Genomic DNA, 204,198 nt, shown 5'->3' with positions numbered 1-204,198 from the left:
TGTGTGCAGATTCCCAACACCGTTTTGACAGATTAATTAAAACTAAAGATAAATTACATGACCTATTTCATGTTGGTGTGCAAAAAGTGTCTCCATTCTCTCATTTGTGTTTCCTTATCCTATCATTTCATTCCGTACTTAGTGTACTCAATATGTGAGCAGAAAACTTTTCCAAACTGTCTCGAAAAAAACTTTTGTTTCATGACAAGCGGTTCTCCTCACAAGTGTTGTCTTTGTGAGCATATTAGATCCTAATTGCCTCAGCACCATCAACAACTGTAGTTTGGATGCCCTGGTTGCGAAATTCATGACTATTCCATGTTATGGTCACCACAGATGATTATAGAGATACTTGTGATGGAAGTGGAAAAAATAGCGGCTGGTGTGGATGAGAAGATGTTCACAAAGCTCTTGTAATTATTCAGCTAGAACAAACAAAAAAGGGAGTGTTTTTCTAGCTCAGAATTAACAAGAGTTATCTCTGGCAAAGATATGCATTGTAAAACCAAGAATTTGATGGTGTTCCTGCTAAAGATAGTCTGACTTGATTATACTTTGTGAAGTCTATCCATTTGCTAATTGTTAAGGTTCACTGGAAAACTGAACCCAGATGACTTGAGGTCAGACTACACTCTGAAATGGTCGGTCACCAGTCAATCATAGTTCATATTTAAGCAATCATTCATGCTGACAAACACCAAGAGAAGACCTTTATTTTTATTTTGCTCATCCATCCATCCATTTTCTTAGCCACTTATCCTCACAAGTGTCGCAGGAGTGCTGGAGCCAACCTAGCTATCAACGTGAAGGAGGCAGGGTACACCCTGAACTGATTTCCAGTCAGTCACAGGGCAAGTACCAATACAATCACTCAGCGGGAATCGACCCCATGCTGCCCGCACCAAAGTCAGGCATGTGTACCACTACACCATCAGTGACGATTCATTTTGCTCAATGCAGTATAATTTTTTCTCAATTGATCCAATATAAGAGCTGTGACACAAATTCTACTGACAAAAATAATGGTCAGTTTGGATTACTCTTGAAATGTATTGATACAGAATGTTATATTATAAGTTTAGTACCAGTGCAAATGTAATGTTTATTGTAAAATGAAAACCTATCTGACAGTGTAAATTGGCAGCATCACAAGGTTTTATGGACTGCAAGGAAATGCACAGGATGTGAGTGAAAGTACTGCACGTGCAGAAAATTTCACAAATAGCTAACAAAGACTCAGAAATTGCTTTTTAATGTTTTTGGACAAATTTTTAATGTACATCCATTCACGTATCCATTGATTTTCTGTTCCGCCGATCCTCACTAGGAGTAAAAGTTCAAAGTCCCCGTGAGATTTGTATTTGATCAGTCTGTCTTTTTTCTACACAAACAGATCTTGTGCGTTTACAGGAGTAAGCACAATTATATGCAAACTGTACACAAAAAAAGGTCACGACACCCAAACCCTTCATTTTCAATTGACATGTTTTAGAGAATAACTTTCCTTCAAGGAGTGAACAATGAAATTTTTTTTTTTTTAAAGCTGCTATAACCGGCTACTTGGTGGGTGAAAGCGTCAATTAAAAACTGACCAATATTGAAGCTAATAACGTGACTTTGGCGCACAACACAGTAGCTTATGGCTCCCAGGTACTTTCAAAGTCACAGATCATATTTTGAGTGCATGTGTTACTTAAATGTTTGGAGAAAAATATTGCTCAATTTCTTTTTAATTAAATAATAAAGCAAGATTAAAGTAGTCTTGAAAATATCTGGGACAGGTTAATTTGCCTTGTATTTATCTCTTGGCTATCCTCTTTGTTATCCTTAAGGCCTCTTGATACTCACATGTACAGCTCCCGCGTTGACGTCACTGCGGCTCTCATGCTTTGGGAAAGTCTTGATTGTCTGATACCGAGCTCTTTGATTGGATCTCATTGTTCGAGTGGTTATAATCCTGTGGCTGAGGATGCTGTACTGTTTAGCATAGAGGATAATTTCAAGTATGTACATCCTGTATCTTACACTAAAACCTACTTGAAACATCACAATTAATAAAAAAAAAAAACACAAGTGAACAGAATTCTAGCCTGAAGATCACAGGTTATGCTGTGACAATTGAAGTATTTACTTGATTATATATCTTGGATCTAGTGCCGTCTAAACTCCGTGGGCTCCAAGGGGTCAGTCTGTCCTTCAAGGACGTCAGTTGTTCGCCCTCCAAGTGAGACACCCAGAGGTGATGTTGCCTTGCTGCAGCTCCCACATATAAAAAGCAGCCAGCCACAGCCACATAACAGAGGACATGCTGGTGCAATGTCACTGAGAGCCTGCCTGCTCCAACAGGAATCAGCGCATGGCCGCAATGTGAGGAATTACTGAATAAAATATTTGGAAGGGACGAAACCTGGATAGTTACATCTTGGAAAACAACAATGACTCACTGTCAAAGTGAAAATAATCTTCAATCCGACGGATTTCCCTACTCAAAGGTAGGAGTTTTATTGAAATATGTCCAGTCTTTTTCAACAACTGTTTAACGTGTTATGAACCACAACATAGACTATAAGCGTCAGATAATTACGAAAAAGGAAAACAATGTTTAGTAATGTTAAAATTAAAAAATGTGCTATAAACGTGCTGTTTACACTTATTGCTGAGATCCTCTGTATCTTTCGATGCACTAGACAATTTGCATTAAAAATAGTTATATCGTAAATGGTTTTGCTTGAAAACTACTGGCAAAGGGCACAGCAATGAAATACATATGCCAACCTATGTAAAAGACTGTGATAGCTGAGTCTCTAGTTCCTTCAAGGAAAACTGTGTGAGTTTTAATAGAAGTGACTCAGCGTTGCGCGCTCACAAAGGCGTTAATTACACATTATTCTCATTTTCTGGCAAATCTCAATGTCATCACACATTTCCACCTTGTTTTGATCTGCTCACACTCGTGCCATAATTAGCTAAATGGTCTATTAAAGTCCGTCTTTGAGCGCTAGACTTCCTCTCCAATCACATTTTTAAAGAAAGTTAGAATGTCTAAAAAACGGTCATGTTGAGATGACTACATCGTTGGTATAATTGTAGGGAAAATTGAGCTTGGTGTCTACTGTAAATATGTATATTTATTACCCCTTCCAAGCAAAAAATTGCCGAGACGATACGTATTGTTTGTATCGCCATATGTGAAGCTGTTTGTCAGTCCTCATCGGACAAAAACAAAAAGTGTGCTGTCAATCTGGATGAAAGCATACATGAAACGTTTTTATCAATGAACTGCTCCCACCTCCAAAATACGAGTACAAATGGTAAAATTCTGCCTTCCCATTCCAAGTCATTTGCCTGATTCAGAAAGTAAAGCAATGTATGTTGTTTTTTATGCTGATATTGTTCTTGTCAGTGGACATACGGCAAATTTCAGAAACTGCCACTTAACACAATTCTGTCGTGCAAAAAGTACACATAGTGACATTTTAAGCTTTTTATTCCCGTTTGCAATGATTTTAACCTTGCTGAAAGGCTGCTCTCTACTAAGTGCTATTCTGTGAATCTTTGTAACATGCCAAACCTGTCATTTTCCTCTCATCTCAGGACCCTCTCAGCCAGAGAGAACCACACCATACCTGAAGTTCAGCAGCAATGCTGGCAATGCAACGTTACAACTCCTCAGACATTTTGGCCTTTTTGCCCCACTCTAACGACAGCGTAATTGTCCAGAGGCCAGAAGTGGAACACGTATTCTGCAATGGCACCCGTCCAAAAACGAATCCCACATCTGCCGGCATTACGATGACTCTCGGGATTCTGTTCAACGTAGTAGCGCTGATCATTCTCGCCAAAGCCTACAACCGTTTCCGCCGGAGGTCAAAGGCCACCTTTCTTCTCTTTGCCAGCTCTCTGGTGGCCACGGATCTGGCTGGACATGTCATCAATGGAGCCCTGGTGCTGAGAAGATACTCGGCAGGTATTGCAACCTTGGCTGAGCCACCCTGGAGATTTCGAAGCAATCTCAAAACTGATGCAGATGTCCCCTGTTTGTTTTTGGGGTGTTGCATGGTCTTCTTCGGTTTGTGCCCCCTCTTCCTCGGCTGTGCAATGGCTGCCGAGCGATGCTTGGGTGTCTCCAGGCCTTTGCTGCACGCTCGTTTGGTCACCACAGCACGGACAAAGATGGCATTAGCACTCATCTGGCTGTTGGCGCTATGCGTCGCCCTGCTGCCATTTTTCAGCTTGGGAGCCTACACATCTCAGTACCCGGGCACGTGGTGCTTTATCAGAGTGATGGAGGGCACTCGTGCCACAGATCTGGCCTTTGTAACTCTGTTCTCTGGACTGGCGCTGAGCTCACTGGCAGTGGCCTTTGTGTGTAACACCATCAGTGGGATCACTTTGGTGAGAGCAAGGCTGAAGAAGAAGTCCAGCTCGCACCGCAGCTCGGCCAGGTCCCACGACACCGAAATGGTGGTCCAGCTGGTTGGCATCATGGTCGCCTCGTGCATCTGCTGGAGCCCTCTGCTGGTGAGTTGTCGCTGCAAAGTCACACGCAGCACAACACCCCAAAAAATATTACAAAAGAGAAACAATGATGTTCTCACGCCAATGCTTTGACGAATAAACTTACTGGGAATTCTGGGCCCGTTTGGTTGAACAGCTATTCTGTTGCATGAATGCCAACAGGTGTATTCACAGGTGAATTGGGCCTTCTTCCACATAGTAGAAGATCATTAAGTTGTTCTGCCTCCCACTAAATAATGCTGATCGAAGATACATTATTCGTAGGAAATATCTTTTTTCCTCATGGCAGACCACTAACTTCCTATGATACAGTGGTTGGGAATTAGTGGTGTCAATAATTTATCAATTTTTTCATACTGACAGTGTTCTCTGGATATTTTTTCCCCTTGATCACTAACTTCTCATATTTCTAAGTAAATATTTACTTCAACCAAATTAGGAAGGGAGATTTACCAGTGGGCAAAAAAAAATTATAAATATATCTACAGCTTAACAATAAAAGCCCTGAATGGCAAAACCGGCATTTGAGCTATGAAATGAGGAATAGATTTCCTGGCTGAATTACAATGGATATTTTAGCAGTCCTCGTCACTTGGCTGTTTGACATCGTGAGACCAAGACAAAAGCGCACAATTGAGCAACAGTCCTTGGCATTGTAAGGTTTCAAAGTGAATGTTCTCTTCGAGTGAGCTTGAGGGTCACAGAGTGCCATTGACGGGTTGCAACACGGAGAATTAGATGAGTCACAAAAGCCAAAGAAGTAGATGTTCTCGGACATAAATTGGACAATTCAGTGATCAAACACTTTTGCCATTCAGCTTTTTGTTTGATAACAGCAAGTGGTGCAAAATGTACTGAAACATTGAACAATAGAAAGTCAAATTAAGTTCACCCATAAAGGTTAAAGTGAAATATGGGTTCATGTTCAAAGTGTCCACTATCTGTTGTGAATAGTGGAATGTGATGCCAAGGGATTTGTATTTGATCTGGAATGGCATTGTTTTTCATGAGTGGCAGTCTGACTTTTGGTAAGCATTCATCAATGTAATTTTCATTATACAATTTCTAAGAAAAAATCCAGAATATTTACACACCAAAAACTTTATAGTCCCATTTGCACAATCTAATGAGATGCATCACACAAAACTACATTCTGTTTGACACTGTCAAAGACATATTAATGTATTTATTGCTATAGTTATTTGCAGTGGCATACCACGGCACTGTGTCATATTACTATTATGCATAATACACTGGAGTTTAACTTTACCAAATCACAATGAGAGGATTTTTCCAATTATTTTAGCCCCCTTGCTAAATACGATGACACCAAAATAAAAGCTCTCATTGACATTCGGTGTAGTTCTAAACCACTGGGAACTGAGTCACAAAGGTGATTATTATTATTTTATTTTTTTAAAAAAAAAAGGTTGGTGAAGGCTCAAGCTTTTGAGGTGGTAATTAATTGGAGCAATATTTTATTGCTGGAGTGTACCAAAACCTGTGTATTAGTATTAGTTGGCATAAGTCAGATAAGCTTAAAGTTTTGTCTTTAATTGTCTGTAGGTCTTTGGACTGATGTCAGCAATCCGGTCCTACAACAACTCCCTGGGCCCTGACAGGGACACCTACAGGGCTTTAATGGTAACTGGCGTCAGGATGGCTACTTGTAACCAGATCCTGGACCCGTGGGTCTACATCTTGCTGCGCCGTGCCATCCTCAAGAAGATTTACAGTATCACTAAAAGACAAGCCAGTTTGAAAGGAAGCATGCTGCGATCTTTCCACTGGGATGTCAACTCCTTTCAGAACTCGGAGAAAAGCAATGCTAAAATTTAAGGGACCGTCATCATGGCATCCGCCACTGAGCCTGAACCAGTTGATCTTGGTGTGAACTTGCAACTCCGACCGGTTTAACAAAGAAGAAAAAAAATATCACTTCACTAATGTTGCCCGCTTGGGTCGTTTGTTTTGGAGGGTATTAAAGTGGGGAAGGGTCCCAATCTCGAATAAACTGCTCAGTTTTTCTTGCAATGCAAAATCTATATGTTTGCATCGAAGCGTGTCCTCTATGAGAACAAAACCTAATTCAAGATTATTTGTTGAAGTAGACTTACGTGTCAAGTTTTGTCTAAAAGTGAAGACGTGTCCGCAGAGTCAGAAAGCGAAGAAAAAATAATGTGAATTGCAAACCCCGAAAAATATTAAATTAAATGCTCAATGATGAACTCAAAGCACTTTGATATTACCTCATTCTGAAGATGTAACAGCGTGTGGAGAAATGTTACATTTTTTGTGTACTAGTTGCATGAATGTGATTATGCTTCTATTGTGGATATCTGAAAATAAACTGTCTGAAAATAAAATGTCTGAGTATCCAATTTCTTTTTGAGACCCACAAGATTTTTTTGTTTGTTTTCCTGAGAGTAAATGATGTCATTGAAAGTGAAACATTTTAATGTGACTCACTCAAAACACCTTTCAATGTCATGCATTTTATTTGGGGATTCATGTTGCAAACACTGGAATGCTTTGTAATTTGTTAATTGGGGCTGGCAAAGGGTAAACTCGATGATGTAACAGATGATTATGATCGGTTTGCATTTCATCTCATGATTTATGTGCCCTGTGGCTGGCTGGCGACCAGTTCAGGTGCCGCCTGTTGTTAGCTGGGATAGCTACTCCCCACGACCTTTGTGAGGATAAGCAGTTTGGACAATGGACAGATAATGGATGGGTGGATTCATAATTGGCAACAATTATTCATGATCTATTTTTATCTGTTTTCATAGGAATAACCATCCATTTTTTGAGCCGCTTATCCTCACAAGGGTCCCTGGAGTGCTGGAGCCTATCCCAGCTTTCAACGGTTGGTTGTAGGGATGACCAAAAATCCTAAAATTGCCCATAGGTATGAATATGAGTGCAAATAGTTTATACTGTACCCCACCTCTCGTCCAGAGGTAGCTGAGATAAACTCCAGAACGCCAGAAAATAGATAGGATGAAATTGTTTACATTTATTCCTGAAAGTCTATTCTCTTCAATGTATCACGTTTCTCTTCAAGTAGCCCAAAATGTACTTTATGTGGATTTGTGTTTGCACTTTACATCCATCGTAGTGTTGCCATGTCAATGTAGTCTGCCCAGGGCCTTCGGAATCAGTAGTGCTGGCTGATGTACTTTAAACTGTACAGGTAATGGGACTGTCTGGACAATGGACCATATCCATGGCAACACATGGAGCATTTTGGGTGGAAAGGTTGGGAGCATGAAGGTTTCTGGTGTCCAGGTGTTTCAAGCTACTGGCATCCCATTTGATGCCTCATTCTTTGAATATGTCATAAGGTGGGGTTTTGTGTGGGTACAGTATATTTAGGAGTTCGGTGCTGGTTCTTTCCAAGGTGGATGTATTTACTTAGCTCTCCCAGCCAACTCTGTGGTATATACCATATGCTACCCACTATGTTCAGCAATTCAACCTGTTTATTTATTTGAGCAAGATTCACAGATATTGGTGGATAGTCTGAAATGTCCCACTGAAGGCCCACCACTGCCTTTTTTTTTCTTTTACATTTTACTATTTATGTCACAATCGACATAAATAGTAAAATGTAATAAATATTACAGATACAAATTTACAAATAAGATACAAATTTACAAATACAAATACAAGACAACAATACAAGACAAATACAAATTTAAAATATTTTATAGGAGGACACAAACAGTCAGCTGGGGGAAATAAAGATTCAGGAAGGAAACATGCATTGAATTTTGGTGAGAATCTTGCGGCTATAGGAACTGTCCACACCCACAACAATAAAAATGACGCATCCCACCCGGTGACGTGAAAAGGAAAGGTTCACGTTTTGATGGCCACCAAAACCCACGTGGGTGCCCCCTGCCGAGTTGGATACCCGGGGCCACCAATGCAGTCGCCCCCCCCACCCAAAACTTCCTTTGCATGTCACTAAGCCCACTTGTACTTGAGCCTCCAAGAACAAGAATTATCCTGTGATTGGCCCGGAGTGAACTGAGATAGGACTCAGCACATCGGCGATCCTAGTGAGGACAAGCGGTTCGGAAATGCATGGATAATAAAATGTGAATTCAATAAAATTGCGAGCAGACAGTCGGTCAGGCTTCAGACAGCGTTTCAAGCATGACGACGACCGTGTCGTATAGAATGTGTTTTTCTATTGGCTCGAGAAAAGAATCGGACAACTAGCCGCCAATCAAAAATAAAGTGGGCGTAACCGAATCGATGACGATTTCTTCTGAAACGTTATTGTGTGCGGTGTGTGCAGAGGAAACGATTAAGGCGAGTAAACTAACCAACATAAACGTTAGTAGCATGTGCACGAAAAAAAAAAAAAAAAAAAAAAACCCAATACGTTGTTGTCGAGTTACGTTGTCAGTAAACCCGATAAAGTAAATTCACGTCTTCCTCCGTGGGTGGCTTTGTTCGTGAATAATAGGTTTTCCATCGTCGTGAGGCTAAGCTAGCACGTTCATTGAAAATGTTGCGTTTGGGTGCCATTTTGTCGTGCAGCTTTATGTTTGATATTGTAATGTGATGCTTCCGGATTTGGGACAAATCGGTGCTATCGATGTAAATGCTCGTAACCATTGTGACTTGGTGAGCACGTCGACGAACGAAGTGCAAGCTGTATTCTTGCGATGGTGTGCTAGCGAACGTTAGCACTCATCGCCGTCACTGGTTCTCAAGTAAAATGGCGTCGCCTTTTAAACCTGCCCAAATGAGATTGTGGAGAGCTTCTAGACGAACTTTCGAATAACAATTTCAATTATCCAACAGATAAACTTGTTAGTTGTATTAATCCCTATTACGCGATTTAGCCATTGTGTTTGGAGGCGCCTGGTGCTCGGTTGCTGATCACAATATTTCTGGCGCATATATGGTCTGGACGATTACCCTTTTGTATTGACATCATCTACTCATTCCTGCAGCCGAATTCACGAGCTACTTCACAGCAGCCATTGCGGCTTTGATAGGCAGAGATCGTAGGCGGTAATGCACAATTGGTCTATTATTTATAAATATTAGAGCAAAATCAGCCTGGTATAACTTTGTTAACGTTAATATGAACTACGTTTCTATGTTAAGACAAGACCACTGAATGGTTCAGCAATTCAGTTTCATCACTGTGAATTCCAAATGACTTGTTGAAGAACTCTAATAACTTATATTTCTACACTACACAGACAAGAGATCGCTGCTCCTAAAACGGTGTCCCTGGTTCGAAAATGAAGATGGTAATCGCTGACTTACTTTCAACCTTTAATGAAACTGCATTTTGTTGTTGTAGTTATAATGGTTCTTTCTATCCACAGGCACCCCCTTTGCGGCACCGTTCCTTGCGTGTTTTTTTGCATGACGACCGTCATGTCATGGCAAAACATTCTGCCATCTATCCTTCTCAGGAAGAACTAGAGAATGTGCAAAACATGGTGTCCCACACCGAACGAGCCCTGAAGGCAGTCTCAGACTGGTTGGATAAACAAGAGAAGTGTGACGGGAATGGTAGAGATGTTGATAAAGAGAGGTGAGTTCACTGATTTCCTTACACATTTGGAAATATATATATATATATATATATATATATATATATATATATTAACACCTTCTCTCATGCTTGTCTTTCCCATGTGGCAGTGAGCACAAAGAACAAGTCACACGTACCCTTCGTGGCGTGATGAGGGTGGGCTTGGTGGCCAAGGGCCTTCTCCTGAAGGGAGATCTGGACCTTGAGCTGGTGCTCCTCTGTAAGGACAAACCAACCATCACTTTGTTAAAGAAGGTGGCTGACAACTTGATTACACAGCTTAAGGTGAGAGCAGATCTGAATTTGTTTTTTTTTTTAAAAAAAAATCCCTGTTCACACACACAGTCATACAAGTATAACTGGAAATACTAATTAATATTTTTGCTCATTTTTGTTCATTTAACAGTAAACAACAATAACAACAAGCATGCTCGTTTGCCAATCACAACCAAAGCAGTCATTTTGAACACGCTGTGCCTGAATGTGTGTTTAATCTTGTGTAACAGTTACCTGCACCCAATTTGCAGTCATAACCAATTAACACACGCTTAATCCAGCTGTTACATGGGTCAGATCTTCTCTTGACGTGATCAAACCACACATCTTCAACCACAGAAAAGGGCTGCAACTCTTAAATGTAAGCGTATCTGGATATGCACACAGGAAAAGTCAAATCCAATCGCTTATGGTTCCTTTTAAGTATGAGGCGTTTTTTCAACTAACCCTTGCAAACGGTGAAATTTTTGTCGTACGTTTTCCACTCCCACTGTATTCAATATTGAAACTGAAATTAATCCACACCCGAAGAATTGAATGAAGCTAATTCTGCTTCAAATTTTTGTCCCACTTTATCACATCCATGAGCTGTACGTTGAAGCCTGATACGGTTCATAAGGGTAGATTATACCCTACATATCCTACCCATCCCATTCCTATGCTCAGAAAAATTCATGGATGGAACAGTACTATTCAAAGAGGGCTCAAAAACACAATCTCTTGTGCACTTCTGTACTATTCATGTGTGCGTTTTAATGATCATCTGGTGAAAGCATTCCTTGCTCCATGGTTACCTTATCTGGATTTGGTAGGGCCTTGCATGAGGGGTCTCTTTCCTGTTTATCAGTGTATACATGGATTACATGTGATGGTTCTACAGACCCGTATGTTACACAGTTACACACAGTACAGACAAAATGATATGGCCAGAAGAAATAAAGTGAGCCATAGGGGTAACAAGTGAGATGCCATTATCTCTCTTGCAGGTTGTCACAGAAGAACAGTATGTTGTGACTCAACACATCCAAGAGGCCTGTATTATGATCAAGAACACAAAGGAGCCCCCTCTCACCCTCACCATTCACCTGACATCCCCTTTGGTCCGTGAGGAGATGGAGAAGGCTGCTGCTGGTGGTAAGTACCACAATATTGCAGTTTTTTTTTTTCATTTTTAAATTTTTTTATGATACCCCTACACCTCCAGCTGGGAGACCTTATAGACAAGATATTGTTTATTGGGCCTTCAATGGAGCTAGGGGACAAGAATACACTGTCACATAAAGAAACTGTGCTATACTTTTAGCTCTGTAGACACTCTCATAGTTCCATGTAATGTAATTATACATTTTTGATGGCCCAATATACAGTATAGGGCAGGTAGCTTTCCTGAGTGCTGAAGACATGGATTTGTCTTGCCTCATTATGGAGAAGGTCACCGAAGAAATGAAGGCTTACTGAGAATTAAAACCAACACAAAAAGAGACCACTTTGTTTGCATGTGTTTTATCATCCATGAACGGTTTGCATTGCAGCAAAAATGAGTCGCACAAGGTATCGGGAAACTCTCCTCAGTTGGTTAACCTAGCGATGGGCTTTTGACTCAAGGAGTTCTGAGTTGCAGATAAGGACAAGTAACGATGTAATCCACATGCAGCCCCTGTAGATATATGTGGTCTTTACCATGTTTTGTATACTTGAAATAATCTGTATTTTTAGTTTTACAGCAATCCATTTGTGAATTTGTGCAAAGATTTAAATTTCAAATAATTCCTTGTTTCCACCAAGCGGTAATTTCCCTTTGTGTATGGTTCGGAGTAGGTGAGGCCTGATCAAAGTTTGGAAGGTATAGGGGGGGTGAGCTAAATGGTGTGACATCACAGAATAACAGCAAGACATCAAATAACTCACCAATGAATAAAAACAAAAATAAATGTAGTACGTCAGGTACCTGACATTGAATCCTCCTGTCATAAGTTGAGAATAATTATCCTCTTGTTTTCTTGACATTCAGTTCATTGTAACACGGAAGAAGCCAAAGTGTTCATTTTTAATGTATCAACAGACAGCATTTTCTGAATCGTGAAATGAAAATGTCCATATCGTATGGATTGAACCATAACTGTTTGGTGGAAATGAGGAATAAAACATCACGAAGCACTGTTTGTATCGTGGCCTCTTCTGCAACCCTGTGCTGATGGTGACCCCACTTTGGGTCTTTGTTAGCCATCAGTTTTGCTGCAGTGCAGACTTGTTTTGACATCCAACTTTTGTGTACCTGATAACATGTACCTGTGGTTCCAATTCTGATTCTCTCTGTCAAGCCTTCTAGTTTGTCAATTTTAGGGACGCTGGACCTTTGACCAACTGGCCGCTCTCTGTCTCGGAAGGGGCAAAGTGCAGTGTACCCAGTATTGGGGCAAAGGGGAGGGGCTCTTCCTCCTGTCAATCTCAGAAAAAGCCCAACACTGATGCAACTGTGAAGATGCAACCTCCCTATACACATTTTAATTTGTAAATGCCAACTTACTTCACATTACTGTTGCTAGTTGGTTTTAAGTGGACTTCGTTCCTGCCGTAACATGCAAAGCCATATCAAAGTCTGACGTTAAGAGCATTTGGTGGTTGTCTAGTAGAGGAGTCCCCCTCCCCTTACCTCTTCTGCCTGTGGTTTGGGAAAGCTGCCTGTGTTCCCCCTGGCCGGATGACAGAACTCCCCTTGGTCAAACTGTACCTTGTCTTCTTATTCCACCTGCCAATAGAAACGCTATCAGTCAACGATCCCCCGGATGCACTGGACAGGCAGAAATGCATAACTGCCTTGGCGTCTCTTCGCCACGCTAAGTGGTTCCAGGTTTGGATCTTGTCTTTATTTGTCTATAAAACAGAAGTAGTATAAAGTTTAATTGTTATGCTCTTTTGTCTTTGTTTCATTTGGTGTGTGTATTTATCTTTAATGGCTCTTATGGAGTGTATTTCCTGTAGTGATTACTTGAAACCTTTTCCACTACAGTGTTCTCAAATTAGTTACTTGTTCAGCTGCGGGGCTATTTCAGTTCTATTTTTAATCTCTTAGCTGTTTACTTGTCTGCATTCATTTGGCTGAAAAGTCATTTAACTCAGTTAAGCAAAAATACATGGTCATTTGGGACTAACCAGGTATCCAGGTGCAATATTTCTATGATATCAGTGTTGATGTTAGTGGTACTACAACTAGTTGTCTTCTGTGCATTGAATCGGTCACACCTGGACTGCTCCGGTTCTTTTACAGGACGCCTGACCTCTCATCGAAGTAAGCTCCATCAGTTTATGCAACATATTTGGTAGGACAACAGTGGCCTAGGTTTTTGGTGTGGAAACCCAACTACTTATCCTCTAAGGTAGTGGCACGCCTCAAATGAATGCTATCACCCTTTTTGGGATTGTTTTGCGGCATGCCTCAAGCTTGGAGGACAAATTGCTGGTCTTCCAAACTCAAAACAGGCTATAGATGCTGTCCTAACTAACCTGGTTGCATGAACTGTTGAAGCCTGCTCAAATGAAAGGCAAAACATCGCAAGACAACCAGAACAGTTCTGTTGCAATGGATTTAATGCAATTAAGGCTTCTTTATACTTCCGCTGGCGTCGACCGAGTTGCTACCCCGCATGGAGTTTGCCTTTGTATTTGAGCGCAAACCACATGAAGTTTTGAAAATGTACTGCAATACTCCTCCAAGCCAGGGGTGTCGCTACGGCTGGTCTTGGCTAGGATGCCACAGGATGGAGTTTCCTCTGCATTTTCTGGGCAATTTCCAGTCGCCATTTTTACTTCCTTTTTCATGACAACAAACAAAGCGACAGCAATGGCAACCACTGAACAGTGTCTGCTAGAACATATGGAACTGGATTTCCAGTTGACAAGTTTAATTATGCTCCCAAATTGATCAAGAAGGAGGCAGCGGAGATATGTGGAATCAAGAGGAACAGTGACTATGCCATCCAAGCATGTGACTAGAACGGAGCATTCACAAGAGATTACCTGCGACAGCAGCATTTTCTCCCATGCGCACATCAAATGACTCATGGGCCGGGCAGGGCAAACCGTCGGTCACGTGAGCTTGAGTATAAAGAGGCCTTAAGAATAAAATGATCTGGATGAATTACAATAGCCACAGGCAGAAGTCGTCAAACAAACGAGAGCTACTTAACAACTTTTTTGAAGAGAAAGTTCACTGTGTCCAGAGTAAAACGTACATATCAACCATATGTAATTTTCCAGTATGCAAACAAAATTACTTTAAACATTTTTCTTCCTTTAAATCTGTATAGACGAGCACTTCTCAATGTTCATTATAGGGCACGAATGGTACACCTATGGCAAAAAGCCTGGTTTTTAATCAGCACATGGAGAGGGCTCTTATGCCAGGTGGATAGATCAGTAACAAATTTAGAGAAATGTGTTTGCGTACAGGAAATAAAGCGGACGGAAGATCTGGTTAGTGTTGGTTGATTGTAGATTATAATGCCCGTGTGTTTTTTTTTTGTTTTTTGTTGTCATTTCAATAGTGCTTCATTACTGCGGCCATTTTAGCCTCATCCTTCCCTCCTCTATGTTAGTGTTGCAGTGTGCCACAAATCCATCTGGAATATTGCACCTTGAGTACTGTTCTATTGTGTGTGTGTATTATTTTTTATTTTTTTTTCTTTCACTGACGATAGCATTACCCCATTGAGAAAACATCCAGCCTTCCAGTTTCTTTAAAATGGTTCACTCGGCTTTGTCATTCAATGCTTGGATTATGTTGGAGTCATTTTTGTTAATGTTCGATTAGTGATTTGAATGTTTTATGCTTGGATCACAATACTAGAAATACCATTGTCAGTTGACTCATCACTCAAAACTGAGTATGGGTCATTACATGTTTTTTCATGTTCCCCAAAACATTTCCACAAATATGCTAAGGTATTAGAGTCTGTGTAGCTTCATTTCCAAATGTAATTTCATTTTTAATGAATTATTAATTCATTACTCCTGTTTGACTCAATTTGCTTGTCATCCCGTGCCCCCCTCCTTTATTTTGTCCTTAGGCCAGGGCTAATGGGCTGCGCTCCTGTGTTATTGTCATTCGTGTTCTCAGAGACCTGTGCGCCCGCATCCCCACATGGACTCCACTCGGTGGCTGGGTGAGTTTAAGTCTGACTTGAACCAAAGCTCGAGTGTGTATTTATTTTGGTACTGCCTTTGAGTACAACAGTAAGGGAGTAAAACCAGTAGACACATTTTGCTCTCTGCAAATGTTCCTTGAATCATGTTGCAAACCAAAAATGAAACAAGCAATATGATCAGCCATCTTCAGTGTCATCATCTTGGTATCGTGTAATGTTATTTTGAAACAGGACAGTCAAACAACTTGAGAAGGAAACATCTGTGAATGCGTCTTATCGAGAATACATTTAAACACTCCTTCCTTTTGACCATATTTTGCTAGTTTTTCAACCGACCATATTTTGCTAGTTTTTCAACCCTTTTCTTTGGCATGATATGTTGGGTTTGGTCACTTAAAGAAAATGCTACGTTACAGTAGGAACGGTACATTTTGATACTAATTTAAGGGGAACCTGAGGCTTTTAATTCAGATGCTTAACAATAGTCTTCTGCTGTGCAGCCATTGGAACTGATCTGTGAGAAAGCCATTGGGACAGGAAACAGGCCCATGATGGCAGGAGAAGCTCTGCGCAGAGTCTTAGAATGCCTGGCTTCAGGAATCCTGATGCCAGGTAAGTTTGTGGGAATGTAACTGAATTGTACCATTTTGCTTTAAGGCAAAGGTGATGCATAATAGGTTTTCTTTTCTCCTGTAGATGAAGCTGGAATTGCTGATCCATGTGAAAAGGAACCCACTGATGCTATATTTCATTTGGACTACCAGCAGAGAGAAGACATCACATTAAGTGCACAGGTTAGTAAGATGGCCTGTGGTGTGAGCACATATTCATATTGAAGCCGGAATTTTACATACACTGTGCTAAAACACACATTTAATTTTTTGCGTCACTGTCTAAAGTCCAATCAAACTAAACTTCCTGTTGCAGGTCAGTCAGCATCACCAAGATTATTTAATTTTGTTCAATTTCACAATAATCAGAGAGAGGATTTATTATTATTATTATTTTTTTAAAAATAGGTACATTATTTTCTCCAAGGTCAAAGATTTGCATACATAAAAAGTATGTGTTTAATGAAAATAGGGAAGCCCAGATGATGAGGTCATGGGTTTGGAAGCTCCTGATAGGTTAACTGACGTGAGTTAATTAACAGTAGATATGGATGTATTTAAGGCCTCCTCTTAATACTCTTCTTCCCTGTTTGAAATCATTCAAACATTGTGAAGATGCTGGATGAAGCTGGTAAGAAAGTGTCATTATCCACAGTGAAACGAGTCCTTCACCAGCGTGGTCTGAAAGAATGAAGCTATTACTCCTAAGGAAACATAAAAACCAAATTAGACTTTGTAAAAGACACCAACAGAAAGATCGTAACTTCTGGAGCCATGTCCCGTGGTCTGATTAAGCTAAAGTGGAGCTGTTTGACCAGAACAACCAATGTTACATCTGTACGAAACAGGGGGAAGCTTGTTGACCTCAGAACACTATACCAACAGTGTAGCATGGAGGTGGCAGCATCATCTTGTGGGGCATTTTTACTGCAGCTGGAACGGGAACTGGAGCTCTTCTTAAAATAGACGGCATCATGAAGAAAGAACATCACTTGGAGATATTAAGGGAACAGCTCAAGACATGAGCCAGGAAGCTAAAACTTGAGCACAAATGTCTTCCAAATGGACAATGACCCTAAGCATAATGCCAAAAATGGCTTGAGAATAACAATGTCCTGGAATGTCCATCACAAAGCCCTGATCTGAATTCTATCGAAAATGTGGGCTGATCTGAAAAGGCGTGTTTGAGCAAGGCAAGCAACATACCTGACTCGGTTACAACAGCTCTGTAAGGAGGAATGGGTCAGGATTCCAGCAGAGTACTGTCAGAAGCTTGTGGAAGGTTACCCAAAACATTTGACCCAAGTCATGCAATTCAAAGGAAATGCAACCCGATACTGAGAAAATGTGTGCATAAAATTTTGACCGCAAAGACAATAACATTCTCTAAGAAATTCTCGTTGTTTTAGCATTTAGCAAAATTAAATAATTTTGGTTATCCTCACTGACCTGAAACAGGAGAGGTTGAGCCTGATTTAACTTCAGAGAGTGAGGCAAAAAATGAAATGTGTGTTTAAATGATTTGAAAATACCCTGCTCGCTTCGCTTCAGCGATGCCAATGATAATGGCTGAACAAACTGTTTTTTTTTTAGCATGCCTTAAGACTATCAGCCTTTGGACAGCTACACAAAGTGCTTGGAATGGATCCACTTCCCTCTAAGATACCTAAAAAATCCCCTGGACCTCCAATTGATTATATAGGTAAGCATCCTCTGCACAAGAGTCAGGGTTGTTATTTTTTCATGTGCAAATGCAATTGAAATCATAAAAGTGATTTTTTTTTTTTTTTTTTTTTCTTTCCACCCCCCATCTAATTGTGTGATCAGTGCAAATCCCACCAAGCACAGCATATGCCCCACCAATGAAACGGCCCATTGAAGAAGAGGAGGGAATTGAAGACAAAAGTCCCAATAAGAAGAAGAAAAAATTGCAGAAGAAATGTAAGTTGCGTTAACCAGAGATTTACATATTCAGTTACTCACATTTGACAGGCGCGATCACGCTCGCGCGGAATCGCACTTGCAAATCTGCACAGTCGAGCACGAAAAATCACACGCATAACAATTATGGCAGTCGCGTAAGAACTGTAAGGCCAACGCTTTACCAGCTGAGCGACCGTGCCGCTGTAGTGGAGGCAGTATTAACTTCCACCAAGCCAAAGATCATTTCATTATCACTTGGACCCTGGCCACCCTGTTGGCTAAAATACCCTTTTCCACAGTATAAGGCCTACCTTTCACTGATGGGTTCTACCATCCTTCATGGCCACGAGTGCTGTCCTTACTGCAGTCCTCCGTTGGCTGGCCCAAACGCACTCAAAAATCGATAGGATGGATTAATGTGTGTCCTGCGCGTCGGCCTCCGCATAGTCAGACTCGCACCATTCCCGTCCAAAGAACCATCCAAATATTCAACATTATTTACAGCCACAGGTTCAAATCTGTATGGACGTATTCCTCCGTCTTCCCGATCAACCGATACTGCTATTTCTTCATCAGATCAGGATAAATCCGAGAAATCAGCGCAGGCCATAATTGTTTCCAAACGTAAGCAAGCCTTTGTTGCCGCATCTAATACATCACATCTGCGCACGTAGGTCGTGTGACTCGCCAAAATGGCTGCGCCTATAAAAATTCGTAATTGACGATAAAAATCTTCTCAAAACACCATTAAACGAGAGTGAATTAACGTCACATTTTCAAGATACAGTACATATGACATGGCCTATTGGATATATTGTTAATCCAAATCACTGAAATTCCCCTTTAAGTGCAGTATCTGTAATTTTATATAGTCCCCTCTAAAAGTATTTAAACAAGGTCAATTCCTTTGCGTTTGTTGTATACTTGTATACTGTTAACGATGTAAAAGTGATGGAATGACCTAAGTATGGAAAAGGAAAGGATCTACTTATGATCTAAAACATATAGACTCATCTGTGAAGCATATTGGCGGTTATGTCATGGGTTGGGCTTGCATGGTTACTTCTGGAACAGGCTCATTTGTCTTTATTGATAATCTTATTCATGATGGTAGCAGGAGAATGGTTTTATTTCATTGGGTAATTTACAGAAAAATACATTCGAATTAATCCGGACAAGCTTCATCATGCAAGAAGACAATGACCCAAATCACACTTCCAACACAACAAAGTACTTTATGAGGGGGAAAAAAGTGGAAGTTCTTCGACTGGCCAAGTAAATCACCGCGCCATAACCTAATAAAACATACAGGTATTTTACCCTGAAGAGGAGAGAAACAAAAGTGAAACAAACAAGAACTGAAGGATGCTTCAGTAAATTGCTGGAAAAGAATTTCAAATGAAGAATGCATGAGTCTAAAGTCAACGGGTCACAGGCTTGATAGAGTTATTGAAAGTAAGGGTTACGCCACCGCCACTGTTAAAGTTTTAAACCTGACAGCCACCAAATAGTTCTTCACTTTAAGGTGACTAAATGTCTGTTCCAATAGTTTTGGTCACTTGAAATTGGTTGGTTTCAAACAAAAAGTGCTCTGCCCTGAGTTGTTTAATGAATCTAGATGTAGACACCATTAAAATAAAAGTCAGAGTTCGGAACTCTTCTCATTCATCCTTTCCTCTAAAACCAAATGTCTTCAGTATGCAATAAAAATAAAGGCATTGACTTTACCATCATAATACTTTTGGATAGTACTCTGTGTGTGTGTGTGTGTGTGTGTGTGTGTGTGTGTGTTGTCCATTTTCTCATCAATTGAACTTTTACACCTCGTACTACCATTTTGACTTAATAGTCTTGTTAGACTATAAGTACAATAAATCTGTCGTTGTCCTTTTGCCACCAGCTGCAGAGGATAAGTCTGATCCTCCTCAGGCTATGAATGCTTTGATGCGACTCAACCAGCTGAAGCCAGGTCTCCATTACAAGCTGATATCACAGACTGGCCCGGTTCATGTTCCCGTATTCACTATGGCTGTAGAAGTTGATGGCAAGACGTTTGAGGCTTCCGGACCATCCAAACGGACTGCCAAGTTACATGTTGCTGTCAAAGTGAGTCAGCTTAACAACAAAAAAAAATATTTTCAGTTCCGGCTCAGTTGACACAAACTTGAGCTGGTTCATATTGTCGCCAAAATGTTTGCATAAATCATGATAATATTATAACTAGGACTGTTTTAAATGTGAAAAGAAAAAATGAGAGAGGAAATGGGACTTCTAACCCCACTTTTTGTATTTATTTATTTATTTATTTTGCGTTTTGTATACTAACGTGTGTGTGTGTGTGTGTGTGTGTGTGTGCGTGTGTGTGTGTGTGTGTGTGTGCGCGCGTACAACTCCAGGCGCTGCAAGATATGGGTTTATCCACTGGAGTGGAAGTCAAAACTCCAGAGCCTGTAAAAGCTGAAGAAACCACAGTACCGGTTATTGTGGAAGATGTGAAGCCAGTAGTAACGGCCACTGAAGTTGCTCCTGTTCCTACAGGAACAACCAGCGTAGATACCACTGATCCTGCGGAGGTACAGAGTTCCTAACTTTGATTAGCTATGGTGATTCACTGACCCTGGTCTCTCAATCGGTGATAATTTGTGTGTACTTGGACTGGTTAAAAAAAAAACATGATACTATGACAGCCTGTCATCCCTGAGTGTGCTGTGTGCAGTTTAACATATAGCAATAGGTTTTTAAAAGAGTCACTGTGTGCTTGCTTCAAGCTTATTAACACTCCAATTGAAGTTTACTGTAAAACGAAATGGAGATAATTGTACTTTGTATATTTAAGCTAAAGCATACTTCTCTCGTAAACCGCTTTATCGTTGCTTGCTTAATGCTAACACGATGCAAAACGACAAGGGGGTTAACTGATAACGTGTCAGTAAACTGCTTCACAGCAGATATAGAAAACCGATACAACGATAATTATCGGTGACATATTCTTCCTCCATCAAATCTACATAAGTTGTGTGTATGCGAGCACCACACAGTGTTGTACATAATTAAGATCACACAATTTAGTGTTAGTCAAGTGTAAATTATGCTGTGTTCAAGAAGTTTGACACAGTTTAGTCGTGTAAAGTGTTTTAAATTGGTGTGCAATGTTGAATACAAGTTTGTATTTTTGAACAGAATTTTATACAAATAAGACAATTTGCAAGACTATAGCAAATGGGAACGACATACACTAAATCAAATATTGGTACTCTTTATCGGCAAGTACTCAAATGTAAGTACTTGGTCAAAAAATTGGTATTAAAAAAAGTGGTATCAGTGCATCATTAGCATGAAGCAGTAATCAATGTGACGTCCGTCATCACTAAACTTGCATCTTTTATTTATTTATTTATTTATTTGTAGACCACCCGCCAACAAGGACCAATCTTGACCAAACATGGCAAGAACCCAGTGATGGAGCTGAACGAGAAGCGCCGTGGCCTGAAATATGAACTCATCTCAGAGACTGGCGGCAGCCATGACAAGCGCTTCGTCATGGAGGTCGAGATTGATGGGCAAAAGTTCCAGGGGACCGGATCCAACAAAAAAGTGGCCAAAGCTTATGCAGCGCTGGCAGCGTTGGATGAGCTATTCCCCGAGGGTTCCGTGACTGAAGTGTCTAAAAAGAAAAAGGGTCCGCCAACGGTAAGCACTCAGGATAGAAAAGAGTTCATCTATGTACTTACTGCACTCGTTACCTAACAGTGCAAATTGAAATCTTGGTTATGATTTCCCTTTCAGAACAATGAAGGCTATGGCGTGATGGGACCTCCTGGGGATTCTGCTATACCCAGAGGTAGAGGGAGAGGAGGACGAGGTCGTGGAAGGGGAAGGGGTTTCAATAACGGAGGGGGCTGTGGCCCAGGAGGTAAACGCCTTTTTATTTATTTTTTATTTTATTTATTTTTTTTAACTACTTTTAAAATATAATAGAAACGCTTATTTCAGAGATAGGGTTCTTGACTGGTTCATCAATTTTTATAGAAGTTAAACTATACTATGCAATTTTTTTTCCAATGTGCCCTTCAAAATAGCAATATGAGATTTTTTTTTTTTTTTAAATAGCATGAATATTGAAGATAATAAGATTTTTTTTTTAAATTAAAAGATATTATTAGACTGTCAGCAGTTACCATTTTTCCCCGTTGATCAAAATTGACTGGTCTGTTCTTCAACAGGCTTTGGCACATATGGCTATGGCAGCAACTCAATGTCTGGATACAGTAAGTATTTCTTTCTTTCTTTTCTATTTTGATTGGACGGTTACTGTTACAATGTGAAAAATTAAAGCACTGCTCAGTCTACGTGCAAGCGTGCTGCTGTCTTGTTCTCTTAGGTCTGCCCAGTACTCACCAAGTCATACATCACACAACAACCAAGAGAAATCTCTGAGCAAGAAGCATTATTGAGAACGATTTCTTTGGTGATCCCAAGTTGAGCTATTTTTAAATTTCTCAGTCTTAACCCATAGGAAAAATAAATCTCACTTACAAGTCCCCCCCCCCCACCACACCCCACCCCCCTTGCCTCTACATCTTTTTGGCTGCTCGTTCTAGGGACTGTCCTTCCCGAGTGCGACAGGAGCAGGGAATTTATTTTTCTTCTTCTAAGGGATCATAAGTCACTTTGAATGCAATCTGGCCCAATGAATCCAATTGACTGCTGCTTTTAAGGCAGAACAAATTCCCAATAAGCAAAACTAATTTTGACATTTCCCCCCTTTCTCTGCCTTGTCTCACTCTTTAGGTGACTTTGTCTCAGACTTCTATGGCTACCAAGAGTTTGAGTAATAGATCTTCCCCAGTCTTTACAAACAAGAAAAAAATATAGTAGAGAAGAGAAAAATTCACACTTGTGTTCCAGCTGCATCCAGAACTCCCTTCAAGTCCACGACCACAACAGTCAATCCATTCCGAACCTGGGCGAGATGATCAGCCTCTCCACACATGCAACCATAAGTCGCCATCTGTTGTGGATGTATCAATCAAATATTTGGACGTCTACAGGGTGGATTTATTTTAGAAGACGCCTCTTTTTGTGAGAGTGGATGAAGGGCTTCACAAAGTGAAACACTGTAGGAAATGGACACCAAATTTCCTTCTGTACACGGACTGGCCATTATTTTTGTTTCCATACAGTGTACCGAACAGCACAAAGGAGCAACCATTTTAGATCACAGGTTCATTTGTGACATCAACATTGATTTATACTTTCATTGGAAATTAAGGCTATGTGCACACTGCAGGTCAATTGTGATTTTTCACCACACCCAGAATTTGATTTTGTTAATGTGAAGTTTACAATTCTGATATATTTTTTTTAATCTCTGACCAAGGCCTCTTTTATTTTTGGATTATAAATTGGATATGGATATGACCTTTGCAATATGGATGGCTGACGAAGGAACAGAAAGCAGTCAGCGGTAAAAAGAAGACTCTTTAGAACAGCTAAATATAAGAAAATGTTGTCTCTGGTTGCGCAAAATCCTTGAAATGGGCATCATGATACCTATGTGAAGGGCCAGATTCACTTCTGTCAACATAGCGGATCATGTGTGTGTGCATGTGCAAAGTGATGTCATATACATGTTTCGTCCATCGTGGAAGGCGCATTGCTTTTCCAAAATAGCATCCATCCATCCACTTCCAAGCCGCTTATCCGCACAAGGGTCGCTGGAGTGCCAGAGCATATCCCAGCTAGTCAGTCTGGGGACATAACACTTTCATTAAGCGGGAATTGAACCCACGCTGCCCACATTAAACCATCAGTGACCTATAAAATAACCTCCAGGATTTAACAAGAAATCCGAAATGGCATGATACCCTGCAGTGTGAATGGAGCCTTAATGTAGCTTTTATGGAGTATTCCGACATGGCTGCTCTGAATTCATCATGCGCCTTTTTTAAAAAGTGCGTTTATCACAAGTAGTTCCAGACACAAAGTTCCACAATATACATGTTTTAGGCTTGTCTTTTTCCAATAAATGTGATTTTTATCAATAAATACTTTGTTTTTACTTGGTGTGATTATTTTTTTGGATGTGGCCAGCTGCTTGTTTAAACTCTTCCGTGCTGTGATTTCTCAGATTACTACAACAATGGTGGTGCAAATGGAGGAAGTGGGCCGTCAAGTGGCCATTCAGGTGGTACTTCGGCCAACACATCACAGGGCTCAGGACAAAGCTCCTATGGCTCATACTATGAGAGTGATGGAGCCTACAATACCACGGCTGCTGCTAAATTCCACAAAAAGAAACCCCCTACAAGGGGTGGGAAGTCATCTTTTCAGTTTCCGTTGGGTGCGAATAGTGGATCTACGGGGAGCTACCAAGCCAGCAATACTTCCGGACAGGGAAACTATAACCAATATGGCCAAGGCTACGGTCAGGCAAAGAAGAATTTTAATCAGGGAGCTTCAAGTGGATACTCTTACAGCACCGCCTACCCGACCCAGGTGACTGGTGGGAGTGGAGGAAACCAGGACTACAATTATGATGGTGAGTGAACTCTGATATTAATTCAGTTGTGCTCCAGCCATCACAAATATGATGAATATGTAAATGAATGAAGAATTTGTCGCATTTTAGTTTACCTGTTGCGCTTTTCCTTTGGAAGGTTTCACCAACCAGTCCAATTACAACTCGCAGGGTGCTGGAGAAAACCAGGGTTTCAACACAAGCCACACTCAGTACCACAATCCTGGAAGCTACAGCAAGGGAAATTCCAGCGGAAGCTATCAGTACAGATAAACTGAGTTTCTTGTGTGAACCACCATTTCTCCAACTCTCCCTGATCTTTTTCTCAAGTTTTTCCGCAGAGTGTGATTGGCTTACTTGTGCTTTGACTTCCTCCATGTTTGTCATGTGCATATTTGGTTCTGTGTTGCCCACGTTCAGGCTGTGTGGTTCTTTGGTAGTCAAAGATTTTATAATCTCAAGTGTGTGTCTTTTCAGTGTTTTTTTCTTTCTGGGTAACCATAAAACCACTAAGTTAAAAAAAATGATACAGGTCTCACACGCGTGGCTTAGACTTCGCTTTTAAGTTGCAAGATAAGGCTGCTTGTAACTAAGCTTGTAGATATGAGCTTTGGTTTTATTTTTGCCTTATTTTATTTTACTTATATTTTAGTAGGAGATTGCTGTAAAAAATACACTTGGATGCTTGAAGTAGCATTTGATTTTGTGGATATTTTTCTTGTCAATATGTGTGACCTTGTCTTTGTAATGATAAATGGTTTATTTAGAACTTCCGTGTTTTTCCTTGACCACTTCTGGTAATTACAATATTTGATTAGTGCAAGATTTTTACTATAAAATGCCCCCCCTCAAAAAAAAAAAAAATATATATATATATATAGTAAACCTTAACAGGTTGTGAACCTGTACAATAGGAGAGACATTACCTCAAGGACTCTTTGGCAGTTCAACGCTGCAATCTACATATAATATACATTTCCTGAGAATAACTTTCCGAACTGATGTTAGGTGTTTTTCATTTTTCACACCGTAGGTTAACTAAATGAATTTCCAGATTGAATCATTTCTGCAATGTGACGTTTTCAGAAAATAATGTACTCTGTCTATGCATTATACGTCTATAACATTTTAGTGTGTTTATCCGCGAATAACTAAATTCAGCAACACATTACAAAAGACATTCTTAAATCGGTGGTCCTACAATTCAACTATGGCATCACTTAAATCAATTTCAATTTACTCAACATTCTAGTTTACGGAAGAGATTTAAAACGCGGGTATATAAAAGGTTAAAAAATTGCGTTGCCATTTGTAAATCTACGTCATTTCCTGTCTTAGGATTCAGCGTTCAACCGGTTATGGCGGACACGCGTGTAGTAGAGGCGCTTCTTCAGCGCATTGAGAAGGCCGACGACGGCGTGGAAAGCCTGAACGTGGCACGCAGCCTCGGTGTTGACCACCAGGTCATCGTGGGTGCCGTGAAGAGTCTACAATCTCTCGGTGAAGTGAGTTTTCCGGGTTTTAATTGTAGCGGAAGTCAGGCTGTCGCTAATGTGACTGATGCAATGAGGTTTATGTTGTTGTCAGTCTGGTTTAATGTGTGCTATGTGGTTCGCAATCATGTTTACGGCGTTTGAAACAAATATTAAGTCACCTAGAATTTTAAATATAAATTTGGCTGTGTTAAAGCCACGTGAAACTACAGCGTAGTTGTACGCTGTACTGAATTCAGTACTTCTAAATCTATGCGAGTGCAAATTATGTGAATTAAATTACTGTAAACCATTTAAGCGTAAATTAAGAGAGGAGAATACAGAATAAAATATGATAGGTGCATTATATTTAATGGTCGTCAAATGTCTCTTCCAAACTTACAAATGCATCCTCACCCAGCAGCCACTTTTTGTCAAGAGCAACGCCACGTACGTGCATTGGAAGGGAACAAACGGTCGATAAACCTCTTAACTCAGTGTACTTGCTTGTAAAGCTGATTTCATACTCTAACAAGACCGTTAACGTTCTTCATCTTAAACCAAGTGACAAAGTAATTATAGACACACAGGCAGAATACTTTATGCTATTGTTATTATTATTATTATTGCTACTATTCGAATGTTTACTACATTGCCTCGAGCACAGAAAAATGCAAGTCAATTGTTATTTTTGGGGATCAGTTGTGAAATTGTTTACCATGTCTGGCTCTCCTTTCTGAGGTTCTGAGTTTGAATTTCAGCTCTAGTATCCATGTGAGTTTGCATATTCTACCTGTGCTCATGTTTTGTTTTGTTTTTTGTCCCCGCCTAGGCACTCCACGTTCTTAACACTTTCCAAGAATATATTACATTAATATCTGAATCTAAACTGTCAATAGGTGTGAGTATGAATGGTTGTTCATCTCTGTGTTCCCTGGAATTGACTGATGCCCAGTCTATAGTGTACCCTTGGATCTGTGGTACTACAACCCCCCCCCCCCCCTCTCCAAGACGTACTGTAAGGGCATGATTTTCTGAAATGTATACTTTCTCAAACATGAATACATCTGTGATGGAATGAAAATAAATCATTTGAAGAAGACTGGAAAAAGAGCTGAAGGAGGCAGAGGAGAAGGCGTTAGGTCTGAGATTCTCTTTGGTAGTGACGAGGGTGTGCAGGATCAGGAATGAGCTCATCAAAGGTACAGATAGAAAGGTTTGTAAACAAATCTAGAGTGGCCGGATTGAGATGTTCGGGACGTAGGCAGAGGAGGACCAGTGGTAGAAGGATGCTGGAATCGGCGCTGCCAGCATAGATGTAAATGAGATTATTAGATGTGTTGCTGAGTTGGCACAGTGGAACAGAAGATTCAGAGGACAGGAACGATGGAAGAGGATGCTCAGTTGTGGCTACCCAGAATGGATAGGTTTCCGATGACGTCATCACAGTCCCAGGAGTGCCTTGTCCGCCATTTTGAGTGTCTGAAGCAAGTTAGCGTCTATGTCAACAAAGCAAGCAAGCCCCTTTCGCCCTATGGGCCACTCATGCCTAGTTTGGGGCTATACGAACCGCGCTGAATCTGGGCAAACAAATGGGTAGTATTATGATATTCCAAAGATCGTTGTCATCCAGGGAAGTAAAATTAAGCGACTGTCAACAGAAAGTTGTCGAGGATCAACCGAGCAGGATTTCTTCCTGATCCAACAAAGAGACACTATAAAGTTTGCTCGGATAATTTCGTAACGCGTAGCGTTTTCAATTAAATACTTGAGGCAACAAGAAATGAATAAGTTATGTGTTCTACACAAAGGTACGACAGAGAATTAATATAAAGACTTTAAGAGAAAAAAAATGGTGGGAATTCACAACAAAGCATGTCGTGGGCCAGCTGGTCTTGCCGCGAGCAATATATTATTTCCGGGTTTTTTTCGGCGGCATGGGAATTCATAACAAAGCCGTTGTGGGCCAGCTGGTCTGGCCATCCACAATACGGGGGCGTGCGAGTACCGATTTTCGTTCAAACACAGAAGCAAAAAAATCTCGAAATTTTCGTTCGAAAACGGGGATTGTTCGAGAACCGAGGCTTTACTGTATAGTTTTAGGTAACGAATCCAAATCTGCGATTGTCAAAAAAAAAAAAAAATCCTTTCACAAGCTCCCAAAGTGTCTTATCTGCTACTTAACTTAGATATGTCACTGCCATAGAAATAATAATGGCGTATTGTGTGTTGTCTGTCCTCTATAGATAATCTCAGCTGAGTTACGCTCCTCCAAACATTGGGAGCTAACCAAAGAGGGCAATGAGATTGCCGAGCAAGGCAGCCAGGAAGCCCGGGTCTTCAACTCTGTCCCGTTGGAGGGGCTGACCCAAAGTGACCTCATGGTAAAGTTGACAGAGTTACTCATATCATTAAAAATTCAACTGCTCAAATAATAGGTGATTGATATGTCAACCACAGTATGCGCAGTGACATCTGAGTTTGAACGTTTTTGTATCTGTGTGTAGAAATTGTCCTTTGGAAAGATTGGCTTCAGCAAGGCCATGTCCAACAAGTGGATCCGGCTGGACAAAGGCCATGAAGGCGGGCCCAGGATATTCAGAACTGTATGGTTTCCTTTTAAAAGGAAATGTAATGTTTGATCCTTTTCAGTCGGAGAAGATTTATGTACCGCATTTGTGTTTTGTTTGAGTCCACAGGTGGAGAACGTAGACGACCAGGTTAGAGAGAAGCTTCTGCTCGTTCAGGAAGGCATTTCTTCAAACTTGGAAGAGAAAGACAAAAATGAACTGAAGAAGCGGAAACTTCTAGTTGAGGTGTAAGTTCCGTATGTATTCTTATGTACCAGTGGGTGGCACTAGGGGGCATGTTTTTGACACACTGTCCATATTTTTGCTCATAAGGGGAAACCATAATACTAATGTAGCTAAAGGAAAAATAATAGGTATAGTTGTGTAAATATTGTTGTCCATCCAGTTAGATTATCCAGCCAATTATCCAATCCAATTATTAAATTACATACTTGTTTCTACACTCAGCTCTGTTTTAAATTATTTTTAAATGTTGCGCTTATTAAATAACCGTGTGGTTTATATCGTGTTTTTTTAATAGTCAAGGTTATTCAGCAAAAAACAAGTGGGTTTATGATTCTAAATTCTGACCCGTCTTTAAAAAAAATTTATTTTATTTGAAGATAAACCAGTATTAATCACGATTATTCTGAATAAACTGTGATTAAAATTATTCATTTTTATGAATGTGTTCAGGACGGTTAAGTCCTACTGGATCACAAAAGGCAACTCCTTCACCACCACAGTCACCAAACAGGAGACGGAGCTCACCCCTGAGATGATTGCCAAGTGAGTCCACATTCTGTTAAAATGATTTTTGAGCAAAACCCTAAAGTTCGTCTTGTCTGCTCTCCTCTGTCAGTCAGTGACGTATGCAGGGTTTCAGGCAAAAGACGTAGATAATTGAACGCCCAGTAAAGGGGACAGGTCCAAAGTTGAGGGCTTTGTCCTAAAGGCAGGGTGGTACAAATCCATAAAGACTGAAATTGAACCTGAATTTGTTCATTTAGTTGGTTCATGAATTAGGTGTTGAAATTAAGAGGAGCATATGATCCGATAGTTAGCAAGCGCAAAAGGGCTTCAGAATTCAGTGTAAACTTTAGTAGTAATTACCGTATTTTCACTGCTATAATGCGCATCCTCTGATGCGAGTGCAATTCCAGTATTTGACACTCGTAGAAGGCGCACCATTTTATTACGCGCAGGCAGGGTGGTGCTCGCGAGATAGTGAGGCACAATTGCACCTTTATTTTTGTAAGCAGAAGAACAAGGGGTGGAAGCGAGTCATGAGTCCACACACCATCTTCACCCACAGTTTCACACCAAAACAAAATCTTTACACCACAGTAAACAGAACAGCACAACCAGTAGACAGCAAAAGGTTGAGCGAAGAAATAATTGACACAAAACATGCACTTAAAACATTATTCACATTCACGTTTTGCGTCGCAAAGGATATAGCTATACAGCAACATTAGCTTAAAGCATACGTGAGCATCCATGCACACTATTTAAAAAGGTACCGGAAAGGAAACTGAGTTCAGTGGTACATACTTAACTGACATATTTATCAGTGTAAATCGTGAGTTCAGTTGTACTTTTAAGTATTTAACTATGTAGCTACACAGTATAGCTGTATAGAGATACTAGACGAAACTGTACGGTAGCGTGTATGTTTGCTTTTTAAATACTTCAACAAAGTACAAGCAAGTTCACTGTTTACAATGTTAAATACTTCATTAAAGTACAACCGAACTCGAAGTTTTCTACAGGTGCCTTTTTACACAGCGTGCATGCGTGCTACCGTATGCCTTAAGCTATATCGCTTTATAGAAATGCTCCATTATTAAATACGTGAATAAAGTACAACCGAAATCACTGCGTATATGGTATATCCCACGCCGCTCGCAACTTCACTTTGCTTACCCTGTCAATGTCGACGTCGATGTCAAGCAAATGAAGTTGCTTTGTTGTTTTTCTTCCACAGCCATTGTTTGTTCTTTGTTAATTAATCCATTGCTCATGTTGTTCTTCCAACTGGGGCCACCTCCTTTTGTTTCCACGGAAATTCAGCTTGGTCTTCTCAACTTGGCAATGCTCGTTTTCCTACTTCCTCAACTGGAAGCAGACACGTTAGCCCAAGCATTCACAACAATCCTTTCAGAAATTGAGGCCTAACTCACCCGGGGCTGCCTCTTAGTAACGTTGTCTTCGACATTCGTCATCCATCGCTCCCAACATCACTTTTATTTTGTTCACGGCGATGTCCAGGGAATGAAGTTGGTTCCTTGTTTTTTTTTTTTTTTTTTTTCATGGCGATCGTCTGTTCTTTAATTAATCAATCCATTGCTCATGTTGTTCATCCAATTTGGGCCACCTCGCTTTGTAGGCGCCCAGTATAACAGCCAGCTCCGAGTTCATTAGCTGGGCTTGTTTATTTACGGGGGCTGTGTGTTCTTTGTAAGCATATCTCTTTCTTGGTGCCATTTTTGGGGGACCTTAGGCAAAGCTATGTTGTCTAGCACAAAACACATACTGGAATTATGTACCTTCTGGGGGGCAGGCATTTAGCGTCCTCTCCACGCCCACACTTTCTTCTGTAACTTCCACATGCTGTCCTCTCACAGGTCCGCTTTTCCTTTAAATAACTGGCGTGTCAGCAGGAAATGCTTCCAGTCGGTTACAAATTTTGGACAACGGATCACGTATAAGGCGCTCCGCATTACAAGGCGGCCTGTCCGTTTTGGAGAAAATTCAAGACATTTAAGTACGCCTTATAGTTGAGAAAATTCTGTATTTAGGTTTTCTACGCAACCCCAAGTGTACCACAATAATACGTCGTCGTTAGAATGTAACTAATACTATTACCTTTTGCAATACAATTTAGAAGACTGATTATTGTTACCGATGTATTTGTTTATTAAACCATATGATGACATCTCTACATTTGTCTAATTTCTAAAGTAATGTATGTGATGCATCACAGCGGGAGTTGGAAAGAAAAAAATTTCAAACCATACAACTTTGATGCCTTGGGTGTGGCTCCAGACTGTGGCCACCTGCATCCACTGATGAAAGTGCGAACGCAGTTCAGACAGATCTTCCTGGAGATGGGGTGAGTTCTTTATTAATAAGTAATCCAAGAAATATACTCAAGCACTTACAGGTTGAACACTTTTGTGTTTTCAGTTTTACGGAAATGCCAACCAACAACTTCATAGAGAGTTCTTTCTGGAACTTCGACTCGCTTTTTCAGCCGCAGCAGCACCCAGCTCGAGACCAGCACGACACCTTCTTCCTGTCCGGTGAGTCTTATTGTGTAGTGTTTTGTGTCTCCCAGTAAACGGTCATGATTATTTTTGCGTCAAGAGTCATTGTACCCCAAAACTTTCAGATCCTGCTCTTGCCCTTGAGTTACCGCAGGACTACTTGGAGAGAGTGAAGAGGGTCCACTCAGAGGGTGGCTTTGGTTCACAAGGGTGAAGAACAAACTTTTTTTTTTTCATGTGATGGTGATCTGGAGTAGAATGTGCAGATCTGTGATAGAATTTTAATTGTATGGAAATAGATGCATCACATTACCAAAAGTATTTGATCACCTGCCTTGCCTTGCATATGATCTTAAATGACATTCCATCCATTCTTAAACCATAGGTTCGAACATGGAAGGGAAAAATGGAAGTGTTCCAAATCTCTTCATTTGCTGAAGTATTCAGACTTATTTTCACAGGAACTAAGGTGCCAATATTTTGGGCTTTGTCAGAACAGTACGGGGATGGTCCCTTCCTGTTTCAATGTGACAACGTGTGCACTAGTGTGGAATGCAAATTCCATAAAAACATGCATGAGAGAAAGAGAGTGGTTTGGATGAACTTTTTACTGCCCTTCACAGTCTGGAGCTCAACCCAATACAACAGCTTCAGGATGAATTAAAGCGGTAATTTGAGTTAAGTTCAATGTGGGTCAAGGCAGGTGAGCGAATAATTTTGGCAATATTGTATAGTATACATTAGATAAGATGGATACTTACTTACTTACTTACTTCATTCATCCATAATTGAAATGGAACCTATTATATGGAATTTGACTTTTTTTTTTTTTTTTTTTTTTTTTAAATGCACAGCTACACTTTCCTGGAGGGAGGCAGCAATGCTAACTTTTCTTCTTCTGTGCTGTCTCCATGAACGCTCCTCAGGTACAAATGTGACTGGAAGATTGAGGAGGCCAAGAAGAATATCCTCCGCACGCACACCACAGCTGTCAGCGCACGCATGCTGTATAAACTTGCACAACAGGTAAGTTGCACATGCTTGAATTGTTAACTGTTTTGATTTCAATTTGTCAGGAGGTGCACAATACCTGTCAGCACTTCAGTCTGCATATGCTTCTCTTTGTGGAAGAATATAGAGACAGCTTTTGCACTAGCGCTGCCTCAGATTTAACCTGCAAACCACCTATGTCACATCTGAACTCGCTTAAGCTCTTGGCAGCTAAACTGGAGCAATCCTTGCACTCAGGTTCCAGCATTTCCTGGAAAGCCTTCTGTGACAAGCAGAGATAGTTTTAAGTAGTACCTAACTCAGCATGCTCATTGGTCACATAGAGTATGAATAACAATGTGATGGCACTCTCGTAATGAGGACTGATTGTGTCTCTTCTGAAACAGGAAAAGTTCACCCCTGTCAAATACTTCTCCATCGACCGGGTGTTCAGGAATGAGACATTAGACGCCACCCATCTGGCCGAGTTTCACCAGATTGAGGGTGTGGTCGCCGACTATGGACTTACATTGGGGGACCTCATGGGTGTTCTGCATCAGTTCTTCACCAAACTAGGTTAGAATGTACGGATTAAATTGAAATTGATTCAATTGATGGCATAGTTGAATTGAAGGACAACAGCTGGTTCGTGACAAATATAGTCCCAGCAGTTACAGTATAGAAAGAGGCTTTTAGGAACACATAAAGAGGCTGAGAAATTGTGTGTTAATGTTGGATTGGATTATTCTAAAGTAGTGGAGACTGTTGTATTTTAAAAAAAAAAACAAAAACATTTTGCCCTTTAGGTACCTGCAATGGGTTTCACAATGCAAAATTCGGGAGAGCACTGCATTTACAAAATTTGAAGTTTGAAGTAATACAATTTGTGGCAGAGGTAAACAAACTTACTATATATATATATATCTTCTTCTTCTTCTTCTTTTCCTTTCGGCTTGTCCCGTTAGGGGTCGCCACAGCGTGTCATCTTTTGCCATCTTAGCCTATCTCCTGCATCTTCCTCTCTAACCCCAACTGCCCTCATGTCTTCCCTCACCACATCCATAAACCTTCTCTTTGGTCTTCCTCTCGCTCTTTTGCCTGGGAGCTCCATCCTCAGCATCCTTCTACCAATATACTCACTCTCTCGCCTCTGAACATGTCCAAACCATCGAAGTCTGCTCTCTCGAATCTTGTCTCCAAAACATCCAGCTTTGGCTGTCCCTCTAATGAGCTCATTTCTAATCCTATCCAACCTGGTCACTCCGAGCGAGAACCTCAACATCTTCATTTCTGCCACCTCCAGTTCAGATTCCTGTTGTTTCTTCAGTGCCACCGTCTCTAATCCGTACATCATGGCCGGCCTCACCACTGTTTTGTAAACTTTGCCCTTCATCCTAGCAGACACTCTTCTGTCACATAACACACCAGACACCTTTCGCCAGCTGTTCCAACCTGCTTGGACCCGTTTCTTCACTTCCTGACCACACTCTCCATTGCTCTGTATTGTTGACCCCAAGTATTTGAAGTCGTCGACCCTCGCTATCTCTTCTCCCTGTAGCCTCACTCTTCCCCCTCCACTTCTCTCATTCACGCACATATATTCTGTTTTACTTCGGCTAATCTTCAATCCTCTCCTTTCCAGTGCATGTCTCCATCTTTCCAATTGTTCCTCTGCATGCTCCCTGCTTTCACTGCACATGACAATATCATCTGCGAACATCATGGTCCAAGGGGATTCCAGTCTAACCTCATCTGTCAGCCTATCCATTACCACTGCAAACAGGAAGGGGCTCAGAGCTGATCCCTGATGCAGTCCCACCTCCACCTTAAATTCCTCTGTCACACCTAAGGCACACCTCACCATTGTTGTGCTGCCATCATACATGTCCTGTACTATTTTAACATACTTCTCTGCCACACCAGACTTACGCATGCAGTACCACAGTTCCTCTCTTGGTACTCTGTCATAGGCTTTCTCTAGATCCACAAAGACGCAATGTAGCTCCTTCTGACCTTCTCTGTACTTTTCCACGAGCATCCTCAAGGCAAATAATGCATCTGTGGTACTCTTTCTAGGCATGAAACCATACTGTTGCTCGCAGATACTTACTTCTGTCCTGAGTCTAGCCTCCACTACTCTTTCCCATAGCTTCATTGTGTGGCTCATCAACTTTATTCCTCTATAGTTCCCACAGCTCTGAACATCCCCTTTGTTCTTAAAAATGGGAACTAGAACACTTTTCCTCCATTCTTCAGGCATCTTTTCGCCCGCAAGTATTCTGTTGAATAAGTTGGTCAAAAACTCCACAGCCATCTCTCCAAATTGCTTCCATACCTCTACCGGTATGTCATCAGGACCAACTGCCTTTCCAGTTTTCATCCTTTGTAGTGCCTTTCTGACTTCCCCCTTAGTAATCATTTCCACTTCCTGGTCCTTCACTCTTGCCTCTTCAACTCTTCCTTCTCTCTCATTTTCTTCATTCATCAACTTCTCAAAGTATTCTTTCCATCTATTTAGTACACTACCGGCACCAGTCAACACATTTCCATCTCTATCCTTAATCACCCTGACCTGCTGCACATCCTTCCCATCTCTATCCCTCTGTCTGGCCAACCTGTAGAGATCCTTTTCTCCTTCTTTCGTGTCCAACCTGGTGTACATGTCTTCATATGCCTCTTGTTTAGCCTTTACCACCTCTACCTTTGCCCTACGTCGCATCTCGATGTACTCCTTTTGCCTCTCCTCAGTCCTCTCAGTATCCCACTTCTTCTTCGCTAATCTCTTTCCTTGTATTACTCCCTGTATTTTGGGATTCCACCACCAAGTCTCCTTCTCCCCTTTCCTACCAGATGACACACCAAGTACTCTCCTGCCTGTCTCTCTGATCACCTTGGCTGTCGTCGTCCAGTCTTGCGGGAGCTTCGGTTGTCCATCGAGAGCCTGTCTCACCTCTTTCCGGAAGGCTGCACAACATTCTTCCTTTTTCAGCTTCCACCACATGGTTCTCTGCTCTACCTTTGTCTTCTTAATCTTCCTACCCACCACCAGAATCATCCTACATACTACCATCCTATGCTGTCGAGCTACACTCTCCCCTACCACTACTTTACAGTCAGTAACCTCCTTCAGATTACATCGTCTGCACAAAATATAATCTACCTGCGTGGTTCTACCTCCGCTCTTGTAGGTCACTATATGTTCCTCCCTCTTCTGGAAATAAGTGTTCACTACAGCCATCTCCATCCTTTTTGCAAAGTCCACCACCATCTGCCCTTCAAAGTTCCTTTCCTGGATGCCGTACTTACCCATCACTTTTTCATCGCCCCTGTTTCCTTTACCAATATGTCCATTACAATCTGCACCAATCACAACTCTCTCGCTGTCTGGGATGCTCAGAACTACTTCATCTAGTTCCTTCCAGAATTTCTCTTTCAACTCTAGGTCACATCCTACCTGTGGTGCATAGCCGCTAACCACATTATACATAACACCCTCAATTTCAAATTTTAGTCTCATCACTCGATCTGATACTCTTTTCACCTCCAAGACATTCTTAGCCAGCTCTTCCTTTAAAATAACCCCTACTCCATTTCTCTTCCCATCTACTCCGTGGTAGAATAATTTAAACCCTGCTCCCAAACTTCTAGCCTTACTACCTTTCCACCTGCGCTCTTGGATGCACAGAATATCAACCTTTCTCCTAATCATCATGTCAACCAACTCCTGTGCTTTTCCTGTCATAGTCCCAACATTCAAAGTCCCTACACTCAGTTGTAGGTTCTGTGCATTCCTCTTTTTCTTCTGACGCTGGATCCGGTTTCCTCCTCTTCTTTGTCTTCGACCCACAGTAGCTGAATTTCCACCGACGCCCTGCAGGTTAGCAGTGCCGGGGGCGGGCGTTGTTAACCCGGGCCACGACCGATCCGGTATGGGATTCTTTAGATGAACGCTCATATTTGTTTGGCACAGTTTTTACGCCGGATGCCCTTCCTGACGCAACCCTCTGCATTTATCCGGGCTTGGGACCGGCCTACAGATTGCACTGGTTTGTGCCCCCATAGGGCTGCATTACTATATATATATATATTATATATATATATATATATATATATATATATATATATATATATATATTGTAGAAAAAAAATCTTTTATAATTAAGGAAGCTAGCACCTGCCATTGCCTTTTTACCAAATAAAATCCTGGCCGCGTTAATACATCAGCTTCAACATCAGTTTGTGTGTGCAATCAAATGTGTGCCTGTTTTGGTGCCTGCACACCTTTTGTAAATCTGGTTCATAATGAAGATTTTCTGATTGTATGTACAGTAATGGTGTCTGCCTTGTGCAATGGAAAGTACATTAAAGAGGAATACAATTAACCTCAATTTAGTTCAGGTATAAGGTCGAGATCAGTGCGCTGTAGGTGAAATTTGCGATATTGAGAGAAATAATGTACAATATCGGGGATATCGTTAGATGTGCGTCCGGGGTCTCTGACGCATAAAGATTAGCGTGTTCATTCTGCGTCTGTTGTCTCAGGATATAAGACCTTCCCTGAACTTAATAAAACTGACTTCCTAAACACATTGTAAATGTATTGAACAATTGATTGCAAGCATAAAATGTGTAGACACAGTATTGCCTTAAAAAGGGTGGGGTCTTATGGGGTTGGCGTGTGCCGTCAGTGCGCCTGTGTGTGTCTGGGCATGAGCTGTGGTCGACAGTCGACCGCGTGTGAGTGTGCTCGTTGTGCTTGCGTTTTCCTGTTTTCCCTGCGTTCAATAAATGGGTGAGAAATGCATTGATGACTTGCAAGGACATTATAGTAGTCATCATGGTGTAAATATGTATCTAGATTTTTCATGTTGCTAAGTAGCGGGTGTGTGAGATTTCTCACACTTTGTCACTTTAATTTTTTTATTTTAATTTTTTTTCCCTAGGAATTACTAAACTACGTTTCAAGCCTGCCTACAACCCCTACACAGAGCCCAGTATGGAGGTGTTCAGCTATCATGAAGGTGTCTATCTTTGTCTTGACCAACCCCCATCGCTACTTATTTAAATTTCTACTATTATAATTAAGCCCAAAATTACTAGTCATATTTTGATATGTTCTCGCCGCGCCCAAGTGGGTTTTCTCCGGGCACTCCGGTTTCCTCCGACATCCCCAAAACATGCATTAATTGGCGACTGATGCTTTTCTGTACGCACAGGACTGAAAAAATGGGTGGAAGTGGGGAACTCCGGGGTCTTCCGACCAGAGATGCTGCTGCCTATGGGTCTTCCTGAGGACGTGTCTGTTATTGCATGGGGGCTGTCTTTGGAAAGGTAAGCAAATAAATGAAGCACACAGGAGTCCTTTGTGGTATTTCTGTTTTGGAACCTGCAGATTTTAGAATGATTGATTCATCCAATCGGGATACATTTAAAGTGAATTAAATGAGTTCAATTGTTTTCTAATTTCTGATAATGTTTTAACATACCGTATTTTTCGCACTGTAAGGCGCACTTAAAAGCCTTTAATTTTCTCAAAAGCCAATGGTGCGTCTTATAATCTGTTGCGCTTTATATTTGGATCAATATTGAGCCTTTGGTGAAGCGCCATCTAATGGATGCATAACGTGACCCCTGCCTCTACTGTAGCGTCTATTCTATGCGCCTTATAATGCGGTGCGCCTTATATATAGAAAAGAGATTTAAAATAGGCCGTTCATTGAAGGTGCGCCTTATAGTGCAAAAAATACATTATATGTTGTGGTTATTATACAGGTTTGAGATAAATGCACCGTGTCTTCATTGTTCATATGCACAGAGCAAGTCTCCTAGTTTTAGCTGTGCCCTCTTCATCTATGAACTGTCGCTCACTCAGACTTTCGCTATGTTCCACAGACCTACCATGATTAAATATGGCATAAACAACATCAGAGAGCTGGTGGGACACAAGGTCAACCTACAAATGGTCTATGACAGCCCCATTTGTCGACTGGACTCCTGAGTTTGGTACAGACTTTTTTTTTTTTTTTTTTTTTTAAACGACGGACCCACCTTGTCACCATAGCCGTAATTAAGCATAATTATATTTAATGGCATTTTAAAATCATGAGAGAGGCTGTTGTATACACTCTTGAAATAATTCATGACATCAGTCTAGGAACCAATGGCATTCTCTGTTGTAAAAACAACTCAACTGTACAGGAAAATCTGTGTTTGCTTTTTGAAAGATAAAATAAACACCTGCACTACTCTGATGGAGACTTTTAGGAGAGATTGTGCCTCGTCCGACTAATGAAATCAAAAAGTCTTTGTGTACTTGTGTACCTAATTGAAGTTTGTAATGTGAACTTGCGCTACCTGCTTAAGTTACTTTATCAGTTATTGTTCATAACAGTATACATCTTAGCTGCTAAGATGGTTGAGAATCATCTTTTATACACTTTTATGGGTGTGTGTCGTGATGCATATGTCTACGACTTACAATTGCAGTGATGGCTTAAGATTGTCTTTTAGAATTTCATCAACCCACTGGGTGCAGAGATGATTTGAACCACTCACTCTGTTCATCACTGTGGTTGTATTTTATGAGCAGTACTGCATCATACTATTTCCAATATGTTGACAATATCATGCAGCTAACTGGTGTCCGTGACCCGTACTCTGTTCAAAATATCTCGTCAATAAATACCTGCATATCGCAACTAGTGCGACATGAACACAGATGCTAAATGAATAAATATTGAATTTAATTCAAATTCATTTTGTTAAACATTCAGGAATATTTAGATTACAATTTTCAATACAGTAACTCTTTCGCATGGCACTTAGTGGTGCCAATGTTGAATTGCCGTTTATGAGGGGGGTCATTAGAAAAGTTTCTCCCCTGGACCAAAAATGTTTGAAAACCCTGCTCTACTCTTGCTCATGTAAGAAGTGGGGAAAGACTGTGTGGGGGGCAGTTACTACCCCCACAGTTACGAAAGTGTAGAACAGCTCTCTCATAGACACACTTTTTCAGAAACAGATTAAAAAACAAAATGTTTAGTCAATATTACACCTGACCAGGCCCTCTGGAGACCCCACCATTTGCATACAAGCAGTCAATCAATTTTCCATAATGTTCTTTTGAATTGCTGTCATATTGTTTTGGTTAGTTGATACCCTACTTAGCGGTTTTTGTGTAGAAATTGCCAGCTATGATTAGTATGACCCAAAATGTGAGTTTTGTTTCATCATTCTTTACGATCATACATGTTTTTCTGACATTTTTTGGCACACGTGTCGTTAAACCACTTAATCCCCCCCCCCACACACACACACACACACACACACACATACACCAAACCTACGTTCGTAATCTTCATCATCATTTAAATCCTCCCAGAAAAGTGGAAACTATTATACTCTCAACACCATAATTCTTATTTGTTTTTTTTTTTTCTTTAATGTTTCCTTGAGGTGTACTTTTCCCTTGTGTCCACGTGTGTTTACACTTTTGGTCTTCCACACCAACTGGGGAAATCTCAAGTGTGTTCCTTGCAGGAAAAATGATCCAGGATTAAGTCTTGTTTTGTACAAGTGGACTCCCTGGAACTCCTTAATGTCTTTGCCTTAAAGTTAATCCCTTGGCGACTTCAAATAGCATTTTAGTGAAGTGTGTAAGACGGCCAGCTGGTCGCTGAAGGTTTGAATGACTGGCTGGCGCTCAGACTGAATTCAGGGATAAGCATGAACACAAGCGTCTGACCAGTAGACTCACGAGCGCGACACAAACGGTGCAGAGATTCAAAATATGACACTTTGACTCTGACAATAGTATTAATATATGTTATCACAAAAAGAAATTTTGAAATTTTAAGATGAACCAATTTGGCCTTCTCTACTTTGAATGCACACATCCAACTGTTCAGCGTTTCAGCACTGATAGTTTGCTTTTCTCTAACAAGGAAATGAACAGCACAGCAGTTATTTGGTTTCCGAAATGATTCAATTTGATATCTTTGTGATTTCCCTTCTTTGTGGATGTCGATTTTGAACCTGCGCACGACACACTAAGCCCAGTGGCCGCTTCCCTGTGTGAACGCACACAATGCTGTGGGATTGTGGATCAATCATTTGACATGATGCCAAAATGATGAAAACTACTCCTTAGATACCAATTCTACCTGAACCAGGAAACAATTGGCCCAATCAGGGATTAAACGTATGATTTATTTTCCATTAAATTGTTTGTTCGTGAATAGCAAGTTGTGCAAAAGATACTAAAACACTGAACAACTGGGCATGTGCATTAAAAGGTTGACAGGTCATATTAAATTCAACTGTACAAATAGTACACTGGAATAGCCTCTACCATACTTTTAGAAACACTTTATATTTGCTTAAACAATTCAAATTCTTAAATCAAATAAAGTTCAGGGTGTACCCCGCCTCCTGCCCGTTGACGGCTGGGATAGGCTCCAGCACTCCCCGCGAACCTTGTGAGGATAAGCGGCCAAGAAAATGGATGGATAGTTTCAATGCACAGTGGTGTGAGTTGTTAAGAGCGTTTATATCCGGACCCACTTGTATGGCATTTGCATGTTCTCCCCTATGCCTGTGTAGGTTTTCTCCGACATCCAAAAACAATGTGCATTAATGGGTGACTCTAAATTGCCCCAAGATGTTATTGTGGGTGCGAATGGCTGTTTTGTTTCTTTGTGCCCTGCGATTGGCTGGCAACCAGTTGAGGGTGTACCCCGCCTTCTGTCTGAAGTTAGATGGGATAGGCTCCAACACTCCTGCAACCCTAGTGAGGATAAGCGGGATGGAAGATGAATGAGTATTTTACAAAAAAATGAGAGAAAACCCTCAAAATTATGCACGACATGACGCGACACACCGCATCCCCAAATTTTTGTGAGTAGTCTGTTTAAGATGAATAACATGGCAACAACGAACACTTCAATGAGTAGTTATCATTTATAAAGACATCGTGGTTGACAAGTCACATGCACTGTACAATTATGGTATGTATTTTTCAACCTCATCGAAGCTGAGGCACACAGAAATTATCCGATGATCTTCTCCGGTAATCATATTTGTCCTTGGCTTCTCCTTAACTGACTGCATGCTTTCAAGCTTTTTTTTACGAGTCGTCTGGAGTCATGCTGCATTATTCACAGAAGCCTTTGCAGATTTACAACACTGAGGTTTGATCTTCTGGTGTGTCTGCACAAGGCTTTGACACATTGCATGCAAATAGGAATTACATACAGTATCTCTGTATGTCCGCTCCACAATTTGTTGTTGAATGTCAAAGTATATTTGATTAGCTCTCCTTGCACAAACTTCTTGTCAATGGTCGTGATCATTGACCTCAGTGCAGACTCTGGTCTCCTGGGTCAGGGAGGGCGGGAGAGTTCTGACTTGTCGGGCTATGGAGGTGTGGGAAGAAAGAGGGGATGTAGGGAATGCCAGCCAGCAACAGCGGGCTCGTCTCGGGGCTCTCGTCCAGCGGTAAAGGGATGACTACGTCATCCTGGTCCCACACGTGGAAGGCATTGTGGGCGAACGGGTGTGGTGGGGGGTGACTGCCCAGCCGCTGCGGGTTGTTGTCCTGGTCCTTGTCCTCATTTCCAAGTGGACCTAACATGCAGTCTGCACATGAGGGATAATAAATTCAGATCAGCATAGACAAGACGATAGAAGTAAATAAAGGGGTCCTGGACAGAGGTGGCAAAAGTATTTTTGCACTGTGCTTTAACAAAAATACAGATATTTGTGGGGAGGGAGGGCAGGGGCGAAAGTGACAAAAGTAAAAGTAAAAAGGTGTGTGTGTGTGTGTGTGTGGGGGGGGGGGGGGGGGTTGTTTATTTTGTGTCATTTATACGGTATATAGTACCGGTTCTGTGTGTGTGGTTGCACTCAAAATGGTAACACCCCCAATCAGGATATATCACCCTAAATATAGTTAAGACAATAGTTTTTCCAGTCCAAACATTAATTTATTAGGTCCTCCAAATGATCCTAGTTCCAGGTCTTGTAGACAAAATCCCATATTAAACCGTTGGGCCGCCACTTTTTAAAAAAAAAAAAAAAAAAACTGGACATGTGAGCACTTATCAAACATTCGGTCAGATTGCTCCATTGTCTTGGACATATAGGCTGTCCCACAAAATGGATACACACTTTAAAAGGTTGACAGAAAATAAATCATACATTTAATCCCTGAATAGGCCAATGATTTCCTCGTTCAAGTAGAATGGGTATTGAAAGTGGCTGTACATTTTTTTTTTTTTTTTTTGCGACACGCTGTATACTCAACGCATGATATGAGGGAATTGTGGTCATTCAAGCCTTTTGGCGCTCAAGTTTATTTTGTGTATTGGCATTTGGTTAGCAGCACCAACTCTGAATATTCACAGTCAAGATTCCTATTTGCAGTTCATATACCTATTTTTAGTCCAAGAAAATGTTTGATGAAAGAATATATATCAGTTTGTGTACAGTTTAAAAAAAAAACTGGCAATGTAATTATGAGAATGGTCATTAAGTATTGTATACTTTTTGAATGGAGACCAGCGTTTCTCAATACTTGAGCCAAGACACATTACACATTTGATATCCCCCAAACTTGTACATGATGTACTACAGGTATAAAATTCCGTTTTGTTAAATAGTGGTTTGAGGTTCTTGTCCTTCATTGGATTGGTGTGGTAACATACCTGCGATGTCAATGGCCAGATCCTTAATGAGATGCCCAATAATGGCATACGCCACGCCAACCACCACCAGGGCCGCCATGAGCAAGTAGAGAACTGCCTTAGGCAAGGGGATCAGCTCCTTCGCTGCAGGCTTGTATTGCTTGTACAGGGGCTCCTCTAAGGACGTGGAATACGGAGAGGCGTGGCCTTCGTCCGTTGAGTTCCACACACTGAAATTATTTCCACTCATGATTGCGGGTAAAAAAAAATATTTTGTTCTTATCCCCTTGTCATTCAAACGTGGACGCAAGCAATACTCCTTCCACATGAAGTCCCAGAGACGAATGCAAGTTAGTTGCTCATGAAGTAGATCTGCAAGGACAAAAGCGGTGTTCAAATCTAATTGGTCCAAAAAAAAAAAAAAAAAAAAAAAAAAAGGTGAATTTTGTTCAAAAATCCTACCTTTGTGTTTGAGCCGCAGATCCGTTGTATGTCCGGCGAGGAGCTGCAGGTCAGTGCTGCTCAGCCACAGCAGCGGTACCGAGTGATCAGCTCTCACAGGTCGTCGACACTCCTCCTCCCCTCAACACGGGTTTACGCTGCCCTTAATTCTTAATTCCTCAAGTTAGCCTGAAGCTGCTGCTGCTGCTGCTGCTGGGGAAGCGTTCAAGATCTGCCTCAGGCGCATTAGTTCGTTTGGAGTCGTGCATTTTGAGCCATTGGCGCAACATCCATATTTTTTCGGGTTTATCTGAACTACAGGTCTTTTGATTAGAAAACAGTTTACAAAACTATTTGTGAACAGACGATGGAAGAAGTCCTCACAGCCCTTGTAGAAAATATGAGATCAAGATGTGTTTGCAGGAAACATATCTTTTGCAATTATGGGCAAAAAGTTAGTTTGGTTGATTAGTTTTCAATGGACCCCAACACATACACCTGTTTTTTATGCTCCATGGATGGCTTCTGCCCATATTTCATTCGAGGATGCATAAATTGCTTCTTAGATTTGCTATTTGGAAGTAGAGTATTCGATACTGCCACGCACTTTCATAGTTCTTTCTTTTCAAGGATGTTCCATAGACACTCAGTAGGGTTGAGGTCAGGAGAGGCCCTCGGTCCACGGGCACCACCTTAGAATCATATAATTAGGAAAAAGGTTTTTGTTTGTCCTGTGATTGGCTGGGCCAGTGCAGGGTGCATCTCACCTCCTGCCCAAGTTTAGCTGGGATAGCCTCCAGTACACCTGCAACTCTTGTGAGGATAAGCGGCTCAGAAAATGGACGGATGGATGGTCTTAAAGAACTTGAAGTGTATGGTCACCCATTTGCATGAAAAGCACACCCGTTATTTTAGATAGTGAACACATTATATCGTATTGACTGAAAGAGTCGCATTTGATAAAATAAAAATGACCAGTTTAGGGTTAATCAGGGCATTTTCTCCTCGTGTATAAACTTAAGTAGCCACGAGTTGAGCAATTATGAGTCCCAATGAGCTTGTGATGGTGACTGAGCCTCTATCACAAGCAGTTTATAATCCACGATGAGTATGTTGGTGTTAGGCTGCCACATTAGTGCGGATCTGAGGAAATTAGCGAGGGGGCAGGAGATGACATCTCCTTTTATTTCGCACACTTCACTTGGTTTCATGTAGCAAGGCAGCCATCGCGTCAGCCGGCGTCATCATCCACGGCTGAAAGGACACCGAACACGCAGTCTATTTGGCCACCGTTAGTCACAGTGACTCACATGGCCAATCGATGAAAAGCCATTGGTCCAAAGGCAAAAAAATGGAAAAGTAATTTCCTTATGTAAGGAATGTGCTCAGCGGCGTGTACAGCTTGGGATTTGCCGCCATTTAATTTCCTCCACTTCAAAGTGGCAGGCAGACATGCAATAAAACGGGATGGGGGTGGGGGTCTTTATCCGCTTGCCCGGCCCGCCAGCCATCGCGCCCTCGTCTGCTCACAGAGATGAGCTGCAAATTGCTGGAAATTCCACTACAAACTTGATTCCGTATTACACGAGACACTTGTTGGGATGCAATACGAGACTTGTCTGGCTGGTTGAAAAATATTTTCACATCATGCCATTCTGATTATTTCTACAGTCCTTGACATCTGTACTAATTTATCATTTTTGCACTACATATGATCATCTGCATCCGCTTCTATTATGGATAGTCTAGTGATTTCCAGCCACTGATTTATTTCACAACATTACTATCCATCCATCTTCTTTTGCCGCTTATCCTCACATGGGTTGCAGGGAGGGGGTGCTGGAGCCTATCCCAGCTGTCAACGGGCAGGACACAGGGTACTTCCTGGACTGGTTTCCGCACTCGCAACATATTTGTGTGTGAATGTTGGGGGATTTGAATCTTGGCTCTGGACTTCCTGTGCGAAGTGTGCATGTTGTGCTAATGTGGGTTTTCTTCAGGTACCACAGCTTACTCTCACATTCCAAAAATCATGCATGTTGGTTCACTTAAGACTTAATTTTGAGGGTCAATTTGGGTGTGAATAGTTATCCATGTGTGCTCTTCAATTAGCTGTCTCTCGTCCAACATTAACTGTGATGGGAATGGGGACATCCACTATAAAAATAGGTGGATGGATATAAATGCAGCTTTAAGCATTTTTGCAAGTGAAGCCGATTTTACTATTTGAGTTTATCTGAATTCAGAGGCCAGCAGGTGCGGTTTTTCCTTTTGTTGCCGTTTCTGCCAACAGGGTCCTCATGAGGGGACACGATCCTCTGAATGGACAACATTGCGATGTGTGACTTCACGGCAGTGAAAAGCAGCACAGGTGCACTTATATAACCGCCATCTGCATCGTTCACATTTGCCATGTGCTCTCCTGCTTTTGACTTGGTATGGTATTCAAAAAAAAAAAAATTAACATTTCATGTTTTTGCAAAAGAACTTACTTCAATAAATGATACATCCGGTTACATAACATTGTTCACTTTTACCTCATTGGCTTGATGGGTGTGCTAAAACTACAAACTCATCAATCATATTCAAATGTCTACACCAAAATAAGCACATTTTCATCCAATGCATTCTGCTACTAGAAACTGTAAAAAATGGCTAATGTATTTAGAGTTGGTAAAAATACAAAAGACTGCTCATTACATTGTAACAATCATTATTTGGACAGTCATTTGAAACCCTCACGCCCCCCCCCGGCCCCAAAAAAAAAAAAAAAAAAAAATGTGAACTTGCAATGTTAACCATCCATATGATGGAGTGGATTGAAACTGACTTCGCAGTGAGGTAGGGCTGATACAAATATATCACACAGATACCTATGGACAATTTCAAATGCTCAATTACTGAGAATGCATCATGATTTGGGAATGTGGCAAAAACTTTGTGAACAAATGTGAATACACAACTACCTTTTCAGTGATAATTCAAGATTTGGATTGTTCCATCATGCTCTTAACAGAACACACACACATCCCAGAAAGATTTTTGGACAATTAAAGACTTTTTATTCAAAAGCCCTGATGCAAAATTGACCTTTACAAAGGCATGATCATTCTCGGACAAGAACTAATAAAGTGCTGAAGCGTCATCATAAAAATTCATGCTGAGTTATGATTATCTCATCAGAAACTTCCAAATCCAGTATTTTTTTCCCCCCAAACAAAATATGAAACCAAGCTATCCTTCCAATTACAAAAATATACCTCTTTATAGTTCACACAGACACGAGTCACATTACTGAACTGACATGTACAGTAAGTGTCATTTCTGACCGCAGACTCCAGTTGGTTGAAAGCAGCCACAAGAATTCTGGTTTATTTGTCCACCGTGAAGGACTGCAGCCCGGTGATGGCTCTGCCCAGGATCAATGCATGGATATCGTGGGTACCTGGTGATGCGCAGACAGTGGTCAGGGAACTGTAACATTTTGAGACCACATTAACAGCAATTCTTCAATAAAAGGAACTGTTGTAGTGAATTTTGACCACTGGAGGTCACCGATGCCTGTTATTGGTGAACTTGAAGGCAAAAAGATTTCAGAAGCAAATCAAGACCGTCCATCCAATTTATATAGCGCTCATGCATGTCAACTGTGACCGCAATCGCTTCCATGTACGTTCCATGGAGACAACTCAGCCCCCCCCCTTCCTTTTTTTTTCTCAATCATAGTTAATGAATGCGAGTTTGTGTAATACCAGGGGTCATTTATTTAAAGATTGGTATTTGTATTGAATACTAGCTGAAAAGATCGATGGATTCCGGCAAAGGTTAACCTGCGTAACGTTAACTGGCTACAACCTGAACTAGTTGCTGGCCAATTGACCCCTCCGTAGAAATTGCGCAATTCGCGTCACTGACCAATCAGAGGCCAGAGATCTGCATAAACCACGCCCCTTTTTGGACCCGCAGTTTTCTCAGACAACGCTGCATGGTCCAGTATAGCTTCTGTTGGCGTTTTATCGCGTATTTGGGTTCTTTAACAATAGATATGGTTAAGAGGTGTAGTCACGGACTTTATAATAGTGACGACAGGTATCCTGAAAGGCTAGTTGGTGGAGTTCAATTCGTACCCTTTCCAAAACCTAAGACCCAGTCCGAAAAATGTCTTTGATGGATCAAACTTTGTGGAAGACCGCATGATCAACTGAATCCATCAACCGGAACAGACATGTTTGCACGAAGGTAAGCCTCATATTTGATTTTCAATACATGTCTCATATAAATGAATTAGCAGTTCTTCGCTTGCATAACATAGCTAAGTGTGAATGATTGACACACTTGATCTGTGTTGAGCGATATTTTGCGATGATCTGACTGCACAAACGTGTCCCTTTCTTCTTTTCCTTTCGGCTTGTCCCGTTAGGGGTCGCCACAGCGTGTCATCTTTTTCCATCTTAGCCTATCTCCTGCATCTTCCTCTCTAACCCCAACTGCCCTCATGTCTTCCCTCACCACATCCATAAACCTTCGCTTTGGTCTTCCTCTCGCCCTTTTGCCTGGCAGCTCCATCCTCAGCACCCTTCCACCAATATACTCACTCTCTCGCCTCTGAACATGTCCAAACCATCGAAGTCTGCTCTCTCGAATCTTGTCTCCAAAACATCCAGCTTTGGCTGTCCTTCTAATGAGCTCATTTCTAATCCTATCCAACCTGGTCACTCCGAGCGAGAACCTCAACATCTTCATTTCTGCCACCTCCAGTTCTGCTTCCTGTTGTTTCTTCAGTGCCACCGTCTCTAATCCGTAGATCATGGCCGGCCTCACCACTGTTTTGTAAACTTTGCCCTTCATCCTAGCAGACACTCTTCTGTCACATAACACACCAGACACCTTTCGCCAGCTGTTCCAACCTGCTTGGACCCGTTTCTTCACTTCCTGACCACACTCTCCATTGCTCTGGATTGTTGACCCCAAGTATTTGAAGTCGTCCACCCTCGCTATCTCTTCTCCCTGTAGCCTCACTCTTCCCCCTCCACTTTTCTTATTCGCGCACATATATTCTGTTTTACTTTGGCTAATCTTCATTCCTCTCCTTTCCAATGCGTGCCTCCATCTTTCTAATTGTTCCTCTGCATGCTCCCTGCTTTCACTGCATATCACAAAATCATCTGCGAACATCATGGTCCAAGGGGATTCCAGTCTAACCTCATCTGTCAGCCTATCCATTACCACTGCAAACAGGAAGGGGCTCAGAGCTGATCCCTGATGCAGTCCCACCTCCACCTTAAATTCTTCTGTCACACCTAAGGCACACCTCACCATTGTTGTGCTGCCATCATACATGTCCTGTACTATTTTAACATACTTCTCTGCCACACCAGACTTACGCATGCAGTACCACAGTTCCTCTCTTGGTACTCTGTCATACGCTTTCTCTAGATCCACAAAGACACAATGTAGCTCCTTCTGACCTTCTCTGTACTTTTCCACGAGCATCCTCAAGGCAAATAATGCATCTGTGGTACTCTTTCTAGGCATGAAACCATACTGTTGCTCGCAGATACTTACTTCTGTCCTGAGTCTAGCCTCCACTACTCTTTCCCATAACTTAATTGTGTGGCTCATCAACTTTATTCCTCTATAGTTCCCACAGCTCTGAACATCCCCTTTGTTCTTAAAAATGGGAACTAGAACACTTCTCCTCCATTCTTCAGGCATCTTTTCGCCCGCTAGTATTCTGTTGAATAAGTTGGTCAAAAACTCCACAGCCATCTCTCCAAATTGCTTCCATACCTCTACCGGTATGTCATCAGGACCAACTGCCTTTCCATTTTTCATCCTTTGTAGTGCCGTTCTGACTTCCCCCTTAGTAATCATTGCCACTTCCTGGTCCTTCACACTTGCCTCTTCAAATCTTCCTTCTCTCTCATTTTCTTCATTCATCAACTTCTCAAAGTATTCTTTCCATCTATTTAGCACATTACTGGCACCAGTCAACACATTTCCATCTCTATCCTTAATCACCCTGACCTGCTGCACATCCTTCCCATCTCTATCCCTCTGTCTGGCCAACCTGTAGAGATCCTTTTCTCCTTCTTTCGTGTCCAACCTGGTGTACATGTCTTCATATGCCTCTTGTTTAGCCTTTGCCACCTCTACCTTTGCCCTACGTCGCATCTCGATGTACTCCTTTCGCCTCTCCTCAGTCCTCTCAGTATCCCACTTCTTCTTCGCTAATCTCTTTCCTTGTATGACTCCCTGTATTTTGGGGTTCCACCACCAAGTCTCCTTCTCCCCTTTCCTACCAGATGACACACCAAGTACTCTCCTGCCTGTCTCTCTGATCACCTTGGCTGTCGTCGTCCAGTCTTCTGGGAGCTTCGGTTGTCCATCGAGAGCCTGTCTCACCTCTTTCCGGAAGGCCGCACAACATTCTTCCTTTCTCAGCTTCCACCACATGGTTCTCTGCTCTAACTTTGTCTTCTTAATCTTCCTACCCACCACCAGAATTATCCTACATACTACCATCCTATGCTGTCGAGCTACACTCTCCCCTACCACTACTTTACAGTCAGTAACCTCCTTCAGATTACATCGTCTGCACAAAATATAATCTACCTGCATGGTTCTACCTCCGCTCTTGTAGGTCACTATATACTCCTCCCTCTTCTGGAAATAAGTGTTCACTACAGCCATCTCCATCCTTTTTGCAAAGTCCACCACCATCTGCCCTTCAAAGTTCCTTTCCTGGATGCCGTACTTACCCATCACTTCTTCATCGCCCCTGTTTCCTTTACCAATATGTCCATTACAATCTGCACCAATCACAACTCTCTCGCTGTCTGGGATGCTCAGAACTACTTCATCTAGTTCCTTCCAGAATTTCTCTTTCAACTCTAGGTCACATCCTACCTGTGGTGCATAACCGCTAACCACATTATACATAACACCCTCAATTTCAAATTTTAGTCTCATCACTCGATCTGATACTCTTTTCACCTCCAAGACATTCTTAGCCAGCTCTTCCTTTAAAATAACCCCTACTCCATTTCTCTTCCCATCTACTCCGTGGTAGAATAATTTAAACCCTGCTCCTAAACTTCTAGACTTACTACCTTTCCACCTGCTCTCAGGGATGCACAGAATATCAACCTTTCTCCTAATCATCATGTCAACCAACTCCTGAGCTTTTCCTGTCATAGTCCCAACATTCAAAGTCCCTACACTCAGTTGTAGGCTCTGTGCATTCCTCTTTTTCTTCTGACGCTGGATCCGGTTTCCTCCTCTTCTTTGTTCGCAGCTAATGAGCTAAGCTAAACCGGACTACTAAGTAAGTACGTTTCTTTCGGCTTGTCCCTTTCGGGGTCGCCACAGCATGCCATCTCAGATGAACGCCCATATATTTGGCACAATTTTTCTTTTTTTTTTTTTTTTTACGCTGGATGGCCTTCCTGACGCAACCCTTCTCAGGGAGTGGAGGCCCCCCAGTGGGATACGAACCCACAACCCCTGATTTACCAAACCAGTGCTCTAACCACTGAGCTACGGGGCCTCTTAAGCTAAAGCTAAGCTAAACCACACTAGCAGTCCTAAAAGCCTTCGACGTCCACCGAGACACCAAGACTGAAGGAAGGATGTTTGAGGACACTAAAGTAGTGATTGTCGTACTCAGTCGGGACTTACGTAGGTTCGGCACTAATTCAAGAATAATTACTGAGGGGAGCGCGTGACGTTACACAAAGAAAACAAGAGAAACAACTCATAAATCAAGATCGCCTTCTTCTTTTCCTTCAAACGGCGGTTCACAAACGGCTATACAGATACACATACAGATTCTGCACACAAATGTGATATGTAACACGAAAATAGGAAACTGTCAATGACGAATTTGTCTTTGGGTTATATTATATTATGTGGCTTCTCGGTCTTCCTCTGACTCTGGAAAGATCTCGCGGCAATATCAATGGTTTCTCCGTCGATATGCATGTAAATACCACTGAAATACCCCTCGCTGAAATACTTGAAGCCCTGCTGTCTGCTTTTCAACGATATTTCACTGTTAGCTAAGAATGCGAGTGAGAAATCAGCCGGTAACTCGGACAGTTCCGCTCTATTCCTTTCTTGCTGCGCCGATATTTTTCCCAATTGTTTGTCTGACGTCAGCGCACGTGGCGTGACGTCACTTCAGGAGGCGTGGTTAAGTGCCCTGTACGGAGGGGTCAATTATGGGGCACATATAAACTACCATTTGTAAGCACAATCATACCTACGGGCAATTTCTTTTTAGGATTAGGAAAACCCACACAGGCACAGGGAGAAAACGCAAACTCCACAGCAATGAGGCCGGATTTGAATCCAGGTCCTCAGAACTCTGAGGTTGAGGTTGAGGTCCTAAGCTAAACCCAGAGGTTTGTCAGCATCTACTGTTTACAAATACACATCTGTGGAGCCATTTTGTGACGTCGCACCTTCATACGTGTTGACGGCCTCCAGGTTCAAGACATGACGGATGATGTGGTACTCGTCTGCGATGCCGTTTCCTCCCAGCATGTCTCTAGCCTGTCTGGCAATGTCAAGCGCTTTACCACAGCTGTTCCTCTTCAGCATGGAGATCATCTCTGGAGCCGCTCTGGTCACAAAGAAACCCACAGGCTAGAAAGCAACATCACTTTGTTTCACACTAGATGCTGTTCAGCTCATCTTTTTGACAGAATATAAATGAAAATGACATTGTGCACTTTTAAACCTGTTCTTCATTATTCTTACTTTTTGTCATCGATGAGTCGTCCCAGCTGCAGACAGGACTGCAAGCCAATGGTGATCTCTGTCAACATGTCAGCCATCTTTTTCTGTATTAGCTGATTCCGTGCAAGTGGCACTCCAAACTGGATCCTGGGGGCAGCGCTGCTATGTCAAAGTGGCACTCACAAGAGTGTGCAAGCAAAGGAAACAAGACAACGGACAATTGCTCCTCTGACCTGTCGAGTGTGTACTGACGAGCTGCATGGAAACAGAACTCTGCTGCACCGAGAGCTCCCCACGCAATGCCGTAACGAGCGTTGTTCAAGCAGCCAAATGGGCCCTGGAATTATTGACAATGACAAACATTTTCATCTCTGAGCAAAATGAGCCACAAGTGGTGGCTTGGAGGTACAAAACCATTACAGGTGGGCTGTGGACAGATGGTAAAAATTGCAGGGTGTCCTCAGTTAACAGCAGTTTTTCAAATGCTATTTTCGGACAATACGTTTTTTTTTTTTGGTCACCATATTATGACAACGGGACAACACAGTCTGCCGGTGAAAACAGGTCAGAACCAGTATCTCCATCGCCACACTCACCCCAAGGCCAGACACATTGGGAAGCAGGTTCTCTTCAGGAACCTCCACCTCATCCATGATGATCATGCCTGTAGCGGACGCTCGCAGGGAAAACTTTCCCTCGATCTTGGGGGTGGAAAAGCCTTTCATTCCTCGTTCCAAGATGAAGCCGCGAATCTTCCCGTCGTCACATTTTGCCCACACAACTGCAATGTCCGCCACTGGGGAGTTGGTGATCCTGTAGATGGGAGCATCTTAAAACGACTGGAATTCACATTGACTTGCAGCCATTTGTAAAAGTAGACTTTTTGAAACATCTCGTGTACTGGCTCTCTTTAGCGGCACGAGCCGCCAGGTAAAACAATGTTGAATAAGCTTTAGTATGAAGAGCAAGCGGGCGGCACGGTGGAGCAGCTCGTAAAGCGTTGACGTCACAGTTCTGAGGTCCCGGGTTCAATCCCGGACCCTCCTGTGTGGACTGTGCATCTTCTCCCCGTGCCTGCATGGTTTTTCTCTGGCCACTCCGACTTCCTCCCACATCCTCAAAACATGCAATATTAATTGCCCCTAGGTGTGATTGTGAGTGTGGCTGCTTGTCTCTGTATGCCCTGCAATTGGCTGGCAACCAGTTCAGGGTGTAGCCTGCCTCCTGCCCGATGACAGCTGGGATAGGCTCCAGCACTCCCCGTGACCTTTGTGAGGATAAGCAGCAAAGAAAATGGAAAGATGGATGAAGTGCAAGTATCTCTCTGTCCCTTTTTTCTACAGTGCTTGGCCTCATTACCTTCACACCTACATTCAATTTTGAGTCTTCAATTAACCTAACATGAATTTTTAGGAATGTGGGGCGTAGGCGTTATTCCCAGAGAAAACCCATACAAGCACCACCCAGTAGTGCTTGAGGAGAGATAGAGCCCACAACTTGACCTGCAAGTGCTTTGACTTGGATTTGTACATTTTAGATATATTTGTTTGTGTGAGATATATATTACAAAAATAAGTCAGACAGTAAGTATTGATAATGCTCTATACTGTATTGATAACACAGAACAGTATTCAGAAGTAGTGTCATCACTAATTCCAATGTAAAGCCCGCCACCGTGTGGTTATTGAGGAACATTACACCAGCCCACTGGCAGATTTTTAAGTATGAGATGTTCAATTCTTTTAAAGTGGCTGTAAATGTGAGTGCAAAAAGAAAAGAAATAACTACAGGAAGCAAAAGTACTCAAACTGTACTTAAGCAGATTAGCAGATACTTGTGTAAAACTTGTATACATCGTAACAGTACAGACTAGAATTTACTTCAAATTTTTTTAAAATGTGTTTTACTGTCAATTATATGTCGTTGCCGGCAACCCATTTCTCATATTTTACAATGGAGGTCATGTGAGTGAGCTCTGATTTGAGATACTTCCATGTTAAAGAGACATTTGCCCCAAGAATCTCTCGAGTTTGAGCCAAATGCTGGTAGCGCTCACCACGTCTTGGAGCCTGTGAGGGAGTACGTGCGGCTGGACGGGTTGTACTTTGCTCTGGTCTCCATGCTGCTTGGGTCGCTGCCGTGATTTGGTTCCGTCAGGCCAAAGCAACCTAGGATCTCTCCACGAGCTAAAGATGTAAACAAGCAGAATTTTTTCCCCCCAATGTTTACTGTGTCACGCTTCCTAACTAACCAGATAGATAAAACAAACTTTTTGATAAAAATCAATGTGCACTCATTCTTCACAGAAGAGCTGATTGTCGCCATTGCTCCGCTTGTGCTTACCCAGCTTGGGCAAGTACTTCTGCTTCTGCTCCTCGGTGCCATAGGCATTGATGGGATGCATGACCAGCGACGACTGCACACTCATCACTGAACGGTAACCGCTGTCCACGCTTTCTACTTCTCTGGCGATCAAACCGTAGGCCACGTAGCTTGTCCCCGCACAGCCGTATCCTTTGTATAAAAAAACGGTACAGGAAACAAATGATGTTGATACATATTAAAATGTTATCCCATCAGTCGTCTTGTCAGGTGACATTTGTCTGTTTTCAAAATATCAGCCTAATAAGTTCCAAAATGAAAGTTTCCCCAAACAAGTGTGTTGGTAAAGTATGTTCACATGCTCATAAGGACATTATCAAGTAAAGCAGATGTGTGGTCACACTGACCTTTAATGGTAGGACCAAGGACACCCATCTCACCCATCTCAGACACGATTTCTCTGTGGAACACTGAAGGAAAATATGTTGCGTGTTTTTTAAACTGCAAAAGATCAATATGTTATTCTATACAAACACGCTGTGACAAGCAAATTCTATATTTGAATGAATACTCAATAAAATAGAAACTGTTAATGGACTGACATTCTTTTATTCAACTCACTCTCCCGGGTGTCTCTGTGGAAAAAAAATGTTTCTTCACATTAAATAAATAATTTGTTAAACAGTCTAGTTAAAAGGAAGGTAATTGGCTAATATATTACTGAAATATAAAAACTAATGGATTACGTAGTGCATGTCTCCCTTACCTTCATTTCTGTTTGCTAAAATGATGCGTGGCATTAGTTTGTCTTGGCAGTAGGTTCTAAAAGAGTCTCTTATCAAGACCTCCTCCTCTGTCAGTAGGCCATCCAGGTCCAGAGGATCACGCCAGTTGAATTGGACTTTGGCTGTAAGCATTTAAAACGGGACCACACACAGATTAACCGTCAACTGCTAATTTTGTTGTTGTTGTTCAATCTCCCATAAAATAATCCAAAGGTTTCTCCACATACGTGATTTGGACTTCTCGGTCTTCTCTGTATCTGAATAAAATCCAAGACAAAAAAAAAGTGATTCAAAAGTTGGTTGACAAAGAAAGATGTAAACAATAAAAATAGGCTCACGCATGTATGCACACAAGTAAACTGATGGTAACTTCTTTCTCCTTTCTAGTCTTTTTTGCAGTGTCTGAAAAGATTCCCTCTCACTACTCTCTACTGGCCATGTAAGGGATGGTCTACAAAATGAGCTCATTTATATTGATAAAGATTTAAAGCTATTAATTGGAATTCTCTCTACCTTGTAGTAGGTGGCTACTGTCTCTACTGTAACATTGTGTAAAGAGACAGTCTCCGTATCTGTTCAATCAGAAAATAGCCTTGAGATACCTTTATCTATTCCACTCATTTTTGACACGTACATGCATGTACATATAAATGCATTTAAACTAATTAAATGTGAGTTTATCAAGTTTACCTACCCCATCTAACAGGCGCTGCAGTCCCCTGCGCTCGAGCGAAACAAAGAAGGGCACATCTCTGAGGGTGAGCCAAAAGGCGACACACGTTCCGCAGCGCCATGATAGAGATTCGCTGTCGACAAAGTCACAAAAGCGCTTTATTCTTCCTTGACTAGGCAAAAAAAATACTCAAGTATTGTCAAAAGAAATTGGTGACAGTAACCTTGAATATGTGTTAGTTAACGTCTGTTAGCCATGTCAGGGTTAGGTTTGTCTAGTGGTTGAGGTAATTTCTACAAAACTGATGCAGCCAGACGCTGTGAAATAGTATTTACATGGAATGTCAAATGAGAAACACGCTAACATCACGCAAGCTCGGCTAAGTCACTTAAACTCAACACAGACTGTTATGTTATTGTTGCTATTAGCTAACAATGCTAGGTCATAGCTTTCGTGTCAACTACAAAGACAGAGTTTCTCAGTATTGTATTATTGCATGCTTAGGTGGTTAGGACACAAGTAAAATATGAAGTAAACACTACTCGAGATAAGTTTACCTGTCTTCGAAAGAAAATCACTTGTCCCTTTTCGGTCCTTGGGTTTTTATAGCGTAGTCAGTTACGTCATTGCGTACCGGACGTCACGTATGTAGTCGTGGCTAAACTTGTTTTTTTTTCCACAAAGTAAGCTGGTCTCGGTGTTTGGTTTACGAATTCACCTGCAATATATGACTTTTTTTTTTAATCCATTTTATAAGCGTTAGTTAGGTCAATGACTGCAGTTTATCCTGGTTGGCTTATTAGTGGGGGGCGCGATCCAAAATGATCCCTCGCCTGAAAGGTTTAAACACACGAAAACAGTTGTATTGCTATACTGCACTGGACATTGTGTCTGTGCAGTGATGTCAGTCAATATTTGGGAGTAATATACACATATACGGGGGGGGGGGGGTGACGCGCTGTGGCGACCCCTAAGAGGAAAAGCGCAGACGAAACGAAGAAGAAGACGGAAGTAATAACACACTGCTTCCTTTCTCTTGGATGTGGATGTTTTGAATCTGTAGGGTTGAAGTCAGTCCTGAAAAGAATTTATCAAGTTTACGAAATGACAGTTAGCATCACAATGAAAAATAGGTTGGAATGTCTGCACTCACTGTTCTTAGGATCGTGGTTTGAATCCAACCTTTGACTTCCCTGTGTGGAGTTTGCATGTTTCACTGTAATTACATGTTGTTTTGTTTTTTCCCAGGTACACAATCCATCAACGCGCATATCAAGATAACTTGAACACTGGTACTTATGCATAGGTGAATGTGAGTGCCCATGTTATTTACATTATTATTATTTTTGTATTAATACCCTGATGTTATTTTCATTATTATTATCTTTGTTTTAATACCCTGTCTCTAACTTTGAGTCCACTTAGACCCTAATGAGGACAAGCGGTATAGAAAATGGATGGATGGATAATTATTTGTCGTAAATTATTTTTATTCGCACCATGTGGTAAATACATGTAAACATTCAAATCTTTCTGAGCAGATGCCGCTTGTGTAACCAAAAGCAAAAAAATAAAACATCTATTTCTATTACTCTGCACTTGTATCTAAATTGTGCTCTAGAATAATATTATATCCAATTTTAGAAATAGAACCACTTGTACAATTTGGAATTATACTAAACTATTTAACTATGATTATACTAAGGATGTACTTTCTGTGGTTTCTGACGAAGAACAGCCTGCCACGAGAACTGCTGAGACAGTTCTACACAGCGATCATCAAATCAGTACTGTGTACGTCCATCACAGTCTGGATTTGGGCTGCAACAGAAATCAGACACTTTGACTGCAACGGACAATCAAAACCGAAGAGAGGATTGTCGGCACCACCTTCACACCTTGACTACATAATAAAATGGAAATACATTATACAAATTGATTTGTCGCATCATATGTGTACAGCATGTGAAAAAAAAAAACATACCATACCTTGTTGACCTCGTGACAAATGTCCATGTGAGACAATACTGCTTCAAATGACGACCCAGATAAGTGAATGTTCCATAAAAGACCACTATTATAAAGATGAAATTATTCAAACTCAATGTTGTTTTATGCGTTCGAAAGTCTGACATCATTCAAACTTTTTCAAAATCTCAGGTTACTTAATAGACGGGAACATAAGGTAGTGATTCGAGGTTATATTTTGGACAAATATGTCACGTTTCCAACTACGGATGAATGGCATATGACCAGAGAAAGGGTCGACTTTAGACGGAGGAAGTGATATGAAAAAAATATCTGAGCTTTTGCGGCTATTTTTTCATATGTAACAAAAATTATAAGCAGGAAAATTTCCAAAAGCGACTATAATATAATTACAGATGTTCTCTAGAGTAAAATAATTGAATATTATCACATAGATTTTATGATTAAATTACATGACATGAAACATGCCTGCAGTCACAATTTTTCAGTCTCAGCTGTGATAGCGGAAAACGGCATTGCTATCTGTTTGCATTAAAATTAGTGTTTATAATAACGACAACATTCTGATTTCCGGCAGCATTTTGCCGGTATTTCGTCAGTATTTTCACTCTGATGTTTACATTTCATAGAGAAGCATTCTATTTATACAGCATAATTATAACCTATAGACATACTGTACATAAGCATGTTATCGAATGGTGTTCCGATAGGAGCAAAAAATATCCAGGAGCATATCCAAACCAGGAAACACAAAGGTAAGTTGGATGAAAATTTCTCAAACACTATATAACTGTTAATAAGATTAGGCCTACTTGTAGCACTGGCCCTGGAGAACACGCATTTTATTGCTCACTTTTATATTTCATGATCTCTCTCTCTCTCTCATATATATACATATATATTTATTTATTTAGCCTGTTTAAATGGACACAAGTCATTGACGACTATATATTTGAGAGAGAGATCATGAAATATAAAAGTGAGCGATATATATATATATATATATATATATATATATATATATATATAAACAAATTACTTGTGTACTTATTTCTGAAGTATAACTTGTAAGTGCAGTAGCAGATTTGATATCAATTTCAGTCTATATTTCATGATCTCTCTCTGATATATATGTGTGTGTGTGTGTGTGTACATATATATATATTTTTTTCCTTTTTTTTTACCGTGTTTAAATGGGCACGTCATTGACGAGTACATATATATAGTATATGAGAGGGAGAGAGAGATCATGAAATATAAAAGTAAGGGCTATATATATATATATATATATATATATATCTCCTGCATCTTCCTCTCTAACCCCAACAGCCCTCATGTTTTCCCTCACCACATCCATAAACCTTCTCTTTGGTCTTCCTCTCGCCCTTTTGCCTGGCAGCTCCATCCTCAGCACCCTACCACCAATATACTCACTCCTAGCAGAGACTCCTCTGTCACATAACACACCAGACACCTTTCACCAGCTGTTCCAACCTGCTTGGAGGCATTTCTTCACTTCCTTACCACACTCACCATTGCTCTGGATTAATGACACTAAATATTTGAAGTCGTCCACCCTCGCTATCTCTTCTCCCTGTAGCCTCACTCTTCCCCCTCCACTTTTCTCATTCACGCACATATATTCTGTTTTACTTCGGCGAATCTTCATTCCTCTCCTTTCCAGTGCATGTCTCCATCTTTCTAATTGTTCCTCTGCATGCTCCCTGCTTTCACTGCATATCACAATCTCATCTGCAAACATCATGGTCCAAGGGGATTCCAGTCTAACCTCATCTGTCAGCCTATCCATTACCACTGCAAACAGGAAGGGGCTCAGAGCTGATCCCTGATGCAGTCCCACCTCCACCTTAAATTCCTCTGTCACACCAAAGGCACACCTCACCATTGTTCTGCTGCCATCATACATGTCCTGTACTATTTTAACATACTTCTCTGCCACACCAGACTTACGCATGCAGTACCACAGTTCCTCTCTTAACGAATTACTTGTGTACTTATTTCTGAAGTATAACTTGTAATTGCAGCAGCCGATTTGATATAAATTTTACTCAGTCTACATTTTTATGCCTGAAGTTTGGCAAAATTATTTTGGTTGTTTGGACAGTATAAAGTAGAAATAGTGTACAGTCGTGTCAGATGGATTCTGATTAAAGTCTCCCATGTGGTCCGAAACATAATACCGTACTCCTAAATACCTTTTAAACCTTTAAAAATACAGTACGGCACTGATGTACTGGTACTGTCGAGCTCGCGCACCTACGTCACCGAAGTCACGTAACTGGCCAAACTGACGGTCTAACAAAGCATTGCTCAATGTTCAGTTCATTGAGACAAAATGAAAATATCTTATAGCACGACACCCAGAGTTTTGTCCGATCCCGTTAAACATTTAGAAGGTGATAATAAACGAAGGTACATGGAAAAATGGAAGACACCTGCCATAGAGGACCCATAGTTAATGCCGAAGTCGATGTTTTTGCCGATAAGAAATTGGACCGTTAACCCCCTTCCGCTTGTCTTGGAAAACTTCATCTACACGTGGATCTGGTGAGTAAGTCGTTGAGATTTACACAGAAGAGTTTGCAAGCGTAAAAAAGTCTGGACGAATAGAAATACTTTGTTGGAATAAATCCGACATAGTGACGGGTTTACGGCTCGTGAACGCGGAAGTGTATTCAGCTACACGTTGACCTTTGCCGGAATCCATCAATCTTTTTAGCTGGTATTCAATACAAACACCAATATTTCAATAAATGACCCCTGGTTTTACACAAACTCGCATTAATTAACTATGATTGCAAAAAAAAGAGGACAGAGTTGTCTCCACAGAACATACATAGAAGCGACACGTTAACCTTCGTAAACCTCTCTGCTTCGCCACAGTGTTTATTTTCTTTTTTTAAATATTCATTGTTTTCAAATGATCCAACTTGGCATCATAAATACTTCTTGTTAATTTGAGATTGGGAAGAATAATTCCCACCTGAAATGAAGCGATCGCTACACAGTCGTGTGTATTTGGTTATTCACCATCCATCCCGTTTAATTGCCGAAATCAATCGATCTTTTCTCATCTTTTCTTTTCGATAGAATGATCTCTTTGAATATCTGTCTTGTCTGTTGTGACAACCGACAGCACAACAAGTCTCGTGCAATTTGAAAAATCTGCTCTGGTTCAACGGCTCCCGCAGTGCAGAGCAGCTTGATGGGACCGGCAATATGGCGGCGTGCAAACAGTGACATCACGTGCACAAGCTCTATAAGCTATACATATTTTATTCATTGTAGGATGTGTTTTAAAAGATTTTTTTCCCCTTTATAGTCTTAAAGATTAGGACTGGATATGTTTATTTTACCACCCAAAAAAAAACACATGCTCAATATTCCGCGATACTTCAAATTATGCGTTATGGATTTTTTTTTAAATTACAGTAAATCTGCAATGGGTGAACCACGATATAGTGAGGGAACGCCATATAAAAAGTTTTTTACTGTACCATATCAAAATCTTTTACTTTGTAAATTTCATTTTGACGTGTTTTTTGCCAAAGCGATCCCAGTCTCCAGCTTGGCTGGTTGTTACCCAGACGACAGACGTCATATTTCTGTTTACGCAAAATGTCAGTTTTGCCTTTGCGCGAGTGAAAACTGAACCTAAAGAACGACGATGTACACAATGTCTTAGGTCTCTTCCAATCAATTTTTGCATTAATCAAATAAGTGGATAAAAACGTAGTTTTCATTACTTAGCTTGTTGACAACTTTATTTTATTTTGTATGGTTTAATGATGGTGCCCTGTGATTGGCTGGCAACAATTGACAGCTGGGAAAGGCTAAAGCACTCCCACCACCCTTGTGAGGATAGGTGGTTTAGAAAATGGATGGATGGATGATGTTTAATGATGAAGAAAACCAAATAATTAAGCAATAACACACAAGACACAGAGCTGTAACCACCAACCTTTTTGAAACTGATGAATACTTCTTGGGTATTATTGATTAATGCCGAGGGCTCCTACTTCTGAGGCTCCTCCAGGTCGAAGTTGACGTCAATTACAGGTTATCCACACTCCAGCTGCAAATCACAATTTTTTTCATTGGTTAAACAGTAATTGATTATGATTCAGTTTCTGATTTGGTGCGTATCAGAAAATAGGCAAAAAAATGCCCTTTCAAAATAAAAACCTTCCACCTCCACCACCAAAGAAGGAGACGTCCATTAGGGAAGGCCAACGTGCCGCTTGGATAATCCCGCCCGTGCCGCAACTGTAGACAAAATGGAGCCATCGCCGAGGTGGCTGGTGACTGCGAAAGAATAAATGGGATGAAGATGGTCCCAAAAATATTTCAAGAGGGAGAAGCAGCAGTAAAAACAAAAGATAGTTTCCAAATAATCAAATTACATTTTCATTTGTTGGACTATTGCAAGAACTATTGATTTGATTCTGGTTCGGAAAGTCATTATTTGTAATCCATAATTTGGTTTTCAGGCAGAAACCATCTGGTCGTATGCCGCTTTTATAGGGTCTTTTCCATAGAAACAGTAATGAATAAATAGAAAACTGGTTCTGCCACTTGTAAATTGCTATGATAACACAGTATGAAAGCTATTCACGTTCGTAGAAGCAGGTCACAGTGACTCCCCATCCCCAAAAATAATAATTTAAAAAAAAGGAGGGTCATCACTTGGAAGTTGACCTTCATAAAATCACACCCACAGACACTAATTGCAAATGAACAAAAAAATTACACATTTACAGATTCAACGTAATCGAGGCCGCTTTTCTGTCTTCCACGACCGTCTTCCGAATTTATACATGTTTACAATGACCAAGAAGGCCTACAACTGTGCTACAAATCTTGAATGACATCTAAAATTATGAAAGTTTGAAATATGAGTTAACAACAACAACAAAAAACACCTCAAACTTTGACTCCTACTTATGTCAGAAAATGGCCGGAAGTTTGTTTGCAGTTGAAGAATTGTGTCTTAAAAGCAATCATAGGATAATGAGCAGCGCCATTTTGGAGCTGGTCAAACTTGGGATATTTCAGACCACTTTTAATTAGACAAAAACACGGTGTGATAAACTGCAACAGCAAGTTACACATCAATTCCAAATGAATATCAGTTTTTCCACACAAAGTTGAGTTTTACAAATTTGACCTCACATTAATGGTGGAAAACGTTTTTGTCAAAATTCCTTATTCATGATCAAATGCAACTGAACAACCTGGTATTTGCACAGCAGTATGTAGACTTATTTACTTGGCAGCCTGATTTTGCCATCTGCCTGGTAACATTACAGTACATGTATTGTGCTTTTTAACAAGTGGATATAATATAATAGTATTGTATCACCACCATTTCTTGGAGCTCACTTTTCTTTTTGAAAAATAAAGATTTTGAGAAGAGTTCTTATTTTAGCCGAATAAGTGATGTTGTCTGATTGTTAGTTGATTTGTATTTGATCACTCATGCTCAGATTTGAAAAATAACCCCGTAGTTACTCACAAATTCACTGAGTAGTCTATTGGGGCTGTACTTTTACTGGATTCATTTTTTTTTTCTGAAGTAACAGTATTGTAACTGGAGTACAATGTTTGGCTCCTCTAGCCACCTCTGCATACACTTGACTTCAGCAGAGATTTGTACCGTTAACGGCAACGTCATACAAAATGGTGGCCAGCTAAATATTTGAGTTGAAGTTGACGCAAAGTAGCGTACCCCCATTTTGCTTCAACTTCACTCGAAGTCGAAATACTGCTGTTGGACGAACCGAACCAGTTTTTGTTTGGCAAATGCAACCACCCATAACGGGACATTGAGAGTCTCATGGATAGAGTTGCCCCCCCCCCCCTACTTACATTGGCTGTGACTGTTGTTGTTAACCCGTTTTTAACACTCGTTTTGACCATTGACTGGCGGACACATCACGAGCACCTGCTAGAAGACTCAACGCATCGTGATGATCTCGGAAAATAAACGTTTTTGTGTGTGTGTCAAGGAAAAAAAATTAGTTAAAACCGTCCGTCAGTAAATTAGCCAGCTCCGCCATTGCGGCTCTTCGCGCCGTAACTGTTTGACGTAATAAAGGTCACCCCCCGCCTGACGTCATTCAGGTCAACCCAATCTTCGCAGGTAATTTTCATAAAGAGTTCTGATATTAGGGCGGTTCCAAACTATGCACTATATAACGGATGCCCACCCCTGCCCCCTACACACAACAAATCGTGTACCTACCAGTTGACACGATGGAGGACGGAGAGTGGAACTCTGTGATGGAGGTCATCAACGCGGATTTTCTTCGGAAGGTTAAAAAGCAAAAGCAGGTAGGAAGGCGATTCACACGTAACTTTTGAAACGTTCAGCAAAAAAAAAAAAAACAAACAAACAAACCGCAATTTATCTTAATTTATATATTCTGCTCCCGTTTATATCTGCGGGTGTTACAAGACAGGTTCAAACATTGTATAAAACTTTCTTGCCATATTTATCTCGGGGATCTACGATGATCTAGCTTCAATCGTGTTTAATATAGTTTCCTATTTCAAGGACAAGAAAAAAAAAGTTTTAGAATAAGGATGTAAAAGTTAATATCTGTATGTGTAAACCTTTCTTGCCATTTTTAACTGTGGGATCGACGAAGATGCTATCTTAAATCGTGTTTAACGGTTTACTATTTCAAGCACGACGGGAAAAAACGTTTTACGTAAAAGTCAATATATACGGTTATTAATTTGTTTAGTGTTACAGCTAAGTGTTCTATATGATGAATCAGTTATGTTACGACTAAATAGTAATCGTTTTTTTTTTTTTTTCGTTTTTGCAGTTTGTCGCTGCTCCAAGTTTGGCAAACGTCAACCACGGTCCTCCTCTTTTGATGTAAGTAGCGCACAAACATTTAAAAAGGATGATATATATCTGTAAAATGTGTAAGACTCCTTGGATGTTTACATCTTTGCCCGCTTTCCGTTGCTCAACATGAGTCTTGATGTGTTTGTAGATTGGGACAGACTTGTTATAGATTGGTCCCAAGTGGAGTTCTAGTTCCTTCTCCTTCTCCAACAACACCTCATCCACCAACACCTTCTCCTCTTCTTCTGCCACCAAAATCAAAGTAAGTCCACTATTCTCTGTAAAAATGTCTTTCCTGGCACATCCACACAGAAACGACATGCTGAACCTTTGCTTTCCCAACAGAAAAATCAAGACCATGTCAAGACCTGAGGAGGGGCCCTACATTAAGAAGCCTCCAAATGCCTTCATGATATTTGCGAAGGAACATCGGTCCATCGTCAAGGCCCAATGTTTTAACATTGACAGCGCCAGCGTCAATAAAATCCTGGGTCAGATGGTGAGTTTGCTCATGACAAACACGTCCTCGTAGCTTGCGTGGCGTCGTCGTGGACGCGCGTTGCTGACGCTTGATTTTTGTCCACAGTGGAAGTCACTGACGCCGGCCGAGCAGCACCTGTACTTCCAAGAGTCGGACCGCCTCAGCCGGATCCACGCCGACATGTACCCGGACTGGAACTCTAGGGACAACTACGTGAGTCCCGTAGCCAATTACAGTCAAACAATGAAAGTTTTTCTGTGCAATGATAAAATGTTGTGATTTTGTTGTTGTTTTAGGGCAAAAAGAAAAAGAGAAAGTGGGGCCGTGCAGCCACCAGTTCAAATAATATGACCAGTAAGTACATTTTTTTAAACTTATTGGATCATTAAAAAAAAAAAAAGTAGTCTCATGTCTCAAAACTTGACAGAATGCTCTAAATGTGCGTTTTGTTTGCAGTTCCTGTACCCGAACTGGCACCGCCGCCTTTCAAGCCCAGGAACGAGGGACCCGGAGCAGCCCCAACCTCCATTTTGGGACTGGCGGACTCTGCTTGGTCGTCCCCCTGCTCGGACGTGAGCCTCGAGGCGGACCCGATGTCCGCCTTGTTGGAACAGCTGGAGGATTTGGAGTCGGTCAACGCAGCTGAGCCGCCGCCCTCTTTTTGCCACACAGCGGACGTGGAAGATCTAGAGAGACCTAAACACTGGACTCCGTGGAATATTCAAGGACCCGGAGCAGCCCAGACCTCCATTTTGGGACTGGCAGACTCGGCTTGTTTGTCGTCCCCCTGCTCAGACGTGGGCCTCGAGGCGGACCTGATGTCCGCCTTGTTGGAACAGCTGGAGGATTTGGAGTCGGTCAACGCAGCTGAGCCGCCGCCCTCTTTTTGCCACACAGCGGACGTGGAAGATCTCGAGAGACCTAAACACTGGACTCAGTGTAATATTCAAGGACCCGGAGCAGCCCCTACCTCCATTTTGGGACTGGCGGACTCGGCTTGGTCGTCCCCCTGCTCGGACGTGAGCCTCGAGGCGGACCTGATGTCCGCCTTGTTCGAACAGCTGGAGAATTTGGAGCCGGTCAACGCAGCTGAGCCGCTGCCCTCTTTTTGCCACACAGCAGACGTGGAAGATCTCGAGAGACTAAACACTGGACTCCATGGAATATTCAAGGACCCGGAGCAGCCCAGACCTCCATTTTGGGACTGGCGGACTCGGCTTGGTCGTCCCCCTACCCAGACGTGGGCCTCGAGGCGGACCTGACGTCCGCCTTGTTCGAACAGTTGAAGGATTTGGACCCGGTCAACGCAACTTAGCCGCTGCCGTCGTCCTCTTTTTGCCACACAGCAGACGTGGAAGATCTTGAGAGACCTAACACTGGACTCCATGGAATATTCAAGGACCCGGAGCAGCCCAGACCTCCATTTTGGGACTGGCGGACTCGGCTTGGTCGTCCCCCTACCCAGACGTGGCCTCGAGGCGGACCTGACGTCCGCCTTGTTCGAACAGTTGAAGGACTTGGACCCGGTCAACGCAACTTAGCCGCTGCCGTCGTCCTCTTTTTGCCACACAGCAGACGTGGAAGATCTTGCGAGACCTAAACACTGGACTCCATGGAATATTCAAGGACCCGGAGCAGCCCCAACCTCCATTTTGGGACTGGCGGACTCGGCTTGGTCGTCCCCCTACCCAGACGTGGGCCTCGAGGCGGACCTGACGTCCGCCTTGTTCGAACAGTTGAAGGATTTGGACTCGGTCAACGCAACTTAGCCGCTGCCGTCGTCCTCTTTTTGCCACACAGCAGACGTGGAAGATCTTGAGAGACCTAAACACTGGACTCCATGGAATATTCAAGGACCCGGAGCAGCCCAGACCTCCATTTTGGGACTGGCGGACTCGGCTTGGTCGTCCCCCTACCCAGACGTGGGCCTCGAGGCGGACCTGACGTCCGCCTTGTTCGAACAGTTGAAGGACTTGGACCGGTCAACGCAACTTAGCCGCTGCCGTCGTCCTCTTTTTGCCACACAGCAGACGTGGAAGATCTTGAGAGACCTAAACACTGGACTCCATGGAATATTCAAGGACCCGGAGCAGCCCCAACCTCCATTTTGGGACTGGCGGACTCGGCTTGGTCGTCCCCCTACCCAGACGTGGGCCTCGAGGCGGACCTGACGTCCGCCTTGTTCGAACAGTTGAAGGATTTGGACTCGGTCAACGCAACTTAGCCGCTGCCGTCGTCCTCTTTTTGCCACACAGCAGACGTGGAAGATCTCGAGAGACCTAAACGCTGGATGTACTCTATGGAACATTCAAGGATAGGCTTTTAATGTATTCAAAAGTTTTTACAACCCGATGTATTTCAAAGTTATTAATTGCTTGTCTTTGGATTGTTTTATATATAAAAAAATCAATTAATTATATGTTTGAACTTTTATCAGATGAAAATACTCACTTATTAAAACAGTGCCTTGCAAAAATTGGACCTTGTTTGTTCTTTTTTTCCCTTCCCAAAAATAATATTTGTCATTCTGAAAAGTAATAAGTGGTGTTATCACAAGTTGCCAACACACGATTACGATTCTTCCACTTAGCAGAAGATCTGATGAAAGTGGCGACATACTCTGTTAACAAATCAATGTCATTCAATCTTTTGAAATGATTTTTTTCCATCAAGTGCACTTTTCGGTGTAATTCCAGAGTTCACCAGCAGAGGGGAAACTAAGTAACTGTTCATTCACTGCTGCTCCAAGTTCGGTCAAGAAATGTGAACATAATCAGAAGTGTTGTATGAGTTTTTTTAATCAATTCTCTATCCATTAGGATCAATGATGTTTCCTTATTAATTTTATTGGGAAGTTGTAAGGAATAGGAGTCCCACAGTGATGTTGAGTATAGCTAAAATTGTGTGACGGTTGCATTAGTTTTGTGTAGGAATTCTCCATCCATCCATTTTCTTTGCCGCTTATCCTCACGAGGGTCGCGGGGAGTGCTGGAGCCTGTCCCAGCTGTCAACGGGCAGGAAGTGGGGTACACCCTGAACTGGTCGCCAGCCATTTCCAGCGCAGATGGAGACAGTCACACTCAAAATCACATTGAGGGCCAATTTAGTCTGTCCAATTATTGTTGCATGTTTTTGGGATGTGGGAGGACACCGGAGTGCCCGGAGAAAAGCCACGCAGGCACAGGGGAGAGCATGCAAACTCCGCACAGGCAGGGCCGGATTGAACGCGGGACCTCAGAACCGTGAGGCCAACGCTTTACCAGCTGCTCCACCGTGCCACCCTGTATGAATTCTGATTCATTCTATTCTGCGTGACTGTTTCACCTCAACATTTTTAACATCGATTTGAAAGGAACATTATGCAAACCGAACTCTACAGAAACATTTATTGGTAAGAACAATGTCTGGCATAAAACATGATAGAAAAATGTTTTTTCATCCCCAAAATAATGTTTGTTGATCTGCCAAGTAGTGATAGTGAGATGGAAGAGATTACTATGAACATGAAAGGCACACTGTGATTTCCAGTTAGAAAGAACAAAACATTAGATGTTTTGATGAAACATGAAAGACTCGTGGTGCAATATTAAGACAACTTATATTCCTTTACATGGCATAAAACCTGCCACGACCTGCGGCTGTGGGGGTCCAGTGTCTGGCGGCCTTAGATATTTTGTCGTAAACGTCCGGGAAAGAGTCCTTACAGCCGATCTCCTGTCTCAGTTTGTGGTACAGCTGCCCATCGAACATCTCCCAAAACTCGTCCCCGTCTGTGTACAGCATCTGGAACCTGAAAAGTCACCAGTTGGAAATTTGAGAACGGCTTCATTCCCATTTGAAGCTATCAGTTGCCATGTTTTTTTATTGTCTTTACGCTTGCCATAATGGAAAATCCACATGTGCCACTCGAGGCATGCAGCATAAATGCAGTCGAAATCAGTCGTGCACGTCCCGGACGAATTTCTCCAGCCGCCGTCTCAAAGTCTACGACTTTGAGCTCACCTCCACGTACAGCTCTTCCTCTTCACCTTTGGGGTGGACCATGCCCCTGCCAGGCGGCAGGAAGAACAGGCAGAGCCAGAGAGGGTAAACCTGAACAGAGAAGTCACGAGTATTATTTCAGAGGTCTGTGCCAACCTGGGAAAGACGGCCTTAAAATAAACTCTCCCCCCACGCTTTGTTTACGGTGTACAATTTAAAAATGGACAGCATGGTGGATCAGCTGGTAAAGCGTTGGCCTCACAGTTCTGAGGACCCGGGTTCAATTCCGGGCCTCCCTGTGTGGAGTTTGCATGTTCTCCCCGTGCCTCCGTGGGTTTTCTCCGGGCACTCCGGTTTCATCCCACATCCCAAAAACATGTAACAGTAATTGGACACTCTAAATTGCCCCAAGGTGCAATTGTGAGTGCGGATGTTAGTCTCTATGTGCCCCGCGATTGGCTGGTGACTAGTTCAGGGTGTACCCCCCCCCCCGTCTGCCCGTTGACAGCTGGGATAGGCTCCAGCACTCCCCGCGATTCTCGTGAGGATAAGCGGCAAAAGAAAATGGATGGAGGGAATTAAATGGCTGCCGTCATTGAAGACGTTTTTGTTTTCCCCATTTAGGTTTTTTCAGATACATAAAAAAACCCGTAAATAAGATTGAACCCCTGCATAGTTTTGCGCACTTGATACACATTTGTAACATCTGATATTATAAATTAAGATATCGTGGTTAGATTACCTGAGGACCTGAGAATCATAATGTATATCGCAAGCACCACCACTCCATATCATATCTGTCCGGAACCACTTATTTTCTGTCGCCACGCGGTCTGCAGCTGGCTAACGTTTTGAGACGTTTCACTCAGTTCCCACTCCTTTTTGGATCGGCACCATGCTGCCCTTACCGTTAATACGCATATTGGCATTAGTTACATCCTGTATTTTTTTTTTAAGTATTCAAATATGTAAAAAAAAAAAAAAACAATACGTACATTTAGTTTACGTTTACATTACAGTAGTCTTTCGAATAAAATTCACGACGCACGTGTGAAACTGTACTTTGGTGGCAGCGATATACAATTTCTAAAGTCAAAAGTTCGCTGAGGACGCATTATAATGCTTTCCGTATGTATCTGCAATTTTGAAAATGCTATTTTTAGTAATATAAATATCCGTCCATTTTTTCAGCCCCTTATCCTCACAAAGGTTGCGGGGAGTGCTGGAGCCTATCCCAGCTGTCAACGGGCAGGAGGTGGGGTACACCCTGAACTTGTCACCAGCCAATCGCAGGGCACATGGAGACAAACATCCGCACTCACAATCGCATCTATGGGCAATTTAGAGTGTCCAATTAATGTTGCATGTTCTTGGAAAGTGGGAGGAGACCGACGAAAACCCACGCAGGCATGGGGAGAACTTGCAAACTCCACACAGGCGGGGCTGGGATTGAACCTAGGTCCTCAGAACTGTGAGACCAACACTTTACCAGCTGATCGACCGTCCCGCCGAGTAGTGTCTATGTATTATATATTTTTGACTTGGCCACAGTTTTTGGGATGTGGGAGGAAACCAAAGTGTCCGGAGAAAACCCACACAGGCACGAGGATAACATGCAAACTCCACACAGGCGGGTCCGGGATTGAACCGGGGACCTCAGAACTGTGAGGCCAACGCTTTCCAGCTGAGCCACCGTGCCACCTTTTCATGAATATGCCAATAATAATTTAGCGAACATCACAATCACTTGGTGTCATTTGTCGCCGGCAGGCTTTACCTGGCCGGGCTCGGCGTGCTCCCTCATGCTGCCCGTCATGATGACGGCGGAGTCCAGCGTGTAATGGATGCCCTCCACGAAAGTGTTGCACTTGTCTCGGGACCCCTCGGCCAAGCAGCGGCAGATCCACGCTTCGCAACGGCTCGTAGCGCGGCTTCACCCACGGCTTGGCGGGTACGATCCTGATCTCGGCCGCCGCCAGAAAACCCAGAGTCCCGCTGGACCACGGCACCGCGTTGAAGAGGTCGGAGTTCTCGTCCTGGTGGTCAATAATGATATTTTAGCGGTGAATGCTGATCAAAAATGGAAAAAATCATACATTTGTTTTTACAGTCTTTGGTAGTGTAATGGGTGCTGCTTTTTTTCCCCCGCAGAAAGCCCAGGTTTGATTCACAATCAGTGTGATAATACCCAGCTACTGTCAGGCCCAAGGCCATATAAAAATGACTGGGTTGCGTAAGGAAAGGCATCTGGCGTAACATCTATGCTAAACAAATCATCTGAATGACTCACTGTGCCGACCCTAAACAAGAAAATCCCAAAAGTCACTTCGAAGGGCGCGCTCGTTTTTCTTTCTTTTTCGCCCATCGCACCGTGGAATAGAGCTTGTGCACCTACGTAACCGAAGTGCCATACTGCCGGGCAAGCAAAGCATTGTTCAATGCTAAGTCGGTTGGAGAACACACAAAAATATGTCTCCCAGAGTTTTGTCCGACCCCGTTAAACATTTAGAAGGTGATAATAAACGAAGGTACGTGGAAAAATGAGAGACACTTGACATGCAGGACCCATATTTAATGTCGAAGTCGATGTTTTCGCCGATAAGAAATTGGACCTTTAATTCGCTTCCGTTTGTCTTGGACAGCTGGATCTACACATAGATCTGGTGAGTAAGTCGTCGAGATTTACACGCAAGGGTTTGGAAGCGTAGAAAAGTCTGGACGCGTACAAATACTTTGTTGCTGGATCTGTTCTCAATGATGAATAAATCCAACTTAGTGATGGAGCAACTCAGATTTTTTCAATACAAATACCAATATTTAAATAAATGACCCCTGGTTTTACATAAACTCAGATTCATTCACTATGATTTGGGGGGGGGGACTGGGAGAAGGCTTCTCCGTACACGGAAGCGTGTTGCGGCAACACGTTAAACTTCAGTAAACCTCTCTGTGACAGACTTTTTTTTTTTTTAAATATGCATTTTTCTAAAATACGGAAAAAAAAGTGAGTGGAGAGCGCGTCATCCATGCACAAAGTTGCTCGACATCCAAGCGGTCGCCATATTAGTCGCGTCATCTGTCCTTGACGTCATCGTCACTTCCGCCGTTGAAAACGCGCAGTGCCTGCTACTACGGAAGCCGAAACACAGAGATATTCGCATTTTTCCGACGCCCCTTCTGACACCGAAGTTCTTTTCGAAAAGGACAACACGACACAACCGAGTGAAGTTACCGGGGCAATATTACACTATTGTTTTGAGCCCTCAGGGCAATATTACACTATTGTTTTGAGACATATTCAGATGATATCCGATCACGGCCAAACCACATCCCGTCCGATCCATTCCCGCGGCGGAGATGAGCCATCGCGGCTCATCGCAGCCGGCCGGTGTGGCTTATGACAGAGCTGAGCGGTGCTGCTTTATGCGCGCATGCGACTGAGTAACGCATTCTCGGCTGGGTTCTTCAGAGCCACCCCCGTCACAAAGCCCAACGCGCAGCCTTCGCAGAAGCTGTGACCGCCAAACGCGGCGCCTCAGCCGGTGTGGCTGAGTTTCTGCGGCCGTGGTGGCATATAAGGAGGAGGTGGAGCCTTGCTATGTTGCTTTCAGCCGTATGTTCAAAGTCGCCGCAGTACTCGATGAACACAATCGAGACATTGTTGGCTGGGCGACGCGCACATCGACACATTTCATATGCGGATCTTTTGCTACGTTATGAGAGGGACCGATTATGTGATCCGCCCCAAACTATTTTTTGCTTCTTTTAGTAGCTGTATGCACACCTGTTATTTGGAACCCATGAAGCTATCGTTTTTTGCACCCGTGCAATCCATTTTTCACAACGAACAGGGTCTCTTTCAAACTTATGAAGGGTAATTCCATTCTCCCAAGTGTTCAAGCAATATCCAGCAATGCAATGAGCCGGCATTTTGGCTTAACACGAAGGAACAAGGAGCTACCTTCGCGGAGGTAAAACTAATGGAAACAAATGAGTCTACGAGGGGGCGCCACTGTCCTTTACGTCACTTCCTGCTTCTTCTCGACAACAAATTCCTGAGAGGATTTTCATGGCGGGAGTTACAAAAAGCTGTATACGTCAAAATCATGTTTTGTGGTGAAAAAACACATGGGACCATATTGGCTGTTGGTTTTTCATTAATAATATACCAAAAATCATCCGTTTGACGACACTTGAGCTTTAAATACATTGTCTAATAACAGTGCCTCATGTGACACAGCTGTGACCGGCGACAGGTGTCAGAGATGAAACTGATCGGAGCGGTGGCCAGGCCACGCCCCTCTTGGCCGTGGTCCAGCCTTGGTCATGACAAGAGGTGGAATTTTGGAGATTGATGTGTACCTAATGAACAGTGGCAAGTCCCCCCCGAAAAAAAGAAGCTAAAATCGCACTAAAACCACCATTGCTTACCAACTGGGCTGTGGGCGAATTATTGTATGTGCTAAAAAATATTTAATAAGGCTTACGAGTCTGATCACTAGACCTGGTGGCTGCACTGCCCCAAATTCTTTTGATCTTTCTGCACTGTAAAAAAAAAAAGAAAACATTAATAACGCAGGGTCATTATACATAAAAACAACATTGGAAAAATAATTGTTGAGAAACAATTGGCAGAAATAACTGTTCCATTAGTCACAGCAAGGTGTCCTGGTCCTGAGGCAGGAAAGCGGCCGTAGTCCATAACTAACAGGCCACACACCAAAAAGTTCCAAGTTTTGACTTGTCAGTTCACAGAATGTTAAAGCAAAAGTCTTGAGGATCATCAATGTTTTTTTTTTTTTTGGCAAATGTGAGACGAGCCTTTGTCTTATTTGAGGATAGCTCGCGGTTTTCGCCTGGAAGCTCTCCCAGGACGGCATTTTTGGACAGAGTCTTTCTTACCTTAACTGAAGCCGACGAGGCCTGCAGGTCTTTAGATCTTCGAGGTTCTTTCGTGACCTCTTGAATGAGTTGTCATTGCACTAGAAGTAATTTTAGTTGGTCGTCCACTCCTGGGAAGGTTTGCCACAGTTTTAACGGATCTGACAGTGGTTCATTGGAGCCCCAGAGCCTTGGGAATGCCTTTTTAACCTTTTTTCCCCTCATTTCTTCTTGAGATCTTGTACCTTACTACACTTTGTTAAAGGGGAAATCCAGTGCTTTGTATGAACAATGTATCCAATAGATAATGCAATATGTACTCTATTTTGACAACGTGATGTTAAATCCTCTCTCATTTAATCGTGTTTTGAGAAGATTTTTATCGACAATTACGAATTTTCAGGGGCGCTGCCATTTTCGCGCGTCACATGACTTGACGTGCGCGGATGTGACGTGTCAGGGTCGATTACATTGTGGCCAGCGCTGATTTCTCGGATTTATCCTCATCTGATGAAGAAATAGCAGTATAGGTTGATCGGGAAGACGGGGGAATACTTTCATACAGATTTGAACCTGCGGCTGTAAATAATGTTGAATATTCGGATTGTTCTTTGGACGGGAATGACGCTGGAGTCTGACTACTCGGGAGGCCAACGCGGGACGTAAGTGCTTAAATGAAGGCCCCCAGAGCTCCGGGCCGGCAGACGTGGATGGTGCTTTGGACGGGATTGACGTGGAGTGTGACAAGCAAGATCTGGCGGCGGGCCACGAGCCACGCTTCAGGGTCCAGCGGAGGCCTTTAGCCGAGCTTCGGCGTCCGGCGCAGTCCTTGAGCCGAGCTTCGGCGTCCGAGCTTCGGCTAATGGCCCATGCGTAGGCCTCCGAGTAGTCAGACTCCAGCTTCATTCCGCCCCAAGAACCATCCGAGTATTCGACATTATTTACAGCCACATATTCAAATCTGTATGGAAGTATTCCTCCGTCTTCGCGATCAACCGATACTGCTATTTTTTGATCAGATGAGGATAAATCCGAGAAATCAGCACAGGCCACAATGTAATCAAGCCTTTGCTGTGGCACGTAACACATCACATCCGCGCACATAAGTCATGTGACTCGAGAAAACGGCATCACCCCTAAAAATTTGTAATTGTCGATAAAAATCTTCTCAAAACACTGTTAAATGAGGGAGGATTTATTGTCAAACATTGTCAAAATAGGGTTCATTTTACAGGGTTCATACTCAGTCGGACCCAAAAAATTTAACGGCTTTTTAGGGCCATTCTTAGGGGCTGACACGGAAAATTTAGGGCTGACACGGAAAAAATTTAGGGCCGACACGAAAAATTTAGGGCCATCGTGGGAAATCAAGAGTAAGGAAAAAAGACTCACCCAATGGTGCCATCGGCTGTTCTTGGTTCATCAAAGGTTCCAGTACCTCAGTACCTGTGACAGTGATCACCTGTCGCCCATTGTGGTAGTTCTCATTGATATGACCATTGTCAACGTCTTCACATGACAGTATACAGAAAAACTGATTCTAACTACAATTGCAACTATATACACAAATGTCTTCTACGGATATCTGTCTCAGCACCCAATTTCCGGCTGTTTTAGACGCCAGACGCATTGCTATTTTTTTTTTTTTTAATAAAAGATAATTTTTTTCGGGAGAATTTTGGCAGTAAAGGTCCTCCCTTTGATTTTTTATAATTTAAGGACTTTTTAGGGGCTTGACCGGTTTTCGTGGATTTTAAGGAGTTTTAGGAGTCCCTAAATGCATCTTCGAAAATTTAGGGGTTTTTAGGGACTTTTAGGGATGCGTGCGAACCCTGTATAACATTACCTATCCCAAAAATATGCATTAATTGGACACTCTAAATTTCTGTGTGTGTGTGTGTGTGTGTGTGCGTGTAGGTGTGATTGTAAGTGCGGCTGTTTGTTTCTATGTGCCCTGTGATTGGATGGCAACCACTTTAGGGGGTACCATGCCTGGTTGACAGCCGTGATGGGCTCCAGCACTCCTGCTACCTACCCTCATGAGCAAAAGTGGCTTAAGAAAATTGATGTCATTTCTGTTTAATTTAATCTTCACTCACATTTGGCGAGAGGGAATTTCTCATCGAACATTTGAAACACTTAAAACTGAGTGAAAAGTGCATAAAAACATTTTGGAAACATAAAGTAGCAGGTGTCCCTCCCCCACCTCACAGTTATGCATTTTACAATATTTCCGTCCATGAATTATAATTAGCTTCATACTATTATTACAATTTCAAGCCAGAAGTATCATATGTCCAAAACTGAATAAAGATCAATGGCAAATGTGTGAGCGAAACCTCACGCATTTGAATTGAATTTTCCACCCCCAACTGCTCGTCATTGTTGCTCGTCATGCCTGTGTGGACCAAACTGAAGTCCCACTTCAAAAGTTAGTTCTCCTTGCCGGTCGGAAAGCAGTCGGGTCCACTCCGCAGCCGTTAGTATAACGACATTATTTCGCCATGATTGAAAAGAGCCAATCACGAGAGAAGTGGAGACCGCTTTGTTACATCATCGCTCACGATGGCGAGGAGAGAGGTCGTGACGTCATGCTGGCTAAAGTGGAGGGCGGGGCTGGCCCGTGGCAACTTGTCAACAATGAGAAAACCTCAAGTATACACTTAGACAATCTTAAAAATGGCCCGAGATATTCACATTTACATTTATATTCACTGTTCAAAAAAACATTGATGAATGTTTTGATCAACTGTACACAGTATGTGTTTGCGATGAACAAGTCCTCGTAGCTTGCGTGGTGTTGCTAAACACGAGACCGTAGATGCTTATATTTTGTACAGAGTGGAAGTTGCTGGCGCGGGCTGAGCCGCTCCCGTTGCTAAGAATCGGAGCTCCAAAGAAGGCAAGTTGCGAGTTTAAAGTTATCCTGCACTTTTGTTAATAAAAAAAAGTTGACAAGGCTGGAGGCCGAGTTGCCACAGATACGGCAATGCACTCCCAGCCGAGCCCACTCTACGACTAAAGCATACATTTTAAACAAAAAAATAAAAACACTTCTTAAATTATTTTATCATATAATGTTTTTTAAACTACACATACATTTCTACGATGCAGTTTATTATATTATCAGGAAAAGCTAAAATAAAATGCTTTAAAATCGCATTATTTCTTTTTCCATTTATTGTAATGGGAAACCTCGATTCGGTTTTCGAACAAATCACTTCTCGAACCGTTTTCTGGAACGGATTGTGGTCGAGAACCGAGTTATCACTGTAAAAAGTCAACAATTGCACAAATGTTTTGGGGGGCAATGGTGCATTTAAACAAAAAAACAAAGAGTGGTGCAATTGAAATCATCTAACCAGTCAATGTTTTCTTTTATTTTTTTTACATGACTGCGAAAATTCTGCCTTTACAAAAATGATCCATCTTGTTAAACTAGTATTTCATTTCAGTAGTTGGATTCATGAGAAAATTGCTGTACTTAAGGATTGGTTTTGAAAAAAAAAACAGGATTCCTAAAACACATGAAAATGCCAAATTTACAACCTATTAATGCTCAAAAAGAATAAAACATAACACTTATTTGGGCCCTGTACTGTATTCTTCTTTATCCGATTGGGGAAAACAAAACATAGGCAAATGTCGCCTCTGTGTGGACGTACCGGAGAAGACATTTTGCAGGGAATCCTTTGAGGAGTTTCATGGTGGTGGTGGACCAGGAGGATGGAGAAAGTTGGCAGGCCCTTGCTCAGAACATCTATCCAAAAAATCTCGACGCGCGCATCAAGACGAAGGTGCAAAAATGTTCATGCTAACACCAAACCAAATCTGTTTAAGTAGAAATAGTGTACAGTCGTGTCAGATGGAAGAAGTTTGCCAGTAAAAAAAAAAATAAAAAGAATACTGCCCATCTGATGCTGATCTGATTCTGATTAACGTCTCCCATATGCTGCGATACATGATCCCATACTCCAAAATACCTTTTAAACCCTTAAAAATACAGTACGGCACTGATGTACTGGTACTATCGAGCTCGCACACCTACGTCACCGAAGTCACGTAACTGGCCAAACTGACGGTCTAACAAAGCATTGCTCAATGTTCAGTTCATTGAGACAAAATGAAAATATCTTATAGCACGACACCCAGAGTTTTGTCCGATCCCGTTAAACATTTAGAAGGTGATAATAAACGAAGGTACATGGAAAAATGGAAGACACCTGCCATAGAGGACCCATAGTTAATGCCGAAGTCGATGTTTTTGCCGATAAGAAATTGGACCGTTAACCCCCTTCCGCTTGTCTTGGAAAACTTCATCTACACGTGGATCTGGTGAGTAAGTCGTTGAGATTTACACAGAAGAGTTTGCAAGCGTAAAAAAGTCTGGACGAATAGAAATACTTTGTTGGAATAAATCCGACATAGTGACGGGTTTACGGCTCGTGAACGCGGAAGTGTATTCAGCTACACGTTGACCTTTGCCGGAATCCATCAATCTTTTTAGCTGGTATTCAATACAAACACCAATATTTCAATAAATGACCCCTGGTTTTACACAAACTCGCATTAATTAACTATGATTGCAAAAAAAAGAGGACAGAGTTGTCTCCACAGAACATACATAGAAGCGACACGTTAACCTTCGTAAACCTCTCTGCTTCGCCACAGTGTTTATTTTCTTTTTTTAAATATTCATTGTTTTCAAATGATCCAACTTGGCATCATAAATACTTCTTGTTAATTTGAGATTGGGAAGAATAATTCCCACCTGAAATGAAGCGATCGCTACACAGTCGTGTGTATTTGGTTATTCACCATCCATCCCGTTTAATTGCCGAAATCAATCGATCTTTTCTCATCTTTTCTTTTCGATAGAATGATCTCTTTGAATATCTGTCTTGTCTGTTGTGACAACCGACAGCACAACAAGTCTCGTGCAATTTGAAAAATCTGCTCTGGTTCAACGGCTCCCGCAGTGCAGAGCAGCTTGATGGGACCGGCAATATGGCGGCGTGCAAACAGTGACATCACGTGCACAAGCTCTATAAGCTATACATATTTTATTCATTGTAGGATGTGTTTTAAAAGATTTTTTTCCCCTTTATAGTCTTAAAGATTAGGACTGGATATGTTTATTTTACCACCCAAAAAAAAACACATGCTCAATATTCCGCGATACTTCAAATTATGCGTTATGGATTTTTTTTTAAATTACAGTAAATCTGCAATGGGTGAACCACGATATAGTGAGGGAACGCCATATAAAAAGTTTTTTACTGTACCATATCAAAATCTTTTACTTTGTAAATTTCATTTTGACGTGTTTTTTGCCAAAGCGATCCCAGTCTCCAGCTTGGCTGGTTGTTACCCAGACGACAGACGTCATATTTCTGTTTACGCAAAATGTCAGTTTTGCCTTTGCGCGAGTGAAAACTGAACCTAAAGAACGACGATGTACACAATGTCTTAGGTCTCTTCCAATCAATTTTTGCATTAATCAAATAAGTGGATAAAAAAAAACGTTTTTCATTACTTAGCTTGTTGACAACTTTATTTTATTTTGTATGGTTTAATGATGGTGCCCTGTGATTGGCTGGCAACAATTGACAGCTGGGAAAGGCTAAAGCACTCCCACCACCCTTGTGAGGATAGGTGGTTTAGAAAATGGATGGATGGATGATGTTTAATGATGAAGAAAACCAAATAATTAAGCAATAACACACAAGACACAGAGCTGTAACCACCAACCTTTTTGAAACTGATGAATACTTCTTGGGTATTATTGATTAATGCCGAGGGCTCCTACTTCTGAGGCTCCTCCAGGTCGAAGTTGACGTCAATTACAGGTTATCCACACTCCAGCTGCAAATCACAATTTTTTTCATTGGTTAAACAGTAATTGATTATGATTCAGTTTCTGATTTGGTGCGTATCAGAAAATAGGCAAAAAAATGCCCTTTCAAAATAAAAACCTTCCACCTCCACCACCAAAGAAGGAGACGTCCATTAGGGAAGGCCAACGTGCCGCTTGGATAATCCCGCCCGTGCCGCAACTGTAGACAAAATGGAGCCATCGCCGAGGTGGCTGGTGACTGCGAAAGAATAAATGGGATGAAGATGGTCCCAAAAATATTTCAAGAGGGAGAAGCAGCAGTAAAAACAAAAGATAGTTTCCAAATAATCAAATTACATTTTCATTTGTTGGACTATTGCAAGAACTATTGATTTGATTCTGGTTCGGAAAGTCATTATTTGTAATCCATAATTTGGTTTTCAGGCAGAAACCATCTGGTCGTATGCCGCTTTTATAGGGTCTTTTCCATAGAAACAGTAATGAATAAATAGAAAACTGGTTCTGCCACTTGTAAATTGCTATGATAACACAGTATGAAAGCTATTCACGTTCGTAGAAGCAGGTCACAGTGACTCCCCATCCCCAAAAATAATAATTTAAAAAAAAGGAGGGTCATCACTTGGAAGTTGACCTTCATAAAATCACACCCACAGACACTAATTGCAAATGAACAAAAAAATTACACATTTACAGATTCAACGTAATCGAGGCCGCTTTTCTGTCTTCCACGACCGTCTTCCGAATTTATACATGTTTACAATGACCAAGAAGGCCTACAACTGTGCTACAAATCTTGAATGACATCTAAAATTATGAAAGTTTGAAATATGAGTTAACAACAACAACAAAAAACACCTCAAACTTTGACTCCTACTTATGTCAGAAAATGGCCGGAAGTTTGTTTGCAGTTGAAGAATTGTGTCTTAAAAGCAATCATAGGATAATGAGCAGCGCCATTTTGGAGCTGGTCAAACTTGGGATATTTCAGACCACTTTTAATTAGACAAAAACACGGTGTGATAAACTGCAACAGCAAGTTACACATCAATTCCAAATGAATATCAGTTTTTCCACACAAAGTTGAGTTTTACAAATTTGACCTCACATTAATGGTGGAAAACGTTTTTGTCAAAATTCCTTATTCATGATCAAATGCAACTGAACAACCTGGTATTTGCACAGCAGTATGTAGACTTATTTACTTGGCAGCCTGATTTTGCCATCTGCCTGGTAACATTACAGTACATGTATTGTGCTTTTTAACAAGTGGATATAATATAATAGTATTGTATCACCACCATTTCTTGGAGCTCACTTTTCTTTTTGAAAAATAAAGATTTTGAGAAGAGTTCTTATTTTAGCCGAATAAGTGATGTTGTCTGATTGTTAGTTGATTTGTATTTGATCACTCATGCTCAGATTTGAAAAATAACCCCGTAGTTACTCACAAATTCACTGAGTAGTATTGGGGCTGTACTTTTACTGGATTCATTTTTTTTTCTGAAGTAACAGTATTGTAACTGGAGTACAATGTTTGGCTCCTCTAGCCACCTCTGCATACACTTGACTTCAGCAGAGATTTGTACCGTTAACGGCAACGTCATACAAAATGGTGGCCAGCTAAATATTTGAGTTGAAGTTGACGCAAAGTAGCGTACCCCCATTTTGCTTCAACTTCACTCGAAGTCGAAATACTGCTGTTGGACGAACCGAACCAGTTTTTGTTTGGCAAATGCAACCACCCATAACGGGACATTGAGAGTCTCATGGATAGAGTTGTCCCCCCCCCTACTTACATTGGCTGTGACTGTTGTTGTTAACCCGTTTTTAACACTCGTTTTGACCATTGACTGGCGGACACATCACGAGCACCTGCTAGAAGACTCAACGCATCGTGATGATCTCGGAAAATAAACGTTTTTGTGTGTGTGTCAAGGAAAAAAAATTAGTTAAAACCGTCCGTCAGTAAATTAGCCAGCTCCGCCATTGCGGCTCTTCGCGCCGTAACTGTTTGACGTAATAAAGGTCACCCCCCGCCTGACGTCATTCAGGTCAACCCAATCTTCGCAGGTAATTTTCATAAAGAGTTCTGATATTAGGGCGGTTCCAAACTATGCACTATATAACGGATGCCCACCCCTGCCCCCTACACACAACAAATCGTGTACCTACCAGTTGACACGATGGAGGACGGAGAGTGGAACTCTGTGATGGAGGTCATCAACGCGGATTTTCTTCGGAAGGTTAAAAAGCAAAAGCAGGTAGGAAGGCGATTCACACGTAACTTTTGAAACGTTCAGCAAAAAAAAAAAAAACAAACAAACAAACCGCAATTTATCTTAATTTATATATTCTGCTCCCGTTTATATCTGCGGGTGTTACAAGACAGGTTCAAACATTGTATAAAACTTTCTTGCCATATTTATCTCGGGGATCTACGATGATCTAGCTTCAATCGTGTTTAATATAGTTTCCTATTTCAAGGACAAGAAAAAAAAAAGTTTTAGAATAAGGATGTAAAAGTTAATATCTGTATGTGTAAACCTTTCTTGCCATTTTTAACTGTGGGATCGACGAAGATGCTATCTTAAATCGTGTTTAACGGTTTACTATTTCAAGCACGACGGGAAAAAACGTTTTACGTAAAAGTCAATATATACGGTTATTAATTTGTTTAGTGTTACAGCTAAGTGTTCTATATGATGAATCAGTTATGTTACGACTAAATAGTAATCGTTTTTTTTTTTTTTTTTTCGTTTTTGCAGTTTGTCGCTGCTCCAAGTTTGGCAAACGTCAACCACGGTCCTCCTCTTTTGATGTAAGTAGCGCACAAACATTTAAAAAGGATGATATATATCTGTAAAATGTGTAAGACTCCTTGGATGTTTACATCTTTGCCCGCTTTCCGTTGCTCAACATGAGTCTTGATGTGTTTGTAGATTGGGACAGACTTGTTATAGATTGGTCCCAAGTGGAGTTCTAGTTCCTTCTCCTTCTCCAACAACACCTCATCCACCAACACCTTCTCCTCTTCTTCTGCCACCAAAATCAAAGTAAGTCCACTATTCTCTGTAAAAATGTCTTTCCTGGCACATCCACACAGAAACGACATGCTGAACCTTTGCTTTCCCAACAGAAAAATCAAGACCATGTCAAGACCTGAGGAGGGGCCCTACATTAAGAAGCCTCCAAATGCCTTCATGATATTTGCGAAGGAACATCGGTCCATCGTCAAGGCCCAATGTTTTAACATTGACAGCGCCAGCGTCAATAAAATCCTGGGTCAGATGGTGAGTTTGCTCATGACAAACACGTCCTCGTAGCTTGCGTGGCGTCGTCGTGGACGCGCGTTGCTGACGCTTGATTTTTGTCCACAGTGGAAGTCACTGACGCCGGCCGAGCAGCACCTGTACTTCCAAGAGTCGGACCGCCTCAGCCGGATCCACGCCGACATGTACCCGGACTGGAACTCTAGGGACAACTACGTGAGTCCCGTAGCCAATTACAGTCAAACAATGAAAGTTTTTCTGTGCAATGATAAAATGTTGTGATTTTGTTGTTGTTTTAGGGCAAAAAGAAAAAGAGAAAGTGGGGCCGTGCAGCCACCAGTTCAAATAATATGACCAGTAAGTACATTTTTTTAAACTTATTGGATCATTAAAAAAAAAAAAGTAGTCTCATGTCTCAAAACTTGACAGAATGCTCTAAATGTGCGTTTTGTTTGCAGTTCCTGTACCCGAACTGGCACCGCCGCCTTTCAAGCCCAGGAACGAGGGACCCGGAGCAGCCCCAACCTCCATTTTGGGACTGGCGGACTCTGCTTGGTCGTCCCCCTGCTCGGACGTGAGCCTCGAGGCGGACCCGATGTCCGCCTTGTTCAAACAGCGGCAGGATTTGGAGCCGGTCAACGCAGCTGAGCCGGCGCCGTCGTCCTCTTTTTGCCACACAGCGGACGTGGAAGATCTAGAGAGACCTAAACACTGGACTCCGTGGAATATTCAAGGACCCGGAGCAGCCCAGACCTCCATTTTGGGACTGGCAGACTCGGCTTGTTTGTCGTCCCCCTGCTCAGACGTGGGCCTCGAGGCGGACCTGATGTCCGCCTTGTTGGAACAGCTGGAGGATTTGGAGTCGGTCAACGCAGCTGAGCCGCCGGCCTCTTTTTGCCACACAGCGGACGTGGAAGATCTCGAGAGACCTAAACACTGGACTCAGTGTAATATTCAAGGACCCGGAGCAGCCCCTACCTCCATTTTGGGACTGGCGGACTCGGCTTGGTCGTCCCCCTGCTCGGACGTGAGCCTCGAGGCGGACCTGATGTCCGCCTTGTTCGAACAGCTGGAGAATTTGGAGCCGGTCAACGCAGCTGAGCCGCTGCCCTCTTTTTGCCACACAGCAGACGTGGAAGATCTCGAGAGACCTAAACACTGGACTCCATGGAATATTCAAGGACCCGGAGCAGCCCAGACCTCCATTTTGGGACTGGCGGACTCGGCTTGGTCGTCCCCCTACCCAGACGTGGGCCTCGAGGCGGACCTGACGTCCGCCTTGTTCGAACAGTTGAAGGATTTGGACCCGGTCAACGCAACTTAGCCGCTGCCGTCGTCCTCTTTTTGCCACACAGCAGACGTGGAAGATCTTGAGAGACCTAAACACTGGACTCCATGGAATATTCAAGGACCCGGAGCAGCCCCAACCTCCATTTTGGGACTGGCGGACTCGGCTTGGTCGTCCCCCTACCCAGACGTGGGCCTCGAGGCGGACCTGACGTCCGCCTTGTTCGAACAGTTGAAGGATTTGGACTCGGTCAACGCAACTTAGCCGCTGCCGTCGTCCTCTTTTTGCCACACAGCAGACGTGGAAGATCTCGAGAGACCTAAACGCTGGATGTACTCTATGGAACATTCAAGGATAGGCTTTTAATGTATTCAAAAGTTTTTACAACCCGATGTATTTCAAAGTTATTAATTGCTTGTCTTTGGATTGTTTTATATATAAAAAAATCAATTAATTATATGTTTGAACTTTTATCAGATGAAAATACTCACTTATTAAAACAGTGCCTTGCAAAAATTGGACCTTGTTTGTTCTTTTTTTCCCTTCCCAAAAATAATATTTGTCATTCTGAAAAGTAATAAGTGGTGTTATCACAAGTTGCCAACACACGATTACGATTCTTCCACTTAGCAGAAGATCTGATGAAAGTGGCGACATACTCTGTTAACAAATCAATGTCATTCAATCTTTTGAAATGATTTTTTTCCATCAAGTGCACTTTTCGGTGTAATTCCAGAGTTCACCAGCAGAGGGGAAACTAAGTAACTGTTCATTCACTGCTGCTCCAAGTTCGGTCAAGAAATGTGAACATAATCAGAAGTGTTGTATGAGTTTTTTTAATAATCAATTCTCTATCCATTAGGATCAATGATGTTTCCTTATTAATTTTATTGGGAAGTTGTAAGGAATAGGAGTCCCACAGTGATGTTGAGTATAGCTAAAATTGTGTGACGGTTGCATTAGTTTTGTGTAGGAATTCTCCATCCATCCATTTTCTTTGCCGCTTATCCTCACGAGGGTCGCGGGGAGTGCTGGAGCCTGTCCCAGCTGTCAACGGGCAGGAAGTGGGGTACACCCTGAACTGGTCGCCAGCCATTTCCAGCGCAGATGGAGACAGTCACACTCAAAATCACATTGAGGGCCAATTTAGTCTGTCCAATTATTGTTGCATGTTTTTGGGATGTGGGAGGACACCGGAGTGCCCGGAGAAAAGCCACGCAGGCACAGGGGAGAGCATGCAAACTCCGCACAGGCAGGGCCGGATTGAACGCGGGACCTCAGAACCGTGAGGCCAACGCTTTACCAGCTGCTCCACCGTGCCACCCTGTATGAATTCTGATTCATTCTATTCTGCGTGACTGTTTCACCTCAACATTTTTAACATCGATTTGAAAGGAACATTATGCAAACCGAACTCTACAGAAACATTTATTGGTAAGAACAATGGCATAAAACATGATAGAAAAATGTTTTTTCATCCCCAAAATAATGTTTGTTTTTGTTTGTAACCCAGATGACAAATGTCATATTTGTGTTTACGCAAAATGTCAGTTTTGCCTTTGCGGTAGTGAAAACTGAACCTAAATTTCACTCAGTCTATATTTCATGATCTCTCTCTCTCTCATATGTATGTGTGTATATATAATATATATATATATATTTTTTTTTTTTTACTGTGTGTTTAAATGTACACAAGTCGTTGACGAGTATATATATATATATATATATATATATATATATATATATATATATATATATAGTATTAATATGAGAGAGAGAGAGAGATCATGAAATATAAAAGTGAGCAATACATATATAAACAAATTACTTGTGTACTTATTTCTGAAGTATAACTTGTAAGTGCAGTACCCGATTTGATATAAATTTCACTCAGTCTACATTTTTATGTCTCAAGTTTGGCGAAATTATTATGGTTGTTTGGACTAATTTTTTAAGTTTTCAAAATATTATGATTGTCCTGTATTTACACTGTGAGAAGTAACCAGAGCTCACCATTTACCAGTGTGTTTTAATTTTTTTAAAATTGGGCAGATATTTTCAGTGTTTTTCCAAATTGCTCATTCTCATCCCTCATTTAATCTGCTTGTCCCAATATTGCCTAAATAAGAACATTCCATACGCAATTGTAAGAGCTACATGGCTCTTCGACCTCTTGTGACTCAGAATGCAGGACTAACCTATAGAAGGCCTGCGTATAACATTACAAATTAATAGTTTGCATTTATAATTAATGCTCCTTGTGACTTCATGGGCCAATCAAATATATGCATGTCACTACTTTAAGGGTGGGGCCGTTTTTGGCGTCTGATTACTGTTGGTTTGCGAACAGCTAAAACCAACACAATGGTCATTTATCCATGCTCTTGGGTGATTGCATCAATAATCTGTAATAATGTGCCTTTGTAAATGTATATTTAAACAAAATGTCAGCCATGATACGGTAGCTCTCAGCATTTGTGCTTCCGCCACTTAACGGTATTGTTATGAAGAAGCAAAACACCATTACGTCCTGCTTCTTGTCACCGATTCGCTAAACTTCACGCCAATCAAGTCTGTACCGCGTTGTTATTGGTCAGCGTTGTTGTTGGAGGACTACCCCCTTTAAACGATAGTAGGGCACTCGGGATTTTTTGGAGCGGACTTTTACCCTGTGTTTAAATGGACACGAGTCATTGACGAGTACCACTCCCAAGGTTGGAAATACACGGAGGTCGTCGCCGATGAGCCGTTTTGTGTGACAGGAAACATTGAGATACCATGGAACTGGAAGAGAAACCCAAATACGGTAACTTCGTGATTTCGTGCGCTGCTGTAGATGTTCCTCATTTAATAGGCAGCACGATGCGACTTTGCGTGTCTGCTCCTCCAAACAAAGCCACATCCAGTTGCGTGATTCTTCACAATAACGCAAATAAATCCACACGTTTAATGCAATCTAGACCCATGTATACGATTTTTTTTTTTACTTCTGCGAGCTAGCTGGCAACAGCAGACCACTTTCACTCGTGCTGCAGCCCTTTTTGTAAATGTGAAAATGCAATTATGGCAAACGAGTGCTACAAAATGAGATCGAAACGTAGCTATAATCAGTCAATACTGTATATATATTTTTAATAAGACGTACACAAAGTTTTTAAAGTGTGCTAGAGGTGTGTTTTGGGACTCAGTGTCCTATACAATATCCTTCCCTTGTCCAGTTGCTGCCACATTCCTCCTCACATTGGCATGGCAGGCAACTTAGCTGACGTCCAGCTTTTTGAAGGGTGTAGCACAGTTTATTAAAAAGAGCTTTACCCATTGGGAGAAGGTCTCTCGCTCGCTCTCTTATTTTAAGCTAGCGCTTTTCTGCTTTATTGTTCCAGTTCTTGTGTTGTTTTAGTGTCATGGGTTGTATAATCCTCTGGATTTATATTACATTTTCATTCCGAGAAGTAGATTCATATCAAGATACAGTATTGTGTATCACATACATATAGAGATGCGATTCATCTTGTGTCATCCATTACCCCATTGGTTCAATGAAATGGCTGTATAGTGTTTGTGAGCGTGTTTAGTATCTGTACTGAATTACCAAAATATATAGATACATATTGTGTTTTCAGATCCTACTGTACAGAGCTTTACGATCTATGGGGAGTGACGTAATTAGCAGTAATGATTTTGTCTGCACATTCCTTGGAAGATGTGACTGTGTTTTTAAGGCATCCTTAAATCTTTAATCATATTAGTTCTCCTTACAGTGGCTGTGATGACCGTGATTACATTGGCACGCACATTATTCACACATTCTATTGATAAAGGGAATCCTTGGAATAAAAGCAGGTTATGTAAATTAAGTTTTAAAATACATTGGCCAAAATTAAGGTCATTTCGAGAGTTAGTAAAAATGTAGTTTCCACATCCTTAGTGTAATCATAAATTCTGGCGCTTCAGAAGTTTGAGTGATTTTTGAATATATTGACATTTTTTTGGTTGTTTTGTTTTTGTCCTGAGTCAGAAAATGCACCCATACAGACTAGTTTTTACACCGATGGAAAACTATATACATGCTTCCCTCAATGTCGAACAAACCTGGACCACTAAAGAAAGCTTTTCATTGGTTCTGAGCTGTGAGCTTCACATAATGGAGTAATTTCAGGCCGAGTTGTAGCCCAAAAAACAACAACCACAATGACAGGATCTGAAGCTGCCTTGCCCTGCTGTAGATGAGCTGTAATTAGAAGCCATATATAGAAAAGTACTTTGAAACATGATTCAAATTCTCTCTGACCTCCCTTCCTGTCCGGTTTGTTAAGCAGCGGATTTGGTTTTTTTTTTGTTTTTTTCTCCTCTGCACTTCAGTATCACGTTTCCCCCTCAAACAGTCAAGAATTTCTTCATAAACAGCCACCTGTTTGTACTTTAATGCGTTTGGTCCTAGTCTTCAGAAGCCACACAGATCACATTTGAGTTTGCTAACTGGGGTTCTTGCCAACTGACTAAGCGTGACAGTTACAGTATGTGCTACGAAGGTCAGTAATTTATACGGTAAAGTACTAGTAGTCTTTTCTAAAGGCCATGACTCTTCTGTAATCCATATTACTTTCATAATACAGAGGTATAGATTTGACTTTTATTGCTATTTGATTGCTGTACTGTATTGTGGTCTTTGAGTTTCCAAGACAATGGATTGGAAATAATCAAGTCCTTTAAATTTATTTGGGGTTCATATTATAGATTGTCGAATCATCTAATAAAAGAAAATTGTTAAAACAACGTGATCTATAGATGATTTTCGCATTATGCTATTATGCCGCCATGTTGGCTCCTCCTAATCTTAACTGTCAACATGGCGGACAAAGAAATACTGTCCATGTTTTACAATTTCAGTGTGATGCTAGTTTAATGAACACAGACCAAAGTTTTCTGAGCTCCGTTTGATCTTACTTATGAAGATGAGGATATAGTATTTGTAAGTCGTTAATTGGACAATGAAGTATTAGTAGGATAGTAATATTTAAAAAAAAAAAATACCATTAAAGAGACCATTGTTGAGTAGTAGATTAAGCCGTCATCATTATTTTGTTGGTTTGAACCTGTAATAAAAGATATGTGGGGCACTGGAATGGAAAGCAGCAACTGTAGCCTTGAGATGTGATTAACATCTTTTTGCGTTTCAGTCTATACATTTTACTTTCTGCCTACTCTCTATTACTTGTCTTCCATCCATCCATCCATCCATTGTCTGATGCGCTTATCCTTACAACTGTCGCAGGAGTGTACGGGCTATCCCAGCTATCTTTGGGCAATCGGCGGGGTACACAACTGGTTGCCAGCCAATCGCATGGCACATAGAAACAAACCATCATTCGCGCTCACAATCACACTTAAGGGGAATTTAGAGTCCCCAATTATGAATGTTTTTGGGATGTGGGAGGAAACCGGAGTACCCGGAGAAAACCCACACAGGCACGGGGAGAACATGTGAACTCCACACAGACGGGGTCGGGATTTGAACCCTGGTCCCCAGAACTGTGAGGCACACCCTCCAACCAGTCGTTCCACCGTGTCGGTACTTGTCTTATTTTTGGTAGCACTATTGCCAGCATTTGAGGTGTATCCCAAACACATTTTGACCCTTGGCCAGTCAACCTTGGGACCTGCATAAATACAGTAGGATAGTAAATAGATATAGAAGATCCATTTATCAATGTACATGTGCAAGACTGCATTTTATTGTTCCCAAAAATTAATTTCATGAGAAAAAACAAGTACACACTGTGTGTACATTCAACACTATATAGATAGCTTATAATAATGCCCCTGTAGGCATGTACAGTAGGCACTAAGCAGACTGGCTAGCTCACAGGATTTTTTTTCTTTCCCTATTGCTGCAAGAGTTCAATATTTATACTCTCTATCAACCCAAAAGCCTTTCCCTAGATCATCCCAACTGTTTTTGTATCAAAGATATACGATCATCATCAGTGTGTTGGGAAATGAATAGTAATTTTTTGCTCATAAACATCAACGTCCAATTATGTTGATGTTAATTTCTTATGGATTTTTTTTAACCAATTTGACTCCACCTGGTGTCTAGGAATTCCACCAGGATTTTCCATCCATTTACTTTACCACTTATCCTCACGAGGGTTCGCGAGGAGTGCTGGATAACTATCCTAGCTGTCAACGGACAGGAGGCGGGGTACACCCTCAACTGGTTGCCACCAAATCGCAGGGCACATGGAGACATACGATAATACAATACTCAAAACCTCAGGGATAATTTATAGTGTCCAATTGATGTTGCGTGTTTTTGGGATGTGGGAGGAAACCAGACTCCCCGGAGAAAACCCACACAGGCACGGGGAGAACTCCATACAGGCGGGGGCCGGGATTGAACGCTTTACCAGCTGAGTCACTGTGCCCACCAGGATTTTTTTTTTTTTGCCAAATACCAAAATCAAATATGCCTCATCCCTATCAAGAATTTTATGTTTTGTGTTTGTTCCAATTGTGTTTTTGTTGTAGGACAATAGTTGGACTTTTCAATAATTACAAACAATTTGTTTGTTTGAATCTGGGTGGTGGCCTTTTTTTTTTTAAATGAAAATAAACGTGGTGTAAATTTACACGGTGGAGCAGCTGTAAAGCAATGGCCTCATGGTTCTAAGGGCAATCTGAATTCCACGTTCAATCCCGGCTCTCCCTGTGTGGAGTTTGCATATTCTCCCCGTTCCTGCGTGGGTTTCCTCCGGGCACTGCGGTTTCCTCCCACATCCCCCAAAACATGCAACATTAATAGGACACTCTAAATTGCCCCTAGGTGTGATTTTGAGTGCAGCTGTTTGTCTCAATGTGCCTTGCGATTGGCTGGCAACCAGTTCAGGGTGAACTCCGGCTTCTGCCCGTTGACAGCTGGGATAGGCTCTAGCACTTCCGCGACCCTTGTGAGGATAAGCGGTAAAAAAAAGATGGATAAATTTAACTAGATTTTCTGATCAATGTTTGCTGACAGCCTGACATATTCAAGTGTAATTAATTAATTAATGCTGTACTTGACCGTACCTTGATTAATACTATTGATTCCACCTTTTTGTCCCCCCATGAGGCAACAGTATGAATGCGATACTGAATGAACCATTCAGGGGTTTGACTCACTCTACTGAGAAAAATGTAAAACATGGCAACTAGTTGTTGCAGAGGCTATGGTGTTTGCCGGCTACTTTTGAGGTGCCCTCAAGCCAAGGCATCATCTCTATGATCTCAGCTCAATTGATACAGCGCTCACTACACACCTCTTTTCACTCTGAATCTCTCCTTGTGGTGTTCGACACAAAAAAAGTTCAATGGGCTAGCAATGGCGAAGGCCCGGCCTCCAAATACACGGACAGGCCACTTGGATATGAAGACTGGTAAGGATGAAAGAAGGCATGGGAACTCTGCTTTTGACTGCACGTCTGTAAAAACAAAAATATAGGGTGTATAGTGACCTTTAGTGTAGTCCTTGATAATGAGATACCAGGCCAGACACGCTTAATGTAGGTTGTAACATGCAGTAATTGTTCATCATACTCTTTAAATTAAAACACATTTATGTGTGGGTGCATATCTTGAGTCACAGCCAGCTTTAGCTGCAACAGTAAAACAAAATAGCTTTGTTGTTAAATGATCAATGTTCCTATGACGGCACAGTGGTGACAGGATAGCACATCTGCCTCACAGTTCTGAAGAGCTGTGTTCGAATCCGGCCTCGTGTGAGTAGTCCAGTTTCCTTGCACATCCCAAAAAAAATGCATACTAGGTTAATAGAACTGAAATTGCCTGTAGGTGTGAATGTGAGTGTGAGTGGTTGTTTGTTTATGAGTTCAGTTCAGGGTTGTCTTGGCCAAAGACAGCTGGGATGCCCCTCAGCATGCCCGTGACCCCAGTGAGGATAAGTGGAACGGAAAATGAATGAATTTTCCTACAACAGGTTGGAAATGCTATTAGTACTCCTAATAATTAAATTGATACGCCTGGTTTCAAAATGTGGAATCGGATTAGGGCCCCCCCACCCCAGATCCAATAACCTGCATCACCGGATGCATCCCCTCAAATGTAAGATTATCGACTGTTATAACTACCATGCTGCACAAAAGAGATTGATGATCGAGTAGCCGCAAATTCTGAACTTGCATTTCCCGGTGCAGTTCAATTGCTCACCACAACCAAATGAATGGAAATGTCCAGTCATGTTTCGTTTCCATCATCATCATCATCTGTTGTAAGTATGCACGCATTTAGTCACACTGTGGGCTCTTTGTTACAATCATGAATTCATTCAGTGTGTTTCTGATGTCCCTGCTGATTGAACAGGGGATTGACACAGCATGACAAAAATGAAATTTTTTGTACATCTTTGGATTTCCATAGTTTAAAGCAGTGGTTTTCAAACTGGGATAATCCTGGGGGGTGCGGTGATATAACAGGGAGTGTGGGCAGAGGACTACCATGAACACTATATTAAGTTACATTCAGCTGTTGTTCATGATTTTGTTGATTTGCAAGGAATAATGCTTGAGGGTGTGTGTGTGGGGGGGGCATGGGGGGTGGAGGGGAAAGGAGTGTGTGTGCTGAAAATTTCATTTTAAAAAGGGGAGGGCGCTGGTAGGGAACTGCTGGCTTATAGTAAATTATTCTATAAATTGCTGCCATAGCTCCCAGAGTGGATGATAGTGCTCTGATGTTTAGAGATGAGTCCTAATAATGTTACACCACACGAGCAAAAAAATGGCTTTTTAAGCCCATTATTACTTCTGTGGTGTTAATCATTGCTTCATAAAGGCTACACAAACTTTTACAATTCCCCTCGTTTTAATAAAACACATGTTTCTGATAACATCAACAAAACTTTCCATTATTTTCCCTTCCTCTTTTTGCACAGCAACAGTTCCCACCCTCTTTCACATAGACACGCCTCTTCTGTGTCCCTCCCATACTTCCTGCAGATGAGTTTTGCGTCTCTCTGATCTCTTAAGTACATCAACGGAAAGCCAGAAAGACAGAGGCTTCGTTTAGAAGTGGGAGGAGGTACACAGGTGGGAAATGCACTAGGATCAGCAACTTATTTCGGGATAAACAAGGTGGGGGTAGGGAAGGGGGCAAGAGTAAGGCGGAGTATTATTAACTGGCCTGGTGCACAAAGACAGGTTAGACTGGTTTCTCCCCCTCGCGATCCTTACTTCTCCTTGCCTTTTGTAAATCTATACAAGTGGAAAGAAAGAGTCAGAAGTGTCCTTGGAAGGAAAGTAGCAAGGGTTCTCAGCACATTTGAAAATTAGCCACAGAAAGGAATTCCAAGATGCCACAGGAAGGCGAATATTATGGAAAGCATGGTAATTACCCTTCGTGCTAAAGTTTCACGCTCCCTTGAAGCATTTTTCATCTGTATTATTTCTTTAAAAGGGATTGTGTAGCGGTGATTAAATGTTGAGAAGCGTGATACTAGAGAAACAGTAATGTCAGCTTAGTGGGAAAAGTTTTGGTGCGTGCTGCTGATTACGCAGGCGTGAATGAAAGTATGAGCCTTATCACGTTTCTCTTGCTTGAGCAATTTGCACACTACCTCAGAAGAACTGAACTCAATTTAAAACTGATTTAATCCTTTGAAAACGTTACAGAAACTAATGGTTTTGACAAAATCTAACCCTCGTTAGGCCCCATTCCTCTGAACTTTTTAGATGATCAACTGAAAGCGACACTATAGCATCACAGAATGCCCAACAACAAGCACTCATAACGTTTCAGGAAGTGGTTTCTCTCACAGCCACTCAGATAAATGCTTGCTGTCAGAACTAATCTCCCTAAAAGCATCCATAATTGATATGCCAAGACTCTACAGAATAATGTCTTATGTCCATTTCCACATGAGGTACTACACGCCAATCAAATACTGGTTGTACAGTTTCTCTTATCTTGTCACTGTTTTCTTACTTTGCTAATTACTAACTAACTAACTATATGACCTTCTTGGTGCAGGTATTATTATGATGTTTTTTTTTTTTTTTTAAACAAAAGTAATTTTAGTCGAGCATGTTGAAAATGCGGCACTGTACAACAAAGGTTTAAAGCGACCTCTAGTGGCAGTCTATCTCCCACTCACTCATTCTTTGGTTTTGCCTGAGCTTAGTCACCAGGGAGGAATTTGCTGGGTTGCCAGGTGTGTCTGGCTGTATGGAGAATGGGAGGAAGACAGGAGCACACTGGTGCTCTACTATCAATGACCCATATTTTAATGTCTCTTCATGTGTCAGATTTAAAAGGAGTGTATGTTTTGTAAGGGTGCTATACAGAGATTAAATAAACTTCCCTCTATTATACAGGCGAGCCTAGGAAATATGATCCTACATTCAAGGGCCCACTCCAGAACAGGTGAGAGGGAATGATTTGATCTTCTCTGAGTTGGATAAGTTTTCCCACTGCCCAAAGTCCTCCAAAATTTGCATTTGTCTCCAGGGGCTGCACAGACATTGTGTGCTGCATCCTCTTCATTGTTGCCATATTATGTTATATTGGAGTGGGAATACTTGGTAAGGAACCAGCCCTGCAGTTTTTTTTTTTTTTTTGTATATTGCGACAAATACTTTACACACATTACATTATATTTTATCACCTGAATAACACTATTTTGTTTTTGAAGCTTGGTCACAAGGTGACCCCAGGAAGGTGATCTATCCCACAGACAGCCGTGGCCAGTTCTGCGGGCAGGCTGGCACCCCGCTTGAGTGAGTCATCTTTTCCTCACACATAGACTGTAGAGGTTATTGTTATGGCTGTGCTGTGAGAATCTTTATTACTTAAAGGGGAATTCTGGTGGTTTGCATTAACAATGTATCCAATAGGTCATGTAATATGTACCCCATCTTGGCAATGTGATGTTAAATCCTCTCTCATTTAATAGTGTTTTGAGAAGATTTTTTATCGACAGTTGTGAATTTTCAGGGGCGCTACCATTTTTGCGAGTCACATGACCCATGTGCGTGGATGTGACGTGTACCGTGCCGTTCCAAACGCTCGATTACTGTAAATGTTGAATATTCGGATGGTTGTTCTGGCGGAATGACGCCGGAGTCTAACCACTCGGAGGCCTACGTGTGGGTCATAAGTGCGTAAACAATTGGGGGGCAGCCGTGGATGGTTCTTCGGACAGGAATGACACGGAGTCTGACGAGTGAGGTCCGGCGGCGGGCCGCGAGCTGAGCTTCCTGGTGGCGCAGGCCGTTAGCCCCAGACGCCGAAGCTAGGCTAAAGGCCTCCGCCGCCACTGGAGCTCAGCTAAAGGCCTTCGCCAACGTCGAAGGCAGGCTGCGAGCCGAATTAATTACAGCCACCGGTTCAAAACTGTATGGAAGTATTCCTCCATCTTCCCGATCAACCGATACTGCTATTTCATCAACAGATGAGGATAAATACGAGAAATCAGCGCTGGGCATAAATGGTGTCCCATGTAATCGAGCCTTTGTTGTGGCATGGTACACGTCACATCCGCGGACGTAGGTCATGTGAGCAGCGAAAATGGCAGCGCACCTGAAAATTCGTAATTGTCGATTAAAAATCTTTTCAAAATACTTTACATACTTTATTTAACATCACATTGTCAAAATAGGGTACATATTACATGACCTACAGGATACACTGTTCATGCAAAGCACTGGATTTCCCCTTTAACAGCATTCTTAGGAGTTTCTCCATTTTTTTTTTTAAGGCTTCACTGAAGCTCCATTAACATTTGCCATATTTACAGAGTTCATATGTCACAGATTTAGGTATTAATACCAGCAATACAGGATGCTATTGTTGTTGATTTGATTTAAAAACTAGGGTGACAATTTAAGCTAGAGCCTATCGCAGTTGAGTTTGAGCGTGGGCCATTCTGAGCTGGTTCCCAGCCAATCACAGGGCACTTTGTAAACAGAAGGTATTCACAACCACTGACAATTTAGTCTTTTATGAATGAAGCATGCATGTTTGGAATGTGGGAGAAAGTTGGACAAAAATCCCACATAAGCGTGGGCTAAACAAGCAAACTCCTCATGGGAAGGCCACAGCAGAGATTCGAACTCTGAACCTGTGAGGCAAATTTGCTAACGACTCTGCCTGCCAACTAAAGTTATACATTACAATATGTTTTGAAATATATACAAATGATCACCTTACAACATTATGAATTCAGTTTAATTCAAGAGAACGATGTGTAGTGAGTTTCATTTCACAAAAAAGAGGGACTGTGACATTGTGGTTTTGGTCCTCCCTCCCTGCTGTACTTTTCAGCTGCAACGGGCGGATGGATGTCCTCGGAGCAAGAGTTAAAAAAACAAAACACTTCCTTATAACATTGCCTATAAAGGCATCTGATCAGCCTGGCATAACTTTGTATCATGCAAATACTTTTTATTTAGGTTTAGTCACATAGTGATGGCATAATTTAAAAGGAAACAAAAGAGTTCATTTCATTTATTTGAAAATCGCTCAAACTAACATCTTGGACTTGTCAATGTTTTTTTTGTTTTTTGTTCCTTCACCAGAAACAAGCCGCTGTTATTCTACTTCAACATCATGAAGTGTGCCAGCCCCATGGTGCTGCTGGAGTTCCAATGTCCAACCACACAGGTTTATTGATTTTTCATTCCCATCATGCAGTACTCATTGTGAATCCTAAACATGCTTGCTTCTCCGTTAATGTACTGTAGTGAGCTATTTTTAGTGGTGGCCTAAAGATGACCGATTTTCCTGCAGTGATGCGACATTTCTTCCCTTATTAGATATGTGTGGAGAAGTGCCCTGAGAAGTTCATGACATTAATCAAAGCTACTAACAACAGAAAAGACTTTGACTACTACAAGTCCTTCTGCAGGGAAGGTGTGACGAATTCCATGGTGGGTGGCAAGTTTTGCCAGTGAACTTTCGATACAAGTACAAGTTTATCACCTACAGATTGTTAGAAAATATAAATGATCCTTCACGCACTGTCTTACCAGTTTGTACGGAATATTTCAGAGTACACCCGAAATCCTCAAGTTAGGGCTGTGTCCTGCCATGCTGACCCCTAGCAAGCCTTGTGAGTACATTTTGTTGATCTTTTCATGAAATCTTCCCTAATCAAATGATCTTCTTTGCTTTATTTTTCCTTGAATGACATCTTATCAGTGTGCACGATCTACCAAAACTGATACAAGTCGATGTTCCGCTACCTTTTCTACACTTGGAAATTCTTTAAACTCTAAAGAAACTAAATATTGACTACATAATATCTTAATGTATATCCCACGATGAGTACCGATGTTGCAAAAGCATCAGCTAGTAAAGTTGGAGGATTGTTAAATTACCGTAATTGCTTGAAAATAATGTGTAATTTTTTTCCGGAAATATTTTCAAAAAGTTAATAGAGTGCATTATATTTAGGTATGGATGAAAAATAAAAAATACACATTGTATAGTCGTATACAGGTACATAGAGTGGTTAAAAAAAAAAGGGGGGATACGTATACATTTTGATATCATATACGATGTCCCATGTGACACATTTATATTTATTCCGGTAATGTGCACCACCAACCTGAACTCTGACCTCCTCGGGGGGGGGAAGCTTTGCATTTAACGATCGTTAGCGTAGCATATTTATTGCTACTGTACCAAACATCAAAAAAGACTGCCCGTGAGCTTGTTTTAACTTAAACTGAGACAAAAAATGCCGACTACGAGGGCTAGTTGTGCAGTTGCTTTTAAAAGAAATGTTTCACCACTACTGCTGATGAGAGGCCAAACTGGAAATAAAACAATGTGAGCTGAAACTACGTAGTACGATCATAAGATCATTTAAAAAATAAAAATAAAAACAAAAGGGATAGCCCACACAATTGAAATGCTCGCTTTTTTAAAAGTCATTTCTATGTAGTTTGAGCTTTCGTTTTGATCGCGACCTGACGCTATGAAGAGAGATCTTAGCCAAACGGGTGTAAGAGGCTGTTAGCACGGTGCACCTTCCCCTGAAAGTGTTAACAATCATGAGAAATAAAGGGAACCAAGACTCTTGGGATTAAAAAAGTTTCTTCACAAATGCCATGGATGACATATAGGATGACAAGATGGGATCATTGTTCATGAATCCAGGAAGCACCAGAACTAGACCAATTCATCAATGATGAGTTTGACAATGATGCATTAAAGGTAGCTACGATGGATATTTTTCAAATTGGAGTTGAGTCAAATGCTTCTTTTGAAGTCTTGACCACGGATGTGTAATGTAGTGAATTAACTGCACTATGCACAAGTATTTAATGCATTTTTTTTTAAAGTTAAACAGTGTTAGTTTATTTATTTAAGACTGTAATATGGGTTATCAACAGCATTAATAAAATGTTATCCCATCGTTGAGCATATATTTTAGTTCGTTGAGGGATTCTGCTCTGACAGTTGCAGGGACCAGGACAAGCATGTCCTGTGGACTGTCCCAAGATATATATTACCGCACTGCAGATTACTATTATTATTATTAATGATTGTTGTACAGACAATTTTTCTGAAAACCAGTACAAGTACAAACCTAGCAAAATAGAAATAGATAATTGCTAATATTTTGAGCACTAACGGGAGAAGCTGAAAGAAAGAGAGAGAGAGAGAGGATAGCGGCAAATTGGTGGTACACATTGTACATTGGCAGAAGGGTTTTCCTGATTTATTTATTTATTTATTTAAATTTTATTTTTTATTTTTAGGTAAACTTTGGGGGTGCGCATTATACTTCAGGATGCATTATATTCGAGAAATTATGGTAGTTCTTACAGAAATACAAATAGCCTGTCACGTAGAACAGAAATCTTTTTGTATGTTCTCCAATTTCTTCATTTGAAGAGTATTCCAGTTTTATTTGTTCGAGATACAATAACTCACATTGTAGCATTTCAACTAATAAGTAACTCAACCATCAATCCACAATACTTTTTCTCAGTCATCAACTTTATCCTGACTTCTTTGGAAGACACCAAAAATGTTTTCATTTTGAAAAAAAATACAGTACTGGATTCCCCCCCCCACACACACACACGACGATCAGATTTTCAACTAAATTTCCCATACTGTATTTGTAAAAGTGTTGGGGGCCGAGTTCAGATCCACAAATTCTTGCCTAGAAAATACAGGTTCAAAAGGTTGTTCACTCATGGAATTTTCTTTTAGTCACCCGTAGGTGCTTCCCAGCTTTGGGCAAAAAAGGAGGAGTGATCACTGTGGGGAACAATTCCCACTTTGACGATGGAACTGGAAATATGAGAGATGCCAAGGATCTTATCGATGGAGTGAAGTGAGTGCTGGAGTAGTTATTACAGTACGCAGGAAAAACAATCCTCCATAATTTGATTATACAGTATACCTATATTAAAATGTGGCCTTCAATTCAAATGACCAGACACCAAGATGCTCTTTTAACCCACCAGGAATGCAACTGTGGCTATTGAAGCTCGCCAGGTGGTCATGAAAATCTTTGAGGATTACACCCAGTCTTGGTACTGGATCCTGATGTAAGACATCTTTAAACACGTGCAGCGCATAGATTGTCCGTCTTACCTTGCTTCCCTGTTGACCCTCCTCACTCCTCTCCAGAGGTTTGGTTATTGCAACGGTCCTCAGCCTGATCTTCATCGTCCTCCTGCGCTTCCTGGCAGGGATCATGGTCTGGGTCATGGTAGCCTTGGTGATAATAGTGATAGGATACGGTAAGACTTTATAAATTCACGTACATCCATAGATAACTGTGTATTGACTCTGAACAGAAATGTCTTCATACAAATTATATACACACACACACACAAATCTCACAGAAACTAATAATAATCAACTCGAGCATCATCCACAATGTGTTCTACTGTGTCAGCAATTAACCACATCCCCATTCTTTTGGAAGACAAAACATTTTATATTTTTTTCAATCTTAGTTTCATAACACATTTGCTGCGTGTTTCATTTCTTTATTTTTACTTCCCTCTTGAAATTACTTTTGTCCACCAAATGAATTCTAGAGGTTATGGTGGTAATTTTTTTTAGATTTACCTTGGGCTTCTTTTTTTTTTCTTTTATATTACAGAAACTTGGCATTTGACCAGGGGTGATAAGACTTGTCCACATTATCTCTGTAGTGAGCTTAATTTTTTTTGGACAATGTTTTTATCTTCACATGTCCACATATTAACCATTATTTTTGTAGGTCATCTGCAATGGAACATTTTCAGAAAAAAAAATTTTTGTTTCTTTTGACGGTTTAAAGTAGTATTTCACTGTATTTTATCGATGTAGATTGAACTTCTATATGTTTTTCCAAGTTATTTCCACAATTCTTTTCATGATTTTTTTTAGACATTTTATGAATTACAGGTACACAATATAATAACCAATACAAGAGCTGCACTAAAAATTTGACTGAGAATCAGTTCTTAGCAACATTGTCTGAATGTTATAAAATTTTTGTTGCCAACCAAAGTGCCTCAAAATTAAAATGCATAACGTAATGCCAACTGGGTCTTTGTTTTCCAGTGGAACAGCTAATGTACTGTATGTATATAATTTTTTCTTTTCTTTGTTCACGTTACGTAGGTATCTTCCACTGCTACATGGAGTACGCTGACCTGAAGGGCACTCCTGGTGCTGATGTGACCCTGCAGGATTTAGGCTTTCAGACAGACTTCGCAGTCTACCTTCAGATCAGACAGACCTGGTTGGCCTTCAGTAAGTTCAATATAAGTGTACTGTGCAGATGGAGGAAACAATTTGCATTCATCCATTTTCAGGAGGCAGAGTTTCCATAGAGAAGTACAGTTTGCTTTCATTTTGATTTGTCTGCATATAGAGGTTACAGCTGTACGGATGAAGGTGCTCAAATGTAGAACTAGTCATTAATGTAGTCAATGGCATCCTCAGTTATAGTTTGTGTATAATACATTATCTGTTATGCATTTTCATTGGCAAAAATACTCCTGTACTACTGCAGTCGGTTGACTTTTTGACAGAGAATCCCCCGGAGAATGCGACTGCAGGAAGAAAAACAAGCTTTTTCTAGCAAGGAGTGCTTTTGAAGACCTACATCCACATGCCGTGATGAAAATAAGAAAAGCAAAATGCTGGACATCCTTCATTGTTGCTAGTCGGCCAGCCATGCTGTGTTTCCCCCACTTGACACTGTCACACTACTACCTACCAGTTTACAATGTGATCTATAATAATTGTTTACCGTACCAAACTGTACCTTGATGTGCTGAAATCTACTGTGCAGTAAAATGTGAATATAACGTTCCTCTAATCCTGCCGTTTATCACTGCTGCTCTTCTTTTTAGTGATCATTCTCGCCATTGTAGAGGTTATCATCATCCTGTTACTCATCTTCCTCCGAAAAAGGATCCTAATTGCCATTGCACTCATCAAAGAAGCTAGCAAGTAAGAGGAAGTCTTTCAGGGGGAAAACATGTTCAAGCTATTAGCTGACTAGTATTTGGTAAATAGTTTAATATTGACTGGTTGTGAAGAAATGATGATGATGTGTTCACAGGGCAGTCGGACATGTGATGTGTTCCCTCCTCTACCCACTGTTCACTTTTCTCCTTCTGGCTATCGTCATCGCCTACTGGGCCACCACTGCTGTGTATCCTTTTTGTCACACTTCAACTTTGGACTGGTGTGGTTGCATTCAAAAATTAGACAGGAGGTGTTGCTTCTGCGGTCTGATCCTGAAAAGAACTGAGGCTAATCTGCACTCATGATCCTCTTCCTAATTGTTGTCCTTGACATAACTTCAGTTTCTTGTCTACTTCAAATGAACCCATCTACAAAGTATTCAACGAGACAGCATGTGAGCACTCAAGAAAAACGTGTGATCCAGCTGTGAGTTGTCTCTCTTTGTGAACCTTATAATGATGCTTTCAAGCATCGCTTTTGCTAACATTTAGGGCAGATTTTTTTTTTTTTAAATCAGCCCTGTTTTGAATCATTATGTCTCATTTAATTAATCCAAATGTATTTGGTTTGACCTGTCTGTGCCCAGAACTATACAACCACAAACATGAAAGCGGAGTGCCCTGACTCTGAGTGCCTTTTTGCCTTCTACGGGGGAGAGACTGTTTACCACAAATACCTGATTGGCTTGCAGTTCTACAACGTCTTTCTTTTCTTTTGGTGTGCCAACTTTGTAACAGCGCTGGGGCAGATGACATTGGCTGGGGCCTTTGCCTCCTACTACTGGGCTTTTGTCAAGCCAGACGACATGCCTTCCTTTCCTTTGTTTTCTTCACTCGGGAGAGCTCTCAGGTCTTTTTTTCTTTTTCTTTTTTTTGTTGTGCATCTCCTGTTATTTGATATACGGCATATGACCTGTAGCTTTAATAACTTGTCCTGTTTTAGGTATCACACAGGAACCCTGGCATTTGGCTCCCTGATCCTTTCAATCATCCAGATCATTAGAGTTCTCTTGGAGTATTTGGACCATAAACTTAAAGGTCAGTCACATTTAGTAAAAAAAAAAAAATATATGTACCACCCACTGTGCTGGGCAAGACATGGGCACCGTTGTTTCTGTTTCATTCTGTCGTGGTTTGTACGTCATTTTCATTTTATTTTTGCACGTTTCTTTTGTATGCAATTGATCTCAAAAGCATTCATATCTACCATGTTCATCCAGCCGTCATTGACCTTTTTCAACAAAGCATCACGCACATTTGTCACACAAGTCCCAAGTCCTCTCATCTCTAATGGAAAGAAGGCTTTCATGTCGCCTTGTGTAACATCGCGCCAATTTTCATGTTTGCAATCACGCTGGGTAGTCACGTGGTCTGAATAGTTCAGTAAACAAGATTTCGCTTCTTTGTCCAATTCAAACACGTCTTTCGCATCCCCTGGTGCCGTTTTGCACCAATTCACACTGTTTCATTGATATTATGTAATAATGTCGCGCCCATTGTGAACATACCATTAGGCAGAGATGCTTCACTACTTCCCAATATGCTGTCACTCTCGGATATTCAGCATTATATTATTAACATTTTCATAGTTGTTTACTTTTTAAACTTGTTCTTGTAGAGAGACGAATGATCTAAAACATTTTGGTAACTTTAGCATAGTCTAGATTTTAAAAAAAAAATCTTAATTTTAGAACCTAAGATATACCTGTATTGTGATTTTTACATCGACCTCTTTCTCAAAATGTAAAAAATGAATAAATTTTATAATGAATCCATTAGTGCTATAAAGTTATTACCACAAAGCTTTACTCTTTTGGCTTTTTGTGTGTGTGTGCCATTTTCATCATGAATATGAATGAAAATAAAGCAACTTTTCCTGTTGTCAAAGTCACTGCTTTGAAACTGGTCATTAAGAACAACAAAGTAATACTTTTTCACATTACTGAAGATTACTGCTCAAAAAAAAAATAAAGGCTCGAGAGAAGGCAAGCATTTACAGTGTTAATGGCACACCTTGAGTTTTTTTTTTTTGAGACCCTTATACATTATTGTGTTCCAGGAGCCCATAATAAGTGTACCAGGTTCCTCATGTGCTGTCTCAAGTGCTGCTTTTGGTGCCTGGAGAAATGCATCAAATTCTTGAACAGAAACGCCTACATTATGGTGAGTTGTCTGAATGGACATCGGCCTAACCCCCCGGTACTGCATATAGTACTGTATTTCTAACAGGACATGTGTTCTCCACATTTGGCCTCTAGGTGGCAATATATGGCAAAAACTTCTGCACTTCTGCTCGGGATGCCTTCTTCCTGCTCATGAGGAATATGATCAGGTTCATTTTTTTTCTTTCTTTTTTATTATAAATATATCTTGAAAGTTTAATGTATTGTGACATAAAGAATACTTAATGGTCTTTTATAGGGTGGCTGTGTTGGACAAAGTGACAGATTTCCTCTTGTTTTTGGGCAAACTTCTCATTGTTGGACTTGTGGGTAAGCGTTTCTCGTACGTGTTCTTCACGCTTGATGGAAAAATATTTCCCTAAGGCCTTCATGCCTTTCAACCCACAATGTGATGCCTGTACAAATATACAAAGATTATGTAACTTTTAGTTTGTCGTCACAAAATTTGTACTTGATGAAATCACACCATTGTGTCAGTTGGGCTGTTGAACCTGTTTCTTTTCCTCTCTCCACAGGGGTCTTTGCTTTTTTCTTCTTCTCTGGGAAAGTGAAAGCTTTTGAAAACACTGCCCCTCATCTCCACTACTACTGGGTACCCATCCTGGTGAGTCATTTAGTTTTTAAATACAATTGAGCATAACACAATCGGCGATCAATTATGACACAGGAGCTTTTAATCGTATAATTATTGTATCCAATAGCTATATGTCGTATTTTTAAATGATGCTTGTGTCCTCATTAGACTGTGGTGGTTGGCTCCTATCTCATCGCCCATGGATTCTTCAGTGTGTACGCTATGTGTGTGGACACCCTTTTCCTCTGCTTCTGTAAGTACTCGAACCTCCTCGCTGGTCACTTTCGAAATGGCATGAAAGACTACATAAAAACAACAAAATTTGCAACCATGTTGAACAGGGAGCACAAAAGTATTTGAGTCATACGGGACTTGAAAGGAACTTCTTCCTCAAATGTATTGCTTTGCTTTTGGTGATGGGCTGTGTCTGCATGAAAAGGGGTGTCCTAACAAAGTAATTAATGAAACTACCATTTCAAAAAGTAACATTCTGTGGCTTACTCAGTCTTCAAAATGTATTTTTCTGAACAAGAACTGATTGTGGGAACTTTTTGCTTGCTTGCTTGTCTGCTGTTTGACGCTCTTTTTTTGTCTCTTCTCTCCTTCCCCTCATGTCCCTCAATGCACTCCCCACTCCTTTCCTTCCTGCCAATTTTACCTCCTTTCTTCTCACTTTTACCTCATAACTAAATGTCTCATGCATTCATTAACATGCACACATTGATACACAAACACCCAAATGAAGGTGAAGACCTGGAGCGTAATGATGGTTCAGCTGCAAGGCCTTATTACATGTCCACTACGCTCCGTGACATTCTCTGGGAGAACAAGGCGGAAGGGCCACCGTCTTCTGCTCAGCTACAGGATGAAGAAATCAGTGGGCAGCAACAGCAGACTAAAGAGGAGGACACTTCTTTAGTAGTCAGGAGTTCTGTTGTTAAAGATGCATAGTTTTTCGTTGACACGAAGAAGAGGGGTCTCTTTTTGAGCCTCTTGTCCCACAAGCATGCTCAGAGGTGGCAAGTATCCAAAATGGGGAAGTTTATTGAAAATCAAGCTCGTCTTAAGAGGGCTGCATACTGGTACTCAAGACACGTCTCCAAATTACGTGTGTGGAATGTCTCCATTTTCCTGGAGTGTTCGGTGTTTTGGAAATGTGGAAATTGGTTGTAATGTATTCAAGATGCTGGCCAGTAGCCATTTGAAACCACTTATGTGCCTAATTTACTGATAGTCAGAAGAAATCTTTCAATCTGAAGGTTTAGAATTGGCAATTATAAGCCTTAAAATTTGATCTGCACTAACAAACGGTGACCTAGAAGCTTGTCTTGTACTGTCAGCATTTCAGTTTTTACTGTGAATCTAAAAAGTTGGATGGGAACACCTTATAACTTTTAACATGTTTGCCAATGTATGTACTTGATACAATAAAGGAAAAATAATTGCAACAAGATTCTAAGATCCACTATATTTTGAGGTAAACCAAGATTTGACCCGCTCAAACAAAGGTGTGGTTCTAATAATACCAGTGAACATTCGTTTTTCTCTTTCTTCAGTGGAGGATCTCGAGAGGAATGATGGCAGTCCAGAGAGGCCATACCTCATGCCCGAGAGCCTCCGCAAAGTCCTGAACAAGAAGAACAAGGATGCACCAGCTCAGTAGAGCACGTCCTCCAGTCCCCGTGCCAGTACTGTGGTGCGATCGGCAACTAAAACCCATCAGAGAAGAGCACAAGAAACATCCTGATGCTTTATGGAACCCTCAGGTGATAATTGCATTTTGTCTTCGTGATGACTCTGAAAGAGGGTTTATGTTCAAGAAATTCAAAGGCTTACCATATATTACTCAAGTATTAATTTATATGATAGAGCTTTTTGGATTTAAAAATGCCTAAACCTAATGTATATTTGCAGTGAAGTAAAGATGCATATTACTCCCACCCCCGCCTTTTTTTTCCTTATTTGATAAGTGTATGAAGGTACGCTTCAAAGCAAGCTGTATTAGTTTGGTCTGTTTTGTTTTTCCTTTGAAAATGTATAATCTTGCATGATATTTTTTTTTTTTTTTTTTTTTGCACCAAAGCCATTTTACAGCCAGTGTGAGGCTGTGTATGCACTGCATGTCACATCTAACGTTTAAAGTTATTTTGTACTGCTTTTAAAGTCATTTTTTGACAGTGTCTGCAGTGAACTGTAAAGGTTTTTGAAAATAAAGGAAAATAGTTTTGTACATTTAATCTCTTTAGTGGTCATTCTTTAAGAAGGCTTACAAAATGGGGTTGTTGTACCAATTGAAAGCCTGCTGACAAACGACGTCATTTAGCAAAACCCATATACAGTATTTATAGTTTTCTGTGCCAATACACCCGTCTATAGTTCTATGAATCACAAATCTCGCATCACATACCAGTGTTGTAGAGGAGACACTTGATGAATCAGGTTATAATCCCGCTAAACCAGTAGTATAAAGCCAATTTGGAAAGCACGCAGATCTCATAGATCTGAGCCTTAATCATTATGGTACAAGTTGACTTTTTGTCAACAGTTAAGTCATTCCATACTCAATTTTTCATCCTACTACACCTGCTGATATTTTGGTTATAAGAAATGGATACAACTTTCACAAAACATTTTCCGACATAAGATGCATTTACAATCAAATGTCTAAATAACTCGCTGTTTCAGAATTTCTCCAATATTAATATTGTACAACAATGCCGTCAACGAAAAAAAAATCTGCCTACAAACAAACAATCTTTTAAATCAACAGTGCCCTCAGAGTCTTAGAGCCTTTAAATTATTTCTGTTTAAAGATGATTATGCAGTTCTCAAACTGCTACCGTGGTTTGAATGTAGCGTCACTCACTTCCAACCCCTGCCCCTCCTGTCATTGTCTAAAGCAACCCCACCCCAACTCTAAACTTAGGACAACAAAAAAGAGCTTGGAAGAGACTGGCCTGACCCCCTCAGAGTGCACATCGTTCGGACATGAGTGCATGTGAGGCCAACGCTGTGGCACCATGGCAATCGGCTGGCGACCAGTTAAGGGTGTACTCTGCCTCTCGCTCAAATATGAATCGATGGATGTTTCAGGGTGTACCCCGCCTCCTGCCCGATGACAGCTGGGATAGGCTCCAGCACTTCCGTGACCCTTGTGAGGATAAGCGGCTAAGAAAATGGATGGATGGATGCCTAGATGGAGACAGAGAGGGATGACTTTCCAAAATATTTTATACTCTACTATCAGGTCATACTGTGCTTTAACACTTGATACCTTGTGATGATACCTTTTTAAAAAAAATAACTTAACTCCATATAATGATTATTTAGAAATGCAAACATAGCTCGTGCTCAGGGGTCACATGGCATTGTGGACATGTTGTACAGCAGCTGAAAACGGCTGCAATGAAGGTATAAAATTCCCACTGGTACAGAAGTGTTGACTTTTGAACTTTGTTTGCTTTTGCTGCTTTATGACTTGAGAATCGACAGACATTTGTTTGCCTCTCCCTTCTATAGCAACAAATTAGTTATAAATTAATTGCAGGGAGTCCTTTATGATGTTCCTAACGTGAAAGGTTTTAAGATTATCGACAGCACGCAATGAACTTATTTGGCAACAGTAAGAAAACATGGTGACATGGCACAAGACTGCAATCTTGGTTACTACTCTGAGTGTTTTTCATTTCCATTTATGAATGGTCTAGAAGTGTTTTTTGAACAATTATTTACTGTAATAGTAAGCCTACCGCTAAATTTGTCTATCTTACAGATAAACTGTTCCTAATTCGGACTTTCGTAGAAATTCAACGTATGTCACAATCATAGGAATGCGAGTGGCCCTGAATAAACAAAACACGAACTTGGCTGGTTGTTGTCATATCAATTTTTAAACCTTGTCGGCAGACAAGAATGGTTAAAATACTCCTAGCAGGCAAAATGGAAACTAATCAATTCATCCATCCCTTTTCTTTGCTGCTTATTCTCACGAGCGTCGCGGGGAGTGCTGGTGTCTATCCCAGCTCTCAACGGGCAGGAGGGGGGGTACACCCTCAACTGGTTGCCAGCCACCCGCAGGGCACATAGAGACAACCAGCCGCACCCACAATCACACCTAGGGGCAATTTTGGAGTGTCCTATTAATGCTGCATGTTTTTGGAATGTTGGAGGAAACCCATGCAGGCATGGGGAGAACATGCAAACTCCACACAGGCGATTGAACCCAGCACCTCAGAACTGTGAGGCCAATGCTTTACCAGCTGCGCCACTGTCAATTATTCACATCTGTATTACCAATAGCATGTATTCTACTGTAAATGTTCAGGTAGCTGTATTTCAAAGCTGTACAATGGAAGAAATGTTTGAGATATTAATTAACAGTATTCCTCTCTATTTGCAAGAGACAGGGACCGAGCTCTGCCAAGAATATTGAAAAACTAATTTATGCCACCCCTAAAATGGTTATGATTACCTGTATCAACAAAGATTTAAAGCATCAACAAACTCCAAAGATACCAAAATAGTTTAAAAACATTTTCAAACACCTTATAATGTGAACCCTAAATAAATAAAAAAAAAGTGTGTCACTCAGTCTACTACTCTCCTTTTGGAATGGGGTTTGGCTCCTACTTGTGCCATTTTAGGAGATTTAAGAAGGCGCACATGAACTGCAATTTTTTTAGCTGGCGATATGTTACACTCAAAGAAATGTGAATATGTGAATTGTGACCTGCTCATAAGAGATTGGTATTCTTCAGGTATTTCAATGAGAACGCTATCGAGGGTTCAAGCACAAATGTAAGCGTTGTTTTGCATCTACCAAATCTTTGCAGCATCTATATTGTGTTTCTACTGCACAATATATGCTTTGTAATTAATAACTGGAATAAAGGACTAGCGCGGCGGTGCAATTGTCTCATGTGTGCTACAGGATATATGGCTTCATCTGGTTTTGTTTGCGCTCTTCCTGATAATTCAGGAGTCACATCACAAAAGGTTGTTTTCACAGCCATTGTGCGTCATCGGCCTCGAGTATTTAACAAAGCCTGCTGGTCAGCCAAGGGTGGTTTTCACTCCAGTCTCCATGGAGAACACCTGAGCAGGCCGAGTGGAGCCCTTACAAGTGGCTGCCATGCACTTGATACAAGCCACCGTGTCCCTGGCAACCCAAAGGATGATAAACAGCACATCGATAATAATATCTAGGTGAATATGTATCTGTGTCAAGTATTTAAATATCAAAGTTAATAATGAAGCCAGTGATTTCCATTTCAAGTGCTGGCTAACACCTGAGAGATTAACCCTTCTAAAAAAAAAATTAAAAAAAAGGGCCATAAAGTACAGGTTGAAGTACTGTACTTCAAATTCAGTGGTGAACATACAGGTAGGTGGACAGGAGGAACACATTTTACTGAAGTATTAAGAATGTTGTTTTTCTTGTTTGCACCCACAGGACCACATTGCCATGGTCGCTGATAACAAAAAAAGATCACCACAGTATCTGCATTTCCATCCACCTGTCATCTGAGTGTGACATCACATGTTTAAAATGTTTTTCAAATGCTTCAGAAAAATTGGAATTTACAAGCTATATGATCAATCCATTTTCGGTGCAGCTTATTCTCACAAGTGTCACAAGAATGCTGGGGCCTACCCCACCAAACAAAAGGGAGACTACACCCTGAACTGGTCGCCGCTCCGAAGCAGGGCACATAAAACATGCAACATAATATCCATCCATCCATTTTCTTAGCCGCTTATCCCCACAAGGGTCACAGGAGTGCCGGAGCCTATCCCAGCTGTCAACGGGCAGGAGGCGTCCATCCATTTATATTTGAGCGAGAGGCGGAGTACACCCTGAACTGGTCGCCAGCCGATAAATAAAAATCAAGTCTGTTAAGTATTCATATCTTAAGTGCCATTTCTTCAACTCACAAATCCAAGTCGACTGAAATCATTTCAGTTTCAAAACAGTAAGTGGACTCAAGTTCGAGTCTCAATGACTATTGTCGTCCTGTGCCAAAATGTCTTACTGTTTCAAGATATGATTCATATCTGAATACAGTAGTTCACAGAGTTAACGACATAGCGTACTGTAAAACTGTACTCTACCATCGAGCACAATGTGTGAAAAGCCTTCGAGAGATAGCATTCAGAGCGACATTTCCGTTTCAAGGTCATTTATTGACTTAATTTCCCAACAGAAAAATGCCCCCGTGGTGGTCTTCATGAGAAAGTCCTGCAACAACACAGGACGCGTTTTCATCAGAGGAAATTTAGGATGCGTCGAGTTATAAGTTTGACTCCTGTAAATTGTTTCCAACATTAAATAAAAAAGCTCTCTCTGAGCTGCCTCTTTAAATGGCCTGTGTTGTATCATTGTCACTGAAATAATCTACAAAAGTTACGTTGAAACAATGCTCAGTATGCAGGATTGCAAACCTGTCTGTGTGGTTCATGTCCGGTGTGAGTGAACAATGTGGAGGAGAAACAGTGATAGAACTCACAGAGCCCAACAAAGTCCCACCTGAAAACTTAATCAATAACTTTTGTTGAAATCCGGAAGCAAAGTCATTTTGAATGCATTATTAAGGATTATTTTAGTAAAGACCTCATGTGATGTCTTTAGTATTAAACAGAGGAATGCATTTTGTAATTTAAAATTTTTGAACATCTTCTATATTTTAACTGTGGAGTTTGCATGTTCTGGCTTAGTTCCACATTCTAAATGCATGCATTTTAGGTTAATTGACCACTCAAACTATTTATCATGTACTCATCCTATAACCCTCATACAAATACATGATGTGAATAGAAATAGGTATAAATTCAGCTGTGGTTGAGGTCTTGATTGCGGAAGATCATGGTATGTTATAAAGTGGAAAAAACATGGTCATTAGTGACATGTACGAATGTGAGTCCGGGAACATTAATGAGAATGACGTAACAGATATGGAGAAGATATTCCCCATCCATGGACTTATTGAGGAGAAATGTTTGATGACTGAATAAATGAATGTATGGTGTGTGACGACTGCATTGTTTGGGCCAGTCTAAAACCACCTGCCTCTGGTGCTCACAAATTCTCTGTCAAACCTGAAAAAAAAAAAAAACCACATTGTAAATATGTATTTTTACAGTTGTGATCATGAGGAGGCCCCGTAGCTCAGTGGTTAGAGCACTGGTTTGGTAAACCAGAGGTTGTGGGTTCGTATCCCACTGGGGCCTCCACTCCCTGAGAAGGGTTGCGTCAGGAAGGGCATCCGGCGTAAAAATTGTGCCAAACATATATATGCGTTCATCTGAGATGACACGCTGTGGCGACCCCGAAAGGGACAAGCCGAAAGAAACACACACAGTTGTGATCATGAGCTCATTTAGAATTTTTGTTAACAGTTCAACAATGTCAACAAAAACCTCAAGAGTACAACGACGCCTCATCCAAGAGGTCACAAAGGAACTCAGGACAACATCTGATGAACCGGAGGCCTCCCCTGCCTCAGTTAAGGTCCGAGTTCATGACACAACACCAAGGAAGAGACTGCCGTGGATTTGCCTGTGTATATTTTCTATTTCCTATTTGAGTATACAGTATATTGTGTGAATTGTATAGTGTGCTGTGACAGTTGATCAAGTGTACAAGGGTGACGTTAATTGCACTTTATTGCTCCAAAACTCCTAAATTGGGAAACTGTATAGTGAAAAGAAAAGGCTCCGATTGGCTGGCGACCAGGATAACCCCGCCTCCCCACTGTGTAGCCCCGCCTCCTGCTATAAAATACAGGACATCCCTGCAGCCTGAGCCGGTGTATCCAGTCCACTTACTGAGATTTCTTCGATCAGTATCGGCAACTTTCTCCCTGCTCCCTCTAGGCGGGGTTTATGCGACCTTATTAATGTAGTCGACACTTTCCACGCTGCGGTAACTATTTATAACTTAATATTTATAACACTCGATAATGTGACCCCGTTTAGAGGACTTGGGATAAGTTTTACAGTTAACAAACATGCAGCCCTAAAGAGGACGCTCGCTAGCTTGAAGTTTATTTAAAGTCCTGAGAAGATGGCAAGTCCTTCTCCGTAAGAAAAGAAGCGAGATGGGAAAATGGGAGCTGACAATGGTAAGAGTCATAATTCTTGTCATTAAAAGTCACATTTAGGAGCTTCACAACACGTTTTTGTACTTGTAATCGGTTTGTAGGACGGAATGAATCTTGCAAGCGAAAAGATACGGAACAGATAATTGAGACAAAAAGAGCACTGTACTACTTTTCTGAAATGCCCTTTTGTGTCGTTAGGGCTTCTCAACATAAATGGCTTTTATGTTGCAGATTTGAGCCTTTGCCTTTTATGTTATGTTTGATCTTAAACGTTTACATAAATACAAATCAAAACCAAACATGTAGCAATTTCAAAGTTACTGCTAATTTTGGATATAGATTGATTTACACCCATATTAAAAAAAAACTGGCAACTGTACACTCAAGTAAAAGACATTGACGAGATCAACACAAATAACTCAGCTACACTTGCACAACATTAATAATATAGTGTACATGTAACAGAAAGAAACCAACTCAAACAGTTTTTAATATATAAAAAGTCAGTAACATGGCTTTAAACTATGCAAATGCTTGTTTAAATAAAGTTAAGATATATGCTGACTGTACAAATATGCTTCAATTTGTAATTCTTCTATACTTCACAATCTGGGAGTATTTGGATTTTTTTTCCCCCAAAACGTAAGGTTATGTAGTCACTCATGGTGTAGTGGTACACATGCCTGCCTTTGGTGTGGGCAGCGTGGGATCGATTCCTGCTCAGAAATGGTGTCGATATCTGCCCTGTGACTGACTGACGACCAGTTGAGGGTGTAGTCCGCCTTTAGCCCGAAGCTTGCTGGGATTGGCTTCAGCTTTCCTGCAACCCTTGTGAGGATAAGCGGCTTGGATAATGACATGATTTAAGGTTATCACTGTACTGGAACTCCTGAAAAATACAGATTTATATTTGACTTATATACGAGTTATGTTGGAAAAAAAATTGCAGGACTCCTACCAATACAGTATGTCAAATCCAAAGTGCTAACTAAAAGTTTTTCTTCTTTGAAGTAATCTAATGAAAGTAATCTTAGACTTTCCCTACTACGTCTTCATGTATACTCTTTGAAGGATTCTTCAGAGGTCCTTCTGCACCTTTGTTGTCACGCCATCTGAATTGCATCCCCGTCTTTAAATCGCGCTCCATAGTGATGTTCATTTTTTCCAGGAACTGTTAGATGCTCAGGGCATTGTGAGCAGGCATGTTGTCATGGAGATGCATCCATACGCTGTGCTTCCACTGTTGAACACTTTGTACCTGTACCCATTTGGTCCTGCAACAGCTGCAAAACACTTGAGGTCTACTTGAGGTCAATTTTTGCTATTTCTCAGTGATGATGAAGGGAAGGTGGAAAAAAGTTCTGTGCAATGTTTCGCTATTCAAGTCCACGGACTTAGCTTCATTTCCATTGGACTTATAGTTGTGCTTAGTGCTGCCAGCACATCAGTGACAATGGGTGCAAGTAGCACACAATGTGTCTTCTCTCTTCAGTAAACAAACAACTAGTTTCTAAGAGAGACAGTGTGCGTGTGTGTTAATAGTTGTAACAAGGCATTTCCACTGTTTGGAAGTCTTTGGAATGGCCATAATAGGTGTTACACAGTCAGATTCATTCTGGACTTTGGCATAAAAAAAAAAAAGTTTGATATTAAAAAAGTTTGTTTGGTCTGATACCTAGTGTGTGGTGCATAATCAAAAAAATGTCTACAGCTCGCAGTTGCGTGCAGCTGTATAGATTTGTGAAGCGGTGTGTGGACACCTCATGGATTAGTTGGAAGTCATGCACAAATGGTTATTGGCGGCAGGTTTATGTAACACATTTTAAAACCTGAGATGAATCGATTTCAACCGTAGTGAACGGCAAGCGCTAATAAGTGCTTCATATTTTAGATGAATTTTGAAGGAAGTACAAAACAATGCACTGAAGACAATTATTTAGGCTTGCTCCAATGTCTGTACCCAACCTGTGGCTTACAGGTCAGGATTTTATAGAAATCACCTGCACACCCATGTGCTGTTCAGGTTAAGTAAGTGAAGTTAGCAGAAGTGTGTTACTAATTCACCCTCCTTTAAGTGGGTCTCGAGCTATTGCATCACTGTGATCATTTCGAAGATAATACACTCTACCTGGAAGAATAGAAACATTTTTAATTTCGGCTACTTTTTTTCATATGCAAAAAGTTGTTGTGCACATATAAAGAACAGGGATCAGAATTTTCCACCGATCGGCGGATTTCTGACTTTTTCAGACCAAAATGACCATTCTCAAGATAAGCGCAAATCCGTTGAGAAAATTTCAGGGGAGGGGGAGGATATTTAGGGGTAGGGTATCGTGCGCCTGCCTCTCGGTGGTGGGCTCCAAGCTGCAAGTTCAGCTTAGTGCTAGCACAAGCACGACTATCATATGCCGTTCTAACTTGCTCGGTAGTGTAAATATTTGCATTTTGCGACAGAAACATTAAAACTTGTTTGCGGCAGATTATTGGATTGGACAACAGAGTTATACAGTATAACAATCCAATCGTGTTAGTGGTTAGTAGAGTTTCACCATTGCCATGTACATGTGTTCTCGGTTCTCAGAAATTGCAGTGTAACTTGTTAGTTAGCCAAGTAATGGCGCGTGGGACTTGGATAGCGCGAACTGAGCGCAGTGTGCTCTAAGTTTTACGATGACGAAAGTGTTAGAAAAAAAGGATGAAGATCGAGCGAGGGCAATTGACAAGGATGCTGGAATCAAAAACTGTTTCAAACGGGCATGGCTTGAAAAAAGTGTAAGCATGCAGATAGGACTGAAAACGGTATCAACTTTTCTAACCAAACACATACAAAAAGTGGACATTCCCGGCAAAGTGCTGTGCACTTTGTGTTCCGATATGAGCAAAAAATATCCAGGAGGAAACTCAACCCCCCCATTAACAGACATTTTCCCTGTTTTTCAAAATTGTTTATTCTCATCCCTGAAAGAACGATAAAGGCTGTTTAAACGTGACAGCACAACTTATTTCTTTTTTCCTCTTTGTTCGCTGTTCTGCACAAAACTGGAATCATATCGCCAAAAGTCACAACCAAGCAAGATGCAATTTTATTTTTATTCCATCAATTTTGTCGGGTGCTGTTGTGTAGCAAACTGGACTGACCTCTCCAGTAAATAGGAATGTTCGCTACCCACCAAGTTTCAAGAAGATTTTACGATGCCTTATCAATGGACGTACAACCCGCAGTGATTTTCCTAATCATTGAAGGTGATAATTATGCACATACTGTACAGTTAAGTGCGTACTGTAATATGTCTTGGGTCACCACTAGCCAACTGTGACTTAAAAGCAAAGTCTCTTGGCATTTGGACATTATTTTGCTTTCCCATTTCCATGTGTTTTTGAATACCTTCAACTTTGACTCATCCTGTATTTATCTATAAACATTTGCTTCAACCTTTGCACGATTCTTTGAAATTCAAGGTTGCTCTAAACTCTGTACTGTAATTAATACTTCACCACATGCATCACCACTGCAAAACATATGAAGCAAATGTTGTGTAGTTGTAGTGGACCAGTGAGAGACTCTATTTATTTCACTGTAAATGGCTATTTTTATACATAAGATCACCCAACTGTATAATCCTACAGTACATTTAGTTTGGTGCACGGATGATTGAGGGCTAACATGTAGAAATCTGATGTGACATCTCAACATTCCCCCCCAATCCTTAGAACCCAGTGCAAGAGTGGGGTGAGGAATCCGAGAATGGGGCAGTTTACGGGATCACGCTGCACAGGGTGCCCGTCCCCTCCTGGGTCGACCCCAGCTCGAATCCATCATGCGCTTTCGTCCAATACCGAACCAACAAAGTGCGGCGTCTGAAGTCCGCCAGTCTGCAAATGCTTGTGAGTCACCTCCTCGACCCGTCCTGTCTGGAACAGGACTACAGCAGGATCTTCCTCTCAACATACAGAACCTTCACCAGTACGACAAAGCTCTTAGAAATCGTCTTCCAAAGGTATAATCACCATTTTTTTTCAGTTATTGACTTTTACATGTTCGCATTCTATATACAGTAGATTACGTCTCATAACTTTACAGAAGTAATAAAGCTATAGGCCATGACGATAAGGTTGTACCAAGATTACGTAACCAGTCTTATGGGGAATAAAATAAAAAGTAAAAAACAAAGACTCGTCAAAATAATCATCCGGCATTCATTTTAAACAATATGACATGATAATATGTTCCCATACTGTACACTTATTGCAACTTTTTTCCATTATTTATCTTGAAAACCATTTGCCTGGGTGCCGTTTAAATTAACTGATAGCGGAAGTTAGCATGTATTGAAATTGAAATGTTTCACCTTTCTCGAATTTAGTTGCATGATTTTGTTTTTTTTTATGCACTTTTTGTTTTGGTTCTTATGATTAGATAGTGTGATCACATTGCGGTTTGTGAGTATCAGCAACTATGATTCCTTCCAAAACTATACTGATCTGTATTGTAGACAATATTGGTATTTTTTTTCCTTTTAAAAAAGCTCCAACTTCTTTTGATTTCTTACTTATTTTGTTATTTCTGAATCATTTGTAAAATCCTGCTTGGAAGTAATAATCAGTAGCCTACAGGTGCTCATTACCGAAAGGCTCGTGACTACGACAACAACAACAACAATTATGGACAGAGAGGCTGAGAATGTTGTTAGCATGACTCCGCTTCAGGATTTGTGTGTGACTAGAATTTCAAAGTATGGACACGTTGTATGGAAAGCTAGGTAAAAACAAATCCTCTTGAAGAGAAATGTAATTTTACAGAATTTGCCTTCCCTCATGTCCCTTCTACAGAGACAGTGAAGCATCAGAATTGGACAACAGTGAATGCAACCTGAGGTAGGTTGATGGTTTTTTTTTTTATGATCTGCTTTGCGTTAATCATTAAATCCTTGTTTATAATTCAAGAATTCGACATTTCCCAATCAAACAGTCACATAACGCTCTTGAACTTGTCTGGTATAACATGTCATTGGAAGCAGTTCACCGGTAGTGATTTTCCCACTGCCTCCTCAGGCCTCTGCTGGCCTTTGTCCAGACCTGGCTGGAGGAATTCAGTGAGGACCTCAGGGATCCTCCGCTCCACCCTGGGTTGCAACTTCTTTTGGATCACCTTAGGATCAGCTCTGCCATACATGACCAATGGCACTGTCAGCCCAACTTCTCTTCACTAGCGGGGCAAACCGAAAACCTCCTTAAGAGGTTCCAGAAAGAAGGTATGCGCCTCCATCGTAGTACATACTCTTCATTGCAGATTGTTATTTTTGTCATGCATACATTCTTATTGTATCCTGCTGCCCATTCATCAGAATCTGAGACACATGTGAGTCCCGCTCAGGCAGATTTGCAACAACATGAGCAGCTTTCAGCTGATGAGGATTTGGGATATGAACACTTGCAAGATGAAGGTGACATTATGGATTTCTCATCAAGAGCCATCGCAGAGCAACTGACTCGGATAGATTCTGTAAGTGAGTGGAAATGATCCTGACAAATACATGGGGTTCAGTATTTTGGTCCAGGATGAATTTGTTCTGCACTGTTTCATACAGTACCTACTATTTTGATGTAACCAAAATATTAGAAATAGCTTTCATTATGTTGTAATGTTATTCTAAACAACTGCATTTGCAATGAGAAAGTAGTTACAATTTAAACGAATTTGGCTCTGTCAATGAAAACGGAGCATTATTAACTTTGCAAAGGAAGAATTTGGTCTTCCTGGAAGTAGTCATAAAGACATCATTAATCTATCTACGAAGAAATGCATGAACCTGAAATATTAGATTTTTTTTTTTGGTATTTTGTGTTGCTTTGTAAAGGTGAATGTCTCTTTTCATTCCTTCCTAGGCTTTATTTAGGAAAGTTGCTCCTTATCAGTGTTTGGGCTGCATCTGGTCACAAAGAGACAAGAAGGAGAACATGTCCCCCACCATCAGGGCCACCATCGCACAGTTTAACGCCATTACCAACCTTGTCATCATATCACTACTCTGCCGCCCACCGGGTGCCACCTGCGGTCCTACCCCACCACAACGAGCTCGGATCCTGGAGAAGTGGATCAGAGTAGCACAGGTGAGTGGTGCGTTCTTCTTAGTCTTGATACCATCAGGGTAGTAAGTAATCGTATGGTATTTGGGGTTTCCAAAAAGCATAATATGGGAACATCTATGAAAGGATGTTTCTTGATGCTTTGTAAACCCAAAAGATACATAAATAAGTGGGGAGAAGCCATCAGCAAGTGTTTGTGGCGTTGGTTCCCACCTGAAAAAGAGGGGGAAACTGTGTGGAAAATATGGAAAAGAAATAATAACAATAATAATAATAATAATATGACATTTTCAAATAGGTGAAGCACGACTGCCCAACCGCGAGCTTGCAGGATCCACTGTCCATTCATCAGGATAATAGTGAATGATAATAAAAATGAAAAACTGAAGCTCCACAAACCAACCAACCATATGAAGTTGCAAAGAGGACTAGACAAAACCTCCCAAACATTGCTGCGCCAAGCTTGTGGCATCATGATCAAAACTTAAAACTATCATGACTACTATTTCTCTGCAGGACTGTCGCCATTTGAAGAACTTTTCCTCTCTCAAGGCAATCCTGTCCGCCCTACAGTCCAATGCAGTCTACAGACTAAGAAGGACCTGGGCAGCAGTTAGCAGGTAAAGTCAGGTTTGCATTCCATTCTATTCCACCACCAGTTTTTATGTCTTCATGTGTATCATAATTCTCTTGTAATGAGGGTCAGTGAACCTTCATCAACAGCAATATCAGCTAATTAGCTGCTTTTGGGTGACCCACATTACACAGCCCGGCATGGAAGTTGCACCAAGCTAGTAAAATCCCATCGATAAAAAAAGCCCAATTTAATAGTGTTTTCTCTGTGACATAACACCTGCTCTTGGACAAGGTACTTTGAATTTTTATAACGTATACTGGTTCATCATTACTTCAACTACATGGTGTAGAGCTAATTATATTTTGCCTTTTTTGCAGGGACTGCATGATTATTTTTGATAACCTCTGTGAAACCTTCCCTGATGAAAACTGCCTTCTGACCAACAGAGAACTCCTGGTGGAGGTGAAACCAACCCCCCCCAAAAAATAACCCAAAACCCAAATATCATTCATTTGACCATTTCTCCCCATTCCACTATAAAAGCCAAACTGTGCATAATCGGTACCATGCTGATTATTCGATGCGAGGATTCTGATGGGATTATAATATTATGGGGATGCCGTGCAGCATTGCTTATCTTTTTGCAAATAAAATCTTTTGTAAATAAAAAAAACTGACTAAAGTAAACAACAACAGTAATAATAAAGTTGACCATCTTGTTCTCATGAAATCATTGAATGAATTGTAAGTAGCAAGCTAATTCTACATAATACTTTGGATAAATTAATTGTGAGTGCAAAAAATATCAATGAAAATTTCTCTTGCTTTTGTTCAAGAGGAACAACCCTTTCAACCTATCTCCACTTTTTTAAAAGTTAATGTGTGTCAGAGTCAATCCATTGAGTTGTTACACCTTCATTCCTTGCAAAAAGGTCTCAAGTAATCTGAATTGCAGTTTTTCAAAATAATTAAAGTGTAAATGTAACCGTACATATACCTTATGTAAACTGTAAATGAATGACTGGGTTAGGAAACTAACTGGTGCTAGGTGAATGTCAATTTTGTCTTTTAGGTTTTACGAAGATTTTTCTCAATGATATTTTCAATTGACATTGACAGACGTATTGATGGGAAAACTGGAGCGTTTCAGCAGTTTGTTCCTTTTTTAGTTCTTGCTTCCTCAAGGCAACTCAAGTGGCGTCATGTGTCTAGAGATCATGTCTCCACAATAGGATTAGTGAAAAATTACTAATTACAATGTAGTCATGCTTGCACCCTGGTACATTTGCACTAGTTGTACTCTAGATATTGTGCTGTAAGTAAAGGTGCAACGTGGCCTCTCTCCTTCTTAAAGGGAAACAATTAAACAGGATATCCAAGTTAATGTTTACCAAAACCAGTTCTCGAGAGTTTGGAGGTCAGACCTTAAGCCATCTATAAACTAGAGTTATAGTTGATGTTATAAACAAACATCCACCTGTTAGAACCTGATTTTACTTTTTCTACAGCAATGGGTTGTTTTATTTGCCTAAAATCCAAGCAAATATATGACCTTTGATGGGACGAAGGGCGAACAACTGTGGATAACATTTCTCCCAAAATATCCAAGAAGATTCATATCCAGACATTTCTGCTTCAAGGAGGGAGAAGATTTAAGATTTAAAGGAGAAGGTTAAGGACATTTAGCTCAAGTAATGCATTATCGGATGTTGTAATTCCGTTTTGGATGGCAGGATTAGTTTTCAAGCTAACCCATACAAAAACTCCCGCTGACATTATACAGCATCTCAAAGAGAGATGATTTCACATCAGTGTGTAGAACTTCTAGCATGGCAGAGAGCCAAAACTATCTTTGGCCCCACTCAGTGCTAAACAAGTTTCGAGTGGCCGCAGATCCACCAGCATTATAGGCCAGTAATAATAGACCAGAGCAGAGGGCTTTATGAGTCCTCTGCGGACTCTCCTGGGCTGAAACATGAGGCGGCGATGCTAGAAACTCAGACTGACACACCGTGAATGAAAGTAGGACACGCATGCCATGAAAAAGTGCTGTGTGGATTGAAAAGACAGCTGTAACAGAGTGCAAGTGACACAATTACTTAAGTAGCGTAATAAACTACCTAATGTCTCCATACAGAATACTTCCAGCGGCGTGGTGCCCTATCTGGGCACATATCTGACCGTCCTTACCATGCTCGACACAGCCCTGCCAGACACAGTAGAGGTATACACTTTACAGCCCATCATGTATTCTTAGTAACAGTTGCTATGACTATTAATGAAATGTTTTAAATTTGATATATTATATGATCCTTTATCATGATTTGTATTCCATTACACGGTTATAGGAAATGATTTAAGGTTATTATTCCTCAAGGGCAACTACGGTACACACAGATAGCAGCTATCGCAACGTAACAAAGCAAAAATAAATGCACACAAAACTTTTTCCCACACTGCTTCTAAGAGGTCATGAATAATAAATGCTGTTAAAGGAAAATTCTGAAAGTATTTTTTTTTCACTTCCTCTCCTGTAGAAGTGCAAAAATACTTACTGTATTTCAATTTTTATGACTAGAGGTGCTATTTAAAATGCTCTATTTAGCATCACAATTGATCTTAAATCTTAAAGCAATTAAATCTACCAGCAGTGTATTCAGCACTTTATAATTATTGATTTATGGTATTTTGTTACATTCATTATGCTGCTTAAAATGACGGCTGTACATGTTTGTTTTATACATTTGATGTAGTCAATCATTTACGGTATTGTTTCAATTAATGCACACCCTCATGACAATTCAATATTTTCACAGACAGGGCTCATAAATTTTGAGAAGAGGAGGAGGGTGAGTTGCTAGCCTTTACCATCCTACTCCACAATTCTTGTTCATATACTTGCAACAGCTAAAATACTGTGCAATATTGTTCATGTGATTGTTGTCATTGCGGCAAGGCTTTTTTGTGGGCGTGAGGTGGGGAGCATTTTAACGCTCTTTCTAAAGCATTCCCCTTTCTGCAGGAGTATGAGGTTCTGTCGCAAATCCGTGTCCTGCAAATGTCCTGTACTCTGTTCAACCTGCCTCATTACCCCAGAATTGCTGCCTGGATGCAAGGACATAAACTGCTCACAGACCAAGAAAGGTGCACTGGCGGAAATTTATTATCAAATTTTCAAACAGTGATCCAATAGCACACACACACATGCGCGCACACACAAACACACACACACACACACATGTTTTACTGTATTTACAGATGTAAGTAATCAATGTGGCTAGTACATGGCCATATGTCTGTATAGGTTGGTGCTAAAAATATAATTAACTGAACAAAAATAAAAAAACAACACATGATTTTGCTTACATTCTCAGCTGTACTCAAATATCTATCCATTCATCCATTTTCTTAGCCGCTTAACCTCACAAGGGTCGCGGGCTGTGCTGGAGCCTATCCCAGCTGTCAACGGGCAGCAGGCAGGGTACACCTTGAATTGGTTGCCAGTCGATCGCAGGGCACATCGAGACAAAGAGCCGCACTCACAATCACACCTCGGGGCAATTTGGAGTGTCCAATTAATGTTGCATGTTTTTGGGATGTGGAAGGAAACCGGAGTGCATGGAGAAAACCCACGCAGGCACGGGGAGAACATACAAACTCCACATAGGCATGTCCTGGAATGAACCCGGGACCTCAGAACTGTGAGGCCAATAGTTCCCATCTGATCCACCGTGCCGCTGCACTCAAATATATGAGGCTTTTTCTATGTACACAAAATACTTATGGCTCTCAATTATTGTGGGCAATCACTCCAAATCTGTTCGTGAGCAATTTTCCTTTGGTGAGTTAATCCATTCACATCACAGGTGTAGCAAACCAGGATGCTGATTAGATGGCAGAATAATAATAATAACGCATAGGTAAGCCTTAAGATCCCCACAAGAAAAGATATGCTCCAAAATGTACAGTTTCAGTGTATTGGGGGTCCGGGTAGGTCCAAAAGTTATCTTTTGAGGATAAAGGTGTCGACAGAGAAGACAAATGGTTTCAGAAAGGAGCGTGAGAGGCAGTCTACCGAATGGTGGAAAGACCATCTATAAACAGAGGAGGTGGCTTACGACACCACCCTTCTCACACATATTGCCGTCTTTTTGTCCATTCCAAAGGAACTCACAAATTCTACCTCCAACTAAAAACAAAAACACTACCTCTTTTGTCCGTCCACAAACCTTTTATAATTGAATGGAATATTATTGGAGAGTTTCCATCCTGCGACTCTTATTGATGGACAGTGGCCTCTCTACAAGGCCAAGTAATGACTGCAGTTTTGCCTTCCAAAAGAACCACTCGTGGTCTGGGGCTTGCACCCAACCTGGAACATAAATGCAGCAGCTGAGTTTTTTTTTTCCCTCTACGCCAAACCAAGGTTAGTGCTCCTTTAACTAGCTCTGCTAAGCCTATTTTAAAGGGGGCTTCCCACACATTTGACCTTTATGTATTATCTCTGCAAAGAATTAGAATTCAGCGGAAGAAAAATGTGAGCAAAACCAAAAGTTGCCTGCTTTTATTTTTGCTCAGAATGGTACAGTCCTTAATGCACCAAAAAATTATTTGTTGGCACATTCCTCCAGGGTCATACAATTTTCCCATCAATGAAAATATGAGCACTCAACTAACAATAAACATGATTTCCTTAGTGGATGTAATGGACCATTTTTTCTTCAGATAAAAACATCTCCTAGACACACTATTTATTAGATGTTGGATTGTATAATATATCTTGATTATTGATGGTGTCATTGCGTATTTATTCTTTTTGCAGCTATGAACTTTCTCGACAGTTGGAGCCTCCGGTGGATGTGTGTTCACCAACCACTTGGAGCCACAGGACACTCACGAAAAAACTTTCCTCGTGAGTATCATGGGACATTATGTGGCTTGCCACATTAGAACACACACAAATAGTGTGTTTTATGCCATTAAAAAAAATTACATTATAAGATTCGTACGGCCCCGCATGAAATGACGCAAGCTCTTTCTTCAGTCTCTTGACAATAAGTGACGGACCCAAAAAGCTCCCAGCAGACCAGATCAGTGTTTCATCTTCAGGATCGAGTTGTTCCGAGTTGGAGGATCTGTCCTCTCCCAACTCTGCCTGTTCCATCAGACTGCAGGTAAACGGCATGTGTTGTGTGAGTCAAAGCACATGCAAGCAGGAGGAGAGCATGCAAACTCCACACAGAAAGTGCCTAGCTGAGATTCATACCCAGAACATTTGACTGCGAACCACACATATACGTAAAAACCTCTACTTTTATTTCCTGCAGTCCTTCCACAGTTCTTGCAACAATGTGTCCGAGATCTTCTCCTCATCTTCCTCCTCCTCCTCCTCTTCATCATCCTCACCGTGCTCCTCAGCGTCCTTGTCTCCAGACTCCCAAACTCCCTCGGGCTCGTCTTCGGACTCTCTCTGCTCCTCGGCCACTTCCTGCGCGACTGCTCCGCCCTCGCCGAACTCCCACCACAAACGTTCCGTGTCCATGATCTCCCTGCCCGTCTATAACCGCCAGGGATCAGACTCCTGCATCGTGAGGGTCAGCGTGGATCTGGGCCACAACAATGGCAACATGTATAAGAGTGTCTTGGTGAATATTTTTGTTTGACATTATTGAGCTTCAATAGTCTGATTCAATCATATTATAGTGCCTAAAATGGATACAGTGTTGCCCAATTATTTGTGTGTATGTGTGTGGGGGATTGAGTTTAACGTCAATTCAAAATGGTTTTATTTTCCTATAGATGCCACAAGATGGCAGAAAAGTACTTTGTTTTCCTATTACATAAGGCTGTAGCCTGACTAAATGAAGCTTCTTGCCTCACCTCAACATAGTTCAAAGCAATGTTGTTACATTAGACATAGCTTTGGCCTGAATCCAAATCAGCAAATGAGTTTTACACAAAATAATGGAGTATGGTCCCTCTAAAAATCTGCAAAAAAGTGAATTTGCAAATCCCAAAACTCATTTGCGGGTTCACTATATTTGCTTTCAAATATCATGCATGTTTGGAGTGCACAAAACGGGTCATGTGTGTGATCTACATATTTCTGACTTTGTTCTGTGTGTTTTACATTCACTAGTTGACCAGCCAGGACAAAACTGCACATGTGATTCAGCGGGCATTGGAGAAGCATCACCTGGAACACATGAACTGGCAGGAATTCACTCTGACACAGGTCATCTCGCAGGAGAGAGGTCGGAACACACAAGCCCGACACTGACAACTATGTAGTTTAATAAGATTCACCCCCCCCAAAAAAAAAAAAAAAAAATAACAAAACAAAAATCCAATCATAGCTAGATGAAGTCAATTTGACTATCTATGGTTAGTGATTATATCACGAATGTGATTCCGATATTTGGGCTACCTTAATGTAGCGTAATATTGGAAATATTCACTGAGCAAAGGCCCTTATTTATATTGGAATTAAGTTGATTATGCAGTTTCACCTAATGAAGTGTCAGTAACTGTACAGTAACTACATATTCTGTTTCTGTTTTTAGAGTTGCTCATCCCAGACAAAGCGAACGTCTTCTATGCCATGTCCACAACTGCAAACTTTGATTTTGTCCTGCGGCGGTTCCACAACGGCCAAAAGAAACCACTGAGAGCCACTTCAAGTCTAGGCCGGTACACAAAATAGCCCCACTAACATATTTTATGGAACCTTAAATAGCTTAAAAAAAGGTGGATCCTCTCTTGCTGCTGGTAACAAAGAGGAGAAAATATGAAGATCTTGCAACAAAAAAAAGCCACTTTATCAAAGTTTCTCTCTACAATGGTGACTGAACATTTAAATTTCTGATGTATTTTCATTTCCTGAAGGGCTGAACTAACCTGAATATCCACATTTACCAACTTTGTTAGGCCCAACATTTCTATTTTTACAAAGCTGACTGCTTTGGACTGACACTTTCACTGTGCTGCTAATTTTACAGTACAGTATTGTCGTTACAGTGTGTGTTAGATTTGTACACCATTGCATACATTAATGGTTCCCTACATTAATATTGTATATATCTTGGAGAGTTTCAGTGAAAAGAACATTATCTTTGTTTCTCTTTTTGATAAAGACTCATTAGCCTGTAACAATGTATTTAATTTTGAGTCCAGTGTGTATTTTAGTCAACCAATTCCTTGGACATTTTCCTCTAGCATTGTTCTTACTACAGAGCACACCACTAGTTGTGAGCTACCCTTCCCAGAGCATCATGTACCCGCAGATTGTATGTGGCCTATAAATGCTGACAAACTGCTTGCCTGCACGCCAACACCGCACAGTGTCATTAATAGGTCATGAGTTAAATATCCAAACGGGTAATGAGGGTCAGCTGACGTGTAAAGATGGCAAAACGAAACCTGCGGCCCGCTTTGATCCCATTGAGCTGAGGTGTCGCCGCACTGTGCCAGCTGACGAATGGGTGCCGCTGTTCTAACTCCTGGGCACTTTCGCCGCACCTCTTGTTGCCATGAGACTTGGCGTAGTTGGCAGACAGCCCTGCCTGGAAGGTTGGCATTCCCCGGTCTAGTTTCCATGGCAGCCATCGAGACTTTGATGGACAGGACGAGACGCACATACCTGCAGTGGGAGATTATTGAGAGGGACATGTTTTCAGTGTTGGATTGTTCGACTTTGAATATGTTTATAGTAATTGCATGCCACTCTAAACCTGCTGTGATTGCACCTTTTATTTGATTAACATCACCCTGGTAATGTAGCAAATTTTAAAGCCAAAAAAAAAACCAAATGGGGTGCCTAATTTTAAGTGTTACTATTTTCTGATGATATTGTAATTATTTAAAATGTTTAACAATTGAACAAATATTTAACACAAATGGTTCGTCATGTGGATCCTGAATGAAACTGCTGCGTGTGTGTGTTTGTGTTGACTAATGCCTGAGACAAGTTGTACTTATCATTTCAATAATAATAATATGATGCAGAGCTTCCTGTACATGTCTGACACAACAGAACTGGTACAAGGACATTAGTTCCTTGAATTTATTGTAGTAGTTAATATCCCATCTTTTAAAAGAGAATGTCTATGTTAAAAATAAATTAATAAATGTTTGAAAAATATCCGTGTGCCTCTTTTCTATTGGCAAAACCTTCAGCCATTTCCTGTGCTGTGGTTCACTCTTTAACAGCCTATACACGCACAAAAAAGAAAATAAAAGTCGTTTGGACAGTTGTGAAAAAAGAATCAGTGATTAAATATATACAGAATTAGCGTTTTCCAAACTTTTGAAGGCGATTGATGGTTTAAAAATGAGCAGAGTAATGCCAAAAGCTGTTAAAAACTACTTTTAAAAGTATTTGATTTTTTTTTTTTTTTTTGTATTTTGCAGCTGTGTTTTTCCAGTGCGTGGAAACTTAGCAAAAAATGTGAGCTTTTACTACAGTGACTATGTTGGTCTCGTCTGTGTAAATGTCTAGTACAACTTTTGGGAGTATAAAACCGTCTGTTACTAATGTTAAACTGATTATTTGAGTTAAAGGGTTAATATGAATAGTTAAGAAATTGTTCTTTATTCTCCTGCAGGTAATTTATACACGCACACACTAATTTAATCAAATGCAATTCATCACGATGACCCAAAACACCACATATGTTTTGCCCATTAGATTGCAGAAGTGTATATAATAAAGCGGCTGATGAGTTTAGAACCTCTTTCTTAATTACAATCTCTTGGCAGTGATTTATTTCATATACAATTCCAAAAGTGAAATTCATAGATTATACATATTCCTTCAACAAAAGAAAATACTTTATACAACGGTAATTGCATCAGAATTGCAACCTCATGTTGCAATGCATGATGTAACATTATTATTATTTTTTTTTTGCGTGGGTGAGTGGATTGGGGGGCGCTTGGGGAATGTTAAAATAGGGTTTTTCGTTCGCTATATACTATCGATCCATCCATTTTCCAAGCTCCTTATCCTCACGAGGGCAGAACTAAAATCATCAGACTTAACAAGTAACAAAATCACAAAATAGTTGACTGTGGTTTGGACTTGAAGTACGCAAATACATGAAATTTTCTAATTCTCATGTATTGAGATGGACCAGTCTATCTGAGGTTAAAACAATACAAATATTACCTCCTTGAACAAAACAGAAAGTGTTGGCCTCACAGTTCTGAGGACCCGGGTTCCGCCTGTGTGGAGTTTGCATGTTCTCCCCGTGCCTGCGTGGGTTTCCTCTGGGCACTCCGGTTTCCTCCCACATCCCAAAAACATGCAACATTAATTGGACACTAAATTGCCCCGTCGGTGTAATTGTGAGTGCGACTGTTGTCTGTCTCCATGTGCCCTGCAATTGGCTCGCAACCAGTTCAGGGTGTACCCCGCCTCCTGTCTGTTGAGAGCTGGGATAGGCTCCAGCACTCCCCGCGACCCTTGTGAGGATAAGCGGCAAGAAAATGGATGGAGGAATAAAACAGATGAATTCCTTTTGGGCTTTCAAACAATGGCCGCTAGATGGTGGTAAAGGTTTGCATTTAACCCACTCGTAAACTGCTGCAAAACGACTGTACTGATCTCTAGTGGCCACCTGGAGGTAGTAAACACGGTTTCAGTTGTGTTTCCAGCAAGCTTGCCTTGAATTTGGAAACAGAATCAAACATCAATTGTGCAGGTCATAAAGTGTTGGAAGGTCATAGAGGAAAAATAAATGTTACTATAGTGACTTAATACACAACAGAGTGGGCAGCACATCACTCACAATTCTTTCAAATTCCGACTTCCTGTGTAGAGTTCGCACGTTTTGCTTGCGTGGCTATTCCGCTAGTATTGTGACATCCCATACACACATAAAAAGTTGTACTTACTAAGTATTTTCCATCGGAAAGAAAGTGAGTGTGTGGTGTTTGTCTTTCTGTGCCCCATGATAGACTGGTGACCCAACACCTCCTGGCCATAATCACCTGGGACGGCTTCCAGCAAACCCGTGACCCCAGAGAGGATCAACGGTATAGAAATTGATGGTTATTGTACAATGCAACCGAGAGTGAAAAGTATCGACGGATATGATAAGATGGATGTCAAAGATATTGAATAAATGCTCAAATGGCTTTCCATATGCTCACATATGAACTTGTTTTTCCTTCTCAGGGGTTTCCACGTGTGGCTGTTATTTGGAGGGGATGCACAGGTCAGCAGTTCCAGATGGGGAACACAACACTGCACTCATCTCACACTTTCTCATGTATTATGTAAGTGAGTGAGGTTCAGCCGTCTGTGCAAACTGCACGTTGTGTACCCGCCATGGGCCTTTTGCCTTTGGTGTAGTCAGCCCCGCGGACACGGTGAGACTTTTAAGGTCTTCTCTGGATTTGTCAAAGAAACCGCCCGTGCAGGTCTGTAATGAAGACTAATGAGACATAGTTTAGCTGTTTGTAAAAATCAATAATGCTCACATCTATTGACTTAACATGTAGGAAGAAATAAGAAACCTCTAATTATTAGTTCAGATTTGTTTAGGCTCATTGTCAAAACTATTCCTCCCTTATCTGTTGTTGATCATCAACTCAATAATATCCTCTTGTTGTAGTAATATTGCACCTGTCTTCCTTGTTCTCCTTTGCTTGGACGGAATGGGTTGTCATTTGGTTTTGAATAACTGCTGCAAAGTTCTGAGGTGGGCAGTTTTAACCTTAGCTCCTTACGTCCTGTTTGGAGTTTGCATGTTCTCCTTTTGCATGTGTGGACCGACACCCAGCCCGCCTGGCCATCCAAAAAGCATGCAGTGTTAATTGGGCACTCTAAATTGCCCCGAGGTGTGATTGTGAGTGCGGCTCTTTGTCTTGATGTGCCCTGCGATTGGCTGGCAACCAGTTCAGGGTGTACCCCGCCTCCTGCCCGTTGACAGCTGGGATAGGCTCCAGCACTCCCCGCGACCCTTGTGAGGATAAACGGGTAAGAAAATGGATGGTATACAAAATGAAGGCTAGATTAGTACTGTACAAGAAAAAAGTCATAATGTAAATTTTAAGGAGGTTTTTGACTTGACCAAACTTTTCTTCCTTCCTAATAATATGACTTTGTTTGCATCAATTTACAAGTGAGGCCTTTTCTTTGCAGTACAGAATCGTGTTTCTCATCTTCTGGTGGGCATGTACAGATTTTCTTTTTTACAATTTATGTTTTAGCTCTAAACGACGAGGGGCGGTTAAAATAAGAAAGCTAGCAATAGGGTTCATTTTTATTCTTTCCTGAGCCTACAAATATACTAAACTGTATACTTAATCATGGAGAATATCTTCTCCCTCTATATATATATCTATATTTTCTTTCCGTTTTGTATATTGCCTGAAGTTAAAAAAAATCCACCTAAGATGCTCTGGTAGCCCCTTTTTGTGTAGTAATTATTGGTGTCCTCCCCACCTTTTTACCCTTCTAAAAACACCACCATAAACACATCAAGCAACACAGTTGTCACATCTCTTTGCCATCTTCATTTGTAAAAGTGAAGACAGACAGCTGCCCTCCACCTCACCTCCGGATATGAACTTCAGCTGCTTTTACAGTAAACAAGCAGATGAGTGTGTGTGTGTGTTTGTAGCTTGGTGTGTGCGTCTGCATGCTGATTTAATGCTTTGTTTTTAAATCTCGTTACAGATATTTCACTTGTGGCCGCTGGCTGTGAAATGTGCTTCAAAACCAGGTCAGTGATCCATTTGCATGTGTACATATTTGATCAACAGCCTTCTTCCCCTTTCCCCAGAAGAGGAAGCTGAGGGTCACACTTGTATGCACACACACGACTCACACACTCAGACTGTAAAATTAAACAGGACTTTAATTTCAAACGTGTCCTCTAAGCAACCATGTACACACACACACACACACACACACACACACACCACACACACACCACACACACACACACACACACACACACACACACTGTATTTATGAGTATGAGTCCCAACTTCCATGAAGAAATTACATATTTCCATGGTAAGTCAAACTGATGCTGACAGTTTATGGTCAGTTTAAGCTTTTTATTGGCTCTAAGTCATACAAGAAATACCTGGACACTATAATTTCTGAAATGTCTTCCACTCCAAGGGACAATGTGTCTTAATTCCCCACAACATACATCCTCTAGTTTTTACTTCTCCGAGGGAAAAAAAATGGCCGGTGGGCACAATTACATCAGCTCACAGATGCTATCATATCGCAACTTATGGAAACCGTTAACCATTTAACCCAAGTGAACTCACAGCGTCACCTACAAGTCTGTCCAACAATAACTTTAATGATTCTATGACGCATATAAAAAAAAAAGAATGTGATTAATATTATTTTATTCCGTGTCTTGGGTCGTGGGGTGCTGGAGCCAATCTCAGGTTCTGGGGTTTGGGGGGGGGGGTACTCCAAGGTCTATGCATTTATCTGAGTACTAGTATTCCCAGGGCAATCACACTAAAAATAATAGCACCGCATTGACTGAAATGAAAAAAAAAAGGTATGTAAATATTTCTATTTGAAATTCTATTTTCTTCACCGCTTATCCTCACGAGGGTCACGGGGAGTGCTTGGCCCTATCCCAGCTGTCACCGAGCAGGAGGTGGGGGACACCGTGAATTGGATGCCAGCCAATTGCAGGGCACATAGAGACAAACAGTTGCACTCACAATCACACCTAGGGGCAATTTTAGAGTGTCCCATTAATGTTGCATGTTTTTGGAATGTGGGAGGAAACTGGAGTGCCCGGAGGAAACCCACACAGGCACGGGATTGAACCCAGACCTCGGAACTGCGAGGCCAACGCTTTACCACCTGCGCCACCGTGCAGCCTATTTCAAAACCATTACAAAAATACAAATCAAAATTGTATCTTAAAGCACCACTGTACTTGATATTTATTAATATAGGTTACTGCCTAATAGAAGCCAGGCCCACTTGTTGGGAAAATAAATGCTCTGTGCGGCTAAATGAGGAAGTACGTTATTGCTACATCAATCTCAGTCTCATTTGTTGAGCTGGTAGATTGCAATCGCGCAATTTCACTGGTGTTGTTTTGTCTTTTGATGCTTTTATGGGCAACCTTTTGTGCCGCGCCACCCGCTATGACGGCTTTACAACAGAGCTTATTGCCAAAGTGAAAATGGTTGTCCTCATAACAGGAATATAATAATAAATATATGTGATTAAATGCAAATTCAATATATATTTGTAATATTTTTATTGAGTATTGCTTGCTGTTTGCCGCCCCTATGTTTAACTTTCATTGTGTAGCAGTGCGATGCCTAACCGTTATTCTTCAAGTGGGTGTTATATACTCGGTCAGTAAGTCTCTAAGTTCTGCCGAGTAGGTGGTCTTGTGCATATTATCTTAATGGTTGGATTTCTACTGTGTGTGTGTGAAGGAGTGTGCCTCCCCCCCAGTGTGAGTCATAGCGTGACGTGAAGGGCCTGTGTCACTCACACGCCTGGCCTCAGCACATGGCCGCAAGACAGCACACTCCCAGCCTTCACGTGCTGCTCTTCTCCCTTCCTCTCTCACCCCCCCCTTCGTCTTTTACTGAAAACCCACCCATCGCCTCGCTCTGCCTGCTGCTGCACAAACCATCCAGCCATTCATTTATTTCAGAGCTTCCTGGTAGCATTTTATTGTTGTTGTTCCTTGTTTCCAGTCAACATTCAACAGTTTTTTTTTTTAATCCAATTTAGGTGTCATGTCCGGTTTTCTCTTGGCGGCATTGCAGGCTCCTCCAAAACTGATTTCAATGTGAATATTCTGAAATCAGAAGGAAATTCCCCAAGTTGTTTTGGAGGGATGTCCTTTTATTTTTTGGGAAAGGAGACGACTTCTTCGAAAAGTCGATGAGTGAGGAACAATAACGAGGTCATGTAAAATTTGCAAAGCGTGCCCACAAGCTCACATGACCTCGCTAACTGTTTTCGGAGAATGAAAGAGGCGGTATGCTCTCAAGTGCATCTTGTTTTCCGCACATTTCAACAAAGATTCAACCGTTGAAGCATTGACTTGCTCACAACTGAGAGCGATGTTGACGTTTTTGTCATGGAGGAGTAGTGAGGGACTTGGTATTACAGGTTTACTCATTCAAGCACTCCTGAACGGAATTCTGGCTTCAAGTCATCTTTCATCACAGACATTCAGGCATCCAGCGTGTGGGCGTTTAGCTGCCCTAGTCCTCGTTTCTGACTTTGATGCAACTCAGACACTGAAACACAGCACACTTCGACACAATTCCAATACAAACTTAAAAGGTTGGCAACAATCTTTGTTTGTCTCTTCTTACGTAGAGATGAATGAATATTCGGAATTTCAAACAGTGGTAGAGTGTCTTAATAAAAGGTCGAAAATTCTTTTACCAAAATTCACAAAGGATGAACAAATTCAGCACATTTAACAATGACTTACAACGCTAATTGAAATCACTTACCGTAATTTCCGGCCTACAGCGTGCACCTGGTTCTAAGCCTCACCCTATACATTTGTAAAGGAAATACCATTTGATACATACAAACGCTCCATCTGTGTAAAAGCCACAAGTGCCCACATTGAAACCCACATTGAAACACGAGATATTTACAAAGAAAGACGGTACTCAGAGAGTTTAACACTAGTGTCGCCGTGGTAACGCTAGAGGCACTCTGATGCCAGCATCGCGCTAACGCTAACTCTAGCGCCATGCTAACAGGGCCGGTTAAAAAAAAAAGTACGTTTCTTTCGGCTTGTCGCGTTAGTGGTTGCCGCAGCGTGACATCTCAGATGAACGCTCATATTTGTCATACCGGTAAAAATCACAGCGACACGGCAGTAACACGCTAGCGCAGCGCTAACAGAGCCGGACCAGTGAAAGTCACTTCCTCAGCACAGATATTCCACCGGTCTCACTCTTACCTTTTTCGCTCGAATGCCCCCTTGCGGCTGTTAAAAAAAAATACCACAAATTAGCCGCATCACCACATAAACCTCAGGGTTGAAAACGTGTGAAAAAAAGTTGCGGCTTACAGGCCAGAAAATCATGGTAGTTTTGGGGTGTTGGTTCTTTGTCATGCTAGTGACTAATTTCTCAATCCATCTACCTCTACAATGCAGGGTAGGACTTTATGTTTCCATGACAACAGTAGGCAGAGTTAGGATTTTGATATTTTTCATAGAGGATAAAACATATATATATATATATATATATATATATATATATATATGGAATTTTTTCGGTCACCTTTTTGCTTTAGCTCCTTACATTCAAGCACATATATTTGTATGTTCTAGATACGCATTATATTTAATACACACACCCATCTATCCAGCAACTGGCCATGAGAAAACTCCACCAGGCACCACTGAGCGCCAGCATACCCTAAACTAGGTGATTCTGGGTCGCCATGGCAATGATGATTCATCAAACCCCTCCAAACCACCGGGATATTATTATGTCCTATTAGCAACGCAGGAGCTTTTAGTTACATGCTGTTAAGCTTGCAAACACAAACAACAGGTGGTATTGTAAATTCTCCTCTACCGCCGTTCTGCACCCTCGGTGCAGTGTGTTTGCATAAATGTGCATCTGTAACCCTGCTCTTTATGTAACCGCCGGTTTGGGCCAAGTGAAGGTGTTACAGTAACACGTTGTCTACTGGCTGCATGTGAGCAAACGCTCACATGGGGCCTGCAGCTCACCCTTCTTCACCCCCTTCAGGTGTTTGGATTAGAGCAGGAAGGACTGGGTGGCAGGCAGGAGGAGGGGCGGTCGGGGGCATTATTGTGAAATCCGTCTGCTGGCCGCTCCGGCTTCATATTTTCTGTGGAACTTTTAAAACTGTTTAAGTAAACACACCCAGTTGGCCTCACCAATTGAAGTCAACCTAGATATTCAGATTGTTTTTTTCTGGGGGGACACTAATTAAAAGTGATGAATGTTTTGTGAGTCGCACGCAAAGATGAAGGGAAAAAACAATCACACAATGCAAAAAGGCCTGTTGCTGTAATGCACATGTACGGAAGCTCTGACTTCTCTAACGAGGGGCCTACATGACATGTAGGGCCGCAGTTTTGTCCCTAATGACTTCTTCTTCTTCTTCTTCTTTTCCTTTCGGCTTGTCCCGTTAGGGGTCGCCACAGCGTGTCATCTTTTGCCATCTTAGCCTATCTCCTGCATCTTCCTCTCTAACCCAACTGCCCTCATGTCTTCCCTCACCACATCCATAAACCTTCTCTTTGGTCTTCCTCTCGCTCTTTTGCCTGGCAGCTCCATCCTCAGCATCCTTCTACCAATATACTCACTCTCTCGCCTCTGAACATGTCCAAACCATCGAAGTCTGCTCTCTCGAATCTTGTCTCCAAAACATCCAGCTTTGGCTGTCCCTCTAATGATCTTATTTCTAATCCTATCCAACCTGCTCACACCTGGAGACAACCAGAACATCTTCATTTCTGCCACCTCCAGTTCTGCTTCCTGTTGTTTCTTCAGTGCCACCGTCTGTAATCCGTACATCATGGCCGGCCTCACCACTGTTTTGTAAACTTTGCCCTTCATCCTAGCAGACACTCTTCTGTCACATAACACACCAGACACCTTTCGCCAGCTGTTCCAACCTGCTTAGACCCGTTTCTTCACTTCCTGACCACACTCTCCATTGCTCTGGATTGTTGACCCCAAGTATTTGAAGTCGTCCACCCTCGCTATCTCTTCTCCCTGTAGCCTCACTCTTCCCCCTCCACTTTTCTCATTCACGCACATATATTCTGTTTTACTTTGGCTAATCTTCATTCCTCTCCTTTCCAATGCGTGCCTCCATCTTTCTAATTGTTCCTCTGCATGCTCCCTGCTTTCACTGCATATCACAAAATCATCTGCGAACATCATGGTCCAAGGGGATTCCAGTCTAACCTCATCTGTCAGCCTATCCATTACCACTGCAAACAGGAAGGGGCTCAGAGCTGATCCCTGATGCAGTCCCACCTCCACCTTAAATTCCTCTGTCACACCTAAGGCACACCTCACCATTGTTGTGCTGCCATCATACATGTCCTGTACTATTTTAACATACTTCTCTGCCACACCAGACTTACGCATGCAGTACCACAGTTCCTCTCTTGGTACTCTGTCATACGCTTTCTCTAGATCCACAAAGACACAATGTAGCTCCTTCTGACCTTCTCTGTACTTTTCCACGAGCATCCTCAAGGCAAATAATGCATCTGTGGTACTCTTTCTAGGCATGAAACCATACTGTTGCTCGCAGATACTTACTTCTGTCCTGAGTCTAGCCTCCACTACTCTTTCCCATAGCTTCATTGTGTGGCTCATCAACTTTATTCCTCTATAGTTCCCACAGCTCTGAACATCCCCTTTGTTCTTAAAAATGGGAAATAGAACACTTTTCCTCCATTCTTCAGGCATCTTTTCGCCCGCTAGTATTCTGTTGAATAAGTTGGTCAAAAACTCCACAGCCATCTCTCCAAATTGCTTCCATACCTCTACCGGTATGTCATCAGGACCAACTGCCTTCCCATTTTTCATCCTTTGTAGTGCCTTTCTGACTTCCCCCTTAGTAATCATTTCCACTTCCTGGTCCTTCACTCTTGCCTCTTCAACTCTTCCTTCTCTCTCATTTTCTTCATTCATCAACTTCTCAAAGTATTCTATTCTATTTAGCACACTACCGGCACCAGTCAACACATTTCCATCTCTATCCTTAATCACCCTGACCTTCTGCACATCCTTCCCATCTCTATCCCTCTGTCTGGCCAACCTGTAGAGATCCTTTTCTCCTTCTTAATGACTAATGTTCCAAAAGTTAAGTGCGTGCCATTTCTTGGTAGGCGTCTAAAGCTTTTGTGATTTATTGTTTTACAATATATGGAAAGCAGATGGATTGCAATATGATGCTGTTTATGATGTTTGTGCTGTAGGAGGCCACGCTTTGTTTTTTATTGTTATTCAGCTTGTTCTGCAGTGACCTGGCCAAGAAACAGGAAGTCCACGTTTTTCCGTGTTGGCTATTTGCGCTACAAAATCAACACTGACGACTCTTGCTTTACAAGCTCGCTACAGACACACCTTCTGTCCACGCGCACGGCTTACAGCAGTGATTCCTCACCAGTGAGCCATAATAGAGCATCTGCAATCATCCAATTTCACTTCATTTGTCCCACTAAAAACTATTGCTGAATTCATAGTTAGAGGCAGAACACTTATTCATGCTTTTTATGATGTTTTTGTCTGGTCTGTCAAATGAGCGCCTTGGCTGAAAAGATGGGAAACACTGGCTTACAGGGTGCTTTGTGGATTTAAATTTAGTGGACCGGAACACGGGTCCGTGGGTTGCTCCACTTACAGTCACTTGAACCAGGCCGGCCAGTCGGCCGGCCAGCTCTAGACAGATGGACGGGTCCTATTGACACTAATCCACAGTATGAGGTAATGGAGTTAGCTTGTGTTTGTGCGCTGCTTCCCCGCCACTCCTGACTTACTGACTGACCTACTTAACCAGCAACTCACGTGTCAACACAGCAAGCATGCATGCATTCCGTGTTTCTTTCCCAGTAGCTTAGGGGATCATAACATACTGTGTGTGTGTGTGTGTGTGTGCTGTCAAATTGTACCTGGTCCAGTTTGTAATGCGGTGCACTACTAATTTAACCACATTTTCACGCAAATGAGTAATAAGTAACAGGTACATGGCAATTTCAAGTTCATCCGGATTGGTTTTTGAAACCTGCCCGAATATAACTCAACAAATGATTTACAGTACATACACACACACACACACACATGCAGGACATCTCTTGATTAATTAGACAAGGAACCATATTTGGCAACGCTTGTGAAACAAAAGAAAAAGCAAAACAGTGGATATTTTATGTGGATGTTTTATGCCTGTCCTTTTGTCACATGTCAAATTATCTGCTATGAAAAAATTCTCCTTAGGGAGACCAATAAAGAGAAAGATGAATAATTGCCGGAATACTTGTGGCACTCAAGCAATGTGCTCTGGTCGCTGATCTTCTGTGGGCCCTAAAAGACCGCCGTGATTGCTATGTATGGTAATTAACTTGAACTGTGTAATTAATTATCTCACTGATCACTCCAGTAAAATCCCTTTCAATTTCCTCATTGTTTCCTCAGTGTGGACCTTATTCATTAAAAAAAAAAAAAAAAAAATGTCATGTGACTGCTTTCAAAGGACCTTGCCGGATGACAGATAAACTTGAGGAGGTTGTACAGACTGTATGCAATCACGTGAAGCTCTGCTCCATGAGATACAAGGCACATCATTGTCTGAAAGCGTGCTGGGTACATAAAACAAAAATACCCATGTTAAAGTGTGTGGAAAGGATAAAATCATCATTTTGTGGTCTCTTCTTCAGTCCTTCGAGTTTGACAACAAATCACCTCGTACTGCACCATACCCTGAACCAGTTTGTGTCTCAGTATCACGTGAGGCCGAGGTCTAAATTTTTCAGCCTGTGCGCGACTTCCCTGTCTCGAAGTGGTTTTGTTATTGTCTCGAACTTGGGTTTATTTTACAGACAAAAGAAAAGCCTGATTGGAACAATGACTAGTCATGAGAAATCCCCTCATGCTGTAATTATCAGTGCAATCCATGTCATCCATCCATTTTCTTCGCCGCTTATCCTCACGAGGGTCACGGGGAGTGCTGGAAACTATCCCAGCTGTCAACAGGCAGGAGGCGGGGTACACCCCGAACTGTTTGCCAGCCAATCTTAGGGCATATGGAGACAAACAGCCGTACTCACGATCACACCTATGGGCAATTTAGAGTGTCCAATTAATGGTGCATGTTTTTGGAATGTGGAAGGAAACTGGAGTGCCCGGAGGAAACCCGCGCAGGCACGGGGAGAACATGCAAACTCCACACAGGCGGATCTGGGATTCAACCCGGGACCTCAGAACTGTGATTCATTTATGTCATTATTATTATTATTATTATTGTTATTGTATAGTTTCAATCAAACGTGCCGGTGAGACAGTTCAGGCAAATCGAAAGACTCGAATGGCTCACTATGAAGTGCTGTGTGGGCCAAAAATATCATTTACCACCCACGTGCACACACAAACACACACACGTGCACACACAAGACACAAACTTCACACTCACCAAATGGTTGCACACACCCAAAAAACTCCAACACGTAGCCAAAATCCTCTCACGCTCACCACAAAAATGCTCACCCAATAATCAAAACCCCTTTACACACTAAAAGAACCTCCTCACACAGATCGAAAAAGTTCTCTGAATCAATAATAAGAAAACTCTTACTGAAACACAAAATACGTGTAGGATTTACGTTCAGAGTTTCAGAGATACTTTGAGAGTAAAACAAATGTGTGTGTGAAAGAAAAATGAAAATGAATATGCAGCCATCCCAAATCTTGAATACCGATTGGCTCTGTCATGCACTAAGCCCCGCCCTCTGTCTATTGCCGGTCTTACTCCAAGATTGCAGTATTTCTCAGTTGCAAATACACTAAAGCATTCTCTGAACCAAACACTCAGTGTCTTGAACCCATTTATTGAATTGGTCACCCTTTGGTAGAACCTAAGCACTTTGCCCTAATTTCACACAGCTTGCAAACACACATATATATATATATATATATACATATACACACACACCTATACATATATATATATATAATTTTTTTTCCCCCCAGAAAAGCACATTTTGTACTCTGATGCACTCGTGTTGTTTCATCTTAAGCAGGGCAAAGGTGAAAAAAGTTAAAAGCACTTTTTTTCTCCTTCTGTCCGATCACATTGTTTTCAACTAAGCCAAAACATTTGCTTTACTATATGAATTGTGCAATATTATGTCCGCTTGTTTTTCCCAGGCCTTCAGTCTCTCCCGTGGAACTTTAACCTCTGACCCTCTTATGAAAGCTGAAGCAAGCAACAGTCTTACACAAGGCGGACTGAGATGTCAAGAGCTTCTTAGGGCTCGCTCAGCCGAGGCCCGACCACTTGCTTTCTCGCCTCCTTTGTGACAAACTGGCTGGAACTGGATAAGAAAGTAGGTCCATGTGGCTTTGTGAGCACACATCGTTATGCCGTGACACACTCTGGGCTGGTGGGTGTTTGAACAACGTGAGGCACAGTAACAGACTAAAATGTGAGCTGAAGATATACTGTGTGTCAACAAGCCTGCAATGCACATGTACACTTATGATCTGGGCCGATCTATGCATGGCGTTTAACGACGTAAAATTCCATCCAGCTCCAGTAAACTTGACAAACTTTAGAATTCCAATCTTCTCAAGTGACTTTTCAGAGCAAAAGCCAATTTGAAGCTTTGGCTGTCAATTCAATTCAAAAGGTTTTTTTTTTTTTTTTTTTTTTTTTTTAGCATATTGCACAATGAGACATTAAATACAGTTGAAAGCTTCTCACTCTTCAGATCATATGTTGCTTATTTCCCTTTGAGGCTCTTTTTTTCTGAGCTTCATCTGTCCTTCTCCTTCCACTGTATCTCCTGTCTTGTGTAAGCCTCAGCTGTGCTCAAGTCCTCCTGCTGATGCCTGCTGAACATGGGATTACCGTCTGTGTGCTCTAATTTTGAGATGGTCCAGCCCCTTAGGACGCAAAATTAGCACGAAAGACACACCATACAAAGTGATTAATGAATTGAGTTCCTCTAAAATCTTTCAGTGGAGTTTTTTAGACACAAAGATTGAGGCGATGATTCATCACTGTTGATCAAAGATACAGTAAATCCCAATTATTTTCACGTTGAAAAGGTGATGTTCAGAGCTGTGGAAACTATTGAGGAATAAAGATGATGAGCCACACAATGAAGTTATGAGAAAGAGTAGTGGAGGCTCGATTCAGGACAGAAGTAAGTATCTGCGAGCAACAGTATGGTTTCGTGCCTAGAAAGAGTACCACAGTTGCACTATTTGCCTTGAGGATGCTTGTAGAAAAGTACAGAGAAGGACAGAAGGGGCTACATTGTGTCTTTGTAGACCTAGAGAAAGCCTATGACAGAGTACCAAGAGGGGAACTGTGGTACTGCATGCACAAGTCTGGTGTGGCGGAGAAATATGTTAGAATAGTACAGGAAACGCATGAGAGCAGCAGAACAGCGGTGAGGTGTGTCGTTGGTGTGTCAGAAGAATTTAAGGTGGAGGTGGGACAGCATCAGGGATCCGCGATGAGGGGTCAACAATACAGAGCAATGGTGAGTGTGGTAAGGAAGTGAAGTGAACGGGTCCAAGCAGTTTGGAACAGTTGGCGGAAGGTGTCTGGTGTCCTATCCGACAGAAGAGTCCCCGCTAGGATGAAGGGCAAAGTTTATAAAACAGTGGTGAGCCCGGCCATAATGTACGGATTAGAGACGGTGGCACTGAAGAAACAGGAAGCAGAAATGGAGGAAGCAGAAATGAAAATGCTGAGGTTCTCGCTTGGAGTGAACAGGTTGGATAGGATTAGAAATTTGTTCATTAGAGGGACAGCCAAAGTTGAATGTTTTGGAGACAAAGTTAGATAGAGAGAGCAGACTTAGATGGTTCAGACATGTTCAGAGGTGAGAGTGTGAGTTTGTTGGTAGAAGGGTGCTGAGGATGGAGTTGCCAGGCAAAAGAGCGAGAGAAAGACCAAAGAAAAGGTTGATGAATGTTGCGAGGGAGGACATGAGGACAGTGGGTGTGAGAGAGGAGGATGCACGAGATTGGCTTAGATGGAAAAAGATGACACGGTGTGGTGACCCCTAATGGGACGAGCCGAAAGGAAAAGAAGAAGAATAATATTTTCTCCTCCCCTCAATGGGCTGTCACCTTGTGGTGGTGGTGGTGGGGGGGGGGATGTTGGTTGTGGCCCAATGATCCTAGGGGCCAAGTTGTCTGGGGCTTCACGTAGCTGGTAGCGTCACCCATGGCAAACAGGTCCGAGGTGGGGGACCAGACAAGAAATAGCTCCATTCCCTCTGATGAAAAACCCTTGCCCGGATGGTGGTGACTGGTGCCCCCCATCTGTAACAAGGGTTGGAGGTGGGCCTGAAAGATACACATGGGCCCAGCCGGCCACAGCCTGAAAGGGTAACGTGGGTCGCTCTTCCCATGGGCTCAACACTTGTGAGAGGGCCCATAGGGGTCGGATGCAGTGTGAGCTGAGAAAAGGCTGAAGGCGGCGACCTTGGCGATCTGACCACTGGCTACAGAAACTGGCTCCGGTGAAGTAAAATGTCACAAGGAACGCGAGCTTGTGCGTGAGATGGAAAAGTTCTGACTAGATGTAGTCGAGTTTGTCACGTCCCATCAGAACGAGAGGTAGGACCCAAATGAAGGAACTCGGAAGACGCAAGGTAGTTCAGGAAGAGACACGTTTATTGTGTGCAGAGGTCGGGGATCGAACAGGCAGTCCGGTGCAGCAGCGGTAGTTGTGACGTCGGGCGAAGAGAACGGATGAGTGGGCAGGCAGTAGTCGGTACACGGGGAAACAATCAACGCAGGCAGAAGGATCAAGGAGTCAGGCTTACAAGGTTGGTCGGAGAACGGACGAAGGTCGGTACACACAGGTTCAGTCAGGAGTACGAGAGTGCTGGAACGGGACATAAAGCTCAACGAACTGGCAGAGCACCAGTCGTCACCGGGTCCTATATATACACAGAGGATGATCCGCCCGCATGAGTCGCAGGTGTGCGCCTCCCAGTTAGCGCAGCCGCGCGGGCACCCGCACAGCTCGTGCTGAAGCGGCTGGATCATGACAGTACCCCCCCCCCCTCAAAGGCACGGCTCCCAGACGTGCCTAAACGAAAAAACAGACACTAATTAACACAGGCAGGGGTGGGCGGAAGGGGGTCCGGAGGAGGGCACGCCCCCCCCCCCGAACCCCAGACTGGTGGCCATCCAGGCCACCAAACACGAGGCGTCCGGACGGACAGGTCAGGAGGACGACCCGGACGCCAAGCACCAGGGTCCCCACGGGGCGATTCGGGCGGACGACCTCTGTGAGGAACCAAACGGCAAGGCAGGAACCAGAACGAGGGAGGCCACTGCTCCGGACGAAAACCTCCCACGCCGTCGTTGCAAGATGACCAGGGATTGGTCGCCAACGAGGCCAGGTCCTGAAGCGGCTGGGCGAACTCAGGAGCGAAGAAGATGATGGAGAGCAGGACCAGAGCCATGACTGCCACCCCGAAGTCTCTCCAGCTCCTGGGTGGCTCCACAGAACTCCCCAGCGCCTGCTGGACAGGGACGTGAGAAGGCGGCGCCATCGCCGCCGCCTCCTGGACAGCAACTTGAGAAGGCGGCGCCATCGCCGCCCCCTCCTGGACAGCAACTTGAGAAGGCAGCGCCATCGCCGCCCCCTCTTGGACAGCAACTTGAGAAGGCGGCGCCAGTACCGCCGCCTCCTGGACAGCGACGTGAGAAGGCGGCGCCATCGCCGCCGCCTCCTGGACAGCAACTTGAGAAGGCGGCGCCATCGCCGCCCCCTCCTGGACAGCAACTTGAGAAGGTGGCGACATCGCCACCCCCTCCTGGACAGCAATTTGAGAAGGCGGTGCCAGTACCGCCGCCTCCTGGACAGCGACGTGAGAAGGCGGCGCCATCGCCGCCGCCTCCTGGACAGCAACTTGAGAAGGCGGCGCCATCGCCGCCCCCTCCTGGACAGCAACTTGAGAAGGTGGCGACATCGCCACCCCCTCCTGGACAGCAATTTGAGAAGGCGGTGCCAGTACCGCCCCCTCCTGGACAGCAACTTGAGAAGGCAGCGCCATCGCCGCCCCCTCTTGGACAGCAACTTGAGAAGGCGGCGCCAGTACCGCCCCCTCCTGGACAGGAACGTGAGAAGGCGGCAGCAGCATCACCAACTCCACCTCCTCCTGGACGGGAGCGTGAGGTGGCTGGGGAACTGTCGCCACCTCCTGGACAGGAACGTGAGGGCATGCCCGTCGCCGACAGAGCAGGAACGGGGAGCGACCGCGGGCCGGTCGCCGACAGAGCAGGAGTGTGGAGCGTCCGCGGGCCAGTCGCCACTGCCACTCCAGAGCACGGACGAGAAGCGGCTGTGGAGACGTCGCCACCTCCTGGGCAGCAACGTGAGGCGGCGTCGGGTCGGTCCCCACTGCCACGTGAGCTTGCACTGCATCCGTTGAAACGGCAACGTGGGCGTGGCGTGGTGGCGAATCCGTTTCCAGGGCAACGTGAACCTGAGTAGGCGGAGAGTCAGTCGAAACTGACACGTGAGCGTGTCTCGGGAGCGGGTCAGTTCCGACTGCCGCGTGAGCTCTGCTCGGAACCGCCAAAACCTCGACGTGGGAATGGCGAGGAGGCGGGTCAGTCTCCACAGCTACGTGCACTTGGCGAGGTGGCGAGTCTGTTCCCACTGTGGCGTGCACTTGGCAAGGGGGCGGGTCGGTTTCCACGGCAACGTGAACCTGAGTCACCAGTGAGTCCGTCGCCGTTGCGACGTCAGCGACGCTCGGCTGGATCGCCAATCCTTGCCGGACCTGGGCCGTGAAAGCCGCCAATTCCGCGCTCTGCCGCTCAATCTCTGCCCGCAGTTCGCGGCGGAACACCTCGTGATTTGGCGGCACCTCCTCCCTCTGGGCTGGAAGCCTCGCCACCAGCTGCGGGTCTGCCGGTCTCACCGTTACCGGCGAGGAGTGGGAGGACTGTGTCTTCGTGGCCCCGCAGCGAGAGACACCAGGAAGCGCCCGGCCGGGGCGTCTCCTCTGGCCGCCCCGCGGAGGTCCGGGGTAGATGGCCAATCGGGTTCCCTCGTACCGATTGGTGTACTTTGATCTACCGGGTGAAGACGTTCGGGTGCTGGAAATGCGGGGAGGTGAAACAAACTGACTGGGATGCAAAGCCGGGCAAAGAGATTCGAAATCAAAATCATCGGAGTCGTACTCAGGCAGCCGGTCATACAAATCACGGTCCTCCTCATATTCCGAAAAGTCAGAGTCCAGAAGAATATGAGGAGCCGGACGGGTCGTGTTCGGGACGTATTCATACCTCGCTGGCGGAGAGTAAGACACGGAAGTGGAGGACGTCAGGGAGCCTACCCGGATTGGGCAGGCTTGGTCCTCCGGCAGACGGTCTACCTTGCGTCGGTCCCGGCGACGCCGGGTCTTTCCTGCTGGGTCCTGTATTGGTCAGTTCGTTCTGTCACGTCCCATCAGAACGAGAGGTAGGACCCAAATGCAGGAACTCGGAAGACGCAAGGTAGTTCAGGAAGAGACACGTTTATTGTGTGCAGAGGTCGGGGATCGAACAGGCAGTCCGGTGCAGCAGCGGTAGTTGTGACGTCGGGCGAAGAGAACGGATGAGTGGGCAGGCAGTAGTCGGTACACGGGGAAACAATCAACGCAGGCAGAAGGATCAAGGAGTCAGGCTTACAAGGTTGGTCGGAGAACGGACGGAGGTCGGTACACACAGGTTCAGTCAGGAGTACGAGAGTGCTGGAACGGGACATAAAGCTCAACGAACTGGCAGAGCACCAGTCGTCACCGGGTCCTATATATACACAGAGGATGATCCGCCCGCATGAGTCGCAGGTGTGCGCCTCCCAATTAGCGCAGCCGCGCGGGCACCCGCACAGCTCGTGCTGAAGCGGCTGGATCATGACAGAGTTTGCTTCCACACACAGAGCTAGGGCTCCGGTACCAGTCCTCTTGAGAGGGGTTGGACTGTCTTCCACTCTGGAGTTGCCCACGGTGAGAGGCACCGAGTAGATCTGGGTTTACTTATTGCCCCCTAGCTTGGCCCCTGTACATCGTCCCTAAGCTTGCTTTTATCGCAAAGAGGAAAAACATCTAAAATTTAGACCGATTAATGGAATCTGCGTAGCAGGCTTAGTGCAAAATTTTACATTAATGCACTTCTACTATTCAGCAAGATAGATTATTTGTTCTGAAATTCAAAACAATGTGATTAGAAGCACTTTTGATTTACTGCAACTCCTTTAAACCTTGGAAATGTTTAAAAGCAAGAGATCACATGAATCAATGGATAGAAAGTTTATTTCGGCCAACATGTGACACACTGCCCTCATTCATTGTGGAGTTTTATAGTCACGCTCGCCTACTCAGCTGCTGCCGGAGCCCCCCAAAGTTCGGTCTTTAAATTCCAGTCCAGTGAGAAATTAAAACTGACGCGATCATGGTTTCCTTCCTGTGTTTCTGCTCATTTCATCTTACGTACGCCAGACGACCCCCAAATCCTCCGTGTTTGTTCGTACCTCCTTAAAAGGCACCCTTGTTTCTGTAATGGCTCTGCACTAACAATGGGGAAAACACAACCTGTTGATTGATAACGGCTGCTCTCCAGAGGGGTCGCCACAACGACGACATTCCTGCTGTCGGCTGTCGGAATCAAAGCCAAGAGGGACACGTGACTGCAGTCAAGTCTGCTGTTTTGTGTTCCAGCTGGTGCTGTATATGGTCAGGATTCTTGGAGCTCAGAGCAGAATTCCTCTCAAGTACACAAGGGTGGAAAAAAAATGGAAGGGGAGGAGAGTGTCCGGGGGACTTCGCCAAGTTAGGAGGGCCCTATTTCAATATTTGGCCTTGTTTTGCCATGATGAGTCACGCCCACTGCACCTCTTTTCCCTGTTACCCCACAGTCAGCTGTTTGATCCTGGGTGGGTTCACACATTGCTTTGGGGCGTTAAAAGTTACTTTTTGATGAGTGTGATAAAAAGATGGGGTGTTACTGGAGAACTTGGGAGGAGCTGACCTACATTTTGCTGCTGCTTCCAGCATGCGGCTTTTGATGCAACGTGACGTTTATTGACTGAAAGGTCATTGATTGATTTGTTTATTTGACTGTACTGTAGGTGAAGTAAAATCAGGTTACAATGCCCCTGCTCATAAGGATCTCGAGAATGGCTCAGGGTTAGAAGTCAGCCAAAATGGTGGCGTGTAAGGCGGTATCACCTTTAGTAATATATACTTTATTATGGTCAGCACATTAGGAAAACTTTCACAATTAAATAGAATACAATACAAGAGCCACTTTTTTTTTTCCAGATAATAATGATCAGGACAGGGATTGTCCATCCTGGACCTGTTCTAGTAGCAGTTCACCATCATTATTTGATAAACATTTGTGAAAGGAGACCTAGTTTTCTAATCTTCAAACAATTCCCAGGTGTTTTAATAAAATATGGCTGACGTTCTTCTGTTAAAATATCCAAAGGCTATACAGAATTGAAGTGACTGATGGTGTAGTGGTACACACGCCTGCCTTTAGTGCGGCCAGTGTGGAATCGATTCTCGCTTCGTGATGGTGTCGGCATTGACCCTGCAACTGACTGGCGACCAGTTCAGGGTGTAGTCCGCCTTTCGCCCAAAGCTTGCTGAGTTAGGCTCCGGCTTTCCTGTGACCCTTGTGAGGATAAGTGGCTTGGATAGTGAATGGATGGATATATAGAGTTGTAGCTCACTTTTCTTCTTCTTTTAAGAAACTTCCTTAAATGAGCCTGTTTTGAGGGGGCGGGCCTGCCTCAAGCAATTGGGCCACTGTCACCTCTTCTGTCGCTGTGCCAATGTGATAATTGCTTAAATTACTGTATTGATTAGAGGTTAAAAAAAAGGTGTGTGGGAAAAGTCTGCAAACTGCAGAATCCATGCTAGCTATGGAAGTAGATTAGTGCCACCGCGATTTGAATTTGAAATGGAAAGCGAAATAGGATTTGAATTTGAAATACCACAGAAAACAGGATTTGAATTTGAAATTTAAAACAATCACAATTTCAATAATTGTATTTTGTTGTAACTTTTCAGTGTTAACTATTCAACTGGCTACAATTCGCTGCCTGAAATTCACCGTCTGTGCCACCAGGCAGGGTTACTTTAGGTCGGAACCGAACACCCAGCCAATCGCAGTTACGCTTTCTTAGTCACGTGATGTCAGATACTAACATATGTAACATATAACCCATACATACAGCAAATTGTAGCCGGTTGAATTTCAGACAGTCAATTGTAGCAACTATTGAAAATGTAATCACTTTACATTTCAAATTCAAATCCTGGTGGCACTAATCTACTTCCATTCTAGGCCCCATAAATAGGAGTATGGATTGCATTGCCACTCATGAAGTGTGCATTTAGTGCATGCAGCAGAAAAATCAACACTCACCTACTTGCCCCCTCCCCCACTACATCAGCAACTTCCCCAAACATTCAAGAATAAGCTGAAAATCAGAAGCTAACTCTGATAACGTTGTTAGTTTGTTACCAATTCTGTCCACCCAATACTCTTGCTTGACTGCTTGGCTGATCTTCAACCACCCAAGCAGTCAAGTCATGTGAGAGAAGCTCGGTCTGGGGGCTGTATTGTGTACCCTTGATGGATGGGCAGGCACTCTAGATACCCCATTTGTATATAAGAAATCAAAGTACACATTCGCCAAAATAAGTCCTCTTTCAGAATTGTGACATGTATCGCAAGACAAGTCTTCCTGTCAATATGCAGTGACAAAAACTAAACAACGGTCATAGCTGACATCATGAGGTATCAGAGATCCTGACTGGTGAATTAACAGCTGAAGTACCTCAGGAAGTCAAACATCTACCATCAAATATTTGAACAAAACAAAAAGCCCTAAACATGCAGAACAGTTTAAAATTAGGACACGTAGAGGAGTGGCGAGGAACACAGATCTGCAGATTTGCTGATAGGGTGATTCATCGTCATTCTTAGGAAAGCAATTCCTGAAAGATGACTACGAGCATGGACATATTCGAAACCAATAATATAACACAGGTGTCAAACTCAGGGCCCGGGGGCCAGATCCAACCCGCCACATGGTTTTATGTGGTCGCAAAGACACTGCCAACTTCCAGTATTCTTGTGAAAATTTGTTCCAAAATTTAAAAATTGTGATTTATTCTAAGTAACATTGAGGTATTATAAGTATTTTTGCATTACCAATCATGAACAAAGGTTGAAAAACCCAATACCCTCAATTTTTAATTCCAAGGCTAGACCCTACACTTTGTGTGTAAATATGATGAGGGGATTAAAGATTTTTCTGGTTTCACAGTCATAATAGATATTTTGGAATTTTTTTCTTTTAAATACAGTTGACCAAAGAGAAATCCGTTACATGTAGGTTTAGTATGAATCCACATAAAGGCTCAAGTCTAAAAATTGAAGCAGTGTGTTTTAATTTTAGGGGCCCTTGGTCAACATTGAATTGGGGACATTTTACTTTAATGTTGAAATAATAACATGAAACTTTAAACATTTGGGCAGCACGGGGGCACAGCTGTAAAGCATTGGGCTCATAGTTCTGAGGTCCAAGGTTCTATCATGGCTCCGCCTGTGTGGAGTTTGCACGTTCTCCCCATGCCTGCGCGGGTTTTCTTCGGGCACTCCAGTTTCTTCCCACATTGGACACTCTAAATTCCCCCTTAGTGTGATTGTGTGTGTGACTGTTGTTTGTCTCCATGTGCCCTGGGATTGGCTGGCAACCAGTTCAGGGTGTCATGTCAACGATAACAGCTGGGGTAGGCTCTAGCCCTCCCGCAACCCTTGTGTGGATAAGCGGCTAAGAAAATGGATGGACTAACATTTGTAGAAGGCAAGTTCAAAGTGAACATTTTGTCAGCGATCCAAATTAAGATACCGTGCAGCCTCAGAGGTCAAACACAAATTGTTTCAACAATGTCGGTTGACCCCCAATTTCTTTGAAATTTTGAGGAAAAAAAAGATAAAATGATCGACTGCAGTGACAAACTATCCCCATCATAAAACCCTATTTAAATGAATAAATAATTATTATATGAAGTGTATATTTTATGAGAGTTACACGAGTGTGAAAAGAAGCCCACACTGGAATGTGACTCTGGGTACTTTATGGATATTATTCTTTTTTTACCCCTTCTCATATTCTTCTATTCGGTGGCACAGTGGAACACCTAGTAAAGCGTTGGGGTCACAGTTCTGAAGTCCCGGGTTCAATCCCGGACCTGCATGTGTGGAGTTTGCATGTTCTCCCCGTGCCTGCGTGGGTTTCCTCCGGGCACTCCGGTTTCCTCCCACATTCCAAAAACAGGCAACATTAATTGGACACTCTAAATTGCTACCTAAGTGTGATTGTGAGTGCTCTGTTTGTCTTGATGTGACCTGCGATTGGCTGGCGACCAGTTCACGGTATACCCCGCCTCCTGCCCGTTGACAGATGGGATAGGCTCTAACCCTCCCCGCGACCCTCGTGAGAATAAGCGGTGAAGTATATGAATGGATGGATATTCTTTTATTAGATGCCCCCAATGTGGCTGGGAAGAAAAAGCAAAGAAAATTTAAAAAATGCACACGGCTGTCTGATCAAAATCTTTAGAAACACATTTCTTGTGAGATCCTGTTTGGTTGAATTCTATATGCTCCAATCTCGTGGGAGTTAATGGAAAGTGTCACTCTCATTTCAGAGGCTTTTCTATTAAAAGCCACTGGATGCTTGCTGTTCATGTTTGACTCACGCTTGACCTTGCTTGATTGAATTCCATGGTGACTCGCAAATAGTGAGCGCTTGTGCTAAATACTGCACACTTGCACGATACGTCATCTGTTCTCTGTCGGTGCCTGTGCTGTACACCCGCGTCGCTTGTGCAGTGATTTTGAAACGGACACGTGCTCGACGTCCAGATGGGTGCTTTGTCATTGTGACACAAGACTTGCTCTTTGCTACATCTTGCCAGCCACTCCTTGTGCATTCTCAACACGATACCGACAGCCCGGCCACACTGTGTATGCACCAATAACACGTATGATTGCGACTTTCCGCAAGGTCACTGAGGCTGGATCGCTTCCAAAGTCAACAGTCAGTCTAGCACATGACCAACTGTCACTTCCATGGAGCTCGGGGAAATAAGAGATTTTGTACCCAATCATGTGCGTTTGCCTCGCAAATTTCAACTCACTTGAATGCTAAAAGTCTATTCCGTGGTGTTAGGAGCTAAAAAATAAAATAAAACTCTTTGAAAACGTCTGTTTTCGTCTGGCTGAAACATACAAAGTGTTGATGAGATGACCTAATTTTCAGCCACGGATGAGGAATTGAAAACAAAAACATTGGCAAGCGAGGCTAATTTACCATGAGTGGACCCACCCCTCATGTACATGTGCACACACCCGCACTCACACACACACACCACACACACACACACACACACACACACACACCACACACACACACACACACACACACACACACACGCATGAACACAAAAAGACACATGGTACACCTTCCTGGGCCCCTAGTGGAATCAAAACAAACATTCCACACTGATCTCAGAGTAACACAGGCGGCTATGTTGCGCAGCTTTAACTACAGGCAGCACAGCAACAAGGTTATTGTGTAACAACAAGGTTATTGTGTAATATCTTCCACCCTCCACGACAAGTCTTGCTCCTATTCGCTCGAAATGTTCACTCTATTCTGTATTGTCTGGTTGAACAAATAACACAATACTGTCGAAACAAAACAACAGAACAAGACAAAGCGCAAACACTGCGGTCTCTTTCTTTGATACAATTACTAACTTCGGATGTCTTTGTCGGCCACCCAACCGTGATGCAACTGTGTATCTGTTTGCAGACGGCCCAGTTCATTTCCATGATTTCAGTGCACATTACCAGGAAATAGATTTGATTTTGATGTGTTATCAAATATACATTTGTGCTTCTTCTTTTATTTTGACAACAATGTTCTCGTGCTGTAGCACAGTGAAGCCAAGGGAAAAACATTTGATTGTTGTTACATTCAAAAACCTTTTAGCTTCTTGGTGAGATTTAGATCCTTGTTACATTCAGTAAAAATCCAATAACCCTCTAACATCAACCAATCAATCAATCAATCAATCAATCAATCAATCATCAATCAATCAATCAATCAACCAATCAATCAATCAATCAATCAATCAATCAAATGTGATCTGACACCAGAGCTCTCTGGAAAATTCCATTTTATAGATAACTTACTAATATATTTTTCATTATTAGACATTTGTCTAACACAATTATATTTTGACGATTTGTTAGGACACAAGAATGCTGTGTGACAGACCTCTTAATATTTCTTTATGTATTTGTCAATCTTCATATGGGTGTCATAGCCTTACTTAAAATGGCATCATCCATCCATCCATCCATCCATCCATCCATCCATCCATCCATCCATCTTACCCAGACTTCCACTTCCCCAGCCACTTGATCCAGCTCTTCCAAGGCGTTCCCGGGCCAGTTGAGAGACGTAGTTTCTCCAGCGTGTCTTGGGGCGTCCCCGAGGTCTCCTCCCAGTGGGACGTGCCCGGAACCCCTCGTCGGAAAGGTGTCCGGGAGGTATCCGAATCAGATGCCCCGGCCATCTCATCCTGACGCCTCTTCTAGATAACCGAATTTCTCACTCTCCACCATTTTGGCCGAGTGTTTGTATCTATTTATTGCAGAAATGTTCATCCTGGAGTCACTGATGGTGTAGTGGTACATATGCCTGCCTTTGGTATGGGCTGCATGGGATCCATTCCCATTCAGTGATGGTGTTGATATCTGCACTGCGACTGACTGGGAACCAGTTCAGGGTATAGTCCGCCTTTCGCCCGAAGCATGCTGGGATAGGCTCCAGCTTTCCCGCAACCCTTGTAAGGATAAGCGTGTATAATGCGTAATGCATAATGATATGACATGACATGTTCATCCTGGTGAAAATTTACATACGGGGGATGTTGGGTGTAATCTCTCTATAACTGTCTCGCTCGGGCTTCCCATAATCTCCTGAAGCCAGATTCACTGGGTATAAGTATGATAGATGGGTAGTAGTGTCACGTCCCATCTGAACGAGAGGTAGGACCCAAATGCAGGAACTCGGAAGACGCAAGGTAGTTCAAGAAGAGACACGTTTATTGTATGCCGAGATCGGGGATCGAGCAGGCAGTCCGGTGCAGCAGCGGTTGTTGGGGCGTCGGGCGAAAAGAGCAGATGAGTGGGCAGGCAGGAGTCGGTACACGGGAGAACAATCAACGCAGGCAGAAGTGTCAAGGAATCAGGCTTACAAGGTTGGTCAGAGAACGGACGAAGGTTGGTACACACAGGTTCAGTCAGGAATACGAGGGTGCTGGAACGGGACATAAAGCTCAACGAACTGGCCGCGGACCAGTCGTCACCGGGTCCTATATATACGGGGGATGATCAGCCCGCATGAGGCACAGGTATGTGCCTCCCAATTAGCGCAGCAGCGCGGGCACCCGCACAGCTCGTGCTGAAGCGGCAGGATCATGACAGTACCCCCCCCTCAAAGGCACGGCTCCCAGACGTGCCTAAACGAAAAAAAAACAGACACTAATTAACACAGGCAGGGGTGGGCGGAAGGGGGTCCGGAGGAGGGCACCCCCCCCCCCCGAACCCCAGACTGGTAGCCATCCAGGCCACCAAACACGAGGCGTCCGGGTGGACAGGTCAGGAGGACGACCCGGACGCCAAGCACCAGGGTCCCCATGGGGCGATTCGGGCGGACGACCTCTGTGAGGAACAAAACTGCGAAGCAGGAACCAGAACGAGGCAGGCCACTGCTCCGGATGAGAACCTCCCACGCCGTCATTGCAAGACGACCAGGGATTGGTCGCCAACGAGGCCAGGTCCTGGAGCGGCTGGGCGAACTCAGGAGCGAAGAAGATGATGGAGAGCAGGACCAGAGCCATGACTGCCACCCCGAAGTCTCTCCAGCTCCTGGGTGGCTCCACAGAACTCCCCAGCGCCTGCTGGACAGGAACGTGAGAAGGCGGCGGCGCCAGTACCGCCCCCTCCTGGACAGCAACGTGAGAAGGCGGCGGCGCCAGTACCGCCCCCTCCTGGACAGCAACTTGAGAAGGCGGTGCCAGTACCGCCCCCTCCTGGACAGCAACTTGAGAAGGCGGCGCCAGTACCACCCCCTCCTGGACAGCAACTTGAGAAGGCGGCGCCATCACCGCCCCCTCCTGGACAGCAACTTGAGAAGGCGGCGCCATCGCCGCCCCCTCCTGGACAGCAACGTGAGAAGGCGGTGCCAGTACCGCCCCCTCCTGGACAGCAACTTGAGAAGGCGGCGCCAGTACCACCCCCTCCTGGACAGCAACTTGAGAAGGCGGCGCCATCACCGCCCCCTCCTGGACAGCAACTTGAGAAGGCGGCGCCATCGCCGCCCCCTCCTGGACAGCAACGTGAGAAGGCGGTGCCATCGCCGCCCCCTCCTGGACAGCAACGTGAGAAGGTGGCGCCATCGCCGCCCCCTCCTGGACAGCAACGTGAGAAGGCGGCGCCATCGCCGCCCCCTCCTGGACAGCAACGTGAGAAGGCAGCGCCATCGCCGCCCCCTCCTGGACAGCAACGTGAGAAGGCGGCGCCATCGCCGCCCCCTCCTGGACAGCAACGTGAGAAGGCGGCGCCATCGCCGCCCCCTCCTGGACAGCAACTTGAGAAGGCGGCGCCATCGCCGCCGCCCCCTCCTGACAGCAACTTGAGAAGGCAGCGCCATCGCCCCCCCTCCTGGACAGCAACTTGAGAAGCGGCGCCATCGCCGCCCCCTCCTGGACAGCAACTTGAGAAGGCGGCGCCATCGCCGCCCCCTCCTGGACAGCAACTTGAGAAGGCGGCGCCATCGCCGCCCCCTCCTGGACAGCAACTTGAGAAGGCGGCGCCATCTCCGCCCCCTCCTGGACAGCAACTTGAGAAGGCAGCGCCATCGCCGCCCCCTCCTGGACAGCAACTTGAGAAGGCGGCGCCATCGCCGCCCCCTCCTGGACAGCAACTTGAGAAGGCGGCGCCATCTCCGCCCCCTCCTGGACAGCAACTTGAGAAGGCAGCGCCAGTACCACCCCCTCCTGGACAGCAACTTGAGAAGGCAGCGACCCCGTCGCCGCCTCCTGGACAGGAACGTGAGAGGGCGGCAGCAGCATCACCAACTCCACCTCCTCCTGGACGGGAGCGTGAGAAGGCAGCGACCCCGTCGCCACCTCCTGGACAGGAACGTGAGAAGGCAGCGACCCCGTCACCGCCTCCTGGACAGGAACGTGAAGACGTGCCCGTCGCCGACAGAGCAGGAACGGGGAGCGACCGCGGGCCGGTCGCCGACAGAGCAGGAGTGTGGAGCGTCCGCGGGCCAGTCGCCACTGCCACTCCAGAGCACGGACGAAAAGCGGCTGTGGAGACATCGCCACCTCCTGGACAGCAACGTGCGGCGGCGTCGGGTCGGTCCCCACTGCCACGTGAGCTTGCACTGCATCCGTTGAAACGGCAACGTGGGCGTGGCGCGGTGGCGAATCCGTTTCCAGGGCAACGTGAACCTGAGTAGGCGGAGAGTCAGTCGAAACTGACACGTGGGCGTGTCTCGGGAGCGGGTCAGTTCCGACTGCCGCGTGAGCTCTGCTCGAAACCGCCAACACTGCGACGTGCACTTGAGGTGGTGAGTCTGTTCCCACTGTGGCGTGCACTTGACAAGGGGGCGGGTCGGTTTCCACGGCAAAGTGAACCTGAGTCAGCAGCGAGTCCGTCGCCGTTGCGACGTCAGCGTAGCTCGGCTGGATCGCCAATCCTTGCCGGACCTGGGCCGTGAGAGCCGCCAATTCCGCGCTCTGCCGCTCAATCTCCGCCCGCAGTTCGCGGCGGAACGCCTCGTGATTTGGCGGCACCTCCTCCCTCTGGGCTGGAAGCCTCGCCACCAGCTGCGGGTCTGCCGGTCTCACCGTTACCGGCGAGGAGTGGGAGGACTGTGTCTTCGTGGCCCCGCAGCGAGAGACACCAGGAAGCGCCCGGCCGGGGCGTCTCCTCTGGCCGCCCCGCGGAGGTCCGGGGTAGATGGCCAATCGGGTTCCCTCGTACCGATTGGTGTACTTTGATCTACCGGGTGAAGACGTTCGGGTGCTGGAAACGCGGGGAGGTGAAACAAACTGACTGGGATGCAAAGCCGGGCAAAGAGATTCGAAATCAAAATCATCGGAGTCGTACTCAGGCAGCCAGTCATACAAATCACGGTCCTCCTCATATTCCGAAAAGTCAGAGTCCAGAAGAATATGAGGAGCCGGACGGGTCGTGTTCGGGACGTATTCATACCTCGCTGGCGGAGAGTAAGACACGGAAGTGGAGGACATCAGGGAGATTGGACAGGCTTGGTCCTCCGCCAGACGGTCTACCTTGCGTCGGTCCCGGCGACGCCGGGTCTTTCCTGCTGGGTCCTGTACTGGCCAGTTCGTTCTGTCACGTCCCATCTGAACGAGAGGTAGGACCCAAATGCAGGAACTCGGAAGACGCAAGGTAGTTCAAGAAGAGACACGTTTATTGTATGCCGAGATCGGGGATCGAGCAGGCAGTCCGGTGCAGCAGCGGTAGTTGTGACGTCGGGCGAAGAGAACGGATGAGTGGGCAGGCAGGAGTCGGTACACGGGAGAACAATCAACGCAGGCAGAAGTGTCAAGGAATCAGGCTTACAAGGTTGGTCAGAGAACAGACGAAGGTCGGTACACACAGGTTCAGTCAGGAGTACGAGAGTGCTGGAACGGGACATAAAGCTCAACGAACTGGCCGCGGACCAGTCGTCACCGGGTCCTATATATACGGGGGATGATCAGGCCGCGTGAGGCACAGGTGTGTGCCTCCCAATTAGCGCAGCCGTGCGGGCACCCGCACAGCTCATGCTGAAGCGGCTGGATCATGACAGTAGACTCAGAAATAAGGAACCCATCCATGTAAGAAACATCCCTCAATTTCACACTCTAGCCACAACAACAAGTAATGCTGAATTGATAGCACTTTCCAATCGCAATCAAATCTGCTCTTTATTCTTTTCTTTCTCATGGATCTTGTTCAGTTAGGAGATGACACAATATTATGGCGCAAATGTGATGTGAGAGATGAGTCACTGCAACAAGAATAACCACCGTTGGCTGTGTCATTATTATCATATTTCATAGGAATGTAGCGATGGCAAGATGAGAAGCAGTTAACACATTGACCTCATAGTTCTGAGGTTGTTTGATTCCAGGCTCCGGCTTTGCTGAGATGAGTTTGCGTATTCTCCACCGGCTTCATCCCACACTTAAAAAACAAAACACACACACACAAAAAAACATCCATCAGTGAAGACTCCAAACTGTCCTTTGGTGTAAATATGATAGTTCAATTTTCTATAAGTGCACCCAAAGTCAGCTGGGTAGGCAACTCAGCTGAAGATAAGCGTTATAGAAAAGAAAGCATTGTAGTGTTGCCATGTTGTTCCAAATACATCAGAAAAACAATGCATGCATTGTGTCTCCTTCCCAGGATTCCGCATAGCTTGTGTCCTGACACCCCCCCCCCACACACACACCCACATAAATGTGTCTCACCTGGTGGGATTATGAAAGGCTTTGAAAGGCTCAGCACAAGAGATGCAATAGAAACACAACAACAGAATTTGTGACCCCCCCTTCTATTTTTTTTGTCAAGCTGTACCTCTCACCTCCTCTTTCGTCAATTTTCACACACATTTCTGTGTGTTATGCCATGGTTGGGGTGGCGAGGTGCAGGTGAGGCCCCCTATGTGTGTGTTGGTGCGGAGCTGCATGATTAGCAAATGCTGTAGTTGTTTTTTTCTCTCCACCATAGTTGGCCAATGGCCTTGTGGCCTAAGAGGAAGTAAGGGGTTATTTTGTTTTTCCACCATGCTTCCTACTCACTTTTTTTTGTCCCCTATGGGCCTCCATCATTAGTCTTTTGACCTTAAACACTCTTGATTGTCTTTTACTTCAGATTTATGTATACTCACCTGTTTTTGCCCAGTTCCTCTTATCATAGCAGGTAAAACATAATGTCTCTCTCTGTGTGTACATTTCCCCCCCCCCCCCCTTCTATTTGTCAAGGGCAGAGTTGTGTGTTTCACTGCTTCAAGGATAAGGTTGAGGAATAAACGTGTTCACACTCAAAACATTGTTTGCGTTCAGTTGTTTAAGATTGCCATGCTGAAACACAATTACAAGGAAGGTATTTCTTTATTTGTTTCTTTTCATTTCAATCACAATATTTTTGGAATTGGCAACACAGTGGCTCTACTGGTAAAGCGTTGTCCTCACAGTTCTGAGGACCCTGGTTCAATCCCGTCCCTGCCTGTGTGGAGTTTGCATGTTCTCCCTATGCCTGAGTGGGTTTTCTCCAGCAATCCGGTTTCCTCCCACATCCCAAGAACATGCAACTTTAACTGGACACTCTAAATTGCCCCTAGGTGTTTATTGTGAGTGGGGCTGTTTGACTTCATGTGCCCTGCGACTGGCTGGCAACCAGTTCAGGGTATACCCTGCCTCCTGCCCGTTGACAGTTGAGCTAGCCTGCAGCACACCCTGTGACCCTCGTGAGGATAAGTGGTAAAAAAAAAAATGGATGGATGGATATTTTTAGAATTTCAGCTGCAAATACAAAACACTAAGAGTAAGGATTTTTGCTTTGCCCTCGTTGTGAATTCAGAATACATTTTCAAACACAAACATGTCACAAAAGTTCATTTAGTCATTTTTTTTAACTACTGTTTAATTTCACACTTGATGGGTTGACAGTTATTGTTTGTTTGCAGGCAATTAAAAAGTCACATTTTCATGATATGTCTGCATGTATTTTGGGTGAAATGACTTTAAGAAACACACGCACACACACACAGGAGATGTTTTCATAATACATCCACACTCTTACATCAGTTTTTCAAAGGAAGGTCGAGGCTGCAGGTCAACGAGGACTTTTGTGCTCTCACGTGTTCATGTGAGCGTGCGTGGATGCCTGGCCCAGAAGAGGCCGAGTGAATGGGTGCGAAATTGGTAGCATGATGGGGGTGTTGCGGTTTGGGGGGAGAGGGCTGGGTTACATATGAGCCAGACCACTCCCTATTCCGGTGCTATTCATGCTGCTGGCCGCTTCAGACCAGTTTGAATGTGGCTCAGCTGAATTTGTGACATTGAGGCAAATGAAAGTCTTCCAATTTCTAATCTGATGATTTGGAAAAGTTTTGTCACTTTTGTCATCTGACTCATCAAACCCTCTCGTTAGTGTACGTTAACATTTCCACTGGTGTAATTATATGTGCTTATGCCATTTCGCACATTGAACTAACAGTAATCGTCTCTGAGTGGCAGACACACAGGGAATGTTGGAAAGTAACTAATTATGTGTAGCTAAATTACATAATCTAATTACAAAATGTATGTAATTGTAATCCATTACATTACAGGGACAAAATGTGTAATTAAATGACAATTGCTTTTGGAAATACTCATGATTATAAGTTTAGTTACACACAAAGCTCAGAAAACATTTTCATTTATCTTGTTTTGTTATAAGATTATTGTCAATGTCAAGAAGAAATGTGTTTAATTTTAAAATAATAATCAATGGTTTTAGTCCACACTTGTTTTTAAAGCAAACATCCAAGTGTCCTGTTGATGAAATCATTCAAAAGAAATAAAAATGTAGTCAGATATTACTTTGAGAGTGTAATTGAAATACTTGCAGTACTATTACATTTTCAGCAAGATTACTTGTAATTACAGCCAAATGCTGTTTCACTCCGGGTCACTTTGCATGCTACATGCGACGTAATGAGTTACTCGCAATCCAGGTAAAGGGAATTCCCTGGTCAAGCGAAATGTGAGATAAATGTCTGAGCAGGATTCTCGAACCTTCCCAGCATTCCACTGAATAATAGTTCAATGCGTCTCTTGTGATCTCATTAGAAGCTCTGAAGCCTTTTGGGTAATGTGAGATCCATGTTCATGTTTCCTTCCTTCCATCCAAGTTTTCTACACTGTTTGCCATAAGTATCTTTGTTGCAGGAGGTACACCAAGGGTGACGCAGATGGACCCAACTCCCATGGATCCATCTTTGAGCTTCCTACCCCCAGGCCCGCCATCATTAGCTCTCCTTTACCTCTCTTGTCCGTTCCTGCGCACGCTGACCTATTTTCCCACTGACCTGTTTATGCAAGCTCCTGTGCAGTTCAAGTCAAGTCAGGAAAGTAGACAGTAGGTATACTATGCGAAAAAAACGCTCCTCTCGGCGGGAAATGTCAACATGATATGAGCCACTTTACCCTTTTCTTTTTCGCAATTTGCTCATTATGTGTTTGTGCGTGTGCATGACCGTAATTTGTTGAATGTGACTAAAAGCATTACCAAGGGCATTGATGCGTCAGCCTCAAAGAGTTGCTTTGTTTGCAGGCTTACGTGGAGGTAGTGGTCACCCCCCCCCCATCCCCTGTATCCTGCTCTCCCTCCCTCCCTTCTTCCGTCAGCTGCTCCTCCCTTTGCCCATTTTGTTACTATCAACATGACCTTGTTTTGCGGCATGGAAGGGTGAGAAAAAGAAAGAGGAAAAAGATGGGGGGGAAAACTACTTGGGTGAAAATCTGTTTTTCCTTCTTAATTGTATTCACACCCATATAATGTATTGATTAAAGAAGTGTTTAATTATTTGTTGATCTACAATCATAGAGCAGTCACTGATGGTGTAATGGTATACACACCTACCTTTGGTACGGGCAGTGTAGAATCGATTCCCGCTCAGTGATGGTGTGGGTATCTGCCCTTCGACTGACTGGTGACAAGTTCAGGGTGTAGTCCGCCTTTTGCCCGAAGCTAGCTGGGATTGGCTCCAGATTTCCCGCAACCCTTGTGAGGATAAGCGGCTTGGATAATGACATGACAATCATAGGTGTCAAACTCCGGGACCGCGATGCCGATGTGGCCTGCCACATCCTTTTCTGTGGCCCGCGAAAGGAAATCATGTGTCAACTTCCATGATTCTTGCAAAATTCTGAAAAAAAAATGAAGAATGCTCATTTGTTAAGAACACTAATGTTACGATACAGCATTTATCTACAACCCTTCTTTTTTATTGTAGTTTGATCAATAGTTGACTAAACTATTATTGTTCTGATTTTAAAACCTCAAATTGTTGTTGTGCACATGAAAGAATATGATGAAACATGGTTTCACTGTCCTAACGGCCCTCTGAGGGAAATTGAAACCACAATGTGGCCTTGAGAAAAATGAGTTTGAAACCCTTGGATCTACATGATACTTACAGTAATAAAAAATAGTAATTGTAGAGGCGGCACGGCGCCTGAGCTGGAAAGTGTTGGCCTCACAGTTCTGAGCCCAGACCCACCTGTGTGGAGTTTGCATGTTCTCCCCGTGCCTGTGTGGGTTTCCTCTGGGCACTCTTGTTTCCTCCCACATCCCCAAAACATGCAACAATAATTGAACACTCTAAATTGCCACTAGGTGTGATTAGTAGTGTGGCAGTTTGTCTCCATGTGTCCTGCGATTGTCTGGCAACCAGTTCAGGATGTACCCTGACTCCGGCCGGTTGACAGCTTGGGTAGGCTCCAGCGCTTCCGCCACCCTTGTGAGGATAAGCAGCTAAGAAAATGGATGAAAGTAATTGTAGAAATGTGTGGGCCTTTTCTGTTCACACAGGCCTGGACGTTTCTCTGCCCAGCTTTGTGCACGTCTCACCGTGATGACTCAGCCTCTACAGTTTTAACATGTTTTGCTTGTTACCTGCTCTATTTAATGTTGTGTCAGCTCTGAATATGTCTTCAAAGGAAGACTTGTTTAAGTTTTTCAGGCAAAAACTGATCATGAGACTGTGGTCCTGATGCCCTGCAGTCTTCACAATGCAGGTCATGTTGGTTGCATTAACAAGCGTGCACATAGAAGAATGCAAGATACTTTAAAGTATATTCACATATTTATGTTGACTCAATGAAGTGGAACAGTGTGCAAGATTAGTCATTTTTGGGAGCTTGCAGGAGATGGAAAAATGTATCCACAGTGATTAGTGTTACAGTGAGTCCCCTTTCAATGTAAAACGACGACAGCCAGACTTTTAATTATTGAGACCGGAAGGCTTTTCCAGCTCATTCATGAGGCATGCTGAGTCCATTCAGACCCTTTCAAGGAAGCCATTGTGAAGCCATTCTCTATAAAGGGCTGCCTTGCCACCTGTCATAATCTATGTTATAGTGTAGCATTGCTTCATGTATTACGCTTCCCTCTTTTCTGATAACAAATCTGTTAGAAGAGGCTGTGCGCAATGCGTCACCTAACTGAGGTTTCTCGATCTTCAGCATGTGGTGCCAGCCTGCCTACAGGCTGTTATTGCTATGCTGACAGTCGCTGCTGGTGCCAAAGATTCTTGAATAGATCCAAATTGTTGCTCACTTCATTGCTCGGCTCTTTTGTGGGCCGGGCTGGGCTGGAAAAAAAGTGCATGTCTACTCTTCAGGAACAACAAATTAGTAAGTAATGCATTCTTATTAGTAGAAATTAGGGGTGGAACTAACACATTAATCACACCTAAGTAATTACAAACAAATTAATTTGCAAAAAAAAAGAATACATTTTGATAGCATTTCATGTTCCATACAATGGGGAACTTTTGTCATTGTGCGATTTCATAGTATGCCGATTAAACTGATGCACACATCAGGCCACGGTTGCCAAAACAGAGATTTTATGTTGCAAGATGGGGCGGTGAATTACAATATTTTAAGAAATGGAAAAATACTGCTTGATAAAAGTGCCACAAACAAACCATTTCAAGGCAATACTGCTCTAAAAAATGTCTCTTTAACTTTAGGCCGGTTTTGGTGATATTTTCAACTAGTTTCTCTAGTGTTTTGTATTGAAATGAAATTAGAAGCATTCTTCCAGAGTGGACAATATTCTTGCCTGCATTAATTATTTGATTTTGTCATCCACTAAAATACATTTGAATTAAACCATGTTGCTTTTTAGGACAAATATTTTTTTCTACAATTAAAATGGTATTAATCCATTTTGATTACAGAGGCTATAATTAATTAGATTATTTTTCTAAATTGAGTGCCACCCTGGTATAAAGACATTTTAATGTTTTTAGGGTTGCAGAGCTTTATTTGCTTTGTAATTTAATGCAATTTTGGAGTAAATACCTGAATCACATCGAAATGATGCAAAATTGCACAAGAATATAGTGGAACCTACTGGAATATGTCAATTCAGAATACGACTCACAAAAATAATCCTCAAAAGTGGTACAAAGCGCCGATTTTAATTTTTGACAACATTCCTTTACTTTTGACTTGAGCACATCTTTGAGACTTTGCTCTTTAAACATAAAATAGAACTAAAAAATAGTATGTGTTTGTGTATTACATGCTTACTAGAATATGGCTGAAGAAAAAAAACCAAAAAAAAACCAAGAACAACTCTGCTCTTCTTCTTTAAATACCAAAATAACATGCAAACATTTGATTGGTTCAACATTCTTTTTATTTATTTTTCGATCTTGAAATGCTCCCGTCTTCATTAGTGTTGTTCCATACATATTCCTTTCTGAAGGAAGCGATGGTAAGACCAGCCAAACCAACTGCCACCCATCTCAAAACACCACTTAATCTGTGCCTGTTTCCTTTTTTTTTTTTGTCCACTCGTCTTTTTCATAAAACCATCAGCAAAACCACAAACCTTACTGATTAATAAACACTGAAAAGGGAGAGGGGCCGGGCAAGGGGGTGTATGAGGAAAATACATGGCATCACAATCAAGAGGGAAAAAAAAACGACACAGTATAGAGAACAGAACAACACTGATGAAAAAAAAAAAAAACAAGGATATAAAACCAATGAAATAAACATTACAGTGTTGTTCTGGGGTGAGGGAACTTTACATTTATACACAAGTGCCAAAAAGCCAAACGTGGTACATATACGTCAGTTTAACTTCGATCCAGTGCAGGCTACACACATACTCAATGAGCAGGCATTTGGGTAAAGGCCAACTTAATGACTTTAAATCTTTATTTGGCAAATTACTCTTTGGCCAAATTTTAACTTTGACATTACAATGTATTCAATGTCAATGAGAGCACTTTTTTTTTTTTTTTTTTTTTAAAGTTTAGCGCATCATATTTTTTTTAATCCCATTCAACAAAATGCCTACTCACAGTTCAAACTCTAAGCCTGCAGTGGATCTTTGTGCTAGGTCTGTACACATTGCGTCTATGTTCCTATGGGCTTTTTATACAGTGATGGGCAAGTGGAGAAGAGGGAAATAAATACATTGGGCCAGTGAACGGTGACAACAGATATGGTTGATAAAGCTCAAATAAACTAAAGGCTTCGAGCCTGCAGCTGGTGAAATCCACCACATATTTAAAGGCTGGTTATAGGTTAAGAAATCCAAACATTTGAATGAGGCGCTCGCCCCAGAAAAAAAAAAAGTAATAATAATAAAGTTCTCCATTCAGTGCTGTTTGGCTCATCAAACTGGACAGCCATTTCTGTGTAAACAGGCAATGAACAAATGATTAATGCTAAAGCATAACAACAAAAAAAGAGGCATTTTGATTTGAGTGGGTCCTGGAGCAACAGCAGACAGTGTGGCTGTACAGTAATTTCTTTCGGATTCCTTTAAGGATGGTCATTTCAAAATCCTTGATCGTTGCAGGTTTGCTGCATTTGCATTCAACGTATTGTAAAATAGATATTTAGAATAGATACATATATTCATATCTCACAGGAATATACAAAACAAGTGCTTAAAAAATAAAGGTGAAACAGATCTTTTGTCAAATAAGGGGGGGGAATATGGATTGCAGAGGTAGGGTCGGGGAAGAGGTATGGAACTCGAACTTTGTAGTATTGATGGTGTTAGAGCGTCTTTGGTCAAGCAAACGCCCCGTGAGCATATTGGCGTTTCATTTCAATTAAGGCATATACAGCCAACCATGCTTGTCTGCAGTCGGATATGCGGTAAATTTATTGTCCTGATAAAGCTCGAGACTGATTGCTTTACATTCATTTTTCACCCAAATCCATTTTGAGTCTCTTTTTTTTACGGTGCGAAATAAATGGCAAATGAAGAAAAGGATGCAGTTCCATTCCTCCTCTCATCTCATAAAAAGTGCTTCTGTTGGTATGGAGAGAATGTAAGAAATGACAAATCTGTACAATATTTACAAGTATGATACAGTCCTACAAGTCAACAAGTCCAGCGTTTTTGGTGACGTTGAGGTGCAGGGTGTAAAACAGCCTTGCTTCATGTCCCAAGGGGATTGGAGGGTGACCTTAGGCAAAGGCATTATGGCAGGATGGTGACGGAGGAGAGAAACTGTCTTTACTACACATATCACTGGAGAATGCTTGGCTGGGATCAATTTGTATTCACCTAATCTCGTCTCTTATTCCGTCGTCCACCTATCTCCTTTTTCCCGTAGTGTTTCCTTGCTTCTTCCCCCTCTGATGCTGCTGCCTCTTTCGTGACGAGGGCTGGGCTCTCTCTCTGAATGTTCTGTTGTGGCGACAGGGACAAATAGGGATGTTGAGGGAGGGGCGGCGACATGGCAGAAGGAGGTGTGGTTGGGGACTCTTGGCCGGAGCAATGACCTCCACTGCTCCCGGAGCTTATGGCCCGATGTTTAAGCCGGAGTTTGTGGGGTAATGCTGTGCCCTTCACCTCCCCCTGGGGGTCCCGGGCTTGGGCCTGAGAGCAGCTCTGGGACGTGGGCTGAGGCGAGGCAGGCTCGTGGATGCTGTTGAGATCTCGGTTGTGATAGTTGTCTGAGCAGGATGGGGAATGAGACTCGTCATCATCAGTCGAGGCTTCTTTGTCAGAGCTCCTTGGATCACTATCAATAGATGACGTGTCTTTACTAGATGAGCTTGATTGGCCTTGGGAGTAAGCGTCATTTGGGAACTCACCCTCATAGGTAAGAACAGGTGGTTCCTCATCTTGGGCACTAACATATGAAGGTGGAGGCTGTTGGTGATACAGATGGGATTGGCTGATTTCTTTCATTTGTTTGTGGATCAATTCTCTGGACCAGTGGGAGTCCTGCTGCTCGTGCAAGGTCTGCGCTGGAGAATGACAACTGTTGTACACTTGCCTTTCTCCATCTTCACTGTGGCTGCCTGAGAGCTCATATGAAGTGGAGTCTAATGCTTTCCTCTCCAGTTGTTTGGTCATCTCAGCAAGAGGCTCTGAGGTGCTCTCCCCAAAGGACTGGGCTTGATGGCTGGCACATGCCTGACTGCTACTTCTGCTCTGCTTCTGCACATTGATGTCTTGGGATCGTGTCAAGCTGTCCACGGGATAAGAGGCACAACTGGAGCCAAAGAGAATGACACTTGTCTGGGTAGCAGGTGGTTGAGGGGCAAGTTGATTATTGATAGAAGCAACAGGCTCCTGATGGGGTTGTTGTTGATGAATGTGTTGCTGCTGTTGCTGGCTGTGATAAGCGGCCTCCATCTGCTGAGGATGCTGCTGGAGCTGGTGATGAGTGGGTACAGATGCCAGACCTCGATGTATGTGAAACATAATCTGGGTGGTAGTGCCATTGGTAATGTCCATCTCTAGCCTGTCACCTTCCTGTTTGATCTCAAAGGGAATTGGCTCTGGGCTGTCTCTGGAGGAGCCATCAGACATGTCAGACAGAGAACCACGTGGTGAGTATTTCACCCGCTGCCTGTGGCCCTCGCTGAGACCAGACTGCTCAGTTTCAGAGGAGTCAGAGTTCATCATCACCTGAGAACTGCTGGAATAACCGCTGGAGTAGTACTGAGAGGATGATGATGACGAGGAACCTCCATTTCCAGTGCTGTTGCTTCCCTCAATTTGCTGACTCTTTTCAATGTAAGAAGCAGTGCTTATAAGGCCAAAGCGCAGTTTTAGCTGGAGCAGCTCTGTCTTGAGCCTCACATTTTCGTCATTCAGTGCGATGACACGGTTCTCCAAAACCATATCATTCAGACGGCGCTTCTCACGGGAGCGTTTGGCTGCCTCATTGTTCTTGCGCCGTTTTTCCCAATAAGAAGCATCTTTCTTCTCATCTGAAATGAATTCGCGTTTTCGCCTGCAGGTCATATTGGGTTTGGGTTTGATGATGCGGCCCATGCGAGATGGTGTCCCTTGGAGAGGGGGAATAGACTCTTCATAACCGGTGAAGGTCTCAAGGCAGTTTATGTTACTTCCTGAGTTTTTGAGGGCTGAAGTCAGATTTTCCATTCTTGTGTGGTGCTAGCCAGTCTGAACGGTAGACTTGAAAAAAACAACAGGTCACAGATATTGGTGATGGAACACCTTTCAAAGCTTCTTGAAGAGCTCGATCTTCAATTTATTCTCAGGTTCAGTTATGACGGGGGGAGCTCAAGTGTCCAAATTAGCCAAGAACACCCAGAACATTTGCAGCTCAACACCAGACACCCTCATTTATCCACTTGTAGCTTTGGGTTCAGTGTCGATGCAGGTATTTCTGACTCCTGATGGAGACAGAATCTGGAATTGAAGAAAACAAAATATGTTGGTTATTGACAAGTGGCTGACACTTTGCCATGATCATGCCACACTGAGCTAAGCAGGGACAGATTTGTCCCACATCTACAGCAAATGTGTAACACTGTTTAAGGTCTGCCAGTCTACCTCAGTGTGTCAGTCTCTCGGGGAATCTTTCTCTCTTTCTCTTTCTTCCTCCTTCTTCGTTTTGTCTGTTGTAGATGTCAATATGAAAAGCTGCAGAAACAAACAAACAAAAAAAAAAAAGCCATCATCGTTTTGGTCAACTCCTTACAGAGTTACATACAGGCAACAAAATGATGACCTGATAAATCCCGCCTACTTTTTTTCTCTTCAGTTTGGATAGTGATCCAAGCCACTATTGCTTTAGCATGTCTGGCAGTCTCCCCTGGCAACCAATGAGAAGTCATTTGACCACAACGTCTGACCTCTGTGCTCTTCTATCGATCTCCTCTGTCTGCAAGCCTGTGACCCTTGATCCTTAGCCTGACATGCTGACTTTTGTGATGCAGTCACTGGGTTTATTACAAAGCTGATGGTCCCATATTTATCTTGTTACCCATGTGAGCTTTTGTAACACTGTATGCAAGAATGGCCTCGGGTGAAACTGCATGAAATGTGTGAACGAGTGCGTTATAGGCTGAAAGCTGAAATGGAAAGTATAAATGCATCAAAAGGAGGAATCAATGGGAGCCATTTTGGATTCTGCAGTAACAGCTCCTCTACCTTAACCAGGCAGAATCCCTCATGTGTAAACACCTGAAAATAGCCACCCCCCATGCATTCAGCCTCAATGTGGCAGCAGTCTTTCCCAAAACAACTCAATGCCAAATCAGTGATGCAGGGAGAGAAGATAAGGCAGACAAAGGCAAGCAGCCAGTGCGGGTCAAGGAAAAAGAAGCCAAGACCAGGGGGCATGAGATTTTGAGGTATTTGTGTATGTCTGTCTGGTGGTGGTGGTGGGGAGCTGGGATGTGAGTCATTGATAAATATAGGTCAAGGGCCCTTGGAGAGAAAGAATGAGGGGCAGAGACAGGATGAACAAATCGTGGTAACATTTGCCAAAACATGGTGGTCGTGTTTTGATGTCTTGTGTGTCAGAGGTAAACACACAAAAAAAAACTAAATGCCAGTGTGTGGTAAATGGGTTTGAGTTAGATTAGCGAGGATTAATATCCACAAAACAACACTTCTCAGAGCAATGAATAGGAATTCCACATTGTTTCCACATCACTTAAGTGGGTGTGAAGCATTGATTTGCACAAATATTCACACAACAGAAGATCAGGTTTACTGGCTCCTGTGAATGTTCTGGCACATCTGCTTTTCTGGGTTACATTTCATTGGCGTTAAACTGTCCGAAAAGTAATCTCGTTATCTAATCTCAACATATCTCAATTGTGTTTTTCAAAACAAACTCACACCATTATGTAACACTTGAAATATTCATAGCCATGATATACATATATTATATACTGTCCACGTTTTATTAATTGAAAAGAATCTTTGGCCTAGAAGCAAGCCTTTCTGTTTTGGACTGGAATTTTTTTTTTTTTGTCTGTTGCGTGGTCCAACGCTTTGAGGTTATCCTCGTGAGCCTTTGACATGTGGCAAGGACTGAGACAGGATGGGAAGAGACACGTTCCACAGCATGTCCCACTGACCCAGAAAGTCTATGTGCCTCCACTGTACAGAATCTAGGTCACCAGAACTGCAGCGAGATGAAGTCCTGAGAGTGGAGCCAGAGATCGAAAAAAGACAAAATTGGGGAGACTGAAAAAAAAAAAAAAAAAAAAAAAAGCACAGAGGAAGCGTGCAGAGTTATACCATGGTGTGCTGTTCACATAGAGGAGGGAGCAAGTGAGCGCAGACAAAGAAATGAATCCAAGCAAGAGAATCGCAACAAAGGATGAGATGGTGGCTCGATAGCGGAAGATAGCTGTGGTGACTGCGACAATGTTGGTATTGCATCAACAGAAGGAATGTGTCACTACAGGCAAAAAAGGGGGCCGTGAATCACGCCAGACCCCCTATAATCAACTTGGTGGAACATAGACAAAAGCAGATGATTAGTTTGTATTTTCAACAAGGAAAGGTCAGTGGGTGACATCACTCATCTTTCCTTCCATTGTTTAGTCTCAGAGTTGTCGATCAAGCTTTTACTTTGTTTTTATCCCTCTTTTGTGACTCTTGTGAACCAGCAAATGAATGCGGGCCTCTATTTGCATGAGTAACTGACATTTATGACACAAATAGATTAGACCAAAGCAAACAGACCTGATCTACTCCTCTAAATACATCACCATGACCTAGATCACTCTATCCTAGTCATCATACACATCACGTGTCATCGCCGGGTCTTTTTGGCACTTGTGGACTCGTAGCACAGGAAAAGAATCCAAGTTGCACTGGTTCACGCAAACCACCGGGCCCAAACCGCACGCGTCTAAATGTGGTAACGCGTACTGGAAACAGTGGCTTGAGTTCAGCCCTTGCACGTGTTCTGAGGGGCATTTCAGGAAATAGGAGCAGGCTTAAAATAAAAGGCACATGCTTCAAAAGAAGGGGAATGATGAAACAATCCCCTCTTCCTAAAGAGGAGGGGGCTCAGTGCATGGCACGTGGTGTGAAGTTAAGGGTCCATTACATGGGTGGGGTCTGCGTGAATTCCAAATCTAGGTGCAGACTTTATCTGCTCCCCCCCACCCCCCTGAAAAAAAGGAAAAAAAAACCACGGAGAGATGGGGCGGGGGTTAAAAATCTGAAAGCTTGCCAGCAAGGTGGAGTCCTATCGAAACTGGATCCTTGTTCCAAGAACAGAGAGCCATATCAGCCCTCTCTCTCTGGAAAAGGAAAAAAGCCAAGTGACTCAGTCCATGTGTTTCGCCAGTCACATGTGCTTCCTTGGCCTACTAAACGCTGCAATTCGCCTGTGCTTGCAGCAACAACCGCAGCGCAATAACAAAGCACAACACTCACCTTTTATCATCTCACATGTGCTCGGAAACAGGGACAATAAACTTGCCTCAGACATTCTGATGTGGCGTGATCTGTTAATGCTGACAACAAACATCAATCTTACTGGGTTTCATGTAAATGCAGTCAACTTTTTGGTAAATGTTGGACTTTTTGCGTGGCGTCATGTGGGACTTCTGAACTACATTTGCATTAGTGTTGTCAGGGCTAACGAAGAGTCTATTGTGGTACGGCGGGTCTGCATTAGCATGCCTTGGTTTTGCGCCTCACCTCACTGCCGACCCCTCCCACAGGAGTGATGTGACCTACATTACATGGCTGGCGTGGGGACCCACTGTACGCCACCCAATTGGCAGTGGCCGTGCCACAGAATACAGAGGCAGACGAGCACGGACCATCGGTTTGCACCCGTTGCATAAGAAGCACATTTAAAAACAATTGTAATTGTCATTCATTTCATCATGCATCTCTGTCATGAAATGTGCAGATTTCTAATTGCTAACATTGGTTCACATGTGTACTAATTTTCAGACAAACTTGTACCCATTTAGCTGTGAATTCCAGATCAAGAGAATTTTAATCTGTACAGTATATTCTGTATCCTATAATGTTGGAGGAAGAGAATTCTAATAGCAGCAAGGGCATGTGGGGTAACAATATAGACACGTGCGATGTACTTCACTTAATAATAATATGAAAAACAACACGATGCTACTATTGTAAGAACAATGTTCACTTTTTACCTTTTTGATTCCCTCTTAAATTTCAAGGCGTGGTTAAAATTTTACTTTCTATTCCTCCATCATTAGTAGTAACGCATTGTGGTAAGATTTCAGCCGGCGTGCCTTCTTTGTTGTACTGTCAGCCAATTCGCATGCGTGCAAATATAGCTGGCTCCTCAGTATATCTAAGGCAGAAGCATGCATACAAAAGGAAACGTTTACTGTACACTTCCGTACAAATAAACGTGGCACGACGCGACCATCAATGACAGTGACCCACATTCGATCCAGATGTTGCACATCTCACCTTTGCAGGAGCTGCAGTCACCAAACCGGGTTAACTTCACCGTAAGACCTTCTGTCTATTTTGGGGCTCGGGTGCGGCGGGGAATCCCATTTTAAATAAGAAGAAGGGAGAACCCAAAAGCGAAACCGAAGCACTCGTGGCTCGATCGTGAGTGACTTTGCGCTTCCCGGTTTGTGTTTGAGGCTTCTTGGGCGGCGACTGAAGAGTTAAACCGGAGGACTGCACAGCCGCGTTAACCTTTCCAAAGAGCAGCTACACGTGACAAGGAGAAGTGTGCACCGAGCCCACGGCACTGATCCACTTGCCCGCTGCAACCGACTAGCCTACTAACCCAAAACAAGTCCCAATTGGTTGCTTCTCAGACTGCATCAGAGAACATTTTAATAATAATGATATTTATTCGCCTCGTAAAATTACTATTGTTTTTATATTATTATTACTATACTAGTGCTTGCAGCGCCATATATTTAAACTGTGCACTATACATGCACACGTGTGTTGTGGTTGTAGGTGTAGAGGCAAAATAAAAATCAGGATCGAACCAATGATAGATTCACCCCCCTCAAGAAAAATAAATAAATTTATAAACAACAAACAAGGAGAACAACAAACAAATAAATATCAAAACAACAACAACTGCACTTTACTGCAGCTCTATTCTCTCAGACAGAGACCAACGTATAATTGACATTGAGAACATTGCTACCCAAGGTCCGAAGAAGCACCCGCCACCCCTCCCTCGACAAACATTTTATCCAAACACCCGGTGTGCTGGAGAAATGATTGAAAATAATCAACTCACCCAGTTGCCCGGATTGTATTATCCACAGCGGGGAGCAGTCCGTGTGGTGTCGCCAGTCGTCTCACACTCCTGAGCTGCGCATAGCATCCGCCACTTTGCAAAACTCCAGCTCTCCGTTCAGTGCAGGTAGGAGTAGTGTGAAGACAGCGGATCTTGTTTTTAGTGCCTTGCTCATGTCATGTTTGCTCCAATTCCTCCCTCTCTCTATTTCCCCTTCTCTCTCAGTGCCTAAATGTATGTTAGTAGGTCAGTTGTTGCATAACAGGAGGCTTTGGGTGCCTAGTCACGTTTTTTGTTTCTCTCCGAGTTCTGCCCCCTTCCCTCCCCTCTCTCCGTGCCTTCGAATCCTATTGCACGAGGCATGAAAAGGGCGGGGCGGGAGGGTGTAAGAGGCGGGGCTACAGCCTTCAAACAGGATCATTGCAGATTGTGTGATAGCCTCAATCAGGTGAGAAACATCCTCGTGCTTGTGAATAGAACGAGGAGGATGGGGAAAAGGTCTGGAAGCAAAGAGAAAGCAGAGAAATGGAGACAATTCATCTCCAAAGCCATAATAACATTTATTTTAACAACCATTAAAACCTCATTTCAATTGGCTCCAGCAATAGATTTTTTTTTTTGTTTTTTTTGGGATCACCAAATTAAGAGTTTATGAATAGATTCGCACGAGGCCATTTAAAGAGTGCCGGACTTGAATGTGATTCCGCCTCCCCCCTGTGCGCTCACCCCCGCTGCTTAATTTACCCACGGTCATACCGCTCCTAAGCATTCATGCGTTGACCTGCTTACATGTGACATAACTGCAGCGATGGTGAGCCCACAGGGCCAGCAAGGCCTCCCCCCACCCCCATTTTTTAACTGGTGTAAACACTCTCAGCAACACGCACTTACATTTACAAAGTAAATTCTGATACGTCCATCGTACAATTGGATGAGATTATTCCCAAATGTCAATTACCTCTGTTTCACAGGATTATTCTTGGTTGCACTGCTCCCAAAACATGTATGTAGGTGTTCAATTATTATTGTTTTTTGGTCCAATGACATTTCAGCCTGGATTTTCTGCCATGTTTTTGCAACGAGCCTTGAGTCAAATTAGTCAATTTAAACTTTAGCAGTTTTATACAATCAGATTTCTAATCCATCAGAGGTGGCAGTTTACAGTCCTGAGATGATGTCAGTATTTTTCCATCCTCTGATTGGTCGGTCAGTGGATAACTTTGACTAGCAAAACATCATATAATAATAATAATAATAATCAGCATCTGTTGGGAGTATGATGCATTTCAATCAAATGTTTTTTTTTCATTTTATTGCATAAATTGTGGTATGATTGTGAGTGCGACTGTGGTCTGTCTCTATGTGTCCTGCGATTGGCTGGCAACCACTTCACAGTGTACCCTGGCTCCTGCCCGATGACAGCCGAGATAGCCTCCAGCACTCCCGTGACCCTCGTGAGGATAAGCGGCTCAGAAAATGCATGGATGGATATACACAAGGTGTGAATATGGGTGTGACTTGTTTGTTTATATGTGCCCTGCGATTGGCTGGGGACCAGTTACGGGCGTACCTTGCTCTCTCCCAGAGTCAGCTGGGATAGGCTCCAGCTTGCCCGCAACCCTAGTGAGGATAAGCGGTATGGAAACGTAATTAATGGAGCTCTTGAGAGTCCTGACCTCAATGTCATCAACTTTTGGCATGAACTAGGTTTAAAATGGTCCCAAGAATGAAAAAAAGGGGAGCTTGTCACAGTGAAAAGTGACATAATAATGAATTAAATAATAATGATAATAATCAGTGGCAGTCACTGCCTTTTGTGCGGGCAGTGTGGGATCGATTTCCGCTCAGTGATGGTGTCGATATCTGCCCTGCGACTGACTGGCAACCAGTTCAGGGTGCAGTCTGCCTTTCGCCCAAAGCTAACTGGGATAGACTCCAGCTTTCCCGCAACCCTTGTAAGGGTAAGCGGCTTGGATAATGACATGACATAATAATAATTATTTGGAGACTCTAATTTTCCCTTTGGTGTGATTTTGAGCGTGACTGTTGTCTGTTTATATGTGCCCTGCGATTGGCTGGCGACCTATTCAGGGTGTACTCTGCCGCCTGCCCGATGACAGCTGGGACTCGCTCCAGCACTCCCACGACCCTTGTTAGGATCAGCTGCTCAGAAGTCAGATGGATGGATAGTAATAGGCTCCTACATGACCCAGGCTCCAGCAAACAGCCATCAAAACATAACCTCTTCCCTTGCAAGTGTTGCACCTGGGAGAGGTAACATTAATTTAAAATTCCATAGCAAAAACTGTTCCAAGGTTAATCGAAGCAGGCCCGGCACAGTCCGTGTTCTCCCTTGTGTTCATCTTCCGCTACATCGTGTTAAATCAGCCAGCTGCTATTGAAGCACATGTTGTGATTTAAGATACTGGCAGGCTCGAAGTGTGGAAATCCCTCACACAAAGAGCCTCAAACTCTTTTCTGATGGTGCAACAGCTCCATTTTGTGTCACTGAGGAGTTGAAATTTGAGGCATCCCAAATAGTTGAGCGGCTATCAAACACGACTGCGTCGTGGGGGGGGGGGGGGGGGTGAGCGCAGGGTGCTGGGTTGAGACCAAACCGGTTTGGGAGCACAGGCCGTATTTGGACTGGCCAATATGAGAGCCTTTCTTTGCATGCCAGTCGGTCTCCTCTGTTCGTTGTTAATGTGTGATTAATTATACTTTATAGCTATGTGCATCTGAACTTTTGATTGTAGGCTTTGCTTCAGCAATTGTTTTACACTTTTCAAGTAAAATAAAAGTGCGGTAGAGATTGAGATTAAGTGATTTTGCTTCCTTCCCTTCCTCTTAATTCCTCATTGACTGACAAATAAATCTAAATATGTTTCAGTGAGTCTCAGTAAGTTCTTACAAGACTAAGCAGATTTTTAAAGCATTCATATTTATGTCGCATGTATAGAGTTGTGTCATCCTTAACTCAGACCCGGTTTAGAATTGGGCACAGGTCTAATACCATTTAAGCCACAAAACAGGAAGATGTTATAGCTTTGATTGCAGTGATGAAAGCTGTACGACGGTGCCCCTTTTGGGATGGACAAGGAGACGCATCCTCTTCCAGGTGAAATATTTGAACTCGGACGATCATTGATCTGTTTGAAAGAGTGTCGGAACCAAGTAATGTTGCTACCTGAAGCTGTCCCCCCCGTGACTTAGTAGGTCAAGTTCCAATTTAAAAAAAGCCAAGAGCTGACACATCCACCCTAAGTGTCGCAGAGGCAGATACCGTATAGCTCGCTCGGAATGCATAAAAACCGGGGCGAGGAAAGATGCAGTCCAACTCTTGCATTTTGTGTACCCCTCCTCCTGTTCAACATCACGGCGGGACATGACGCTATCTGAGTTAGTTACAATTCTACTCAATCAATTCCACCATCTTCTCTTTGTACATAAGAAAAAAAAAATGCTTCTCTCATAGCCTAGTTCACATTTATATAACTTTTTGACGTCATTGATTTTCTTTTATTCTGAATGAAGTCCTAATCAATGTTAAAGCTGCAGTGAGTCAGAACTTGGGCTATCACAATGAATGTCTGTAAATTTGTTGTCTTCTTCAGTCCGCTTTGCTTCAAACTGAACCACATGAAGTTTTTGTTCAGTTTCCAAAACAACAATGGTGGCGACATTATAACTTTTCTAGAATGTTTTTTTTTACCTGTATAAGACATGGAATGATCCATGGAAAATATTTTACTGCATAAGACATGGGAGTACCTTTTGTTTTTATACTATAACTGGAAACTTGAGAACAAGCTGGCTCCTGTTTTACACTTTTGCCTCACGGATTCGAGGTTTAACATTTTTACACTTGGCTTTCCTAAGTGGAGTTTGCATGTTTTCCCCATTTTTCCTGGGCTTTTCTCAGGGTAGCTTCCAGCTTCCTCTCACCCAGCCCAAAATCGGAACTACGGTCCATATCGACTCAAAATTGCCCTGCGATTGGTGTCATTCAAGGTCTACCCGACCCGTGGCCAGAAATCCAGCTGAAATAGGCTCCAGCTCACCCGTGACCTTAATGAGGACCATCGCCACAGAAAATGGATGCATCGGCTCACCTGGGAAATGAGTTATAAAAACTGTCTGAAATTTCTCTCGAGGTATCAAAATAAACAGGAGAAACATCAAATGCAAAAAACAAAAGATCCCCAAGAAGTGTCAAAATCAACCATTCATTTATTTTAACATCCATTCAGCCATCCATCAATTTTTTGAGCCGCTTATCCTCATGAGGGTCGCAGGGATTCTGGAGCCTATCCCAGCTCTCGAGGGGCAGGAAGCAAGGTACACCCTTAACTGATTGCCAGCCAAGTGCAGGACACATAGAGATAAACAGCCGTACTTAGAATTAGACCTAGGGTCAATTTAGAGTGTATTTTAAGTTCTAGATTTGTAAAAATGAGGTATACACCAAAAATTTTTTTTTTTTAAATTTCATCACTCTAAAAATAATCTCTAGCCGTTGTGTGAACACACAAGGTGTTCTGTGTAGAAGTTTACAAATGAGAAAACAATCTCCATTTATAAGCCTGACCAAAAGTGGCAAATCAAAGAGTATTACCTTCACCACGTCCCCACCACCCCCGCCCCAAAAAAATTGTGCATGTTTACATTTGCAAGTGGAAAAGGGATCCTCTGAAGCGCAACTCTTTGTTTCCCTCCATGGATGAAGGAGGTAAATATCAGTGACGGAGCCAAAGCATGGGCTGCGAACATGGCTGCCCCTCCCCCATGAAAAAAAAACACATTCTCTACATCATTCCTTTCTTTTTGCACCCCATCCTTATCCCCACCCTAGCAGCCCCCCCCCAGCTCTGTCTGCAAGCGTTCCCATGGCAACTGTCGCACTGCCTGCCTAGCAACAGGCTTTATCCTTTCACCGAAAAAGGATGGTGGTGGGGGCAACAGATTGGGGGAAAGAGGGGGATGTGAGAGTTACGTAGATGTGAGTCGTAACATATTGCAGTCGCTTCATTAAATCACATTCCTTTCTCCATCCCGCTCCACACTTGCTGCATCCGTCACGTCTCGGCCTTTTAACCTTTACATTCCACCACAACGTTTTTGACAGTTTATATTCAGAGAAAATGTAGCACAATTTTCAAATGTATCCAAATTGTGGACATGATTGCATCCATATTCAGGAAGTCATGTGCCCTGTGATGGTTCGGTGACCAGTCGAAGGTGCGTCCTGCCTCTCTCCCTTAAGTGCATTGGGATGGACTTCATCTCAGGTCCATCCGCGACCCGAGTCAACATAACCCTGACAGAAAGTGAATGAATAATTAGATGTACTTTATTTGCTTTCAAAACACTGATATGGATGATATATGACACAGTCAATAAGTAAAGAGAATAAAATGATTCCGATTGTTAAGATAAAACACTACTTAAACACATTTCTTATTGCCTTCCTGCATTTACTTGACCTTTTGTGTGAATATAATCAAACGACTAAAAATACACATTCAATGCTGCTAAATTTAACTCATCACCACGCCAACTAACTTGGTAATATAAGAACAAAAGGATGGGAGTCTCCTGAGTGAGCGGCATCATGAAAACGATTTACAGTAAAATACACAGTAACCCTCCATACTATTGTCTTTGCTGCCCCCTGCTGGACAGTTAGGCTAAAAAGCAGTTTTCAATTAACCAGAGTACCCAAAGAAAACCTGCGTAGGCACAGAGAGAAGATGCAGGCGAGGCTGGACTTGAACCCAGGTCTTTAGACCTTGAGGTCCTAGGAAGGAGCTGTGCTAACCAGTCGTCCAACCAGGAAACGATCAGAGCCGTTTGACTTTGTTGCTGCATGTGTGATGTGTGGCTCGGTAGCAGCTCCATAAAATTGTCAATTTTCTGTTAGGCTGTGATTGCAATTTCCTACGTGCAACGTCTTTTTCACGATTTTAGACTGGGGCATGCAGCCGAGGAGAACTCATGCAAGTTGAGGTACTGTGAGACGGATCAATGTTACAACTTGCTTCTGCCATAAACACAAAGAAAACTTTGGATGCACTTGATCAACAAAAGTCCTGAAAATTATAATCAAATTTTCGTGACTCTGTCAAATATTTATTTCAGTTGAAATCATAATATACATAATACACCATTCAAGCTCTGCATGAACACAGAAGTAGACAAAAGACAAAAAACAAAACAGTAACAGTGCCCTACTAGAGACTTTGCTTGAAAGGAAACAGAGTGTTGATAAATATTTGTGAGTACTGAGTTTTACTTGTTGACGTCGATTCTGTCTGCACCTAAACCGTTCTACCTACTAAATGTTCATGATTAAATCTCACGTGCTTCAACAGCGCAAAACTTTTGGAATCCTATGAAGTCAGAACTACAAACTTTTGCACTTCTCATATGTCAAAATGCCTGCTGAAAATGTTCCATGTTGTCTTTAGTTGTTCACAGTGCATTGGAATACAGAAATTAATGAACAGTGAACCCCCGCATATTCGTGGTTCATTTTTTTTTTTGTGGGGGGGGGGGGGGAATGTCATCCTCATTATTTCCTGAAAGAAATCACCGATTTAGTGTTTTTATGATCAGGGCCAAGCTATTTAAGTATGACTTTACTGCCATCTTGTAGCATCGACAAGGCAATAATACAAATTTTTGGGAGGCCGTCAATTAATATAATTTCCCCATTTGCCTTCCCTAAACCACTGTGAATAATGGAGGAACACTGTACACCTGACACGAGTAGGACGCTCCGTGCCAGGGGCGTGCAAACTAAACAGCAGACTACGAGAAATATATATAGACATTTATTACAAAAAATACATTATTTGAAAAAAAAAAAAATCATCACATTGTTAGAGGTTTCAGGTCGGCGAGTAAAACACCCTCTTTGGGCAACTTCTTATTGGGAAAGATAGTTCTCAGTTGACGTTAGCCATGAGCTGCTCTGTGAAAAGTTTCTTCAGCTGAGCCACCTCCTTGCTCAAAGAGCTGAGCTGAGACTTCAGGTAGTGGTTCTCGTGCTGATACTTGACTTCAGTGTGCCCTTGAGCAGCAGGCTGCATGTTGTAGTTTGAGGGCGAGGTGGCGTAGTGGGGTGACTGTCTCCCCCTCCTGGGCGCATCACCCTGCAGAGGAAGCCACAGGCCCGAGTGGCCCTCTCCCGGATCTCCGCCAATCAGTTCTTGGACTTTTGGGCTCTCTCGGGGACCCTCCGCTGCAGGAGGCGCCGGGCTGCGTCGAGTGGTGTTGGCATCGCCTGCAGCGTCGCCCGGTTCACCGTTACCGGGGGTCTTGAATCGCAGCTTATGGGGGAGGTTCTTCATAGCCTCAGCTTGGTCCACCTTCGTGTGGTGGGCGTCGGCGGGGGAGTGGTAGATGTCCATCTCCTCTGCTCTGTGTGGCGAGGATTTGCCGTGGTCGCTTAGCCGGTCTTCAAAGTAGACTGGGCTGCCCACGCTGGAGCCACCTGGAGTGGAGAACCCCGAGTCTTCTGACAGGTTGCCACCATCTCTGGAGCCCCGTCCGCTCGGCGGACCCGTCTGGTTGTTGGCGTGTGGGGATGAGGTGTTGAGGAGATAATAGTGGGGAGTCGCGCTGGGAGGAGTGTGAGGAGGAGGAGGCGCGGAGAGGGGCAGGATGGACGCCGTGGACGGGTCTTTCACCAAACCAAATCGGAACTTGAGAGCCAAGAGCTCGGCCCGGAGGCGAGTGTTCTCCTCCAGCAGGGCCAGAACGCGACTCTCCAAAACCATGTCGTTCACACGGCGCTTTTCTCGCGAGCGCTTGGCTGCCTCATTGTTCTTTTTTCTCTTGTCCCAGTAGCCTTCGTCCTTCTTTTCGAGCGGGATGAACTCGCGCTTACGCCGAATGCTGGACGAGGGACTTTCTTTGCGCTTGACGGCGGTGCTGCGACCCAGCAGGGAGCGGGCCAACAGGTTGCTGGAGGTTAGGACCGACATGGTATCATCGGGAAAGGAAAGAGGTCCTCCCGCTCCTTCTCCTGGGGACTCCAGGGAGTGGAGCCTTGCTCCATCCTGCTGCACCCTCATCTCTTGGGACGCCTCCTCAAACATTGAGAATGGACCACCGAGTTGGAGTCAAACTGCAACAACAGTGCGACCTAGTGGCGAGGGAGACACAACGGAGGGATTTAATGGTTACGCAAGAGCCATTACGACACAAAATTACGTAAGCCTATTACACTACTGCTGTGAAACTGTACCTTCATATGTGATCAATATGGAGGAACTCCTAATGGTAACCCTGTCAACTGCAACTCTGACATCGGACTTTTGAATGCTATACTGAATGAAAAAATCTTGCAGGACGTTGACCTACATTTGGATTTTGCTTAACCCATAAACACAATACTTTTGTACAGCGTTCTCTTAGCTGCATAGCGCAGCGCTCTTTAAATAGATTTCAATCCCGGCCTTCCGCCAACAGCTCGACCGACCCACTTGTGACAAGAACACGCCGATCTGAGACGACGGTCCAGTATTTCACCTCGCTCCAAAGCGGCATGCCCGACATGTTAACGCGCTACCGTATTTTGGACTGACAAATATGCACCCCCTACTTCCCCTCACAGGTACAATAGGAATTGAACTAGAGACTTCTGTCCACAAAAACAATCACTCAAATAAAAGTGGAAATTAAAAGGCATCACAATGACTATAAATGGAAATAGTTGTACCTGTGATGGAACTTCGGGAAGATGCGCACTCGATGGCTGCAGATGCGCTCTGCTGTCTTGTTTCACTTAAAATGAGATCAGCCGCGCTGTTCGTCGCTCTGCTCCACTTGGAAGGGCACGGCCCCTTATTTGTAAAGCGGAGTTCAGCTCGGGACGGTCTCTATCCTCGCACGAACCGTGTCGGGCCCCCGTTTTGCGTGTAAATTGGACTCTGGGGCCGCCTCCCGAGTGACCGCTCACATAAGCCCTCCCCATGCGCACCCCCCTTCCCCTCCCGCCCCGTGCGGAAGGAAAGCTCCCGACAGTTTGCCGCAAATAGCAGATGCCGTCGTCATCTGACCTCATCGGCTCCACCCCCCCCCCCTCGCTCGTGGGTAGTCGCGTCATAATGAGGCAATGTTACGACACTCACTGCAATACACTGCAGCAGCATTCTATAGATCAATGAAAAAAAAAAAAATCCCTGCTCAATATGCCCAACATTAGAGTGACCACAAACAACGGGTCTGAGGACAGATCAGAATTGAACGAGAATTCACACAGTAAAATTCTTTGAGTTTTGTAATAAGTTATTAATATTATTTTATAGTGTAATTTGCTATGTCCTACTCAATCCTCAACGGCTATAGCCTCCCTTTGATGATATTTTTTTAGTTGCACAACCCCGCGACAGACACTCAGGCACCTAAAAACATATTTCAAATGACTCCTTTATATATCGAGAGAAAGTTACATTTCATTGGAAAACACTCACATATCTTGTAATACACCAGGGGCGTTGCTAGGTCGATTTGGAGGGGTGATGAGGGGGGATATTTTGGGAGGACTACAAAATCTTTTGGAGTCTTAAGATTTATTTTTTTTTTTTTTTGGGGGGGGGGGCTTAGACACTAAAAGACACCACTGTTAAACACTGGTTGCAGTCAAATGGTCGCAAGTTAAAGGGTTACAAATCAATGCTGTTAGTTTTTGCTCAAGAAGTTGAGCTTTGCTGCTCCGATAAATTGTCAAAAAACAAAAACAAACCACAAACAAAGCCATGTAATAAAGAAGGAAAACTTTGCAATTATATTGGTGTCATTTATGATGAGTCATTTGCTGCTCTTCCTCTGGCTAAAAAGTTTTCGTAGCTGGGTTGTAGTACAGAACACGTCATAATTGGAGATAAGTAGTGCTTCGGTGACAAACGCCTCAACTAAGCTGTGTTCATTGTGAAAGTGTTCTTTTAGGAGACAATTAACCCTACTGACGTTATCATTTCGCATAAACCACTCGAACACATTTAACGTAATGGTGAGCTACGCCTCCCCCCCTCGTGAGGATAAGCGGCTCAGAAAATGGAAGGATGGATAGTGAGGTACTTTTGTAGTGTTTGTCCACCTCAAAAACTCAAATGACAGCAGCCAGCTTTACAGTCACACTACAGTAGCTCCTCCTTGTTTGTATCATGACTTGTCATAGCCTTGTAGGAGGAGATTTTAAATTAATGATTATTTTAAAAGGGTGTGCCTTTTTGTTCCAAGAGTTGCATCTCTCGGCACAATTAAAGGAAAGTCAGCTGTGTCAAATGCAGGGAAAAAAGGGTTTTGGTTTTCTTTGCCCCCGAAGCCTTTTGTACATTTAATTTATATTTCTCCTACTGGAATTTTGTATTTGAAAAAAAAAAAAAAAAAAGAAAAAAAAGAAACTAAACTAAACTAAAACGTTTATAGCTAGATGATAAAAAACAGATTATGTTTAAAGCCACTTAAGTTTTTTTTTTCCAGTAATCTCTTGATATGTGCTACTTGTTACAGGCTGTCTGGAATTTATACAAAATCTTGCCGCAAGATATCTTATGTAACACCAGTCAGGCACACAATTTATGGGCAGATAAATTGTCATTATTTTTTGTTTGTCTCTTGTAGTAAATGAATGTCTCCTATGTTTTTGTTGTTAATTATTATGTCATACATGGGGATATTAGAGCAACAACAAAAAAAAGAAGAAAAAACACAAAGATTTATTATCGTAAGCCCAAGTTCCAAAGACAAATCACATTTGTAATTTATGTAAAAAGTGGAACAAGTGAGAAGGAAGAAGAAGAAAGAATGTGTAAAAAGGTAAAATAAGACAAAAACAGCATTCCAAAGTAAAGAAAACCAAGAAATGTATGCAAGCAAGCATTGGACCAATTTGAATTGTGGTAATTTCATCCAGCCTACGTGTGTAAATGTTCATCTGGACCGGACTGCAAGTGATTTACTCACATCAATTTAGAAAGCTGGTTCTTTATAGGAAAGTACAAATGTCGAAAGGGGATTTCCATTTTAGAAATGACTGCATGGATAATAAGAAAACTGACAAAACTACAAATGAAGACTTCAAGTCATTATGCTGCCTCAGTATTGTAATCAGAAGAATAATTATTTTTCACTGCTTTGTCAGGGAAATCCCGTCAGTTCTGAAAACCAACAGGAGGTCTAGGAAATCCTGAGGATCAGTGAAAACCAATGCTGTAAAAAAGTTAAGGGGGGGCTTGTAAGGCTCATTTTCAAACCCAAATTGTACCTTTCGACAATCTCTGTAATGTACTAAAAATGACTGAAGTGCTCGCTTGCATTATTTCAGCATTAAATGCATACAGCAGTGTTTTCTCGAGAAAGGAAAAAAAAATCTTCAGGTCATGGTGGCGGTTTGGTTTATGCAACAGGAAGTCAGTTACATCACAGATCTGTTTTTTTGCCTTACGAAATAAATGTAACACTTCTACATTTGCAAGTGGCATTGCATCAGGCTTTCTTTGGAAATGGGTGGTGAAACGTTGCCTGATTGCATGCCATTCTCGAAACTTTGCCAGCGGGGACTTCAGCATCATTTGGAGAAACAAGACCCGGAAAAATTCAGTCGTTTTTGACTATTTCAACACAGTTTTTATCAAGAATCATGATGAGGTTTTATTTCATCATGTTTACTTGATTGTTGCTTGTAATGTTTTTCGAACACATCAGTGCGAGAAGTGACAAGGTAGTCTGGAGTAAACTCAAGTCAGTGAACCTGGTAAGAAAACAAACCTACAGACTGAAAATACATGCCGCCCCCAAAAATTTACAAGAATGCTGTTAGCGGACTTCCTTTAAGTCGTAAACTGAAAGCTGCGGTTTAAACAAATGAAAGCAAAAGACAGCGTGGCAAGGCCGCAATTAGTTGGTACATGTACATTATGTTTCATACTGCTATGACAGAAAAAAAAAACAGCAATGAGATTTTTAAAAATATTTTCCACAAATAATATATTGTGCAAATCATGATCATGTCAAACATGCCAAATTTAAACCAACATTTAGGAATTTGGATTGTCCAACTGTACATGAGTTTCAAGGTTCACTTTGGACAGTTGCAGTATTACCCCCAAGTCTCCGTGGTAAGTCTCCGTGGTAACAATTAATCAACAACTCTGCATTTATGTAAAGACAAAGGAATGGCGCTAAGAAAAAAACTGTCAAAGAGAAAATTCTACCTCCTTTACTTAACAAAGTACAACATATTTGTTTGACGATGATTTGAGATCTGACAAAGCTAAACTCATGCTGCAGAATGAGGCTCACATTATGTAAACAATAATTGTTCAGTCCTTTTATTATTCCCCACTTCTTATCAAAACAGAGATAGTACATTTGTTGTGTCACAAAAAGTTCCACTTGTCATTTTTTCACAAAACAAACCAAAACACAAAAGATAAACCATGTGTAAATGAATTTGGCAGATGCTTGCTTGGTGTGACATATTTCCATTGTAATATTAACGCAGCACATTTTCCACAGAGATTAGCTGACTTTTCTTTTCAATTTAAAACGATTCCTTGGTGTTTCCATAACATGTGTGGGACAGGCTTTTGTCAAAATATCCGAAAGATGATATTACATTTTTCAAAATTCAAACAGCCCTCTCTTGTGAAACTTATTGTTCAGCCCACCCTTTGTATTAACGTGGCAGTGGAGAGAAAATATTTGCTCATCATGACGACGAGTAGTGCCAGCTTTTGAGGCAGTTGCATATTGTGAGCAGAGTGTAAACAAGCCAGTCCGACAACCAACGTGCACACGAGCCCCCGCAAAGACACCATTGATTGTATTTTCCCTCGCGCAGTCAGCACTTCATCACCAAGCCTCAGAACTATCCTTGTCAATTGCGACGTGGATCTGTCTATGCGGCACACGCAGTAAACAGATTGCCAAACACACTAACGCCCAAACAACCACCTCATTGTGGACGTTAACAAGCAAAGCCATCAGAAATGGCCCGTTGACAAACTCTAATTTGTGTGTCCAACAAAACTCAACGCAGCTTTGTTTCCCTTTCGCCTTTGACATAGTGTTGCAGACAGTGAAAGTTGGTGGATGAAGAGTGAAAAATCCACAACAGCTCACTCACAGACATATTTCCAGTAATTGGCACCTCTGAATTTTTTTCTAATTAGTTGTTTAATTCGACATTTGATGGCAGGGCAGGGACTCCAGAGACAAAACTATCTGTATGCAAGCAATTAAAAAGTCAATTATCTGTAACATTCCCCATAAAACATAATGTGTTTTCTTTTCTATCGTATATTTGTGGGTGGAGCAGTAATTATATTGTACTCATCTTCATTCAAAGCAGTCTTTCCTCAGTAGCCCTGGGCAACAAGTGTGTTACACAAGCCATAAACCAGACAGCGAGAGAGCTAAAAGCAGCAAATTCCCTCTGCAAAAACAGCCAGTGAGGCGCAAACACATTTAGAACTTGGTGATGCTTGCTGAAGTTGAGAGGCAGGGGCACAATGCATCGAGCGCCCCCGCAGGAGCCCATTTCTACCCCAAAATAGTCTTTCGAAAAGGGCATGGGGGTTGCTGACATGGTTAGCCCATCACAGGAAGAAGGTCAGCGCCATTAATCACTTTCAAGTCACTGCCACCGGTACGAAGTGTTCCTGACCGACTGCTGCAATATGTCTCGTCCGTGTACCTCTTCTGGTTTCGCACTCACGCTCTGACGAGTCGACCGTGTTTACTTCATAATGATGAAGCTCGTAAATTCTGCTGCAGGAACACAATGTGCTGCAACAACACAGCAGGCAAACTAGACAGGGCTTGGCCTAGTTTGTACGCGCCCTATAAGGTTACCTAATGTGATAACACTCGGTGGCATTTGTGAGCTGCAGCCAATTGTCTGTTATGTCATGCTCTCAAAGTGCCGGTGACAAAAGCAAACTTGAGCAAGGTTTATAGCCAGTTGTGTGTCACTCATTCTTCTCTGTTATATATTTGATGCTTTTTACGGTATCATCATCATCATCTGTTGTGTTTATTGTCTTTCTTGTTGACTGATGTGCAAGATAAGCAAAATCTGACTTGTTCCCAGAACTTTCTTACTCAACGCACACACGAATACAAAAATATTTTGCTATCTCGATATGTTTGGTTTATTTTCTAAAGTGAAAATCATTAAAAACAAGAGTGATGCTAATGTTATTAGACTGAAACACATTTATGTAACATCATAGACACAACGTCAAGCCCCCGCCATACAGAGGACAGATGTATTGGTGCAGCTATAAATAGCCTGTGACTCATTTTGCAAGACTTGGGGTTCCGTTTCATAACAAGGAGAGCGTGTGCGCAGCGTACACAGTGTTCCTATTGCAATTGTGTACAAATTGCAGGTGGTTAGTCAGGTAAATTTTTAAACACACCTCATCCGCACAGCCTGCAACCTCATCACACTTTCAGTGTCGTAGCGCCGTTAGCCCGGGGTGCATGACAGAGGCAAACATTTGGAAGAGGAAGAAAGCGCATATATGCGAGGCAGAAGCCAAAAGCCTCAGACCCGTTTTCCACTCCATGATTCTATTCTTAGCCTTTGAAATACGTCACACTGTTGCCAACGCAACCACTTTTGATCTTTTGGGAAAGGGAGATGGGCTGAGTTACGAAATGTATTCAGAGCAAAAAATGTAAAGTTGCAGGACAACTGGGACATTTGCTTCACCATTTTAAAAATGACTATCCGTATTCTTACAACTGTCAAAACACACAAATCGTACCAAAGGCCTGGAAGTACAGTACGGTCCTGTTAAGAAAAGAACCACACGGTACTTGAAATTCATTTTGTGTTCCATCATTCATAAGAACCCCACATAGCCCTGACAACAATATGAGTAATAGGCCCATTAAAAAAAAATAATAATAAATGAAACAGAAACTGATGGTCATACGTAACAGCAATAGAAAGAAAGCCAATTAGTTTTACACGGTGAAACAGAAACAGAAGTACAGATACTGTACATGTGTAAAAAAAAAAGATCTAATGCTGAGTAACCTGTAGGTCAAAGAGTACATAAGGAAAAATTCATTTTAAAGGTTAATTATATACACTTGGCATGGTGGTTCAGCCGGTAAAGCGTTGACCTCAAAGCTCTGAGGTCCCAGGTTCTATCCCGGCCCCGCCTGTGAAGAGTTTCCATGATCTCCCCGTGCCTGGGTGGTTATCCTCTGGACACTCCGGTTTCCTCCCACATCCCAAAAACAGGCAACATTAATTGGACACTCTAAATTGCCCCCAAGTGTGATTGTGAGTGCGGCTGTTTGTCTCCATGTGCCCTGCGATTAGCTAGAAAGCTGTTCAGGGTGTACCCCGCCTCCTGCCCGTTGACAGCTGGGATAGCCTCCAGCACTCCCCGCGACCGCTGTGAGGATAAGCGGCGAAGAAAAGGGATGGATGGATGGATTATATACATTATATATTATATACATATATACATTAGATTACATATACATTATATACACTTATATACACTTGACAAAGTGAAAACAAAATCTTTGAACACTTAGTGTAGTTCATAGTGTTTGACTTAGGCTGGAAACTAAAGTTATCTTGTATTATCTTAGATTTTTATATACTGTAATACAAACAGTGTGTTTCCATAGATTTGCAAACATTTTGAATTAATAGTAATAATAAAAGCAGCTAAATTATCTGATGATAACAAACGAAAAACACCCCTTGCTTGTTCGTATGTAGTTTTCAGATTAGACCGAATTTTTTAAATGCAAGAGAATTGTGGTTTCGATGCTGGCACAAGACACGTAATCACCAATAAACATTCTTGGACCTGGTGACATAATAAAGTTATTGCAAAAAAAAAAAAAAAAAAAGATGAAAACAGCTTGTGAATTATGTTGAAGATCGTAGGCTCCATTTTCTGAAATGTGAGTAATGAAATATTCAACAATAGCTACTTTGTGACACCTCAAGCTTTGCTGTAACCTCATCCAGAGAAGGCAGTAGATTGGATGGGTAACAGAATCCTTGCATCCATTGTCAATACCGCAAGGCGGACGACACCCTCAACTGCTCGCCAGTCAGTCACGGGCAGCCATTTGCCAAAGTCAGGCAAATGTACCACTACACCGATAATGTATAATAAAGTTGTCAAAAGGTATTTGAGGACAGTGAGGACGTGCAGCATTAAAAGTAGATCCATGGAGGGTGGTAAATGCCTGCCAATAAATAACACTTTTCACTCAGTCATGTGATTCCAACTGATGGATGACCAGCATTGTACGTCTCAGTGTGGAGATTAGTGGCATACATACAGAATAATAAATGTTTTATAATGTGCCAGCCAGCACCGTGACCTCAACTGTAAATGTTTGGCTCAGACGAAGTCTATAATTTGGGAACAAAGGGTTTATTCAGACGAGCACATAATCATCCCCAGTTATGTAAAGCACACTTTTGCCGCTGCATAATGTTCCTAATCAGAGCGCTGGTGCAGATATAGGTGGCACCGTTTCCGTTTGGGGTCATCCCACATAGCACTTGCACACTTCTGAGCACTCAGTTTTAAACAATGCCGATTTCATATCACATCCAGGGACAGATTTGAATAAGGGTGACAGAGACAAATGGATTTTCATTGCAAAGTTGCACCTTATGTGTGTATTTTTGCGGTCGGTTTTGATAGTTAAAATGTTTTTTGCAGTATGTAACTCAGTCTTGTATTACTACTACAACTTGACAAAAATAAAACTTCCCTCTACCATAGATTGCAGAAAGAGAAGAATCATATCTCTTTCAAATGTTTGCTGACTTGAAATTAAGTGATGAATAGAATAATGTATTTCACACCAAGGCAAGTTTAGCACACCTGCCTCACAGTTCTGAATACCTGGGTTCGAATCGCATCTCCAGCCTTCCTGTGTGGAGTTTAAAAGTGCTCGCTTTGGTTCCCTTCCACATTCCCCCCTGTCTCCATATGCCCTGCGATTGGCTGGCAACCAGTTCAGGGTGTACCCTGCCTTCTGCACCTGGGATTGGCTCTGGCATTCCCGCAACCCTTGTGAGGATATGCAGCTCAGAAAACAGATGGATAGATTGATGAATAAGGGGTGCATTATGCACTGCAACCAGTGTCTCAACAAAACAGGAAAATGTCTTCACTTTCTCGAGAACAGCATGATGTAACAGATTTTTCTTTCCACGAGACGTATATCAATTTTTTCATCCGGCGATTCAAGAAGACAGAGACAAAACAGTTTATTTGTTTTTTTTTTTTCCACAATGTCACCTCAGGTCAAATACTGTAATTCCTTGCGGCTGGTACTTGACAGTCGACTCTTTGTCAGTTAAGTCAAAATTCCACAGAGATTTGTCCGACTTTGATGCTTGTAATGTGCTTATCATTTAGGGCATCTTCACTTTTTGTGTAATGCTGCCAGCATTTCTGAATGAATTTTAAAAGAACATATTTATCATCAGTTGGAAAAGTCTTTCTTTGGAATGATTTTCCGAGGTAGGCTGGCACACAATAAAATCAAATGATGGATTTACTATTTGGTTGTTTAAAAAAACAAACAAAAAACCCAAACACATCTACACTTACATAATTAAGACCACGCTATTCAATCTTTAACAAGGAAAACATCATTCACATTTCTTCTTCTTTCTCTTAAAAAAATCCTGGTTTGTTTTGCATTTAAGATCAACGGGCATTTTTGGGGAAGATATATAGTTGCTAAACTCTATAATAATATAATTTCATTATCACAGTATCTCACAGAGTATCACACATTTATTGTTATAACCCTAACTGGTTCTCATTGAGTGTTTTCAATCAACACTATTTATGTTTAATGACACTAATTAGCATCGTATAAATAACGGCTCAGACGTCAGCCAATGGAGCACAAGCACAGAAACATACAGGATGAAGTATTTGCGGGGAAAAATAGTTGGGTACCAAGGTCTCGGTTTCCATTTTTTTCGAGCTCCTGGAATGCCATGACGGAAAAATAACCTCATTCTTTAAAGCTCTAATCTGCAATTTTTTACATCCCCATTTTTTACATCCCCTTAATGGTGGAATTCAACATGACAACAAAGCCTTTGTTACTTTGAGATGTCGTCAGCTAAATACTCGTCCGGCTTCCTCCTCCTCCTCCTTCCAACCCGAAGGCTTTCTCCTTTTCTTTATTCTAAAATACGTCATATCTGCTTGGTAATTTTTGGCCACCACCAAGTCATTCAGCACGGGAATGTATTGGACAGTCACTAATTACAAAAAATTATTAATATTGAAAAATATAGCGAGATGTGTCAGAAGCGGATAGGCTTATTTTGCATTCTGTCATCTAATTGGAGATTGTAGCTTTAATGTGTTTGACAATATGGAGTTATGTAACTGGTATGTCTATTTAATAGTTCAGTGCTGGCCCTTTAAATATATACATTTAATTAAAAGTTGTTTTTTTTTTTTTAGTTGATGAACTGATATCTTTCAGAGGCAACGCTGCCCACCCGTTATGTTTTCAATTCTTCTTGGATTTTTATTTTTAGCATTTTTAAAGAGATGCAAGGTTAATTACAATTACATCATCGCAACAAGAGGAGTCGACAGAGGTTGAAATGCTATCTCCCTCCCCTCTCTTTAAGGGAAATTCCGGTGGTTTGGATGAACAATGTATCCAATAGGTCATGTAAAATGTACTGTATCATGAAAATGTGATGTTAATCCTCTCTCATTTAATGGTGTTTTGAGAAGATATTTATCGACAATTATGAATTTCCAGTGCTGCCGCCATTTTGGTGAGTCACATGACCTATGTGCGCGGATGCGACGTATTACGTGTCGCACCAAAGATCTCAATTGCATGGGACACAATTTTTGCCAGCTTTGATTTCTCAGATTTATCCTCATCTGATGAAGAAATAGCAGTATCGGTTGATTGGGAAGATGGAGGAATACGTCCATACAGATTTTAACCTGTGGCCATGAATAATGTTGAATATTCGGATGGTTCTTTGGACGGAATGAGTCTGACGAGCGAGCTCTGGCCAGCTAGCTCCGAAGAACCACACGTAGGCGCACGTAGGTCATGTGACTCGCCAAAAATGGTGGCGCCCCTGAAAATTCGTAATTGTTGATACAAATCTTCTCAAAATACCATTAAAGGAGAGAGGATTAACATCACATTTCAAGATAAAGTACATATTACATGGATTACGTTGATAAACCAAACAACGGGAATTTCCCTTTAAGGAAAGTTGAGTTGAAAGTTGGAGTTGAAGGTTAAGCCATGTAAGTCTTAAGTAAACATGGCCCTGCACAAAAACCGTGAAACTGCAAATGTCGCCTCCAATCAGATAAGGATCCTTTGATCGCTTCGCTGATAGTCGAATAACTGAAGCAATTGTAAAGGTAATACATCATTCAGAGTAACTGCGTGATTCTACCAGACAGCGAGCGTACATGTGCTTTCAAGACTTTGATGCTGTAATTTTTTTTTTTTTTTTATCGCTATGCCTCTGCCCGGCAAACGGATGTTGGTATGGTTTGGGGCTGTTTTTGTTCTGCCAGAGTTGGGGCCACACGAGGCGAAAGGAAACAGCAGTCGGTGTTGACACAAAATCTTCAGAACATCTTAAATCATCAGCTTCCATTTAACATTATTTCAAGTGTGGTTCTTGTTAATTCTGAACACAGCCTCATGCCAGTCACATCCACACTTGTGCATTTACCCAATATCAACTGTTTTGTTGATTTTCCCTTCTCCTCTCGAAAAGATAGGGGTGTGTAGACTTTCTATGTGCACTGCACACACCCGGAAGTTAGTAGAAGATTGCTTTATATGATTCCAAGGAAACAGATGACAACGCAGAAACCCCAAGGCGATGAGTACCAGCCATTCCTCTATGTAATCGTGCTCGCTGTCTCGGTATTGTTGTTGGACTCTTGCGATCCGATCTCACGGAATGAGACAACCGCAGGAACAAGCCAGAGGGGCGAGACAATAGGAGGGTTTGTTGAGGACAATGAACAATCAAGAAGGCCATTTGAGGTCTGTTTATCCTGTCTTGTGTTCTATCTGCCCACTGTTCATTTATTCATGACTTTTCTGTGACTTAAGATAGTTGCCATTTTGTTCATGACCTTCAGCGGAGGAAGGACAGCTGACATTCCTCACAGGGGAAATTTTTGGTCCAAGTCCAATGACCAATCACGTCGCCTTCATTTGATTGAAGCTGTGTTTTACAGTATCTTGGCCATGTCCGTGTTTCGATGTGTTTAGTCCTGACTATAGAAAGCAAAGTGGGAGGCAAGGATGAGTCATCCCTCATCTGGGTTTTGAGCTTCTGGTGCCGGTGCTGGTACTGGTGCAGAGGTGAGTCAGGTTCCATATCTCGCAGTGACGTCACTGCTCTCTCGCTCACACACAAAGCTTTTTGGTATTTGCGCATGGGGAGCGCTGGGATGTTTACTGACAACAATCTGTGGAGTACATTATCCCTACAAAATATTGAAAAAAAAAACATTACAACAAAGCACAATGTTCATGTAACTTCAGAAAAGTATTTTCTAAATGTCCATCCATTTTCAGTACTGTTCAGCATCATGGCAGGGACTGGAAACATTTTCAGATGACTAAAGTATACAGACAAAGTATGGCAATATTTTAGAGTTAGCTGCATGGTAAACAAGAATTGTGTGTTTGTTATATTTCTTATACATTATTTTATTCATATATCCCACTTGGAGCACTCGGACATCTGAACCTTCAATTTCAATTTTTATTTTCCTTCTTTCATGTTATTGCTTTGAATGTAAACTTACTTCTTTTAGTAATACTATAGGCACAAGTTTGATGTCTTATAACGTTGCACTGTAGCACTTTGCGGTCATGTGTTTGATGGAAAAAACTTCATAAATACATTTATTTTATATAAATTCTATCTCTTTCTATCCCTCTCCTGTGTAATGGTGTTTATTCTCATATACAGAGGACTGAATATCCAAATTATGATATTGAGTGGGTTTGAACAATACTGTAATTAATGTTCAAAAATGTTTAACATGAATTGACTTGAATGTCTGTCTTTAATTAATATAGTGTACAGCACAGGTGTCAAACTCAAGGCCTGGGGGCCACATCCAGCCCACCACAAGATTTTATGTGGCCCGCAAAGCCAAATCTACAGATTCAATTTCGATAATTTTGTAAAAATCAGTACCAAAATTTCAAATTGTCATCTATCATAAATGATATTACAGAGGGATATTACAAGAATTTTTGTGTTACCAAACATGAATAGTTGATAAAAACATTACCCTTGATTTCTAATTCCAAAAGTAGTTAAAAATTGATAATGTAAATATGATGAGACGATTCAATATTTTTGTTTCACGGTCATCATGACCATCTGAGGGAAACCAGAACTACAATGTGGCTCATGAGAAAAATGAGTTTGACACCCCTGGTGTACAGTATCCATTCATTTTCTTCAGTACTTGTTCTCTTTAGGGTTGGATTTGAGAGGTGGGATGTACCGGAACTGCTCACCAATCCCAGGGCAAAAAATACAAAAATAAACATTCACACATATTGTTTTAGTGATTTCAATTAATCCAACATTCACGTTTTTCAATTATCCAAGGAAACCAGCGTACCTGGAGAGAAAGTGTGAAAGCACGGGAAACACACGTAAATGTCAAACAGTAAGGCCCGAACAGGATACACAAGCATGTATATTTTTCTTCAAAAATATTTCCTTCCTGTACATCAAGCACAGGAGTATGTGCCTCTGACAAAGGAAGAGCTTTAGAAAGGTCCAAATTCTGGTTGAGGTGACACAATCGCAGCTGAAATCTGTTTGAAACCAAATGATGGTACAAACAGGAAAGGTCAAATGTGTGATTTACAAAAATAATGTAGTCAAGTCAAACTGATGCAGTGGGCCATGAACAAAGAAGTCCAACTCAATAACCAAACACAGCCCATATACAAATCAGACCCACAATCTGATTAAAAAAAAAAAAAATCATGTCTATGTTAGCGTGTTCTTGTTCTGTTCCGTTCCTTTTTTTTCTTCTTAAGGCAAACTCGCCTTGTCATTCTATGATTGACTCAGTTGGACAAAGTTTGAGGAAGGCACCACCCACGCTGTTGCACAAAATGTTACAGATGTTCCCTCAAGCAATGTACACGATGGCCTGTTCTTATTTCATCAAGTAAGTGACTCATCATTAGATAATTTACAAAGGTTACATAACAGTACTGTACTTTCCCAGCTCCGTTTCCGGTGTCTTACTCCGTATTGCATAAGTTATCTTCATCGTCAGTATGGAGTAACGTTAAACATTTTGTTATCTGGATATGCCTGTGCCAATCAGTGCTTCCATTGTTTGATTCCCCATCAGAAACAAAATGACATTAGTAATAAACTTTTTGTAATGAATACATATGTTTATCAAAACGCGGCTGTGTTTCTAGTAGGACTACTAATACAAAACGGTACCGCAGTTTTCATTATGTCCAAAACGGTGGCGTCAGCTAGTAATCAAGGTCATACTGCCCCCTAACGGAAAACAATTGAAGTGCTCACATCACACGTGTCGAATATGTACAATTCAGTACTGTATAACGCCACAATTATTTGAAAGAATACAAAATATAAAGCAGAATAATATGTTAACATTCATAATTACTTGCTCTTGTTTAATACTACTGCTACTACTACTAATAACAGCAATAATGATACTTTTTAAACAGGCATCCCTCCTAAAAATATTCCAATGAATTTCTATAGAAATCTATAGAATTCGTCCTGAACAACTTGATCCCTACAACTTTGGCTGGGACTTTCTATAGAATTTCTGCAGAACAAAATGTTTCTGTGGTAACTCTAGAGAAAGGTTTGAAGAACAAACATTGGCATAGTGCTTGATCTCAAATTTCTATAGAATTTGTACAGAACAACTTGTTCTACAGAACTCCGGTTGTGACTTTCTATAGAACAAAATGTTTCTATAGAAATTCTATAGAAAGGTTTGAAGAACAAAAAGTGGCACAGTGCTTAATCTCAAATTTCTTTGTAATTTGTACAGAAAATAATTTCTGTAGAAGAATTTTCAAGCAACTTCAGAGTTAATACACTTGCTGAAGTTGTATAATAAAATGTATCAAGTATTTGTTTCAATATATAAATACTGTCATGACTTTGGAGACTTCAAAATAGGGCAAGTCCATCATGTAAGACAAGCCACTATTATAAAGACTACATCTTGAAAAATCAGAAAGCAGCTGTCAATGTGTTGAAGAGGGCACTACGTTCACAAACTGTCAACCAATGGATCTTTCTGACCTGTCAGTCACTCATACAATAATAGCCAATCAGATAGCCACATTGTCTTAACCCCTGGCTTGACACGTCCCTCTCGCCGTATTGTCCCACAAGCAATGCTGGTTGTCAGTCGCGTGCACTTTGAAAAGTTAATGTTGGGAAGAAAATGGTCCTCAGATGCGCTTGGGGAATGTGCAATTCTGATGAAAGATATCCTGCTAGGTTACAAGGGGGCCGCTTGATTCATTTTCCAAAGCCTAAAACACAGTTGACGAAGTGTCTACGATGAATTAAGGCTTGCGGAAGACCGCACATACAACTAAATGTGGACAATATCAAAAAACACTTGGCTGTATGTTTGAAGATAAGTGAGGGAGAAGTATCTTCTCAGAGTTTGATTCAATTATTATCAGTGCTTTATACATTGCAGGAGTAAGGAAGCGTATTACTGCCACACCAAAAAAAAAAAAAAGTGGCGTTTCACATAATAATGTGAATCGCTTCACATAATTAAATAATAATTACCCAATCTTAGAAGAGTTTTATGAGTATATATGTGTATGTGTATGAGTACATATCAGAACTGTCAGAGTTACTTGCTGCCATTTAGTAATAACAATTATTATCATGATGAAAAGCAACTGTATATACACTTTTATTTTACTTCAAATCCACAGACTTAACCAATTTAAAGTTGTATTATCTTTACTCCAGGATCCTTCAACTGTTTCCTTTTATGGTAAATTGTCTTTGAGATTGTAATTGTATCGTAAGCGTTTTTGTTTGTCCATTTGTTTATTTTTGCCTAATCATTGACCCTAAAATTAAAACGTATTAATTCATAATTGTCACGACCCATCGGTATGGAGGAGGACCCAAATGTAGGACTCGGGAGACCCAAAGGCAGTTTGTGAAAATTTTTTATTCGGGCCAAAGTCGGGGATCAGGCAGACATTCAAGTGGAGCAGCGGTAGTTAGGACGTTGGGCGCAGAGAGCAGGTCCATGGACAGGCAGGGGTCGGTACACGGGAGATCGATCAGAGAAGGCAGGACTATCAAAGACGTCAAGCTTACGGGGTCAGTCGGAGGACAGGCGGAGGTCGGTATACCAGCGTTCACAATCAAGAATACGGGAGTGCAGGAACGGGGCATGAGTTGTGACGATCTGGCGAAGACCAGTCGTCCCCTGGGTCCTATAAATACAGGGGTTAATCAACGAGGATGAGGCGCCTCCTAATCAGCGCCGGTGTGCTGAGACCCGCCCAGCCAGGGCTGGACTGGCAGGACCATGACAATAATGTGTTACATTTAGGGGGATTTTAACATAGAAATACACTTACACATTTGCTGTGCCAAATAAATAGGAATTAAAAAAATCGATAGTATATAAGTTATAGTATATAACTTCTTACTGGCTCAAGAAAGTGGCAATGTACTGTAAAGATGCTCTGTTATGAGATTTTCAGAGAAAAAAAAAAATCATCATTTTCATCATTACACTTTTCCAAGTTCACTATTTCCTCAATGTTATTTGTGGCGCTTGTTGTTCTTCCAGCATCACTTAAAGTCAAAATATGGACCTCATCAAATGATCAACCACCACCACAAGTTTCAGATCTTTCTTCCACAAAATCAGGCTGGCTGCCAGCTCTCTGCACTGCGGCCAGTTTGTGCCGGGACAACTAAAAGTCTTGGCATACTCATGTGTAGTCAGATGGCGCTTGATGAGCTAACTTCTGTCTTTAGAGATTAGGAAATAAACTGCAACAGGACAAAGCAAGAAAGGGTCAATTAGCAAAGGTTTGATCTGACTCCACTGGAGACTACAAAAAAGGGGATGGGGATGTTGGGTTTAATTCATAACTAATCAGACACCATGTTACTTTATCTTTGTGTCTTGTTTCAATGGATTTTGCCCTCCATGATGAGGTATCTTTTTTTTTTTTTTTTTTAATTGCGTCTGAAAATGTTGGCCCCAAAATCCATCTTGAAATGTGAGCACTAGAAAATCAATTACATCCTTTGAGGCATTCAAAAGATAAAGAAAAACTATCTTCCATTCCATGGCATTGTTTGGTTTTCATTGTTTGGATCCCGGCCCTCCCTGTGTGGATATTGCATGTTCTCCCCGTGCCTGTGTGGGGTTTTTCCGGGGACTCCGGTTTCCTCCCACGTCCTCAAAACATGCAATATTAATTGGACACTCTAAAGTGCACCTAGGTGTGATTGTGAGAGCAACTGTTGTCTGTTACCATGTGCCCTGTGATTGGCTGGCAACCAGTTCAGGTTGTGCCCGTTGACAGCTGGGATAGGCTCCGGCACTCCCACGACCCTCGTGAGAATAAGCAGCAAAGTAAAGCAAAAAAAAAAAAAAAGGATGAATGGTGGATGGATGAAATGAGTGAATGGTCCCAGAAGCAGCCCTTATGTTTTCATCCGTGTCACTGACCAACGGTGCGGGGGCGGACCCAAATGCAGGACTCCGAGACGAAGTCATGGTGTTGAGCATAGTTTTATTCCAAAGCCAGGTTATACACGGTGTTGCAGTCCGATAAGGCAGAGGCACAAAAATGCTAGGGAACAGTAGCGGACTAACCCAGGATGCAGTGAAACATACTCAATGAACTGTAAAATGCAAGTGACAAAAACTAAAAACTCCAACTTAAATGTCTGTCTAATTACAGTCCGAAAGTGAAACAGTTGTGACAGGTGTCAGAGGTAGGACCCTCCAGAGCTGTGATCTGGCCACGCCCCTCTTGGCAGTGGCAAGACTTTGCTCATGACAATCTGTCTCCTATAGGTGGCGCACCAGCCTCTTTTTAAAGGTCTCATTTTACCAAAACAACTTTTTCTAGTAATTTGTCGTGCTAACCTATATCACGAGTGAAAATCTCCACCTACATTTTTTGTTCCGAGAAAAATGTGTACTCTCACAAGGATGTCATCTACACGGAAGCAACCAATCAGAGAAAAGTGAACAATTTTAGCCAAACTATGGACAAAGCAGAAGAAACAGAAGTAGCTGTCAGAGGGGCCTTTTTTGGACAATTATATATATATTATAATAAAAAAAAATGAAATTAACTTTTTTTTATGCTGAGTCCATGTTAGAAAGTCGCTCTATGGTACAATAAGTAGTTTGAGATTTATGTATGTTAAACACCAAAGTATTTAGGTACAATTACGTCAAAATAAACAAAACTTTTATTTAGAAAATGACTTGCGTATTAATTTTGAGCTTGGTTAAAAACCCATGCAAATACTGTATTTGTTCCTTTCCCTAGTACTTTTCAGAAGCATTTTTTTGTGATTTGTATTTGTTATTTCATTAAAATACAGATTTTCTACAATTTTCTTAGTCTGCTTTGGGGTTTGAACACTCATAAGTCATCACAAAATTAGTTTCATGTGATTGGATTCATTCACGTAATGCAATGGTGAACTAGTAAACTGTGACCAAAAAAAAATTAAATAATATGAAGATCCACAACTGTGCATTGGTATTTAATAGGACTAGAGTTGATTAATACAAAACGTATGAAACAGGTCTAGAACAGCATTATTTAATTCGGAACTAACTACAAATACTAATGATGTCACCCTTTGATTTTTTTTTAACATTATTTGATCTGTTCGGAGGATTGTCAAGTGTCAGTCCTTCTCTGGTGCCGGCTGCCCATTGATCCGACCAAACTCCCAGCGTTGCCACAGAAGAGACCGCTGACTTCCTGGTTTGTGCAAACTCGGCCCCTGCGGTGATGATTCAAGTGAGATAAATTACTTTCCTCCTTTTTTTTTTTTTTTTAAATCAACATCAGAACTGAAGCGCAACATCAAAGCGACATGAATTTCAGAGAGCATCGGGAAAACAAATAGAATGAACTAATCCTTAAAGTCTTCTGTTAGCGTCGACCTTGCAGGAAAACAAACTAATCCAGTCACATAGTGTTTGTAACCATTGCGGTTTTTGTTATCAGCTCTTTGCAAACAAAAGACAACGATGACTTTTGGCCTTGTATATGCCCATACAATAACAAAATTGTTCTTTTCTTTTTAGTCATATTGCAAATGATAATCCAATCATCTTTTTTCCCCCTCAGTTCTTATTTAGAGCGATGCAAATTTAACAGGGCAAGGACACGTTCTTTGAAAAACAAATACACAAAATGTCCACGAAAATGTGGAACACATTCCCTGTGATTGAGAGTACCTGAGTCTGTTCAGATTTAAGATGCTCTTTCTTGCATGGAGGTGGCCAAACTCGCTCCAGTTTACCTCGAGACTGTTGCTTTACACCTTAAGACAAGGGAAAATCATGGAAAGAATATCGTATTTCAGGTTTGACTTTTTCTTTGAATTTGCAGCTCATGTTTTCAAGATAATGTTGCAAACATTTCTTTCAAGTAAATGAATCAAGCTCCTCGGTTGTGCTGCGATATGTTTTCAGTGACCTTACAAAGTGCAAATCTGGTGAATTTGTCGCAGCAGATTTGTGTTCCTTTTATGCAGAGCAAAGAATGACAGTTTTTTCTTGCCACCCCACCATCACTAACCAAGTACTCACTGTAATAAATGGAAACCACTCCACTCCCTGAGAAGGGTTGCGTCAGGAAGGGCATCCGGCATAAAAATTGTGCCAAACAAATATGTGCGTTCATCTGAGATGACACGCTGTGGCGACCCCGAAAGGGACAAGCCGAAAGAAACTGCTGCTGCTGCTGCAAATCTTTAAACTATTACAAGATCATTTTAAAAGTATGACATGTTTCAGAAAGTCTTTAATATGCTGGGTTGTTTTTAAACACCGACTTGACTCAAGTATTGTTTCTTTCCCTAAAACTAGAAAATCTTGCTCTCTCTCCCTCTGCTCTTGCGTTTGCAATTAGCGCAGGAGCACGTCCAAATCCAAAGCAAAAAAAGTGTAACTATGAGGAATAAAGTGAGGACGACATTTCATGTTTGTTAATGATATAAAGGGCAGCGTACGGTTTTAGTAGTCACATGGCTTTAGCGTGACGTGGGACTCGCTTGGGCATTTTAACCTTAAATCGACCCACACATTGTTAGCAATTTGAGAAGCTAAAAATACCAACAACACGCTCCCAGACTGGCTGCACAGCACAGTACTATTGTGTCTCTCGGCTCTCCTGCTGGGCACTAACGCAACAGCAACAGACTGAAATCTTGCATATGAACTCGAAAAAGCCTCATTAAAGTCTTCTCAGAACAATGTGTCCCGATTTAAACACAGCAAAACAAATACTGTATTGTAACACATAACAAATCTAGATATCTTCTTTCCTTTTGGCCTGCTAGAGTTTCATTGTCTAACTGCTTGTGACAGGGTCAACGCTAGTGGCTGATCCTGTTCCCTGAATAACACGCTGTGTTGGTAACAGAGAAGGTCATGCGTCTTTGTGCCAGACTGGATAAGAAGGTCAGGGTGTGTTAAGAAATGAGGATCAAACTGCCACTTAGAGGCATATAATGCATCTTCCACAATCGTCACATCTGCCTCGATCCAAAAATTCATCTTGGCCAGTTGCCACCACTGTCAAAAAGTCAAAACGAGAAGCTCATGGCTCCAAAACAGCAGACTTTAGCGGACATATATGTAACATAGAAGTTTGAAGATTTTGCTGAGTATCAGATGTGATTGTGTCTACCCTGTACTGCTCACAAACTACTGTACCTGTGGCTTTATATGACAATAATAATGTACAAGCCAGCCTCATATCATGCACATACTATACAGTGAATAAAGTGAGTGTTCATATTCTGTAGTTGGCTATCATAAGTTATTCCAATGTATTATTTGATACATGTCGTCCAGAAGAATTCATATGGTTATAACCCCTTTATAGTTAGCTGAACGTTTTTTTCCCCCAGATAAAAAGACCGGGCTTTCATCGGGGTTCACAAGTTCCAAGTTCAGATGGTCAAGATTAACAGGTTCCAGTGTTATTATTCTATTTGATGACATGATGACTTTTAACCCACTTTTTTCATTAGTTGTGGAATCATTTTACTGGATACATGCATTTTTGTTTTTGTTCAATGAGTCATTGTTTAGGAGAAAATATAAGAAGGCCTCATCCCCCAAGGGTCAGTCACTTTCCTCTTAAATTAGAATGTTTTGCAAAATTTGTCATGGAACCGCACAGCTAGGGCTGGACCGGCAGGACCATGACAAAATTCCACATCATGTTAAAGAGCAGCATACTTGTAGGTGCCGATGATTGTTTTTCAAGAATTATTTTGTTTTAATCAATTATCATTATTTAGTCATTGCGAAATCTCACATTCAGGTACAGGAAACAGGTAAGACTTCTTTGTTTGTTTGGAGGCCTATGCGATTTTAAGTGTGTGCATGAATTATTAAGAGTTCTACTTTTTACATACACCTTTACATACAGAGCTTAAAACGGCCACAATGATGGCCTTTCAATTAGTTATACGTTTTTCTGTTGCACCATTGCACATCAATTATTATTTAGTAAGAAGTAACCAGTCAGCGATGGTACTGAAAACATTCATTCTATTAATTTGAGTATGAATGTTATGTTACGGTATCCTTATGTATTACCATTTCACAAACATACATGATATGCAATCACGTAAGTCATCGTCATATCCAACCATATGAGGGAAACCTCAAATCCAATCTATGAAAATAATTTTGACACCACTGCACTACAATCTCACCTGTTGTGACAGTTGGTGTGTATGGCAGCTTGTCCACCTCCTCTGTACTTTGTCGGTTCTCTCTGTAGAGATCGCGTCTTTGTCTCCGAAACTCGTCTTCTCTTGCTTTTGCTTCACAGATCTCCTTCTCAACCTCTGGCTTGAGAGCCAAAGCCGGACGCAACTTGAAGAAAGGATTTTGTTCAAGCATAGGAGCTTCCTGTTTGACCTTGTCCGTCGCTACTGAGTTGCCATTTTCTTCCAAGTGTGTGGAGACATCAGAGTTTATGGAATCTGAACTTTTGTAAAAACACACATTTTTGTCCTGTTTTGGGTACGGAAATAATCGCGCCCGATCTCGACATCCCCCACTTGGAATCTTCGTGTGTAGGTTTTCGGAACTTTTCACCTTCTGCGAGGTTGAAAACATGTCCAGACTACGTGTGCGTTCCAGCACCGTGGGATAAAATTGATCTGTCATAGATGTAGAAAGGGGTTTCCTTAATCTGGTCGGGCCCTGTGTGTTATCTTGTTGGAAAGCTTCAAACAACATTCTTGTCTTCTTTAATTGATGGGCCTCCTCTTTAATAAGCTCCTCTGGGGTTTCCCCCTGTGCAGTTGCTCCAAGTTTTTTCCCACCCTCCCGAATGATCTCATCATCCAGCATCATCTGCTCAGAGAATTGCCATTCACGCTCCTGGCCTTGACATTTTTTTGTGGGAAGCAGTTCAAACACGATATTTGTATTGAAGGGGATCTCCAGTACATCTGGATCATCTGCAAGGTTTAGAATCCCCCCAGCCCTCTGCAGCTTCTGTTTCCCTTGGGAATCCTCATGGATCAGCTTCTCCTTTGACATCTCTGTGACAG

At 42.4% G+C, this 204,198-nt stretch overlaps 11 protein-coding genes, 1 long non-coding RNA gene and 1 other non-coding gene across 34 annotated transcripts; 8 read left to right on the top strand and 5 right to left on the bottom strand.

Moving 5' to 3' along the window:
- The first annotated feature begins 2,206 nt into the window (after nt 1-2,206).
- LOC133514550 (prostaglandin E2 receptor EP1 subtype-like) lies at nt 2,207-6,862 on the top strand. The gene is made up of 4 exons (XM_061846338.1): nt 2,207-2,239; nt 2,347-2,492; nt 3,595-4,521; nt 6,085-6,862. The coding sequence occupies exons 3-4, from the start codon at nt 3,643-3,645 to the stop codon at nt 6,355-6,357; spliced, it is 1,152 nt and encodes a 383-aa protein (XP_061702322.1). The 5' UTR covers nt 2,207-2,239; nt 2,347-2,492; nt 3,595-3,642; the 3' UTR covers nt 6,358-6,862.
- A 1,873-nt stretch (nt 6,863-8,735) lies between these two features.
- Nucleotides 8,736-25,330, top strand: ilf3b (interleukin enhancer binding factor 3b). 4 transcript variants are annotated; one of them, XM_061845585.1, is made up of 18 exons: nt 8,736-8,841; nt 9,747-9,797; nt 9,876-10,087; nt 10,198-10,372; nt 11,350-11,497; nt 13,123-13,214; nt 15,430-15,525; nt 16,008-16,119; nt 16,204-16,301; nt 17,712-17,820; nt 17,946-18,059; nt 19,942-20,147; nt 20,438-20,614; nt 21,450-21,731; nt 21,828-21,954; nt 22,265-22,309; nt 24,172-24,582; nt 24,701-25,330. In XM_061845585.1, exons 2-18 carry the CDS (start codon nt 9,789-9,791, stop codon nt 24,832-24,834), a joined length of 2,547 nt encoding a protein of 848 aa, XP_061701569.1. In that variant the 5' UTR covers nt 8,736-8,841; nt 9,747-9,788; the 3' UTR covers nt 24,835-25,330. The 4 variants fall into 4 exon arrangements, with proteins under 4 accessions (XP_061701569.1, XP_061701572.1, XP_061701571.1 ...); XM_061845587.1 differs by having other exon boundaries at nt 8,827-8,865; XM_061845586.1 differs by lacking the exon at nt 8,736-8,841 and adding an exon at nt 8,924-9,552.
- A 530-nt stretch (nt 25,331-25,860) lies between these two features.
- farsa (phenylalanyl-tRNA synthetase subunit alpha) lies at nt 25,861-39,113 on the top strand. Its single transcript, XM_061845589.1, has 13 exons — nt 25,861-26,066; nt 28,280-28,417; nt 28,541-28,639; nt 28,733-28,851; nt 29,300-29,392; nt 31,590-31,718; nt 31,793-31,908; nt 31,998-32,082; nt 32,799-32,898; nt 33,270-33,438; nt 37,806-37,883; nt 38,079-38,193; nt 38,755-39,113. Exons 1-13 carry the CDS (start codon nt 25,920-25,922, stop codon nt 38,858-38,860), a joined length of 1,494 nt encoding a protein of 497 aa, XP_061701573.1. The 5' UTR covers nt 25,861-25,919; the 3' UTR covers nt 38,861-39,113.
- Nucleotides 39,114-47,231: 8,118 nt separating this feature from the next.
- On the bottom strand, nt 47,232-64,580 carry LOC133514548 (glutaryl-CoA dehydrogenase, mitochondrial-like). Of its 5 annotated transcripts, none has more exons than XM_061846333.1 (14): nt 64,386-64,580; nt 62,703-62,822; nt 62,479-62,592; nt 56,529-56,640; nt 56,062-56,091; nt 55,816-55,956; nt 55,457-55,519; nt 55,071-55,241; nt 54,784-54,913; nt 53,324-53,540; nt 52,961-53,064; nt 52,749-52,874; nt 52,451-52,611; nt 47,232-47,430 (listed from the first exon to the last, which is right to left on the bottom strand). In XM_061846333.1, exons 4-14 carry the CDS (start codon nt 56,626-56,628, stop codon nt 47,357-47,359), a joined length of 1,317 nt encoding a protein of 438 aa, XP_061702317.1. In that variant the 5' UTR covers nt 56,629-56,640; nt 62,479-62,592; nt 62,703-62,822; nt 64,386-64,580; the 3' UTR covers nt 47,232-47,356. The 5 variants fall into 5 exon arrangements, with proteins under 5 accessions (XP_061702317.1, XP_061702316.1, XP_061702315.1 ...); XM_061846332.1 differs by having other exon boundaries at nt 62,710-62,822; XM_061846331.1 differs by lacking the exons at nt 62,479-62,592; nt 62,703-62,822; nt 64,386-64,580 and adding an exon at nt 57,065-57,316.
- A 137-nt stretch (nt 64,581-64,717) lies between these two features.
- LOC133514620 (transcription factor SOX-17-like) lies at nt 64,718-67,119 on the top strand. The gene is made up of 7 exons (XM_061846450.1): nt 64,718-64,850; nt 65,351-65,403; nt 65,525-65,638; nt 65,722-65,875; nt 65,963-66,070; nt 66,154-66,211; nt 66,314-67,119. The coding sequence occupies exons 1-7, from the start codon at nt 64,719-64,721 to the stop codon at nt 67,117-67,119; spliced, it is 1,425 nt and encodes a 474-aa protein (XP_061702434.1). The 5' UTR covers nt 64,718.
- Nucleotides 67,120-69,229: 2,110 nt separating this feature from the next.
- LOC133514894 (uncharacterized) lies at nt 69,230-82,854 on the bottom strand. 11 transcript variants are annotated; one of them, XR_009798888.1, is made up of 8 exons: nt 82,373-82,600; nt 80,702-80,814; nt 80,471-80,584; nt 76,112-76,181; nt 74,326-74,850; nt 71,616-71,874; nt 69,732-69,949; nt 69,230-69,647 (listed from the first exon to the last, which is right to left on the bottom strand). It is a non-coding gene; the product is annotated as an uncharacterized LOC133514894 (long non-coding RNA). The 11 variants fall into 11 exon arrangements; XR_009798886.1 differs by having other exon boundaries at nt 74,326-74,383; nt 74,741-78,550; nt 82,373-82,513; XR_009798885.1 differs by having other exon boundaries at nt 76,112-78,550; nt 82,373-82,513.
- LOC133514893 (transcription factor Sox-9-B-like) lies at nt 82,705-85,628 on the top strand. The gene is made up of 7 exons (XM_061846969.1): nt 82,705-82,837; nt 83,342-83,394; nt 83,516-83,629; nt 83,713-83,866; nt 83,954-84,061; nt 84,145-84,202; nt 84,304-85,628. The coding sequence occupies exons 1-7, from the start codon at nt 82,706-82,708 to the stop codon at nt 85,167-85,169; spliced, it is 1,485 nt and encodes a 494-aa protein (XP_061702953.1). The 5' UTR covers nt 82,705; the 3' UTR covers nt 85,170-85,628.
- Nucleotides 85,629-87,742: 2,114 nt separating this feature from the next.
- LOC133514714 (choline transporter-like protein 2) lies at nt 87,743-107,607 on the top strand. Of its 4 annotated transcripts, none has more exons than XM_061846602.1 (22): nt 87,743-87,939; nt 95,498-95,546; nt 95,631-95,704; nt 95,815-95,899; nt 97,700-97,784; nt 97,937-98,050; nt 98,172-98,232; nt 100,350-100,473; nt 100,607-100,690; nt 100,773-100,885; nt 101,760-101,891; nt 102,497-102,596; nt 102,709-102,801; nt 102,956-103,040; nt 103,201-103,463; nt 103,557-103,651; nt 104,673-104,776; nt 104,872-104,945; nt 105,035-105,105; nt 105,312-105,400; nt 105,539-105,623; nt 106,116-106,904. In XM_061846602.1, the coding sequence occupies exons 1-22, from the start codon at nt 87,912-87,914 to the stop codon at nt 106,319-106,321; spliced, it is 2,214 nt and encodes a 737-aa protein (XP_061702586.1). In that variant the 5' UTR covers nt 87,743-87,911; the 3' UTR covers nt 106,322-106,904. The 4 variants fall into 4 exon arrangements, with proteins under 4 accessions (XP_061702586.1, XP_061702588.1, XP_061702583.1 ...); XM_061846604.1 differs by lacking the exon at nt 106,116-106,904 and adding an exon at nt 106,927-107,607 and having other exon boundaries at nt 87,744-87,939; XM_061846599.1 differs by lacking the exon at nt 87,743-87,939 and adding an exon at nt 94,146-94,510.
- Nucleotides 107,608-112,524: 4,917 nt separating this feature from the next.
- Nucleotides 112,525-112,597, top strand: trnat-ggu (transfer RNA threonine (anticodon GGU)). The gene has a single exon. It is a non-coding gene; the product is annotated as a tRNA-Thr (tRNA).
- Nucleotides 112,598-113,158: 561 nt separating this feature from the next.
- LOC133514753 (ral guanine nucleotide dissociation stimulator-like 1) lies at nt 113,159-128,273 on the top strand. The gene is made up of 16 exons (XM_061846683.1): nt 113,159-113,490; nt 117,181-117,467; nt 118,300-118,344; nt 118,522-118,721; nt 118,815-118,972; nt 119,356-119,580; nt 120,073-120,176; nt 120,511-120,595; nt 122,271-122,357; nt 122,950-122,982; nt 123,156-123,277; nt 124,956-125,045; nt 125,178-125,307; nt 125,461-125,778; nt 126,273-126,387; nt 126,697-128,273. The coding sequence occupies exons 1-16, from the start codon at nt 113,467-113,469 to the stop codon at nt 126,834-126,836; spliced, it is 2,163 nt and encodes a 720-aa protein (XP_061702667.1). The 5' UTR covers nt 113,159-113,466; the 3' UTR covers nt 126,837-128,273.
- A 36,159-nt stretch (nt 128,274-164,432) lies between these two features.
- On the bottom strand, nt 164,433-173,595 carry LOC133514736 (nuclear factor interleukin-3-regulated protein-like). 2 transcript variants are annotated; one of them, XM_061846645.1, is made up of 3 exons: nt 173,283-173,595; nt 168,602-168,691; nt 164,433-168,457 (listed from the first exon to the last, which is right to left on the bottom strand). In XM_061846645.1, exon 3 carries the CDS (start codon nt 168,185-168,187, stop codon nt 166,352-166,354), a length of 1,836 nt encoding a protein of 611 aa, XP_061702629.1. In that variant the 5' UTR covers nt 168,188-168,457; nt 168,602-168,691; nt 173,283-173,595; the 3' UTR covers nt 164,433-166,351. The 2 variants fall into 2 exon arrangements, with proteins under 2 accessions (XP_061702629.1, XP_061702630.1); XM_061846646.1 differs by lacking the exon at nt 173,283-173,595 and adding an exon at nt 172,481-173,153.
- A 5,958-nt stretch (nt 173,596-179,553) lies between these two features.
- Nucleotides 179,554-182,254, bottom strand: nfil3-6 (nuclear factor, interleukin 3 regulated, member 6). The gene is made up of 2 exons (XM_061847331.1): nt 182,008-182,254; nt 179,554-181,431 (listed from the first exon to the last, which is right to left on the bottom strand). Exon 2 carries the CDS (start codon nt 181,382-181,384, stop codon nt 180,230-180,232), a length of 1,155 nt encoding a protein of 384 aa, XP_061703315.1. The 5' UTR covers nt 181,385-181,431; nt 182,008-182,254; the 3' UTR covers nt 179,554-180,229.
- A 17,480-nt stretch (nt 182,255-199,734) lies between these two features.
- LOC133514711 (uncharacterized) lies at nt 199,735-203,850 on the bottom strand. Its single transcript, XM_061846592.1, has 3 exons — nt 203,350-203,850; nt 200,855-200,940; nt 199,735-200,394 (listed from the first exon to the last, which is right to left on the bottom strand). Exons 1-3 carry the CDS (start codon nt 203,807-203,809, stop codon nt 200,296-200,298), a joined length of 645 nt encoding a protein of 214 aa, XP_061702576.1. The 5' UTR covers nt 203,810-203,850; the 3' UTR covers nt 199,735-200,295.
- Between the last annotated feature and the right edge of the window lie 348 nt (nt 203,851-204,198).

Source organism: Syngnathoides biaculeatus, chromosome 16 (assembly GCF_019802595.1).
Source record: "Syngnathoides biaculeatus isolate LvHL_M chromosome 16, ASM1980259v1, whole genome shotgun sequence".
NCBI lineage: Eukaryota > Metazoa > Chordata > Actinopteri > Syngnathiformes > Syngnathidae > Syngnathoides > Syngnathoides biaculeatus.
Note: the sequence above shows the minus strand (reverse complement) of the source record. Positions and strands in the feature narration are given on the sequence as shown.

What these genes read in the sequence shown, in the direction of transcription:
- LOC133514550 (XM_061846338.1), top strand. Translation starts at nt 3,643, where the DNA reads ATGCTGGCAATGCAACGTTACAACTCCTCAGACATTTTGGCCTTTTTG. An exon ending in TCTGCTGGAGCCCTCTGCTG is followed by an intron (nt 4,522 to 6,084) that starts GTGAGTTGTCGC and finishes AATTGTCTGTAG; the next exon opens with GTCTTTGGACTGATGTCAGC.
- ilf3b (XM_061845585.1), top strand. An exon ending in AGGGGGCTGTGGCCCAGGAG is followed by an intron (nt 21,955 to 22,264) that starts GTAAACGCCTTT and finishes GTTCTTCAACAG; the next exon opens with GCTTTGGCACATATGGCTAT. An exon ending in CAACTCAATGTCTGGATACA is followed by an intron (nt 22,310 to 24,171) that starts GTAAGTATTTCT and finishes GTGATTTCTCAG; the next exon opens with ATTACTACAACAATGGTGGT.
- farsa (XM_061845589.1), top strand. Translation starts at nt 25,920, where the DNA reads ATGGCGGACACGCGTGTAGTAGAGGCGCTTCTTCAGCGCATTGAGAAG. An exon ending in CGGAAACTTCTAGTTGAGGT is followed by an intron (nt 28,852 to 29,299) that starts GTAAGTTCCGTA and finishes GAATGTGTTCAG; the next exon opens with GACGGTTAAGTCCTACTGGA. An exon ending in GGTGGCTTTGGTTCACAAGG is followed by an intron (nt 32,083 to 32,798) that starts GTGAAGAACAAA and finishes AACGCTCCTCAG; the next exon opens with GTACAAATGTGACTGGAAGA.
- LOC133514548 (XM_061846333.1), bottom strand. Translation starts at nt 56,628, where the DNA reads ATGGCGCTGCGGAACGTGTGTCGCCTTTTGGCTCACCCTCAGAGATGT. An exon ending in CGTCAGTACACACTCGACAG is followed by an intron (nt 52,875 to 52,960) that starts GTCAGAGGAGCA and finishes CGCTGCCCCCAG; the next exon opens with GATCCAGTTTGGAGTGCCAC. An exon ending in CGACTCATCGATGACAAAAA is followed by an intron (nt 52,612 to 52,748) that starts GTAAGAATAATG and finishes CTTTGTGACCAG; the next exon opens with AGCGGCTCCAGAGATGATCT.
- LOC133514620 (XM_061846450.1), top strand. Translation starts at nt 64,719, where the DNA reads ATGCCCACCCCTGCCCCCTACACACAACAAATCGTGTACCTACCAGTT. An exon ending in CACGGTCCTCCTCTTTTGAT is followed by an intron (nt 65,404 to 65,524) that starts GTAAGTAGCGCA and finishes ATGTGTTTGTAG; the next exon opens with ATTGGGACAGACTTGTTATA. An exon ending in CAGTTCAAATAATATGACCA is followed by an intron (nt 66,212 to 66,313) that starts GTAAGTACATTT and finishes TTTTGTTTGCAG; the next exon opens with TTCCTGTACCCGAACTGGCA.
- LOC133514893 (XM_061846969.1), top strand. Translation starts at nt 82,706, where the DNA reads ATGCCCACCCCTGCCCCCTACACACAACAAATCGTGTACCTACCAGTT. An exon ending in GGAACTCTAGGGACAACTAC is followed by an intron (nt 84,062 to 84,144) that starts GTGAGTCCCGTA and finishes TTGTTGTTTTAG; the next exon opens with GGCAAAAAGAAAAAGAGAAA. An exon ending in CAGTTCAAATAATATGACCA is followed by an intron (nt 84,203 to 84,303) that starts GTAAGTACATTT and finishes TTTTGTTTGCAG; the next exon opens with TTCCTGTACCCGAACTGGCA.
- LOC133514714 (XM_061846599.1), top strand. Translation starts at nt 94,477, where the DNA reads ATGCCACAGGAAGGCGAATATTATGGAAAGCATG. An exon ending in AAGGTGTGACGAATTCCATG is followed by an intron (nt 98,051 to 98,171) that starts GTGGGTGGCAAG and finishes GGAATATTTCAG; the next exon opens with AGTACACCCGAAATCCTCAA. An exon ending in ACAGACCTGGTTGGCCTTCA is followed by an intron (nt 101,892 to 102,496) that starts GTAAGTTCAATA and finishes TCTTCTTTTTAG; the next exon opens with TGATCATTCTCGCCATTGTA.
- LOC133514753 (XM_061846683.1), top strand. Translation starts at nt 113,467, where the DNA reads ATGGGAAAATGGGAGCTGACAATG. An exon ending in ATTTTGAGAAGAGGAGGAGG is followed by an intron (nt 122,983 to 123,155) that starts GTGAGTTGCTAG and finishes CCCTTTCTGCAG; the next exon opens with GAGTATGAGGTTCTGTCGCA. An exon ending in CTCACGAAAAAACTTTCCTC is followed by an intron (nt 125,046 to 125,177) that starts GTGAGTATCATG and finishes CTCTTTCTTCAG; the next exon opens with TCTCTTGACAATAAGTGACG.
- LOC133514736 (XM_061846645.1), bottom strand. Translation starts at nt 168,187, where the DNA reads ATGGAAAATCTGACTTCAGCCCTCAAAAACTCAGGAAGTAACATAAAC.
- nfil3-6 (XM_061847331.1), bottom strand. Translation starts at nt 181,384, where the DNA reads ATGTTTGAGGAGGCGTCCCAAGAGATGAGGGTGCAGCAGGATGGAGCA.
- LOC133514711 (XM_061846592.1), bottom strand. Translation starts at nt 203,809, where the DNA reads ATGACAGATCAATTTTATCCCACGGTGCTGGAACGCACACGTAGTCTG. An exon ending in CACACCAACTGTCACAACAG is followed by an intron (nt 200,941 to 203,349) that starts GTGAGATTGTAG and finishes CCTTGTCTTAAG; the next exon opens with GTGTAAAGCAACAGTCTCGA. An exon ending in TTAAATCTGAACAGACTCAG is followed by an intron (nt 200,395 to 200,854) that starts GTACTCTCAATC and finishes TCATCACCGCAG; the next exon opens with GGGCCGAGTTTGCACAAACC.